Raw genomic sequence first — 239,426 nt, 5'->3', positions numbered from 1 at the left:
GGCTCCCAGTGGCCGCAGATCACTGCTCCAGGCCAATGGGAGCTGCTGGAAGCGGTGGCCTGTGGGCCGAGGGACGTACTTGCCTCTGCTTCCAGCAGCTCCCATTGGCCTGGAGCAGCGAACCGCGGCCACTGGGAGCCGGGATCGGCCGGACCTGCAGACGGGGCAGGTAAACAAACCGGCCCGGCCCACCAGGGGCCTTCCCTACACAAGTGGCGTCCCCAGTTTGGGAAACACTGCTCTATGAATCAGAGTGGAAAGGTCAAAGGCCCTCTAAGAGTGACCACAAACTCTTGGTGATGTCATCTGAAAGCTTGGGAGGGTGGGTAGATGTGACTGATCAAAAGGTATATGGAACAGTGCACCCACCTTGGACTGACTCTGTGATTTTTAAATGAGGTGTAATCCTCCCCTGCTTTGTAGCTGGATGCTCATTCCCACAGCTATGGGTTTAGCCTAATGGTAGGGCCCAATCCTGTGTCCACTGAAGGCAGTAGCAAAGATTCCATCAGTATCACTGGTGCAGGATAAGGCCCTTATTGTTGAGATGCAGTTGCCATCAGTCCAGCTCACTGTAAGCACAAAGTAAATGGTGACTGGGGTCATTTGCACCATAAAAGCCTGCAATTCATGCAGTGACCCTGTCTCCCTCTTGGGCAGCAGGACTGGAAGGCAGACAGCTTCCCACCTCTCTGTCTTTGACAAGAGGACCATCTCAGGTAAATTCATCCTACTTTCCCCCCTGCCTTTTGATGGTTTGGGACCGCTTGCTTGCATGTACCTGATAAATTGTAGGCTGATCTAGCTATCTCATACATACTTGGGACACACCCACCCCAATGCCTGAGTGTAGGCCTAGGTACAAGGGTGCTAATGTTAAAAATGGCACTACCAGCTAGTAAGATTGGCTTTATGATTTATGGAAGACCTAGCAGTAATGGGACAGTCAGGTGTCACCAGCTGTGAAGATTGGATCACTCCATGAGTTGCTGAATTCATGTGAAATCCCCAAGCAGTCATCTGCAAATCTATCCCTCTATCTTACTCCAATATAAATGGCTGGGATGGATAGCACTTTAGTTGCAACTGTCCACTGCTTTTAGTGTGTGGTGATGTCCTAAACCCAATCCTGGCTTTCCTTTGTGGCAAAGAACTCATTTGTTAAATGCGTGTATTTTTTTTTTTCTAAGCAAAATCAGATCCTCATCAAGGCACTCTACAAAAGCTAGTCTGAGATTAAATTAATTTACATTAGGGCTCAGATGACTTCTCAGTTTGAATACAAATGGCACTTTCTTTCTGTAAGCAGGTGCACTCAGACAAAGAATAAATAACAGATTCACAAATAAAAATATTGTTACAATTCAGTTTATTACCTCAAAAGTATGTACAGAATTTATCATAGAACACTTACAAATTCAAGAAGCCCTCCCCTAAATTGATTCAAAATTACACACTCCCATTCACAGCTGAATAGGAGAAAATTGAATTTCCTCTTCCATCAAAGAATATTAGCCCTGACATACCACAAGATCCCAGGGTCATTATGCTTCACAAATCTTTTAACTATTGTGTACAAGTTAGTCTTGTAAGCATTCTGAGTGTCCAAGGCAAGTTTTTTTTTTAATAAATAAATAAAACTTTGTTTTTATGATCATTCTAATGATGGACTAGTAAATTTTGAGCCTAGACTGGTAAGTTTCCACACAATTTTATAAGGCTGGTATACATGTGTGTATATTACATATTTCCCAGTCTGAATGTGAGACTGTTACTGTATGTGTGTATTTAACACATATGTATGGAACAAATGTGACATTAAAAACAGCACTACAGAACTCAAATGCTAACAACTTCTCCCAGGACTATTAAATGTCATTGGATACCTCCATAGGACAGTTCCCTGTCTTTTAAACATATCCCCTCTTGGCTAGCAAGAGCTGCAGCCACTGCAATGAAACCATGCAGCTAAGTTCATAGGATGATGAGTGACTGACAATTTTCTGGTTTCAAATTAAACAGAAAACTAAATTAGCAAATTAATTGTTTATGTTTTTCCTATGACCCTGTCAGCTGCCTCAGGTCCTGCAGCCAATCAGAAGAGCTCTTTCAGTAGTCCTGAGTAGAAGGCGGAGTTCTGAATTGGGCCCTGCTATCTACCAACTGTCAATCATGTTAATTTTAAATTACTTTTGTACAGCTTGGTGTCAAAACGATTAAAGCATGAAGAGAAAAAGGGAACTAAAAAGAGAGAGAGAGAGAGAATAATTTACCTTGCATTTACAGCAAGGACACTTAGTGAGAAATGTAACACCCACAACTCTGAGAGCTGTGAAACCCTAAAACTTTTATCTTCTATAGTCCAGTCTACCTAGAGATACGGCTAGGTGCTGTGGATCTCACTTCATAGTAAGCAAGTAGTAGTAATTGGTAGTAGCACAAAAGCCAGGATGTTTTCTCCCTCTCTTCCCAGATCAGGCTTTACCCTGAATTGCATTCACCATTTGTATCTCTGAAGCAAACAACAACATAAACAGACAAACCTATCCACCCACATGCAGACATTTTCTCCCCTTCTTACTGTCCCACTCATAGTCATACTTATTCTATACCATGTACATATTGTGCTGGATAATTACATGCTCAACAAATCATAAATGCATAATGATATATTGCCTTAAATGTGTGTGAAAAACTTTGACCCTTTCACATTCTTTCTCTTTTATACACATACAAAGGGTCTTGTGCATGATTACACACTCACATGTATACTAGATCTTACATCATACCCTCACTTGTTCCACTTGCAAACACTTTTTTTTAATCTGTTGCGTTATGCGTCTCTCTATTGTTCTTTCCATTATTCACTTTCCTCACCTTCTAGTTATTGAACATTCTGATTAACATTCATCCAAATCGTATCCTAAAGCTGCTGACTCTAGGATGACTTTGAACAAACCTGTAGAGAGGGTAACTTGATGTCACCTGAAGAGTTACTACAGGATGTGATTAGCTACTCCTGTCCATATTAACTCTTTTATATTCTCTATAGGTGACATAGAAGAACTTATTTTTCCCCACAAAAGGGTTATAAATATTTGGAATTCTCTTTAACAAAGAAGCAAATTACAGATGGAAAAGACTGATGTCCTTCCCCTGCAATTGTAGGGGAAAGCTGTCAGTACTCTTATGAAAGGTGCAAAAATGAAAGAACCTCCGTGTCCAAGGCAATTATGGTTGCATTCCATTCCAAGTTAATGGAATTCCCTTTTTGCCCCAAATTTGGCCAGTCAGTTCAACTCTGTATACATCCAACAAGAAATAATATGGTTAAGCATGTACTCTCCTTTAAGATACCACTGGTAACCTAGTAATGATCTACATTCTAATGGAAACTACATTAGCTGGAGGTACCAGCAAATTACAAAATCAAACAGATATTTCAATCACTTCATCCTCTTTACCAAGCTAGACTTTACTATACACTCTATTCCTGTTAGCTGCATTAGCTCTGCAGTGCCTATGGAAAAGGGAGCTGGATTCTATTCTGGGCCACTCATTATCAACAGAATTGTTAATTAAGTTCAATTACAGAATTTATTGGTGATGTAATGTAAGCCAGAAAACACTGCTGGATTTCCAGATCCTAGGTTGCACCTGCAGGCCTGGCAGTGAAGGGAAGAAAAAGTTGTAAACTGAGAAAATGTTATCGAGAATAATTAATAACAATACGCATGGAACCCCAGGGTGCCATTTTAAATCACTTTTCAGAATAAAACTGTACTTTAAATATCATTATGAAGATAATTCCTTTATCAAAATACTTGGAAGTACAGTTGGACCCTGAAATGTATGAAGTTTTCAGGAGGCACCAGAAATATTAATTGAAAATGGAGATTTGTAAAATCAAGTTGACAAACAATGACATACCCACAGGCTGCAGGACACAAAAACGGAATTGAAGATTAAAAGGAGTTTTGTAAATTCAGGGTTCATAAACTCAATGAGCTATGGGCCTTCTCTCTCTTCTCCTACATCTATATTTCCAGTGTAGTTTTGGACTTAAAAAATTATTTATTTAGCTATGCTTGATGTGGTTTTTCAGTTTGGGTTTTTTTGTTTTTGTTTTTTGAGGTTTTTTTTTTTTTTTTTTTTTTTTTTTTTTTAACCTTGTGAAAAACTTCCTTCTGCAATGGGACATCCCACTGCTAAATGTGAATTGTCCAGTTAGCAATGAAAAGGATTCCAACCCTGGACAAGGATATTCTATAAATTCCTCATTGATAGACACTTTGGCCCTTTTAAAAGTATTTAGGTGTCACTGCAATCAGTTTTGCAATGTCTAACTCATTTAAAAGCCTAAGTCTCTTTTTCAAAAGGAATTTAGACAGGAGCCTAAATTCCAAGTGCCTAAACCCCTTTGGAAAAAGAGACTTAGGCTTTTAAACGAGTTAGACATTGAAATGCTGAGTGCAGCAATACCTAAAAAATCTTTCAAAATCTAGGCCTTTATCCCCTCAAAGACCCTAATATTGAAATCATTCAGGAAAAATTACTGTAATATGACATGCAGATGGAGTGATATTATTTTCCTGTCGCCTGCTATTTAAACAGCAAATTACAATTATTCCAAGAAAATCAGCCACAAGACCTGGTGCATGAGTGGCTTCTTGGTAGTGGTTATTTGGTAGTTTTCCCCCTACTTTCTTGTTTATAAGACTGAGGAAGAAAGGACCGGGCCACAATCAAATGATGTTCCTTAGCTAAAGTTCTTTGGGTAGGATGTTTTTAGTTGCTAGCTTTCTCCAAAGAAAGTTACTCATGTGTACAGATGACCAACTATTGATGTATAAGCTTTTATCTTCTTGGTATTTATCTTTATCTTCATATTATCATGGTAAAAGAAAAATAGCACCAATGGGCAAATTACATAAGGTTTCTAAACCATCTTATGCACTAGTTGTCTGTAACACATTAAGAAAAGGAGTCACTTTTTAAATAACAATATTTTCAAAATTTTGTATCAAAATAAATTTACTGTAGGACTGATAAAAGTTCACAAAGGTGATTGTTCTGTTTCATGCACATAATTGTTGTTGGGGGCATTTAGTGCACTGGATGAGGTACACCACGTGTTGTGAGAGGCATGTGTAAGATCCATGGATCTTGAAAGGTGTGTTGTGGGGGGTGTTGATCATTGTGGCAGTGGAAATATGTCTGCATCTGTTATTCTGGCAGGGTCTGGTGCTGCTTTGAGTTGGTGGGTCCTGGTCTTTGGGAGTTTGCTTCTGATGATGAGCTTGAAGAGGTTGGGGGGTTGTTTGAAGGCTGGAAGTGGGGGATCAGGAAAATTTTATTTTGGGATGCGGTCCCTATTGAGTATGGGTTGTGGTGGTTTGATGATACCCCATATGGGTTCTAGTATGGCGTGGTAGGTAACGACTAGGGATGTGCTGTCAGAGGGGGTTTTTCTTCTGTATTGAAGCTTCTCTCAGGGTATTTAGGTGGTCTCTTCCATGATGCAATCTACTTCTTTGGTGGAGTGTCCTTATTTGGTGAAGGTGGTGTAATGATGCTGGTTCTGGTGGGACCCAACTGAGCGTGCCAATTCAGGACAAATTGCTTAGAGCAGGGCAATTACAGCCCAAGGCTGGGGTTTCTTTGCACACCAAGGCAAACCAAACCAGACAAGCAGAGAAGACTTTGGTTTTACCCCACTGGCTAACCACAAGTCACACAAGCAATTCCCTTAGACACTCCAGTTTCCCAGTATCAGCACCAGTGCCACTCGTTATGGAGACAAATGGTTATGAAAACCAATATCACAGTAAAAGAAAAAAAAAGTTCTCTCGATCCCAAAGGACCAAGCCCCAGACCCAGGTCAATATACAAGTCAGATCATACCCACAAATCACGCTGTTGCCAATCCTTTAGAATCTAAGATCTAAAGGTTTATTCATAAAAGGACAAGGATACAGATGAGAGCTAGAATTGGTTAAATGGAATCAGTAATGGCAAAGTTCTTGGTTCAGGCTTGTAGCAGGGACAGAATAAACTGCAGGTTCAAATCAAGTCTCTGGAGTACATCCCCAGCTGGGATGGGTCATCAGTCCTTTGTGTAGAGCTTCCGTTTGTAGCAAAGTCCCTCCAGAGGTCTGAAGCAGGACTGAAGACTAGATGGAGGAGCTGCAGCAGCTTTTTATAGTCTCTTGCTATGTGGTCTCTGCTTTCTTTGTCCCAAAGACAAGCTGTCCATCACATGGCATGGAAAAACCTCAGAGTTCTGCCCATAGGCATGTCCCTGCATTCCTTGTTGAGTCATAAGATGTGTCTGCCTTCTTTCAATGGGTCAATCCTATAGCTGGTGGTTCTTAATGGGCCATCAAGCAGGCTAGGCAGAGCTGACACCAACTTGTCTGGGATGTCACCCAGAAGCATAACGTAAGTTTGAAATGCAGACAGTATAGAGCCAATATTCATAACTTCAACTACAAAGATGATACACATATACAGATAGCATAATTATAATCAGTCAATTGTAACCTTCCCATGGACACCTCACACACCAACCTTTGTATAAGATTTGCTGCAAATATATAACAGTGGTTGCAACTGTGATCTATATGGTTACAGATTCTGTCAATAACATCACAGGTGGTTTTAAGTGTGTTATGGCATATATCCTGGGCTTCAAAAGCTTGTGTCTCTCACCAACAGAAGGTGGTCCAATAAAAGATATTACCTCACCCATTGTGTCTCTCTAATATCCTGGGACTGACACGGCTACAACTACACCGCATATAACCTGTTTCAGGACATTTCTGACTTGGCCTTGATAGCAGCTCCTGAGATTTCCTACATCAACCATTTCTTAAAGATGTAGGGTCCTCTATGAGACCAACTTCCAACCTTCCTTTTGTCCCTCATGGGAGGTCAAATTAGAACCACAAAAAGATTTGTGGGCCTGTAAGTTCAAATAGATCAGCAGTTGTAGTACAATTGAGTCTCATTAAATTTTCACCACCAACTCATACAACAAAAAGCTTACATTTAGATTATATTGGACCCCATAAAAATTAAGGAAATGGGTGCTTGTTGAGACTGCTGAGCATTATACAAGTTTGGTGGAAATGCTTGGTTGCATAGGTTTTGGAGGATCTACTTGCTAGAATTAATCTTCGGCTAGGTCTACACTGGCAATTGAACAACAAAACTTTTGTCTTTAAGAGGTGTTAAACCCTGACCCCTCGAAAGACAAAAGTTTTGCCGCGACAAGCACCAGTGTGAACAAAGCACTGTCGGCAAGAGCGCTCTCCTACCGACAACGCAAACGCTGCACATTGTGGGTGGAAATTTTTTGTAGGCAGGAGAACCGACAAACAGCGGCTATACTGCCCGACTTTTAGCAGCTGGGCTGTAGCGACACAGCCATGTCGCTAAAAGCTGTGTAGTGTAGATATAGCCTTACTCTTCCAAGTAATTCATTAACTTTTATCTATTTTTTATTGGGTGCAATCCCAAAATTGCTGAATCTGGGAATTTCAATGAAGAAAAGGTTTCTTTAATGGTTGGGAAAATAGCATTGCCAGACTGGAAATGATCAACGGCTCCATTTTTAAAGGAGTGGTGCAGTGAGCTGTGGGAGTTAGCTGTTCTGGAGAGAGTGATTTATAAAAGGCAATAAGCGGGAGGACTTTGAGAAAATAAGGTCTTTATTTTTGGACTGTTAGGCAGAATAACTATACTTCATAACCAATGCAGACTCTAGTCTTAATATTTTAGCATCTCAAGGAGAATGTTACTGTTTGGGGTTGGAGGGGAAAGGTGCAACTCATCTGTGTGGAAGAGGGGAATCCATTGTATTTAAAGTGAGGAAGTCTACCTATACACGTGATGGGTGCCACTGTTTGACATTCACCGCGGAAGGCAAGACACATGGGTGTGAGGAGTTTCTGGTTTTGACGTGTGAAGTGGGGAGATCCATAAGTGCAAGTGGGACCCTGTTGAGGTTCAAGTGAGAAAGGGACCGATATAAACGAGTCTAGTACCAATATTCATATGACTTTGGACCAACCCTGACTTGTACTCTAAGAATGTGTGCACAGTATCTTTTACACACAGTTGCAAATGAGCAGAAACTTTAACTTTGTTGGGGGCTCTGTATGTACATATAGATTTTCTTTCTTTTTGCTGAGAGAAATGGCAGGTGCTGACTGCCAGGGGGCAGCAAAGGGAGATATTTTGTTTTCAGCCCTTTGCAGTTGGAGCTTTTCAGCTTGATTGTGCTAAATGCTTATATGCCAGTGTTTCCATTTACAAACTCTGCCTCCCCTCCCCCCCTTCTCAGTTTCTCTACCATTAACTCTGTGCTGCTGCAGCCTGTTCCACCTCCCATACAGCATGATGGGGGTGGAGGCACTGAGGGGCTCTGGGAGGAGACTGGCTGAGGTTCTCTGCGCTCCCTGAGTATACTGTAAAGGGGGGGGGGGGGTTAAGAGGCTCAGGAGACCCTCTGGTCACCCAGGTTTTATCTCATCCCCTGCTCCAGGATGGGACTGAAAGACTCTATGTCCCACTGGCCCCCCAGCAGGCTTCCCTCCCTGCCCCCCAAGTATGGGGTATTAGAGCTGCTGTTTCTCCCCATCCTGGCTGGCTGCCCCCATGGTGAAGAGTATGGGGGGGGGTCTCTGTCTCCCCCCCCCCAAAAAATGGGCTTTGCTCTCCCCGTCTCCTGCATGGGGGTACTAAAGGTCTTGCCCCCCCCTTTGCCCTAATCTGGCTGGGGTTCTCCTTTCGTCCCTCATATACGGTAATGGGGGCTCTGCCCCCCCCCCCGATTTGGGAGGCTACCCTCCCTCAGGCGGGGCTGCGTGTGCCCCACTGCCCCCTGGCCTACGGGACCCCTGCTCCCCCCAGCTGGGGGCTCGCTCGGTTACTCCATCCTGGGCTGGGACTCTTCCCCGCCCCCCCAAACCGGGAGTTTCCAGGAAGCAGCGCTGAGAGGAGCCGTTTCACCGCGTAGGCTCAACTCCCCCGCCTCCGCGGAGACCGTGGCAGTAACGTCAGATAGTCCCCGTCCCGACCCAAACCAGACTTCCCCCAGCCTGGGTCCGGACTGGGACGCACCCAGCCGGGGGGCGGGGGGACCGAACTCAAAAGGCGCTGGGTCAGCCTGGGGCTAAAGTGAGAGTTTGGGGAGGCAGGATTGTGAGGTGGGGGAAGGAGTCCCGGCCGGGGCGGAGGGATCCGAAGGCGAAGAGAGTGAAAGGGCCCCGGGTGCGCTCTCCGCGAGGGAGGGAAGTGAGCGGGAAAACACGGCGCGGACGTAGCCGGGAACAGCCCCCACCCCCTGGAGCTCCCGCCCCCATCTTTCCCCACAGGCGGGGGCTCCCCACACCTCATTCCCGCATGAGGGGCCCTGCCCGCCCCTCAGGCTCAGGGCATCCTGCCCCAGCGGCCCGGACCCTAACTTCACCAGACGCTGGGAGGGGGCTTCTCCTTCCCCACAGCAGCGAGCGCCCCTCTCCGAGACAGGGGGGAGGCAAAGGGGACAGAGTGGAAACGAGTGGTGTGGGGCAGGGAGGTCGGAGCAGGAGCCTTAGGGCTGCTGGGATCTGGGACATGGGGGAGGAGGGGGTTGTAGGGTCAGATAGGGGGTGCAGGAAGGGTGGGTCTGGAGGAGACCCCAGTGGGGCAGACAAAGCAGGACATGGGTCGGATTTGAGTTAGTGAGGCTTTGTAAAGCCCCACCGCGTATGGAGATTTGGTGCAACAAAATAAGGTGACTAAAAAGTGAGGTGCCAGCTTCAGTAACCACCACACGAATGACGTTTTCCTCCCATTCATCCTGCAGGGTGCGAAGAAATGGCAGTTCTCAGCTTTGTGCTCACCCCCTTTTTCTCTCCCCCCCCCCCCCCCCAATTCAAGCCACACCAGCAAGGGTGGCCTTTGACACGGCCCAGGAGTGCAGCCACACAGGGCAGGTTGTTTTTGTTCTTTTGTGGACCCCCTTTCTGCTGGAACTGCCCCCCTGCCCTCCAAAATGAATTTGGGAACCAAAGTCTCCTGTCTTCCAGAGATAAGGACCCCAGTTCACCACTACTCCACCCCACTGACTGTTACTCCCCAACACTGAGTAACTTACTGGTTTAGTTTCCTTTCCGGATAAGCAAAGCTACAACAAACCCAAATGTACCATGATGTTTGTGGAAGTTTGCTTGAAGCCCCTGCATATTTTACTTCACGCAGGACCCCACAAATCCTAAAGCTGCCCATTCACAATGGCTTCACATCCTTTCATTAACCCTGCAGGGAGAGGAGGGAAAGAAATTGTGATCATTCTAAGGTCTTGCTTTCCACCAACACCCTTCCCGTTCCCAGGTACACAGGCTTCATGTCCTCCCATTAACCCTGAGGAGAGAGGACAAAAGCTAAACTATGCTCTTGCCCCGCTTCCCTCATCCCATTCCCAGCTAAGCAGGCTTCACATCCTCCTGTTAATGTTGAAAGGAGAGTAGGACAAGAGCTGCTGATGATTCTCAGGCCTTGCTCTGCTTCTCCCCACCCCCTCCATCATCACTATCCCCATCCCCCACTGCAGCTCCCATAGACTTGCATCTCTTCCATTAACACTGAAAGGGGAGGACAGGAGCTCTGATGGGTTTTTCTCAGGCTTATTCTGTTCTCTCCCTTCTACCAACCAGTACCCAGCTCTACAGCCCTTTTTAAGTGCAAACCCTGCAGCCAGCTCTGTTTTCAGATACACCAACCCAACTGCCCTTCCCCCAACTCTCTATCCAAGATCCACAGCCCTGCAGGAAAAACTGGTGATTCCCCACATTTTGCTTATTCACAAATGGTAGTTTTTTAAAATGTGTGATCTGTTCTGTTTTGGAGGCTGCAGCATGCTTGTAGAACAATAGTTTGTTTTATATAATCTTGTAGATAGTCCTTCATAATAACCCCTTGAAATTCTCCATTTTGGTCTTTTAAAAAGTTATATCTCATCACCTCTTCTGGATCAGTAAAGGTCAGTTTAACCCCTTCCATTTTAAAATCAGAAGTCGGTTCAGAAGGATGACTTTTCATTTATGGTTGTGATATCTCATTTTAGTGAATGGATTTTTCTCAACCCAGTCATGAAGCACACTGAGGAAGAGTGCTTCTGCACTAATGAAAGTCATGTATGAGTTAATGAGAGGTTTGCAGGGTATGCAAAGCAAAAGAGAATCTTTAACCAGCTCTGCCATTCCCTCTACATACCACAAACTTGTAAGCTGTAACCACAAGGTGGATTGGATGTGTGTGTGGAATGCTGCAGCAGGAGACTCATGTACAGGTGGATGCTCACTCATTTCACGTGCTATCATTTTTAGAGTACCTTTAAGTTTATATACACTTTTTTTCTGGAAGCATTGTGTGAGGTTTAATTAATACTTGTGAAGCACTTTGAGAACGTTAGAGGAAAGGTGTTATAAAACTACAAAGTATTTTTTACTGAGTCAGGCTTCATTTTAAAATAACTTGATTTTTTCTATACTAACAATTTTCCAGATTTATATTAATAGATCAATTATATTTAGCAGATTCTCAGCTGCTGGGGCCAGTGTTGTTGGTGGCAACATCCTAGCTATGGAACTTTTTGCCTAAGGAACTCCTTGCCAGAAGAGATCAGATCAAGGCCAGGCCGGGCTGTGTTTAGGTCCAAATGTAAGATGTGCCTTTCAATGAAAGGCCCTGGAACAGTGCTAGTAAACAAAACAAAAACAAACTCCTTCAATTCACACTCCCACTTCACCAGGGAACAAAGAGAAGTAACGCCACTTTCATTATGTACTCTGATACTATTTAAGTTTGTACAATGCTTAGATACCAAAGCAATCAGTGATTTAGAAATACCTATAATTGTAGAAATTACTTTAAAAAATATATCTAGTCCTCAACAGGAAATACTGTAATGGTAAATCTAAACAAGAGGAACAAAGGTTTTATTTCCCTCTGCCTTTTTCTAAAAATTTTCTGTAAGTTTCTATTAAAATGTTAAATTCCTCTTTCAATATGGTGGATAAATATTAATTGTATCAATGGGTGTTTTGTCATCTTTATAAAACAGAGAGAATGGAGCCTTGTAATAACAAAAAATCACTTTATATTGGGGAAATCTTTATATAAGAGGGAACTACTGTATCTTGAAGTGGAGGGGGGGAATCTAACATTAAGAACATGGATGCTATATATTGTTGGAAAGCTATACTATAGGCGTGGAAGTCAGAAACATGTTTTATGCTGGAGAAAGCTTTATAATGAGAGAGTTTGCCTTGGAGTAAGAGAGGATTTGATTTTTTTGTAACTTTAAGCAATAAATTAGGAACTCTTCAATCATATGAAAAAGTCTCTGTCTGAAATGTCCATGCTGAAAACTGAAATTTGGCTCAAGTCTGTTTATGAACATCTACTGAGTGGAATAATAATTAAAAGAAGTAAGACACTAACTTTAATCTTATTTAATTTTGCTATGACTTCAGTTGAAATTGAAGGATGTGAAGGGCATGTATCTAAGTAACTATTTATTTTTTTAAATTATGAACTGAATGTATGTTCAATAGGCCATAAAACTGGATTACCTGCTTCTCACTGGGTGTCCTCCGGATTTTGCTCATGACAGAACATAGTCCTCCACCCCTCTGGGTCCCTGTCTTACTCTTATCAAGTATTTTCCTTGTAAATGTTCATTCTGTAGTAAGAAAGATTGGGATGTTGGTTTGCTGGCTTGTCCCTCTCTCTAACTTATTTTTGTACAAATAATGAATGCAGTGAGGGCAAAATTGAGATTTTTTTTTCTTTATTCCCAACACTGTTGGCCACCACCTGCCCTCAGCTATCTCTCTACAAATGCAATCACTTTAATGTTGCTGGGAAGTATTACTTCAGCGTCTTCTCCTTTCTGCAACATTTGTGGCCTCCTGGCCCAGTGAGCCCTTCATATTAATTTTTTCCTCCTTTTAGTTTGCTTTTTTGCAGCTTAGCATTCTTTTTCCAAGCAAGGAGTTTACCAGATACTTCAGCTAGAAATTTAGGTCATCCATGGTGGAAGGGGGAAATAGAGAGCTAAAAGTAAAAATATTTTTTTGTGGGTGGGTGAGTTTTCATTTTTTTTTTTTTCAAGAGATTTGTCAGTTTAACTTTTTTTTTCTGTTTGTGTGTAAACTAAGATTATATGTGTTGAAAACTGATTAGGGTAAATCATTTTTGTGATTTCAGAATCAAAGTTGACTATTTTCTTGTGTGTATAGTTTCTTTCCCATCTTTCTTACTAGTCTTAGTCGCTTTCACACCTGCTTTGAGCTTTAACACTCAAATTATTCATAGACTTGCTCTGGAAAAAGAAGACTTCTCATCTGGACTAGACAGATTTACTATTGGTAATTGTAAATGGGCTTGGATGACTTAATGATTCTTATGCTTTAACAAAATCTTAATTCTCTGATTTCATTGCCTTTTAAGAACTCCTGTGCATTGTTTTGTCCCAATTTGTAAATCTCTCCAGTGGAATGTATTAGTTATTTCTTGCAAATAAACTGAAAGCTTACAAGGTACTGACTGCATCCTTTGACATGCTGAGAGATACTGTTACTCTCCTTTTGGAAAATTGTATCTCTTATTGTTTTATTTGGTTAAGGTAGGTTACTGGAGTATTTGCAAAACTTTTTGTCCCATAATTCCTAACCCCAGTTCTGTATGTTTGTGATAGGAGATCAGCTTGGTCTGACCTGGTTGTATCAAAAATACCATAGCAAATTTGGCTGTCAAGTCCAAAGCCTTTTTCCTTTGTTAGAGAAGGAGATTGTATCTTATCTGAACTGTCCCTTCCTTTAAGGGGAGAGGAGGCTTTTGTATTGAAGACTCTAGTACAGCCAGAATTAGTGCTTTGTGAAACACTTAGGATTTCCATCACCTAGACAAGTGCAACTGGAGGCAGGCAGAGGATCATAGTAAACATAATTTCTGTTTAGACTCAGATGAGCTGAAGGTCAAATACATCTCCATAATGGAGGAACACCAAGTCCACCAGGGTCCATGGACTTCTACCTTATTTGGATAATTGTCCCTTGAATTTTTTTTAAATGTTGTCTTCTATACACAATGCAATATATCTCGTTCTTTCCTCTGCAACCTGGCTGCTCAGAATAGAAGGAATCTCCTCTGTCCTTTTCTAGACACAGACTGAGCCATTAGACAACTGGGCACTTTCACAGTGTGATGGTCTCTTCCTTGGGCCATAGGATAGGACTACTTCTTCAGGTTCCTCTGTGCTACCAAATGAGATGGTGCTGCTCTCCTGAGCAGTTGAGTGGCTGGGGAGCAACAGCTCCTGTTTGCCCCAGGTCCTGCTAGTTGCACTAGCTCTTCAACATGTAGCTGACAGCACAATGTATGTACAGGCAGCCTGCAGCACAGCAATTCCTTCTTTGGACTTCCTGGGAGTCATCAACCTTAGCCCAGCAGCTCTGCCTGCCTCCATCACATCCCAACATCTCTTCTATTTCATCACAATCATTGGCTTCCCCTTCTGCTTGCTTCCACCAGTGCCTTGCTTCCTTCCCAATTCTTTCACTTTCCCTGTCTGCCAAGATATGCAGGTGTGGAAGGCTGGTCACAAAGGGGTATCTGTAGAATGACAGGTTAGATGGCCATGTGTGTATGGGGAGCGAGAGTGGATGCTGGGTGTCAGTGATCAAATCGATCCAGTTCACTGCAGTTTGGCAAATCAATACTTTTTTTTCCCCTGAAGGCTATCATCTTGTGCTCCAGAATATAAACTTTAACTCTTATGATTGCACCAATCAACTTAAAAATGTGGCCTGAGGAGGATGCAGTGATGTTTGCCTGAGTCTGCATGCAGCCTGAAACAATGACTCTGAGAGAGGTATGAATTACTTCTATTAATTTAAAGTGGTTATTATCTCTGAAGTACAATGACAAATTAAATGTCAACATTAATTATTTCACTGCTGATCGAGGCTTGCTAGAAAGAAGAGGGACAATCATATCCTGAAGATCTACTGTAAGTAAAGTCTCGTTTGGATAAATCTCAGTTTGTGAAGGAACTTTGGAGAATACGAATATGTTTGTTTCCAGTTTCACCCTTGTTGGGGTTGTACAAAAAAGAAATAGAGAGGTTGGAACAAAAGATTGAGGATAAGGAAGTAGAGAAAAGGAAGGAGAATTTGAGAGACTTTTATGAGATCATATGGACTAGAAAGCAAAGGAAGAAGAGAGGAGTGTGAAAGGGAAAAAAGAAAAGGAGGGAGTCCACAAACTGGTTGGAGGAGAATTTGAAGGGGAACCATTATTAAACACTGCAGAAAAGTTAGACTTAACAAATGCAGACACTGGAAAAGATAAAGGAAAAAGACACCAACAGTGGAGTGAAAGTTAAAAATGGAATGAAGGAAGTAAACTGAGAAGAGAGAACAAAAGCAAGGGAAATGTATTATTTTTTTATAAAACGTTACCAAAAAAAAAGAATATATTTTAAAATAAGTTGTTACAAAACATTATAAAATATATGTTTTTATTAGTGATTATATTTTAAGCATGTGAGTACCCCAATTGAATGGTTTTGCAGAGGGGCCCAATCTTACAACACAAGTCTGGGCCGCTGTAAAGGTGTTGCTTGGGCTTCTTGTGTTCTGCCATTCCAGCTCTGTTCTTCACATCCAGCAAACAAAACAAGGAAAGGGGATATCCCTGGTAGTTCCTTTCCTTCATCTCTCTTTTAATTAGGGTATCAGCTTTCTCTGATACTAGAGGTTGGAAGATGGAACAAGGATTTTTGTTCCCTGAGAACCTTTATTTCTGCCTCCTACAGTATAGGGCATAGATAACTAACATGTCTCTAAGCAAAAATTGTCTGTGATGGCCAGGGAAATTTGTTCATGTTTTAAAATTCTTGTTGCCATAATGTAAATGAAATCTTAAAGTAAGAGAATCTTGCAAATTTGTCCGTTTTCCTACTTACAATCAAGACAGATGAACACACCTAAATCAAGATACTTCAAAACAGAAAGTCTTTAGGACACATTTGATAAGACCCCCTCATTGAGGCTTAGTCTTTTCTGTTTGATTTTAAACTGTTTGCCATTGTGAAATGGCTCTAGGGCTTCAGCCAATCAAGACACAATCCAGTCTGTATTTTCCCACAGCTCCATAGTATTTATTTGACTTGTTCAATTGTAACAGTTACTTTCTTTTAATTTTCCAACTTTGAGAGCACAGTTTAACTCACTTTTTTGCATTTATTTTGTGCACTCATTGTTTGATCACCTTGAATGACATACATTTTACTACTTGTGTGGTGTTTTCTCTTTCCATAATATTTTTAACCATGTCAATAGCACTAAGGTTAATTTTCTCTGTGAGCTGTTCTATAAAAGGCAGGAGGCAGAGGAAGTGGTGTGTACAGATGGTAGTATTGTTGGTGCAAATAAGCAAAGAAAAGACTGTCCAGCCACTGGTGCATTGATCTGAGTTCTTTCCTTCTTAACACAGGGTCATTGCTTTTCTTCCCCCCTGCCAACATCCCACTCCCAATTAATACTCTACCAAAGCATGGGGGATAACTTCTAGCTATTTTATAGGGTAGCAGACTTACTTCATAGACCTCCCTTGATCAGAGCTACACTTGCAGGATGAAAAAAGGGAAAGCTTCTGATTTCTTGTTTTGTTTAATTTCTCAAAGCTATATGAAATGTGAATTTTTAGAAACAGCAATTGTTACCATGTTCCAAGTGATGCTTGTGCATAAATGTGAAAGTGAGCTGCTGTTATCATTCAAACTGCAGTTCTAAATGAAGCCAACCTCTCCAGCCAACCTTCCCAAACCCCTAAATAACACTCCACTAACATAATGCTGTGTCTTCCATTTAACATTGTTATCCTGTTATTGATAACCCTCTTTGCTCGCCACTCAATGTCCTGATATGAGTAGAAATTAAAGGACTATATCTGCACCAAGGAAACTATTAGGATGCATGCACCAGCCTTCTGTAACCCTATGGAGAGACCACAAGAAGGTTTTCTTATTTTTTTAAGAAAGAGCATATATATATATATATATATAATCTTAGCACTTATATAACATTTTACCTATTTAAAGTTCTTTACAGACATTTAATTTACCCTAACATATCTGTGAGGATAACTGTAATTGTTCCCATTTTACAGATGATGAAACAGAAATAGAGAAATTAAATAACTTTTCCACAGCCACAGAGAACATCTGTGAAAAATCACATTAGAAATCAACCTCCCTGGCTTCTAGTCCTGAGCGGAGACCATGTGACTAAATCATGCCTCTTTTTTGCATTTTAAACAAGGACTAGTGCAGATAAAGTTTTGGGAACAGTACCATTGAGCCAAGGAAATCAATATACAGAGTAAGTTAGCTTGGAGTTCTGGTGAACTTCTCAGCTCCCCACAACACAATGATTGCAATGAGCTGTTTCAACTTCCTTTCCCTAACATTGTGGGCATCTTTTAATTGTTCCTCCCTCTTCTGGCCTCCTCCACTAATTCAGTATTCACATTATGCTGCTTTCTCTCTGTTTTGAGGTCTTCCAGGACTAACTTGACTCACCACCGGGACACTCCAAGTCTCTCTCTCTCTCTGCTAACCTAGACCATTCCAGCCACTCTCATTTCTCCATGAGAAAGTCTGATTTCTTTCAGCTCAGTTGCTGCTTGATTCCACTGTGTTCTTTCAGTGATTTTGCAGACTCTTTCTACTCTGCCTTGATGTCTTGATCATGTTAGCTTCCCCAGTATTTATGTTTTCATACCTCCCTCTTAGGATGACCAGATGTCCCGATTTTATAGGGACAGTCCCGATATTTGGGGCTTTTTCTTATATAGGCTCCTATTACCCACCCCCCCCCCCGTCCTGATTTTTCACACTTGCTGTCTGGTCACCCTACTCCCTCTTCAGACCATCTCCTATCTCCTGCTTTGCTCATATCTGAAATGTAGCAAAAATACTCTCAGTAACATAAGACTTTTCCCTCCAATATTTTCTTTCATTTTAATGTGTTTTTTTTCTGTCAGAACAAAGCAGATTAAAATCCTTGTGTATCTAGAAAAGGTTGGATTCTTAATCATTCAGGGAACAATTTCATAAAGAGCTTCAAATGGTCCTTTTTTTATCGGGGAAAGCTCATTCCAAGACAAACCAGTGGGGTGCTTTTGGGCAACCTGCGTGTCCCAAACAACTTTAGGTTTTGACTTATGAATGAACAATGAACTATCATGTTGTTGGAATAGCTGAAAGAGAACAGTCTTATTGCCCACAAAAAAGTATAATTGTTCCCATTTTACAGATGATGAGACTGAGGTAGATAAGTAACTTTTGCATAGTCATAGATAGAATATGTACAATTCAGAATATTAGTCTTATCTGCCAGAAGTATGATACCGAGGCAGATCACCCAGACTTAGACTGGAGCTACAGAGAACAAGTGTTCGGGAAAGCTGCTGAAAAGGCAAAAATATTAAAGTAAAAACTGAAACTTCAAAAAGAGATTAAAAGGGTCATAAAACAGGCCCTAAAGAAAAGCAAGAAAATTACAGGAGAAGATTTGCAAGTAGGTGGAAGCAGCTATGGCAAAGGCTTGTATCTGTTTGGTTGCAAGTATTGACAAATTCTGCAAAGTACAAAGCTAATAAAGTTAGAATAGGAAAAGCAGGAGAGAACATGATTTAGCTGCAGCAGAGTAGAGCTGGTACTTACACACTCTATGGAAGAAAATGTAAGAAGTTACTTGAAAATACTGAGTGAACTGGAGCAAATATTAAACAAAACTGGAAGAGAGACTTAGTCACATGATTCTCATTGTCTTGGAGAGTCATACTGTAAGATGTTCCATGATGTCTAAAAGAACCTGAGTGAAGGGCTGCAGGTCCCAAAAAAACATGTAATACTTGAAGTGTGTCTTACAAAGGCAAGGAAACATGTTTGGAGATGAAAGCGTAGCCTGACTGTGTCTCATCTTGGTAGCTTAGTATTATGGCGGTAATAAGAAAGCAGGAAAATTGGCAAGTCAATTGGAAAGCAAAGCTTTATGCAGAGATCAAGCAGCCAAACTCTAAAACATGTATATATGGTAAGGCCAGGGATAGGGGAGGGTATTGAGTGAGTGCTACACAGGAACCTATTCAAAATGTGTTTAACAGAAAACTCAGTGAAACAGCAATCCAAAGTTGTTGTCTGGGTTAACTGTAGCAGAAGACAAATCGAAAGAGGCATTTTGTGTAGAACTGGTGTATGGACTGTTGGCTTCAAGAAACCCCACTGAAAATGTCATGGTTGGAAAAGAGAAGAAAGAGATGACTCTGGGTAGATCACAACATACTACATTTGGAGAACTTCCAAAAGGGTCTCAGAGCCAAGTCCTTTGAAGGGGATACAAGAGAGAAACTGGCAACTATTGGTCATTTTTGAATAAGGTATGGAGGTTGTAATATGCATTGATTTATTTCTTGTTTGAAAACATTTTAATTTGGTAAAAATACTAAAATAGGGTACAAGTTTTAGCTGTGAGAAACCAGAATTACAATATAAGGGGTCTTACAGAGTTCAGCAATAGAGCAATAATCTTTTCCACTCTGTTGCTATTCAAACAGTGGCACAATGACTCTGGTGATGTCCTTTTAAAAAAAAAAAATGGAAAGGTCCAAAGACAGAGCAGTGACAGCAGCTGGACCACCTTGAGTAGGACAGAAGTGAGCAGGCAGGGAGAATATATAGATGAGGTGACAGGCACAATGGATCAGTGCTGGCTACATATGAAGCAACATGCTCTGCAATCATTGAGGGCGCTGTCAGTGGTCAGATTGCTGTTAGTGGAAGTGGAATTCTATGAGAAGTGCAGCTGCAAAAGACAAATGAGTAATAATGAAACAAGTATGTTGGGAGGGGTTACAAGGCAGAGATGCCCTCCTATGTATTTGTTTAGCAGTTAGCACAAAGGGACTCTGATTTTGACTGTGGGTTTGGGGACTTATGCAATACAAATAATAAAATATTTATAAAACTGAGAGTTAACTGTGATGTATAACCTTATAGTGGAAAGGAATTTATGCATATGCCTGGTGGGAAGATCACTCTTCTGGTGAACATTATTTGTGGGAGAAGAGAAGTGGGGACTGGGGATTAGCAAAAACTGGCATTCATCCACTTCCAATCTTCCCTAAACCATTCTGGCATATCCTCTGAAAATGTGTAAGATCAGCAGTAAATATATAAACCCTATATTTTCTTGTATTGAGTAAATTCTTGTTTCTCTAAGTCTGCAGTTAGTACTGTAGATAATCACCCTTTCCCAAATCCATTTCTGCCTCCACAGAAATTAGATAGTTAAGAAATGTGGTGTGAGGGTTTGAAGGCAGTGGTTTTCTCAACTTGTGGTCCAATGAGCACACAGCTGCGGCCCATGTGACATCCTCAGGGCCATGCAGGTTGTGTGTGTGTGTGTCACATAACACATAGAGAGCTGCATATGTGCCCCACAATGGTAAATAGGTTTAGAACCACTGAGGTCAAAGCTACAATTAGCAGAATAAAGAACAGTGGATTTTCCATTCTTTGTTACAAACAATAATTAAGGTGTGACCTCCATGCATGAACACAGCCAGTTCACAACACATCAAGCCCTTTCCCTACAGTTGATAACGGGTGGGCTTGCCCGCTTCTGGATCCTGCTCATACACTGGTAGTGTCTTTATTTTGATAGTGATCGATCTTTTGTCCTTCTCTCAATCTCATACCTTCACAGAGATCTTATTCCATAGTCTAGTCTGCACGAAAGTCTTCTCCTAACACTGTGTTTCTCAAACTGGGCAAAGTGGATTCCTTAGGGCATTCCACTGTCTTTTCTGAGTGATACAAGAAAACACAGTGGAGGAAATGCAACAAAAGAATTCCCTCGTCTTTTCTTGTTGTGTTGATTCTGACTTAAGTCTCTAAAATAAAAATAGTCTCCTCTGAATATTCAGGACATGGTTCTACTTTTACTGAACATGAAGTGAAAAATACCAAGCAAGAAAGTTTTGCTGTTGGAATATTCTTTAAGACTGCACTATCCTCTTACACTCACCAATTTCCTTCACACCCCACTTTCCCCAAGAAAATTATGATGATGGGGAAACTCCACACACATCTTTTATATGTTCGTTAGGGACCCCTAATATTTTGTTTTCTATGAGACAGTTTGGAAAACCTTACACTAGAACAAGATTTTTTTCCGCCAGCACTTCTGTATAGAAGTGTGGGATTCTTTATGTGACATTGCACGTGCACAGATTTGACTAGAGCAAGGATCACTGCTTAGTTCTCCAAGTACAGTCTGACACAGAGAATTTGCTGAGCTTGCATTCCAGGCCAGGTCAACCTACATACTACTCACCCTGTGAATTTCATGCTTCTTTACACTCTTGTGACCTGGATGAATTTTGCAGGGAATGGAGCAGTGCACTGTTTTTTGTATGAGACTCTTTGAGTTTTGGTCATGCAATCTTAAATCAGCCCCTTGTGATACATTAGGTTGTCACATATTATTTTTTCCAATGGACCCTGCCTTGTTCATTGCACCAAATCAGTAGTTATTAAATATTTTATTTTATCTTCTTGATTCAGTGTGGGGCCCCATACTTTATTGCACACAATTCAAACCCTGCAATGAATCTAGAATTATGAATTTCCTCATAGACTTTCTGTGGTTCTCATCACTGTAGCATCTGACTGCTTTACAAATGTTAATTAAATGTATCTTCACAAAAGGCCTGTGAGGTATTATCCTCATTTTACAGAGATTAAGGACAAAATTAACAAAAGTGTCCACTAATTTTTGGCTGCCAAATTTGAGAAACCTAGGGACCAATTTTTCATAATAGCATTTTTATACCACTTTATATGTTCAAAGCACAGTTCTTTTTTACTTCAGTTGCAGTTGTCAGTGCTCGGCACTTCTGCAAATCAGGCTCCTGATGTCTGAGATGTGCGTGTCCAACATCTCAGAGTAATTCTGTGACAGAGGCATGGATAGGATCCACTTGTCCAGTGAGGTACTCAGTTGCCTTAACCACAAGACTATCCTTTCTCAGTCCCCTGCTTTCTTCACTACACATCTGACTTCTGGGCAAATGAAGCAGAGTTCCTACAGACAACAGTCTCATTCTCTGTGCACCATCCATCTTGTGCTTGATTTTGCAACCTTCATGTCTTATCACAGTTTTTATTGTATATAATTCATATGTTTTAATAAAGAAAACTGAAAAAACATAAATGTAATCATGTGGAACAGTATTGTCCCCCACAAGTTTGGAGGTGGGCCACGCACAGGGTATATGGAACAGAATCAGATAATTTTGCTGCCAGTCTCTAACAAGCCTTTGCTAAGCATGAGCAAATGGCAATTTTCAGAAGCTTTTAATTCAGCCAAATTTAGGTGGATTTTCACAAGAATACCAAAAAGTATATTTGACCTGTTCCTCATTCTTGCAAATGGCTGAACCATTTTTATTGAAACTTAGAAGTAATAATAATAATCAGCGGGAGGCAACCGCTTTGCATGGAAAATTTCAGCCTCAGCAGCTGAAGTTTGGCAAAATTATAAGCAACTGAAAACAGGGTCTTATAATGGAAATGTTAGGTAACCTTAATTATAGGTGCAGCTGCCAGTTTCACCTATAATTACAGTATCGCCTAGAGGGTCTCACCTGAAATTTGGGGCCCCTTTGTGGTAGGCACTAGGACACAACAAACGCATTGTAAAAGGTGGAGAGTTTACAATCTTCTAAATAGACAAGACAAAGATGGGAGAGTCTGAGCCAGGAGTAGACCCTGTTATGCTAACTGCCAATCCAGTACCTGTCACTAGAGTCCATGATGCTTCTCAAGGAAATGATCACAGCAGAGGGTCCCTATCTAAAACAACGTGAAAGACAAAGAGGAAGGTTCTACAGTTGCTGTTGACTTTATTGACTATATTTTTTTAATAGAGAGGGTAGCTCCAGGTTTTATGGTGGAAGGAAATGGCCATGTTATCAGAAATTAGAGATGGAAAAGACTGATTTAATGCAGCCAGACTATCTCCCTGACAATGCTGGAATCTGTTGTCTTCAACAGAATCCATTATCAAACATTCCACAGTGTCAGTGATAACAAACCAGTAGCTAAAAACTTGTGCTATTGCACGGGTATAATTTGTAAAGTTATGTGTGGCCAAAACAAACAAACAAACCAACAAAATAATCTAAAAATGACTGAGACCTTAAAAAAATTGGATGGTATAAGACTGTGAATCCCAGTTATGATTGAACCTGGTGATAGTCTAAACAAAAACCTCTTGTAGCTGTTCCCATTGCTTCACGCTGACTCTCACATTCTAGGATTCAGAGTGATGCTTGGGATTATCGTGTATGCTGGTGGCAAATGAGGGGGTCTGTTCAGGGGTGAAAGTAACTTAAAGGACTTACCGGTATGCCGTGTGGCCAGGCTCCTGGGCAAGGTGGGGGGTGGCTCTGGGCCCCTTGAAGGGGTGGGGCCTCAGGCAGAACGGGGAGGGCTGGGGCCAGACTCTCCCAGCCAGCCCTTCAGCGCTGCCCAGCCCGTGCCGCTCGGAGCTCCAGTGGCGATTTAAAGGCCTGGGACTCTGGCCACTTAAATCGCCGGGCCCTGGAGCAGCTGCCCTGTTTGCCCCCTCCCACTCCCCGCCCCCCTGTGAGCAGCCCTGCTGGTATAGTGCGTAAAGCGCTTTAACGTCGGCTGTGTACCAACCCATATTGGTGGCCACTTTCTTACCGGTATGCCGTACCTGCTTACTTTCACCTCTGGGTCTGTTGTGTTATTTATGTAAGGATTCACAGAACTAGAACCCAGGTTTGCAGACCCTGGGACAGCTGCTGTTCTGACATTGCCACTGGGAAGTTATGCAGAGCTACCTCCAAGGAGCATTGTGAAGATTAGGTGTTGCAGGATGTAGTGCCCAAAGGGACCATGGCAACAGCTCCTGTGGCTTTCTGATTGGCCCATGCTCTCTATTTAACCCTGGAGGATGGCCCAGGAAGTTGTCTGGGTAACCAGTGGCTTGCTGTGACTTTACCCCTCACCTCACTTTCTGATCTCCGGTCTGACCCCAGCTGACTTTGACCCTGACTTGTGCCTGCTGATCCTGGCTCTAGAAATTACTCTGATCCCTGCTTGCTGACTGCTGCCCTTGACTTGTGGATGCCAGCCCAGCTGTGACTACTAAGTTAAATTGCTTACACCCTGGTCCTGTGTAGTTTGCCCAGACCACTTTTGACCCCCTCTGCAGAAGCCCCTTAGTAGGGATATGGAAGGAGCATGTCTATCGTGACCTACTGTGGTACCGGATCTATAGGAGCTGCTTGTTCAACTCTAAACCAAGAACTATGTGCTGTGGTCCCAAGTGGCACAGCTCCTAGCAGAAAATCAGACACTTTGCACGCAGCTAGCATGATCCCAGGAAGAGAAGGCTGTGCTGCAGGCTCATGTTGGGCCACTGCCCTCCAAACAGGATCCGACAGTACCAGTACATGAATGTTTTGATGAGAACCGCCAGAAGTTCAGGGGGTTCCTGAACCAATGCAGTCTCATTTTCAAGGGCAAGCAGGAATGTATCCCACTGACCAGGTGAGGGTGGGAATCGTGATCAGTTTGCTATCTGGAAAAGTGCTAAATTGGGCCTTCCCCCTACTGAAGCAGGACAGCCTGATGTTAACTGACTAAAATGTCTTTCTGTGATTTTTTTCCCCCACAAGATGGCCCTGATTGCGCTCACTCAGTGGAAGCTCCACTACAAAGGCTCCAGCAAGGGAGCGGGCCAGCTGCCTCATAACCTGCCCAGTTCCAGTGACTTGTGACAAGTGGAACAAGGCAGCCTGAACTGCACCAATTTCAGTATGGACTTAGTGAGGAGGTAAGGGATGAACTAACCTGTGATGAAACCCTAACCAGGATGGATGTTTTTCTTGAACCATGCCATTGCTGCCTTGCCTGTATGCCATGCTGAAAACCTCAGGGTCCAACTATGTACTGATGCCAGTTAACTTGGCACACTGACACTTGACCCTGTAAGAGAAGGAATGGTGATGGCGCAATAATTTATGCTTTTATTACGGAGTGCCAGGACATGCCCTCAGCTCCTGCCTATCATGGACCTCGACCAGCAAGGAATTGGAAATAAGTGAACCCATATAGAGTGGGCCAGCCTGAACACCACCATGTTGCTATGCTCCAGAATTACCCCTCAGCCCTCGATAGAAACCTTATCCGGGACATGCAAGTCCTCCTTATGCTTCCAAGTACAGCTACAGTTGCGTATTGCGAATGGGGCCAAGCTGATTCCCCCTCAGTGGGCCCTGATTGAGTCCAGGGCCATCAATAATTTCAGAGGTGCTAAAGCTGCTCGAGCCCTACAAATCTCCCTACGGTTAAAGTCTATATCAGTTTTCCTAGAAATGATAGATGGGTCACTCCTGTCCTCAGAACCAGTAATACAGGAAACAGTACCCCTAGAGTCCGTACTCCAGGGGCATCTGGAGGTGCTCCAATTCTGTGTAATTCATTCTCCATGCTTCCCCCGATTCTAGGTGTCACGTGGCTGGTGCAGCACAATCCTTGCATCTCTTGGTGAGAGGAGAGGATCAGCTTCTCCTCTGAACATTGATGAAGGGTCTGCATGCTGTTGGCCCCCACCCTCTGTCCCCGGCTCCTGCAGCTGATCAGAAGAAACCCAGGTAGCGGTGGCTAACCAAAAGGAACCACTCCCAAACTTGAGTCCCCATCTACCTGATAAGTATCAGGATTATGCAGACATTTTTTAAAAGAAAAAAGCAGACCTGCTACCTCTGCACTGAAACTACAACTGCCCTATAGACCTGCAACTTGAGGCAAAGGCCCTTTATGGATGGATCTGTGTAATGTCCAAGCCAGAACTGGCAGCCCTTTGTGTGTACATCCAAGAAAACCTGACTAAGAGCTTCATCCAATGCTCCACCTCCCCAGCAGAAGCTCTGGTCCTTTTTGTTAAGAAAAAGGATGGAATGCTACTCTCTGGATAGCCTACTGTGCCGTAAACCAAGTGAGAGTCCAAAACCGGTATCTCCTATCCCTAATCTTGGAGTTGCTAGCTCAAGTGTGGTCTGCCAGAATTTTCACCAAAACAGACTGCTGGCAGGGGGCTTACAACCTAGTGCACATTAGGGTAGGAGATAAATGGAAGACTGTCTTTCAAACCCCTCTATGTGCACTTAGAATTTTTAGTAATGCCATTTGGTTTGACCAATGCTCCCGCAACCCTTTAATACTTCAAGAATGACGTATTTAGAAGCATCCTGGAGCAATATAATCATCTATCTTGACAATGCACCTTGTTTTCAGACAACCCCAAGCAGCATTGTTACTTGGTTTGTTCCACCCTGGAAAGACTACAGAAGCACAGCCTGTATGTGAAACTGAATATGAAAAATTTACCTTTGACCAATCCTCTACAGAATTATTGGGTTATATCCTTTCCCCAGAGGACATTAAGATGGACCCTCCAGAAGGTGGATGCCATCTCCAGCTGAGCAATGCCCAGGATTTGCAGTTCTTCCTGGGATTTACAGATTTTTACCAATGGTTCATTCCAGGCTTCTCAGGGCAAATAGTCCCCATGACAGTCTTCCTCAGCAAGGGTGTTGAATTTGTTTGGGTGTCTGAAGCTCACCTTGCCTTCAAACAGCTCAAGGCCACTTTCACCACTGCTCCTGATTTAGCACGTCCTGACTCGGACCAGGCATTTATAGTGGAAGACTATGCCTGCACTGGATTCAGAGTCATGGGCCACAGGAAGTGCTGCACCGCTCTGCTTACTACTCCCCAATACTCACCCCCGCTGAATGGAATTGTGAAATATTAGATAGAGAACTGCTTGCAATTAAATCAGCCTTTGAAAAGTGGTGCCTTCACCTCAAGGGAGCCTGAAATCAGGTGCAAGTATTCTCTGACCTTAAGAACCTCTAATATGTGCGTAAGACTTGAGCCTTGTACCAAAGACTGCTCAGGTGGGCAATATTCTTCTCTTATATTTCATCATCATGTATTGCTTGGTAATGAGGAAGCCAATGCCTTATGCTGAAAGGAAAAATACTACCAAGAGGGTGAGGAATCTAACCAAGAATCATCCTGTCTCCTAAAATCTCGCAACTTCCTTAGTGCCACAATACACCAAGATCAGATTGAGCTAATCCGATCTGCTTCACAGGGTAATCTGTTAACCCAGGAAGTGACAGAACAGCCCAAGAAATTGAGACCCAGAACCAAAATGCAAAGTTCCACACAAGACAAGGTCACATAACGTGATGGGCACGTATATGTTCTGTTGGGGTACCCCTGTTTAAAAGTGCTTCACCTCTGCCATGACGCCGCATTGGCGGACCATTTTGGCCACCTTCAGACATTTTGCAGTTTCCTGTTTCTTCTGGTGACCCCATATATGAACCAAAGTCCAGCACTATGTTGACACTTATGACCTGTGTGCATGCACCAGGATGCCCTGTGCTAAGTCCATCAGAACTCGAGTACCCTACCCTGGACCCTGGACCTCAATCACCCTTGATTTCATAGTGAACTCCTCGAATCTGACAGCCACACACTGGTCTTGACAGTTGTAGACCAACTGACCAAAACATCACGCTTCATCCCTGTGATTGCCTGCCCTCTGCTGAAACAACAGCTCATCTCCTGCTGGTGCATGTTATCAGTCTTCATGGGCTTCCGACCATATCACCTTGGACCAAGGCCCACAGTTTGTCTCACGCTTTGGGCATGAAACTCTCTGGTTACTCTCCACATACCACCCCCAGACAGATGGGCAGACAGAGAAGGTGAACCAAGTACTAGAGCAATACTGAAGATGTTTTGTCAACTATCATCAGGATAACTGGTTGTCCCTCCTACCTTATGCTGAGCTCTCATACAACACCACCAACCATACCTCCATGTGGCAAAGTCACTTTTTTTTTTTTTTTTTTTTTTTTTTTTTTTTGCAAATTACAGGTACCACCCTTGCTTTAGACCTGGCCTTGCTGGCAGCCTCCCGGAACCCAGCAGCCACTGACTGGATCCAGTGAATTCATCATATCCATAAGGAGCTTAAGGACCACCTTGAAGATATGAAAAAGGACTACAAGCACTACACAGACTGTCAATGCCAGGAAGACCCAGCTCTAACAGTAGGCGAAAAAGTCTGGCTTGCTGCAAAAGCTTGCTGCTCTGTATGAGCAGACCATTCTGAAAGCTAGACCCAGGGCTGGCTCCAGGCACCAGCGAAGGAAGCAGGTGCTTGTGGCAGCCAATGGAAAGGGGCGGCACTTCCAGGTCTTCGGCAGCGGGTCCCAGCGGGTCTTTGAGGTGCCGCCGAAGAGGAAAAGAGGGAGTGAAGGACCTGCCATCAAATTGCTGCAGAAGAATGAAGTGGCTTGACTGAGCTGCTGCTGAAGTGCTGCCGATCAGCTTTATTTATTTATTTATTTCGCTTTGCTGCTTGGGACGGCAAAAGAGCTAGAGCCGGCCCTGCCTAGACCACCAGTTCCTCAGACCATTCCAGATTTGTCAGCAAATCAAATTGTAGCTCCTTCAGATCCCTTAAGATGCACCCTGTCTTTCATGTATCCCTTCTGAAGCCTTACAAGGAAGACCCCTTTCCTGAGTGGTCCCAACAGCTGCCCCTGCTGGTCCAGGTCCAAGGGCATGAGGAATACATAATCCATGATATCCTTGACTCTAAATGCAGCGGGAGAGACTGTACTACCTCAAAGATTGTGAGGGCTATGGTCCGGAAGAGTGCTCCTGGGAACCTGCCTCTGACCTGGTAAAAAGCTTTCATCAAGACCATCCAGACAAACCAGGCCCAGTGCCAACCCAGAGGAAGGATTCGCCTGAAGGGAGTGAATAATATAAGAATCCATACAACTAGAACTCTGGTTTGTGGAGAATGGGATAACAGCTGTTCCTACATCACCACCAGGAGGCCATGCAGAGCCATCTCCAAGGAGCACTGAGGAGACTAGGTGCCACAAGAGGTACTACTCAAAGGGACCATAGCAACAGCATCCTGTGGCCTTCTGATTGGCTCATGCTCACTATTTAACTCTGGAGGGTGCCCCATGAAGTTGTCTGAGCAACATGCAGACTTCTGTCTTGTTGCAACTCCAGACTTCATCTTGCTCTCTGCACCTCCAGTCTCTGTCCTGAGCCTGAATCTGACCCTGACTCTTGCCTCCTGATTCCAGCCTGGTAACTAACTCTGATCTCCAGCTCCGACACCAGCCTTTCTCTAGCCCCGATTCTTGCCTATCGAGCCTGGCTCCAGTGACTTACACTGATTCCTGGTCACTGACTAGTGCCTTGTGGCTGTCCTTGACTTTTGGACACCAGCCCAGCAGTAACCGCTAGGCCAGGCTGCCTATGCCCCAGCCCCTTACAAATTGTGTGGGTGACAGTTGGGCCGCATAATCCACTGTTAGTGCACTCTCTTTTACAACCAATTAAATTGGTGCATACAAATTAACTGTAGAGTTAGAGTGGTGTTTGAGTTATCTCTGATATCACAATTGCCTAGGACTCGTGGCATGGCATCAATACATTTCTTGCTATTGCTATATATTGCATGGGTGTAAATTCAAAATAGTTGAGAACTTAAAAATTGGATGGTAACAAACCATGAAACCGAGTGATGATTCATTCTTGTGATATTCTGAACAAAAAGAGCTCTCAGTCATGCTTGTAGTTGCTTTCATTGCTATACACTGATTCAACAGACATTTTAGGCTTCAGAGTGATACAAAGAGGAATCTTATTATATAGATATTTCTTGTCCCAGAAAACTAATCTTGAAATATCACTGTGATGAATTGTCTGCCATGGCTGTGGATGCATACTGAAGGAGAGCTGATGTTAGGTGACTGTTCCTTATGATTGGACTTTTATAGTTAGTACATGGGGGAGGGAGAGGGAACTTTCATTTATGTCTCAACACAATTCTCTCTTCACTTTCCATGTTTTACAAACATGTTCTGCCCCTGTTTGTTAATTATCAAAGGTATTTGTGAAAAAAGCATACTGTATCATTCAATTTTGATCCAGTATGAAATCCTCTTTTCAAAGGTTTTATTGAGAAGCCTTTTACCTGCCAATAGCTGAAATTGGGTTTTGTTTTTCTTCTGTAACTGCTGATAGCTAGCAATGAATCATTACAACACACTGCAACAGTTGATCACTGACCTCTAAGGAGCTCTTATTCCTCCTACTGATTCAGGAATTATTTACTGTTATTTGTTATACATTGTAAAAGTATCCTAGATTCTTTACAGAATATATAAAAAACATAGTCTTTTTCCTGAAGAATTTACAGTCTAAGAACAGATAAAACATAATAAGCAAATAGACAATAGGAGGGTAGGGGAATGGGAGGAAGAGATTTACATCAGTAAGACTAAGTGGTTATGTCAGTGAAGTCATTAACTGTATCAGTGGAAATCCAGAATCTTGAACTCTGGTCTCTGTAGGTAAGAAAAAAGTGGAAATGATTTCACAATATCTTAGTGGGGTTTTTTTAATGTGTATGTACCTGTAAACTTTGTCTAAATACACCATGAATCTTAAAACAGTATGTATATAGATACGTATAATATAGCACTGAAGTTTACTTCGAAGTAAATCTACTGACTTATGCTTTCTGAGTTGCAGAGAGAGAGAGAGAGATTTTGTGTATATGAGAGGACAAGGTGGCTGCACACCTGGGAAAGGAAGTGCAAAACATAAAAAGTATGGCTCTGTACCAAGGAAGAACAATATAGCATGCTTAGTGAAGAGAAAGCGGGAGGAAGGGAAAAATACTGTTGGTCATTCTGGATCTTCTTAGGCCTTTAATTCTGAAACCCCCAAAACACTGTTTTAAAAGGTCATACCCTTGTTCTTCAACAAAAGAAAATAGAAGAATATACTGTATTTTGATCTAGCATAATCATTCCATTTGGAGGAGTTCAGTGAAATTAATTTAAAAGTGACTTTTTTTTCTCTAGTCAGTGGCTGTATTTTCTTTATCATCTGTCCAGCTCTGGATATTACTAGGTTAGGGAACTTTGCTACTGACTATAATATAGGTAATTCTGATAGCCCTGAATTTGAAGAAGACCGTGTAGAAGCATAGCAGGAGCAAAATCAGAAAATACACTAATCTAGCATTACCCTGCCAGACACTTGCAGCAATGAGAGGCTATGGATGGTAGAACCAAATGTTACTATGGCAGTGACCCACAGTATGTGATACTGAGAGGAACCATATTACTATCAGTTGCTTTTTCAATGGACTTTCTGGCATTGAGAGACAATGGTTAGGAGGGTTAGTGTTATCTTTTAAAAGCAGTGCTTAAAGTGAGGGGTGGAGTATAGGTGGTTATGCCTTCTTCCCACTTTTCACTGTTGCCAGTTGAAAGAGTGTATGTGTGTGTGTGTGTGTGTGTGTGTGTGTCTGTGTATATAGTGAAAGTTGGAATGTAGCAACTTCACCTCTCCCCCAAATTCAAGCCTTGTTTAGAAGTAAATTGGTTGAAAAGGGATTAAAGTTGCAAACCAGCAAGGGTATCGATATAGACTGCAAATATAAATACATTTAACTTCAAAGGGTTTTTAAGCAAAAGTTTTGATATTTTTTTACTGGATACAGTATATAAAATATTTTCTCTTAAAAAAACAAAATATTTGAAAATCAATTATTTCTATTTATCCAGTAAATCTTAAGTTCAGGATTCTACTTTTCCTGAAAAGATGATCTGTCTAACTGGTAGCTTTGCTGTGCTGCAGGTGCTTGCAATGTTACTAGATCCTGCAGAGAAACACTTCTGTCAAAATTTTACAGTGAGACTCCTAACATTTATATTTAGGCGGCTGCATACAAATGGTTTGGTTTTCAAAAGTGTAGTTTGAACAGTCCCAAGAAAATTAATGGGAGCTGTGGGGTTTTTAGAACTTTTGAGAATCAAGCAATTTTTACATACTTTAGGATAAAGTTAGGATCCAACTTTAGGCACCAAAGTTTTAAAATGTGGTCCTTATGCTTTTAGGGCTCCTATCCTGCAATCAAATCCCTGCAAGTTGACCCCTATGCTGAGTCTCAAAAACTTCAGTGGGACTCCACACACGTGTAAAGGTCCTGTAAAGGACCAGGGCATAGGCAGTCTATCCTAGCAGTCACAGCTGGATTGGTCTCCACAACAGTCAGCAAGCTGAGATCAGAGTAATAACTAGAGCCAGGATTGATAGGCAAGAGTCCGGGTTAGGCCAGAGTCAAAGACCAGAAATCAGAGGTAGTTACCTGGCTGGAACCAGGAGGCAAGATTCAGGGTTAAAGTCAGGCTTGGGTCAGAGTCTGGAGAGCAGGAGGCAAGGCGAGGCATTGCAGTAAGCCAGACGTCTGTGTGGTTGCCCAGACAACATCCTGGGACACCCTCCAGGGTTAAATAGTGAGCATGGGGCAATCAGAAGGCCACAGAGTCCTGTCATTTCCCACCATTTGGGCAGTGCTTCCTGTGGTGCTTAAGCTCCACAGTGCTCCTTCAAGATGGTTTTGGATGACCTCCTGGTGGCAATGTGGGAACATCAGTGGTCCCAAGCTCTGCATAGCTGGATTTTATTCCCATGGTTCCATATGGGGCCACCCACATGCATTAGATTATAGGATCAAGGCTTTAAAATGCTTCTTTTAAAAAATATTTTGTGTAGGTGAGTTAAGCATCATATATATATATATATATATATATATATATATATATATATATATATATATATTTCATTGCAATCATCATTATATTAAAAGGTGAGAAAGTAAATTTTTGTACCTGAACGGATTATTTTTTACTGAGGGTTTTCCAAGGCTGGTCTACACACCTGTTCTTTTACTGTTTGAAATATTTAATATCTCAATTTTGTATTAATAAACCATGCAATAATCACTTTTACCTTCCTTTTACTCTTTGAAACTCAGAAACATTATTTACAATAGCACAGCTCTTGAGTTTTCTGGCAGTGGAATAGATATTCAACAATTTTAGTTGTGTTCTTCCTATGTTTTAGGAAGTACATCTAGATTATTTTCTTAACAATTTTTTTTTAAATCAACCTTTTTATAAAAGTATTTCATAGTACAAAGACCATGATAAAGTTGGTGTAACAGTGTATTCTATTCTCAATGACCATGGGTATAGTAGAATCTATATAGAATATGAGCGTAAAAGTTCCTAATTATTTGTTGCAATGTACAGATTGTACCTGAGGATACAGTTATCCACCATGTAGAGTGACTTTACTGTAAAATGGTCCCACTTTACCCATATATGTGAACTGGATGTATGTTAAAGATAAGACTTTTCAAAAATCTTCTGTCTCCATCCCCACAGAAGGTATTTGATTCTAATTTCTCTCTGTGTGTTTGTGGATGCACAGATTTTTATTCTCTTCCAGGCTGGGAACTTATATACTTTTGCTATGGACTTGATCTTGGAAAGTGCTGAGCAAGCTGGACTCAGTCCAACAAAGTGCATACTTAATATTAAGTATGAGTCTTTTAACAGCAAGGGGACTTTCTTGCATAAAATTAAATATGTACTTATGTGCGGTACTGAATTGGGCCAGTGTGTTCTGTGCCTTGCAGAACTGAGACCTGGTGAATCCAGAGTGAATTTTTACAGCTGAATTTTATCTCTTTGGAAAAACAGGGTTTAAAACAGAAACTCTGACAGATGTTTAATTAAAATAATTATAATAATTAAAATGTAGAGAATTGTATATGTAAAGTTGATGTGACTGATTTCTTTCTGTCTCTCTTTGAATACAAGCACTCTCTCCTAGAGGATTAATGCAGGGTATGCAGTTCTCAATCATACTCTATTCCTCTGAGTTCCTTCTCCATATTTTCTGTCTGCTTCATTCTGATTGAAAAATGGCAGTGTACAATGTTTGGTGTAACCTTAATCCTGACCAGCATCTGGGCCCCTTTAAAAAAAAAAAAAAAAAAGCCTCTACCGCAAGTCAGGGCTTCTGTGTATACTTTCTTAGAATCATAGAACTGGAAGGGACCTCAAGAGGTCAACTAGTCCAGTCCCCTGCACTCAAGGCAGGATTAAGTATTAAAGCATTAATACTTTAAAGTAAAAAGATATTTGTAATTCAACAACATTAAATAAAATAAGGATTATATTTACTGATGTGTTAATGAACATGTCTAGTTTCTAAGAATATATTTCTCCTGTTCATGCAAATCAGTCATAAATCTTGTCTTTTGACATCACATTTATACACATACTAACACACATGATCATAGAATCATAGAACTGGAAGGGACCTTGGGAGGTCATCTAGTCCAGTCCCCTGCGCTCAAGGCAGGACTAAGTATTCTCTAGACCATACCTGACAGGTGTTTGTCCAACTTGCTCTTAAAATCCCCAATGACGGAGATTCCACAACCTCCCTAGGCAATTTATTCCAGTGCTTAACCATTCTGACAGTTAGGAAGTTTTTCCTAATGTCCAACCTAAACCGCCCTTCCTGCAATTTAAGCCCATTGCTTCTTGTCCTATCCTCAGAGGTTAATAAGAACAATTTTTCTTCCTCCTCCTTGTAACAACCTTTTATTTACTTGAAAACTGTTATAATGTCAGAGTTGAACAGTGTTTTATAATAGAGAAACTGAATATGAAGAAGAGATTTTATTTTTAATCTTCATTTAGCACCCCCTTAAGCTATTAATTACTCACAAGCATGTAAGAAATAATGCTAATATAAAACTGACCGAGAATAAAAATTTCTATTAAATGCCTCATGCCATTTTCCTATCAAATGTAACAGGCATTTTTAGAGGCCCCCAATGGCAACACAGTTGTATTAAATATCCCAGAAGACAAAGCAGTGAAGATGAAATGGTGGGAACCTAAATATTGATTGTTGAATGTTCCCTCAACACAAGTGATTTTATTATTTAATTATATATTAAGTATTAAGACAAATCTAAATAGCTGATAAAGATTATAAACTTGTTAGCAGAAGCACCATACATGCCTCAGGTGAGAAGTATGAGGTTGAAAACTAAGGGACAGATGTTCTAAAGAACTCAGCTCCCCTTAGACACCAGAATAGACAGATTTTCAGAAAAATTCAATATGTTGTGTGCCGAGGTCTTTTGAAAATCCAGACGTAGATGTCTCCAGCACCTGAAAATTGTGCATATGATACTATAATTGCACATCCTACAGAGTATTATGTCTATCCAAACCGTAAAATAGCCATTTTATAATAGGATCCAAACCCTGTGGGTATGACTCCTAACTACACAGTTCAGAATAATTCTCACCAGCCACTCCCATTTCCCTGATGATTTTTCTTCTTCGATTTTGCTTTGTATTTCCCAATCCATAAGCCATTGTAGGGCAGCAACTGACTTGTCCTTTCAGCTGAGGACCATTGGACTTCACTACTGAAACAGCCATAGAGGTTGATTCAGAAGTCCGAGCAGTATGAAGCATTCTCTCCCAACTAGGGCTTTTAGTTTCTGATGGCCTGAGTGGAAGAGCAAGTTTAAATACTTAACTTGGATCCCCAACATTGTATCTTGTTGAACTGTCAGTATGGCAATCCAGTCCATATTATAAATATGTATGTAGTATGTTCATTCTCCCCCCCGAAACAGTTTTTTGTTGAGAGACGGTAAAGGATGGATGTCTTCTATCCTTTTAGTTTTATTCAGGTAGCACAGGAGTGATATTTTTAGGGCATATTATATACTTTGAAACCTGTGCAAGAGGCCACATATGTCAGACAAGCTTCTGTCTTAAGAATCTGCTCCAAAGTATCCCATAATAAGTTGAGTGCAGTTCTGCTCTAACTTTATTAGATCACCTCCCTTAAATGATCATTTTTTGTCAGTCTTTTGAGGGTTAATTAAAGCAAATTTCACTATAGTGGTGTTTGGCATTCTGAGTGAGTATACATGCAAACAGCATGTGTGTTGTGTGAGTGAAGAATGTATATTGGAATGCAAAGGATTTGCTTATGTTAGTACAGTATGTGTTGTGGGAGTCTAAGCAGTGTGTGTGTGTGTGTGATGTTTATACTCTCATTGTCTCCTGATCTCCTCATTCAACCTGGGGTCATAGCTATTTAATACAGGATGCTGCAACAGTTGTTTGGGGGATGGGAACCAGAGGAGCCCAACTCCATACATTTTAATCTGGTCTTCAGTTCATATTAAACTTCAGGAGAGAAAGTGATAATCTGGGGACCTGCCATAACTCTTCATAGAAGATTTTCTATCTTGTCATTAGTTTGCTTAGTGGAGTGTGACAGATCTTCTGTAGCAGCTCAGTTTACTTTTTAGGCCACTTTTCCTGGTGACTGTAGGAGGCACTCTTTTCTGAGCAAGTGACTACAATCTTGATAATCAGAACACTAAAGGGCATGAACCCCTTGAAAAATTCCACTACCTGTGTACTAATACTTTTCCTTGGGTCTCTCACTTATTCCCATTGGTGGGTTTTGTGCCTGAGGATATAGGGACTTTTAACTTTTTCTATAAATGCTATGCTGTGGAATACAGGGAAGTGATCAAACTTACTGTTTTTTTTTTTAGTAACCCCATTTCTACATGATCTGTGTCTCCTATCTGCTTGCTTCCCTCCATTTTATTATCTCTCTCTCTTTCCCTCTCTCTCTCTCTGTTTTTCATCTCACTCCAACTCTCTCATAGTGAACTTGTGTTTGAACAAAAGACTCCATTCCAGATCCATTCCAGAATTGCTGTGAGAAACTTCATAGCAAGCGCTGTCTGTCCTCTCTCCCTCCCTATCTCAGTAAAATGGCAGTGCAAGAGCTTCATGAAAGGGTGTAAAACCCTCTTTCTGAGTGTCTCTCTTTCTTTCTGCAAAATCCTTTGCTGCAGTCGTGACTCCACCACTCAAACTTCCCCAAAAATACACTTTGCTGGTCAAAAGTGTAAACATATTTTTTACACTCCACTGAAAAAGGAGAACATCAGTAAAAGAAACACAGATGAACAGACTTGTTCACAGCCAGTAGCTTTTCTTATGAAGGCTAACTAATTTGTGATCTCATTTGTGTTTGTGTGTAATATTGCAGTTCCAAGTGCTTGAAATCCAATAATAGTTTTGCTTAAATAGGAGAATACAGGCCCAAAGTTCTTCTCTCTGTTGGAGTTTTAGAAGGATTTCTAAACTATTTGTAAGTGGGTTTCTATTGTAATACGTTTTTTGCTTCTGGTCAACTAGAGTTGGTTACAAATTTCTAGTGGGCTCAGCAGAAATGATACAGTTATGTTCCTGATCCAGTGCAGTGGTTTTATGAAACTCCAGTCCATGTTTTTTTATTAAAAGCTTTACACTTCCTTCTCTAAAAGAATATTCAGCACCAGAAACTGGTAATTGAAGAGGCTGTAGTCTCTCTGTGTTTGTATATACATAAGTGTATATAAAATAGATGCATTTGTTCTTTTATTGCACTTAATTGTTAGATGCTGATCAGAATTCTGTCCAGCATCTGATCATCTACCAATTCTGCTCTGGAGTTACGTATTCATAGTTCCAATCCCCTAGTCTTTGTAATGTTCCTCATATGTTGAATAAGAAGACAGAGGTGCTTTTCCCACTTTGTCCTAATTTGAGGCCTAAATATCTGTGTCACATGCACACACAAACTTGGTATTAGCTTACTACTCTAAAATCACAAATGTGTGAAAGAGAGAGCAAAGACAATGTTGTTTATTTAGCTTAAACAAATTCTACATTGTTTAAAGCTCTTATTTTTCTACTCCACTTCATATTTTCCTCCCGTTTTGAGCCTCAGCAGGTTGAGAGGTTTGCCAGGGAAATGATCTCTTGACTATAATGCAGGCTCCATTCCACCTTACTGTATGAAACTCCAGTTCATATTTTACACCTCCTGGCTAGGGCTGGTAAAATAATGGATTTCCTTGACTCAGACTTGAGTCTACTTTCCTCTCTTAAAGGGCATCCCAGAGTTTTTTCAGCTCTGTCAAATGTAATCAAACGTTAATGCCAGACTTCAGCAGTGTGTCTGAAACCTTAACTCACTACCTTTCCTCTTTCTTTCTTCCTTTCTTCTTGCTAACTTTTTAAGAAATAGCAAATCCAATTTAAAAATCCACTCCAGCCTTTGAACTTTGCTGGTGTGCTCAGTAAATTGACAGAGTTACCTTATGCTCAAACTCCACTTCAGTTTTTTCTGTAGTGATCTCTCACTGTGTGCCTCTTTGCCATTGTGGCAATGTTTGAGTGGGAATAATACAATATCTTGATATTGCATTTAAAGAACCTAAACAAGGATTGCAAAAGTCTTTGTCTTGTACAGTGCCCAGTAGATTGTTCACACACAAATAATAATCCATAAATAATATTAATACTTAGCTGCTATGAAGCTGCAGTAAGTATGCTGAAGCTAGATATAATAGTATCTATAGTGGAGGGAGACTATACAACATTGTAGTGGAGCTAATAAATGTAAACATGTTTCCAGAAAACTTAACATTTCTTAAGAAAAATTGATAAGCAACCACATAGGCATTCTAATGTATGGTAGATAACTTTTTCTATTTCCATTCCATATTTTGCAATGAACTGTATGAATTAGAATAGATTGGTTTCTTATTTTTGGTCCAATCCAGGTATCTCAGTATACTGTGCAACCCAGTAAAATGGAAGAGCATCTTTATTCTCCAATCTGTTATGTTTCTGCTCAGCTCTTTCATTCCAGCTTGGATGCAGTAGTTAACACTTTATTGCAGAAGCTCTATCCAGTTCTTGAAGTAATAATCCAGTCCATGTTTATAGCTTGTTTAAGGGGCCAGGGATAATAAGAAGTGTGAGTGTGTGTGAGAGAGAGAGAGACTTTAGTTCGGTTTCCATGTCAACAATTCAGTCCATATTTGCCATCACACAGTTGGCAGAGCCTCTTTTATTAGGGAGACTACTCCTGTTTCTAGCACTCTAATCTAGACCAGGTTTCCTAAACCGCCTTGGTACTAGGTTAAATGGCAAGGCCACCTTCATGAAGGAGACTTTACTTAATAAGAGCCAACCTAGTGGTGGTGGCCTGCACTACCATGTGGGAGACCTGAGTTGGATTCCCCTCCTGTGGTATCTCGCTATCTGAGCTGCTAGGAGCTGGTATGGCAGTGGAGGAAATATGCTCAGCACGGACGGTAGGGGGGCAGGGAAAAAAGTGCCTCACATAACATAGCAATGATCCCTCAGGTCAATAAAGGAGGAGAGTTAACATGTTTCAAAGAAAGTCTTGTCCAGTTCTCTTTGGCTGATAGGAGGGCTGTTGAGAGGATTCTTAGGTCTTGGGTAGAAATGTTGGAAGAATGCTGCTCTCTATTTTCCAAATCTAATATTTTGGGTTTCATAGAGTGCTTCAGTATTTAATAAAACCACAGGGCCTCCTTTCTGAGAGACAGATTCTGGAATTGCTTCAGGTTTCACAAACTTCTTGGTAAAATTAGTATCTCCTTATTGTAAAGGGAATCCATTCTAGTTTCCACATTCCATCAGCTCCAGATTTCAGTGTCCCACAGTCTTCTTTGAAGAAGATTGCAACAGGGTGAGAAATTGTAGGAGAACAGCACATACAAATTCATAATTTAGATGGGGGAAGACTGAAATTTAGGCTCCTGGACTGAATTTGATAGCCTTTAAAGGGGTCCAATGAGAGGGCAAGGTTTAATTTCAATGAGGCAGCCTCTAATCTGGTTTCTGGGAGATTATAACACTCAGAATTTTGTAGCCTAAGAGGGTTTTGGATAAAATGGTAGTGCCTGTTCCATTTTATTTTTTCTAGGTGCCCAAACAATTCAGAATTTGTTAGATTCTCATTAAAGTGGGGGAAGCATCCTTGAAAGAGATATCCTGTCTGCTTTGCTGCTCTTTTATCTTTTTTGGATTTTACAGCCCACGATAGAACTTGGTAAAACCACAGGGTCACCTTTGTGTGAGAATCTAGCTTGGTTTGCTGAAGGAGAATCTGCTCCAAAACCAAATCTCTCTCTGGACAACAGTGCTTGATCAAACAACAGGGTGTTTTTTTTTGTTGTTTTTTTTTTTGTGAAGAGCACTCAGATCAATTTTCTAATCTAGAATTTTCCACAATTTTTAAAGCCCACTGCTTTTTATTGAGCACTACAAAGGTCTCTTGTGTTGAGTACACTACAATGGTAGTATACTCAACAACCCAGGAGTTTCTGTTGGTTTCCTTTACTCTTTTTGTACACTTTAAAAGTAATGTTCATAGAGCAAGCATATAAAGACATGCCCAACCCCTCTCTGCTGGAGGAAACATTTTGTGATAGGCCTATGAGTGGGCAGGGGGAAAATACTGGGGATTTTTGGAATCCAGCCCAAATTAAGGCCTCAGAAATTGCTTCAGAATTGTGTGGCAGTTGGTAAAGTGCATCTTGTGAAGGAGACTCCAATCCAGTTTTTGGCTCTAGAATAGGATGATTTTTGTTTCAGGCTGGATTATAAACTTTTAGCAAGGATTGTGTCTTCCTATATGTTTGTGTAGCACCTAGCATGTTGGGGCCACGATCCTGAGAGGGGCTTTTGGGCGGCTACTACAAAACAAATACTAAATGTAGCTATTATTATGTATTATCCCATTGCAACTCTCAGTAAAATACTAGAGAGAGAGAGAGAAACCCTCTCTTTTTCTGTGCCAATGCGGAGGTAGAATCTACTCTGTGTTATACATTCTACTGTAAAATGGCAACGCTGCCTTGGTTAGGGAGCCTGTAATGCCGTTTGTTGCTCTGGAATGCATTCTGAATTTAGCTACACATTGACTTGTGCTAACTTCTACCCCAGTTTATTACTTTGGAGTCCCTTCTGTTTTTTAGCACCTGCTGTACCATGTATATTTATATTATGTTATTTAGAATATAAATATATAGATTCTAATTTTTGTATTGAATTTTATTGCTGGATTGATGGTATTGTACACTGAAATTTTCTATTGATTGTAAAACTTTACACAGTATTAGCAATGACCAGTTTTTCAGGTCCTGCCCTGACTAGACCATCCTAGACTTGGCCTCTCTATCTGACTGCCATCAAGGATGCTAACTGTGATAGCGTTTTTTGTGAAGTGGACCCTTAAGAAATGGTTGAGACCGACAATCCATTTCCTAGATACCCTCAAAGCATAACCACTGATAATCTCTACGGGTCATTACTGCCCTGTACTTGTTTTGAACCGATGTTCTAGCATTGAAAGACTGTATCTCATCACCTTCCCCCTGCTCCTTCAAGCATCCTATAAACATGGTTTTCTTATGGTAGTGTTTATATATAAAGTTCTATATCTTTCGTAAAACTCCTTCACCAAAAAAAAGTCAGTGGGGGAAGAAGGAGGAAACTTCTGCCTAATATACTGTCAGGATGATGATTGGGTTATAGAACTTGATATCAGAAAATAGTAGATTCAACATTCACATAATGAAAGCTAAGTTACAGCAGAGGTAAAAAGTCCAGTGCCTTCTCTGCCTCTGGGCTTCTTAGCTAACTACACTATTAGGACCGTGGGTAGCCCTCTATACTTCTTGCCCTCTCCAGGAACAAAGTGTAGAATCAAGATCTGAACTGAAAAATAGCGTAGCAAGCACTAATATAATGTGAGACTAATTAGTTAGCAATAATACTTTGCACTGTTGAGATCCTCACATTAAAGAGGCTTCAAAGTGCTTTGCAAACATTATTTTTCTCATACAGATGTGGGGCAGATGTAGTAGTATTACCATTTCACAGATGGGGGAAACAGGTTATGATTTGCCCAGTGTCATGTGATGGTCTGTTACCTATTTCTGCATTTGTTGTAGGTGTACATGGTGCTTTAAAGAGATGGGCCCTGTCCTAAAGGGTTTCCAATACAAGGGCCTGTTTTACTCCAGTTAATCATCACTGGGAGCAGGTTATAAAGTAGATCACATAAAGACAAAGGGTGCTGATGGGAAGGATTGTGATACAAAATAGTGTAACTTGCACTACTTAAAAATCTTAAAGCCAAGAAGAAACATGCATAATTGTATATGTATTACACACACACAACCTATAGTAAAATAAAGTTATTTAGGTTGCAAAGGCAAGTACTTGAAAGATAGGAAGTGTCAGATTTACAGTAATCCATGCAATCTTAATTCAACTCCTTGTCCATTCAGCCTGTTGTCTGAATGAGGTAGGGGTCCTGTGGAAAAAATATTGTGATCATATAATTGGAGTGTATCAATGCATACATACCAGGGGGCAGAACAGCAACTCCATAAATGAGCAATTCCAAATCTGACATTTCCTAACTTCCAACTGCTTGACTTTGCAATGTAAATAACTTTCTTGTAATATATTTTTGCATGACTCCTAAGGGTTTCTTAAGGGAGGAGGAGAGAACTTTTGCATCATAGTACAGATTTATATCACTTGAGTGATACTGATGGCCTGCTAACATGATATGCTGCATCTACCTGGAGGCTGGCCTGATTCAGCTCTCTCTCTGCCCCCCTCATCACCAGGAGAAGGACCCTTGCCCCCTGTGGTCCTCTAGAGCAGGGGACAGATGCTGCACAGCCCCGTACTGGGTCTAGTGTAGTTATGAGGGGAGCCTGACCTGGTTTTCAACCCATCTCTTGGGAGTTGGGGGAGTCCTGCTCTGGGTGATGTCCCTAGAGGTGATAGGAAGGAGGTAGGACACTAGAACCATGTGCTTGGACTGAAGGGTATGTAATCAGGTGGGGGGCTTGGCTTGACTCTCTCTCTCTCCCCACCCCATCCCCTAGCAGCTCCCAGTGCACTGTCTGCTGCTTTGGCAATTGTGTGAGCCCCTGACTTTAGCATGTTTATGTTCAGTTATTATTTTGGCATATAGCCAACATTTTCCAGAGGAACACAAGCAACAGAAAATGGCAATTTTTAACAGTTTACAACAGGTAAATCTGAATGGAAAATCCTGGGACAAAGAAAAGGTACTTATATAGCCCAAGGGACTTTCGCCTAGCTGAATTTTGCAGGCCTGCTGCAAACAATGCAGTGTAAAAATTTCCCCCAAAAGTTGAAAGACACTTAAAATGGATAGTATTAGGGATCCTAAATAATAAGGGTCTCTTCCATGTCCCCCTATAAAAATTGCAGTGCATTATACTGTTTGGTAGCTAGAGTCATTTTCCAAACCTTTCTTTAGTCCGCACTCCCAGAGGGTAAGGAAGACACTTCCCTCAGGACAACTTATTCCATAATTATCCAATTTAGAGTTCTTGTACCTTCCACTAAAGCATCTGGAACTAGCCAGTGTTGCAGACAGGATGTTGGATGGAATGGGCCACTGGATGGAACCAGCCTGCATGTTCCTGCACTCCAGGCTCTTAGATCCATGTCTGGTCCTGTGGCCAGCATAATATCCCAGTTCTGGGATCAAACCCAGCACTCCTGTCTTCCACAGTTAGAATAGACCCCAGGAGTCCTGGCTCCCAGACCTGTGCTTAGTAAACTTCTACTTGTTCTCCTATAGCAGGGAGGGATACCAACTTCTGGTGGTTGCAGGTATCTTTTTATGCACCGGGCAGTAGTGCAGAGGGGGAGATAAGCACTCTGGTGCGGGTCTTCTGAAGAGCGAGCCTATAGCAGTCCGCTTCGCCCAGGCTGAAATCCGCTCCGTGTTTCGCAGCAGGGGAGCTTCCTTTTGTGGCGGAAGGTTCGGCTCGGCTCCGCGGGATCCGCTGCGGGTTTTGCGTGCGGCAGCGGCCTCAGCCTTGCTGAGTTGCAAGCGTCCGGGGCCTGCCTGCTCCTCCTTTGTGAAGGGGGGAGGCTCCAGTCCGGGCCGGGCTCCGCTCCGGGTTTGGCAGGCCGCCGCGGCGCTGGGTAAAATGGCAGTGCTGAGCCTCGTGTCGGAGTGAGCAGGACTCGGCGGACGAGAGTCGGGAGCTGCTGCTCGGCTCGCCTAGTCCGGCCCCGCCACCGCCGCACCGCCCGGCTCCAGGGACGGGGTCCGCTCGCCCGCCGTATCCCCCTCCCTCCTGCCTCTCCCACGCCGGGAGCCCCGTCCCGGGTTCCCCCCTCCTCCCCCCCGATCCCTCCTCCCCTTTCTCCGCCGGCTGCAACCGAGGAGGCACAGCGGGGCCAGGCCCCGGGGAGCCCAGCCCAGCGGAGCCCTCCCCGCCTCGCCAGCCAGGCCGGGGGGGAATGAGCCCCTGCTGCCCTGAAGAGCCCGCCGCCGCCTGAGCGGGGAGCAGCAGAGCAGCGAGGCCTCCCGCCGGCCGGCCAGGCAGGGGAGCAGCTCAGGGGCAGGGGTCCGGGGGGGTGGCTAGGTGGGGAGGGGGGATCATGGCTGCTCAGGTCGCCCCCGCCGCCGCCAGCAGCCTGGGCGCCCCGGCTCCAGCCGAGCTGAAGAAAGCGGAGGCGCAGCAGCGGGATTGTCCCCCGGAGGAGGCGGGGGGCGAGGCGGTGGCGGAGCGCGGCGGCGAGAAGCAGGCGGAGAGCGAGGGCCCCCCGGGGAAGGAGCTGCAGGACGGGGCCGAGAGCAACGGAGGGGACGCCGGGGCCGAGCCCGACCTGAAGAGCTCGAACGGGAACGCGGGCCCCAGGCCCGCCGCTGCCGCCGCCACCCTGAACAATAACCTCCCGGAGCCGCCCGGTGGCGGCGGCGGCAGCAGCGACGGGGTGGGGGCGCCGCAGCAGCAGCCGCCGCCGCCGCAACAGCCTCCCCCTTCCCACCCGGCCGCCTTGCCCCCGCCAGCCTACGGCTTCGGGCAGCCCTACGGCCGGGGAGCCCAGGCTGCTGCCGTCGCTGCCGCCGCCGCGGCTGCCTTCCACCAACATGGCGGACAACAAAGCACTGGCATGGCAGCGCTGCAGAGCGGGGGCCTGGAGCAGCCCTACCCGGGACCGGCGGGGGCCCCCCCGGGGCCGCCCCCTCCCCAGAACTCGCACGGCGGCGCCGAGCACGGCTTCCCCAACCACCAGTACAACTCTTACTACCCGGCGGCAGCCGGGCGCAGCGCCGGCGCCTACCCGCCTCCCCCCCAGGCCTACGCCCTGAGCTCCCCCCGGGGCAGCACGCAGAGCCCCGCGCAAGCGGCCGCCGGGGCCAAATCCCCCGCCGCCGCCGCCTTCCAGCAGCAGCGCTTCGGGGCCATGGGGCCCTCGGCCGCCGGCGGGGCAGCAGGAGGAGGGGGCGCCACCCCGCAGCCCACAGCTACCCCCACCCTCAACCAGCTGCTTACCTCCCCCAGCTCAGCCCGTGGCTACCAGGGCTACCCCGGGGGCGACTACAGCAGCGGGCCCCAGGACGGGGGAGCCGCCGCCAAGGGCCCGGCCGCGGACATGGCCTCCCAGTACGGTGGGGGCAATAGCCAGGCCTGGGCCACGGCCACAGGAGGGGGCCAACAAAGGAGCCACCACGCGCCCATGAGCCCCGGGAGCAGCAGCGCTGGAGGGGGACAGCCGCTCGCTAGGACCCAGCAGGTGAGAGCTTGGCATGGGGGGGATGCGTGTGGGGGCAGGGGCGGGCCCATATGGGGAGCTGGGGACCTGGGCTGGGGTTAGGGGGCAGGGGCTGGGCGCACGTGGGGTGGCTGAGGGGGCCGGGGACAATGGGGGCAAGGGCAGAAGAGGGGCACAGATAAGGGGCAGGGACGAGGGCACGTGGGGCGATGGAGGGGGGTGATGAGGTGGGCCAATTTCCTACGGGTTCCCTCCCCCACTTGGACCCACACTGCTGGGGAGCTGCCATTGTCTGTGTCTTTCTCTCTCTAAAATGGCTGCCTCTCTGCCTTCTCTTCCTCCCCTTCTAGCCTTTGTGCGAGGCTTCCAGAGAGGTGCCTTCTCCTTCCCACTTCCCCTGCCTGCCTTGGGGGCTCAAGGGGGGAGATGGAGGGAGCCCCTGGGTGGAAGAAGGGCCTGGCACTATGGTGCGTGTGTGCATGGGGTGGAGGTGGGTAGCTGAGCTCCTCGTTGTTGGGCTAGGGAAGGGGTGTGATCAGTAGAGGCAGTGGGAGCTCTGCAGAGCAGCACTTACACATTTGCCCCCATTGCACTCTTCCTCCCCCTTCTTGCTCCAAGTGAGGGGCCTTTGCACTTCCTGGGGGTAGGAAGGTGGGAAGTGACCTGTTTTGGGTAGCTGCAGCTTGCCCAGGTAGCTGTAGCCATTTTCCTGAGCAGTCTCTTGGTTAGCCCAGTGGCCTGGGCCTCTCCCTGGAAGTGCTGGTAAACAGTTCAGTGATTGGAGTAGTAAGTGCAGATTGCTTTGGTTTGGGATTTGAATTATGGAGGTAAAATCCTTCTGTCAAAGCCAGGAGACAGTTGGTCTTAGGTTGACATCCTATCTGTGATCTGATTGGTTCCCCATCTCCTGCTCTTGGCCATTTATAATTGCCTCTGATGTAATGGTACAACAATCCTGATGAGCTCATAAACTTTTACACTCTGCTTTTCTGCCAGCCATAACCCAAACCATCACTGCCACTATCTGCCTCTTTATTCCACAGCTGAAATTGGCTGTGACCTTGAGGAAGTTCAGTAGCAATACTGTATCAGCAGGAGCAGAGTTCCAGACAGGCTGCCCTTGTTGCATTGTGCCTGAAACAAAAGAGGAGGCAATGGCATTTTGTTTGTACCTTGGATTTATTTTGCTTGTTATGTTTTTTACAGCCTGGAATAGATTCTGTGTTGTCGGAACAGTAGCGGGGGTTCTCTGTACAATGGGCGTGCTGTTTGTTTTGGTTATGTGACTTTCCCATTGGCATAAAGGATTTCTTTGATGGAATCTAAGGATGCATTTATTCCTGACTAATTTTGATCCATTTCATAATTGAAATTGCTCGGCTGGGTTCATCATCAGATAGTGAATGTGGGGCTTTTATAGGGTTTGTTAGAAACCTTTTAAAAAGCATTTGTAGCTGCAGCACTAGAAATGGTGAATTACCAATTAACACTTTTTCATATTGAGTTTTCTCTTAAAGTACAGGCCTGGCCTAACTCCTTACCTATGTTTCAAGACCATTTTTTAAAAAATCACTATATTAATTTTACTTACATTCGGAAGGAACAATTGCTTGTTATAGTGACATTAAACATCAAATGTCTGGAACTATTGCGTCTGATTATATTGTAAATTTCCACTTTTTGGAGAGAAGTGGGAGTAGGGTAAAAGAGTCTATAAATTAATATTTTTGTTAATTTGCTGGAATTGTAACTAATGCCAGCAATACAAATGTGCTATAGCACTTTCAGCTACATGGAAGTCAGACATTTTGGATATTGGGACAGTGATGCTAACATTCTGTTCATATCTGTTCTTAATCAGAGTTTGCAGATAATCTCTTACGTTGTGTTTACATGTCTTAGATCTGAATGTGTAATGGCCTTGTGCAGGACTGACAGACTTCTCTCTGCCCATACCCTGCCTGTTCTCATTGCAAGCAGTGGATCAGAGACATTTGATACTCTGGAGTGTGACATGCAGCTCCAGAGTTTTCCCTTCTTGCTCAATCCTTCTCTTCTGTGGCTCTGAAAACTTAGTGTAAGTTTTGTTCCTTGATAACTGATAGTGATGTCTGCTTCATCTTAACTGTGTGTTCTCTGTTAGATTGAAATAGCGTGTTTTCTAGGAGAGTGGCTCTTATCACTGCTGTGGTCACCACATTGTCCACATGCAACTTGTAGTAACTATTCTGGGTAAACATTTGAGTTCCTGGGCAATACAACCCTATGTATTTGCAAGAAAGTTGCATAAGTGTGTCATGTAAACTGGTGCCCTGCTGAAGAATTTTATATCTTGTGTTTAAAAAAAAAAAATTCAACCTGGATATGATGGGCACTAAACCACAGCCCAAGATTAAACTCTGTTTGCATTGGAGTAAAAATCCGTCTCCTAGATCTGTTTGGATTATGAATAGCATGGTTGTGATTCTGTGATAGAAACTTTCAAAAATTGTGTAGTTTAAAAAAACAACCCAGCCCCTGTGTATCCTGGAGAGTGAAAGTCTGGTCTGGTTATAATTTATACTCCAGGCATTCAGTTTAATATGTGTGAGCCTTCTAGTCCCATCAACTCAAATTATTAGTGAGTGTATGTTTGGTGTTTTGGGAATGAAAGTGACTTTTAGACAGTGCAAATGGCCTCTATAAAAAGTTCTATGCGCCAAGGGTTATCAGACATAAACGCACACAATCCCTCTTCACGTTGTGAAAAACCTGTTGCCTGGCATTGTGGAACAAGTTTCCACGTGTCTTCTCTGTTGCCCACAAGAAGTAAATTTAATAATAATACCCCAAAATTATGTTATAACCTCCTCGCAGTGTATCCTGTTTTGTTTCTTAGATCGGACTAAACTAAGTGCTTTCAATCTCATTATTGTCTTATACGGTGGTGAGCCAATTGGTGTTTATCAAATAACTTCACCTGAGAAATTTCAGAAGGATGAGATGTGGGGGGGAGGGGGAGAGAACAGTGCGCCCCACCCCCAAGTACATCTACTTCCAGATTAAGGGAAGGGAGTTTGGGGAAGAGTGTATAGTTGGTTCCCTTCATATAGTCATCCAGAAGGGAAAAATGTTTAGGTTTCTGGGGGGGCGGGGGGAAGAGGCAGGCGATAAGGAAGAAAGAGCATAAATGTCATTGATTCTCTAAGCTCAGGATGATCTATGAATGATGTGGAGGGTACAGACCTTTTTACTCATCTCTTGCTTTAGGAGTTACTTTTTTTTAATGTAAAACCTTGTTTTGAAAGACCCTTTCCTATAGGAGGTTAAGAGTAGCTGCTCACTTGTGCACAGTTTTGACAGCAATATGTAACCCTCTCAACACTAAAGACTTTTGCAGATAGGTCACTTATAAGAATGCACAGCTGATCCGGGGAGGAGTTGTGAATACCAGGACGTTCTCTGTCTGTATGGATTGGGGCAGATGCAGGGACTTTGTTGTTTGTTCTTATGACCATTTTACTCTGAAAATACAGAGTTGGATTGAGATTAAAGATTTGTTTTACAGAATAAGTGAATCTAGATGATCCTGGAGGTCTATGGAAATGACAGGCAGGAAATCTGGGCCATTTCACATTCAGGACTTCTAGAGCTCTTAGTAAAATGAAAAGATAAACACTAACCTCTTTTCTTCTGTAGTGTATGGCTGGTTTTGGTAGTGGGCTAGGACTTTGTCCAGTCCCATTAGTAGTAGTAAAATTAAAAAGAAAAAAGGGTGGGGTGGGAGAGCAGAACGATCCTCAAGAAAACTGCCTGCAAGAAGAGTCTTTCCTCTAATGAGTAGATAGGTGGGTATTTGTTTTGGTACATCACTAACTACAGTAAAAGGCATCTCCTGTAATGGGAGATGTCTTTAGATTGTATTAAATATTCACGTGTTGAATAATCTCCCTATAAGTGTACTGTCATCCAGAGACATTTATTACATTCAGGGAACTTGGTTTAAAAACAATGACCTGCTAATTTAAAAAAAAAAAAATCTCTGGGCCCAGTTGTTGACTTTAAATCTCAACTTTAGTAGCAACTGAAGCATGAACATGTTGTTAAAAACATGGTTTTCAAACTAAATTGGCAGCACAGAGCCATTTAGTGCCAGTGAGCTGTGATATCTTGAAATCTGACATTAAGCCCTAGCTCCTGTTCACTTTTATCTTCAGGTTTTTCCTTGCTTAGTATTGCATTGTTGGCAGGTCTTGTATTGCCCTTAAGGTCTAGTAAACATTAGTTCTCTACAACAAAAGAGAGGTGGCATTCTTTTGTGATGTGGGCCTTGCCTGTGAATGACTTTCAGACCTTTCTCTACTAGAAAAGTACACTGGTTTCATTCAATTGATTTTTAAAATTGACTTAGTTAAATTGGTGTAAGCCCCTAATGTAAAACTTCTTAAAATGGTGCAAGCCCCTAAGGTAGACACACTTAAGGTTCAACCAATTTAGCTAGATTAACTTTTAAATGGATTTTAGTTAAACTGGTCTAGTGTAGACAAGGCCTTAGCTTCCCCATTCTGTTTAAATATTTTGTGCAAGTGTTTTTAGGAGGCTGGTGTTTCAGGATACCACCTGTGCTTTGGGAGGCCCCAATGAACTAATGGCATCTACTAGGGGCAGTATAATCTATGGATAGGACACCCAAATGGGAGTCAGAATTGGGTCCGGTTTTGTTCCCTTCTCTTTCACTGACTCACGCTGTATAACCTGGGACAAGTCACGTAATCACTCTGTGCCTTTGTTACTTAGCTGATGTGGGTTTAATAATGCTTGCCCACCTTAATAAAATATGCTGAGGTCTACAAATGAAGGGCATTACATAAGTGCTTATTTATTACTCTGCATGGGGGTAGTGAGATCACCTTTTTGTGTATGGTAACTCCTGTGGGGCTACTGTTATTGCCAAGAGACTAATAGAATGTGCCTTCTGGAGTTTGGGGTGGGAGTAGAGTGGGGACAGGTGTCACTTTATTAACTTTTTTTTTTAATAAAATTTTCAGCAAACAGTTTCCTATCACTATCAGTCTAGTTCCATTGTCATTCCACTTGACTTGTTAAAACACTAGGCTCTAATGCTAGAACGGTGATGGTTTTTTCAATAATACTCTAGAAAAATATGTACCAGATCTCTCTCCCATCATGGTAGGAGGTCGTAGGGATGTGGGAAGAATGTTCCTTTTTTTAACGAGTATTTTCGAATATCGCTACTTGCGGGGCTTTTTAAATCATGAAGATACTAAGCTTCCAAGGATACTTTGGGCTGATATAGCACTTTTCATCTGAGGATATCATTAGTAAATATCTACCAACCTTCCAGGGGCATTAACATGCACGCCCTGCAACAAACAACCCAGCAGCTTTTCTTAAAAACAAATGAATACTTAAAAGGGAGCGTAAAATAACACAGGCCCCCATGCTGTTTTGGTTTTACAACACCTACTGCTTCTCCACCAGTGTCCTTGCTATTGTGCTCAAAGGGACGCCAACTTGGAAAGTCCCTTTCCACCTGAAAAATCTGTACCTGCTGATCTTACAGGTAACACCTACAATTACTATAATTGGAACGTTACAGGAGAAAAGGTACTCTTTCCTCCCGGTTTGTTTACGTGGTATATTTAATGGCACGTTATATATGGGCAGTTTATTGACATGCTCAGTTGCATTTGTCTCATGCACTGGTCTGGGGAGAAGTTCACCTGCATGACATTACTTGGGTCCTGCAAGAGTCTTTCTAAGTAGTCACAGTAGTAAAGCTAAAACTGAAGTGGCAGGCATGTGCAAAGTGAAGAAGGACAAGAGGGGTGGGCCTGGCAGTGTTTTGATATTGCTGTTAGACCCTCCCACGTCCCCTCCTGCAAAGACCCTTATAAACATCAGCAGGGGAATAAAATAGCTTCTCCTTTCCCTTCTCACCCCTGTATTTTGTTTTTTTTAAACCAGGAACTTAAAAATCAGTGCATGCTCTTTTAAAAGGTGCTATGTCAAACTTAAATTCGTTGAAATTAGTCAATTTAAAAAAAAAAAAAGTTAATTGTAAAGTTCTTGGGGCAGCCCCTTATGTATAAAGGGGAAATGCACATGGATTGAGAAAAATGTACCAGTCACTTGCTAGCCAAAGTCCTAAACCTACCTGCTAGAGGTGAAAGGTGGGAGGGTGGAAGTTATTGTTCCCTGTTGATATTTGGGGAAGTTGAGTGGAACTGACACAGGTCTTGTCAGTTTTTCTACTGTCCACCTGCCTGGATGACAATAGAGAAATTGACAATGTCTTTTTTTTAGTTGTGTGCCCTTATTGACTTAGGCAAGCTGAGCAGCTGAAAAGAGATTGGAGTTGTTTTCTGCAGGCTCAGGAAGACTTCCAAACATGAACTGAATGTAATCTTTACAATATTGTGGGTATAAACTTGAACTTTTTTAAAAAAGCTGAAATTCTGTTGGTTGGTAGTCTGGGGCAGTCCACTACTTCCTAGGGAAAGCTTGCCACTGGAGCACAGATCTTTCTGTTCCAGTCTTGCACTCTGGTGGTTGTAATCCTTTTACAGAAGCGGGAAGCTGTGGCGCAGAGGTTAAGTGACTTGCCAAGGTGATGCAGCGAGTCTGTAACAGAGCTGAGAATAGAAGCTAGGTCTTCTGACTCCCAGACCTATACCTTAATCACGAGGCCATTGGTCTATTTAATAAAGGATTATTTTTTTAATATAATACATTTTAAAAAAAACCCACTCACAGCTTTTTATGATGCTCTGTGTCTAAAGAAACACAGTGCCCAAACCAGCTGTAGGTGGTTTGCAGAATGACAGAGTAGCTTTGGTAAGCGCTGGAACAGGAACAGCCGCTTCTTTCAGGGTTGATCTCATGTGCATGCTTTCCTTGTTCCTGTAGTGATCTAACCATGTGGTGTAAATATGCAATAGGGATCAGGGAGGAGTTCATATTTCTTCCTCTTCTCTCTACACCTGCACTCCCAGTTCTTGTCATAGCTCAGCAGTGAGGAAGAGGCATTTGCAAGTTTGGCACAGGTTTTTTTTGTTGTTTTTTTTTTCCCTTTCTTTCTGGAGCGTCTCTGAGCATTGTGTAAACACTTGCTGAGCTGTCAATATGGACATGTGAGCTTTCTGTAGTGAAATGTATAAGATGCTGTGTAATGGTAGGTAAACGTAATAAAAGCTATGCCATAGTTCTTGTACAAATAATTCCTTGTTTTAGATACTCCAGAGTAATATGATATTGCAGATGGAAGCTGGGGTTCCAGTGCCATCTCCTATTTGGGGGGGTGGGGGAGGTGAATAACAAGGTGATTTGTACCCTTTCCTCCCCCCGCCCCTCCATTCCTGGTGGGCGGGTGGCTTTTTTTTGTTAAACTGTCATAAAAAACCTGTGTGTAGAAGTAAAACATTAGTGGTTATGATGGAGGAACAGGGTTTTTCCAGTTTAAAATGCAGTAACCAGTGTGCTGATCTTCCCATAACATAAGTATCGTGATTGGAATATTCTCAAAGACCAGAAATGAAGTTGCCAGACAGGGTCTCCAGAAGTTGCTAACTAACTATTGACAACTCTGATTGTTCTGGGCTGGTACTAACTGTGAGTTTGTCTATACCTTCTATGTCTAGACCTTCTCCCATTAGCATAAATACTCCACCTCCCTGAGAGGCACTAGCTTTGTCGATGGAAGAAGCTCTCCCATCAACATAGCGCTCTGTCTACACTGGGGGTTAGGTCGGTATAACTGCGTTGCTCAGGGGCATGGAAAATCCACATCCCTAAGAGACCTAGATATACGAACATAAGTTTGTAGTGTTAGACCAAGCCTCTGAATTGCAAGTTAGTACTAAGGCAGTATATCATACAGAACTTAAAATGTTCCCTGTTGGCTTTCCTAACACTTTCATTATAAAATAATCTTGTGACTTCATAGCAGGGCATTGGAATTTTACAAGAAGAGACCTGTGGCCAGACAGGTGCCTTTTCTTTGTTCTGTGAAATTCCATATGGGTTTGTCTGAGGAAAATCTGAAAATCTCCACTTCCCATGTGATGTCAGCACAACTTTGGTAGTCTGCCAAAAGAATTGCACACTAATTTCTAAAAAGCTGGACCCAGGGCACTGCTCTACCCCACCTTCATGTAGGCAGAGGGAGAGCCAGGGGGAGAGGGAAGCTCCCTGAGCTCATAGTGGGCTATTTTTTTCCCCTCTCACCCTCCTCCTCACGGAGGAGGGGAGTTGGGATCCCCCGACTCCCAACCATCAACTCGTTCCTGTAGGCCATGTTGCCTCGGTGCTGAGTGTCCACAGCTCCCGTTGACTTTAGTTGCAGTTAAGTGCTTAGAACTTCTGCATGTTAGGCCCTGGGTGTCTCTTTTTGGGACCCCCAGAAATGAGGCCTATACAACTAGTGCCCCCTGCCAACATTTTGGTTTAGTGACTTATTTGGCATCTCATAGGAAGAATGTTGCAAAGGCAAATACAGAAGAGAATTCCTCTGAGGTGTGGCGTTCCACCTGTCTTAACCATAAAACCATACTTTTTTTCTTCCTGTAGTCTTCAGCCTCATTTTGTTATATACCTTCTATCTCTTGCAACAAATAAGGCAGGGCGCCTACATGCAGCCTCATCTATATCACAATCTTGACTCATCCCAGGCACTGAATGAGGCAAGAGTCCTGTGGGAAGAAATAATACGTACACATGTGGGAGCAAAACTTAGGCTGCACATGCAACCTAACTTGAGCGTGTAACTTTCACATAGGTTTTTAATGTGTTAAATATATTGCTGAGAGTTTAGGATCACCAACAGTCCTCGAGCGGGTAGATAGCAATGGAGCTGAAATTCAGTCCCTGGGACAGTTCTCTGTCCTGCCCTGGAACAATGGTCATAGGTGCAGGTTTGATTTCCAGCTTCTAGAGCCAGTGGGAGCACTCAGTAGCATCCCCTCTGGTTTTTAAGGGGAGTCCTATCTAATCTTTCCCGCTTAGGTCTGGTCTAAACTGTTGTATGTACTGATATAATGTTTAGGTTAGGGGTATTATTTTTATACAGATATAATTAATGGCACAACCCTGGTGTGTATATCTGTATACAGCCAGTTCATCTGTTCACATTAAGGGGTTGTGCTGCTTTAACTTTGATCGGGTTCTAGATGGATAGTTATAGCAGTACAAAAACCTGTGTGTAGACAAGCCCTTAGAAGGATTCAGGGCCCCATAAGATAGGATGAGATAATTGGTAAGGCTGGTAAGAAAATCTTGAATCTGGGGGTAGGGAAGGGTTGGTTGAAAAGTTGTGACCATGCTTTTGTTAAAGTTGTGGTTTTAGCGCAGTCGGATACCAGCGTGGCAATAAGCTGACGCTGCCTTAGGAGTCTAGTCTTCGGCTTCCCCTCAACCGCTTTGCTGATGAGGAATGAAGACCCGCTCTGGGTATCCACACCAGGAGCACCAGCTCTGTGTGCATATCCACAGAAGAGCTCTAGCACCGTCTTCCAAGGCAAGTAGCCTGTCTCCCAAAGAAGGGCAGCAGCACAGAAAAGTTGTGTATCCCACTTGGTTTTCAAAGGCAAGTGTGATGGAGGGATGGCTGGGCCAAATTTGAGTGGTGGACCCTGTGCACCAAGTTGCAACGCCTCTCACATTTGCAACAACTAACTTGGGGGGGGGGGGGGAGGGGAGGGAGGTGTCTGCAGTTTCCACAACAAAATCAGCGCCCACATGTTGTGTGTGTGTGTGTTTTTTCTTCAGCCTTAATTATTGGATTTCCGGCTTGGAGGAATGATCCTGACCTCTGTGCTGATGTGAATGTTTAGAACCATCTCTTCAGTCACCATAAAATATAGAAATTGCCTCCGTTTGTACATAGACTCAAGTAGTCTATTTCTCTTGGTTTGTGGGCTCCAAATTCTGCTGCGGAGCTTGGGAGAGCCAGGTTCATGTGATTATAAGGGAGGATGGAGCACCCCATCTGGGAGAAAAGAACTGTCTGTCATCCTTATTTCCTGCTGAATATTATTGAAACACACTAAAATCTGACATTGGACTTCGTTTCTCTCTTCAGGCTAATACTGAGGGCTTGTCTCCACTTATTGGGGGATTGATGCTTGGCGATCGATCCACTGGGGGGCGATTTGGCAGTTCTAGTGAAGACCCGCTAAATCGACTGCCGATTGCTCTCCGGTCGACTCCGGTACTTCACCAAAAGGAGAACATAAGGAAAGTTGACGGGAGAGTTTCTCCTGTCGACCCAGCGCGGTGTAGACACCACAGTAAGTCGACCTAAGGTACGTCGACTGCAGCTACATTATTCACGTAGCTGGAGTTCCGTAACTTAGGTCGACTTAGCCCTGTAGTGTAGACCTGCCCTGAGAATAGCAGTATCTGATCACTAAAATGGAGCTTGGGCTGCTTGCTTCTATCACATCTAGTGAGAGGAGGAAATGAATCCTGTAGTCTTTTCTAAACGAGGAAGTGACTTCTTGGTATGATGCCCCCTGTAGGTAGCTGCACAGCTCTGTAGGTGGCTGCATAGATCTCTTTTGGTCCTTTGAGGAGAACCTGCCAGTTAACAAATTGTGAACAGTGTCTTTTTTTCTCTTTTTTAAATTAATGCTCACTTGGGGTTGTGCTGAAGGAACTAGACTATTCTTGTTGTAACATCTGAACTGGTTCCCGGATCCCAGGACTGAACAGGCCGATGCTGCATATGCAGTGTTCTCTTGCTGCGTGGGATCCTTCCTGCGCTCAGGTTTCACGTCTTGCTCTCCATGACTAGCAAGCAGTGGATTTAAAGTCCAAACGACTATAGGACTATGCACCCTGTACAGATTTAGAAGGAGTATCTGGCATTTATTAACTTGGTGTAAATAATTAAACTCTAGTAGCAAGCTAGCTAGGTCTTCCTCAAATGTGCTAGCTGTGGAATAGTTTGAAGAAGACCACTTCCCTTCTTCAGAAGAAACATTTAAATGGCTGAATTGCTGAAAGTAGTTGTGATTTTTGTAGTTTATTTTTATTTGTTTAACTTGTAACATTTCTGATTACTTGGGTACTGTTATCAAACATGCGTAAGGCCCTGCTGGTGTGTTAGCTAGACCCGCACATCCGTAGATGCCCATAGACTTGCAGAAATGGCCTTTCTATAGTGTTTTAACTGTGCTTGACTGCATATGGTGTGACAAAGTGGCTTTTGAAGTACTCAAACTATACACTGTGGATTGGTGGCTTTATTTTTTTTTGTCCATTCAACTGTTGTTCCATATAGGATTGGTGATTCTTGTACCCATTCATAACGCTTGGAAAAAGGCCCAGGCCTATTAATTATGCATGTGTAATAGATACAGCCAGCTATTGTAACTTGTGACTGTATGGGATGGGAACCTATCTTGGGTACTTGAATGTTTCCCCCCCCTCACCCCTCCAATTATGGTAGTATCTGAGCCCTACACAATCTGTCATGTATTTGTCCTCCTTACCCCTGTGAGGTACAGAAATCCTATGGCCCCCACTTTATAGATAGGGAACTGAGGCACAGAGAGTGTAAGGGGCATGATTAGGATCGCACAGAAAGTCTGTGGCAGAGCAAGGATGTGAGGCCAGATCTCCCAAATCCATGCTAGTGCCGTAACCAGTAGCCATCTGTCCTCTCTAGGAATGGGATTACAACTTGATAGTATGCCAGTCTGGGTTCTAGAAAGTTACCGTTTTACGGAACATGCCAGTCTTTTTCCTTCATGCTCCTCTTCTAATTGTGTATGGCACTTCCAAGGGAAGGCCTTAGTTTTCCTGGAATGGGATGTGTTTGCAATACATAAAAACATTAAACATCTCCAGTTGATGGCTGCAGCACACTTAAACCTGGGTGTATTGATGATGCATGTTGGTGAACAGTAGCAATGTAATAAGAATATTCATTTGTTTAAAAGGCACTCCCGCAATTAATGCGCTAGAGGAAGGAAAAACTAGTAAAACACTTGACCTAAGATGGTCTTCCAGTAGTCCGGGATAAGCGAATGGAAATGGTTGCAGTAGACCCATCCTGGATTACCCACTTGTCTATACTCTAAAGATAGTCCCAAAATATCTCTGCAAACCCTGCCTCTTAGTTCTTGTGATGCGTTGGAGATGAAGAAACTTGTTCTTTCCACTCAAAGGTGACTTGACTGCTCCTCACTGAAGGAAGAACTGCTGAAAAACCATATGCACATTTGGTGTGGGAGTTCTTAAACTCAAGGGAAGTAATATTACTGCCTTATAAAATATACTGGAGCAGAGGGATGCTCCTATTCAACCCTCCAGCTACCCACATCAGGCCTTAACATTCCTCTTCTCCCAGTTCCCTGACTCTGAAGTAGAACACAAAACCTTGTCCTAAAGCAACTTTCAGGGAAGGAAAGGGAAGAAAACTTGATTCTAATAAGATACATCAGACAAGGTACTAGGAAATGATACACAAAATGTTACCTTCGTGGCTTATTGATGGGGATAGCATCTTTTAGAAGTGCATTGTTTTTTCAGCTGTAGTATTCTGGATGGTGCACAAATATCAGTGTTAGCTTTGAATCTGCTGATTATGCTGCACATAGCACTTCACTGTTAAGAGTTGCTACTGCTGAAAAGGTGTAATAGTCATGTCTGTCTTTCCTTTTTCATTTGTGGCCTTATGGTTTCTTGTTATACCTGTTCCTGAAACCAGTGAAGAGTTTGCCGCGTTGGCTGTTCCTCCTCTCCCCCTGGCATTGGCACAGTAATTAATTTCGGCATCTGCTTGCCAGCAGCCAGCTCACGCTCACTCTCCTTTTTAACTTGTTAAACAATTTGCAGGGTTGCTAACTTTGCTTTAAAAGCAGTTAATTTAATGCCTGGGCTGATGTGAAGATAGAAGCTCACAGACAGAAGGGAAGACCAAGAAGACTAAAAGAAACTCATCACAATTTAAGTTTCAGGATTGCTGTAACCTGGCATTTAAAGCTTATGAAAAGTACATATCTAGTTTGTATTTAGGACCTACCCTAGGATATGTGTGTCTGTAAGATTGGGATTCACTTAAGGGTTGCCAAGAATAACATATCGGAATCAGTATGGTGTTGGCTTTAAGGCTGTACTGGAGTGTCCTTGCTACTCTGACAGCAAAGGCTTGGGTGCAGCTCTTGCCCACACAGTGTCTTTCCTTCCCCCAGCTGCTTCTAATCTCACTAGTGTAGACATGAGTGCAGCTTTTGGATGCAAACCGGTTACCTGGTTATAAATGCTGGAAAGTAGTTATTTGTTACAAAGACCTCAAGCTGCATCACTGGTAAATACAGGTACCTTCCTCACTTGCCCACAGCAGTTGGTAATATATCTTTTTGATTCTAAGGAGGTGAAATTAGTGGTGTTTCCAACTAGAGTGGCAGAAGGCTTTTGGTGTGGGCTTTCTTGAGTCCAAAGCTATTGCTCACCTCTTGATTGTGAGGCTATTTGCTTTCTCCTCCCTTTTATGTTAAGACAGCAGAATTCACATTGTCTGAACCTTATCAGAACCACTTTGTACACTAGCAGGCAGGTGGACTTGAGGAGGAGGAGTATGTGGCAGGTAATCTCCTTTGGATATGTCTGCATCACATTGATACCCCATTGCAAACTAGCAGGAGCAGTGTCCGCTGCCTTGACCTTAGTCCGCCATTGAATTTTGAGAGTGACCAGCAGAACTTGAATTCAAGTACTTTAGGGATAAATGTAACACCAGCAGTATGAACACTCAGGGTTTTTTGTACTGTTCATTAGATTAATTTAAATCGGTGAGGGAGGAAAAACACACAGGTTCGGTTTACTTCCAAGGCCCAGCTTTCATATATTGTTAGCCTTCCTCCATGTTTGGTTATGCACAGTTGAAAATGAGTATTATCTGGTATTTACTTGGATCTTTTGCTGTGGTGAAAGTTCTGCTTCCAAGGAGATTCCAAAAGGTGGTCCTGTAGAAACTACAGGTCCCACCCAGTATCCAGTGCTCAATCGTTATTGAATCGGGCAGCTACTGTGGACACGATGGAGCACTGGATGCTGGAATGAGGTAGCCTCTAACAGCTGTACTTCTAGAACAGATTAATGCATTGCATTCTCTATTTTGCAGTACTTTGCACTTCTGTAAGAATCCCTGGGATCTTGTAACTTTAAAATTACAAATTAAACCTCACAACACCCTAGCAGGTTGGTATTCTGCCAGCCATGTACATTTTAATGACAGTTTACCAGCCCAGACACTGTCTGTTCACCCACCCTTGATCTTAATAATTTAAAATAAAGACAAAACACAACAAAAATGTCCCCCCAAACCTGAAGATCTCACTTGTAAATTAAGAAAACATTTACCAGGTGGGTAGAAATTTGCAAGGGTATAGTGTTCCCATTTTACAGATGAAGAAACTGAGATGCAGGGATTAAGGTAAAGTACCAGAGGTAATACAAGAAGTCTGGAAGAACCAGGAACTGGATCTCCTGACTTAATTCTGGGCTTTAGCCATAGACCATTCTTTCCTCCCTTGCAAACTGGTTGTGGCCCTCAGTCGCCTAGCAAACTGACAATGAAGCACTCCTCTGAATAAAGCTTGAGTGTTTTGTTTCATTACTGTGGAGTGGAAGCGGATGAAATTCAGGAGGGGTGTTTTCTTTCATTATCTCCTCTGACCCCCACCACTAGATACTTTTTTCTGATTTGTACATGGATGTGGAGCCAACCTGCTTTGCCTTAATAAATGTCTTTACCATTAATTTCATTCTCTTCTTGATTTTGGGTCTGTCTTATGTGTACTTTGCTTTGCAACCATGCCTACCACAGAAAAAGATCTCTACAGAAAGAAAAGGTGACTTATCTGAGAATCTGACAGAAATTGGACCCTGCCATCTTTCCATGTGTAAAGGGCTCCTTCTGAATTAATGAAACAAACTTTGCTTTGGAAAGTGAATCTTGAAGAGTCCTCTTTTTGCAGGGACTTCCCTCAGGCCTAATGTGTTAGAGCACAGATTGAATGCCAGCACTGTTTGGTAGCTGAGGAGGTCCTGCTGTGTCTGGAGTCTGTATTGCTCATTTGGGATGAAGAGCAGGGTTTTAGGGAACCGGATGGTTAATGGTGACTGAAAGTTCATTGCTGGCTACAGTTGTCTAAATAGACTTATTAGTCAGCTTTGAAGCTGTTTTGAAGTTTTAATGATGCTTACTGAGAATACTGTCTTGTGAATGATCTGCATGGCTTGGACTGCTCAGCTGTTCTAAATTGTAGCACTGGTATCTGGAAGATAGTCTTTTCAATTGCAGCGTGGCTATTTATTTTTTTCCTTCTATTTATTCCCCCGTCCCCCACCAACTTGTTTCAGGGAGTTATTTTCATGACTTGTTACTGGACCTGATCAACATGTGCACGTCTACCTCTTCGAGTATATAAGTGGGTCTGCTACCAAAATGCTACAATAAGTAATGATAATGCCAAGGACACTACCAGCCTCAAGTTCATTTCTGTGGTGGGAATAGGGTGTTGGCGAAATGTGGAGCCTGCTTTACCATTTACAAAGGAAGTGGTGGGTTTTTTTTTTGTTTTGTTTTTGTTTTTCCTTTTCTCTTCCCATCTTGGGAAGAGAAGTACCTTGGCAGACTTTCTATTACGTGTTTCTCGGGAGTGTCTCCCACTCAGCTTGAGAAGTGCATGGATGCAGACTTCTTGGTGGACCTGAACGGTGTTGCTTGGCTGAGGTTTCTGAAAAAGTCCACAGGAGGTTTTTGGAGACTTGGGAGGGCTGCCTGTGTGTAGGGTGACTGGAGTTAGTGTGTGTGGGGAGAGAAGGCGGGAGGGGGGGGAAGGGCTAGCTAGCCATTTATATGGGATGTGATGGGTTTTACAGGAAATAACTTGCACAAGCCACTCCAGTGCAGACAGATGTTGGCTGAAGTGATTGTATAGTGAAGTGGGAGTTACTATCTAAATACCAATAGTCTGACTGACTTTACACCAAGACCTGTAAGGAGAATGTGATAACGGGTTGATTGGTGATCATTGCTGTTCCATAAAGCTTTTTGCTGGGCTTCTGCACTGACTGACCATCTAAATTTATGTACAGAAGTTGGCATCTACCCATGCCATGTCAACATCAGATAACTATTTTTTTAAATTTCTAGTGTTTTGTACTGTAAACCACCCTATATCCATTTCTAGATAAGAGAGTGGGCGGTGGCAAAAGGAACCTACCTGTTGGTCAGCCAGTTCATGTGATTGGGCATGGTATGGGTCAGACATGCACAACACATGTCCCTTTATCCTCTGTAGCAAGCATTGTTGAGAGCACTACAACTAGACTTAGTTTCTGATTTTTCTCCCTAGTCCACAAACTGCATTCTGTTGGGCAGGATTATCTGATCACCTTCTGACTGTTTTGAAACATCTTGGATTTAAACCTTGCTATACTGGCACAGTAGCAAAACTTAATGAATGCGCAAAAATAAATAAAATGTAGTTGCTTTTGTTACCTGGATGGGGGCACCATAGTTTTGCTTGTTCAGCACCTTCAGACAGGGGTATTTGTCTCTGTAACAAAGTGCTAAGTTGGGCTAGAGAAAGGAGCTTTTACCTCCACTAGTTGTGCCTCATGCTGCCTGTGTTGTGTTTTTCACAAGAAACATGGTAGACGCCCAGATTCACACAACTAGTATTAGCAAGGCTGGGCCTGTCTGGCATCTTTACAAGCACTAACTTAGTTTTCAAACAAGGAAGTGCCCTTCTCACTCCCCTCCTGAACCAATAGGTGCACGGTAAATCTTTTTTGCTAGATCCCTTGCAACACAGCTTATTTTAATAATATATGACTGTTTTCTGGAAGACCAATCTCTGCGTCCATCTACATGTAATTGCTGTAAGTTACAGAAAACTAAAACATACAGCATATCTAAATATGACAGTCATTCAGATAGTATGGGGAGGGGGGGAACTATATAAATACCTACTAACCTGGAGTGATAAATACAGTGGTCATCTGTCATGGAGAATGACTTGCTAAACAGGGAAACCTATAGCCTTAATAAGTAGGATTTGGTGACTTTGGTAGAGAGAGTTTAAAAGGCACTGGTCAGAGAGAAGAGAGGTGATTTGGAAAAATTCTGGCTTCTGACAAAGTGCATCTTCTGTTGCTGGGAATTTTCTGGTATCTGTGGTGTCTGAGGTTAGCTGCTCCAGTTTTTGATGAGACCACGGTTCTCTTGGTAAGCCTGCATGTGGTATGGCATCAGTCTTTGCAGCTGTAACACATCTTGCCTTAACTACTATTGTGAATTAACTTTTCAGTGTCCATCTTTGGTACCTGCAGAGCATCAAAAAGACTCTTGTGCTACCTTCTAATATTTATATATCTGGCACATTTTGTGAAAGCTGGTTCTTTTGTGTGCTCTGAACAGAGTAGCTTCAGGAGAGGACTCGAAGGTCTATTCAGTGGACATTTATTTGGTCTTAGCACCATTTTAAACATGAATTTATTTATTTATTTTTGAGTTCTCTCTTGTATGAGAGACATCTCTACAAAAACTGTACTTGGCCATTCATTGTGTGTATGTGCCTGCAATGGTTATTCTTGATACGTGTTTGAATTAGGGCTCTTCCTTTGTAAGTCCAGCTTCGGCTTACCTCTTCCCATGAGCTGGTTCTGTAACGGTCTGTTCTGCAAACAAAAACCCTGACCAAACTAGGTGAAACTGTGGCATAGCAGGAGCAGCAGTGTTTAGTATGGCTCTTCTGGGGTGTGTGAAATCCTGTGTTAAGAGGAGTGTGTGTATGTAAAACATGGGAGGTAATTGTCCTGCTCTACTCAGCACTGGTGAGGCCTCATCTGGAGTACTGTGTCCAGACAAAGACGTGGATAAATTGAAGAATCCAGAGGAGAGCAGCAAAAATGATAAAAGATTTAGAAAACTTGACCTATGAGGAAAGATTTAAAAAAAAACTAGGCATATTTAGTCTGGTGAAAAGACAGTAGGTGGGGGAGAGGGACCTGATACTGCTCCAAATATGTTAAGGGTTGCTATAAAGAGACTGGTGATCAGTTGTTCTCCAGGTCCACTGAAGGTAGGACAAGAAGTAATCTGCAGCAGGGGAGACTTAGGTTAAATATTAAAAAGTTTTTCCTAACTATACGGGTAAGGGAAGCACTGGAATAGGCTTCCAAGGGAGGTTGTAGAATTTCTGTCATGGGAGGTTTTTAAGAACAGGTTAGACAAACACCTGTTAGGGATGGTCTAGGAGTACTTGGTCCTGCCTCATGAGGTCCCTTCCAGCCCTGTGGAATGGGGAGGAGATGTTCATTCTGATCAGAAAGGGAACTTGCTAATATGGCTTTCCTGACCAGAGTGGACTAGTATCTTTCTCAGTGTTGATATATTTGAAATGTCTCCTCCCCCTCCTTTTCCCTCCATTGTAAAAGTCCTAATTCTAAATTTGGGGGAGCTCTGAATGACTTTTGGTAGAAGCAGGAGGCACTACCTTAGGAAGTCCCTTTTTCTTCATGTGATTCCTTCTAAAGGGATTCTGTAATTCTGATATTCTTTTGAAACATATAGATTGGCAGAGGAGTGGGTTTTTAGCAGACTTCAATTACCTCAAACTTCATCTTCGAAAGGACAAGCTTGTAAAGAGAAAAGTAAAAACTGATGAATTATGACACAGTAAACTGGCCCGTCAGAAGGTTATAAAAGGTAGTGAGTTCAGACTGGGATATTGACCTTAATACAGACAGCTCCACCTTAAATAGATTAGATGACAGTGCTTCTGACTAGAAGTTGAGCTCTGTTTACTATTGAATGAGAATATTAATAAGTTCTGTGCTTTGGCTTTTTAGCCTGCACTTGTCACAGACTAATTGTGAAAGAGCTAACGTTGGTTTTATACGTTGTGGGGCAAGTTTCAGAAACACCATTTGGCGGAGCCATGAAAATGGTTGTACAGAGGATGCCAAATAAGTACATTTTAAAAAAAAAAAAGGAATGAAAGTTTGGTTCTCTAAACCATATAATGTCTTTGATCCTGCTGAATGTTAACGCTCATTGTTTTCTGTACCATAATCCTGACTTGCGCCGCCCCTCAGTCTCCCGAGGTGTGCTTTGTTTCCAGCCACTTCTGTGGCATTACCTTAGTTCAGGAGTCCCCAACGCGGTGCCCGCGGGTACCATGGCATCCATGTGTGCCTGCCTACTGGCCGCTGGACAAGCAGCTACCGAAATGCCGCCGAGAAGCGGCAACGTCAAGAAGCACTACCGCCGAATTTCGGCGGCGATGTCTCTTGACGTTGCCACTTCACGGTGGCATTTCGGCGGCTGCTTGTCCGGTGGCCACAGTCCTCGGCAGCTAGTCGTCCGGCGCCCGCCCCATGGAAAAGGTTGGGGACCGCTGCCTTAGCTATATAAGGCAAGGTAGGAAATACCCTCTGCTTCCTTGGGGGCAGGTCCTCAGATGGCATAAACCAGGGATCGGCAACCTTTGGCACGTGGCCCATCAGGGAAAGCCCCTGGCAGGCTGGGCTGGTTTGTTTACCTGCAGCGTCCCCAAGTTTGGCCGATTGCGGCTCCCACTGGCCACGGTCGCTGTCCCAGGCCGATGGGGGGCTGTGGGAAGGGCGGCCAGCACATCTCTCAGACTCTGCAGACGCTGCAGGTAAACAAACTGTCCCGGCGGGCTGCATGCCAAAGGTTGCTGATCCCTGACATAAACTGTCATAGCTCCATTGGCTTCAATGGAGGTATGATAGTTTATGCCACTTGAGGAGCTGCCCCTTGTGTTTCAAGCCCTGTTAATGAGTGCATATGTAGCTATGATAACCCCCACCCAGTATGTACTAGGACAGGGAGTGTTTGAGAGCTTCCAGTGTCTGTCTTATTATGGGTCATTGACCCCTGTAATATATTGAGCTCAGTAAGTTTCTTTACAGTGCTTTAAATAAAAAATAGAGAGTCTGGGCTTGTTGGGTAAGGCTCGATGCTTCATCCTGATGGTTCATATGGGATTTTGTTGCTAGGATTAGACATGCTGGCCTTTACGGACCTGGACAGGTTTCCGAGATTCGAAGGGATCATTGGTACTGATGACTCTTGGTAGTATATTTTATGAAACTGGAGCCAGCACTCAAAGTTCTTATTCACTACAGCCTCTTCACTTAAATTAGGACTTACTTGTATTTCAGACAACTTTAATGCTCCGTTGACATACCCTCTTGTAGATATTGAGCTGGGTCCAGACTCATTACTGATTGCTTGAATTCAAGAGCAGAGTTCTCTTTACATTCTCAATGATTTCTGAATTGCCAGCTATCAAAGATATATTTTGGGGTCAGTTTCTCTTACTTGCGGTAATGGGGCTACGTGTCCCTACATGGGGTGGGAAGTGCTGGAAAATAGATGAGTAAAGCTGTTCATTCTGTGTCCTGTTCACTTCAACAAACTAGGGTAGGTGTTTTCACTTTCAGATAGCTGCTTCTTCTGTCACTGGTTCACTACTTTATTTGAACAACTTGTGGCTTTGAGGAGAAGCAATGTATTTCAAGTTACAGGGAGCATGGCTCACCTTACACTCTTGTCTTGTTTAATAGTTAAACCTGATCTCTAGATAAAACCCCCCTCTGTAGAAATGAAGAAGCTGGTTGACAGGCTTCCTAGTGGAGAGGTGTAGTCTCCTTATTACTCTCCAATATTAATTCAGCACTGAAGGAGTGAACATCAAACTGCCTGCTTTCTAGTTTCGCCAGTAACTGAGGCTGGTTATGCCTTTGTGCCTGGGTAGTGTAATGAGTGCAACACAGGGGAAAAGGGGACAATCTCCTGAGCCGAAATCAAATTTATCTTCAGTTCTGTAAGATCCCATCTGGGTTCAGCTGTGGGGAGTTGATGGAAGCTGCATCTGTGAGCTTGCAAAAACAATGTTAATGGGTGTTTTGCTGGTGAGAGCTTTTCTCTGTTTGGTGGCTTGCAGGTCCCAGAGCTCAGTGGTCCCTGTCCTCTGACTAGCTTGGGCATGGTAGAATCCAATAGGAGAAGCAGCAGTAGCCAGCTGCTGCTTCTCCCTGAATTTGCAGGAAATGGATTTACTGTCTTTGTACAGGAGCACAGCAGCCAAACAATAGTTTGTGCTTGCAGGGCCATGTGGTGAGTCACATGACCTTGTGCTGTTTTCTGCCGGGGTCCTTACCCATCTGTTCTCTCCGCTCTTTCTGGGTTATCAGGCACAGATCCAAGTCCTCACAGGCAGCCAGCCTCATGGCCAGAGATTATGAGCACTAACCTTCCTGGCAGGGGCGGTGTGGCTTTGCTTTTATGCAGATTAGCCATGTGCTTCTCACTTCAAGGTTCCACAGGAAAAGACATTTCCTGTGCTTGGTTCTTAATGGGCGGTTCCCAGCTCGCTGTACAGGGACCGTAGGGTTGGGGCCTGTGAAGTGAAAGCATGCATGGAAGAGGGATTACAGTACACTGCCCCCCCCCCCCTTTCCCATTCCACCTCTGCTACTACGTCACCACAACACAACCACACGCTCTCTCATACTGTTGGTGTCATTCATTCAGTGCCAAGATTGCTTTAAAAAATTCCCTTGGCCCCAGTTCAAACAGGAGTACAGCTGGGATGTGTTAGATTTTAGGCAGTCTGCCCTCAATTTGAGATGAGTTATAAATAGCAATGCCGACTTCCTTAACTACCACTCTTGGAGGTAAAATGCAGGTTAATTACTGTGGGAATCAATTAGGGCTTCTCTGGGTTAAACAGCCAGGGATGCTTTTTATTATTATTTTTTTGATTCCCCTGCCGCCTCCATATTCTCCCTCCCCCCCAACATGGACAGCAAATCTGGTCAGAAATAAATTCAGATCCAAGGTGAGAGGTTTGTAATGCCAGAAAATTGTTTCTGGCCTATCCCATCACTGGTCAATATCTGAGTGAAGCCAATTCAAGTGCTGCAAAATTAGACTTTAGTGAGAAACTCTTCCCTCCCCCCCCCTTTACTCTGTGCCCCCACCCTTCCCTACCAAAACAATGAGAGATGTAATAGACTGTCATAAAAGTGAAAGGAGCAGAGACTCTGTTCTTTGCTCTGTAGCCTCCACTTTCACAGTAGGACTCTTTAAATATTTTTCATGTTGGTCTCATAAATGAGTTAACTCCACTTAACCCTTTAGAAAGGTACGGGATCTTCCTTTATTATGGCTTGTTTTCTGGCAGAATTGTGGGTTTTTTGAACAGTTGCACCTGCTTTGAAGCTGTAGAAGAGTCTTCCCTGTTCACTTCTACTTGTGTGTATTAAAGCATCGCTTCTTACCAGCACATACTGTTCTGTTACCCCGCTTAGGATAATTTCTACATTTGTAAAGTCATTGTCTCACCATTGTAGTAAAGCCAGCAGAGGGTGTGTAGGGGAACGGTACCTTCTGTGGCCTTTCTTCAGGTAAGGGTCTCTTGTACTTTCCAATATACAACCTGACTTGGGGGTTTTGTAGAGCTTGGCAGTAAGCGTGCTCTGGATTGAAACTTGGTGTCCTTGGCCTAGGAGTGAGTTTTGTTTTTTAATTTTTTTTGAAAGACCAGTTTTGATCTTTAGAATACGAGCTTATCCTAGAAGATTAGGGTTGGAAAAGACCTCAGGAGGTCATCTAGTCCAACCCTCGGTTCAAAGAAGGACCAACCCCAACTAAATCATCCCAGCCAGGGCTTTGTCAAACCAGGCCTTAAAAACCTCTAAGGATGGAGATTCCAAAGCCTCCCTAGGTAACCCATCCCAGTGCTTCACCACCCTCCTATTGAAATAGTTTTTCCTAATATCCAGCCTAGACCTCCACCACTGAGAACAGCCTAGCTCCATCCTCTTTGGATCATGCACTTATTTTTGCCTACAGTGAAGTAGAGCAAATTTTGTTTTTGAAAATTTGGCTGATAACCAAACTTTTAGTCCGGTCGTATAACACTCTCTCAAAGTACCAAAACTTGACACAGATTCTGAGATCGCTTCTAGTTTCTCTTTTGGCTCTTCTTCGAGTGACGGTCCCTCTGTGTCAATTGACACTACTATGAACTGTTCCAGCTCCAGTGCGTGTGGAATCTAGATAGGGACCACACATCTCGAAGAACCTCCAGTTACAATAAGTAATCGTGTCTTTCTGTGAATGCAGGAGGGTGTAAGAAAAGGGTCTGGACTTCACTGATCAAGAAGCAGCAAAACTTTTCTCTCAATTATGTCTCCGTGGCCTTTACTGTGATTGCATGTCAAAAGCAATCTACTCCTGTGGTTTCCTGTCGAAAGGATTTCCCATGTGTCAGTCCAGAGAAGGATCTCCAGCCTTTTGCAGTCAGGGTTTGGTATTTCCTTATTTATCCTGAAGTGTTCTTGCAAGTGAACAGGCATTACTTCCTCTTGGCTTTTCCATCTTGTATAACATCAGTGTGCAAGGGGATCTATAGCCCACCACCCTCCAACTTCTCTCACCAGCTTTTGGGTTGATAGGCCATCATTGCATTTCAATCTTGGCTGTTCCTTTCTTGAAGCACATGAGTTAAACTGAATAAAGGGATTCAAGTAGAATCCCTGATGGTACTTTTTTTTTTTTTTTTTAACTCTTAAACCAGAGCAAGTCTGTTAAGGCTAGGGCAGTTAAAGCCCTATCTGTGAAAGGGGTGATTGTGTGTGTAATGGGAGATTTGGAAGGAAGGGGCCACATGCTATATCGCTGCTGATGCATGCTGCAGCCCCAAAGGAGACAAGTTAGCCTGCTTGGATTACAAGCATCTGAAATGTGTATTAAGTTTTTTTTCATTTCCTTAGGGATGACATTACACTTCTGTCACGTACAGACTTTGACGTAAAGGGCCTCAGTTTAGAATGGTGTGTTGTAGAAATAAACCACTTAATTGTCAAACTTGCTTTTTATTTCTGGTAGTGCCCATAGTATGCTAGTTGCTCTCAAAAGAGAGAGACCAACCTAGAGAATCTCCATCTAAAGATACATGCTATGTGCTGTACTCTACCTTGGCCAAGCAGAGTAGGTGATGTGACCACAGTTTGGAAATACAAAGTCCTGTTTTCTAAGGGATATATATATATATACTATTCCCTATTACTCTTCAAGTTTATCAGTAGCAGTCAGCTGGTTTCCTGTGGGCGTCATGGCAGAAGTGGCTCTTAAAAAGGGATTTGAAAAGTGGCATTAGCCTTGCAGTTGATCAAAGGAAGAGAGATCTGTGCATAGGGGCTAGTCTATGCTAGAAGGGCTACAGCGATGCAGCTGTGCCACTGTAGTCCATCTGGTGAAGATGCTCTATACTGATGAGAGAGCTCTCCCGTCGGCATAATAAAGCCACCTCCCCGAGAAGTGGTAGCTATGTCAGCAGGAGCAGCTCTTCCGCCAACACAGTGCTGTCCACACTGTTGCTCAGGTCACTGTAACTTATGTCAGTCAGGGGTGACTTATTCACACCCCTGAGTGACATAAGTTATACCAACGTAAGTGTCATGTAGACAAGCCCTAGAAGGCAGCATATGGTGATGGCTGGGTGTTTAAAACACTGATATTTATGTGAGGAGCTGGCATCGTTGGCGGAAGGGGTGGCGATAGGTAGGGAAGGGTAAATTATACAAGACTCGGAAAATGGTGACCAGAGGCCTGAGCTTGATCAGGTGGAAGCAGATGAAGTTGGGGGAACTGAGAGGATTCAAAGATGGACTGACTCTGGTCAAAATTACAGTCAAGGGAAATGGTGGTAGTAGCCTCTTCCTGCAATGTCTGCCATGAGTGCACGTGTACTTGGATAACATGTTTTTTAAAAAGTCTTAGTTCTAAAACTCCATCCTTTCCATGGGCATGGCTCTAAAAGCTGAGGGCATTTTATATTGTTACACGTTTCAAAAATTACACAAGAAACATGCCGAACACGCTAAAAAGTGGAAATGCAGCTTTACACATGCATTGGTGTGTACACATGTAGCACCACACTCTGAAATAAACGTCTGGATTAATGCAGTAGTGTGGCTGAATTTAAATGCACAAAAGGCTAAATTAATCGCATGTAGAGGTATGCAAGAAACTATCGGTGCCAGGAGGTTGCTGTGGGAGCTATAACATTTTGACATCTGTGCGTTTTAAATTTTCAGCTGTAGCATTGTATTAACACAACTTTTTACATTGAATTTAATTATTTGTGGTGTACTTGCTGCTTAAACCATTCCCAGATATGGGAAAAGACTCTTCCACTTCTCATGTGAAATGACTGCTCTTTAGTTGGATATATCAACTGACTTCCCTTTCCCCTAATGACCCTTCTCTCTCCTTCCTTTCTCCAGGCCTCAGAGGAGATGGCAGAGTGTAAAAAGATTCCTCACAGCTGGATTAGTGCTGTGGGGAGTATCTGTAGGCCCTGTGTGCTTGCTTCTCCTCCAGAGAGTGATGCTGTATTTTATAGCAAGACTGCAGTTTTGTCAGCTGATAGCTCATTAGTTGAGGAGATGCAGGGCAGCTTGGGTTTTATTGCACCCCTTCTTGCTGACCAGCTCCTTTTATCGTTGTATGGGAGTAAGGATTGTATAGGCAAATGTGGTATATATTCAGTCTGTATACATGTCATAACTTTCTTCACAGCCATCGAGCCCAATGGATCAGATGGGGAAGATGAGACCTCAGCCATATGGAGGAAGTAACCCGTACACACAGCAGCAGGGACCTCAGTCGGGACCACAGCAAGGACATGGATATCCAGGGCAGCCATATGGGCCACAGACTCCCCAGAGATATTCCATGGGAATTCAAGGCAGGACGCAGAGTGCAATGGGCAGCATCTCATATGCACAGCAGGTAGAGCAAAAAATAAAACACCTCTCATGCTTCACCACAACCCCTTCTTCTCTGACAAGCCGATGAATGAACTCTTTAAATATGGCTTATGAATGGGTGTACTAATGGGACCAGTCTTCAACAAATTCAGCTATGTACCAGTCTCAGTTATTGAGGTGAAAATATCATTTGTTGTTTAGGCTGTGTGTTGTGATGTGATTGGACTTAAACAGATGAATCCTTATGTGAAGGACAAGGATCTGTGATGATCTTGCTTTCCAGAGAGGTGACAATAGAGCTTTAGTATCACAAGTGTAAGGGGGGCGGGAGGGGAAACAGTTAATGGATTAAAACAGCATCTACACAAATCTTTAAACTAGCATAGAGATATAACTACTCCTCAGAGTAATGTAAACTTCAGGTCGGGGTGGCTTATTGCTTCATACAATCATCTCCTGATCTCTTGCAGAATTCAAAAGGCTGCCTTTGCAGTGAGACTTCACTCTTTGTGGGGATTTACTTACATTTGAGGATGGACTAATAGACATCACAACAAAGTCCTTATGGGTCCATATTAAAGATCTGTTATTGCCAGACGGAATCTGGCACACCACTGGCTTCGCTGTTTCCTTGGCGGCGTACTCCTCTAGACAGCAGCGTTTCCATTACCTTTCCAGTTAATTGCCCAACCCAGCTGCCTGGGAGTCATGTCTGCAGAAACTCCCGATTCAGACATGTTCTAGCTGTTCGTGGAATCTGTTTCTAACTTGCATAATTCTACTCTCCTTTTGTAGATTCCTCCTTATGGACAGCAGGGCCCAAGTGCCTATGGACAGCAGAGCCAGACTCCATATTACAACCAGCAAAGTCCTCATTCCCAGCAACAGCAGCCTCCCTACTCTCAGCAACCACCATCCCAGACCTCTCACTCCCAAACTTCTTATCAACAGCAGCAGACTCCGTCTCAACCTACACAGCTTCCGTCATCCCAGCCTCCATACTCCCAGCAGCAGTCCCAACCACCTCATCAGCAGTCCCCATCACCGTATCCCCAGCAGCAGCCCGCGGCCCAGCAACATCAACAGAGTCAGCCTCCATACTCCCAGCAGCAGTCACAGTCGCCCTACCAGCAGCAGCAACAAACGCCGCAAACCGCCTCTTCTGCTCTTTCTCAGCAGTCGTCTTCGTACCCTCCGTCACAACCGCAGCAACAGCAGCAGTCCGCGTACTCCCAGCAACGCTTCCCACCACCACAGGTAGGACCGCCGCTGCTCGCTGTCTCCTGTAGGCAACTACAAGAGTTTGCAGAATTTAGTTCTCCGTTCATTTTAAAACCAACGAACCCCTGCTTACCTAGGATTAAACTAATAAATGTATCGCCCTCTTAGCTCTGCAGAGATCTGTATCTCCTCCGGCTATGATGTGGAAATGAGACCACTGAAGGCACTGAGTGGTCCACAGAGCTCTAGTGTTTATCATAGTGATGACGCACTTCTAGGTCTTCAAGAGATCACGCTGCTTGCTGCTTTTGTAGCCCAGTGCAAGACTCCAAGACATTGGGAGCCTTTTTTTATCACTGAAAGTAACAAGCCTGTCTCTGCACCCTGAGTGGCTACTTTGTTGCTTGAGTGAAGCTTTTCCATGTAAACTTTTCCATGTAAACATGGCCCCAAATTTGGGGGAGGAAGCAAATGAAGAATAGACCCAAAGTGACCTGGAAAGGTCAGAGTAGCGGGGGATGTAGACAGCCCTACACTTGTGGGGAAGTGAAATACCCAGCACAAATATGAAATGGAGTTTTTAATCAAAGAGCAAGGCCTGTTAAGTTAAAGGTAAAATTATCTTCATCTGCCTTATGTTCTAATAATTAAGCATGGAGTTGTCTGAAAACCTTTGAAATTCACAATCTTTGTGGAAAAAGATAAAAAATCTTGACAGAACTTGTCAGAAAACTGTCCTGGTTTTTTTTGGACCGGCTCTGTTAATATATGTAATTAATTACCATAGTTTCCAGAGGAAAGGTATAGAAGGTAGGAGGAGAAAGTGCCTACAAGAGATCTTGGTTCTTAAATGGTCTGTATTGTGAAAAATAGAGCAATAACTGGAAAATCACTGTCTTTTTAGACTCCTGGCGCTGAAATTCCTTCTAGTACAGACACTTGGCCTAGCTGTCCATCAGCAGCCTTGATCCTGTGTGGAGGCAGGGGATGCTAACTTAGTTCCTCTATTTTGTCTCCCTCTTTGTTTTGGATAAATGCCCTCAAGTGGTACATAAACTGTTGCCTCCTTATTGTTGGAATACTCCTAGGCCGATTGCTGTGGAGTCCATATTTCACTTCTCTGTTTTCTTTGTGTTTCAGGAGTTATCTCAAGACTCATTTGGGTCCCAGGCATCATCTGCCCCCTCAATGGCTTCCAGTAAAGGACAAGAAGATATGAACTTGAATCTTCAGTCAAGGCCCTCCAGCCTGCCGGTGAGTGGTGAGGCTGTCTGTAAGTGACTGGTGTGAGGGTAACCAGAAGCTCACCAGGATCACTAGTACTGAAGTATTCCAGATGGAAGCAGGTATAGAGGCTGCCTATGCTTCTTGCTGTTAGTCAGTAGCTTCTGATTTTCCCCTGGAGATTAGATATAACTTAAAAAGGTAATGGAGCCGAGGGTAAACTTTTTTATTTTATTTTATTTTATTTTATTTTTTTAACCCTGAAAGCACTGGCCTAAATATTCATTTGACTGGCACTCTGGAATGCTTATGTTTTTATGTTAGGTCTCCAGTGGCCGAAGAGAACTGATCACTAGGCAGCCTCTGGTTTTGTCCTTTTTAAAATATAGGAGTGCAGTGGCTTGTTCATTTTTTTTTTTTTTTTTTTTCCAATTCCAATTTAGCCCGGTATTACATGTATTTTAATAGTCTAGTAGACTTGTAGCCACTACCTGTGTGTCAGAGGATTATTATGTTGCTGATTTGTGCACCTTGGGTCCAACATGACTGAACAGATTTTGAATAAGACAGGTTACTCAGTACCTGGAGTTAGGGAGATCAGCTGTAGATAGCTCCTTTCACTGCAGCTGGGACAGTAGTTACCTCTTAACTCCAAATCTGTTTGCTATGTGTTTTTAAACATTTGAACTATTATATAGTTTGTAAACTTATCAGATTTTTGGGTACAGCAGTCTGGCAGCTTGTTGAGCGAGATGTCTTTTATCTTGGTTTTAAACTTCCTAGAATGTAGCAATTTAGTGTGGAGGGTTGACAAATTTCTCCTTTAAAGGTCTGGAATGGGCTGACCAAGCAGATCCATGCCTATGGCTCAAAAGAAGAGTTTGAGCTGTTGAATTCGGTTTGATTTCACGGAAGAATTATTTCCCCTTATAACCAAATGGGAGTTCTTTTCCTTTAGCACCCAGAATAAAGCTCCTCCCTAAACTGCAGTTGGATTGGTCAAAGGAGAACGAGTTGTGTGCATAGCAGAAGTTATTCTTGCTCTCAACAGTGGGATCCAGTTTTTTGGTCTGTGGTGAGCCCTTCTAAACAGTTCCATGGATCATAGGGGCAAGTTATGTCATCAAAATGCAGATCAGACTCTAACTTTGATAACAAAATGGGTTAAATTTATTTTGGTGTTGGCTCCTTTTGGACCCTGATTTTGAAGATTAATTTCGTTCTGAGGTGTGGAGAATCTTTAAATAGCATGTTTCTTTCCACACTCTCTCTCTCTCTCTCTTGCTCCAAGTCCTTCTTTATGACCCATCTTCTGCCTTGCAATGTAGGGAAAGTGTAGCCATTGAAGAAATCGCTCTGAATCTGAGCGGTGGAGTGTCATGATTAGTAGCACTGTTGATGCTGTCTCCATGAATCTGTCCAATCAACTCATCTGACTCAGATTATAGGGGTGAATTGTTCTCTTTAGCAGAAGTGGCTCCTGCTCAGAGCCAAGTGGGAGTTTGTTTTTGTGGTGTTATGGATAAACGTGGTCTCTCCTTGAGCCCTCTTCAAATTTACCTTCAAAGAGGCTCTGTTGTGGAATAGCGGAATTGGAAATGTGGGAGTTCTGTCGTGTTTAGATGCTTGAATTTTAACACATCCATCAGTGTTTGATGTGTACTTAAGCTTCCTGTGTGAGAAATCTCTTCTAGAACTCTGTAGCATATGGAACTCAATCTAGTGTTGCGTTAGGAGTTTGCTCTGTGTAAGACCCAGTGTTCTATTTAACCAAACATCTTTACAGCCTTTCAGTCTCTCAGACTTTCAAGGATTAGGTAGTGAAATCAAAGGCCGTCAGTCAGTCCGTCTATGGCTTCCTAGAGTCTGGTACACATCTCTTTTAAATATTTGTAGATGTGCAGGATTTAAAAAAAAAAAAAAAAACTCAATTTTTGTTTCCCAGAATTCCATCTCCTGCTAACGTGAAGGGAATTGTTAACCCTAGCTTTAAGGTGAACACTTTTGTCTACTTACTGTCTGATGCACATCCAATTTTGTGTCAAAGAACTTCTGTACCTGTAAAAAGGGAATGTTTGCCGATGTTATCTACCCATTTTTGTTCCAATAGGCAACCTTTTCCTCGGTTACTGTACTGGGAGGTTTGGCGCAGAATAGCTTGATAGGGATTTTTTTCGGTTAAAGTGTAAATATACCCTTTTCATTCTTCTCCCCATGTCCCTCGAAGTTGGATGGTCGATCAGGATTTTGGATTCCCCCCGTAATAGAGTAACTTTCCCAAGCAGCCATATATAAACGCCTTATAGAACCATAGGTAGTACTATAGCCTTTCACGTTTGAAAGCTTTAGGTGCTTCCCTAAGATCAATAAGCCCTGCAGAGTAGCCACTATTGTGCACCTTGGTAACTGGCAACCTATGAAATGCAGCTTCTTAATTACTGACATGTAGAGCAGCCCTGGCTAAAGTGAATACTGCTGTTTTCTAAGTCTCTCTCTGCTTAGGAGGTATTAAATATATGTAAAGACTTTTTTTCTTAATTGCATAAGGGCCAGAGATTCCATATGTCTCCATCAGACTTAGTGCCTGTGTTGAAACTTTAGGCAATGAAGTGGGAAACACTTCATTTGACATTTATTTATTTTATTTTTTAGTCTCTGAGATACTTAACCATAAGTCTACCAGGAACGTCCAGGCTACGTGGCACTTCTTGCCAGTCTAGGCAAGATCTCTCTGAGGAATGTGTAGCTGGTCTCTGGTGGTGGTGTGCTAGGAATCTGTTCAGTAACTTTAGAGAACTAATCTTTGTGTCTTTCTCTGATGTTTCTTTCTTTCACTGCTGTGAGAATCTGAAATATAGGAATGTTGCAAGAGGTTGAAATTCGTTTCACAGACTTATCTAATGCTTTGTTTGCTCATCTGTAGATTGCAAAAAAATGTCTAGCCTTCCACTTTGGTTCACAAGTTATGGGGCTTTTATAGTGTAAGTCCTTCTTCCTGGTCTCTCTCCCCCTTTCTGAAGAATAGACTTGAAAAGCATGTGAGTAAATATACTGCGGCTACCCAGTGACCCAGATGTCTTTAAAGCAGTGGCAGATCCAGGTAGGTGCCTGACAAAGGCAATTTTCCCTACAATGGTCTGGGTGAAGAATTTTTCTGAAGAATTCTTTGATTCCTAGGGAGTCTCTATCAGCAATTCATTAAACTAAACTTAGATAAGTCTTGAGTATGGGAGGGGACAGTGTGTAGTCTTAGTGTCTGGATGTAATAGATGGTGTAATCATTAGTACAAATCTTTCTCCCAGGGGAATCCTAAACTTCTGATCATCAGCAAGAGACTCTCTCTGGCAAGTAGCATCCAGTTTATTTGGTGTTCAGCTTCTTGAGACCTTGACTTTTTCTGAATCTGAGGACCATATCTCCAGCTATTAATTACAATAGCTTCTCTCTGGTTTGGGAGGAGTTGGCTTTCAGCAGTGTTTAGGTGAAATCAGAAAGCGCTCTTCTGTGCCAAGTTTGGATCCTTTCTTGTATTCCCTTCCCCTTGTCTTGTCTCGTCTTGAGCTGTAGACATCCTCAGTAGGACTGGAGGGGGAAATGGCAGGTCAGTGTTTCAAAGAATACTAATTTTCCCTTACGTGAGAGACCTTAATCCCATGCAGAGTTTATTGCACAACCTTCACAAGCCTAGTGGCAGTGCATTCTCCATAAATAAGAGTTGCAGCTTTCTCTAAGGGTTAGAAACATGGTTGGAAGTGCTGGGATGTGAAATGTTTAATAGGTACTTCATCCATTTCTTCTCCTTTGCCTTCCCTTGATTTCATAGAATATCAGGGTTGAAAGGGACCTCGGGAGGTCATCTAGTCCAACCCCCTGCTCAAAGCTGGACCAATCCCAAAACAGATTTTTGTCCCAGATCCCTAAATGGCCCCTTCAAGAGTTGAACTCACAACCCTGGGTTTAGCAGGCCAATGTTCAAACCACTGAGCTATCCCTCCCCCTGGCTCTTAATTAGCCTCTTCCTTGATTGGTGTTCTCAATGTTTATGTAGTATGGTGTTAGGTTTAATGTTTCTGTTTCATCTGAAGTATGACTGAGCTAAACATCCCATCATTATCCAAAGGGCTGTGTGTTAAAGTCTAGGCTAGGAATTTTTTTTGCAGAAGTCCCTGAATTCTTAAATCACAGAGTTTTTTTTCCCCTTCCTGTTAGGGATCTTGATGGTCTGTTTCTCCGTCTTTGTCTCAAGTTGGTTTTCTTGCTTGCAGACACTTGATTTTAGGCAGTTCTCTTGGAACCTTAGAGAATTATGTGGTTAGAAGATGGAATTGTTAGCCTACATCTTTCTTCAAGCTCCTATCTTGATTATCACTACAAAAGTTTTTTCTCTCCTGCTGATAATCGCTCATCTTAATTAATTAGCCTCTTAGAGTTGGTAGGGCAACTCCCACCGTTTCATGTTCTCTGGATGTATTTGTGTGTGTATGTATATCTCCTTACTATATGTTCCATTCTATGCATCCGATGAAGTGGGCTGTAGCCCGCGAAAGCTTATGCTCAAATAAATTTAACAAGGAGTCTGGTGGCACCTTAAAGACTATTTGTTAGTCTTTAAGGTGCCACCAGACTCCTTGTTGTTTTTGTAGATACAGACTAACATGGCTACCCCCTGATACTTGACATCAAATACATTTGTTAGTCTCTAAGGTGCCACAAGTACTCCTGTTCTTTTTAAGGCATTCCTATGTCAGAAGAATGAACATGTTGGTGGCCTGGTAGGGATCTCAGAGACGTTTTACCTGTGGTTTTGTAGGAGGCATCAGAGTATGGAATTAGGATGCAGAGCCAAATCCTCAGCAGATGTTGCTCCACTGATGAAGCTATGCGGATTTTTTTTTTTTTTACTCCAGTTGAAAATCTAGCCTGTATAGTCCACCAGTAATGACTAACGTGTGCATTTATTCATCAGTGGAGGGTGTGTTTGCTAGACTGCGTGTTGTCTCTCACCTTGTTCTGATAACTGCACACTGCACTCTAATCTTTGTAGCCCTAAATTGCTGCTAGGTTTTCTATGTCAATAGAAACTTGCTCCTATTTAAACTTGGCTTTCTGTTGATCTTAACCTTGTGGCTAACCTGGTGAAGCCAAACAAGTTTGGTGGTGGTTTCAGGTTGGTTTGCTGAAGGGACTCAGACTTCTTCCTGTTATGAGGAACCGTGGTAATATTTTGGGTTGGGCATAAAGTATTGCACCCCATAAACAGGTATAGGGTGGCTTCCCTGTCAAAATGAAAATGGCGGAAAACTAGTCTTCAGGTAGGAACATATTTTGATCATCTCTTCAGTTTATGAAGGTGAGATAATCTTCACCCAAGCAGAAGTGTGTATGTAAAATTGAGGGGGAGGGGGAAAACTTCAGAGGAACCATGAGTGCCGGTTCCAGTCTGCAATTTCAGCATCTGATGAGCTGTTTGACTTTACTGTAGAAGGTGACTTCTAGTACTGGCAGCTCTGCCCTAAGAGGAATAAATAGGGTATCGAGTCACCAGGGTTGTGAGTTATGGATCTCTTCCACTGCTTGGTTCTGAGTGCAGGAGGAGGGGAACTGCAGGTATACAATAGGTTTAAATAATTTACTGGAGTCCTGGTTCAAGAGTGGTTTGCAAGAGTTTTTTGTGAAAAACTAACTGCAACTGTGCGCTGTAGCAGTCCCTGGCTTACTGTCTGTCCTGAGGACCTTAGTGAGAGCTCTTGAAAGCTCTGAGATATAATTTGGAGAACATCAAGGGACAATTATTGTTGACATACCTAGTAATTTATCACTTTTCCAAGTCAGAGCCCTAGTTGTGGTATTGGGACTCTCTGGCTTAGCTTTCCGGGTATTTTAAAGCTGATCTGCTTTGATACTGCAGTTTAGTAGCCGCATGTACTGATCACTCGCTTGCCATTGGATGTTTTGGGTAATAGGGTCTTTCACCTCTTGAGGACAAAAGTGAATTCAAAAACCAGATCTCACTTTTCACATTCACTATGGCTTCATAGTTTTGCAGTCTAGATCATTTTCGTTCAAACTCTACAATAGTTTTGGGGAAGGGGTGAAAAGTGGCACTGCTTTCCTGTTATATATGTGGTGTGGCCAGTCTGGGAATTATTTGGCTGTTCTCGATCTCCTTGCCACCCCAAATACTTAGCATCCATTTATTTCTTGGCATCTGGGGCTTGTCAGGAAGTGCTGGTGGGATTAGCTAAATTTACCATTATTTCCATTTTTCTCTCTCTCTCTCCTCCCTCCCCCTTTTATATTTGTAAGTACTGAAAGGTAGAATAATGTGTGAGTTCAGTCAGCTGTGTCTGTGAGTAAAATGTCGTCATCTTCTGCACAATCCCCCTGACTGGAAATAATCAGAACAGCAAACTAAATTATGGCTAAAAGCTGACTTGAGGAAGTTGCTGCTGGGGAAAAAAAGCCACAAATGTCTTCATTTGAATGTTAGGTGCTGAAGACCAAGTTAAGAGCCAGGCTGGTGACTTGGAGGGAGAAATACACATTCATAATTAAATCTAATAATGAACTCAAAGTCTGCTTCCTTCCCTGTTGAGGCTTCCTGCTAAACATTTTTTGTAAACTTGTTTGTTTCTGGACTTTTGGCTCCTATTTCTGACTACAAGACATAGAAGAGGACCAGCAATGTATAAATGTCAAAGCCATTTGGCACTTTTATGCTATCGTGACTGGGCACCACAGAAATGTTTAGATGGGAAACACTCCTGTAACTTGTCCCAAAGTGTGCAATTCCTGAAATCCTATGACTGGTGCTTCACAAAGGTTGCTACAAAGCCTGTTTTGACAATGGGAATCAAATGAATCCCCCTGTATCTTCTGTCAAAGTCTCCTTGTTAATTCTTCTAGGATTTTCTTTTCTGCTGTGATCTTGGGGCTGGTAACACTTTCCTGCTATTTCTCTGGAGCCCTGAGCTTCTCTGAGCTTTGAGTGGTGGTGGTTGTTTTTTAATAGCTCTTTATGGGCTTGAGAAAGGTGTTGAATGCCACTAGCACCTCTAGTACATAATCTAAAGACAAGGTGGGTGAGGTGATATCTTTTACTGGACCAACTTCTGTTGGTGTGAGAGACTAAACTACATGGACCTCTTCCTCATGACTGGGAAAGGTACTCGGATCCAGGAAAGGTAACTTTCCAAGACCTAAAGAAGCTCTTCGTAGCTCGAAAGCTGGTGTCTCTCACCGACAGGAGTTGGTCCAATAAAAGATATTGCCTCACCCATCTTGTCTCTCTAATGTCCTGGGACCGACGTTGTTACAGCAGCACTGCACAATCTTCTGGTCACTCTTGTGACCTGTTTTCTGTGTGTGACCTGCTTCTCCAGGTTGCTTTGCTATTTGTCCATGTGGCAATTTCTCTCCTCTCACTCCTCCCTCCAGCTTTGGACTAAGCTAGTCTAACCTGGTGTTTAGAAGGAAATTCCCCACCCCCACTGCTGTATCGGCCATGGCTGTTCTGAACAGCGCTGAACCCTGTGCGTTCGTTTTCTCTCTGCCGGGGTAGCCAATCCGCTTCCATCTTATAAATCATGCTGCTCTGAGCCACTGATGCAGTTTGCTTTCCCCGTGCTTCGTGCTGGAGCTTGTGCTTGCAGCAGATTTCGCTATGCTCGATCCAGGGCCCGTTTCCTGTTTCTATTCTGGTCGTTGGTGGCTCAGCTCTGCTTCCTGCCTGTATATGTTACACAGATTCCCCTAACTGCTGGAGCCTTTTGTTTTCATAGGAACAATTTCAATTAGCTGGTTTTATATTTGTTAGTTTTCTACCTCCTTTGAGGAATGACTGAGGTTGTCTGAAAGACCGTCTTGTTTCTTACTCTTCACAATTTGCTTTCAAGCCTGGCTACAGTAAATAGGCAGGTCAGTGTTTAATCAGGAAATTGCTGTAGGATGACCCATTCTGATCTTGGATTCCTAACAATACAATAGTCCTCTTCCCCCCCCTCCCCTCCCCTTCAGTCAGATACAGCCCGTGAAAATATAGGGCTGTCATTTTGCACCCTAGAAGAGCTCTAGAGGGTATAGTCTTTGAAAGATGGCCTTATAGTTTGAAAGCTTCTCCAGGGGGAGGTCTGTTGCGAAGTGAGGAAACCTTTTCCCTTTTGCCACTGGCTCAGTTTGCAGAAGTCTCCCTCTGGCAGTCTGATGTGGTGGGAGCACTAGTCTCTGCAAAAGACACTAACCTCACTGGAGCATTGAAGAAAGGTGGGAGGGGCAAGGAGAACATGTGCTCTTTCTTCTGCTCTCCGCACAGGGTGGTTAAGGGATAAATGGAGGTGGGTAACTTTTTGGCTGATGATTGTACGGACTTTAGCACTATCTCACCTGAGCTCTCAATTGACAGGAAGCATCATTGTGTAAATACATCCTTGGCATTCAGGACTGACTTCTTCTGGGGGAAAATTGCCCTCATGTGGCTGTCATGGGAGGGTGTGCGTGTTGTAGGGTAGGATCAAGGCTCAGCTTCCTTAGCGTACTCTCTGCTCTACCCCCTTCTGGAGGCGCCAGCTGCTTTCCTAGGTCTGTCCACGTCCTTACTGAAGTAGGATTTGCAGTGTGACTTCAGACAAGCCCTCAGTGAGGAGCAGAGGAGGAGTTGTATGATTGACTTTATTATTTTTAATCGGGTCTTTATCCAGGAAGGAAGAAAACCTCTTTAAAGGCTGTTGAGTTTCCTGAAATGACAAGAAAGACATCTCTGATAATTGACTGTTCTGGCAACCTCTGACCTCCAGGGCTAGTAATGGGCAATCGTCAACACGTGGAATGGGCTGGGTTGCCATGGTTATGCTCACTTTCTCTCTCTTTCCCCCCCCCCCCCCCCCCTTTACCCCCACTCACTCCTGTAAACTGGTGGGGAAGGAGAATTTCCTAGATTAAATACCTCAGTTTCCCAGCTGGTCTAGCTCATCCCGATCAACAGCATAATATAGGGATGTGCTGCTGGACTGATTTCTCAGAGCGAAAGTACCTTCATTGTGAACACACAACTCTGTGCCTTTAGCTAGCCCCAGAAGGGCTGCTACAGAATTAATTGCATGGAAGTGGCAGCCAGCAAGGAAAAGGGGACGCGTGTTTTCAGTGGCCTGGTTCAGAGGAGGGAAATACAAGATATGTCTGGCTTACAAACATTTGATGCTGGTTTTGTGTGTTTTTTTTTTTAATTCCAGATCCCCTTCCCATCCTCCGTGAACTTTCTGACTCAAATCTTACTTTCGGGGGTATTGTGCTGTGCTGTCCTTGCTCAGTTTTTGGTACAATCTTCTCAAAATTCAGTGTGTGGGCCAAGAGCCTTGTACATCTCCTACAGTTTTTTGAATTCCTGAGTTTGCTGCATTTCTTTGCCCACCCAAACTCATGTGTGGTTGGCATGGTGGTGTAATCACATGCGGAGATGACTAAATGCTTCTGGAGTCTGAATTGAACACATCACAGATGAAGAATGCCTTGCAGATGATGAGGAAGCAGGGCTGGGAACTCGTATCCTTAGGGATAGAACGAAGGGGTTAGCTTTCTATATATGGGCAGAGTCTTGACCTCCGATGAGACACTGCATCTTTTGTAGATAGAGTATGAGGTGCATTTGAAAATAAACAAACCTAAAACACAAGGTTGTGGTCAATCATTTGAGAGTTGTACCACTCTTTTTTACATTTTCCTTCCCAAGGCCATAAGTTGGACCAAGATTCTTGACTAAAGTGGTCTAGATATGTGTCTCTCCAGAACATGAAAGTGTTGCTGGGAGCATCTTCTAGCAGAAAGATTGCTTGAATAGTCAATGTTGCCACTAACCACATCCAGGAGTTACCTGTGCTCTTTCCACAGCCTCTTCTGCTCTGACCTGTTTGGGGATCAAAAAGTTTTTGGCTTGGGACTTGAGTCCGGGTCCCTTCTTTTGTGCTGCCATCCATTTGTTGGGCCAGCCTTTATGATGAAACAGTTAAATAACAAATAATAATCAGAATATAAATCTAATTACCTTGGCAAGCCAGGAAAAGCCAAAATAGGAGCATTTTCCGCCACTGCTTTGAACATTTCCTGTCTTACATTAATGCTAATTAAATGCTAGAGTGTTTTGTAGAAACTGAGAGAGGGGTCCTCAAAGGGTTAAATGTAAGCTAATTTTGCTGTTGTATTTCCCAAGAACTTGCAGAAGAGATCAGCACCCAGCATTCCCCGAGGAGGGAGAGAATGCTGGCCTCCTAGATGGTGGGTTTTTCCTTCAGCGACATCTTGTTCCGTGAATGAATCACGTTATTCCTTCCTCTTACTTTCTGCTGCCACTGAAGCTTTGAATTTCTCTTTTTGAGAGGAGGGAGAACATGGGGTTTGCTAGTCTTCTCAGTGTTTGGGGGTGTGTGTGTGTGTTTAATTTTATTTGGGGGGGTAGAGAAGAAGGGGGGGTGTAGAACAGAAGCAGTAGGTGTGATTTTGAAGCTCTTGCTGAGCAGATCTGTGGGAGTGGAGTATCGACCTCTGAAAAATCAATGGCTGCTGCAGTCGCAGTGCTTGGTGTTTTGCAAGGTCTCCTGTTGTAGGAATGTAGTAAAGCCAGCAGCACTTTTCTCTCTCCCTCCCCCTTGATTCTGTACCCAGTCTCCACCAAAGCAGCCAGACCCACCTAGATTTGCTGAGGTGGATTAGAACGGCAGCTTATTTTTGCAATTGAGTAAAATTTCTCGTGTGACACTGAGCCCCTCCTCCTGGCAGCCTCCTTTCCAAACGCTCCTTCCCTGCACTGCAGCTAGAGCCAGCAGCTTCTACCAGTTTGTCTGAAGCCTTCCTGGAAGAGTGAGCTTTTCAGCTTGCTTTTTAGAGAAGGAAACTGTACAAAGATCTCTCTGCCATATTCTAGTCCCTGTCCTGGAACTGTCACTTGACAGCGCTGATACTCTGGAGAAGCTCAAACCTCCTCATGGAGGAAGGGAAGGAAAAATGGCTTGTCCATAGAACAAAAAAGGAGACTGAATACTGAGGAGTGTTTAGTTTAGTTTAGTTACCCTTTTAGCATTTAGTTTTTGTTCCCTTTTGGGCCGGGCAATGACTGGCGCAATTTTAAAGACTGGTTGGATGGAGTAACTCCCACATGGTGGGACTCGGAGTATTTTATGCATCCTTTAGTTTGCAACCACGATCCTATCACTTTCTTCCCAAAAAATGCTGTGTGCCCTCCAGGGAGGAATCTGAAAACTGTCTAGTTTGTAGGTGCTCTCTCGTGGTGCTTGTTCAAATCAATAGCTCTCACTCCTAGTTGAGTTCACAGTGACACATTAGGGAGAGTGGAAACCTGATTGACAGTTCTATTTAAATCTCTTCTGGTTGCCGATGGTTAAAGCTTTTGAAAATGGATGCAGGAAAAATGGGGAGGCTATGAACCAGGTGCACTGATATCTGCGCATGGCGCACTGCGTAGAACCGGGCTACGGTGGTGCTGATTTCTTCCTCCTGGTATGAGAAACGGGGAAAGCCTGGAAAGTCACCTTCCTCCCCAAGGTTGTTACAGTTCCGGAAAAGTGAAGTGGGGTTTTTTTTTTTTTTTCTAGTTTAATGAATGGAAAAAACACAGAAATAAAGTCATCTTCTCCCCACTTTGGGAGCATAACTAATGTAATGGAAGAAAGCAGTTTGGGGCCGAGAGGACACAACCCTGTATTGAAGTGTGCAGCTGCACTTCGGTTATTTTGGGGTATAAATTTTGTTAGAAATTTCTGTTTAAAGGTGGCTGGAGAATATTGATAAGCACTCTTTCCTAGCATGTGTAAATCACCCTTGTCTAGTCCCACTTCCCAGAGCTGTTAGCTAACTGTAAATTTCACTTCTTTAAGATTCCTCCCTCTGCCCCCACCCAAGAAGGATGGTTGTGGGATGGACAGTAACCATCTTTGTCAGCAGGAGTTCTGAGTTTAGTCTTGGGGTACGTCTACACTGCAATAAAAATGACACCGCATTGAGTTTCTGAGCCCAGGCTAACTGACATGGGCTCGTGGGGCTAAAAATGGCAGCGTAGACGTTTTGGGCAGGAGCCTAGGCTCTGAAGCCGGGCGAGGGGGGTGGGTCTCAGAGCCCAGGCTCCAGCCTGAGACCAAACATCTGCACTGCAATTTTTTTAACCCTGCGAGCCCAAGTCACCTGAGCTGGGCCAGCTGCGGCTGTGCCGCTGGCTTTTTATTGCAGTGTCAATGTACCCTGGGCCTCCACAAGCATTCTAGACTTAGAGATAAGCCTATGAATAAGAGATTCTGCACCCCCTTTCCCCTCCACCGTGTGTGCCCCAGGAATGATGAGCATCTAGAAGGTGCTTCTGGTGCCATGAAGAATCGCCCATTATCCTCCACACAATAGCCTGTTGTGGGAGACTGGAGGTAGTTCAGTGGCCTGGTCCACTCTGTGGCAAGTTTGTATGCTTTTAGGTTAGAATTGGGGTTGCTGGAAATCTGTGTGTTGTGGTTTTTGGTATTTGAATCATTTCTTTTTCTTTTTTTTTTTTTTTTCCACTCCCTCTCACAACACTTTCAGGTCTGCGTAGTGCTTTCCTGTGCAGCCCATGTCCTAGGACTGGCCTGCTTTTTTAGAACAAAAATGTCACGAGTCTGTTTGCAGCGAACTGAGTGCTTGAGACAGTTGTGTTAATAGTACAGTTAGAGCTTTAATACACAGAGTCTGGGCAGAGGCAGTACAGGTCTATGCACGCCCATGACAGTTTGCCTGAACCCTAACCTGACACTACTGTCTTTCACTCCCAAAGAGTAGTTAAGGCTCATGGCCTCTCCAGTTCTCTTGTCTAGTCTTCTCAGCCTGCAAAGAGCAACGTTTTATTGGTGGACATGTGTCCCCTAGAAAGTGGACTGAGACCTACCAGTTCCTTTTACCTAGTCTAATAAACCGCAGTTCTGGTCACTGTTGATTGCTCTGGGGGAGAGACGAGAATCTTTAGCTATCTATTTAGGGTGGTTTACAGTCCTTTTATGCCATTCTGGCAGAGCAAATGTACCTCGGTGGGAGCTGAGTATCTGGCCTGCAGTGCTTAAATGAGAGCATTTAAGTGATTGCAGCTACTGTAGAAAGAGAAGTTCACACAACGCTAAGATGAACAGGGAACGTTCCTCTCTCTGACTGGATTTTGTCTGGCTACAGATGCAGTAATTCAGCCAGTGCATTTGCTGTGAATGAAAAATCCAAAAGATGAGACAATTCTCTCCACTATTATTTGCCAATAAACACTTGGATTTAATTGATACATAACTTGTAAAAAAGTTTAATAGAACTCTAACTTGTATATAAAGTATCCAGGTAAGGAAATCAAAATTAAAACTTGTACCCCATCCTTAATTCTGCCCCTCAACTCCAACCTATCTTCCAAGTAGTTAGACCCACCCCCAAAAGTGGACTGTTTTGTAAATGAATTACAATAGTAAGTTACGGTGTGGTGTTGCGTGATGAGATACCCAGCACTTAGGTACATGGGGACATCAGGTCTGCTTTGCAGGGTATCCCATATATGGGGTTCACCCTTGAATGTAGTGTTAATGGGGTACAGTGAGGCCTCCAGGCCTTAGTGGGGTGTTAAATGGGGTGGCATGTGAAGTGTAAAATGGAAGATACAGCAGTCTCTGCACTAGAGAGGAAGGAACGGGTCTAAAGCCCGTAAGTAGTGAGAAGATCATAGTTTGCTGGGCAGCTCTGTAGCTTTCTGTGGTATAGTGGACCAGAGGAGGTTGGGTCTGTGAAGCATATTTGAATATGAAATAGGTTAAGTAGTTGTGGGTATATGAGAACAGGAGACTATGGAATTGAAGATGATTGTACTTCTTGAGTGCTTGGAAAGGAAGTTGCAGAAAAATGAAGAAAACATAAAGCAGGTATTTCAATTGACGAGAAGCGGTAAGGATGCTTGTCCAGTTTCAGAAAAGCCAGAGAATAAGAACGTGTTCTAATAATTCCCTCATTAGTCCTTTCTCAGACTTTAGAAGCCCCTTTTGGTTTGCCTGTGGAGTTTACTGGTGTCTGTGTGGAAGCAGTAAGCTCTACCATGTTTCTCCAGTTTGTAATTTTCTTGAACCCTAGTTATTGACTTAATGGTGCCAACAAGGATTATGGGCACCGCACAGACCTTAGAAGGTGAAGTGTCTGTAGTGCTCAACGTAGAGGACATCAAACAGTCTGTAAGTACCGTGTACTGCTGTGTGGAACCCTTATTCTCCAAGTCTGGGACTATAAACCTTATGACTCTGTAGGCATTGCCTGCAGACCTTAAACGCTCTGTGCATAACATTGTATCGCTTATATAATAGAACCAAAAAAAAGTTGAGGACCAAGTGGAATTTCTACAACAGGCTTTGTTTTTGAGCTGACCATACAAAAGAAGACTTTTGGAAGCGTGTGTATTTGGGGTGGTTTTTGTGTATGGTTTTGTTTTGTATTTAAGTCCTGTATCTTAAATACTTTTTCATTAATGTAAAACTTGCCCCAAAATACTCTCTTCTGGCTAGAGAACAAACAAGGGGAAAAGCCAAACGAAATTTTCCCCTCTAAAAAATTAGATGGAGAGTCAAAAATCAAGCTTTATTTATAATTGCGTAAAAAGCTTTACAACTTTCACTATTGGTTGGGTTTTGTAACACAATCTTCAAGTCTAAAGCATATCTAGAATAAACTGGGGGAAAGCTGTAGAGGCTCCACCATGGATGGACGTTTCAGAGTGACTTTGTCAACTTTTGCACCTTTGGGAATCGAGGACAGGCTTGGGTCTGTCCATCTCCCTCTCTGTTATAAGGCTGAGCAGCGACTGATGCTCTAACTAAAGCTTGTGATGCAAGAGTCCATAGTAGCTAGAGCATGGTGCCTCCTGGCTACGCCCCTTCCCTTTTTCAATCAACTTTTTCTATATCCTTACCCTGGGGACTGCGTGAGGCGGTATCCGACAGATGTAATTCCCACGTGGTGCGATTTGTTGACTTTGGTCTGTCCCTTTACTTTGGACCTTTTATACTGCTCTGACAGACTGTAGCCCAGACTCTGGAGAATTACTATCCTAATCTGAAGTATTTCTTGTTGATCCATCCTGATGTTTGCTTAACAAATGAGCTAGTGTCTGATAGTGAGAGATGGTGATTCCCTTTTCATATAAAACAAAAACCTTTATTTGGGCACAAACTAAGCAGCTCCCTCTTATTGGTCATGCTAGGACTTGCAGCTCCCACCCTGAGAAAGACCAGTCCCCCTGCTCCTCTGTGTTGAGTTGTGTGATTTCAGGCATGGTTTTGTTGTGGTGTGAAAAGGTTTTAACTGCTGAATCCCTGTTTGTCAGCAGTGCTGACAAACCCATGCTGGCATGAGCTAGGATTGGGCAACCAATTGCAGCTGGAACAGTTATCATTTCAGAGTCCCTGTGGGCTTCCGCTATCAGGTCACATCCCAAAATAACACTGGGCAGTATTTCAAGTGAAGAAACGAAGGCTTTGGGGCTGCAGCCAGCCTGGAGTGTGAGATTCTGTGTGAAATAGTTGGAATCCCTCCAGCGTTTTTGATCTGCATGGCAGATGAGCAATAAAATGCATAAAAAAACACATTGGAAACACGTGAGGAAATTCTCCAGACCCTGACGTTTCCTTCAAGTTGGCAGAGCTACTGCTGTTGATCCTCACCTCCTGTCTCAGTGTGACTGGCTGTGCTCAGAGGAGAGAAGAGGGAGAGCCCTCTTAGCGGTACTGTTACGGAGTTTGAAGTCTGTCTGTGAAAGCCTTGCAGAGGGCAAGTAAAGTTTTGTCCCTGATCCGAAGCCCAGTGAAGTCAATGGTTCTCTGTTACCTGCAGTGAGTTTTGGATCAGGGTCTTTGTGCTAAAACCTGTCCCAGAAGCGGACTGTGGAGGGGAAGCTTTATTGCCTTTTTCTTTGTGGTGCACGTCAGTAAATTACATAGTACAGTTTTCTGGGTGTTTTGGGCCTGATGAAAAGATCCTCTAGTTATTTGAATGATAGCCTGTCTGAGAAACTAATCTGTTCAGATGGAAACTGGAGGAGTCTTTGCCATAGTTAAAACTTATGGTGCCAGTTTTACCATTTCATTCCTTCTCCCTGCAGAAGTCAAATTCCGGTGAAATTTTATAAATACCACATGATAGCTTTGAAATCCTAACCTTAAAAAAAGACAGTATATCTGATGGAGTTTCTCTCCATTGAGAGATGGCTGCATTGTTGGAGTTTATAACCTTCAATGGCTAAATCATTCAGACTAAGGGAGGTTAGATGCAGCTGGCAGGGTATTTTCATTAGAATGCTATTGTCCTGTTTCATATAATGTGGCGTTTTAACATATAAGCTTTACACACCAATTAAATAGTCTGTCAGAAAAGTACAGTGGGCTTACAAGTCAGTGTTCCTTAATTGGTTTAAATTATGCACATGATAGAGGTCTATAAAATCATGACTGGTGTGGAGAAAGTAAATAAGGAAGTGTTCACTCCTTCTCCTAACACAAGAACTAGGGGTCTCCAAATGAAATTAATAGGCAGCAGGTTTAAAACAAACAAAAGGAAGTGTGTTCTTCGCACAAGACACTGTGGAACTCCTTGCCAGAGGATGTTGTGAAGGCCAAGACTATAACAGGGTTCAAAAAAGAACTAGATACGGTCCATCAATGGCTATTAGCCAGGCTGGGCAGGGATGGTGTCCCTAGCCTCTGTTTGCCAGAAGGGAATGGGCAACAGGGGATGGATCACTTGATGTTTACCTGTTCTGTTCATTCCCTCTGGGGCACCTGGCATTGGCCACTGTCTGAAGACAGGATACTGGGCTAGATGGACCTTTGGTCTGACCCAGTAGGGCCGTTCTTATGTAAGGACACGGCTGCTTCTGCTGACTTGTGTAAGATGAAGGTCCAGGACCTGATTTTTCTATGTTAGGCCCTTTTATGCCACCCTTACAGTGTAAAGGGGCCTTAAATTGGATGTAACATAGGGAAGCACATTTAAGTCAGTAAATTCCCACAATAAGCTAAATGTAGGTAAACCAGTTTAAATGTATCCACATAGGAAGTCTACATCATTTAACTAAATCCATTTTTAAAAATGACATGCAGCAGGTTAACCAAGCCTTTGTATGTAGACAAGTCTAGGACATAGACTTTAGTTAATTTAAAAGGTTAAATATTTAAAGTTGAGGTTCAAACAGCTTTAATGTTTCCTCCTCTCAGTATCTCAATGCTTCACTCCCTCACACAGTGTGTTTATCTATATATTTCCAGCATAAGCCACATGCCCAACTGTTGTAGCCTTTACTCTGCCCACTGATAATGTACAAACATCAGTCTTGTCACATAGCAACCACCGATCTCCTCAAACTCTTTCTGGAAGAAGCCAGATATAGCACCTTGCCTTTTACCTGCCAAAGATCAGAGGTGTGTCCCTGCCACACTCCTGTTGTTGTCAAGAGTGTTCACATTTCTGCCTCAGTGTACAGTCCCCAAACACCCATCATTTACAATCATTCCCTGTATTCATTCTCTCTCTCTCTCTCTCTCTCTCTCATTTAGAGATGTACTTTTCCAGTGGAAGTCTGAGTAGACTTCTCGGCTCTTTGAGCTGTGGCGCAAACGTAGTAGGCCCTGGCCTCTACTGTACAGATAACATCTGCAGAGTACTGTACTTCATTCTTTAAAACAACGCTGACAAAGTTTGAGTGGGGTTTTTCCGTTGCCTGTGGCGATCTGGACTCTCCATTCCCCTTTAATTGTTGTGGGAATCAAGCATCCAGATCCCGCCCAACAACTTGGGCAATTTCAGCCTAAAAGTATTTTAAAGTACTTAAGAGAAATGCAAGCCTTCATCATGTGGACTCACCCCCGTTGTAGTGGTGTGTTAGATCAGAGTTAAGGATGTTCATGTACTTAACTCTGGATTTCCTTGCTTTCAAGCATGCAGCTTGTTATAACTACATTCAAATAAGTCTTTTAGCAGAACTAATTGATGCACCTCTGCAGTCTCGTTAACAATGTCTTCCATTTTTTGGTCTGGAAATAAAGGACCAAAATCAGATAATATGTTATGTGATGTATTGGGTTTTTCCCTCAAAGTATCTATAAATAAGGCCGCATTCTTTTCCTGGCTGTTCCACAGTTTTCCAGTATAATGTTATTTAAGTCACTTAAATGGCGGGGGGAGGCGGTCGAAAAGAGAGCTTGCCCCTTTTGTATTTGTGGTTGTATTTTAATTTTGATTCTTTATCGAACTTCCACGTATGTTTCACATTAGGAATTCAGATCTTATCTTAATGTCTTTCCTGGAAGACTATGACAACTGTGGAGAAACTAGTAAGATTGTAACATTACAACACTAAGGAAGTGAAACCCCAAGCCATGCAGTAGAAAAGGGATTTTTAGACACTTAATTTGTTTCTTAAATTTACCTGTTTAATCAAAACACCTCACAAGCATTTGGGAGAAAAGATTTTTGTTACAGATTCAACATCGTTGTTTCTCCAGTTTAGGAAACATCCATCAAAGCCAGAAAAGGCAAGATTAGATATTGTTGATTTTTCTAAGATTACAAAAAGGCAGACCTCTTTTGGTTAAAGAGAGCCTTTCAGGCCATTATATCTTGTGTGTGTATGTGGCTTTATTTTTTTGTTGCAATCTTTTTTTCCTTTTGCATATCACCTTTATACCTGTTCTATAAAACTGAAATTAACTCCTTTTTGTTATGGGGGGTATTGTGAAGCAATATTTATAAAAATGCTTTGCAGTTCTTAGATGAAAGGTGCTAGACAAATCCAGAGTATTAACAGATTAAGACCTAACTGGCTCTTTGGCATACTGAATTTGGGGTTAATACTGAAACTGCAGTTGTAACAGTCCCACTTAATGACATGGGGTTGTGATACATGTCTGTAATGTCACCCCAAACACAAATCGGTTAGGATAATGTGAGCAACTTGACCGAACTCATAGATTGAAGAAGAAATGTAATTCCTACCTAACGAGAAATTGGTGCTTCAGGACAAAAGTCAGATGAGAGAAGATTTTGCTTGGATTTGAGGTTAATACTCTTGAACGTGAGTGACTAAGAACCAATAATAATGGCTGTGTGCAGGGTACTGTCTTCAGGCCTTCTCTGGAGTTGTATTTTGTTTAGACTGGGAGCTTTGTGCCATCAACCATACTGAGACTGATCAGTAGAGAGACGGGAAAGTCATTGGATCTTGTAAACTTTGTTTTTAGGATTTTTCTGAACGATCCGATCTTTGATTGAAATAAAAAGAAAAGCAGATATACTACTGAGGCTGCCTTGCAAGACATCATCTTAATACAAAGGAAGTGATGGTAAAAGGTTGAGAATAGTGGGCCTTAGGTCATGCTAACAAAGGATTGGATTGACATTTCCATCTTAAATGTGCCATTAAAACCAGTGGAAATTGCAGTGGTGCAAGAGCGGGCAGAATGGGACTCTGTTCCGATACCCCTACCACTTATACGCACCCATTTTAAACACAGAATGATTTCTCTGCCTATCCAGTCTCCAACCGTGACCTTCCCTAACCATCTTCTAGCATAGACAGGAATCTCTTCACTCTTGACTTGTGCCTTCAGGTTTCCCCTTCCCTGAACATTCAGTGAAGTGCTGTGTATTCAGCCTGAGGAAGGGGACATGCTGACAAGCAGGTGCTTTAGAGTGACAAGGCCTCTTGTTTGCTGCTGATAACTTTGCAGTACTTCGGGTCTGAGGCCCTGCCGGCATTGGGGTTGGTAAGGGTTATCTGAACTGTCGACAATGGTATAGCCCAGCCAGTGAGGATGGGACCAAACTGTCTAAGCCATGTTTAGCAATTGTGTCCTGACTTTTTTCTGAATTCTTATTTTAAAACGTGGTTTGGCCCTATTCATACTGGTCAGGTAACTTGTGGTGTTCAAACAGATTTGCCCAAGCCGATTTTAATGCTTATTCAGGCAGCGCTTTCTGACAAAGTGCTGATCTGGCCAGAGATTCATGGACTGCAAGGCCTGAAGGGACCGCTGTATTCGAATCTGACCTCCTTCAAACATAACACAGGCCATAGAACTTCCCCTGAAATAATTGCTGTTTGAATCGGATCATGTCTGTTGTGGAAAAACATCCACAGGGGTCTGTTTAGTGATAAGCTAGGCCCCAGTGAACATGTCTCCCACTTGGTTACCTGATTGACCCCTCCACGTCTATCGCTGACAATTTCGGACAGGTATCAGAGTTGCCATTTTTTAGTTTCCCAAATTGCTTTCCAACTTCTTGTCTCCTTCTGTCTAGGGCTGCCGTGCCCGTTCCTCCTAGCTCCTGTGAGCTCCCCTTTGTCCTCGCCGTCCATTACTGTAGAATGTATCTTTACAACATCCCAGTGAAGTGTGGATGTAATTGTATCCACACTTCGCAAATGAGGGGAACTGAGAAAGAGACAGTGACCGACCCCAAGATCTCTCAGGATGTCTGTAGTAGAGCAAGGGGTTGAATCCAGACCTTATAAGTGCCAGTCCAGTGCTTTAACCACAAGTCCAATTACCTTGGTATTCTGTTGTCCCTAGTCACGGAAAGCCAGATTGTCCATGCTGCTGTACACCTGCTATTACACAAATACTATAAAGCTAGCTGTCCTCAAAGTAAAGATGTCTATGAAAAGATGCAAACATGTTTTTAGCACAATCTTTGTAAATCAGAGTAGGATATTATGGTCACATGGCTCTTCCTAAAAGATGCAAAGTATAATGTGCATTAGTTTAGGCCAGAGGTAGGTACAGAGCAAAGCTAACTTGATGTCTGTCCTTGTTTCAAAGTAAATGTGAAATGTAGGCTAAATTGTGGCCCATTCCTAAATCAGCATCATCTTCTGCTCTTTCAGTGATGCCAACTGCAAAGCGCTGTTCATTTCCTTTTCCCACTTCTGTGCCTTTCTTCATGCTTCCTCTTCTGTATGAAATGTCCTCCTAAAACTGGTTTTCCAAGCCTCTCTCTTCATCCAAGTACATCCTAAGACTCTACTTCCGCATTTCCTACAAAAAATATTTTAACTATCATTAAAAAAAGAAAAAGGAAAAAAAAGCAGCTACTTAAAATTATTCTCATGCTGGATGAGAAATAAGAACCAGATTGAGGAAAAACCTGCACCATTTTCGTTCATTAAACTGTTACGGTGCTGCACTTTATATTAACAAATTCAGGAAGCAACAGTTCCTACATAAAGAATAAAAAATCTGAAACCTTTTAATTTTAAACCTAAGGTTTGTATTTTAGAAATAAGGAAAATAAGATTTCTGGTAGGGTCAGAATCCTTATTACACTCTTCCTTGGGTTTCTGCAAAGAGGGAGTTACTAATGGTGGACAGGTGGGTGGGGAATAAGTATGTGTGAGAGAGAGATGGGGAGCACATCACCATATATTATCTTTGAGCTCTGGTCAAGTGAAAAAATCTCCTCCGGTCTTCCCAATATGATAGGGTGTGTGTGTGTGTGTGTGTGTGTGGTGGTGGTGGGTTTCTTTTCTTTTTCTTTTTTTTTTTTCCCCTAAATCATAGAGCTTAATCCCTTAATGTCAGGGACTGTCTTCGCACGTGGGTTTTTGTAAGTACCAAGGTACTTGAATAATACCCATGTGTAGAAAATGCAAGGTTCCCCTACCCTACCCTACCCACCCGCACATGCAGTATCCAGACAATTTACCGATTGTTCATGGGCCGCAATTTTCCAGCAACTCTTGTGCCAATTTAGGGCATTGAAGCGAGTTCAGACAAGACTGCTGTCTCCTGGTTCAAGGTGGATGTGTGCAGTAGGGGAGAGCCTTCTCTGTTCTTGCCTTCAATAATGCCTGAAACTTAAAGAAATGGCTAATTTCCAGTTTCTGTGAAGAAAGGGAATTGGGAAATGTTTCATGGTTTTCTTTTAAATCTGTATTTTAGGTTGTTTTTTTTTTTTCTTTTCTCAAGTAAGAAGTTCCCCAGCCCATCTGAGGCCTCAGAGTGGACTGAGGTTAGGCAGGAGTTCTCAAACTCTTTGAAAGGGTGAGCCACTCTTCTGTCATGGACAACTTCCCTTCACCTAGTCATCACATAGACAACCTCTTCTCCCATTTGCAATCATATACAAGCCTTTGGCAACTACGTCACTTGCTTATATAGGAACTTATTTTTATTTTTATCCTCTTTTAATGCAACTTAGCAGCTGAAACACCTTTGAGAATTGGCACCCATGTGACCAACTAGCTTTCTGGACCACCAGTCAGCACTCCACAGACCACAGCTGGGGAACTTCTGGATTTGAGGGAGGGAGGACAGAGTAAGATGCATTTGTCAGTTAACTAGGTTTGAGCTACAGCCTTCATAATTGACAATAACGTGAGCTGGTTTGATTGATTTTCTATTTGTTTGTAGTTTGCCTAGGAGCAGAATGCAGTGAATTCTGTAACAGACACTTCTCTTTGCTGGTGGTGTGCAGGAGAACAGTTTCTCTGCCTCTTAATTTTTTTTGTCTGATCCACTTTTCTGTGCACTACAGGATCTGTCTGGTTCAATAGATGATCTACCCATGGGTACAGAAGGAGCCCTGAGTCCTGGAGTAAGCACGTCAGGGATTTCAAGCAGTCAAGGAGAACAGAGTAACCCAGCTCAGTCTCCTTTCTCTCCGCATACCTCGCCTCACCTCCCAGGAATCAGAGGACCCTCCCCTTCCCCTGTTGGCTCTCCTGCTAGTGTTGCTCAGTCGCGTTCTGGTCCACTCTCACCTGCTGCAGTACCAGGTAAAAGTATTCAGTGTATCTATGGATCTGCTGTTGTCTGCTCTGTGCAGCTGAAGAGCCTGGATTCAGTGAATTAAAATGGGCAGTTTTAAAGAGAGGTTTACCCAGAGCAGCCCCACTTTCTGGCACTGTGGGTCTCGTGATCATTTAATTGCCTTAAAAATAAGGAGCAGAGGGTCCTGTGGCACCTTGCATCTGAAGTCCTTGCATCTGAAGCAGTGAGGTTCTTACCCACGAAAGCTTATGCTCCCAATACTTCTGTTAGTCTTAAAGGTGCCACAGGACCCTCTGTTGCTTTTTACAGATTCAGACTAACACGGCTACCCCTCTGATGCTTAAAAATAAGGCTACAACTTGGAGGAAGAGATTTTTAAATGTATGAAATAAGGTATCTAGCGGAGTAGCTGCGGTCTGTTGGCTTGCAAACTAGTAACATAATGTTAATTGTTTTATATGGAAAAGACTCATTTAACTGTGTTTTCTCCTCCTCCCACACTTCCTTTGGTTGACTTAACCCCTTCCGCCACCTCCCCTTGGATTTTGTTGCTGCCCTATTGTTTAATACTATGAGCCTAAGTCTCTATCAGCCATTTCTAGGTATTCTGCATTTTCTTGTGTATGTGCTTCTTGTGGCTAATGCTTTTCTATCCATGGTGCAGGCAATCAGATGCCACCCCGACCACCTAGTGGCCATTCGGACAGTATCATGCATCCTTCCATGAATCAGTCAAGCATAGTCCAAGATCGAGGTAGGGGTATGAGCGTGTGTGTGGTGTTAAGGGTTCTAAGTTTTAACAGTAGGCTTCTAAATGTAAAGCAGGATATATAAATAATAATAACGATTGCCTGGACTGTGCAAGCTTTGAAACCTGCCTCTTCCACGTGAGGCAGAGATTGTGGGCTAAAATACCCTTTGTAAAGCTGGAGCAGCTCTTTCAACTCAATAAGGGTTCAGAGCACATTGCAATAAGGTTGCCCGTTGCTTGCCCTAGAGATTTTACTTCGATTAAGATGTTCCCTGCAGCTTTTAAAACAAATTTCTGTGAATGCTGCATTTTCAAGAACCATAACCTTAAACTTCAAAATGTGGGATGTTTACAACAGTTGTGGCTTTGTGCTCCATAAAAAGGAACAGGTTCACTGGAAGATGGATACATGAGTAGGAACTTCTCTCTTTATGGCTGCAGGCATATGTAGTACAATGGTCCCCACTAAAAAAGCAACATTGGCTAGCTCACTACAAGTGCCATGACATGCTACAGTTTTTCCCGAGTTAGAGTAGGCAGTAGGTGTGGAATCTTTTGGCATGTACGGTTGACTTTTTTTTTTTTTTTTTAATGGCAATTGCTTAAAAAAAAAAAATCTGTCTTGTGTCATTAGAATGTTTGTGTGTGTTCCTGGAGCCCAGGAATGTTTGTGTGTGCAGTAATACCAACAATTTGAATGAATAACTCTCTCATTTGAATGTCTCATTGATCAGGTTACATGCAGAGAAATCCTCAGATGCCCCAGTACAGCTCCCCTCAACCTGGCTCCGCCTTATCTCCACGTCAGTCTTCTGGAGGACAGATGCATGCTGGGATGGGAGCGTATCAGCAGAATTCACTGGGAAGCTATGGTCCCCAGGGGGGTCAGTATGGTCCTCAAGGTAAGGACATGAACCAATTGGATAGAATGGGAAACTGATAGAGCTCTACTAAGTAAACATGTGGGCAGGAAAAATGGCCCATATCCCCCGTAGTCTTTTTTGCCTTTGACAATTTGCATTTATTTAGCCTGGTTTAAAATGTGCGCATCATGCAGCAGCATCTGAAACCCTTTCCTGCCGTGAAAGGGAGCATGCTTTGTGTGTGTTGCTTGGGAACAAGGGTAAGACAGATGGCTTTAAGGATTAAAGTACTTCTGCTACAGAATTCCCCTCCTGGTTTGAAAAAACTTTAGATGATTGTGCCTCCAAACTGCTGCTAATTCAGTTAACTTCAGAGGGGGGAACTTGACAGGAGTTGTATGTCTTATGGCACTTTTAACTGTGACCTTGCCATCTTGTCCTGGGCCGTTTGGCTCATTGTGTTCTGTGATGTGCTCAGGGGAGGTTCATACCGCCTTTGAATTGATGTTGTTGCTTGATTGTGTTTTTAGGCTTATTTTATGTGTATTATAACCAGGTAAATTACCTGAGTTGAGGTGCTAAAATTCACCCATGTCCCTGTGCTCTTCTATTAGTGATTTTAAAACAGCTGCAGATTTGAAGACTTCTAATGAGTCACAAATTAAGTAGTTGAATGTGCTCTTTCTCCCCCGTCTTCTCTCTGCAGGAGGTTATCCCAGACAGCCAAACTATAATGCTATGCCTAATGCCAACTACCCCAGCCCAGTAATGGGGGGAAGTATAAACCCAATGGGAGCAGGGAGCCAGATGCATGGTCAGACTGGTGTGCAACCCTATACTGGGCTTCCCCCAGGAAGGATGAGCCATGCAGCCATAGGGAACAGGCCCTATGGACCCAACATGGCAAATATGCCTCCCCAGGTGGGGACAGGGATGTGCCCACCACCAGGTGGCATGAACCGGAAAGCACAAGAAGCAGCTGCTGCTGCCATGCATGCTGCCGCCAACTCCATCCAGAACAGGTAAGTAATGAGGCTGCCCTATGTCTCTTTTCTTGCTTTCAACCCTTTCATATAGTATGTCCTAGGACTTCAGACTAGGAGGTGTTTTGAAACAAATCAAAGTTGGGGGAACCCCGAATAAAGGTTTCCTTAAAATGCCTGCAGAAGAGCAAGTCTTCAATCAATCTGGAGAAGTTAGGAGAGGAGAAGTGTATTTGAATCGCTATGCAATTAGCAATGTTTCGTGGCTTCCTTATGTGTACAAAGGAAGTCTGTTGTTCTTTGAGATCCGTGCAGTTTTGGTTTCTGGAGCTGTTGCATAGGTGAGAACAAGATGCAGTGCACCTGGAAGAGCCAGTAAATCTAGCAGGCCATGATTCCAACTGTATTTGTCTGTTTTTTGTTTTTTTTTTTTTTTTGAGTCGAGGAGTTTAGACTTAAGTTGTGTCCAGTGCAGTTCACCTTTTCCTGTTGGGGTCTTGATGAGCAGCAGACCTGAGGGGAGATATCTGGAATTCATTATTGGAGTCTGCAGGAAAGAGTAGGATGGTTGTAAAATCAGGTGGCAGTTGCATACAGAGGTCAACCAGCGTAGTCATGAGAGCAATGAATTCACACACAAGTTGAGTTGCCTCTGCAGAGTAGAAGTTTGCTGGTTTTTCTTGCGTGTCAATGAGATCTGAACACACATTCCAGTCTCCCATTTCTGTTTATGACAAGGCCTATCACCTGATTGTACGGCTGTTGGATTAATAGTCCCCAACCACAGATGTAAAGATAGAGATGCCTCTTCTATTGGAATGTGAGTTTGAGTTGGTATTTAGGTGTGGTGCTTTTGGGTATACTGTATAGCAAAAAGGAGAAAGAGGAGTGGTTACAGTAGACTGGAGCAGTGTACTTTCCGCTTGGACATCAGGAGCAGCAGCACTTACAGTGAGTGACATTCCAGATCTGAGAGTTCCATCTCCTTTGGCAGGTAACTTAACACCTGCAACAGAGTGCAACAGAGCAAGATTAGGGGTAAAACTTTCAAAAGCGTTGAAGTTCCATTTTCAAAATTGGTTGAGGTCTTTTGGAGCTTAAGTCCCATTCTCTTTCAGTGAGACCTAAGACTATGTCTACACTGCCGCAGTGTGGGCTCTGGGGATGTGTTGTGCTCTGAGTGCACAGGGATAATTATACCCGTGGCTGACCCAGGTCAGCTGACTTGTGTTCACAGGACTCAGGTTCTGGGGCTGAAAAATTGTTTGGGCTTGAATTGGCGCTTGAGCTCTGGGACTCTGCGAGGCGGGAGGATCCTAGAGCTCGGGCTCCAGCCTGAGCCCAAACATATAGACAGCGATTTTTAGCCCCACCCGCCCAGCCCAGCTGCAGCCATGCCATGTGTCTTTTACTACTGTGTAGATGTACCCAAATTGCCCCGTGTGGACGCTCCTGGTGCCAACTAAAAGGAATTTACTTTGCGTTAACATAGTCCCATTTGAAAGAGGACTACTAGTTTTGTCCCAGCAGTGTCCACACGGAGCAGTTAGAGTGCAGCACTTCAGTGTACTCCGCAGTTCACACCCCTGTAGTGTCCATGTTGTGGCGTAGTGTAGACAAGCACTCTGGCTTCAGAGTCCCTTAGGTGCTCTTGTAGACTTCATCCTAGGTCAGTTTTGGTGGAAAAGTGTTCTCATGGAACCAGTCACTTCCATTTCATGTTTCAACCACAGGAAAGCCTCTGTTAGCAAAGCCCACTCTAGCAGAATACAAATCTTAATGCTTGATATTGAAAATGTACTTCTGCTCTCTCCCTGTCCTGTTTTCAGGCCTCCTGGCTATCCCAACATGAACCAAGGGGGGATGATGGGAACTGGAGCTCCTTATGGACAAGGAATTAACAGTATGGCTGGCATGATAAACCCCCAGGGTCCTCCATATCCTATGAGTGGGAATATGGCCAACAACTCGGCAGGTAAGCCAGTACTAACCCCAAGGAGGGCATTGGATTTCATGATACTGAATTGAAATGCAGTGTTGGAAGATTCTGTTTAATCTTCTAGGGATGGCAGCAAGTCCTGAGATGATGGGCCTTGGGGATGTAAAATTGACGCCTGCAACTAAAATGAACAATAAGGCAGATGGGACGCCAAAAACAGAATCCAAATCAAAGGTAAAGCATGTGTATTTCCTGTTACCTTCCCAGGTGATAGGAAATGTGAGAATATGACCTTCATGCACTGGTTTTAATTGATCGTGTGTTCAAAACCTCCATTTAATAATGTAACTCTGTTTACTGCCTGAGTATTTTCAGACTGTATTTAAATTTAAATGATCCCTGAAAGCTTGCTAGTACACCTTTCTCCCCCACCCTCCATCAGTAAACTTATCCTTGTAATCTGTTACGTGCTGCTTCTGCACCACTGGGTCAAATACGGCTAGTGAGGTGAATGTCCTTTTTGTGTGCAGTACGTTGGATCATAATTTAAACAATTACATCTGAGATTTTGGTGTAGAATGCTTTGGGAAAGGCTCTGATTGTGTGTGCAACATACTCTCCCTTTATTATTGTATATTAATATTATAGTAGTGCTTAAAGACACTAGTCGGAATCAGGGTCCCATTGCATGGGCATTGTACAAACACATAGATGACATGGTCTCTGCCCCAAGAAGATTACTTTATTTTACCCTTTCCCTCAAAATTATCTGTTGTACGGCTGCCGCTTTCTCTCCTTGGTTCTGTAGAGCAGTTACTTAAGAAATGAGAGAGAGTCTGTTTTCTTGCAAATAGGGTTAGAGTTTTGCAGTGTAGATCCCCCTCCCCAAAGAGACGATCTAAACCAACATAGCCATGTCAGCTAGCCTCCGATCTTGGAAACGCAGGAGGAGGAGGAGGAAAGTGTTGAGAAATTACATTTACAAAGGGCAGAACAACTTGTGCCCGCTGCAGTCTCCTAATTCTCTTCTTAGCGTCCTCTTTAGCTGATGACTTCAAGGCATTCTAGGGCCGCCTCAAGCGCATGGCAGAGACTTTAGATGTACCTCTGGAAATGGTGCAGGTTCCCAGACTGCTGGACATCTTGCATCATTCCATGCTTGGTAGGCTCTCCATGCCTATAAAGGAGCGACTGTTGGAACATGCGAAAAACCTGTGGCCCACACCAGCATCCGTTCTGGCTACATCCACACTTAGTCACTTCCAAGTGATTTTTGAATACCTTTGTTCCCATCCAGTACCAGGTTTGCTTGTAGTAGCTGCGGTCTAAGAGATATTGAAGCAATAGGGACCTCCCAAATCCACACCCAGGGAGAAAGGTCCAGTCTGAGTCTGTTCAGATGCAAAATTTTCATCTACCAGCCCCCACATGCTCCAAATGCTTCTGTCTAATACCGTTATTTCAGTTGGAACCGGCTGTCTGTTTTTGAACGTGCTACTTCCAGGAACACCGAGAGGAGCTAAAGAGCATGTCTGAAGGACAGCTGATAGCCCGCACATCCTTACAGGCTGCACTGGATGTGTCCTGTGCAGCAGCACGTTCTGTGACTACATTGATGGGTGTGAGATGATTATCCTGGCTCTAGCCTGGGGCGGTCCAAACAGCAACTGAGGATCCTCCCTTTAAGGGCAACAAGTGTTTTAGTTCGAAGACAGATTCCATTCCTTAAAGGACTCCAGGGTGATGCTACCCTCCCTGGGCCTCTGTGTTCCACCCACAAGAAGGAAGCAGTGAAACCACAGATTTCTTTCAGGCAGCATTCTTCTGGCCCCTCCTATTACCAGCCTTCAAAGGACATCAGAGCTGCTGATAAAGAAGCAGAGGTTCCAGCGCTGATCCTCTGCCTTTTCCTTTGCTGCTGCAGTCTGTTGTCCACCAATCGGTGGACCAAGAGCTGGCAGAACCTCCAAAGGATCTCTGTACTTCGACCCGTCCCTACCTTTGGCAACTGCCGTTTTTGAGGAAGCCTGGACTCCGATCAGCTTGGATCAGTGGATCCTAGAAATTAACAAGGGGTATTCTGTCCAATCACTTTCTGGCCCTACCCCCTTTCCCCATCCTTTTGCAGGGCTCCTTCTCATGTGGTACTGTTAAACCAAGAAGTGGACTTCCTTCTGCCACGTGGAGCAATGCAAGAGTTCAGAATTCAGGAGCAGGGTTTTTTATTCCAACTATTTTGCCATCCCTAAGAGGAAAGGAGGTTGGTGTCCTATTTTTGGACTCTTGATGCCTCACTTTCTTATCCAGGGTCATACTGTATTTTTCCATGCTACAGCAGTAAGGTTCCTTGAGGGCCTTATTTGTGTTTGTCCCCAGATTGTGGATCTCCGTTATTAGCACAGTTGATGAATCCTACTTTGAGCCCTTAGCAACTTGTTCTCTTCACCACTTATCTAGGAAGACTGCCTTTTTTTAGTGGCCATTACATCAACTCGACAGGCAGAGGCGATTCAGGCCCTCACGGCAGGGACCATTGTATACAGTGGGTTTTTTTGCCCTTGCAGAGAGGGTTAGGCAATATCCTCCAAGAGCTTATCTGAGAGAGTCTCCAAGTGTGTAAAGACACGTTAAGAGTTAGCCAGGTTAGGTCCACCTAGCCACATTAGAGCTCTCACAGCCTCTGCTGCCTGTTTGAAGACTGTCCCAATTTATGAAATCTTTAAGACAGCTACATGGAGCTTGGTCCATGCATTTACAAGACACTACTCTTTGGCAGAGGCTTCCAGATGGGATCGCTGCTTTGGTCCTGTTTAGGTAGGACAGCTACTACCCACCTCCAAACAGACAGCTAACTGCTCGTTAGTCACCGAACACTTGACAAGATAGCAATGCATAGTCATGGTGTCTCTTGCAGGTGGCTTGTGTTCTCCTGGCATCTCTGATTAGCCTTATGCCAGAAAACCCTACAATTCCATGGGCAAAAGGTTTGGGATGATGGAAATGGGATGATGCAAGTCCTCTTACTTGCCTTGTGCACAAAATGCTTGGCTACCTTTGTCACCTGTCTCAATCTGACTCCACCCAGGTGTGTCTAGCTTATGCTGACTTAATCAAAGGTAAAGCACTGTCTTTGCAGCTCTTTGTCGGACTCCCATAAGGATTGATACTTGGGGGGAAAAAAAAAAATTAAAAAGCCCTTTGTGTTGTGGGACTTTACCGTGGTGTTGTCAAAGCTGATGAACACTCCTTATGAACCATGTGAGCTTAAATTTCTTTCATGAAAGGTCATTTTACTGGTGGCAGTGACTTCTACCACCAAGTGCTCTAGAAACTGTCCCTGTAAAACCTGGTATAAGGTGGATCAAAGTGGTGCTGCAGACTCATCCCAGATTGCTTCTAAGTGGTGTTTTGGAGTTCCATCTTAATGAACGTATTGCCCTATCACCATTTTCTTCACATCGGCATGCCCATCCCAGAGAGGCACATTTCCATATATGCCACCTCAAATGGTCCAGGGTGGGATGTCTCAGGCTCTACCTGGAGCAGGCTAGCGCCCCTAAAATAAAAATCCACCCAATTCGGTTTCTTTTGACATCCGTTTGCTAGGCAACATTGTGACCAATGGGGCCACGTCTACATGGATACCTGATTGCTCTTATGATCTGGCTGGCCTGAAACTAGAAGACTTTGTAAAAGCTCCTTTGATCCAAGACAAGGTTGTCACCACAGTCTGCCTCAAATATTTAATTGTTGACCTCTGTAGAGTAGCTACACAGTCCTCATTCTGCAGACTTGCACGTTATTGTTTGGATTCCGCCTCCAGAATAGAGCTCCCGTCTGGGAGATTCTACCCCAGACTCTGTTTCCAAGATAGGAGAGGCCAATCTCCCTTCCTTCCACTTACCTCCAATACAGTCTTTAATTCAGGATACCCCTTATTTTCAGTTGGCTAATTATTTTTACATCAGGAAGTTTTAATTGTGGTCTCCTTCTGCAAACTTGAAGGTTGTTCGGTGTAGTATTTTTTAAGAGACATCTTCCTTTTATATTTGTGAGTAAAAAGCAGTAAATGAAGAGAGAAATTTCCAACATATTTGGCATTAGTGGCATTGTTGCAACTTGTGGCAAATTCTGCAGATTGAATCATTAGGGAGGGAAGAGAATCTCTTGTAGGATTCCCCACCCATCCACTTCCTATCAGCATTTGGTGGTTTAACTGAAAACCTTACACCTAGTATTATTTTTCTTTGGGGCATATTTTTGATCCTTGATACATTTGTAGTAATGTATCCTGGGAGATTCCACTAGAGTAATTAGAAAACGGATTGACTGAAAAGTTTGGAGGGTGGTGGTTATTGTTGGCAGGGTCTGATGGCTAGCAGGGAGTCTGGCTTTCCCTTATCCTGTTAGTGCTGTCCTTAGGGATCAGAAAACCTTAAGAGCTAAGGGAGTTCCCCATTTCTTGTGCTAAGGAACAAAACCACCACCACCACCACCACACCACCCCTTACTAATAATAAGAATATTCTACAAGGTCTCTTCAGAGAAGCAAAATTACAGGTAAGTCAGTCTCTTGTTCAGAAGAAAGATTGTATCCCCTTGTCCATCCCTCTTCCACTCACTACAGAAACCATTCTGGTGTCTGGAGGAAACTTACCTAGCTTCTTCAGCCTTCCTATGGGTGGACTAACTTCATCTTTTGAAGTGTGGTCATTGTGATTATCAGCAGTGTTGTCAACAAAAGCTCTATGTCAACTCTCTGTCTACACCAACCTCATACTGAGACGTGTGCATTTCACCTTTGGGCTGATGTATGGCTGCTCCTAATACAACTGCAGAATTTTATCCCTTCAAGTTTTTTTCTACTTTATAAGATGATGAACCTGGCCTGAATTTGATGTTTAAATTTCTTGGCTCGTTTGCTCCTCCATTTTGAGATCTGCTTTCTCCTTATTCTAGAAATCCAGTTCCTCTACTACCACCAATGAGAAGATTACCAAATTGTATGAGCTGGGTGGTGAGCCGGAGAGGAAGATTTGGGTAGATCGCTACCTAGCCTTCACTGAAGAGAAGGCAATGGGCATGACCAACCTCCCAGCTGTGGGCAGGAAACCCCTAGACCTTTACCGGCTCTATATCTCTGTAAAGGAGATTGGAGGACTGACTCAGGTGGGTTTTCCAGAAGCTGTGAAAGCCATCATGACTGACTCAAGTGAGATGGCTATACGTTTGTATGCATAACAGCATCTGTCTCAAAATCTCAAGTGTTGTATAGGCAACAGGATTCAAGCTTAACTCGATTTGCTAATTGAGTAGTTCTGATTTAAATTGAGTCTGGAACTTTTAAAATAGCGTTAATATCTTATTTATAAAATCCAATATCTTTGAATTAAGTGGATCTAATCGCAATGCTCAAGGTAGTTGCTCCTGTTCTGAGTATTCTGACAGCACTGAGATCCAGCTCGTGCTTTTCCTCACCCAGTCGATAGAACAGCAATGATGCATGTGGGCTGCCTGCTGGCCTCATCTCTACTTCAGTTTGCTTCTTGGTATTATCCATCTCTGAGACTCTTTTTTTTCCCCCCCAGGTGGGCGAAGGGGAGGCTTACTGTTTTGGTTTTGATCCACAGTTTGAGCCCAACTCTGTAGCTGTTATGATTGCTACATGTTTAGCTAGTATCTAGATGGGAAATATGGCTCTGTCTCACCCTGGGGCGGGGGCCTCCTAGAAAGGGGAAATGGCTTGAATTTTATCTTCTGACCCCCTTTTTTGGTTGTGTAGGTCAACAAAAACAAGAAATGGCGTGAGTTAGCGACCAATCTTAATGTGGGCACCTCTAGCAGTGCAGCTAGTTCTTTGAAGAAGCAGTACATCCAATGTCTCTATGCCTTTGAGTGCAAGATTGAACGAGGCGAAGACCCACCCCCAGACATCTTTGCAGCTGCTGATTCAAAGAAGTCCCAGCCCAAGATACAGCCCCCATCTCCAGGTGAGTATAAAGACTACAGACAAGATCCCATATATTCTGCAGCAAGTTGGATTTAAATTCCTCTCCAAGGTCACCCACATTCCTACTGTAAAATGGAAATTCTCATGACAATATCAGATGCATTCAAATTAAGGCTTTTAATGAGCTCCACGTGTAAGTGAATAGAACAGTGAGTAAAGTATTCCTTGTAGTGTATGTATCTTCTTCGAGTGCTCATCCCTATGCGTGTTCATGGTGGGTGCAAATGTTGTCTGTGTGCCTGAGACCAGAACTCCTTCAGTAGGAGTGTCCGTCGGTCTGCATCTACTTCATGCTGAGAATGAGGGGCATATGGGGTGTGGCAGGCTGATGGCCTCTCCAGTTACTTTTCTGCTGCTTGCTGACTGGGAGGGAACCCTCATGTGTCTGTAGCCTTCTAGTGTCATCTGCCCTTTCTTTTTACTAGTTAATACAGCGTTTCTCAAACTGCGGTCCACAGACCCCTGGGGGCCTGCAAGGGTACTCCAGAGGGTGCGTGGACTCCGCTGATCAACTCCTCGCCTTCCTCCCAGGGAGGCTCCGTGTGCTGCCCCACCAGAGTGCTGACACCGCAGCTCCCATTGGCAGAGAACCACAACTAATGGGAGCTGCAGGGGCGGCGCCTGTGGGCACGAGGGCAGCGCACAGCGCCTCCCTGGCTTCCCATGGGGCCGCAGGGACCTGGTGGCCACTTCCTTGGAGCCATGGTAAGCGCTGCCGGGACCCTGAACCCCTTCCCACACCCCAACCCCCTGTCCCAGCCCAGAGTCCCCCCCGACACCCAAACTCTCTCCCGGAGCCCACACCACCCCAACACCCTGCCCCAGCCTTGAGCCCACTTCTGCACCCCAAACCCCTCATCCCCAAAGCCCTCACCCCCCTCCCGCACCCCAACCTCCTGTCCCAGCTCGGTGAAAGTGAGCGAGGGTGTGGGAGAGCAAGCAACAGAGAGAGGGGGGATGGAGCAAACGGAGGGCAGGGCCTTTGAGAAGCTGCAGGGGCGGGGTCCTCGGTGAAAGGCTGGGGCAAAGGGTCCCTGAAAAATTTTAAATCAAAATGGGGGTCCTCGGGTTGCTAAAGTTTAAGAACCGATGAGTTAGTAGATTCTTTGGCTGTTAATTATGGGTCCCTCCTTTCATTTCTCCAACTATCGTGACACTTATGCCCAAGGCCCATCTCCTCAATAGGTATGGCGCGGGTGTCACCCGTAGTAAACACCTAGGGACTAGCACTCAAAGAAGAAAAGACTGTTACTTAGCTTACAGTAATTAGAGTTCCTAAAGATGTGTGGTCCCTGTGGGTATGCCTGACCTCTCCTCCTCCCGTGGCTTGTGGCAGGTGGGAACTGGAGAGGTGATCGGTCTACGCTGCCCTTTATACCCTTTGTCTTCCCAGAGTGTGATACCTTCTATCCTATTTGTATTGGAGAAGGCCATTCCCTGGATGGCTATTTTGAACATGCCAAGCCTTTAAGCCTCTATTACAAAAAAACAGGTATACTCAGCTGGTTCCAGGCCCTCCTAATGATTGAGCCTTACAAGCAGATCCTCAGATGCATTTTCTGGTGAGGGCCCCATTTCCATGCAAAGGTAAAGTAGACCTTTGCTTTGAAGCACCTTAATGTGGGAAAGAAAAAGCCTTTGGTTCTGGGATGGGCATCTTTGTCCAGCTCCAGGACAGTGAAATGGAGTCCTGCTTTGAGAGTACGCCAGTTTTGTAAATCTTGTCAGTCCTGGCAAAAGGAAGCGTCTGGGGTTGTGTGATTTCCCCTTCAGGTGCCACTAGGACTTTTCTCTCAATGGCCTCTCAGGCTCCCTGGCATATTTCTCTGCAGATGCTGCTGCTTTCTTCCATCCTCACCGGGCTTTAACCCATGGCTGATGCAGCTACCTCCCTCAGTTTATTGGTGGCCAGTTGAGAAGCCTGCTTCTTTGACCTTTCCCAGAAGGGCCAAGGGCAATCACCATGACCTTCTTAGACTCAACAATTTAAAGAAGCAATCATCTCTCTCCACCTTTGGCTCACATCCACACTGTAACATGTCTACTGAATAGGGATGAAGTCACATTTGATGTCAATACTTCTGCTTTGCCTGAATGCTATCACGTCTGCCCCCATTACCCCTGATGACTACAGATAATTTCGAGAGTTGCTGGTTTGAATAATTATCTTTAGAGTTGAAGACTGTCCAAGTCCAGGAAGGAAATGCTGCCTATTTTGTTATATACTGTCCTTAAGTTCTTCTCCTCGGTCTCATCTGTTGATTATGGCTTGATGACACCTGCTACAGGCAGCTGGCTGACCCCAGGATCTGCACCCTTCACCACCACAAAGGGAGGTCGCTTGTACCCGGTTCTACAGCAGGGATTTCAGCATCTTTCCCACGCCTGACTGACTCTCTTGGTCATCTCTGCAGCCAATGGGAAGCCTTGAGCTCCAGGTTTGGTGGTTCCTCCTCTTCTGACCAAACCAGAAAGATTTGCTTTTTGGGTAGAAAAACATACATACCTCCTCAGGTAGAGGCAGCAGTGCAGCATCCTCATTTTTGTTGTTCCAGAGCAGGATGAACAGAAAATCCAGTGACCAATATTCTTCCGATGGCATTGGAGCAGGGATCCACTATGTGCGTTTCCACCAATCCCATTACTACCACTGGTGGTGAGAGAGAATTGATTCAGGGCCTCGTTTAGCTTGATCAATCCAGTTTTTTGGAAAAGGCAATATTGCTATATAGGTCTCCATACCAGCTACTTATGCCACCAGGCCTTGTAACAAGAAAACCATCTTGTCCTGCATCCCAAATCAGTCTCTTCACCTTGCTGCTCAGGTCACAGGACATGGATTTCTTCTCATCTAGCAAATTCTGCAAGGCTACAAAGTATCTCTTTGCAGACCAGGAAGCCTTCCATATTGAAATACTACTCCCAGAAGTGGATAAAGGTTTTCCCTCTCCCAGTAGTGGCTGGCAGTTCATCACCATGCTCTGCATTCCTATAATCTTTTATTGACTTCTTACTGTATCTGAAGCATCAGCCTTGCGGTGTCCTTGAACAAAATGCTCTTGTTTGTCATCTCAGAATACCACTTTCCCATAGGCAACTGTGAAACATTCAGCCACAATCACAAGATTCCTCAAAGGACTGGATAATGTCTTTCCACCATTCAGGAAACCTGTCCCAGTGTGGGATTAACTTCACTGTATTCCACAGGATGAAACTATTTTGTCATTAGGCAAAAATTTTGCCTAAAGCAGCGTCTGAGTTAAACTTAAACCAGACCACTGATCTCTTCCAGCTTTCTTCACAAAACCTCATTCTTTCCACCAGGGAAATGAGGCTACATAACCAAGGTGTTAGGAGGGTTCTGAGTTTATTTGGTTAGGACTAAGGCATCTAGGACAGTGTTTTTCAAACCATGGGTCGCGACCCACTACTGGATAAGGCGCTGGGTTGCCTTGCTCTGGTCAGCACTGTCGACCGGGACGTTAAAAGTCCCATTGACAGTACTGCCCTACCTTTTCCGACACCGCACTGTGCCCCAGAAGTGGCCAGCAGAGAGTCCTGCTTCTAGGCAGGGGGCCCAGGGGGCTCCACACGCTGCCCCTGCCCTGAGCACCGGCTCCGCAATCCCATTGGCCAGGAACTGGCCAATGGGAACTGAGGGGAGGGGTTAGTGCCTGCAGGCAAGAGTCACGGGGAGCTACTTGCACGCCCCTGCCTAGGAGCCAGACCTGCTGCTGGCTGCTTCCAGGGCGCAGCACGGTCCGCAGTGCCAGGATAGGCGGGAAGTCTGGCTTTGCATCCCGGCTGCGCCGCAGATCGGGAGCTGCTGGAGGTAAGTACGTGCCCCAATCCCCTGCCCCAGCCCTGAGTCCCCCCCAAACCCAGAACCCCTTCCTGCACCCCAAGCCCCTCTCCCTAGCCCAGAGCCCTGACCACTTCCCTCACCCCAAACCCCTCATCCCCGGCCCCACCCCAGAGCCTGCACCCAGAGCCCTGACCCCCTCCCACACCCTGAACCCCTCATTCCCAGCCCCACCCCGCAGTCCGCACCCCAACCCTCTGCCCCAGCCCTGAGCCCCTCCCACACCCCAAACCCCTCATCCCCAGCTCCATTGGGTCACGGGCATCAACAATTTTCTTCAACTGGGTCACCAGAAAAAAAAAGTTTGAAAACCACTGATCTAGGAAGTTACTTAGTTGTGGGCATTTGGAGATTAATGTAGAAGGGGTGGCATTTCCACTTGGTGCCTGTCAATGAACTAGATGGTGCATAGCTTTCTCTTTTTCTTTAGCTAGCGTGATTGTACGTGATTCTCAAGACTTGGCCTTCTATCGAGATGGTGGCATTGATGGCTTGCTTTAGTGATGGAAATCTGCGGGTCTGCTGCCCCGAATTCTTTGTACGTTTGTGCAGCACTGCTCTGTTGACTTGGCCTGTAGATCTGATGGTTACTTTAGGAGGACCGTTCTGCAATCATGTTCAATTAGACCACCTTAGCGTACCTTCCTTGGTGTTCTCCTGCATGGTAGACTCCCAGAAGTGGGAAGTTCTGCAGAAGCAACCTTGAAGCAGAGCCAGTAACAGTGTGGTCCTTTCAGAATTGTCTCAGCGTATTCACACTATTCATCCACCCTCATAGTTGCCTCTAACAGCCTTTGCTCCAAACCTCAAGTGCCTCAGGTGAGTGCTCATGCTGTCCTACCAGGTTCCTGAAACCCAGCGGGGGAGCATCCCACAAATGTGAGTGCACATAAGCAAACTCTCTCAAAGAACGTTTCTTTTTGGCAGCTGAGTAGAGGGCAGTGGGGCATTTGGCACCCAGGAGGCCTGAGTTAAGTTTGGCAGCTGACAGCAGTTTGACCATTACAACCTAGAAGGTAGCTAGTGGCTTCTAGCACTGTGGGGATGCTTCTGTTCCTCTCTTGCAAACAAGGAAGAGGTGACTCTCTTTTGGTGGGGGAGTGGAAAGGTTTGAGTTCTGGTTTCCAAAGCTGTGCCCTATATGTCCACCACTGAATGCATTTGAGCTGCTGTCGCTGGCATACCAAGTTAACACCCCATGAAGATTAATGGAGGCGGTTCATATCACTCAGAGCTGTTGCTTCAGGTTGTTTGCAGACTATTAAATTAAATTAATGGAGATATCCTATCTCCTAGAACTGGAAGGGACCTTGAAAGGTCATTGAGTCCAGCACTAGCAGGACCAAGTAGTGATTTTGCCCCAGATCCCTAAGTGGCCCCCTCAAGGATTGAACGCACAACCCTGGGTTTAGCAGGCCAGTGCTCAAACCACTGAGCTATCCCTCCCCCAATGGCCACTGTTACTCTGTTCGCCTTTGACTGCTGGCCCTTCTGGCTGTGAAGATCACTTTCCACTTAGTTTCATCTTAGTGGAGGCTTAGATTCTAATACACAATTCTGCCACTAAGGGATATGTTTTGTAGCTGTGGAATACATAGGGGTCCATAGAGAAGTGACTTCTTTGGCGTGTGTGATGGGGTAGGGCTACTGGAGAGTCTAATGAAACGTATGCCCTGCTCAGGCAATCCTCTCTGTAAAACATGTAGTGTGCAGTTTGCGGGGCCCCATCTCCTCCTCTTCCCCCCCCCCCCCCCCCAAAAAAAAAGCTGCGTGACTTGTGTGCCCAGGAGGCTAGGTATTGCCTTCTGAGCTTCCTCCTCTCCCCCCCCCTCCCCCCCAAAGCCTTCTTGGGTTCCTGAGTGTGAATGGCTGGGTGTCCCCTGGGAGGTGCCTTCAGCGGGCTGTTAGGTTTAATTCCCAGGGGATGGAATTGGCTTGTCTCCAACTGTTTGTAAATTAGTGGGAGGGACAGCAGGGGGTGGGGACAAACAGCCTCTTCCTGTTGATGTCAGTGCGTTCTAATGCAGTGGAGCCCAGCGCTGAATTCCCAGCAGGGCGGGAGCGGAGCTGAAATGCTAATGAATAGTGAAGAAGGGTGTGGGGGAGGGGTTATGAATGAAGCTCCCTGCTGAGCTCGACTGCCCTTCCTTCTGTGGAGACGTCCCCAGATTGGGAGGGAGGAAGGGCGGGGGGAAGGGGGGGGAGAGGAACAGGGTGCCAGGAAGGTGGGGCATAAACAAACATGACCTGTATGTGACCTTAGAGGATTTTAATGAATAGCTGAAATGACTCATCAACCAGCAAGGCTGAAGCTGAGGGATATCGGGTGCCGGGAATGGTAACTAATGGAAACATTAATTAAGAGTTCAGCTCTTGCCAGCTGCATGTAGTTCCACTGGAATAGTGGAACTCCCTAAGCTCACTGTGTGCTTGGTTACACGTGGTGGCCTAGGATTATTAAGTGAGGGTTTTCCATAGCTGCTTTGTCTCAATTGATCCTCCACTTCTTGGCTAAACAAGGGCTTTATCGTTCATTGAAAGTGCTGTTCTTTCTCCGGTCCCTGTTCCTGAGAGTCTGTCCCAAGATGGCTTAGGAGTGCTTCTAGAGTTATCCTGAATGAATCCCCACCGGAAAGGGCACGTCAGATAAGGGAGCCTTGCAGTACAAAATCAGAGTGACTTCCACTGAAGGCGGTGGAGTTTCCATCTCATAAAGGATGTGAGCTTTGAGGCATCAAACTCGCTACCTTTGCCTTGAGTACGGCGTGAACATGAAGGTGCAGGGCCGCTAACTGATAGTGGGGTTTGGGGTTGTCACGCTTGCTGGAGAAACATTTTAATTCTGTGCAGCCTGGTACACTGCTAAGCATCTTCCTCTGACACCTGATAATCTTGGGAGCTTGTCCAGTATGGTGGGGAGGTGATTTAAAGGGGTGTGGGTGGGACAATCGGATAGAAAGGATAAGAGACATTCTTTATGACAGAATTATAAGGGCCTTAAGCGTTCTCACAGCTCAACGCGTTGTGTATGGATTTGTTGGGAAGTCTGGACAGCCAATGGTATGTCGTTGTACTGCTATATTTGCTATTGCTTTCCTTTATCTTTCAAACCGGTTCTGCTTTAGAGGGAGGCTTATGGGGTGGGGTTAGAGAGAGGTCTCACCTGTCCATGTTTTGAGACTGGCCATACCACTCCTTCAGGGGGTCTCTCTTGATTTTTTGAGTTGCTGAGATTCTCGCGTGTTTCTGGGTAACCTCTTCTGTCTGGTGCAGATCTACTCACGCTGGCTTTCTCTGCTTGCAGCGGGTTCAGGCTCCATGCAGGGGCCTCAGACACCTCAATCCACCAGCAGCTCTATGGCAGAGGGAGGAGATTTGAAACCACCAACGCCAGCGTCTACGCCACACAGTCAGATGCCCCCTTTGCCAGGCATCAGGTATTGCACTGCCAAATTCTGTCTGCTGTGAGCAAAGGACCTGTGTTGCTGGCAGGATTGCTAATGTTTGCTAGCAGTTGTGAATTGGGGCCAAGATGAGCATTTTGGTCAGTCACATGAGTCACGCTCATTTTGTAATAACTGGTAATGAAGCTATGGAGTTGGCAACTATATCCCATCATCTGTGTAATGATTTCTTCTCTCCTAGGGGTTTCCCTTTTTGAAGGGAAACGAGGGTTTGTTTTTTTTCCTCTTTGGGGGTGGGTCTGTCAGGAAGGGGGATATGATCACCTATCTTATAGGGGAAGTGAGGGTATCTGGGGGGTGGGGGGTCGAAGAGCGGCACAGGACTTTACTCTAAACAGTGTGTTCTTGTATTATATCAGGAGTAACTCAGTAGGTCTTCAGGATGCCTTTGCAGATGGCAGTGACCCCACGTTCCAGAAGCGGAACTCCATGACTCCAAATCCCGGGTACCAGCCCAGCATGAATACCTCTGACATGATGGGTCGCATGTCCTACGAGCCAAATAAGGATCCTTACAGCAGTATGAGGAAAGGTGATTGAGCTCTTAATACTCTTTTTTATACAGAAACACTTAACCCATTTAACTGTCTAACCCCTGAAAGGTGCCTTAGGGATATATGGAGCCCCTGGGCCAGTGCCATGCGGCCTCATGTTCATCCATCTCCTGCAAAAGGGAGAACGTTTTTTCTGATTCCAAGGTGAACTTGCTGTGCTGATCCTTTCTTTTCCTCTCCCAGCTCCAGGAAGTGACCCCTTCATGTCCTCAGGGCAGGGCCCCAACACTGGTATGGGTGACCCGTATAATCGTGCTGCAGGTCCAGGGATGGGTAACATGGCCCTGGGACAACGGCAACATTATCCCTATGGAGGTCCTTACGACAGAGTAAGGTGAGCGCTTGCTGGACTCTTAAGGTTAATAGTGTATCCCTTATTCACAACAGTGACTGCCCTGGTAGCCTCTTTCCTCTAGAGGAACAAAGGAGCAGCCGTGACAAGTGTATGTGTTTGTGTAGGACGGAGCCAGGAATGGGACCAGAGGGCAGCTTAGGAACCGGAACTCCCCAGGCCAACATTATGCCTTCCACCCCTGACTCAGGGATGTACTCTCCCAGCCGCTATCCACAGCAGCAACAGCAGCAGCAACGGTAGGTGCAGGCGGGTGCCAAACGAGCAGCATTTGCCAGTTAATAGAACTGGTTGCCTCCCACAACAGACAGGGAGTTCAGAAACCCTTATCGCTAAGTGTGCACCTGGGCAGAGGGTGATGCACCTGTTCAATCTCTCTCCGCAGACATGATTCCTATGGCAATCAGTTCTCCACTCAAGGCACATCCTCTGGCAGTCCCTTTCCCAGTCAGCAAACCACCATCTATCAACAACAACAGCAGGTGAGCTCCCCAACCTCTCCGGTTTGCTCAAGAGAAGCGTGGGATGATTTACCTGTGGAAAGTTGTCAAAAGCAAATTGTTTTCTGGCGTAGCTGTCTGCTGTACTGATTTCTATTTAATGTTGAGAGTTATATAACATGTACACGCCCAACCATTATGCAGAACCTTTCCATGTTACTGCCAGTTTCCAAGTAGTTAAACAGGTTTTAATGTGACTGCTGTAATACACGTTGTGGTTTTGTGCAGTGTGTACAACCTTTAGTCCTGTAAAGTAAGTAAGGGGCTCTTCAGTACACAGCTAGTACAGTTACTTGTTCAGATTCTGGGAGCCCAGAAAGCTTCACTTGGGTTTCTGTTCTCTCTATAACCTACTTGTCTGATCCCCACAGTATCTCTAACAGCAGGTTTGTCTAGTATTTCATGTATGGCCTCATGATCATCGCTTAATAGGTCTAGGTAACTGTCTCTGACTTGGATCCTTCCACGCAACCCAGAATTTTCTTGGATGTTTTTCATTTCCTGAGCCCATGGTTGAAGATTTTGCAGTTCTATCCATCCCATGAGTGTGTTCATAGATATACAATGCACTTTGTTCAGAGAAGAGTTTAGCGTAACATCCATAAAAACTAAGAGAGGAAATTTAACTTGCTATTTATGGCAATGCCTCCACCAATCCCTTATTTTTCTTGCAGTTTTGGGATAGATCCTGTCTGGCTCGTGAACATATAGTAGAGGGCACTTGCAGAGCTCTGCTAAGAATAATTCCAACTGCCTTGCAGTTTGTTTGGCTTTGCAACCAGAGCCACAGGGCGCTGGGCCAAGGGTTTCAGTTACTTTAGTTCTCAAGTGTCTTCCTGGAGCTTTAGAGCTTCACGCTGAAGCCTAGATAGACAGCACAGTAGTTAGGGCACAGGACTGGGAGTTGCGATCTGGATTTTAATCCTGGTTCGGTCATGGCCTGACTGACCTTCCATATGTAAAAAAGGGGTCATGCTCACTTCTGTAAGATGCTTTAAGATCTATGATGAAAGGAACAATTAGAAGTACGAACTATAGCTTTTGATTCACACCCTATCTGAGATTTCAGTGGAAACTTCTATTCTGTTGTCCAGTTTATGGAAGAACTGGAACAGGGTCTGCTGAAACTACTGAGACTGACCAAACAGGAATCCACACACAGATTGTACTGTGTCATGACTGTGTACTAAAGGTTGAGGGCGAGCTCTTTTTATAGGCAAGTCTTTTCCACTGTCCATTAGCCTGCCCTGAAAGCATCCTTATGGAAGCAGCTAGGGAAGCTCAAAACGCCTGAAGGAATCAGTCTTGGCTTGTAAAAATTTGGAGTCTCTTCAGGCCTCATGTGGGAAGGTTGGTCTTATTGACCGTTTAGAAAAACTCACCCCAGTGCAGGTTAGATAATAGCATTCGTATGATGTGGGATGCAGTCCCACTTGGTCTGTGTAGCTCTGCCACAGAATTCACATTGCCTTTAGCGTTTTATAAATATTCTCCATTACCAACTGCTTTGTACATCTTCCTTGTAGAATTACAAGCGACCGATGGATGGCAATTATGGCCCGCCTGCCAAGCGACACGAAGGGGAGATGTACAACGTCTCGTACAGCACCGGGCAGGGGCAGGCGCAGCAGCAGCTGCCTACAGCACAGACCCAACAACCGAGCCAGCAGCAAACTACACAGCCTTATACATGTCCTGCTGTGGAGAACCAGTATGGGAGTACATATCCTGCCACCGACCGCCGACCTGCAGGAGGGCCGCAGAACCAGTTCCCATTCCAATTTGGCAGAGACAGGGTCTCCGCTCCCCCAGGCTCGACTGCCCAGCAGAATATGCCACCCCAGATGATGGGTGGTCCTATACAATCTACTCCAGAGGGCCTGCAGCAGGGCACCTTGTGGCAAGGGCGCAATGAAATAGGGTACAGCTATCCAAATCGGCAGAGTTCGGGCTCTGCAGCCCAGGGGCCTGCTTATCATGGAGTGAATCGAACAGATGAAATTCTACATTCAGATCAGAGGGTAAATCACGAGGGGCCATGGCCCTCCCATGGGAACCGTCAGCCTCCTTATGGTCCTTCTGCCCCGGTACCCCCAATGACAAGGCCCCCACAGCCTAACTACCAGACCCCTCCTAGCATGCAGAATCACATTCCTCAGGTATCTAGCCCAGCACCTCTGCCCAGACCTCTGGAGAACCGCACCTCACCCAGCAAATCTCCGTTCCTGCACTCGGGGATGAAAATGCAGAAAGCAGGACCTCCCGTCCCTGCCTCGCATATAGCCTCAGCAGCCGTACAGCCTCCCATGATACGACGGGACATCACCTTCCCACCCGGATCAGTGGAAGCTACGCAGCCTGTGTTGAAGCAAAGGAGACGGCTGACGACAAAAGATATTGGTAAGACTAAGCTCCCACTCTGCTGTAGCTGTTGGGGATTATGTCTGTCAGAGGACCATCACCGCTTTTGGGGACAGGTTGTTGGGAAGGGGAGCCACCAAAGGAAATGGGTCTCAGGTGGCTTTGTCTGAATCACCATTCTCTCTCTCTCTTCCACCCTCCCCCCGGGATATTTGGTTTGTCTGCACTGTGGTCTGTAAAGCCCTGTGGAATGGGCTGTTGTGCTGTCCATGGAATCAGAAAGCAATATTGAGTGTCAGTCCTTTTTTTGTTTCTCAGCGCCAGGAACTGGAGGTATCATATGTTTATATTACAGGAACTCCTGAAGCATGGAGAGTGATGATGTCTCTGAAGTCTGGGCTGCTGGCTGAAAGTACGTGGGCCTTAGATACCATAAACATCCTGCTCTATGATGACAACAGCATAATGACCTTCAACCTCAGCCAGGTGGGTGCAGATGCTCTGAGATATAGGTCTTTGAAGCACTGACCTATGTTCAGAATGCTGTCAACAAGATAGCAGAATACAGGTCGTCTTCGTCTAGGGCCAACTTCCAGCCATCCCAACATTTGCAGAAATGTAACGTAACTGTTGTGAAGGCCAACCCTGAATACATACATGCACAGAGTCTGACTAATTGCATGCCCCACTACTTTGTCGGTATACACAGTTATCCACTTGCATTGTTTGCAAATGCAAGGTTTTGCCTGGATGGTGGATGTGTTGTCTCTGTGGTACAAAAAGGGAATAACAGGGATGAGGTGTTCAAACCTACCTTCACAGTAAGGGCACCGCAAAATGCTGAAGGCTGACTATCTTCTCTGATGATCTACAGTGCCATTTTGTTTTCTCTAGCTGTCTGTCAGGCCTCTTTTCGTGAAGTTTGGATGCCAGTTCAAGGAAGTTAACCTTCTTCCTAAGCTGGCTCTGGCTGGGTGTCTTGTGCATGTGGCGTTATACTTCCTTCCTCCTCACCCCAGCCATAGCAAAAAGTATGAACTACAATATTGTAAATACTGTTTCAATTGCTGTTATATTTTGCCACCCTGTGCTCGAAGGAAGGAAGGAGGTGACCAGGAAGGGGGCATAGGGGCGTGTCATATGTTTGGTCAATCATGGATAGCAAAATGCTGACTTTTTTTTTTTCTCTCCCTCCATCACCTCCTTTCCCAGAAGATGGGAAGTCTATTTGGAGTAGCAAATACTGTAATGTGTAGCCAGTATAAGAAGAAACTAATTGTCAATACTGCTTCAGCCCTTAACCATCTTCTGACCAACCTCCCCAATCACGTATATTGGCCTAGCTTGCTCTGATTTTTTTTTCCCCCACCCCCTTCCCTTGTTCTTTCTATTGCAGCTGCCAGGGTTGCTGGAACTGCTGGTGGAATATTTCCGGCGTTGCCTGATTGAAATCTTTGGGATCCTAAAGGAATATGAAGTGGGAGATCCGGGACAAAAAACACTATTAGATCCTGAAAGATTCTGCAAGTCTTCAAGTCCCCCTCCTGAAAAGGGGGATGAAGAGGAGGAGCCACAGAGCCCTAACTCTGAGGAAGAGGAGGAGGAAGAGGAAGAGGAGGCTGCATTTGCAAGTAAAGACAAAGCACCCCTAGAGAGCAATGAAGAAAAACTAGTCAGTAAATTTGACAAGCTTCCAGTCAAGATAGTGCAGAAGAATGACCCATTTGTGGTAGATTACTCAGACAAGCTGGGGCGAGTACAGGAGTTTGAAAGTGGATTGCTGCACTGGCGGATTGGTGGTGGAGACACCACTGAACACATTCAAACCCACTTTGAGAGCAAAATGGAGCTACTGTTAACTCACAAACGAGCTTCCTGCAACTCTGCCTTGAGAAAACGTTCTGCAGCTGAGAGCAATCCGGGAACTAGAGAGGGGGAGAATCTGCCATCTGATGGTCCCCCGGAGAAAAGGATAACCGCTACTATGGATGACATGCTTTCGGCACGGCCAGGCTCACTGGCGGAGGAGGAGGTCAAAAACTCGGAAGCAACAAAGGAAAGCAGCAAATTTCCATTTGGCAGTAGTCCAGCTCAGAGCCACAGAAATATCAAAATTCTGGAGGATGAACCTCACAGTAAAGATGAGACACCCCTGTGCACCCTTCTAGACTGGCAAGACTCTCTAGCTAAACGCTGCGTCTGTGTGTCTAACATCATCAGGAGTTTATCGTTTGTGCCGGGCAATGACTTTGAAATGTCTAAGCACCCCGGTCTGCTGCTGATTCTAGGGAAACTGATTCTCCTGCACCACAAGCATCCGGAACGCAAACAGGCACCACTGACCTACGAGAAGGAAGAGGAGCAGGACCAAGGGGTGAGCTGCAACAAGGTGGAGTGGTGGTGGGACTGCTTGGAGATGCTGCGTGAAAACACGCTGGTTACGCTGGCCAACATTTCTGGTCAGTTGGACCTCTCCCCGTACCCGGAAAGCATCTGTTTGCCTGTCTTGGATGGACTCCTCCACTGGGCAGTATGTCCATCCGCAGAGGCCCAGGATCCTTTCCCAACCCTGGGGCCTAATGCTGTCCTCTCCCCTCAGAGACTGGTTTTGGAAACTCTCAGCAAACTCAGCATCCAGGATAACAACGTGGATTTGATTCTTGCAACTCCCCCCTTTAGTCGCTTGGAGAAGGTCTACAGCACCATGGTGCGCTTCCTTAGTGACAGAAAGAACCCAGTGTGTCGAGAGATGGCTGTGGTACTACTGGCCAACTTGGCACAGGGCGACAGCCTGGCAGCTAGAGCAATTGCAGTGCAGAAGGGCAGCATTGGCAACTTGTTGAGCTTCTTGGAGGACAGCCTGGCAACCACTCAGTTCCAACAGAGTCAGGCCAGCTTGATGCACATGCAAAACCCTCCCTTTGAGTCGACAAGTGTGGACATGATGCGTCGGGCAGCTCGGGCGCTGCTTGCCCTGGCCAAAGTGGACGAGAACCACTCTGAGTTCACGTTATACGAGTCGCGGCTGTTGGACATCTCCGTGTCGCCTTTGATGAACTCGTTGGTTTCACAAGTTATTTGTGATGTACTGTTTTTAATTGGCCAGTCATGACAGCCGTGGGATGCCTATACCCCTGTGTGCGTGTGCGTGAGTGGAGAACTTAGAAACTGACTGTTGCCCTTTATTTATGCAAAACCACCTCAGAATCCACTGTCTGCCCTGCGCTGCCCTGCTTCTCCCTGGGGAAAGACGTCCCCCTTCCCTTTTCCCCTCACCCCACCCTCAACTCTGTCCTGAACCCCCAGTTCAAGGAGACAAAAGTTCTGCCTACGTAGAAGACTTTTTTTATTTTAACCAAAGTTACTGTCGTTTACAGTGAGTTTGGGGAAAACGACTTGCCGTGTTATCGCATCGACAGGCGCCACTTTCATAACTGTTTTTAATGGTAAACTCGGAAGGACAAAAGTGACTGCTGAACTCTGTGTGGTTTATCGTTGTACATTCACAATCTTGCAGGAACCAAGAAGTTACCAGTTGTGAACAGACCTTGTCCAATGGAGGCCTGTGCAGTAGAGTGTAGAACTTCATGTACTGTACACCTTAAACTGTAAACATACTGTAATAATGTCTCACATTGAAAAAAAAAACGCTGGATCAGCAGCAAGCTGTAGTTTTTAAAAATGTTTTTAGTTAATGTTGAGGAGAAAAAAAAGGCTTTTCCCCCAAAGTATCATGTGTGAACCTACAACACCCTGACCTCTTTCTCTCTTCCTCCTTGATTGTATGAATAACCCTGAGATCACCTCTTAGAACTGGTTTTAACCTTTAGCTGCAGCCTGAACGCTGCCACGTGTGTATATATATATGACGTTGTACATTGCACATACCCTCAGATTCCTTGCAGTTTTGTCCCCCTCCTCCCCACCCCTTTATAGTATGACGAGTTAACGAGTTGATGACCTGCAAAAGCGAGACACAATTATTTAATCTCTTGCCAGACATCTCTCTCTGGAGGATGCTGTACAGGTCTTTGTGTATAAAGTCATTGCTGTCTCAGCAGCCAATCAACTTATAGTTTATTTTTCCTGTTTTTGTTTTCTTTCTAATCGAGGTGTGAAAAAGTTCTAGGTTCAGTTGAAGTTCCTGATGAAGAAACACAATTGAGATTTTTCAGTGATGAATTCTGCATATTTGTATTTCAGACGATGTAGCTAAAAACTTGATGTAAATTCCTCCCTTTTTTCCTTTTTTGGCTTAATGAATATCATTTATTCAGTATGAAATCTTTATACTATATGTTCCACGTGTTAAGAATAAATGTACATTAAATCTTGGTAAGATGTTTGTAAGGGTTTTTATTTTTTATTAGAAAGATGGATACGATCTGTCTCTCCACTGACCCTAATGCCACGTTCTTGTCTGTTGGCATAGACTAGTCATAGTGGTGGTAGATTGGCTTCATAAATACAAATCCTGCTTCCAGGGAAAATCTGAATTTTGTAGTGGAAACTTGGGAGCTAATTGGGAATCCATTCATTGTGAGCTTAAAAAAGAATACAATTTAGAGGCAGAGAAACAGTTGCCTTTTGGTATTTGAAAGAAGAAAATTTTATTTAGAAAGAGAGATATGAGAGAGAGCTTTCTTGGAACTTTGTGTGGACTCTGATTTCCGGAAAGAAAGGGGGGTTTCCAGTAAGCAGGGTTTTAACAACCTTCAGCCAGCAACCAAATTTCAGTCTATGGTCCAGTAATCCTTGTTCTGGATGTGACAATCTGCAAGTTAATAGGTTCTGGTTGGTTAGTAAATGTATAAATTTTACTTTAACTTTTCATAAAACATTGCTGAAATTTTGGCGAGGTCAATAATGAAATGCCATGTAAGTAAAAAGACCAGCCAAGGAAAAGGAGTGAATTATTTTAATGTAAATATCCTTTCTGTTCAAGAAACCAGAAACACCTCTCATGTGTTTCGATGGTGTTTTTGCTTTTTTAATTCATCCTTCCTCTCTGACATGTCCCAGTTCCTAACTTTGAAACCCACTGCCCTTCAGTGATTAGTCTTTAATTTCAGACTTCTGGAAGCAATTCCACCTCAATGTGGTGGTGATTATTGGTGATAATCAGGGGCTTCAAAACCAAACACTATATTTATAACTTTTCTTGCTTGGCTGGTGGGAATTGGGGAATCTTTAAACCCCCAGTTCCTTGGGAAATTAATGGGGAAGTGAGCTCATAATACAGTAGTATCTCTGATGGTCTTATTTTTGTGTTTTTAAAAAAGGTGTGTGCAGAACTTCAGCACATTTTCATTTAATTTTAGCAAAGTGCTAATTATTGGGATGACCACTAAAGTATCAAGTGCCTATTACTGCATCAGGAAAAAGTTTTTCTGTATGTAGAAAGATGACTGTGTCTTTAACCCTTCATTTCTGGTATGTAGATTGTCCTGTCTCCTAGCTGCTTTGTTTAAATGGAGAATCTCATGTCTGGTTCTTGTAGGCATTAGTGAACTGGGAAATCTGAATTGACGGTGTGAGATTTTAAACTAAAAGAACCTCAGCAGCAATGTCCACAAGGTACTGCCAACAACTTGTGTCCATGGGCTTGTCTGCAGGCTTGCAATCTCTTTTCATCCTAAGGGGGCTTCAGGTATTTCACAGCTAATGCTATGTGGAGAGGCACAGAAGAGTGAAGTTGCTAATAATTACCAGTTCCACTGACATTTGCTAACTGAGCTGAGGGGAAACTCCTAGCATGTTCCCCACAAGGCGGATTAATTTATGTATATTCCAGTGGTCGTCTTTAATAAAAAAAAGCACACATTAGCATAGATGGAAAATAAGTACAGTGAGAACAAGCAGTGTCCACAATTTGTAATTAGGTTTGACTCAAGTCCCTGACTTTAAGACTTGCATTCTGCTGGACTTAATGCTTTGACCTGACTTCTACTGTTGCAAGGAATGCCTGTGAAAATTTGAAGCCTAACTCCTTTTCTTGACCCAGGGAGCTTAGGCAGCCTTTTACCATTCCCAATAGCAGGAGAAAACAAAGCTGATTCTCCCATCTTCCAGTCAGAGCCTGGACTGAAGCATCTTTATGAACTTCCTTTGAAGATATGAGTGAAGATGACTCAGTTCCATGTATTGCTAGAACATCATTTAACAGAAGAAAATGCCGATAATACCTTTGCAATATTTTGCTAGATTTATTTTAAACCAGATTACAAACAAAAACTAACATGTCCTTGATGGACATGATATAGAGCCGGTAAAGGTCTAGGGGTTTCTTGCCCACAGCTGGGAGGTTGGTCATGCCTATTGCCTTGTGAGGTCTTGGCGAAAGCAAAATCTGATAAGTCACTATTCACTCTGGGCAAGATCTTGAGTGGAGCCTTTTTCACTATTGGTAATGTTAATAACTGAATGTACAAATATGGTATGTTACCCAATGCACTGTAGCATGTAACATTGTATAATGTACTTTGGCATGTTACTGGCCTAAACTGAATTGCTGACTTAATGCTGGTGTAGTATCTGCATTAGGGGGGCTGTACTGGTATAATTACATCATGCAAAATTCCTTAATGTAGACAGGGTTTAAGTGCGGAAGACAGACAGTGATGATCGTTGAGCGGGAAAGTTGTGGCCTGTACAGAATTGCCTTGGCTGAGTTCTGAGGCTTTATAATTAGAGGGTTGGAGATCTGTCCTCAGGTATGCACTGTGGCACAGCTAATGGCATAAAGCAGATAGAACAAACAGCATTGCTTCCGTGGAACTTACTGCAATGGTGATATTCAGGTATTAGTTCCTTATGTCCCTCCGGGGAAGAACATCATAGTGGACTCAAGCTTGTACTTCTCAATGACTGTCATTGCCTGCTCTGTAGGTTGCTTTTGGTTGAGCGGAAGCTAGTTCATAGTTTTCACTGATGGTTGCCAACTTGTATCACAGTATCGGCATCTCAAAAAAGTGTCTTAAACACTGAGCTAGCCAAGGAGGCCCCTTCCAAGACTTTAAGCATTTTGGTTTTATAGATGCTACTTTATAGCCACATAACAGATGCATCATATCTATTAAATGAGAACAGGATACCTGAGTACCACTAACCTTAAGAATGAGAGTGCTCTTGTAATTTTGTTATCCTGGGGATAACTTGCAATTACCATTTGGGGGATGGGGAGGGGAAGTATTAGGTATGGAGTAGGAGGAAGAAGGAAATATTTGTGTAGGTGGATGTACATTAAATGTTAACCTGAGTGATTCACACATGCAACCAGGCTCTTCCTGCTGGTTTTGGAGTGAATTTCCTTAATGGGAGATTTTAATTTTCCATGTTACTTTTCAAACAGAGGGCAGACTTAAATTTTAGACATTAATTGGCATTCTAGCTGTCACTTCCAAAGTGTCTGGTTACCTGCTCAAGTCAGGTTCATTACTTTCTTAAAGACTGAGATGCAGTTCATGACTTTTTGGCATGAGTATTCTTGCAATCAAATCTGTACCGACAATGTACTTTTGACCTACTAAGCCCTTGCAGCCACAGAGGAACAGACCAAATGGTGAACGATTGCTATAGATGCCATTCAGCTAAAGGTTGAAGAAAATTCTTGCAATTGCTTCTCTCGTTCCTCCTCCACCTTGCAGTTTTTTGGTAGAGAAAGTTTGTGCATCAGCAATGTCTATGGGCGTATTGGTTTTATTTCTCTCAAGTACATGAAACTAGAAAATATATTTTCCTCCTTATGTGAAAATGTATCCCTTAATGATTGTTCCTAGATTATCACAGCTGTTTGCAGTATTCCCTAATCCTCTTGGTTGCCTACTCTAGGAGAAAACTGCTAGGTATTTAAGAGTCTATAAAGGGCAGGTAGGGGAGTTCTAGTATCAGAATGGGCTGTTGCTGATATTTTTTCCTCTCCTCCCAATATGGGTGAAACTGAACTACGTTGTCAAGTTTCAGAGTAAGAGCCCTGTTAGTTTTTAAGGTGCTCCTTTTTGTTCTTTTTGTGGATACAGACTAACAAATTTATTAGAGCATAAGCTTTCCTGGGCTACAGCCCACTTCTTCGGATGCATAGAGAGTGGAACATCTACTGAGGGGAGAGAAGTTGTCCAGGCAGCGCCTAACGCCAGAGCAGCAGGTTTTGAAAGATGTTCTTGTGCAATCGCTGCGTAATGTGTAACGACTCGAGCTGTGGTGTAAACGCTGCTGTCGGAGGAAGGGGTCCGACGCCAGTGCACGCAGGCCAAGAGCCCCTAGAGCCCTTGTTCGGCCACGTGGGGAAAAGTTGGAGGACAAAGCTTGTGGCAATGACACCGGTTTAAACGGTCTCTGGTGCCCTGTCGCGGCCACTCCTTTCCCCCGGGGGGGGGCTCCTTTCCCCCGGGGGGGGGCAGCTGCCCCCCACCTGCCCCGTTTCATGTCTGCTGAGGCAGCTGCAGCCGGCAGGGGGGGCGGGGCCGGCGCTGCTCCCCTCTCCGAGCCCCTCAGCGCTCGCGGCGGCTGAAAGGCGGGAGGCGGAGGGGGGCTTTGACGGGGCCCAGCGCGGCCAGGGGCTGCAAGGGAGCGGGGGGGGCCCCCAGGGCCCGGAGCTGGGGCTGAGTCACGGACCCCCCCCGCCCAGCGCGGGGGGAGGGGCGGGGTCGCGCGCGCGCGCGCTCTGAGGAGAGGCGGGCCAGCGGCTGCCCTTAGCAAAGAGGGCGGCTGCCCTCCCCGCGGACGCCGCGTGCGGGATCCGGGCGGGCAGGCAGGCAGCTTCACGGAATCCTAAAGCGCAGGCGCAGCCAGCCGCGTGCCTCCGGAAGTGCTCGCTGCGAGGCGGAAGCGAGGGGGCGGTGTCTGGGTGGCGGCGGGATGGAGCCGGAGTGGGAGCCCCGCGCTGAGTGCTCAGGTGGGGGAGGGGCCGGGGCTCTGCAGCCCCTGATAGCGGGGGGCGGGGGCAGCTCCTAGACTCTCCCCCTCGCGCCAGGACTGTCCCGCCGAGACCCTCCCTGCCCCTCAGACCTTTCGCTGCTGGGGGGGCCCCTCACAGACTCGCCCCAACCCCTGCCCCAGAGAGACTCGCCCCATGGCCCCCTCCCCACCCAGAGCCCCTGCCCCAGAGAGACTCGCCCCATAACCCCCTCCCCACCTAGAGCCCCCAACCCTTGCCCCAGAGAGACTCGCCCCATGGCCCCCTCCCCACCCAGAGCCCCCAACCCCCGCCTCAGAGAGACTCGCCCCATAACCCCCTCCCCACCCAGAGCCCCCAACCCCCGCCTCAGAGAGACTCGCCCCATAACCCCCTCCCCACCCAGAGCCCTCAACCCCCCGCCCCAGAGAGATTCACCTCATGGCCCCCTCCCCCCCCCCCCCCAGAGCCTCCAACCCCCCCCCCAAGAGATTTGCCCCGTGACCCCCTCCCTGCCCAGAACCCCATTGCCCCTAGCCCCATAGTTTGCTGCTTTCCCTATGCCCCCTGTACCAATCCCCTCCCCCTTCCTTAGAGACCCCTAAATCCCTCCCAGACCTTGTTCTCCCCCCGCATTTCCAGCACTGGGTTTGTGTAAGAAGGAGAGAGCCCTGTAGGGACTTTCCTACCGAGGGACATTTTGAATGAGGGAGCTTCGTGCCCCCCAGCCCTGGGAGCCTTTACAGTCACACATAGTGCCCGATCCCTTGGCAATAGGATTGTGTCTGCAGGGCAGGACACTTCGCAATCTGTTTTAAAATTATTCTCCTTCCAAATGAGTGGGCCTGGGTTCATGGGAAAGCAGCTCCCATAAAACTTAGTGTGGGGTCTGTGGGGGAGGGGAGAGAAGGGATAAGGCCAGCTCTGAGGCCTGGAAGCAGCTACAACTCTGCACTTTTTGGAATGTCCTACCCTTTTCCTCCAGGATATGAAGTACTTAGTGTTCTGTATCCACCTCTGAGAGTATGGCCACACATGGATTTTTAGTCATCTTAACTAACGTGACTGTAAATTCTAGTGGACACAGGACAAAAATGTTTGGTTTTAACCCTAGGCTGCAGCCTAAATACAACTCGCAACAAATATTTGTGGAGTGTCTACACAACGTTTACAATCTTCTCAGTTAATGTGTTAAAAATTCAAGTGCAAAAATGGTTTGCTGTTTTGTCCCTTTTCTGTTCTTTGACAACCTGTGAATTAAATGGAAACCAGTTCCCTGATTCCCCCACCTTCTCAGTCCTGGAAGGAGAGGATGCCCACAGTGTTCTGTAGCTGCAGGGAGATCTGACAAGGAAAGTGAAAAGTAGTGGGGAAATGTGTGCAATAGGAGTTCATCTCAGCCTGAAGGTCATCTGGAAACACATACTGGAAAGCCCCTAGCACTCATTTGTGTAAGAGGTCAGAAGTCAGACTCAGACATTGGGATTAACTTTAAAAAAAAATCTCCTGACATTTAAACAAAACTAATTTTGGAAGGGCTGGGGTTGCATGTCATGATTTTTTATTTTTTTTACTCTTGGGGTTGGCAACATTCAAATTGATCCTTTTAAAAGAGGTCAGTTAATGAAAAAAAAAAAAAGTTGAGTGAAAAGATGAGCTCTCCCTGCCCAAACACTATCTGAGACCTAGGAGTAAATCATGAGGTACTGAAGCATTCTCTAGTCTACAGCCCTACTAGGAAGTCTTATAACAACAGAAGTGAATGAATTGAATGGAAACACTTGAAGTGACCTGTTTTGGGGTTGAGGCCCTTTTGTGTCTATAAATGCTGCTTGTATTCTATGGTGTTTAATATTAATCCATTAATAAACACACAAGCTATTTAAGTAATTGTCTTCCAACCTTGAAAATGTTCCTATTCAGGGCTTCCACAGTGATCTAACCTCTGCTGGAGTCTTTGCAAATTGCAGGACTTACTTATTATCTCCAAAGTGAGGAGGAATAATTTTGTTTCATTTTTATCATTTTAATTTAAATGCCAGCTGCAGGCTTTGTCAGTTCTAGCCATCTGAAAGAAGCAGCAATGCGTTTGAGTCCAGGAACAAAAAGAAAAAGTTACTTGGTTTGATACAAGTGAGTCTTGTGAAGTGATTTTTTTGAGTCTAAATTCTCTTATTGTAGTTAGGTACAGTAGTAGTTCCAGACAAACTTGAAAATGTGTGTTAGAAAAGGGCAAAATAATTGGAGTATACCATTGTGTGCAAGATTAATTGGACCATTTTCAGACCTGCTGTAAGCAGGTGCAGCTCTCTTGACTTCAGTGAATTTGTACCCTTTAAATCAACTCTGGGTGTGGGCCAGTGGGCCAGTTCTTTCAAATTAAATATACAGGGACAGCATCATGTTAATTTTTGACCCAGTGCATACATTTTGCACAAATAAGCTTTTAGGAAAACTATGATCAATAGAAATGTTCCCTTTTTAAAAAAAGTATTTGAATGGAAAATGTTTTTAAAATAAATAAATAGTGCAGTGGCTACAACCAAACATTTTAGTCTTGTGTCTGAGGACCAGAAGCTGAAGCTGACTAGAAACAAATGTGAAAATGACTAGGCTCTCTATTATCCAAGCTATTATAAATGCAAACAGTAAGCAGTATAAATGGTGAAAAGTAAATTGGATTTCTACTATTGTTTTACTCATCTATGATATTGGTGAGAAGCACATTCTTGTAAATAGCAACAGAGGGTCCTGTGGCACCTTTAAGACTAACAGAAGTATTGGAGCATACAATACAAAGAGTACAAAGGGACTCTTGAATTAAAATATATTTTTAATTCAAGAGTCCCTTTAATCTGAAGGAAGATTGCAAAAATACTGAGAGATGCCTAAATCATTGTGTTATAAGTGTTTCCAATATGTACACTGAAATGGATTTCCTATTAGGAATCCTATAACCTAACCAGAATCTGATTGCCATAGTATATGGAGGGAGGAAGTGCCAATGTTCTAAGAGTGTACTGCCCCCTGGTGGTGGACAGTCACCATTACATATTTTATAGACCTTTCATAATTTGTTTTAATTTACCTGATGATTTATCTAACATCTGTTTGATTGAGGTTCATACCCTTACTGATAGCATGATGGGGTGAGACAAAGGGAATTCCTGTCCAAAAACAAGGAACTGGTTAGAAATACTGAACACTGATCGAAATTCACTTTTAATTTTGCATAGATTTGATATTTCTTCTAAGAAGATTTTTTTTTAACCCACCTTTGCCCCTTGTGTCCCTTTTCTATCCACCCTGGTGTTCTTGTGGTCCTGTGAGCAACACTTGGTGCTTTTTGTGTAAAGACATCCAGACCCATGGAACACTGTGTTCTCTGTCAATATGGTGGTTGTGGATTGCAGCTTTTTCTAGGTTTTGCTGCCTTCTGATAGAGGGTGTGCGGTGTGCTGCCAGAAACAGCCTTTTCTTATGGATTGATTTGAACCTTCTTGGCGAATTCATTTTAGAATTTTTTAAATATCCAAAGTGGTGATAAACATTAGAGGCAAAAAATATCATGTTCTTTAATAGGATTTACAGCTGTGAATGTGCTTTAATAGAATGTATAGCTAGGCTGAAATCCCCCTCCATAATAAATTATAACTTCATGATTCGGTATTGTATTTCCCCGTGTTTATTACTTTGCTGGTGTAAATGTTTGGGAGGGACAAAGGCATATGAGCAAAACCAAAAGTTTTGTGCGTGAGAAAACAGGAAGCATGGGCTAATGGTTAAAGCCTAGAACTTGGACTCAGCGTATTTAGGTTCTTATTCTTGGTTTGGCCACTGGCCTGCTCTGTGTCCTTGGGCGAGTCACTTTACCTCTCTGTTTCTCCGTTCTGCCCACCTGTGAAATGAAGATAATGCCACTTCTTTATCTCACAAGGTGTTTTGAGACCTAATTCAAGAAAGTTTGTAAAGTACTTTGAACTCTTTGTGTGTATTATAGAAAACTAAAATCTGTAAAATTACTGAGTGGAGAGCAGAGTGTGAACCTACAGGCAACCTAGCACCTACCATTTCTCAAAGCAAGAAGGCATTAAGGGCTATGGGGGCCAAGGAAAGACTCATGTTATCCTAAAGCTCCCTAGAGCTCCTAAGCGGAGCAGATCTGGAGGTTGCTTAACTGCCTTCCATGGCCATGAGCCTGTTCTGATCATATCTCAGGGGTGGGCCAACTTTTTGGCCCAAGGGCCACATCTAGGTATGGAAATTGTATGGTGGGCCATGAATGCTCATGCAATTGGGGGTTGGGGCATGGGAGGGGGTGAGGGCTCCAGCTGGGGGTGTGGGCTCTGGGGTGGGGCCATAAATAAGGAGTTCAGGGTTCAGGAGGGTGCTCTGGGCTGGGGCAGGGGGTTGGCGGTGGGGATGAGGGGTTGGGGATGCAGGAGGGTGCTCCAGGCTGGGACCGAGGGGAGTTTGGAGGGCAGGAGAGGGATCAGGGCTGGGGCAGGGGGTTGGAGCCCAGGAGGGGGACAGGGGTGCAGGCTCCGGGCAACGCTTACCATACCCAGAGGCATGGACAAGGGGCTCTGTGCATTGCCCCGTCCGCATGCGCCGTCCCTGCAGCTCCCATTGGCCATGGTTCCCGGCCAGTGGGAGCTGTGGGGGCAGCGTGCAGAGCCCCCTGGCTGCCCCTACGCGTAGGAGCCGGGGGGGGGGACATGCCGCTGTTTCCGGGAGCCGCATGGAGCAAGCACCGGACCCTGCTCCCCAGCTGGAGCTCGAGGGCCAGATTCAAACATCTGAAGGGCCAGATGCAGCCCCTGGGCGGTAGTTTGCCCACCCCTGTCATATCTGCTCTGGAAATGTCAGCCCAGAATACTAAGGTGTATGTTAAACTGGCTTAAATCCCCTAGTTAAGGTATGGGGAGATAAGAGTCCCCTTAGTATATGTCATTTGCTTGAGTCAGACAGATGCCCTGACTCTAGTTAGCAGGAACCCCTTCCAGAGCATTAGAAGAGCAGTGAGAGAATAGAGCTCTGTAAATATGTCAGGACAATTATTTCTTTGTTCTGTGGACGGCTTAAGTGGTAGGTGAGGGACACTGAGAGGGGATGCTAGCCCTCACCTTGCAATGGTCAATTAATACAATGATGTTGGGAGGTGTTGGTTTCATAGCCCTAAAGACTGAAGTTTTCTGCTTCTCCAGAACAAATACAAGATGGCCAATGGGAGCTACGGGGGGGCGCTTGGGGCAGGGGTGGTGTGCGGAGTCCCCTGGCTGCCCCTAAACGTAGGAGCCGGAGGGGGGACATGCCTCTGTTTCCGGGAGTCATAGCACATGCCTGCGGAGCGTATCCTACTCCCTGGCTGGAGCATGGGAGCAGGGCAAGCCCCAGACCCTGCGAACAGGGCAAGCCCCAGACCCTGCTCCCCAGCAGGAGCTCAAGGCCCAGATTAAATCAGCTGGCGGGCCGGATGTGGCCCGCGGGCCATAGTTTACTCACTACCCTTTTACGGTGTCCCCTGAACCATGGTCTCTTCCAGAAGGAACATTCTTCAAGTTTACAGCCTGAGGTTTATGAAGGAAGTACTGTTGGCCAGTAAGTAAAGATCTGTAACTTACCAACATAGCTGAAGCCTGCAATACCTCTTTGTGTCCCTAAGCATTGTGTTTCATTCAGGTTTCAAAAGCCAGAGAGAGAATTTCCCCTGCCAAAAGCAGCAGTGACCCACTGAGGCAACTTCCAAGGTCATAATGAAGCTGATGAATAGAAGAGACCCCTATGTTCGAGAGGTCATCCGGTTTGCAGTGTGTTGCAGAGCCCTGACACTTGTGCTCCAGGCAAGTCTCCTCGTGAACACAAGACATTGTACTAAATGTAATATACTACTTCAGAGTTACCTCTTCAGTTCTGCAGGGTGTATTGTGAGCTATCACGATCTTCCTGATTGTAATTGGACTTCTCGTGCAGAGGCCTACCAGTGGCATCTGGGAAGTCATGTTGCTGTCAAATAGAAGTTTGACATGGTTAATTTATTTTTAAATTAAAACTTTTGTGTGAATTCACTGCTGTTGCAAGGGGCTGTACTGACAGTTCTGTAGACTGAAGTCCCCTGTTTATCCACAAAACAGGTACATCAATCTTCCCACGCAAACGATTCCCAAGTCTCAAACCTAGAGGCACTGTCTCTAGACATGAGGACATCTCAGTGCTCATGGCTAGGGCCCTATCAAATTCATGGTCCATTTTGGTCAATTTCATGGTCATGGGATTTAAAAAATTATAAATTTCATGATTTCAGATATTTAAATCTGAAATTTCATGGGGTTGTAACTGATGGGGTCCTGACCTAACTGTGAAGGCAGGAGTGTAGAAGTAAGGGTGGCAATACCATATCATGCCACCCTTCTGCATTTCTGCTGCTTGCAGGACACTGCCTTCAGAGGTGGGCACCTGGCCAGCAGCTGCCGCTCTCCGGCCACCTAGCTCTGAAGGCAGTGCAGAAGTAAGGGTGGCAATACCGTGACTCCCTCCTCCCCCCCCCAATAACCTTGCAAAAAAAAAAAAACATGACCCTCTTTTGGGTCAGGACCCCCAGTTTGAGAAACGCTGGTCTCCCCCGTGAAATCTGTATTGTATAGGGTAAAAGTATACAGAAGACCAGATTTTTATGGGGGAAGACCAGATTTCATGGTCCTTGATGCATTTTCACGACCGTGAATTTGGTAGGGCCCTACTCATGGCCCATTCACTCCTTAGTGTGTCTGCTGAGACTGTCAACAAGGAACCCAGCTGTTTTGTGAAGTGAAACCAGTCTAATTGGGAAAGAGATTGAGCACCACCAAACAGCCAACAGATAGTAACAACTTTTGGTCTCTACTGGGTTGGGTTGAATTTGAACAACTTCTGAGAGATGAAAGGCTCCATATGAGATAAAAAAGTCTCCCAAGCCAGCCAGTTTCCTGGTAATGTAGTTTCACTGTAAAGCATCACCATTTATTTTTTTAATTACAGTTTGTTAAATACAGCCCCTTTTTTCTTTCTGTCTGTTCTCCTTCCCCTGTCAGTGCCAACACTGACATAATTGTACAAGGGACACCCCTAATTCCGCATTTGAAGCTTCAGGACTGCTCAGTCAGATGCATGACTTTCATCTGGCTGGGTATTACAGTGCTTTCAAATTTAGACCCTAGCCTCTTGAGCTTTCTGTTTTTCTCTCATCTGTTAAAACATGGTGCATGCCGCAAACTCACAAAGGGGCTCGTTTGTTGGGAGTCCCGTTCACCTTTCTAATATGAAGGTCAGGGGACACCTTTGTGTCAGCTCCAACAGCAGCATGCTAAGCTAAGCAGCAGAAACAATGGGAGTGTGATCTAGTGGCTGGAAAAGGGGCCTGGGCACTGCATTAACGTGCTGCGTGACATAAGTAAGACTTCCCCCCCCCCCTGTGCCTCAGTTTCCCTATATATAAAGTGAGGGTCAAAATGTCTATCTCACCAGCGTGGGGGCGGGGGTTGTGAAACAATCATTGTAAAGCAGTTTGAGAGGTTTAGATGAAAGTTGCTATCGTAGTACATTCACTAGTACATACAGCGTTAGAGCTTTTCTGGAGTAGAAATGAGTAAATTACGCTTCATAGCTAGCTACAGAATCACAGCCATTACAGAAAGAAAAGACCTGCTAATTCATCTCCATTTCCCACCTCCTGCACCACAGAGGTTAATACAGGATTTGGATTTTTCCCTGCGTATTTTCCAGAGCGTTGTCTGGTCTAGATTTGAATGTTCCAAGTGACTTTCTGGTGAAAACCCAAATATGTTGTAGTCTAATAGGTCTCACCACCTCGAACCTTTTTCCGATACTCAAGGTAGGCTACACTGCTAAAAAAAAAAAAAAAAAGTGTATTTTAAATCAGGATAGCTAACCAACATTCACTAACTTGGGCTAAAAGAGCAGCGAAGGCAGGGCAGCTCAGATTGGCATCTTGAGCTAAAACCCACGGGGAGCCTGGCGTTGAACTTGAGCTGCTAACAGGTTTCTTTGCAGTGTAAACATACCCTTAGCCTGCATTTCTTGGCTCCCACTTATGCTCCCTTCTTGGAGTTAACACTTGGAGTCCCTGCAGTCCTCCTCCTGTTTGGGACTCCATTTGACTGTCTTCAGTGCGGGAAGTCACAATAGGATGCTTCGTTAATTTCAGTTCTCTCCCTCTCTCTTCCAGGCCCTGTTTAACTTCTTGATCCCGGATCATGCAGCAGATGCCTTCTCTCCTCCCCGCCTGTCAGAACCCAGCCTCTGTGACTGGTTGTCGGAATGGCTGTTGGGGGGCTTGTCGCACTGGGATGCAGAGCACTTCCTGTTCATAGCTGAGCATGGCTACCTGTATGAGCACAACTTCGCCTTCTTCCCAGTGTACCCCCTCAGTGTGCGAGCCGTGGCAAAGGTCATCCTGTGCCCTCTGCAAGGGCTACTGTGTTTACGGAGCCGCCTGCTCTTGTCAGCGGTGCTTTTGAATGCTCTCCTCTCAGTCCTGGCAGCTGCTGTCCTCTATGAGCTGGGGTGTGTGGTGCTGCGGTGTCGCAGGATGGCCTTCCTCTCTGCTGTCCTCTTCTGCCTCACCCCCGCCAATGTGTTCATGACAGCCGCTTACTCAGAAAGCATGTTTGCTTTCCTGGTGTTCAGTGCCATGCTGCAGCTGGAGAAAGGGCAGAGCTGGACCAGCGGACTGCTCTTCTCCCTTGCTGCTGGTGTGCGCTCCAACGGGGTGATCAACACCGGCTTCCTCATCTATTCCCAGAGTAAAGACCTTGCCCTCCAACTCCAGGCAGGTGCTGGGACTGTAATGAAGCTGCCTCAGGTCTGGAGACGACTCCTCCGCTTTGCAGCTTCCGTGGTTCTGATGTCTGCTGGGGTCTTTTTCCCTTTTGCTTTGTTTCAGTCCTATGCCTACTTGAGATTCTGCACTCCTGACACCAGCTCGGAACATGCTGTTCCCAGGCCGCTATTGCAGCTGGCTGTGGATAAAGGGTATCGTCTAGCGGCCATGAGTGGGATGAAACCTGCGTGGTGCTCCCAGGGGCTCCCTGTGGTCTATTCATACATTCAAGATGTTTACTGGAATGTGGGCTTTCTAAGGTACTTTGAGCTTAAACAGGTACCCAACTTCCTGCTTGCTGCGCCGGTTACTGTGCTGGGCTCTTGGGCCACCTGGTTCTACCTCACTGCAAATCCCCAGTACTGCTTAATGCTTGGCCTAGTGAGAAGAAGGAAGGAAGGAAGGAAAGGAGAGGACTCTGATAAGCCAGTGGATGGATTTCGCTGCACCAGTGTCTTCGTTTACGTGGTCCATGCCATGGCTCTTCTGGCCTTCGGAATCCTCTGCATGCATGTGCAGGTGAGACATTTGAAGCAGCATATGGCAGTGGTGTCTTTAAAGGAATTTAATGCTGGGGGCGAGGGGGTAGATTGACAGCCACGGAGATAGAAGTTGTCTAGCCACAGAACAAGGATGGGGGCAGTGCAAGCTTCTCTCTCAGCACATGTCCTCCTGCTCTGTAGGAACCACTTCCGGGTCAGAGGTGACTGTTCAGTTTCCCTGGCCATTTAGTTCCTTTTCTTTCATTGAGACTGCCTAAAAGGAGGCCCATTAGGTGCCAAGTGTGATGGGAACATTTGTCCACTAGGAACTACCGGCTTGTTTCACTTTGGCCACTTATCTAATGGATGGTATTTTTAACATGCTTATCACCGGGACAGCAAAGTGTTGCTAGTCAGCTGTCGGCGTAAAGACTTTGCACCACTGCCACCTTGGGCTGGACTTGTACTGGTGACCTGGAAGTGAAAAGCTCTGTAACCTCGTACCAGTCTCTAGAAGTGTTTCAAGACTCCTTAAAACGTGGCTAGTGGCAGTAGAAAGTTGGGGATTCCAGAACCCCCAGATGCGGGTCATGAAGCATTAAATCAAAACTCAAGTGGAGGAGGTTCTCTCTCTCTCTCTCTTCCCCTGCCTTCCAGTGTATGAGCAGGACTCCTCCTTCTGGAGTCTGTCCCCTCTCTCTTGGAATCCTGTTAAATAACCTTTCCAGTCTCTGACATTGTTCTGCCAGGTCCCCAGCAGATCTATGGGTGTCAATGTTTGCATGTGTTCAGTAGGCAGGAATTAGTGGAGAATGTCTCTGGATTCCTCCTATGTGCTGGTAGTCTGTCCCTCCAATTACTCTAGACCCTTCAGGGTTCTGGAGGGTCACAGGACACACATTGGGGTGGGCAAACTTTTTGGCCCGAGAGCCACATCTGAATATGGAAATTGTTTGGCGGGCCATGAATGCTCACGAAATTGGGAGTGGGGGTGCGGGAGGGGATGAGGGCTCCGGCTGGGGGTGCGGGCTCTGGGGTGGGGCCAGAAATGAGGAGTTCAGAGTTTGGGAGGGGGCTCCAGGCTGGGGAAGAGGGTTGGAGTGTGTGTGTGGGGGGGGCTCTGGAGTGGGGCTAGGTATGAGGGGTTGGGAGTGCAGGAGGGTGCTTCAGGCTGGGACCGAGGGGTTCAGACGGTGGGAGGGGGTCAGAGGTGCAGGCTCCGGGTGGCGCTTACCTCAAGCAGCTCCTGGAAGCAGCGGCATGTCCCCCCTCCAGCTCCTATGCGGAGGCGCGGCCAGGTAGCTCTGTGCGCTGCCCTGTCCGCAGGCCCCATCGGTCTCAGTTTCCAGCCAATGGGAGCTGCGGAGGTGGCACTTGGGGCAGGGGCAGTGTGCAGAGCCCCCTGGTTTCCCCTACGTGTAGGAGCCTGAGGGGGAACATGTTGCTGCTTCTGAGAGCTGCGTGGAGCCATGGCACGCACAGAGCGGGGCATGCGCCCGACCCTGCTCCCTGGCTGGAGCGGGGCAAGCCCTGGACCCTGCTACCTGGCAGGAGCTCAAGGACCAGATTAAAAGTCTGAAGGGCTGGATGCAGCCCCTGGGCCGTAGTTTGACCACCCCTGACATACATGCTAGAGGCGATGCCATGGAACCACAGGGTTAACTCAGTCCTTTATTCTTCACAGGAGACAAACTGCTGTCATTCAATTTAGTATATGGGGGGGCGGGAGGGGTTCTTGTCACTTTCAATAAGTTGTTTGCTGTGTAGTTGTAGCCATGTTGGTCCCAGGATATTAGTGAGTGGGTGAGGTAATATCTTATATTGCACTAACTTCTTTCCAGAAGAGCAAAGGGAGTTGTTTTAGGCCATTGTTTCCCCTCTCCACACTGTTCTGCAGAGTGCTGTGTACCTGCTAGCTGTTGCTGTCATCCGCAGAGATGGTTGCATTTTAGTGATGCCGCATGCATAGCATTCGTAAAGTGCTTTGGGATCCTTTGAGATGTAAGGCTCTTCATAAATGTAAAATAGTCATCTTCTTATGTAGGGTTTGGCGCTCTCATTTTCCTTGGGGAAGATAGCAAGATTCCCGTCTTCGCTGTAGCTCTGCTCAGGAATAGTAGAGATTTCTGCAGCACTGTGGGAAGTAAACGGTTGCTGTGTTTTTCTGTAACCTGGAGGTTACTTGGCTGCTTTTACAGACATCTTTATAAACATAACCCTGAGCTGAGAGGCATTTTATTTCATATTCTTTTATAATAATAAATTCTAGCACCATAAAGTGGGGCTATATTTCACTCCAATTTGTCAGTAGTCTGTTTGAGGCAAATAGATTGCACCTTTCATTCCTCAGAATCAGGGTCACTTAGAGTCACTGGCACATAATTAATGTACTTTTTTCCCCCCTGCTGTTTTCAGGTTGTAACCAGGTTCCTAGGCTCGTCTACACCAGTCTTGTACTGGTTCTCTGCTCATCTGCTCCAGGACTATGAACCTTTGCTGTGGAAAGAAGGAGCTGCTATCCAGACTGCAGCATCCCTCTCCAAGAAGCCCAGTGTAGGCAGCTCTTTTCCTGGATCGTTCAGAAAAGGGATTTCTGAAAACCCCATCATGAGATTACTGCTGAATTGGAGAATAAGTTCCCCTCTCACCAAATGTATTCTGGGATACTTCCTGTCCTACTGGCTGCTGGGGCTGATCCTACACTGCAACTTCCTGCCTTGGACATAGTTAAAGTTTGAGAACATGTATTTGTGATGGACCTGCTAATGGGAACAGAATCGCTGCTCAGAATATAAACTCTTTTTTAAACTTGACATAAGTGAATTGATGCTACTATCTTTCTTTTTATTTCCAAAGGCATACAGAGCCCCCAATATGTGCACATGACTCTGTGCTCTTACTGCTGTAAACCTCATCCTTCCTCATTCCATTCTCCCCCCTTCCATTTGTCACCATCACTGGTCGTATGATGGCTAAAATCTAATCTGTAAACTCTTTGGGATGGCGGTTGTCTTTTTATTCTTATGTCTTCTGTGAAGCACTTTACCATAATTAATAATTGTCCAGTGAAATGAGTTATAGGCCTGTTTAAGGTTATAGGTTAGGTTATAGTTGACATGTCTATCTGCAGAATACAAATTGGGATTCTGAGGTGGTGGAGAAACTCAAGGAAGCATCCCCTAGCTCGCAGTGAGAAGCTTTCCTAGTGTGCTCCTCTTCCTGTAGGAGCGCCTGGGCATCATAGCCATTTCTGCATCATAGAGAACAGGTGGAGTCACAAAGGAGTTGGCTGGAGAGGTCCCTAGAGAAAGTTCTTGGAGGTTCTCAAGCTAGGGCATGTGGAAATTCACAAGGGTGTATCAGAGTGTTTGAATGTTGCCAGTAAAGTTTGTGGACTTTACGAGAGTCACTTTTCCCCCTAAATAAAAAGACATCTCTAGCTTTGGGAAATTTGAGAACTGCCAGGGGTGGGTAGGAGAGTCAGTGTGATAGGGCCTACAGCTTGGAGAGTACTGTCGGGAAGTTGGACATTGAGGGTAGGAAATAAACATTCCTGTTTACTTCATTAAATAGTAGGGGCGTGTTGCCCTCTGGTTACAGCAGGGCAGAGGGACTCAGGTCTGATTTCTATTTCCAGTTCTGCTGTTGACTTACTGTGTATTCTGGAGAAAGTCACTTGCTCTTTATGCCCTGATTCTACTCTCTCTCAAAATGGAGACAGTGCTACTTCCCACTCTCACCAAAGGATTGTGAAGTTTGTTTAATGAATGTGTGAAGCTCTTTGAGATCTTTTATAGAAGGCACTAAAGAAGGGTAAAGCATATACTGTTTTTAGCTTAAAACAGAATAAGCTAATTGTAAATGTGGTAGTCTCCAGCTATCCAAGCTTCTGATTAGATGAAGGCTTTGGGGATACATGTACCCAGCAAGCAGAAAGCCGTGGCAGTGAGTCTCAGAGCTTGGGTCTACAGACTCAGGGTCACAGGGTTCATGCTACAGTGCTCAAAATAACTTCAGAGCCCAAGCTCCCCACTGAGCCCGAATGTCTGTCTATACAGCTATCTTAGCACTGCAGCATGAGCCCTCTGAGCCCAATTCTGTAGACCCAGGCTCTGCTGCTGGTTTCTGCTTGCCATGTAGACATAGTCTGGGTGTCCCCTGAGTTGTACATTTACACACACACACACACTCACAAACTCTCTCTCTCTCTTCCTCCCTTGACAGTAGCTGTTTGTAGCTGGACACCTTGGTTTAAATCCTGCTTGAAGCAGGTCATCTCTGCAAATTAATTTGGAAGATTCCTCTGAGATGCTGGCAGTTGTCACCCCTTTGATTCCAGAAGGGACAGACTTAAAGGAAATGAGAAGCAGGCATACCTACATCCTGGAACAAACCGAACATCCCACACAGCAGTAGGCTAATGTTTGATGACTGATAATGAGACTTTAAAAACAAACGTATCCTGAAACTCTCCAGCTAACTGGAAGAGGCTATAGTGAGATTTTTCCAAAGCAGGTACGGCATCCTGCATGCTGCCACTGAAATCAGTTGAAGTCTGCAAAGATCTGCTTGAGGGATTGGGTCCATATTTTTGAACCTGTAGAAGGCAAGTGTATCTTCAGTGTTTAAGCTTTGCCTTCCCTACATGAAAATTCTGCTGACGTTTTTAGTCAGACTTTGCACTGGTAAATAAGAATAAAAATTAAACTTAAAACTCCAAATAAAACAATGAGTAAAGATAGACCTGTTGCCATTTTAGTGTCTCTCTGGTTGTCAGAAACAACTCGTAAACTGAACACCTTTGAACTGGATTCTCTGAGACACAATAGCAAGAGGTGGTGCAACACAGAAAGAGTAGTAGCACTCTTTAGTGGGGACAGAGGGCTACAGTCATTCATAAAACTACAGGAACCTGAGCCTAAACATGAGGCCCCGACTGCCAGCCAACACCCAGGAGGCTGCTTCATGCCTACACACAGCAGCAGTGTCTTATGTTGCTGATGCCATTTCAGTAATTGCTTGCACAGGTTGACACTTCCTGGACTCCAGCTGCTGTTGCTTTGGGCTTTGCTGACCCTGGTTATTGCTGTGAAGGGGGATGAGGCTCCTTATTGCACCACCCAGACTCAGGCCAATGGAGCCTGTTTCCTGAGTGTGGGAGATCTCTTGGACATTGTTCTCCCCTGACTAATGTGTGATCCATGTCTTCGTCACTCATTTCCCAAAGCTTCTAGAGAACTGAATGGACCTTGAATCCTGACCATACACAGTTGTGAAATTTTAAATGTAAGAGGCCAAATTCAGTGCTTATTTCTACACTATCTAATTCTGCTGATTCCGGGTGAAACTTTGGGGCCAAAGAATATAACCATCAGTTCATTAACATCACAGTGGGCTGTGTCCTTTACCTACCCACCTCCACAATAGATGATAAAAACGTCAAAGAGAAACTGACAGAAATAGCAACCACAATAATAGTAGGGATGTGACTCAAAGTGCCCGGCAGGAAATGGATGATTCAGCCTGTGTTACCCTTGCTGCCTTATGCACCAGATATGGCTGTAGAGAAGGCTCTATCCTGACGCACCTCCAGTCCATTTCTGAGTGTTTCTGCTGCTGCATTATTCCCTATATCCATGCTCTTCATCGTTAGATTATCTAGGTAGCAGGACATGTCCCATCCTTAATTTCTTTTATCGATTTTCATCAAAGCCAGGACACTATTTGAAGTTTGGACCAGGTCAGTAGTGATCAAAAACGGTTACAGTCTTGAGGGTGTTTTGTGACTTATATATGGAATAAGTTGATCTCAATCTGTTTCCAAGTGGTACAAGTATCCTACCTCTCACCCAGAGAGCGGAAGGATTGAGTGAGCCAGGCAGACTGAACTCTCCTTGTTTGCCGGTGGGTGGTCCCTCCATCAGAGAGATGAAACATGGTGTGGGTTAGGGAAATTTAACCTATCCTGTGGATAAACAGAGGCCTTCAGTTTCCAGACTTGTCAGCTCACCAATTTCCACCAGCACTAAATTCACTGGAAACATTTAGAAAATAAAGTAATAAAACAATTTGACTTGTTACTGTTTGCTTGTTTAGGTCTGTGATTATTTGGGGGATCTACAGTTACACTGGGTCTATAAGGGGAAGGTGTCTAGTGGGAGGTCAGCTACAACTGGCTTGAAGTTGTGACCATCACCCAGGTGGCTGTTACAGCCTAATTAGAAGAGGGCACACACACTAGTGGTGGTGATGGTGGGAGCTAGGGCTGTACTGTGAGAGTTGTTATAATGGGGTTTGAGCCAAGCGAATGGGTTTGTATTCTAATGGTGTTATGGTTTGAATGGGGCTGCAAGTTGATGGTGCAGTGGCTGGCCACAAGGAATGTTATACTGTGGTGGTGATTATGGGAGTAGAGGGTGAGTGGGGCTATGGGGTGTTGTGATGGGTTACATACAGGATGGTGGGGTGAAGGGGACTGTGTAGCATTGCAGGATTGGAAATTAGTGTGGGGGACAGGGGTTATGAAGAGTTGTGGGATATGGGGTTTTGAGGGTTGGGGATTAGGGGTGAGTGGAATTTGGGGGGATCTGTGGTTTATAAGAATGTTATGGGTTTAAGAGAAAAGTGGGGTCTCTGGGGGCTGCAGGGCAGGCTTCCAGCCATGTGGGAGGTGGTGCGGCTGAGACAGTTATGAAGTTATGGGGTTTAAGGGATTTGGGATAATGTGGTGGTCAGGATGAAGGGTTATTGGGGAGTTTGTGGGGTGTCACAGATTTTTGGGAGGAGTGGGATTTGTGGGGCTTTGATAGTGGGATTGAGGTGTGTAGAGAGCTAATGAATGTAGAGGTAAGGGGATTCGGGTGCTGTAGTATTCAAGGTGGGGATTGGGGAGCTATGTGGTTGTTATGGCTTTAGAGAGCAGGAGTTTGGGGCTGTGGTATTGGGGTGGGGATATGGGGGCCTGTGGGGGTGTTAGGTTTAGGAGGCATGGGGATTTGAGTGGGGGTGTTAGGTTTGGGGGCTGAGGGGGAGATGGAGGTGTGTAGTGTTAGGTTTAGAGGTGAGGGAGCTTGGGACTGGGGAGGTACTATGGGTAATGGTGTAAGGGACAGTTTGAGTGTGTGGTAGAGGGTGAGAGGGTTGGCGGGCTGTGAGGTGATGGGTGAGGGGGCGGAAGGGGCTGCAGAGCTGTGGGGTGATGGGTGAGGGGGGTGGGGGTAAGGGGGCTGTAGAGCTGTGGGGTGATGGGTGAAGGAGTGTGAGTGGGTTGGGGGGCTGTGGGGTGATGGGTGAGTGGGTTGGGGGGCTGTGGGGTGAGGGGGTTTGGGGGCTGTGGGGTGAGGGAGGGTGAGGGGGCTGGGGGGCTGTGGGGTGATGGGTGAGTGAGGGGGTTGGGGGGCTGTGGGGTGATGGGTGGGGGGGCGGAAGGGGGTGATGGGTGAGGGGGGGCGGAAGGGGCCGCAGGGCGGGCGCCCGGCCGGCTGGGGGCGCTGCGGCGGGAGGCCGGGGCCGGGGCCCGCTCCCTGGGCGGCGGGGCCGGGGCACGGGGGGCGGAGCGGACACGTCCCCGTAGCGAGCGCGGGCGGGTGCCGGCCGCGGCTCGGCTCGGCGCGGCGGGGCCTGGCGGCGCCATGAAGGAGTGCGAGTACCGGCAGATCCCCCCGGGCGCCCCCGCCGCGCCCCCGGGCCCCGCGCCGCCCGCCCCGGAGCCGCCGGCCCCGGAGCCGCCGGCCCGGGCCCCGCGCCGCAAGTGGGAGGCGTTCCCGGGCCGCAACCGCTTCTACTGCGGCGGGCGCCTCATGCTGGCGCGGCACAGCGGCGTCTTCGCCCTCACGCTGGGGCTCATCCTGGCCACCAGCGGCCTCTTCTTCGCCTTCGAGTGAGTCTGGGGCCCGCTGCTCCCGGGACCCCGGCCCCCCCAGCCCCTCACCCCGCCCGGGGCCCCGGCCCCCCACCCCCTTACCCCGCTCTCTGCCCGGGGCCCCCCACCCCCTCACCCCCTTACCCCGCTCTCTGCCCGGGGCCCCGGCCCCCCACCCCGCTCTCTGCCCGGGGCCCCCCACCCCCTTACCCTGCTCTCTGCCCGGGGCCCCCCACCCCCTCACCCCCTTACCCCGCCCGGGACCCCGGCCCCCCACCCCCCCCACCCCGCTCTCTGCCCGGGGCCCCGGCCCCCCACCCCGCTCTCTGCCCGGGGCCCCCCACCCCCTTAACCCGCTCTCTGCCCGGGGCCCCGGCCCCCCCCCCCACCCCCTCACCCCGCCCGGGACCCCGGCCCCCCACCCCCCCACCCCGCTCTGTGCCCGGGGCCCCTCACCCCCTTACCCCGCTCTCTGCCCGGGACCCCGGCCCCCCCACCCCGCTCTCTGCCCGGGGCCCCCCACCCCCTCACCCCCTTACCCCGCTCTCTGCCCGGGGCCCCGGCCCCCCACCCCGCTCTCTGCCCGGGGCCCCCCACCCCCTTACCCCGCTCTCTGCCCGGGGCCCCCCACCCCCTTACCCCGCTCTCTGCCCGGGGCCCCGGCCCCCCACCCTGCTCTCTACCCGGGGCCCCGGCCCCCCACCCCCTTACCCCACTCTCTGCCCGGCCCCCCACCCCGCCCGGGGCCCCCCACCCCCTCACCCCGCTCTGTGCCCGGGCCCCCGGCCCACCACCCCCCTTACCCCGCTCTCTGCCCGGCCCCCCACCCTGCCCGGGGCCCCCCACCCCCTCACCCCGCTCTGTGCCCGGGCCCCCGGCCCCCCACCCCCTTACCCCGCTCTCTGCCCGGCCCCCCACCCCATACCCGGGACCCTGGCCTCCCGGCCTCCCACCCCACTCTCTGCCCGGCCCCCCACCCCATACCCGGGACCCTGGCCCCCCGGCCCCCCACCCCGCCCGGGGCCCCTCACCCCCACCCCGCTCTCTACCCGGGACCCCGGCTCCTTACCCCGCCCGGGGCCCCTCACCCCCCACCCCGCTCTCTGCCCGGGGCCCCAGTCCCTCACCCCGTACCTGGGGCCCCGCCCCCCCCCCCTGCTCTCTGCCCAGGGCCCCAACCCCTTACCCCGTGGCCAGGGCCCCGGCCCCCCACCCCGCTCTCTGCCCAGGGCCCCCACTCCCTCACCCCCTACCTGCTCTCTACCCGGGGCCCCAGCCCCCCACCCCCTTCTCCCCTACCCCTGTTCTCTCTGGAGCTTCCCCCCCCCCCCGGCACCCCACACCAGCCCAGAATCCACCCCCCCCAAACCACCTCATCACTCCCTGTCCCCCAGTGCACTGCTTGGGGCCCCTGTCTCCCCAGCCCGCCAGGGACTCTTGCCCCCAAACCACCTCATCACCCCTTGCCCTTCCCCTGGATTGCCGAGGGACCCTGTCTCCCCAACTATCCCGTTATCCCTTGGTCCCCAAACCACCCCCTGCCAGGGAGCCCTGGCTGCCAAACCCGTCCTCTGCCCTGGCCCATCACCCCACTGGTGGGGAACCTGCGCCCAATCACCCCTTCACTCCTTGCCCAGAGACCCTGGCTCTCCAGCCTGCGAACCACCCCCTGCCCAAGGTCCCTGGCCCGCAGTCACACCCTGCCTGAGCAGGGGAAGCTCTGAGTCACTAGCTCTCTTATCCCTCTCAAATGATTCTCTGTCTGGGTACGGGGAGCTCTAGGGTCCCCAACACCCTTCTACAACCTGCCCCCCCTCCATCATCTCTTGTCTATGGAGGGGGTTCTGTGGGTCGCTAACCCACTCATTGTCTCCCGATCACTCCACTTTCTGGAGAGGGGAAGCTCTAGGACCCCCTCACTCCACTTATTCCCTTTGTCTGAGGAGGGGGGACTCTGGTGTCCCCAGCCCCCTTCCCATTGTCCCCAAGTCCTTTCTTGTCTGGGGTGGGAGAGCTTTATTACAATTGGAATTTTGATTTAAATGCAGGTTTAGTTTTAACTAATACACTTTTAAAATCAAATTAAAAATCTTTAGCCTATGTTAAGGCCTAAATTTATCATAATTTTTTTTATTTAATAGTTAAATGATTTTAATAGATTAAGTAGTACGTGTCTCCTGCCCACTTTTAAAGAAAGTTCCACCAGTTCAGTGGGTAAGTCACTGTGTAAGCACCGGGAACCAGGGTTTGTTGAAGTGTTAAATCAGCAGTAGCTTCTTCTGCAGGTGCAGAGAGAATATTTTTATCATTTCGGTTTATTCATCTAGTTCAGTTCAATGACTAGTTCATTCACTGTTACAAAACCAAGAGTTGAAGAAGCGGAAAAGCTTGTTTTCCTCTTCTGATCTGTCTGTAAAAAATTAGTTATGAGAGAATTCTAACATCTTGAAGGACATGATGATTAGAAACAATCAGTTCAGTTCACTAACTACAGATACTTCCTTTGTTTAATAAATGAGTTTTAGATGCAAAACATGTTTTGATAAACTTTTTTCTTATGTATCCTGCACATTTAAGGTACTTTTATTTAATACAAAAATTATATGCTATTATTGTGTATTTTAAATTGAATTTCCATCCAAATGGAGCTGGGCATAAATCACAAGTAAAAAACCAAAACCATCATCTGGCAAATAATAAATGCATCATTCACCATTTTCTAACGTAAAAATGTAAAAATTAAAAATCTGAATAAATGTAAGTTAAACTATATACAGTAATTGCTTAAATAAATGTGTATGCTCCTGGTTAGTAAAAAGAAGTACCAAATTTAGCGTAAAGATTATATTTAGTTGTAAATCAACATGTTTTAAAGGTTTCCAATCAATGAGACTCAACCTTCCTTTAGGAAAATATCTAAAAAGTATAATAAACATGATTAAAATTGATCATTTAAATCAAGGTTTTCTGCTTGCTGGTTTAAATCATGATTAAAATCAGAGATTTAAATCACTTTGACTTAAATCAGTCCACCCTGCTTCAGAGACTGTTCTGTCCATCTGTAAAGAAGAAAGCGCATGGCTGCGCTAGGTGGTGGAATTGGTTCTAGTCCAGTGGGGGTTTGTTGTTTGGTGGCTGTCTTGTTCTGGACAGCTGAGCTTGGGAGTTGAAACAAAAGTTCTCTTAATCCCTTTGAACTGCCTCGTTGTATAGTGAGACTGATTCTTGTCCATGGACACCAGGGAGTCGGACAGCTTGCGTGTCTGGGTTGGAGTCTGAGTGATTATCAGTGCTTATAATAGTAAAATCCCTTTGCAGAGTGAGGAGTGGGAGCGGGACTCCAGTGCTGCATTATGTGAACAGCTGCGTGCCTTAGAAGTCTTTAACTGTCTTGCTGTGAGTGCCTGAGCCTGCCCTCCCATTGTCCTCATGGGAGGGCAAAGGTGGGCCCTTGTCTCCAGGATGCAGTCACTATTGATGGCTCTCTGTACCTGTTCAGCAGCAGCAAGCCAGCTGCATGCCTGGAAACAAGTTATTGATTTAGACGTGCATTGGCTCATGTTACAGCTGCGTCTGGTACAGAAATGTGTCCCTTTTTAAACACCTGGTGCAGCATGAAGGAGACAAATGTCATCTATAGATGGCAAATCTGAATAGAACCAGGGCCAGTTTCCCCTTCAGCTTCACACGCTGGGCCAAATGGAATCGCAGTAGTGCTGAATTTGACCCATTGTACAGAAAGGTCCATAAAAGGCTCCCACATAACTCATTCAACCTTGATACTCACTGATGTCATTTTCTCAGAAGGTAACTTGACTTCCCAACATCTCACTGATCTTTGAGACACGATTCTGTATCTCCAAAGAAATATAATGGGGACACTTAAGAGCCGGGTTTTCCCCCAAATGCCCCCTCCCCACATTCCCACCCACAATTGTGCTGTGTTATGACTGGCTGTTGCCTGCCACTCCAGAGGTGGCTGCATGTCAGTGGTGCTGTGGGTATATAGTTTGTAAAGTATTGGGGGCTCTTTCCATTGAAAAGCACCCTAGAACTGTTCCTCCCCTGAGTCTGCACACATCAATAGGGTACGTACAGGAGTCAGGCAGTGTCCTGGTTGTATGGAGGCTGTTACATTCTAACCAGTCATTCACTTCAGTGTTGGGAAACAAAGTATGATTTGTTCTTCACATGGACTCCCTGGCTCTGGAACTTAGGTCCCATCTTCATGACAAAATCAGCCGTGTTAGTTGGGGCCCCTAGGCGTTACTCCCATTCAAATAATAAACAGTAGTCATTAGAGCAGCTGATCGAGGAGCTTGTGGGCGAATGCAGGGAATATAAAAAAACTTGTTTGTCTAATTATTTACAGCTGCCCTTTCCTTGCCAGTCACCTGACCCTGGCCATTCCCATCATCGGGGGTGTCCTGTTCTTCTTTGTCATCAGCTGTCTGCTGCAGACGAGCCTCAGAGACCCAGGTATTCTGCCCAGAGCCACCCCCAGTGAGGCTGCAGACCTGGAGAAACGGATTGGTGAGCCTTTCTGTCATGCATTTACTGTGGACTGTGCGTGCGCATGTGTTAGAAAAAGCTAATTCTTTAAAGGCATTTGGGGGTCCCTCTCTTGAGCCTTGGCACCCTAGCAGTAGATGGGGAAGGTTTTGATGGGAGATGGCATTTGGAGTAGAGTCTAAGGACACACACTTGTGTCCAATTGATGGTGTCTCAGAGGGCCAAAAATCTAAAGAGCAGGTGATGATGGGAGGGGACTATCTGACCTGTCTAGTGCTAGCAAGCTGAGTCCCAAGATGGGGTATCTTCAGAGATGGAGAATTAGAAGTAATTTATTCTTCTGTTTAAAACTGTGATTCCCAAACTCTTTTGGTCAACAGTACCAATTTCCCGGACTATGTACTGTACCAAACACTACAGTCAACTCTACGTGCTCTTCCTGCCATGGAGCTCAGCTGGCTTCTTGCTTCCCGGGAGTGGAATAGGTAGTAGAAGGGCAGCGGCCCAGCACAGAGGTTAATTGAGGGAGAGCCTGGAGTACCAGTTACCTCAGCCTGAAGTACCATTATGGGAAATCATCAGTTCAGAGTGACTGTGTACCATGCTCTTAAATACTGTGCTATTACTTTCGTCCTAGAGTGTGGAGTAGAGAGAGGTGTGCTGGTTCAGACAGCAGTTGAAACACAGGGCTGGGATTGGAGAAGCCCTGAGTTCTAGTCCTGGTTATGAAACTTACTCTCTGTGCTTTTGGGAAAAGTCAGTTCACCACTGCGTCAGTTTCCCTGTCTGTAAAATGGATATAATACCAACCTCCCTTCTTCTCAGGGCTTCTAGGAGGATTAATTAGATAATGTTTGTGAAGCTGTTTGAACATGAAGCGTTCTATGTAAGTGCTAAGAATTTATTCTTACTCCTTTCAACGGCAGGAAATGTGGTAGCACAGGTGTTTTTTCACCTTGGTTGGTAGGCTAATCATAGTATGTGTTGAGTAAGCTCTTCAAGCCCCTCATATGTTCTGGTAGATCAGATAAAAAGTCTTGATAGGAGCAGAGAAAAACAAAGCCCTTGTTTTGTTTTTGACTGTGATCATCTCCATTGGTTTTGGTGACTAGAACTGGCACTGGGAAGGAGTTCTGGGTAACGCTGCTAATTGCAGGCCACATCCAGAGCATCTGAGACCAGTTCCCCTGGATTTTGTGACTGTGAAGCTTTGTCTGACACCTTTTGGGGCAAACGCTCTTGTGGGGTTGTCGGAAAGCCCGTCTTGTGTTAGACCCCACAGAGAACATCCCCACGTGTTAGCCAAGGGCAAAGTATCTTGCTGCCCTGCTAGAGACGCCTGACAATTTTGTGGATTTCAGAGCAGCTTCTGATAAACCACAACAAATCTCCACTCATGTAAAAATGCAGACAATGGAGACTGGTCCAAGATTATTTTGCCTAAAAAGGCATTTTAGACCCCTTTTCTCTGCTAGTTCTCAAAGGCTGCGCGTCTCAGTTAATTTGAATGCAATTGTAATAATGCCTAGGTAGGCCCAGATGTAATTGTGCCGAGGCTTGGGCGGAGGGGAATAGGGGTGTTGTTCTATACAGACTGTGCTGTGCTTACATTGTGCTGATAAATAACAACAATGCACCTATACATAAAACTGTAGGCTGGGGTTTTAAAGCAACCTACGAGAGTTAGGTGCCCAATTCCGATTGAATTTCAGTGGGAATTGGGTACTTAACTCCTTTAGGCTCCTTTGAAAATCCCAGCCTTAATATTAATGAAGCATATCATACAACTGAGTCCAGTGCCAACAGAAGACTCTCCTCAGCCCTCCCTCAACAGCTGCTGCTGCTAACTATCCACACTCTGATTCCCCATTGGACTGTCCCTCTTTTAGAAGTTCAGAAATAGGTAGCTGATCCCAGTAGCTGACTTGTAGACTAGATACTGAGCCCCCCGGCTATATCTTCTTACCCTGTTGCCAAACGAGTAGCCAAAATAGTTGAGTCAGAGTGCCCAGTATAAAGTCCTATTACAATTTATGAATGGATTTGAAACAGTCCTCGTATCCACATCCAGCGGAATCTTCCTCTTGATTGAAACTGACTTAAAATCTCTAGTTAGAGCTTGTATTTACACTGGGCATTTATTCTGCAGATTGTGAATTTAGGGTAATGAATTTGGGAATTAATGCTTTTAGGCGCTAGGATTTGTCACTAGCCTGGTAGGACTCCTGTATTCACAGCTCATCCTAGCTCTTATAAGAGGACAAGCATTGATGTAATGTAATGTATGTTTGTGTTTTTATGATGGCTATATGACGGTAAGTGTGTATGTTCAGAATATATGGCCTGCTTTTTGTGGTGCGTTACCCATAGTAACGAATGCTCTAGCTACTGTGAGACTTCTGGAAATGATCAAAGAAAAATAATTTCTCTATATCTGACCAGATAACCATTTTGTGGGTGATTTTTAAAACTAGCTAGCTGTCTGCTTCACTTTCTGTTTCAAAATCCCCTGAAGTAGTTAGTCCACTAGCCCACTGCAGGGGCTACCTGTCATGTCAGCTGTTGCTCTTAATACAGTCCATTAATTTTCTTCTTAACATGCTTGACTGTGTCAAATCAGGTTTTTGAAGCCCTCAAAAGCATGTGATGCCCTCCCTGTTGTGATATCAAAGGGCTTTTTTTTTTTTTTTTAAGTGATGTGCATGAATGTCCAAAGCTGCCCTTCCCAGCACTGCACCCATCCAGGACAGCACCCTCTGGCTACATGCAGAAGTGTATCTTGCAGTGTCCTGAAAAATCTCCAACCGTGGCCTTAGAGGAAGTAAATTCCACTTGTGCTACTAGTATGTGTCAAACTTCAATGGGATCTGTCTGAAACACTCAAGAGATCACCCCTCCACCTTGCTCCCAATTCTACTGCTAAGCCACCCTGCCCATGGGCGGTGGGTGAACCTCCCCTTCAGGAACGCTAGCTCCCTGGCCACTCCTCTTCTGCCTGAGGCCCCGTCCTCCAGAGCCCTGAGCGACCCCCCCAGCAGCCGAAGCCAAGAGCTGCCCCTGTTCCTTCCCTCCTTCCCCCTCCTCACCCCCTGCCAGCGCAAGCCGCTCCAGCCCCTGGCTGCAAGCCCGTGCCGGCTGGAGCTGAGCCCCTGCTGGCTTCAGGGGACAGGGGAAGCAAGGACAGGGCTTCCCATGACCATGCCCCCAAAGGCTACTGCTCCTTAACTGTAGCTGTTTGTTTGAGCATAAGCTTTCGTGGGCTACAGCCCACTTCATCGGATGCACAGAATGGAACATATAGTAAGGAGATACATATACACATACAGAGAACATGAAAAGGTGGGAGTTGCCCTACCAACTCTAAGAGGCTAATTAATTAAGATGAGCTATTATCAGCAGGAGAGAAAAAAACTTTTGTAGTGATAATCAAGATAGCCCGTTTCAGACAGTTTGATAAGAAGGTGTGAGGATACTTAACATGGGGAAATAGATTCAATATGTGTAATTATCACTACAAAAGTTTTTTCCTGTCCTGCTGATAATAGCTCATCTTAATTAATTAATCTCTTAGAGTTGGTAGGGCAACTCCCACCTTTTCATGTTCTCTGGATGTGTATATATATCTCCTTACTATATGTTCCAGTCTATGCTTCCGATGGAGTGGGCTGTAGCCCACGAGAGCTTATGCTCAAATAAATGTGTTAGTCTCTAAGGTGCCACAAATACTCCTGTTCTTTCTGTGGCTACAGACTAACACGGCTGCTACTCTGAAACCTGTAGCTGTGTTGCTGGTGCACAGAACGGTTGTAGAAGAATCACATGTGTGTTAAGAGCTTGTTACTTCCTTTGGTTGAGAACTGTTAGAGAGGAGCTTTGCTTCCTTCCTCTGTGTTCTAGAGATGAGTTAATGGTAGAGTGCTGCTTTAACGCTCACTATGTATTTAGTGCCTCTGATTTTCAAAGCGTGGACTGACATTAATTCCTTTCAGCAGCCCTGCAAAGGAGATCAGTGTCATCCCTGTTGAACAGAAGGGGAATTGTGGCACAAAGATTAAATAACACTCTGAGTAATGCACAGAGCTAAGATTAGAGCTCTGGAGGTCCTGGCTCCCATCTTGAACTCAGTCCCCTAGATCACGCTGCCTCTCCAGCTTTCAGATTAGATATGAATGAGCACAGCACAGTGCATACCAGCCGGCGCTGTGCCATGCAAGAGAGGAGCAAGCCCGCGATGGCTGGGGTGCCCTGTGGAATAGGTCTGTGAGCGTCTGACTCTTCCCACTTCACTTTCACTCCACAGATAGCATGGGCACCTCCACCTACCGCCCACCTGCCCGGACAATGGAAGTGGTTATAAACAAATACGTGGTGAAATTAAAGTACTGCTATACCTGCAAAATGTTCCGACCCCCCAGGACCTCTCACTGCAGCGTCTGTGATAACTGTGTAGGTAAGTCCGAGGGGATAAATGGGGGTCTAGTTTAAGCTCTTGAGCAAAAACCTTTCTGCTTCACCATAAAGGGCTTGAAAACTAACTAACAAACTTGTGATACAATAATCTCTCCTTTCTCCCCACTTCTAACTAATGACAGATCTGTACAGTGCCAACGGTGGCCTGTGGGCTGGGTACAGCATGTGCTGTGCTCTAATGCCTTCTCTTCAATAGTTCCAGGTAGGATTGCACTGGTGAAATGCAGCATATCTCCTATTTAAACCAACCTCCAAGCATCTGGATATGAAATAAAGCTGCAGGATCTCTGGTCCCTTGGCCACTCTGTGTTGCAGTCAAGGCTAATGTGAAGCAGAGGGGCCAGCATATGTTCTATTTTAGCCTTTCTGCCCCATGGCGCCTGGTGCTAGATGGGAGGGAGAGCTGGAGGCTGAATAAGGAGTGGGAAAAAAAGGGTTGGGTTCACCCACACTGGCAGATGTGAGGGGGACTGTGATGCAGCAGGAGATGGTGTGGCAGTGAGGTTCCTGCATAGTCTAGAGTCTCTGGAGGAGCAGTTTAAAAAGCGGTCAGTCTGGTGCGACGTATGGGCAGGATGGTGGAGTATAGGTGAATGGCAAGTCCACTGAGCACACTTCATTAATTGTCCGCCTATCTGAGTACAACCTTCTGTTCCAGTCAGCATGTTGCACTAACAGTTGTGGATGCTGGGGCAGCTTGGGGACAGATGAAATTACTGATTTGAGAACTGCCACAAAATTCAAGGTCACCTGTCTAAAGAAGATGGCTCAAAGACAGGGAGTTTGAGGAGCTACTGAATGGCTTTCAAGGGTGAGGCATGACATCAGCGAGAGTCGCTCGGTGGCACAGGATGCAGCCCCACCCAGCTTGGTCAGGCCTGAGCATTGCTTGAATGGGAGACCTCCAGGAGGGTTCAGGTTTTAGTAGCTGGCATTCTTCCTTCTGAACCAAAGCCTCAGCCTAGTATTAAGCAGTGCTGTGCTGCTAGAGTTGCAGTTTTTTGGGTGAGACCTAAGTTGGAGGTCCTGGCCGCTTGTGGTTATAAAAGATGGCTTGGTACATTTTTTTGCTAGCGGAGGAGTGTTAACCCATGTGTCTTGGCAAAATTTCTGTGTGGGTAAATTCATTCTGCCATCCTAAAGTCCCCTGGCGGTTTCAACTGGATAGGATATTCTTCACATCCTGTATTAAACTCTTAGGTAATGTTACCATGAGCTGTGAAAGAGTTGCTAAGTTTCACCTCAGAGGTGGCTGCATTTCAGTGGTGGGTAAAGTGGTGTGCGTGTTTTGCCAGCAGTGCTACTATTGTTAAAAGGGCTCTGCTAACTTGAAATCTAGTCCATTCTTTTAAGAGTCAGAAGTATTTTCAGGTATATTGCATCTGCTCTGGGTTCCCTTGCCAATCTTTGTGGCTTTACAATCAAATTTTCCTAACTTTTAAAATGCTTTTTCTCTTCACATGAACAGGGGAAACTGATTAATGCAAGGGACCAGTGAAACTGAGTCCCCACAGTTCTGTCAAAGGCACAAAGTATACAGACGGAAGAAATAGAAATGCATTTTCTCTAATGTCTTTCAGATTTAGTAATTGTAGGTATTACAAGTAACCACAGTTAGCTAGAACAGTATTCTGGTAAAGTGATTTTTTTAAGGTTGGTGTCCGTATAAAGTTAAAGAAGGGCACATATACAGATTGCAAAGTACTATATAAATATAGTGATGGTGTCCTGTCATTCAGAGGTACTGGGCTAAAATCTTAGGTTGGCAGGGTAGGGCAAAGGGCTGGCTTGTAGCCCCGAGGTTCCCAAAGGCTCTGCAGTGTTCACCCATTTGTGGGGAGTAAGATGTTCTAATGCCCTTCCCTTTATGCCTTGTTTCAGAGCGGTTTGATCACCACTGCCCCTGGGTAGGCAACTGCGTGGGGAAGCGCAACTATCGCTACTTCTACGCCTTCATCCTCTCCCTCTCCTTCCTGACGGCCTTCATTTTTGCTTGTGTCGTCACCCACCTCACTCTGCGTAAGTACTGCGGCCGCTGTGAGTAACACGTGCATCACCCTGCTGGCCAAGGTGAACTCAGGTCATCACCATGGGCACCTGGCTTAACACAGACAGGGAAGCAGCCTCTAAATTTGTATCAGACTAGGTGATGGATGGCTCAGGTGACGATCATGAGATTCAGGGCCTTTCACTGCTAGGTCATCTGGATGAACTGGTCGAGGGCCGCAGTAGTGAACTGTAAACCTTATTTTGTTTGAGAGTTTTGGTGAGTGGGTTATTGCCCTCCCTAGCAAGTAGGATATAGACTCTGTCAGGGCTGCAGTGGGTTGGAGGTGTATGTATACATTGCATCTACGTCTAGTCACGGCCTCTGATAGAAGGCAGCTTGCCTTTCAGCCCCTGAACCTCTTGGAGCACGTGCTGCACACCAGCATCTAGATTGCGGGGGTTTCTCAGTCAGTTGGGCAGATCCATGTAGCCTTTGGCAGGGGTGTGTACTTTGAAGCAGGACTAATTGGCTGGAGATGTACATGTGCCTTCTTGATTTCAATATCTTGTCCTGTTTGCTTTGTAGGCTCTCAGGGAAGTGGATTCCTCACCACTCTGAAGGCAACACCGGCGAGATATCCTTTTAAAGCCTGCACCTTCCCATCTGTTCCCCTTTTTGTATGCTGACACAGCTGGATCCATGCAGGGTATTGGAGCAGAGATACTAAAGCTATAGGTCTCGGAAAAGTGTTCTCTGATTTACAACATACAATAAGCCCCTTCTGTCACTATACTTTACAAACCCTAATGCCTCCTTACACCACAGGGCGGGGACGGGCAGACTTCTCTGCATTTACAAGAGGAGGTGGTGATCCTGTAGCCAAGCTGGTGAGACCCTTTGTTCAAGACACAGTCTCTTTCTCCAGTGCCAGACTAGTACCTTGTGCTTGGTGATGCACAGACGAGGGTTGGAAACAAGCTCCCTTTCTGACACGTGGGAGGACATGTGGAAAACGGGGGATGTCATTGGCCATAGTGAGTTCTCCCTTGATGGGCACTCGCAGAATAGCACAGACAGTGGGAAGGAAGCTGCATGCCTGCTTTGTTGGCTGGAATGCACTCTCCTTTGCTAGCGAGGGCAGACCCTTTTCCCCTAATGTAAGAGGTAGGGGTGGGAATCCAATTCCTTGCTAGGAGTCTCAGCCAGCCACTCAAAAGCAAGGGCACCTTGCTGAGCCCTTAATGACCCTCCCTAAGTCTCTGTGCTTGTGCCCCCCACCAAGAGTCCTCACGGTTCATAGGATCTCAGGGTTGGAAGGGACCTCAGGAGGTATCTAGTCCAACCCCCTGCTCAAAGCAGGACCAACCCCAACTAAATCACCCAGCCAGGGCTTTGTCAAGCCTGACCTTAAAAACCTCTAAGGAAGGAGATTCCACCACCTCCCTAGGTAACCTATTCCAGTGCTGCACCACCCTCCTAGTGAAATAGTTTTTCCTAATATCCAACCTAGACCTCCCACCCCCACTGCAACTTGAGACCATTACTAGTTGCTGAGAGTGCCTCCATTACTTGGACCCGAGGCCTCCCCTTGCTGTGTGGGGGTGTGTGTATGGTCTCGGAGGCTTCCTTGACTCTCTTTCCACCGTGCTGGAGTTGGTGATATGTTTTTTCTCAGTCTGGTCTATTTTGGGCCTCTCAGGTTTTCACACTTACCTAGTCGCCTCCAACCTGACGACGAATGAAGACGTAAGTATCCGTGTGTGTCTCCTTCCATAGAGTGGGACCAGAAAGGGGTAAGCAGCACCTCTGGGCATGAAGCCCATTCCTTTCTAATCAGTGAAGCGATCAGCCAAAAATCTGTTGCTGTCTCTGCAGAAGTGTGTTAGAGGAAGTTATCTTGGCAGGCCCTAGGTGCTTGTGGCACTTTATTACAGAGCAGATAAAAGATAGCACCTTTGGGCTGCCCCCAGAGTTTACACTTTAATTTGAGTAGCCCAGCAGAGCATGATCCCGCATGCGCACACAGGCAGAGTGCATGGGTTTCAAAAGGGCGAGCGGTGTGTGTTGCTTGGCTGTGTGGAGACGAGGAAAAGAGGTCATATTTTAAAATACTAGCTAATACACTTGAACCTTTGGGCTGCCCCTAAGACGGACCACGACCAGCTAACATGTTTGTAAACAGGACTTGCCTTGTGTACGCTAGATGCAAAGTCCTGTTTAAAATCATGTTCGTTAAAACATGTGAGCTTAACGTGTTTTGAAGCATGACCTGTTTCCCAGTCTAGACATGGCCTCTGTTAATATTTGGACCACGAAGAGAGCAATAGAGAGGAAGGAGGCTCAGTGGGTGGGAATTACTTGGTTCAGTTCCTTGCCTTGCCACAGATTTCCTGTGTGACTTTGGCAAGTCCCATTGTGTCTCTCTCTCTCTGCCTTGATCCTTTCTCTATGAAAGGGAGTTGATACATAGGGGTGTTATGAAGATAAATGTATTAAAGATTGTGACATGTTCAGCTACTACTGTAATGGGGGTCTGATAAGTACCTAGATAGCGTAGCTGTTTGTATATGTCTGGTTACTTAAAGGGATTTGAAAATCACCCTTCTGTCTGAAATATTTGTACCACCTTGTTGTTACAAGTGACACAATTGCTGTCTCAGAGAGAATGGTTCCTCTACTCTTTTACTTAGTGCATTTAACAGCACTTCGGGGCAATTTCTGCTCTCGGTTATACAACTGAGATTCCCACTAAAGTCAATGGGAGTTACACAGCGTGACTGGTGCATTGTCTGTCAGTTTCCCGTGTTGTTTGAGTGGCCTGTTTGTCACAGCAGCCGGGGAAAGGAAGTAAAAAGGGGAAGTGTGATTGTAAACTCTCACAAGCTGGCCGAGGCTCAGGGGCAGAGGTAGGATCTGGAACGCCATCTAATTCCTACAGCTGACATGACTGAGATTTCAAGGCGACAGTGTTTCCTTCAACAGGCTCCTGTGGGTGCTCAGCATGAAGAAACTAAAGGGTTTCTTTACATTAACAGAGCTGCCTGTGACCCCTCTTGCTGCTAGCTTAGCTCTGTAAGTGCACTATGTGCTTTACAGAAATAAGCCCCTGCCTTGTAGAGCTTTCAGTCTACATTTGGCAAACAAGAAACGACGGAAGTGAAACAAAGGGATGGGAGGGTGGGGGGTTTACAACACTACACAAAGTGTGATGCATAGTACATGGTGTGGGAAACGTGTAACTAGTGGGCATTGTGACCGAAACTAAGCTTGGGCAAAGGCAGAAGGGCGAGCTGCTCTAGAGAGGACGCGCGCTGCAGAAGGCCCGCTAAAGGTTGCTTGGTGCAATGGGAGGGGGAAGCTTTGTCTCACACACTGCTGTTCTCTCAGCTAGCCGCACTGCCGTGGAGAGGATTTAGAGCCCAGGGAAGTGAGAGCCGTGTTGTGGGGCACAGTGCAAAGCTCCACGCCCCTCTGCCCTGGCTTGGGTCACTTCAGTCCTGGGCTTTTCAAGCAGAGTGTGGATGACACTGTCCAAGGCCCCCTCCCATGTGACCTGGGCAGTGCACTGACCATCTCCATGCCCTCGCCAGGCTGTCGCTTTCTAATCAGCCTGTGTCCTTTCAATTGCAGATCAAAGGGTCGTGGTCAAATAAGAGAGGCTCAGAGTTTGCCAATCCCTACAGCCATAAGAGTATCCTCACCAACTGCTGTGCAGTATTGTGTGGGCCATTCCATCCCAGGTAAGAGCCTCCGATCCGCACTGGACTCGGGACTTGCACCCTGCCCTGACACTGCCGCCACATGCGGAGGTGGAGACAGGCGAGGTTAATACTGGCTCCCAAGAGCCAGGCCAAAGCGATGGCCCAGGGCTCTCGTGTAGGGTGGGGAGGGTAATTCTGAGGCTCAGGCCCAGAGGGAGAGGTAAATGTATAGGCGAGTGCTGACTGTTACTTTTCATCCATCGAAATCTGCTTAATTCAGGGCACTTCAGACTTCATTGTAGGGTGTAAACTGAGTGCAACTGGAATTTCCCCCTGCAGTATAGTAAGGGTGGGATGTGCCTGTTACAGGAGGGCCCAGCAGCGAATGGTAACCGCTTGCTATGGACATATTTACTAGATGTGTGTTTCCTCTTTAGATATTTAAAAATCCAGTGCCCTAAGGACCTCAGGAGGGCTAAAGGATGCAGCCTGTGAGCTTTAGCACTACATAAAGAATAACACTGGGCTTAAAGGTGCCCTGCAAAGGACTTCCCAATACATCTGACTTCTGGGTGATGGAGAAGTTCTTCACTGCTTGTTTTTACACTACAAATACAGGTCTTGTCTGCCCTGGCAGGGTCTCTGGTGACTGGAGAACGAGTGGAATGAGACACTCACCAGATTCAAGGCAGTGAAAGCTGAGTGATCGGGAGAGTACAGATTTTAGACTGTGGTTAAATAAAGCTGCTATTATTATTATTATACAACTCTTTAATTTCCATGACTAACTGACCGCCTGCGGGGGAGAGAGCTTTGTCTCACTCCTCACTTGTCAAAGAAGGCAGGAGGGCTCTTGCTAAATGTACTCTTGATACAGCTCCAGGATCTCCAGGTGAGAGCAGACTTGACATACCTGATATTTCTAAGGTGAAAAACAAGCATCAAAACCCCTTCCATCCCACCATCATCCACTATAAAGAAGGAGAATTAAGGGGCACCAGCCCAGTTTTTTCCTTTGCAGATCATCTCTAAGTGGCTGGAATTCTACATGCATCTTGCAGCTGCTTTTCAGATCAAGATGGAACATTGCATGCTGGGATATGTGGTCTGTGGAGGTCTTCACCTCTATCAGAGATGGGGTTGACTGCAATCCTCTCCATTTTATGCAGTATGCTGGAAACCTTAGCCTTCTGGCAAGTAGTCAATGCTGTCCTTACTCAGACAATTTGGAGACTCTTGCATTAAAAGGACCCAATGATTTCCTATTTAATTTGATCCTGACAAATTCCCTTACCTGTGAATTATCTGCAAGTGTCATTAAAGCAGGAAGGAATAATGCCAAACATCTCTCTGACTTTTCCTCTACTGTGCTGATTTGCTTCTTGTTTTTCACTGGGCTTGGACAATGAAACCAGACCAGTGAGTTCCCCCCTCTGCTCTTCCCCGGGGCGGGGGGCAGGGTCCCTGGGTTGCGGAGTTCCTGGGGCAATGTTGTTCACTGCTTAAACTGAATTGCAGTTTAAAAAAATCATTTAATGAAACCTGGTTTGTACCTTTCAAAAAACAAACAAACAAAAACCCTCTGTAACCTACCTAACATCTTCCATCTGAGGCGCTCAGACTAGACGATCAGAATGGTCCCTTCTGGCTTTAACAGCTATGAATCTAATCCCATCAAAAAATAAAACTGCCATGGTTTAGTCACATGAAGGCGCAGTCGGGCAAATTTAAAATAATCTCTTGGGTTGGGTGGTTGGGAGTTTCATCCCAACCCACGTTTTGTAGCTCTCAGCCTGTTGAATGCTTCAGGCACTTTTGAGACAGTGTTTCTTTTGCTGGGAGGAACCAATTTGAACTTATTGGGAGGATTCCAGAAATACTAGCCCAATGTAAGTGTAATGAAATAATTCAGGGAAGGTCAGCTGTTGTTTAACCTGTGCTCAGGAGGGCTGTTACACCATGAGCTAAGGAGGGTTTTGTTTTTCCCTCTAAAATACTTCCCAAGGTTCTTGTCCTTTTCAGTGTCACTGTTACTATGGAGTCCATGATAGGAAGTGAGCTAATCTATTTAAATATGTTGAGAGCACTGGGAGGCAGATGACTGCTAATGGGATAATAGTATTTCACTCCTGCTCTAGGGGGCCTCTCCAGCTCCAGCCTACCACAGTAGAGACACAACTTTGTCTCTAGTTCTGAGTGCTCAGGAACCCATATCATCCATCCCCCCACTGACACTTTGTCTAGCAGTCCCCTCAAAGAGACAAGCAGGGCTTGGGGAAGCTTACCCCGCTGCTGTCACTACGGTACTGGTTCTGTGGCTGCAGTGGGGACTTGACTGTCCAGGGTGGACAAGCCAGCAGCTTCCAGGTGCACTCAGCTCACACCAAGAGATTTGAAGAAACGCCTTCCTGCCCAGAGTGCTAAGTGTTTGGGCTCAGGTGGGTGCGCGTAGCCTTGCCGGTCACCTTGGGGTTTAAGCGACAAGTGTTTAAAAACATTCACAAGAAAAGTCTAAGCCATAGTTAAGTGCTGTCCTGTGTGCGGAGTCTGTTCCCTCTCCCCAGTCACCCTCATGAGATTTGGCCAAGGGGATTTTCCTGAGTGTATTCAAATTCCCTAATCTCTGGACAGACACAGCTGTCTTGTGCTAATGATCAAATGCTGTCAGGGTTTGCTAGAATCACAGAAATGTAGGACTGGAAGGTATCTTGATAGGTCATCTAGGCTTGGCCCCTGCACTGAGGCAGGACTAAGTATTATCTACACCATCCCTGACAGGTGTTTGTCTAATCTGCTTTTAAAGGCCTCCAGTGATGGAGATTCCACAGCCTCCCTAGGTAATTTGTTCCAGTGCTTAACCACCCTGACCGTTAGGAAGTTTTTCTTGTCTAACCTAAATCTCCTTTGCTGCAGCTAAAGCCCATTACTTCTTGTCCTGTCCTCAGTGGATAAAGAGAACAATTTATCACCCTGTTCTTTATAACAATCTTTTACATATTTGAGGACTGTTATCATGTCCCCCTCAGTCTTCTCTTCTATAAACTCAACAAACCCAATTTTTTTCGGTCTTTCCTTGTAGGTCATGTTTCTAGATCTTTATTTTTGTTGCTTTCCTCTGTACTTTCTCCAATTTGTCCACATCTTTCCCGAAGTGTGGTGCCCAGAACTGGAGACACTACTCCAGTGGAGGACTTATCGGTGCTGAGTAGGATGGAAGAACAATTACATGTGTCTTGCTTACGACACTTCTGCTAATACATCCCAGAATTGTGTTCACCTTTTTTGCACCAGTATTTTATTGTTGACTCAATAGGTGCTAGCAACTCATTTTTATAGCATCACTGGTTGGCTTAGCACACAGCTTCGGGGGTTTGTTTCTTGATGAACGTTGCTGTTTTAACCTCTCCCCTCTTTTTTCCCATCTTGTTTTCTAGTTTAATAGACAGAAGAGGATTTATCCAGCCTGATGCTGGGACCCCGTCCAGTCCCAAGAGTGAAATCCCCTCCTTTGGAGCCAAGACTGACACCAGCATGGTAGGAGGCATTCCCTAGTGGTGCTGTGACGTAGTCCAGTGCCTGTCGTGCCTGTGCCTAGCTCCAGTCAGTACCTTCCCGTTATCTCCCTGACCTCAGGCAAGACAGCCCTGTCGTGCAGAGCTGCCAAAGACTCAGTCAAACCAGGCGTTACTTTTTTATTTATTTATTGTTTTGTTTCACTGTGATGTGGCTTACCTGGATTTTCAACTGCTACAGCCTGATGCCGAGCAAGACCTTGGCCTCACCCAGGGAGAGGGGTTCCAACCACAGCTGGGAAGCAAGAAGGGCTGCTTGGGAAACCCCAACCTCTCAGAACCATCCAAGCTTGGAGTGTCCGCTGCAGAGAGTTGCCATCTTTCCTGCAGGGATTAGCTGAATGGGCTGCCGGGCCTTGTGGGGGCGGAGGATGGGGAGTCCATGTCCCATCTCCAGTGCTGCATTCTAGATTAGGGGTTGGGTGTTTGGGGATGATGAAGGCTGAAAGCTAGGTCTCCCTGCTGTGTCTCTACACGTGCCTCCTGCATCTCTGCCCCAGGAGTGTGAGGGGCAGCTTCATGTGTCAGTATAAACTACGATCCCATCTGGGCCTGTGGAATATGTAGCGTCCCTTTCCCAGCAGCACCGTTACTTTTCAGAATTGCAGCTGGCTGGTTGGGATAACATTCTCGTTCCCAGGTGCTGGGGAGAGCTCTGAGGGTCCAGACCCATATGGGGCAGTGAGCATAGGCAGGGAAATAGATGTGCCATCCCAGTTGCTGTTCAGTGCTGGCTCTCACCTGGTCACAGAGAAGGTGCTGACCAACCCTTCCTAATGTTGTAGCCATTTCAGCCAGTAAGAAGCCAGGCAAGGATACAGGCCAGAGGAGTTCCTAGTTTTAACTGTTAGAAACAAAATAAGCAAAGTATTTTGTGGGTGTAATGGGGAGATGTTGCCCTTAGATGGTCACCTGTCAGACCTCTGCCCAACACTAGATGGCTAAAGCGTGAGTGGGCTCCAGCGTTGAGGAGGCGCAGGGTTACCCTGAGTGCTGGTGTCAGTTAGCCTGCGCTTGGTTTGGATTCCTGGCCAGTAGAATAGAGAGTGGGGCCACCTGCTGGCCCTCTGGGAATGATTCCTCTGAGTTTGTCTGCCCCTGGGTGGCACCGTGCCTGTTGCTGCTCCTTACCAGGTGTTCACCAGTCTGCCTTGTGAATTACTGACACTGGCGAGTGTGTTTAGGAGAGTTACAGACACATTAGCAATACTTGACATGTGTTTATTAAAAGCTGCTGGGTATTTTGCACAATTTTTTAGATTTTTTTCTAAGTAGTATTTTTTTATGTGTCGGTGTAGATAGCTGCTGTACATATTCCTGGCACCAGGGTAGAGATTTGCAATGTTTGTTCTGTGTTAAGCCACTTGGTTAGACGCCCCAGGCGTTGCAGTATGTATCGGACCCAAGCCCTTTCATCTTTCTCACCTGTGCTTTTATCACTAGTCAGTGCATTTGTGGGGCAGATTGTCAGAGAGGTATTCCCCTGTATTCTGCTTTGCACATCGTGAATGACAGCACGCTAGCAGAGAATTGTCGGCTGCTGCAAACATAAGGAGAACATAGGGTGTGTGGAAGGGGCTGGTATTGCTTAAGGCACCCCTCATTCGCCCTACCCTGTGAGTCAGTCTTCTGAGCAGTGGTGAACTTCAATGGGACAATGTTTAAATGCACCCCCCAGCATGGTGTTCTCACATTCCATGCATTCCCTTCCTCTCTAGTTTTTGGCACTCTTTTGTAGCCCAGTTTTGTTGCTGGCCAGAAAATGTCACAAATCCTGACTGTTCAAAGAGCAGTGCATGAGATGTGCCCCGCCCCTCCACCACCCACCTCCTGGGGTTGGGAACTTGGGATCTGCATTTACATGCTGCTGGCTTCTTGCAGAAGGCAGTGGTTTTAGGTGGGGCTTTAAGAGAAGCTTTAGCTGAGAAGAATATTGGACAATTTCAAACCATTCCTTTTTGGAGATTTGATTAAAAATCTGCTCCTTCCACCCTGTAAATGTTCCTCTTGCTTCATGTTTCTGGCTCAGTGCATAGAGCGCTCAGTATTCAAGCGAGAAGGGGCATGGCAGGGGTGCTGTTGTCAGTGGACTGATCTTCTAGGATAGCCGGGGGGCGGTGGTGCTGCTGCTGCCTTGTTATATGTATGGCTGGGGACTGGATGCTTCGGGCTTCATATGCTGTTCTCAGTCAGTCCCCTTTCCAGCAGGGTGACTAGTCCAAAGCCAGCCCCCGTTCTTAGTGACCAAAAGCATTTACCAGCTGTTCCTCGGAGAAGTATCCTCGCACCACAACCCCCCCAGGATGTTAATGTTCCCCACTGCTGGCAGCTGAGGCGAAGAAGGGTCGCTACCAGCGTGTAGCGTAAATTACCACCTGAGCCCTGGGGGTGACCCCTGCAGCTCAGGGGTGAGGCAGGCTGGCAGGGCTGCTCACTCTGCAGATTGACACACAAGGCTGTAGCTGATGTGCCTTGCCACTACTAGACTGATCTTCAGCCTCCGACAGCTCAGTGCAACAGCGTCAAAAGCTGCTGCTGTGTCTGGAAAATAGCACTCCAAAAATCCTTTCCAGAAACCATGCTGCACAGCAGTTACCGTCTGTCTTCCCCTTATCCACAAAATAGCCGGTGTTCTTAATACAACGGCACTAACTCTCCCGTGGCCCCGATGCTGTTTCATTGCTTGTGTAATGGTAGGACTGGCAGATGGTGTGTAGAGGGTCAGTAAAGCTACGCTCTAAGAGGCTGCAGTTTTAATGGGAAGGGATAGGAAAACTGACCCTGCCTCTTACAGGAGTTCTGAAGGAGGGCGAGGGAGGCAAACTCTCTCACTTCTTCTGTTTGAACCGGTTTTTCTTGTTACTTGCTGTAATAAAGTTATATTTTTAAAGTTAACTGTTTGGGGATTTGTTTGTTTCCTTTTATGGGTTTGGAGGCATGTTCCTCAGCTTCTGCAGTGGGGTGAGTAATGATTCTCTGTCCGTCCAATGAAGGTTAGATGGCTTCTTCCAGCTGCGAGGCTTGCCTGCCCACTGTAATCACTCCCCGCAGGATCAGGCTGGAAGGTATGCACAGCTGCAAACCCCAGCAACTTGGTGTGGCCCGATGGTTTCTCGGGGTTTCATCGTTCAGCTGCTGAAATTTGACACAGCTCAAACTGCATCTTCCTTCAGAGGCCTTAAGTTAAGCACCCTTCTCCCATCCCCCTCTCCCTCTAACCCAGTCCAGTGCTGTCCCAGGATATGAGAGTGGCCTGAGACAGAGCGCCCTCTCTCCGACACAGTCTGCCCTGTCCTTGCCAGCGGATGCTGAAGTGCATAATCTCTGGTGTCTTCCCCAGGAGGATGCCTGCCAGGACTTTGCCATTTCCTGCACTGCCTGATGGGATCTAACACCCCGCTTTCTTGATGTTAGCCCTGCTTTCTGAGGGGTAGTTGGTAAGAGAGAACTTTCTTCTTCTCTCCCCAGTCCAGTGATTCATCTCATCCTCCCTGCATGATTTGCTCTGTACGGGAAGCCCCAGCTACCCTCCGGTTTGTGTAGGCATTGGTGTGTAGTGTGTGCGAAGAGCCCTGCTAGGCTTTGTGGTATGTAGGATTATCCCCAGCCTTGCAGAGGATTAGGGAAAGTTTCATTGCACTGCACTGCAGACTGAGTGGAGGCAGAGCAGATGTGCTTGGCTGAGAGCTGCCGTGCATTACTTTGGGTTTAGGCCAGTTGTTACTAGAGCCGCAGGGTTTAGAGAGTAGTGAGGATTGGACTTAGTTTGGAGGGAGATGGGATGCACAGACAGAAGGGTTAGGGCAGTAGGGCTTTAAGCCCTGAATGGTGGCTGCAAAGAGGCTGGATTGCAGTGTTGGCTTTTAGCCCTGGCAAACGAGATGCTGCTGTGGGTGGAAGAGAAGCTCTGCTGATGCAGGGATCTGACATTTACAGCAAGGTGTGGTGTGACCACAGGACTGGGAGCCAGGAACAGATTCGTAATCCTGGCTCTGTCACTGATGCACTTTGTGACTAAGTCACTTCCCCTTTCTGTGCCTCAGTTTTCCTCTCTGTAACATGAAACTCATCCTTCAACATGCCTGGGACACCGGTGAGTAATTTGTAAAAGTGCTTTGAAGAGAACGTACTGTTACATCAGTGCTCATTACTCCGTGACGACAGCTGGGGATTCTGCAGGGACAGCCCTGCTAACACTTGCATAACTGCGCTTCTCCTTCTTGCCACACACCGCTAATGAGCTAGTGTCCGCCAGAAGGGGAGCACTGATAATGCCCAGCTGCCAGGAAGCGTGATGGACCCTGCCAGTGTCTGTTCCCTGTCTTCCCAGCACAGTCCATAGAACAGTTTGTATTTATGACACGAAGTCAGCTGTCCCTGGAGTCTGTTCCACTGTTGGTGCTGCTGCCGTTCTCCGCCATGTGCTATCCACAACAGGTGTGGGTGTAAAGGAAGTCATGACCTAGCAGCTGTGGAGAAAACAGATAGTTACACACCTGCAGAGTGTCTAGTGGTGGCTGCATGTGTCTTGCTCCGATCCCCCTTTCTCCTCATCTTCCTCTCCCTGCTGAGTGCTGTCTTGATCATGTGGTCTCCTAATCACCCCCTCTCCTACTGCATGATGCTTGAGAGCACTGGTCAGTAATAACTCACTTACCTGCCTTGTTTTGAGGGGTCTAAACAGCTGATGCTTGCCTGGCATGGGTGTTACCAGAGGTCAGCTGCTTCAGCTCCTGAGGAGAGTGTTGCTGGAGCCTCGCTTGTGCTGCTAACACAGGACTGGCACTGATCTGATCCCATCCTGTTCTATTTCCTGTAGCTGGCTTGGAGGATCCACTCCTGCTCTTGCTCCTGTTACCTGCCTCTCACTCTAGTATTTCTTGTACTAACTCTCTCTTTCTCTCCTCCACTTTCCTTTCCCTGCACTGACGGGGGGAAATCCAGTATGTTCAGGGGACTAAAGCGCTCTTGAGGACACGGATAATACCTGAAACAGCAGCCATTACCACCGCCTGTGCCTCCCCACGCCAGGGCTACGCTACTGCACCTCGGTCCCTCCCGTGGCAAGAGAGGGAGGAAAGCTGCTGTGCACGTGGGAAAGCCTTTCCAAACCCGCGTGTGGAGCTGACGCACTCTGCTGTGCCATGGGTTTGAAGCATAAAGCCATAAATGCATCTGTTCTGCGTGCAATAACTGGAGTTTTTACCGTCTCCTGCTGCTGGAAAGAGACTCATGCAACTGAACCAAGGCCCTCGCTGGCTCCTTGGAACTAGCCTTACTCTGCAGTGCCGGTGTCGCCCCCTCAATAGACTGAAGATGTAATTATAGTTATTTAGATGAGCAGGTACGTGAGACTTTACCAGGTTTAGTGCGGGGTGTTCACAGCTGGTTAAGTGGGCTTGTGAAGCAGAATTCTGCCAGAGCTGGCCAGCAGGCCGCCTCCCCAGCCGTGAGCTGCTTGCGCGGTATGTATGCAGGCAAAGGACTCTCCTGTCTCTGAGGTAGTTAGTGTGTGTGAAGAGTTCACCTGTCAAACACTTACTAGTAAGTTCTGTGTTTTCCGTGTCTTAGGATACACTAGTGTAGAGGAAGGGATTAAGTGCAGTAGTGACTTTTGCAGCCCCTGTGTAGATTCCTCTGCTCCTGCCATCAGCATTATTGAAAGGACAGAGCAGAAAAGAGGGGGAGGAAACTGGATGCTCTAACACTCTAGCAGCCACTGGCAAACCAAGCAGGGTTTGTAAAAGGGAGCTGGTGTAAACCTGTGAGACCCCACCCTGGTCAGCTAGGCTAGAGTCTGGTAGGGTTTGAAATCCATGTATGCCTTTTACTTTTTGTAACAAAATAAAGTTTCTCCTATTTACTGTACATGGGCATCTGGCTGCTGTTTCCCCAGCACCCAAGGGGAACGCCTCCAGGCTGCTCTTACCTGTGTGTGCTTTTCCTTTAGGGGGTGGAGTGAATGAAGATGGAGCATAGAAGGGTTTGCGTATGTCTGTATGACCTCTTGTGTTAACCACGGGGCTGAAAGCCAGGAACTCCCTCAGCCGAAAGCCAGCTTTGGCACTGTCTGTGGCCTTAGGGCACGTTCGAGCCACCATTCCCCCCCCCCCATAAAGTGGGAATGAAACATGGCTTGTTCCCAGGAATGGGAGGTAATATTTGAAGAGCATCAAATGTCTGGTGCTGAATTGTCACCGTTTTTCCTGATCAGTACTAACCCAAATTCAAACCCTGTCGCTGCTGAAATACCAGCCAGAGATCTGAGTCAAGTCAGGGCCCTGTCGCCCATCTCTGCAAAACTGAGACAGGGTGGGCAATGGCTCTTGAGGGGCAGGAAGGGTCAGTTCAAACAAGCTTTTTTGGGGGGGCTCATGGTCCTGCACACGCTCTGCAGGCTATCAGCAAGCATCTGACTGCTACAAGGGGCTATTTTAAGTGGCTTTCTAAAGCGGAGCTAGCAGAACTCTGCCTCAAGCCTCACATGTGAGAGCTGCTGAAGTGAGTGCACAAGACGGGAGGAGGAGGCAGGTGGTGATCCATGGCTCTGCAACAAGACATGGAGACTGGCATCTAGCCTCTGCTGAAGCTACTTAGGCCTCCCTTGGTAAGAGCTCGTTTTATATGATATTGCTTCAGACACACGTGCATTTAAATCAGACCTACTGGCTGGAGGCAACTCCAGGGGCCTTATTTCTCACAGCTGCCCCACAGGCAGGGCAGAGTCCGCCGTAGCAGCATGAGGATGCAATGGGCTGTCCTCTCACACAGCTGCTGTCGGGGTGAGCTGGCTACCGAGAAACAAACCATGGTTGAGAGCAGTGTTTGAAGTTGTGCTTAAAACATTTACGACAGACGTGACCAGGGATGGAAAACTGTAGACTGCTGAGACTGATGCTGGCTTTGTACTTCATACAGCACCAGGCCTCCCAAGGTCCGTCTGTGCCGTTGGCCTTCCCACCGTGGAGTAGAATGAGTAGAGGGGAAGAATTGTTTAAAAAAACCTCACACAGCTGCATCGGTGCTCTAACAGCTTTGCAAATGTAAATGGATTTAGTGCTCAGAGTGCGAGTTTGATGCAAGCCCCACAGAAAGGACAAGTGCCACAGCCTCTAGGTCACAATCTGTAATATTGGGAAATGCATATACCCCAACCTCTTGCAGATTCGAGGTCGGTTAGTTTGTTTGGCCTTTGGCCCTTGATGCAGCTGCCTTCAGGTCAGGTTCGTGTAGTGCTGTCCTCACCAAGGGCATTCCACCAGTCTGGGCCGTGCACTTCAACTGCAGACAGTTTAAAATGGAAGCCGCTCAGCCCATCTTGGCACAGGCAGCACTGGTGGCCTACACGCAGCGACTCGGTGTATGCACTGGGCAAACCAAGGGAGAGCGTTGGGTGATGGCTTCCATTTGGTGACCAGTATTAAAAAAACAAGCAAAGATTCCGTCTGGAACTAGGCTGTCACTTTCCCGGTAACAGACTGGCAGAGCCTTCACCCTGCCAGGAACAGAAATGGAGGGATAATTCAGGGACACAGTGAGATCTACTGCTGAAACGTGCTATTAATTCACCACTCGGGCTGGGAATGGAGAGAGTTGTAACAAGTTTGACACACAGGTGGGGCTAGTTTCCTCTCAAGGATAGAGGCGGTGGAATCTCCTTCCTTAGAGGTGTTTAAGGTCAGGCTTGACAAAGCCCTGGCTGGGATGATTTAGTTGGGGTTGGTCCTGCTTTGAGCAGGGGGTTGGACTAGATACCTCCTGAGGTCCCTTCCAACCCTGAGATTCTATGATTCTAGACCGGCCCTAAAGACAAGGACTGCGCTTGCCTCCTATCTGAAGGCAGCAGCCCCACCACTGTACAGTGGAGTTCAGTGGCTGGATGGATCAACAATTCCATTTCCTGGGGGGATTAATAGTTTGTCCCTTGGAATGTTCTGTGGGGAAGGAACAAGGATTTTCAAAGCTAGGGGAGGATGATACGAAGGAGCGCTCACCGAGAGCGTGTTAGCACTCCTAGGAGGTGACAGCGGAGAGCCGAAGAGGATGGCCAGCTGCCCATGGAAGCCGGTAGTCTTGTGGGGCTTGCCCAGGGTGTCCCCCAGCCTCAGGTACTCAGTGGTACAGATTCAGGCACCAGCCTGTAGTTGTCCAAACTGGGGTCTGATCCCGGTGCCAGCATTAATACCCACGGCTTGTAGACTTCTGGCTGCTTTCAGAGAGATCACAGGGGCCCAGAACTGAGGTCTCAGGTAGAGCAGGACTCTGCCAGCAGCACGGCTGGGGCATTGGGTTGAGCGCTGACAAAGCAGAACCACCACCATTCCCTGCAGCATCTAAGACTCCCAGCCCAGCCTTACTGAAATCCCAAGATCTGATGAGTATTAGGCTGCCGGAGTCCTAGCTTAGTGTTAATGTTGAATATAAACACTTGCCCTCAGCTAGGAAGTAGTGTCTGTGGCCACAGGCTCCGGTGGAGCCAGGTGACAGGCCGGTGGCTAGAGCACTAGACTGGAACGTGGGAGACTGGGTTCGAGTCCTTGCTCTGTGACAGGCTTCCGGCGTGACCTGGGGCAAGTCACGTGCAGTTGGATTTTCAAAAGCACTGTTGAAAATGGCACTAGTCTCTCTGCCTCAGCTTCCCCTCTATAAAATGGCGATAACAGTACCTCCCCATGGCACATCAGTGGTGTGAAGATGGGGAAGATTGTGTGTGAGGTGCTCAGATACGATGGTAATAGGGGCCAGATATGTACCTTAGTTAGCTAGAGCGTCCACCATGCAGTGTTAATCCCATCTCTAGGCTCAGGAAAGTTAGTTTCAAGCCTCAGGGGTGGGTTTTCCTCAGCCCTTAAAAACCAGCATGAGAGCAAGAGCCACCGTGGGCCATGCTATTCCCATCTGGCTTCGCTCGACAGGGACCTTCTGCAGCGAAGGGCTCACACGTCAGCCGGAGGAGACACTCCGCTGCTGTTTGCACAGATGAGTAAACCAGTGAGTCATGCAGCTATAATAATTTACCTGCAAACTGGGACAGCTGAGTTACTGACCCCACCCTCCCCTCCCCATGCTACACCAGCTGTAACCATACAGCAGATAAGGTGAGCGATTAAGGCAGGTTTCAGAGCAGGGAATTTGTCATGAAGCCTTCAGGCAGCATCAGACAGAGAAGCAGTCAGCTCCTGGCAAGTGGGAACAGGCTTAATCAGTTTGAGAGTGAAACTTCAGTGTAACATGAGAGACAGATTCTAATCGGAGTAGCTAATTACAAAGCAGCCAAGCAATCGCAGAAATTGTTTTTCAAGCATCTTCAATGTAATCAAAAAGAAGAATGAGCAATAAATGGAGAAAGGCCTGGTTTGACAATCGGATGGAGGATACAATACAGGACAGCTTTTATTTCACAAAGAGATGTCTGTGTCCCAAGTACACCCTTTCAACAGCCACAAGTCCCCTCCTGTGTTTAGATCTGAGCTGTGTTCCCTGCCTCTCGCATGATGGAAAGTATCCATGCTATTAGGAAGTGGCTTTAGAAGCTCTTATTTTAAAGCAAAACTTCTGTTTCATTGATGTTTCTAGTGGGGAATGGTGCTGCCTCTCATCTGAGGCATTTAACGTCAAGTCACACGAGTACACCATCCTGAAATGGGTGGGGCTACTTTAAACATTACTGTCCCCCACCCTCCCATGGTCAGTCCGACTCTCGGACATGCTTCCAGAGAGTGGTGTGCAACTAGGGTGACCAGATGTCCCGATTTTATAGGGACAGTCCAGATTTTTGGGTCTTTTTCTTATATAGGCTCCTATTACCCCCCACCCCCTGTCCCAATTTTTCACGCTTGCTGTCTGGTCACCCTATGTGCAACCAACTTGGACAATAGCATTATGTTCTCTCTGACACTAATCTCCCTCAAGGCAAAGTGGCAGAGGTGATTTAAAAATGAACTTAGCAGTCGTGGAAGTTTTCCCCACCAGCACCTAAGACAGGCAGTGCAGGCTTGTTTAACCACGTATTGCCAGCCTGCCCCTTTGCTCAGTAGACAGCTTTGGGTTGTACAGACGCAAGTAGAAAGTGGCTTCTTTCTTACGCCTTCCTCGTTGCCCATAAACATATGCCTAGGGAAATAGAGGTCAGCTCTGATGCATATGGTTCAATTTTAACGGAAGTAAGAGAACTTCAATTTGAGGTATGATTTGAGCATAAGATTAGGAGCCAGAAATTCCTTGATTCTAATCTCACTCCTTTACAAAAGAAAGAAAAAAAACAACCCCCCCCCCCCAACTTCTGTGGATTTGGACAAATCATTTCTCCTCTCTGCCTTGGTTCCCAAGCTGTACAATGGGGATAAATACGGGGCCTTGCGGAATTGAAGAGCCCTGTAGACCTGCCAGCATTTTGGAACAGAAACAGCATTTTCAGAACTCTGCCCCATAAAGCTGGAGCTGCTTGGCCACCTTTGGTTTAGGAGCTTGTTCACTGCCTCTTGCCACTTCTGCCACCGGGTTTCCCTGCGCGGCACCGCTGAGGACAGTAGTGGGGTGAAGAGCTGCATCTGAAATCTCCCAGCATTTATGTCAAGCTTCAAACGATAAAATGTTTGAGAGATTCTGGAAGGTGAGTTTAGGGCTGTTGGAAGCTGCAGGATCAGCCACCCCAGGGCTTGATGGCCTCTATCGGGCCAGAGAACAGGGACAGCAGCAGTGGGACAAGATTCCCCCACACACCCTGGCAGGGAGCCTAACTCCAATCAGGTGGCGCCTCCTCTAGCTCACCCTCCATGGCCTAGCAAGTCGTTGGCTGCCAAAAAGGGGGCCAATTATGACAGCGAGAAGAGTCAGCCATGCAAATTGGAACCAAACAGCAAGACCTCTGCTCCGAGTACCAGCCTCCTGCCCAGCAGGTCTCAGGGAGGGGGCCTTGCATTAAGGTGGATTTCTCGGACATTGGCTAGTGCATAATCCGTTTAGCTCCAAGGTGAATATCTGCATTTTCCTTTTAAGGAGAGCACCGTCTGGGAGGAAGTGGGGGGAGGGGTTCATTGAGAGCTTCTCTGCCACGCCTAGTCGTTGCTCCAGGCTGAGACGCCAAGCCAAAAGCCGATCCCGTCAGCAGAGCTGAACAGAGACTCGGAAGGCTCCCAGGGTGACTGCCTGCTCCTTTTCGAACCAGCCTCCTTGCAAAGCGGTCTCCTTTCCACCAGCGCTCCCAGCCATGGCGAGAAACCACCAGGTGCAAAAAGCCAAGCTGGCCGAGCAGGCCGAGCGTTACGAGGACATGGCTGATTTCATGAAGGCAGTGGTGGAGCACGGGGATGAGCTCTCCAATGAGGAGCGCAACCTCCTCTCTGTTGCCTATAAGAACGTGGTGGGATGCCAGAGGTCCGCCTGGAGGGTCATCTCCAGCATCGAGCACAAGACTGAAGAGGGTGATGACAAAGCGCAGCTGGTGAACGAATACCGGGAGAAGGTGGAGGGGGAGCTGAAGGACGTCTGCAACATTGTCCTGGGGCTGCTGGACAAGTATCTCATTAAGAAAGCCAGCGACGCAGAGAGCAAAGTCTTCTACCTGAAGATGAAGGGAGACTACTTCCGATACCTGGCCGAGGTAGCCACCGGGGATGAGCGCAAGGAGACCATAGAAAATGCTCAAAAAGCTTACCAGGAAGCAATGGACATCAGCAAGAAGGAGATGCAGCCCACGAACCCCATCCGCCTGGGGCTTGCCCTCAACTTCTCCGTCTTCCACTACGAGATCGCCAACGCCCCAGAGCAGGCCATCACGCTGGCCAAAACCACGTTTGATGAAGCCATGGGAGACCTGCACACGCTCAGTGAAGACTCGTACAAGGACAGCACCCTCATCATGCAGCTGCTCAGGGACAACCTTACGTTATGGACGGCAGAGTGCGCGGGAGAAGACGGTGGAGAAGCCGGGGAAGAGCCTAAGAACTGAACTGCAGCCCACCAAGCAATGGTCACTCTCCCTGTCCCTCCTCCTTTTTTGTAAGACACGTCTCGGCTCCCAGACGCTCTGCCTGGATTCCAACAGCAAAGGGGACTGACTGGTCTGTGCGTATGGTATTCACACGTATATCTTGCCTTTTCTCATGGCAGCTTTGAGACAATTCCCCCTTCCCTGACCCTCCCCCCCTCCTTCCACATTTCTTGTGATCTTCCTGCTGGGGTGGTTACTGCTGTGGAAGGGCACTAATAGCTTCACACAGACTTGGGTGTCCCACCCATTATCAGTAACACCAGGGGTTCCTGACCGCCCCCCAGCACTGGGGCCTGCGGGTGCCTCCTGGCACCTAACATTTAAAAAGGGGAAGCTGAGTTTGGTTTTCGGGGTAAAGATACCAAAACCTAGTCGATCGCCGCTAGAGAGTGCGCTCTCCTTTGCTTTCTGTAGTGACTTATTCTGCAGGGTTCCTCTACGACCTCCTGGGTATTCCTTGAGTCAGTAGGAGGCTGGAGGTTTTGGGCCATGGGGGGGTTCTTTGTAGTGGGTTAAGAATGACAAACTTGAGGTGCCTCCTGTATTTGTGTATTGCCAAAGCCACTGCCTGCCTGTCCCTCTCCAATAAAACTGCACTTACACTCCTGCCTTTGTAGTCCTCGGAGTCACTTCTTTACTGCATCCCGGTACACGGTGCGGCCCTGCCGGGGCACGGCCAGCGCTGCCTGGCACACCGCAAAGCATGCGTTTCCAATGCACTGGAAGGGGAGAGGGAGTTGCTGGCGTGCTCAAGTCGAAGCAGGGAGTGAGCGCGGAACTTTTCCAGGCAGGTTCATGCACGCCAGGCTGCCTGTAGTCGCTCTGTGCATGAATGCTGGACCTGAGCAGAGGAGCTAGACTGCAGTTAGCCTTGTGAGCAAGTTGTGCCCACAGAGAGACCAACATGATGTGAGACCTGGTGACCTTTGGTAAGTGATAGAAATAGGTGGGGTGGAGGAGCAGAAGCTTTCCCAGGGGAGAGGGACTCCGAATGGCTCATGAATGGGTAAGCAGGATCCCCCTCACCCTCCTGAAGGGAACAGCATCAGTGACCCTTCTTCAGGCCATCTCCAGCACCAGGTGGCATGACACCACCCCACCCCACCCCCCGCCCCAGCTGCTGCCAATAATACTGGTTTTAAAAAACAGCCACTATTCTGTGTATTCCTGCAACTAAAACCCACAGGGCACTAACCGTCACATCCAGCTCTGCTCGCAGCGTAGGAGCTAGTCAGCCCCCACACCTTGGTACGGTCCTTCTCTGCATAGCAAGCCCACATGCCTATGACTCCAATTCACTTCCAGAGATGCAGGGCTTGTCTACATGAGTTAGTGGCACTGCCCAACTGAAGTGGTTATTTAAAACGGATGTAGTTTAACGGTGGCAAACCCCTGTAGTGGGGACATTTATATTGGGTAAAAAACAGGCTTAGTTGGGTTTAAGCGTAAATGAAGTAGGATGCCGTTTAAATTAAGCTGAAATCAGCTGCTCAAACCGAAAGGAGGGTGACCAGAGGGGTTTGCCCCGTGTAACTAACTCAGAAAACCCACACGGGTGCAACTTGTACGTAGAAAAGTTCTTGAGAAGATCTTGCAACTGGGAGCCTTTAGGGTCCTCCCCAGGGCTGATCCTGACCAGCCTACACGTAAGTAAACACAGCTTACTCTGTCTACACCAGGTGCTAAGTTCCGTGTAAGGGCGTGTTGGGCAGCACAGTTTACCGTGCCGTTTTCCTCACCCAGATGTGGGCGACTTCAGGATTTCACATGGGAGCAGCTGCTAAACTGCTCCAGGATTTGTCAATGCTGGCACAAAATGTCCCCATTTGTCAGCCGTATGAACGTGCCGTAGGCTCACGAGCAAGTGGAAGGTCACAAGGGTCCAGTCTTAGGCATCCTTCAGTAACAGCATTAAAGAAGGAGCTGTTGAAGTGTGTTCATTTGTGTTTGCAGACAGCAGTGGGGTGGACACTAGCTGGGGATGTTTGGATTTCAGGGACCATAAGCAGGGGCTTGTTTGCTCACAGAATGAGCTGATGTTAATGACAACGAGCTCCCATAGCGGTCAGGATCACTAGCACTCAGGACCCCACAGGGCCTTACGCACGGGCACCTTCACACCTCTGGAGCGGAAGGCAGGATGCGTTTAGCAGCGCACAGCAACAGCCTAGGCTGGAAGGCAAATACTGCATCCAGTTGGCAATGCAGGGGGAACGGAGGGAGGCTGAATGCAGTGAGTAGCGCCATGAGGAGAACGTGCCATGGCAGCTTTAATGACCATGAGTGAGCAGGACCTCTGGTTTACTCCAAGCAGCCTGCGGTAGCTTTATTCTAGGCTGAAAGCCCAGCATTAATAACTAGAGAGCCCACTTTTAAACTGTTCTGCTTTTCATTAAAGACCACCAGTAGAGCCCGAGAACCATTACCTCAATGAGGGGTCAATCAGAGAGAGGTAAATCAGACTCAAGCCTAGCGTCACCAAGACATCATATGGGTGACATCCGTGGCGGCGCCATGGGCCCGACGGGAAGGGGGTGCTGACAGAGTAGGATTTCCACGCAGCACTCTCCTTGCAGTGCCAGCTTCCAGAGTCCTCAGCTAGAGAGGAAAGGAACATTTGGGACTTGGATTCCTTGGGCTGCAAACCTACATAAGACACGGCGGAGCCGAGGGGCTTCTGGGGAGGATGCACAGAAGGCCAGGAAAACTCAGCAGTTATTAACCTGGCACTTTTCCAGCGCATGCCTTTGGAGAATGGGTGTAGCTGACAGACTGTACTGAGTTCAGCTTTTGCCCTACACTAGTTTCAACTTGACAAATCATTACCATAAAAGAGAGTCATGCCACCTTGGGCTATGAGCTCATCGGCTCAAGCAACGCAGAGCTGGGCGGGGACGGCATTTGGATGGGAAACCAGGCTGCTGGAAGATAGTGGCGGTGGTGAGTCAATAGGCCCTGCCCACACTAGCCTTTCTGTAGATCTCCCACCATCACTAGTCCCGGTGAGAGCGCCAGTGGAGCCAGAGCGCAGGCGGCGACGGGCATTGTGTCACCTTGGCACGTAGGGCTGTTTGAGCAGGGTTAGACAGCACGGGTCTGTCTACACGCGAGCTGCATTGATGATAGAGAGAGTCAGTGCAGAACCTGACGTCCTGGGCTGCTGGAGGCTCCATCTTTCAGAGGAGACAAATACCTAGCTCCTGGACACTTGTGGTCATTGAGGTTTGCTGAGTTGCCTCTGAGATCTGGCTGCTTGGCACCCATTAAAGTTAGTAAGAATTTGGGGTCTAAATCCCTACCGAGGCTTTGAAAGTCAGTCTGGAGAGCCCAGCCTGCACTTGGCAGCTGGGGGGAGAAGCTCGGTGCAGTTACACCTGCATGCAGTGAGCGTCCGGCCTTTGGCGCCATTCAGCGTTGCTGCATCTCGGTGGCGAGGAGTAAATTCCTGCCTCAGCTGCACTGAGGCGGCAGCAGTGGCACCAGTAATTCCAAACGCCTGCCACCAGTTTCCCCAGTGCACACAGGTCACAGCCCACGAAGAGCTGCTAGCCAAGAGCTGACAATTCCTGGCAGGCTGGGAACCAAGTGGGTGGTCCCCAGCCCCCAAAAAGCCACTCTGAGACACTGGCCTCTCTGGCAGATGGCCAGATGAGAGTATCATGGGTAAGCATTGGGACAAGACAATACCTAATGTCCACAAAATGAAAACGCAGGAACAGCGACTTGCTCAAGGCGTCCCAGAGTCAGCGGAAGAGCCGAGAGCAGAGGGTCTCCTGAGTCCTGGCCCAGAGCGGAACCCCAAAACCATCTATCCTGCCTCGCCCCCAGGAACTCCACATCCTCTAAGGGAGGGGGCTGACAGTCAAACCAATGCTGCTGCACTAAGCCCCTCCTGACCCACGTGCCGCAGCAGGCAATGAGAGTCCAGTATTCGGGGCTACGCCCTGCTCCTCCTACTCATATGGAAAGTCGTCAGCCCATGGACACTAAAGGGGCTACTAGCCAGGAGGACAGAAAACAGGCTTTGGCCCTGTAAAGCGACCGGAAGGTTGGGCGTCATGTGCCCTAACGAGTGCCCCCAAAACCCACATGCTGAGCCACTATGCGCTGGACTTTGCTTCGCCAGCCCAGGGGCGGAGGGGTGGCGTGTGACCAAACCAGTCTGGGAGCCCCGCCCAGCAGAGCGCACCGGGGAGCCGGGCGATTTGTGCCGAGCTCAGCACGAACGTCAGCACAGAACATTCCCTGCAGAGCTTCCGGCTTGTGATGCAGTAGCTGAGCTCAGCACCTTGTGCCAATTTCATCTCCAGCCGCACCCCTGCCGGGCTCCTTCCAGCACAAATACGCGGCGCTGAGACTGGGACTGTCCTGGCAGGGCCTCGGGTGCAGCGGCTGTGGAGGGCCCATTAAGCGCAGAGCGCAGCCGTGCAGCCCTCAGGAACACCGTGTGCAGGTTGAGATTTGCCACTGCTGCCCAGGAATGTGCAGCATCCAGTGTCCTACGCTGGCCCTGCTGCGCACTCGCTGGGCTGGGGCGGGAGCACCAGTGTCTCGTGCAGTTCATGCCGGGGCAGAGCACAGCACTGCGCCGTGTTTGCGCTAGGGAAGCTGCCCCGGACATTTCCCATTATTTATCTAAGGCTAGGTCTATACTACCCGCCTGAATTGGCGGGTAGAAATCGACCTCTCGGGGATCGATTTATCGCATCCCGTCGGGACGCGACAATCGATCCCCGAATCGGCGCTCTTACTCCACCAGCGGAGGTGGTAGTAAGCGCCGCCGACAGAAAGCCGCAGAAGTCGATTTTGCCGCCGTCCTCACAACGGGGTAAGTCGGCTGCGATACGTCGAATTCAGCTACGCTATTCACGTAGCTGAATTTGCGTATCTTAAATCGACTCCCCCCTGTAGTGTAGATGTACCCTAAGCCGAGCTGGGAGAGAGCAATGGCCCAATGCCCCAGCACTGGGGAAGCATGGACCCAGGCCCCCAGCTGGGTGGCATGAGCCTTCACACCCGGTCAGCCCAAGCACTCAATGCCTTTGATGGGCATGAACGAATGCAGCCTCAAGTCCCGCGTGAGGGGGCTCCTTAGCCCCGGTGACACCTGGGGAGATTGGTACGGCTACGGGAGTGACGGCCAGCGCTGTGCACAGCTCAGTGGCAGAGGTGGGGAAAGGACCCAGGATGTGGAGGACTCCTGGTTAAACGAGAGGCGCTTCTCCTTGGCCCGGCTGAGTCACAGTTTCCCCCGTCTCTCCTAGACAGCTGACACCTCTGTGACCAGCATGTCCAGCAGTTCTTCCTTGCTGCCAGCCTGCTGCCTGCCCCAGCCAGGAGATCAGGCTTACAGCTGCTGGTTCAAACCCACCCCTGGTTGGTAGCCAGTTAGTCAGTCCCATCCATAGGCTGATTTCTGGCCTTTGGGACACAGGTTGGTCAACTCAGTGTTGTTCCCATCAGATCAGTCTCCACATCGCCACATGGAGTGTGAGCTCCCCGCCACTGCTGGAAGAGGTCCCTGCAGGGCATGTGCCCAGGCCGAGTGGGGACACCCATGTTGTCCCTGTGTAATGAAGCATCTCCAGGACTGGCTCGCCATTAAAGTTTCAGGGGCATCTGTCACTGGGTCACTGGCAGGCCCTGAGCTCGCTGCCTAGTGCCGCGTGCGCCATCTCTGCCCATTAATGACATGCATTATTCTGAAACGGGCCGCGTCAGCTGGACCGTGGGCGAGACACAAGATTTATCAGACTTCACAGCCCACTGCGAGGGAGGTTGCATTATTATACCCAGTTTACAGAGCGGTAACGCCAAGTCAGTGGCAGCGCTGGGAAGAGAATCCAGGAGCCCCCTGTCCTTCCCCCTGGGACTCCCTGAGTTCCAGTTCCTGACGAGGTAACGTGAGCTTCCTTGGTGCTTTCCTGGGTGAGTGCACTGATGTAACGGCGTGGGAGGCCAGGCTGCATAAATCAGAACCTGTTTGCCTGGCTGCATCACCCTGGGCAGTGCTGAGCTCAGCCTGCTGCCTGCAGTCAATTGTGGGACTGGAGCGGCCCCACTACCGCCTCATACGCTTTGCCCCCTGCTGCCCCTCCTTCCAGGACCTGTGATGGCCTCCAAGCTGCTCAACCATCTCTCACCTCCTCCCTGCAAAGTGCCCCAGCCCAATCCCACCTCCCCTGTATCCACCTTGGCGTTTGCTAGCACCTCCCAGCGTGTTACTCTGGTCAGTTTGGGACTGACCGCTCAGCGGGATGAGAACGGGCAGCGGCTGGAGAATTTCACGGCATCGTGCTGGAGAGGAGAGATGGGACCGGCTCAGTGGCCAGAAGGGACCATTAGATCATTTAGCCTGAGCTCCTGTGTATCACAGGCCACAGACCTTCATCCAGCTACCCCTCTACTGAGTCCAATAACTCACAGCACCGTGGGCTGGAAGAGGGGCAAGAGGGCGAGCAGCGCGTTACTGGCACTTACAAAGGATGCTAAACTGGGAGACGGGACAAAGACAGGGCCCTAATGATTTGAATTGTGAGCAAGAGACACAGCAGAAGTCAGCTGCCCCCTCAAAGGGACTGAGGCTCTGGACTTGCTCCCCACGCTGGGGAAGGCGGGCTGCAAGAGCAATGCCCAGCCAGGCCTGGCCGGGGTGGTGCAGAACCCGTGAGACATGGGGCGGCCGTGCAGCATGGCCTGTGTGGGGCGACACATGCTGAAGCAAACTGCACCAGAGCAAGAGAGGGCTAGTCCCGCTCTGCGCCCAGCTGTGGGGCACCTGCACCTGGAACAGAGTTCAGCTCATCACCAGAAATATATTGATCAGCTGGGGGAGAGTCAGAGAAGAGGAACAGAAATGACTGGGTGGGAATCGATTGCTGGAGGAAGACAGAGGGCTGATTTGGCTTAGCCATGGCTAAGCACTGGTAGGACCAAGCCACTGGGGGGCATCAGCTATATGATTAGCTAGGCTACCACCCCAAAGGGCTGGCGCTAAGAATGGGAATACTCTCACCAAGAGAAGCTTCCGCACAGGGAAAGGTGTTTAGCAGCGAGTGGAAGAAAGGGCTGGGCGGTGGGAGACCTGGGGGCAAGTTCTGCTTCACCACAAACATTGTGTGTAGCCCTAGCCATGTCCCCTCAGTTCCCCCTCAGTATGCTGGGGATAGTAGCGCTGCCCTGCGGCCCGGGGGGTATTGTGATGCACTCAGATACTAGAGTGATAGGTAACCAGCAGCCTCTTTTCCTGGGTAAGTGATTGAAGTCCCAGTGCCTGGGACATTTAGAGACAGACAGGCTCAGAGTACAGTATATCCTGTTAGCAGTACCCTGCGTCTAGGGAGTTGACACAGCCACCTAATCGGCGATTAGTTTAAAACTGGGAGATGTGTAACAGAGAGTCTCTAGCCCTTACGGTTATAAACAAAACCTCCCAGCTGGGAACCCAATGGAACTGATGCAGCCAGGTCTGCAAACAGCCTGAACACCCCCTCCAAATCTGGGGGGCGGGGGATAGTGTGACCCGCTCCGTTCCTCTATAGAGAGTGTTGACTCTGAAACCTACTGATAACACCAATGTCTAGTTTGTTAACTATTTCACTGCACTGCTGGATGTAGAAGCGGAAGTTGGAGCAAAGGGCATTTGGGCAGTTGGTTGTTCTCAGTTTGCTTGAGGGGGAGAAAGCAGAGGGAGAATGGACAAAGAATTCAACCCTTCCCTGAAACTCATTTCAGCCCCGACCTAGCATTCCTTGCCCCATACCAAAAGCCTCACTTGCCTCCTGGGGGGCCAAACAAACACGAATGCCTCCCAGCTCAGCAGCCAAAGCCTCCCGCTCGCCCCGCTCTTATGTGGCAGTTACTCCAAGTCACTGGGGAGCATGGGGCACAGTCTGGGGGAGGGAACAAACCAGATTGATAGCAAGGCACACATATAACACAAGGGATGCAGCGCTGGCAGGACAAGCCAGGGTGTGGGGAGGGGAAGGAAAATTGGGAGTGTCACTATTGGGTAGTGTAGATTGAACAGACCACATAGGACATGGGCCCCCACACACACTGTAGGGAACGGGGACCCACCAGTCCAGCCATGCTCCTGTTCCTGTGAGCTCCATGCTCCTCCGGGCCTGGGGGGAAGCCAGGACTGGCTGAAGAGATCACAGGCAGGTGATCAGGGAGGGCAAGGTGGGATTAGCTCCAGCTCAGTGCCCCCAAGGAACCCCGGGGGTCTCTTGCGGCAATGCCCCCTGCCCCCCCGGTGCTAGCCAGCCAAGGACTAGCCTGCCTCCGAAGGGTTAAAAGGGCGCTGAGGTGGGAGCCGCAGTGCTGGATTTCGACAGAGCCGAAATTACAGTGTTGCTGGGCAGGGTGGGCGTCGATGCTCGCTGCACTCGGAGCCGGTCTTGCAGCTTTTCCCGGGATATGCCGCAGGGGCCGGGGCTCAGCGGTGAAGCCGCTAGGAAGCATTTTGTGCAGGCTCAGCATGTGGGACGTTCCACAGGCCCCGCTGGGCCTTTGCTAACGCAGCTCTTTGCAGCAAGAGGGCGAGCTTGGGTGGCGGGGGGCAGAGGAAGTGGCAGCTGGGGCACAGAAGCCGAAACTGAGTGAAACTCACCCGCTTTTGGTACTGGCTGTGCACGGGGAGATGCGGGCGCCCACGGCTGGGGACTCAGGGGCCCCCAGGCGCTTGTGGGAGAAGGAGGGCACTGGCCTCCTCCGGCAGCCCCCAGGGAAGCCCAGGCCTTCCCCAAATCTCAAGAGAGCCCCAGGGTTGACTGGAACCCTAGAGAGAGAGAGAGACACACACACACACACACACACCCCATCTCCAGATCTCAAGCGAGTCTGGGCTGCTTTGCCCGGTCCAATCCCACGACACCGGCTGGCGCTCTTTGCCTTGGCCAGGCTCCCACAACAACCCCCACCAAGTAGAGCTGGGCAAGAGGTTTGGCCAAGCCACTGTGAAGTGGCACTGCCGAGCCTCAGAGCCAGGGCCCAACCCTGCTCCGTAACTCCACCAAAGTCAGCGGGGCTGTCCGGGTGCAGCTGGGGGTGGAGCCCGCCCTGCAGTGTGGTGAGACTTGAAAGGAGCTCGTGGCTGCGATCCCCCCCTGAAGAAATAAAAGCAAAGCTATAAAACTGATCGGGTGCATGGAGAACAAGCGAGCGGCATCAGCCACACGCCCTGCAAAGCCCATAAAGAGGCAGGGAAGCACCTGGCACCAGCCGGAAAAGCACCCCAGGGGAGGGAGCTGCTTACACCTCTGGTGCCTGAGTGGGAAGAGTGTGAGAACGAACAGCTCGACCCCGCCACTCCCTTGCGACATGTGACATTGCAAGGTTCCCAGGCTACGCTGACATGCCCAGTCTGCCCCTCGTGTGTGTGTGTGTGGGGGGAAAGGCTGCAACCCCCCCATAAACCCTCCAGCCTGTGGGGGCTGAACCCCCACTGGGAACAGCGATGGGCTACAAGCCAGTCGGCAGATCCAGCCTCCCCCAAAGTTTGGGGGGGCATTCAGAGTCACACCAGCACAGGGGGCTAATTAAGGGGGTTCACCTCTGCATGTACCCTTCCCTGGCCTGGGTGAGCAGAGCTCCCCACAGCTCCTGGCTGTAGTGCAGTAACCCCTGGGTCAAAGCCCAAACCCAGAGGGCAGGCAGAGGGAGCTTTTCACAGCCAGTGCGCTGGTTTGGGCCTTTCTCGAGGTGCTCTAAATTAGATGGATTTCAATCTTAATCTGAATTAGCCCCAGAGATCAGCTGTGGAGCCAGATCCAACCTCCAAATTTGTCCCACAGGGTCGATAGGAGGAAGAGGCAGGCTTCAGTTCAGGCCGTGCCGTACTGGAAATAAGTCCAACTAGCAATAAAGTGCAGCTGGTTATTCTCAACGGGCCTGCAGCGATTCCTGGGTTTCTGGAAACGCCAGCCCAGAGAGAAGAGAGTCTCTATCCCCCAGAGCCTCCCCCCAGCACTTGGCCGGCCAGGTCAGAGTAGAGGATGCTCTTGGGTGTGAGGACAGCTGTCACGTGGGCTGCAGCCTGTATCCTAGTCTCTGTGTAGGGACCCTGTTGCGGCAACAAGTGATTCTGCCCATCACCCTCTCCCCCAAAGTGCTGCACAGCCATTGGGCACTAGCTGAGACCTCAGCAGGCCCCTCCGAGCCACAGCAACACGGCCAGGGTGCAAGACCCAAAAAATGCACTTGGGGTTTTTTCAACTAATTGCCATTGAACAGGCGTTTGGCCCCGCGATCACTGCTGACCCTCGAACCCCCCACGGCAGCACAGGGCCTGGGATTGCGCTGACCCATCAGTCAGTGCCAGCCCCACTGCGACCCAGCCGGCACCAGGGAACAGCTACTCCCGGCGTGGCTGTGACGAAGGCTGAATCGCAGCGCGAGACCAGCATTGGCATTGCCGGCTCTCGGGCTCAGCCTGACCTGGGCTCCGCTCAGCTCCAGCATCTGAGAGCCCCAGACTGCAGCACCGATAACCCGGTGCTAATAACCTAATACTTCGCCTGACGTACAACAGATGTGCGGCTGGGTTTCACGGTGCAATTGATGGAGCCCCCCCACCCCTCTCATGACCAAGCCCCCTGTATGGTCACAGGGCTAGGGGGCCCCTGAAGCAGACCCTGCACTGAGCCAATTTTATACTGGCAAAAAATTTACTGCAGGGTACAATTACCCCCTATAAAACACTGCCCTTGCTGTGCAACACACACACATTCTCTCTCTCATGTGGCTTTCTCTCTCTCTCACACATACACACACCTCCCCCTGGTGGCGTGTGCACACACACACACACAGCGCCCCCTTGTGGCTCTCACATACACACCCCATCTTGTGGCACCTGCGGAGTAATAAGATGGCACGAAAGCCACAGCCTCCTCCCCCACAAAAGGAGTGGACTAGGCAGAAATTCCAGCCAGGCTGCTAAGATACAGATTTGTATAAGATCAGCTGCATCTCCACCGCCAAGCGAGAGCGAAGGGACATGTTGACGCCTGCAGGAGCCTGGAAGAAATGAACCGATTCCCTGCTAGGAACCATCCCAAGCTCTTCCCGGCATCAAAGCCAGCATTCCTCACCCCACACAGCAATGCTCCAGGAATGCTGTGCATTGCTCACAGGTGAGCGCCAGCCCCCAGAACAGGGACCTGCAGGCAGGAAACCGGTCCTGACAGTGAAGCTGAAGGAGCTGTGGCGGCCTGTCCCCTTGTGAGAAGGTGGCAGCCCCATCTCCGGGGCCACTGAGGGAGCAGTGTCGGGGCTGAGCCCACCACGAGTCTGCGAGGACGGTGGCCTCTACGGGACCCACAGCCCTTTTCCGTTGTTATTTGAAGCATTTGCCATAGCACCCTGTCCCCTCCCTCCTGGTCATGGGGCAGGGTGTGTGTGTGTGTGTTTTTCTTCCACACACTGGCTTTATGTGCCTATGGCATGGTATTGGGGGTGGGGGGGGGACTGCACACAGCCACCTCCAGAAATGGTGCAGTAGCCTACGTCTGCCAGCTCCCCTCCTTCCCAGGGCGGCAGGGGAAAGGGCTTCCCCCGCTCAAGCAGCCGGTCCCCCCGACCCTGGTTTTAGTGCAAAGGGCACATCCAGCAGCAATTCAGGGTCCTGGCGCACCAGGACAGGCGGGGGCTGCATTAGAAGCTAGCCAGGACGGCCCCCCTGCTGTCTGGCTGCAACAGCTGCAGAGAGGCAAAGGTGCCAGAGTTGTCTGCTTCCCAGGCACAGTGATGCGGGGGGAGGCTACAGGACATCAGTGCATGAAGCTGTGGAGTACAGCACGCAGGGGCTCCTGACGCTGCATGGGGCACCGAGCAGGGTGAGGCCTTGAAACTCAGTATATTAACCCCAACCTCCCTGCGTCTCAGGAGCGACAGCGAGAAGTCCCCCAATCTGGAAGAACACCAACTGCTGAACCAACAGGCCCGCGATGACGGCTTCCTCTTAGGGACTAGCCCTCTGCCCCCATCCCGAGCAGAGTCATCCTCAGAGCACGTCCCAGGCCCTACGTCCTCCCCGCTCCCTTGGGAGGGCGGAGAGGCTCAAGTCCTATTTGTCAGGCAGGGAAAAAGGTGACTTACCCAAAGTCACAGCCAGGGGCTAGAACTTGGGAGTTCCTGGTTCCCAGGCCTGGCCTCTGGCTACTAGACTCTTTCGTCCCCTAGCCAAAGAGCCACCATCCCAGGGAGCTGGGGGTGACACTCACCAGGCTCAAACCAAACTGCTCAGACTAAGGGACACAGATGCCAGCATCTTTCACTCCTCATCCTCACCCCCTGCTGCCCCACAGCGCCCACAGTAAGCAAACCTGGTGATTTTAACCCAGTCTATTGCAGCCCCTGGCCATGTGACCAATTAGTGGGGAGTTGCAGCTTTTTTAGGGTAGAGCGATGGCTGCTGCAGATCAGAAAGTCCTTCAGTCGCCCACAGAAGATTGATTGCACCTGCCTGTTTTATGCCTCACTTTACAGGAGCTGGTTTTTAATGGTTGAATTGGTGGGCGAGGCCCATCAGTGGGCATTAGCTAGGTGAATGGGGACTGACTCCCCATCGCCTGTATCAAACGTATCGTTTGCGTTTCACCCAAGCCTCCCCTAATTTCACCCTGGGGGGGATCTTTCTGGCAGCTGTCCCCACTCTAGGGTAGCCTAATGTGGTCTATTGTCTGCATTCACCGGGCATGTAAGGGGACCCTGTGGTTCCACTGGGATATTCCAATGTGAAGATGATCTGAATAGCTTTCTAGAGGGAACCTGAAATAGACAGCTGCCCATGTTATTTGCCCAGGACTAGAACAGCAGAGTGTGCAAGAGGTCAGGATTGTGGTGCACTGGCAGCGTGGTGCAGGGCACCTAGGACTGGAAAAGCTGGGCGGTGGGTGGAGGGGGTATGGAATTGGCAGAGGACAGTGGCTGGTGCATTTGCAGCGGGTAGGCTGATGGGGTGAAAGGATGCAATCCAGGAGGCCACAAGGAGGCCTGACAGGCTAGGAGAATTGGGCTGGATTGTGGGAAGAAGCCGCGGTATGCAGTCCCAGCGAGCTGAGCAGAGGGCGTGGCAGCGGTGCTGTGTGCATGGAGTTAGCGAGGAGAGGTACCACAGGAACGGGAAGCATCAAAGCGCTTGCTGCATTCGCTTTCAGGCCCTGAGCTACGAGCGTCTAGCAGCCCAGAGCTGGGAAGCACAGGATGGGCACAAATCTCACCATGCAATCCCACACTGCAGGTTTCCTTTCTGCTTGCTTAGTGCTAGCAGCATGCTGGGCAGGAGGGGTGCACAGGAAATGACAAGTCCATGAATGACATATAAAGCTGCTGATCTCAGCTGGGATGGGCGGCGTTAGTCAGACGTTGCCCCAGGGGAAACCCTTCCACACTCAGCTCTGAGCTGAGAGACATGGCGCTGGTCTCTCTCGGTCCAAAAAAAGGTATTACCTCATCCACCTCGTGTCTCTCATATCCTGGGCGCAACACGGCAACAACATTGCAAACAACTGAGCCGTTCAGGCATTTTCCTGAGGCTTCGGTTACTACAACAAACAGTCCTGACCCATGAGTGCGTCAGTCCGCTCTGGCAGCCTTGCACTTAGCCCTTTACAGAGAAGCTAGTGAGTGAGCTGAAACATGGAGCCAGGCTTCGTGGAAGGGGAAGCCCGGCTCTGGTGGGAGTCACTGTGAATGCCTGGCTCTGAGTCACGGGCAGAGTCACAATCCCAAAGGAACAGCTTCGATACTCGACGTCGAGATTCTTCTCTGACCCCATCACCAGTTTGCGTGGGCCTCAGACACAGCAGTGAATCTAGCCTCACAATCCCCCGGGGAGACAGGGAAGCACAATTAGCCCCTGTTTTACAGATGGGGAAACTGAGGCAAATACACGGTTGAGTGACTTGCCCCTAGGTCTGTGGCAGAATTGGGACTGACCTCAGATCTCCAGTGTCCCAGGCCCGTGTCTTATCCACAAGACTCCCCCTCCCCATTCTCTTTATCTTTGGGATGTACCTGGCCCTCATTTCCATTGTATCTGACTGAGCACCCCACTGTCTGATGTATGTATCCTCACAGCATCCCTGTGAGGCAGGGCACTGCTTTTAGTTCCCCACCTGTAACATGGGGATGAAGCACAGAACGACTCACGGCATGTCCACACTACGGGCGCGCCAGCAGCCCAGCTCCAGGGCTCCAGCTGCACTGCTGGAGTGGAGACACTGCCTACAGCAATGGAAGGGGTTTTTCTTCTGCGGTAGTAGATCCTCCTCCCTGAGTGGCAATAACTACACTGCCGGAAGAATTCTTCCGCTGACGTCGCCACATCTCCACTGGAGTCACGTCAGCATAGCTACAGCGCTCGGGGAGGGGAATTGTCACACCCCTCAGCCTGTAGTTACGTCGCTCTAACTTTAAAGTATAGACCAGGCCTAAGTGACTTGCCCAAGGAGTCTGTGATGGAGCACTCTCCCGAGTACCTGACTAGCCCACTAATCACTGGGCCACTCTCCCCATGCTGACTAAAAAGACCCCTGCAAAACAGACTATAGAATAAGTCCCAGCCCCTTTCTTCTGCTCACCTTCCCCCTTCACTCCATTCAGCCACCAATTGCTTAGACTACCTCACTACTGGCTGGGGTCGGCTTCTCCACGTCCTGTCCTAAACCGATAAGTAGGGTTGCTGCACGCTCTTACACAGCTGCTGTGTTCTGCCCCAGAGGCGGCTGCCTGTCATCGGCAGATGACAAGTCCTATGTACAGTAAAGCTCTCTAGCAAAGAATGAAAGACAGCAAATAATTTGCAGAGACAAGGTGGATGAGGGAATATCTTTGATTGGACCAACTTCTGTTGATGAAAGCGATGAGCTTATGAACTACACACAACTCTTCTTCCGGTTTCTGAGCTGAGAAGTTTCTGAGAAGTTGGTCCAGTCAAAGATATTCCCTCACCCACCTTGTCTCTCTCATATCCTGGGGCCAACATGGCTACAACCACCCTGGGAAAAACATGGAATTTAGTCAGCTCTGCTCCCTGTAAGCGAACTGTTCTGAATTAATTATTGTTTGCAGCGTTGTAGCCATGTCGGTCCCAGGAATGAGAGACAAGGTGGGGGAGGGAATCTCTTTGATTTGGTGTCTCTTGTCTCGCTAAATTAATCACATTATCTTTGTTCCAAATCAGGTCTTGTTTCCTTGCCTTCTCCACCACAGCAGAAATCACCCGCCCGGAAAGCGGGAACCCGTAAGTAGCTGGAGGGGGCTAGGCAGCAGGAATAGGATCTGGAGCTTCGGGACGGCCAGACAGCATGCAGGACAGAGCCTGTCTTTGAAGGTGGCCTTTGTGTGGCTCATGTCAAGGTGGCTGATTGTGGGTCAGTAAAAGGCAGCTCTGGATGGGTCTGGCAGGAAGCAGCCCCAGGTCCCAGTGCAGGAGGCCTATTGTCTCCACCTCCTCTGGTTATTAACACTACAGGAAAGGGAGGGTGTTCTCTCTTTCTGCCCTTCCCCTTTTCATCGCTGGGAGTGTTGCCCATCCCTCCTCCACCCCAGGCTCAGCACAGCAAAAGGCCTGACTCATTCTCCTAAGTCCAGGATGCTCAGCTGTCATTGTGCCTGAGGGTGGAAGGCGGAAGGATATTAACCATGGGGTCTTCTGAGCGGGTGACTGGGGAACCGGAGGGTGGGAGGCCAGAGACGGGGTCGGAGCTCAGCTGGACTGGTAATTAGTCACAAAGCCCTCCAAGCCTCTCCTCCGCCAAGGGTGACCAGACAGCAAGTGTGAAAAATCGGGACAGGGTATGGGGGGTAATAGGAGCCTATATAAGAAAAAGACCCAAAAATTGGGACTGTCCCTATAAAATCCGGACATCTGGTCACCCTACCTCCGCCCCTCCCAGAAGCAAACCCATCCGGAGGGAGGGAGGCTGCCTCTTCTTTCCCATTGGAGGGAAGTCTCCTGCTGGATTTTAAACACAAGCCATCTCCTACACACCACGTGCTTTGCCGACTCATGACCCTTGTTTTACTGATCAACCAGTCCACTTTGGTACCCTAAAGACAAGGTCTCCTTGTGCACTGCGCCCAGGTGCTGTTAACATATACGCCCTGCCCTCACTCTCCTATTACACGGGAACCAGTTGGGCTGAATACAAGCAGCGGCCTGTAGATGAGCAAGGCATCGGGTCCTCGCTTTTTCTTTTGCTGTAGCGATTGCCCAGTTCTCGTGATTTTAATCAACAAATCTGTTAATCTATAAGGTGCCACCGGACTCCTCGTTGTTTTTGTGGATACAGACTAATACTCTGATATGTGATACTTGGTGTTTTGCAGAAAGCCCCAGCTCCTGGAGCCAGGTGATTCTGTGAGACTCTCAGCTTTCATTAACAATAAAAGTCTCTTGCCCTCATGGCTGTGGAGAAAGACTGAGACCATGGCCTGGGTGCAGCCTAAAGCAGTGGTTTTCAAACTTTTTTTCTGGCGACCCAGTTGAAGAAAATTGTTGATGCTCACAACCCAATGGGGCTGGGGATGAGGGTTTTGAGGTGTGGGAGGGGCTCAGGGCTGGGGCAGAGGGTTTGGGTGTAGGGGTGAGGGCTGCGGGGTGGGGCTGGGAATGAGGGGTTTGGGGTGCAGGGAGGGGCTCAGGGCTGGGGCAGAGGTTTTGGGTGTATGGGTGAGGGCTGCGGGGTGGGGCTGGGAATGAGGGCTTTGGGGTGCAGGAAGGGGCTCTGGGTTTGGGGGGGCTCAGGGCTGGGGATTGGGGTGTGGGAGGGGGTCAGGGCTCTAGGCTGGGAGTGCAGGCTCTGGGGTGGGGCTGTGGATGAAGGGTTTGGGGTGCAGAAGGGAGCTCTGGTTTGGGGGGCTCAGGGATGGAGCAGGAGATTGGGGTGCAGGGTGGGGCGCAGGCTTACCTTGGGCGGCTCCCGGTCAGTGGTGCAGTGGTGGTGCTAAGGCAGGCTTCCTGCCTGTCCAGGCACCGTGGACAGCGCTGCGCCCCGGAAGCGGCCAGCAGCAGGTCTGGCTCCTAGGTGGAGGTGCGCAAGAGTCTCTGCGTGGCTCTCACCTGCAGGCACCCCTTATCCAGCTCCCATTGGCTGATTCCTGGCCAATGAGAGTGCAAAGCCAGTGCTCAGGGAGGGCATAGGCATCAACTTTGTGGGTGCTCTGGGGCTGGAGCAGCCACGGGGAAAAATTAGTGGGTGCTCTGCACCCCCTGGCAGCCAAGCTCTCTGCCTCGCCTCACCTCGCCCTCCCGAGTGCACCGCGTCCCCGCTCCGCCACCTACCTTCCAGTGCTTCCTGCTGGCTGCCACCAAACAGCTGTTTGGCGGCGTTAGCACGCTCCGGGGGGGAGGAGCGGGAACGTGGTGCGCTCAGGGGAGGAGGTGGGGAAGAGGTGGGGCCGGGGTGGGGATTTGGGGAAGGAGTTGGAATAGGGGCAGGGAGGGGGCGGAGTTGGGGCAGGGACTTTGGGGAAGAGGTTGGAATGGGGGCAGGGCCTCATGGAAGGGGTGCAGTGGGGGCGGGGCCGGGGCAGAGGGGAGGTCGAGCACCCACAGGAAAGAGGGGAAGTCGGCACCTATGGAGGCGGGAGCAGTGCGCGGAGCTCCATGGCCCCCCTGCCTAGGAGCTGGACCTGCTGCTGGCCACTTCTGGGGCACAGCGCAGTGTCAGAACAGGTAGGGACTAGCCTGCCTTAGCCAGGCAGCACTGCCGACGGGACTTTTAGCGGCCCGGTCAGCGGTGCTGACCAGATCCCCCGCGACCCAGTGCCTTCCATTCTGCGACCCAGTACTGGGTCGCGACCTGCAGTTTGAAAACCACTGGCCTAAAGGCTCAGAGACCAGAAGGCAAAGAAAAAGAACCAGTTTTTAAAACAAACTCATGATTTTGGAATGCGTGGGCCAGCGATGCTGCCCGCTGTACGGGCACCCCGACCGCTAAGGAGCTGCGTGTCTGCAGGAGAGAGCGTTTTCTGTGTAGACCTGCCCTAAGGGGGCACAGACACCACTGCTGAGCTCAGCCCAAACCCAGAAACCTCTCCACACCTCTGCTGGGTCTGTGCAGGGCATCCTGCTGCACCTGGACGAGGGGAAGGTGTGGTCCCAGGATCCACATTCAGTTCCACCTCCCACCCCCATGTCCTTCGAAGGCTGAGCAACTGCAGCTGGCAGTCAGCATAGCTCCTTCCCTGCACACGTTGAGAGGCTCTTGGGGAGCTGAACACAGAGGGAGTTGTGGGAGGATATCCCTGCAGCCTTCAGGTTAAGAAGCTGTGAGCTACCCAGCTCAGGGTCACCATTATTTCCAGGCACTTTCACTACCTGCCCCCTTGCACTAGGCCAGAGCTGTTGTGTTTGGGTTGCCAAGCTCGCAGGGGCATGTTTACATTCAAACAGAAAATTGATCTCAATTTAAAAATAAAAGTGAATGTCATGGACACACTTCTATTCCCACTGGGAACTGGCTCTGGATACTTGTGTGTGTGTCACACACATACACACACACACCCCTGTCCTGTGGACTCACATAGTCTCAATCACTTCCTTGTGAGATTTGGGACCATGAAGCATAAAGGAAAAGGAGTTGGGGGGATGGGGAGAGATCTCCAAACTCGATCAATCCTCAGACAGGCTGTGGGTTCAGGGCCGGGGTAAAGGTTTGGGTCACATCTCATTTTATCCCCACTGATTGGCCAGGGTGCAGCTGCAACAGAAATGACCATCTGGGGCCCCACTGTCATGCATAGACTTAATAACTCAAGGGAAACCTCCCATCTCCCTCTCCCACAGTGGGAGATGCTATCTCATCGGGTCCAGATCTCTCCAAAATACCCCTGGTGGGGGACATGACTGAGTGGCCACTCACAATGAGAGGTCTTCACAGCAGCTCACCCAGAACCCCACCGATCCTTGCCCCACTGTTCACCCACCCCGTATGGAAGCTTGAGCACAGCTGAGCTGCTGGCTTTGATCCCCTCGCACTGTGAATGGCGTGAGAGATTTCTCAGCTCTCTAGTGAAATTCCCAGCACCAGCGTGCTGAAGATTAGGCGATTCTCACCCGGGCTTCAGGTAGTTTGAGTCACTCCAGGCAGAAAATGTCATTCCTTGCCCTGTACCAGCTCCCAGTGTCCTGTTAATCTGCATGCCAGAGCATCTTCCGTTGTTTTCAGATGAGCCCCAGCAGAGGTTGTTTGACCTGTGAGAATCTGATCTGTTGCTAATTCTCTTCATCCTCTAAAAGGTGGGGGGTGATTAGGCAGAGAGATCCAGGTTTCCTGGGTCCCACATGGAAATGGGGGGGGGGAGAAGAAGAGAGGCAGGAAACATCCCCCGCTCCCCATTCAAACCTATGGGTGGGAAGGCTGAGATGCCTTTCAAGCAGTTTCTGTATCCGCCAGTGAGAAATCAGGCAGGTGCTGTGGGCACATGAGCAGAAGCAATGGATGGGAAGTTCTGCACCACCACATGCTGCTGCCTCTCGCTCATTGCTCCTCTGGGTGGCACTGGATGTCACCCAGGCCTGCGGCCAAGGGAAAAATCTCTCCCCCCCATGGTATCACGCAGTAGATCAGGTGCATTGTGCTTTTTCCCACCTACTTCCAAAGCATCAAGTCATGGCCACTGTTGGAGGCAAGACACCCAACTCGATGGGTCGTTGGCCAGATCCTGTCTTGCGGGCCCATGTTTGAATAGACTAGAGACAGACTCAAGCCACATGCTTTAAATCTGGATTTGCAACCCTCTTCCCCCATGCGCCACAGTGCAGGAGGAGGGGACGTGAGGCTTAGGCTGCTAAAGGGAAGGTGGGAGGGACACATGAATGAAGTCATCTGCAGTGTAGAGAACAGAAATCAGATGGAAAAGACGGGCCAGGTCAGTGATTGAGGGGAAAGGAATTAGAATCTACTTCCGGCAGGGCTCCGTTTAGCTGCGTGCTTAGTGCATTTTCATTATGAACTTTGAGACGGACTTAATCAATTCAGCATGACCAAGACCTGGGCTCCTGATTCATTGTCTTCATACGTGCTGCCCTCCCTCTCCAGCCACCATCCCAAGCCGAATATTTGCTAAGACTCCAGGACACATGAGCCAATGTCCCGGCCCCCAGGGTCCAGCGTCCTGCAATATTTCACACATGGGTGATGACGGATCATTGCCGCTGTGCAGGAATCTCTAACTCCTCAGACGTCGCAGCCAGTGAGAGCACAAGGCGAGGCCAAGCAAAACTCAACAGAGGAAACTAAAATTGTAAAGGCACTGGGCTGGGAGCCAGGAGATCTGAGTTCAATGCTTGTCTTTGCCACATACTCCCTGTGTGATACTGAAGAAGTCACTTATGCTCAGATTTTCAAGGATGCTGTAAGGGATTTGGACACCTTAATGGGACTCAGGTATCCAAATCTTCTAGGCAGGTTTTAAAACATTAGCCTTAACCTCTCTGGGCTTCAGTTGCCCATCTGTAAAAATGGGGTAATAATCATTTGTGGGGCCCCAGGCAATTGCCCTGCTTGCAACCTCTTAATCCTGGTCCTGCAGGCTGCAAAGCAAAGTTTGGAAGGAACTTGGCATTTCCTCACGGCCTCGTTCTCCTGCCAGGACCCACCACGTCTTACAAAACTTCACACTCTGATGGAAGAAACGTCAGGCACAAAGCACTGCTAAATGGCTACCAATATCCTGAAACAGAATCCACAGCGTGGACCCTGCGTCATCAGCTCACTTCTCCAGAGGCTCAAGCTACTTGCGGGTTAAATATCCCAGCTCCCCAGCCCAAGGGCAAACACACACATTTCACTGGCCTGCAGAAAAGCCAGCACGCCAGCTCTGTGCCTGCAAACAGAGCGGACAGAGGAAAACTCCCTCCGAGTCCTCAGAAAGATTAGAATAGAGCCAGCCCACCTCATTCCTACTCACTAACCATGTCTCAGGCAGACATGGGCCTGATCCCACATTCTGGAGCTTTGGGCAAGTCCAGAGCCACATCTAAGCTTCATAACTTGGGCGTTTCTATAAAGGGAACCCCAAATTCCAACGCTCTCCAGCTCTGCCCTGGATCCAAACTGGGCTGCTCTGGCCCATCTCTGCCATTCACTTTGCAGCGCCCTTGGAGGCAGCGAGGGCTCAGGGCACAGGGCTCAACAACAGGCCCTATAAAATCAACTGTGTTCGAGTTACAGCACCAGCAAGCAGCTGAGTTCCCCACGTCTGCGCATGCTGGTGCTCCAGACACACTCCGTAGGGAGAACATTTTACACCCCAGCAGGTGTGGTCTAGTGGTTAGTGCAGGAGGGTGGGAGCCAAGAGACCTGAATTCTGTTCCTAACATGCTGTGTGACTTTGGGCAAGTCACATCGCTGTTCTGTGCCTCAGTTTCCCCATCTGGATGATACTATATTTATCATAGGCTATCCCCCACAGGGATACTGTGAGGATAAATACATTGTTTGTGAGGTGCTCAGGTACTCCAGAGATGGGGGCCAGCTAAGTGTCTAGGCAGAGGGTATTTACCTATCTCAGTGGGGTTGTGAGGCTTTGTTAGGTTAATATTTCTACACGTATTATTTATTATTCATGTTGTGGTAGTGCCTAGAGCCCCAGTCATGGAGCAAGCTCCATTGTGCTGAGTGCGGCAGAGACACGGAACAACAAGACAGACCCTGCCCCGGGAGCTGACCAGCTAAGGTGTTAGCTTCGTTACTTTGAAAACACAAAGGGCTCCAGAGGTAGTACTAGCCTTTTCGCTGCAGAGCAGTGCCAGGCCCCAGGGCCTCAGCCCCACGGCAATAAGGAGGTGGGGTGCACCTGGGGTGTTTGGGTTACACGTACCGGAGCCCTAGCTGGTCACTGGTGTCTAGCAACCCTTAGACCTCCAGGCAACGCCTTGTCCAGACTCGAGCCACACATGCAAAGTGGGATTTTAACCCTTTTACTCAGCACTAATGTCGGGCCCCTTGTGCGTTGAGTCAAGCGACTAGACCTGAGCCTAGCCTCTGTGTGGGTGTGGCACTGGGATTGAAGCACGTGCTTTGCTGAATCGGGGCCTTAAACAGGATTGTTACTGCCGTCAGAGCAGGGAAAGGCAGAGATTCCCCTCCCTTAACTCGCTCTAAGCTCTCAGTCACTGCCTGGCTGGGGCAAGCAGCATTTCGCCCCTTGCTATAGCTTTCTGTGGCAATTTGCTAGATGTATTTGCCAACGTGCTATTGAGACTTTTGCACAGTTTTGTCCTCCCTCCCCACCCACCATCCAGGGATTTCATAGGGGAAAGGGAGATCCTGGGGCAGAGGGACGCAGGTGAGGGAGAGGCGGGAGGGGCTACGGCACTCCCCACCCCTCAAAGCTCATAGTTTCCTCGCTTAACGACTCCCTCAGCTGGTGTGTTTGAGGAGCTGCCTTTTCCTGGACGAAAGGTGCTCGGCTGTCAATGGCAGGACGATCTCTTCCCCTGTCACCTGAACCGGGGGAAGCAGTGGTTGCAGGGACTGGATGGAACCCATCTCCAGAGCAGGGACGGAGATTGGGTTTCCCACTGAGTTTCACGTGGACATCAAAGCTTCTCCCCCTCCAGCTGGGAGGAGAGCACACTGACCAGCCATACTTCCCCCTCCCCTCCATCCCCAGGCTGGCCAATCACCGCCTCACCTCTCTGGGAGGGGGCACCTACTAGCTCTTTTTAGCCAATGAGAAAGGAATCCTTCCCCCCAGCCTCCACGTGTCCTGCTGAGGGGGGTGGGGGTTTAAAATCCCAGAAGGGTCTTCACCCCCTCCCCAGTGAGTCCCAATGACAAGCAGGTCTGGGCCTGATGCTAGGTGCTGGGCTCCAGGGCTTTGCTGGGGGACTCCCAGAGTGAGGCAGAGGGGAAGCCAGACACCATGAGCTCAGTCCCCAGCCACCAGTGGCTGGACCATGTCTTCAGCGTGGTGCAGAGCGAGTTGGAAATGGGCCCCGAGAAAGAGGATGCCTCGGAGGGGGAGATCAGGGTGGTGCTGGAAGAGAAAGAGCTGTGGATGAACTTTAAGGAGCTCACCAATGAGATGATAGTCACCAAAACTGGCCGGTGAGTGCAAAGAATTCTTTCTACCCCTCCTCTGAGCTGTCCGGAGGTACCCTCTCCTTCCACCCCTCTAGCTACCTCCCTTAAGTATCTTTAAGATGCCCATCACCAGTGCCTCCAGGCCCCAGATACCACTGATCCACCAGGACCCTGTTCTCCTCCTAGCCCCCATTTATGCTGCTCTTTGCAGCAGGGCGCTCACGCTTTGTCTCCAGGAAGCCACCACTGGTTGTTTTGTGGCTCTGAGCTCCTTGTGGCATGATCACCAGACATAGGGGGCTGGGAGGGGAGGTCTCTCTCCCCCCACATTAGGGGGTAGGGGCCAAGGTCTGGGAAACACCTTATTTTAAATCCATAGGGCTTTAGCAGAGCTGCAGCGCTACATTCGTCTGATTTGTACAAATTCCCCATCAGGGACTTATGCTTTACCAGGGCTGTAAATAGCCAAGTCTTTGTGCTGGCCCTCAGCACGAGGCTGGATTTCACCTGGGCTAGACGGAGACCGAGAGCTGCTGCAGAGAAGATGGCTCTGACGGATTCCATTGCTTGGACAGTTATGTAGTCGGGCGGCAAGGACTCCGCATTTACAAACTGGGGTGTTTCCCTCTCTCCCCCCCAGACTGATCAAGGGAAACAAGAACAGTCTGATCACTTTGATCTGATGGGAGGTGAATTTAAAAGGGTCATTCGTTTCCCCTCCCTGTTACGGGAATGGGACAGACTGGTCTGTTTTCTTTGAAAAGAAAGAAAACTGACGGCAAACAGATCCATTTATATTAAAATGAAAAAGAAGGTGCTGCTCTTACTTAAACCTTCCTGGTAACAGCTGTTACTTCTGGCATCCCCAGCCTTTCCAGGCCATTGGTACCAATTCACCCAGACTCTGGCCCTAGCAACACAGCAAGGTTCACTCTGCCAGGGGTCGAGACAAGGTTTACCCTTTCCTGGGGAGCTGGGCCTAACCTTCGTCACCCCCAAGTTATGGTACTGTGCTGTAGCCCTGTCTGCATAGGCAACACCCAATCACATTCTAGCACAGCCAGGCAGGCCTGTTGGAACACTGAGGGGGCACGCGAGTTACTGGGGAGACAGGTTCAAAGGCTCCAGCTACTTCCCCCGGCCTCTCATTCACACCGACACCCCGAGAAGCTTGGGCACTGCTCAGGGTCACAAGGAGCAGGCTGTGCTCCATGCATAGGAAGGTGAGCAGCAGACACATTCCAGGGAGCAGGACAGTAGGGATAACTACGGCATGCCAGTGCCACTGCGGGGAGAAGGTCTGTGAGACAGGTGAAGGGTTAAGAACTACACTTGTTAAGGTGGCGGGAGAGAGACCAGCGCTGTCATTAAACCTGTGGCAGAAATGAGTTTGCAACAACAGCTGAGAGGAGCGAAGCAGCCAATAAAGGAGAAGCGAACAATTAACCGTCTCCTCCTCCTATCCCCTGCGTAGGAGAATGTTCCCAGTGCTGAAGGTCAGCATCTCGGGCCTGGACCCCAATTCCATGTACTCTCTCCTCCTGGACTTTGTGGCTGCAGATGGGAACCGCTGGAAGTATGTCAATGGGGAGTGGATTCCTGGCGGCAAGCCTGAGCCCCAGAGCCCCAGCTGCGTCTACATCCATCCCAAATCCCCCAATTTTGGGGCTCATTGGATGAAAGCTGCCGTTACCTTCAGCAAAGTCAAGCTCTCCAACAAGATGAATGGAGGGGGGCAGGTAACTCTGGAAGGGGCTCACGGGGAGGGGGAGGGCAAGGGGGATAGCCGATCTTACAGCCAGCGGGAGAGCTCTAAGATACCTGCCCAAGACAGCAAGTGAAGTTTCTATTTCCCTTATGCCATGGAAAGTATTGGTCACGCTGGAGCAGCAGCATTGGCTTGTGCAGTCATTCTCCAGAGCTTCCAGGCGACAAGCTGGACTTTGTTAGTGGCCCAAAGATGCCACTAGTTTGCCCTGAGCAAATACATGCTCCAGTAGCTCACTGAGCGCAGTGCAGGAGCCTAGCTTAGAGAATAGCCATGTGGTTACACCAAGGTGCTCATGGCCCTATCGTATCCCGTTATCCAGGCACCTGCAGGACAGAGTGGAGGAGATACTGCAGGCATGGGGTGCACGGCTCCGGCCTGCATACTGACTGCTTTTCTGGCACTCTGAAAGATCAGGTCCTCCGATGATGAAGCTGAGCCTGAAGGCCACTGTTTAACGTGTTTGTTCTGTCCCTCAGATCATGCTGAACTCCCTCCACAAGTACGAGCCCCGCGTCCACATCGTGAAGGTCGGGGGGCCTCAGAAAGCGATCAGCAGCTTTGCTTTCCCGGAGACCCAGTTTATTGCCGTCACCGCCTATCAGAACGAGGAGGTAAGTCGGATAACTATGTCCTGCAGATAAGAGTGCGCTTGGGATTTTTATCATGAAAGGCACAGCCCTATAGATCAGAGGCACGTGGACCACTTCCCCTGCAACCATGCTGTGGTCATCTCTGAGATGGAACCAGGCAGCTGGTTAACAGCACAACATTTCAAGACAAAGTGAAGAACGTATCCAACTGGAACCCTTTCAATACTTTCCAGCACAATGCACTGTTTCGTTTCAGTGTCCACGTTCTGTTCCCACCATCACCTGTCTCCAAAGGCATGCCCTCCTCCCTTGGGCAGATCCAATACACTGCACGTCACTTGGAATCCACTTTCCTTTATGGAGTGTAGATCATAAAGCGACTCCCCCAGCCCTTCATTCCTCTCCCCCAACCACAGAGACCTGGTTCACAGGGCAGGGCCTGGGAGAAATCAAACATCTGTTTATCTCTTACGCGCACACGCTGCTCCCCAAGCCAATGGGAGCAGTCTCACTGACGTCCATGGCAACAGGGACAAGCACGTGACACAGAGAACGATCCCTTAGAGCTGGGAGCTCAGGGGGAAATGAAATGCTAAACCTAGTCCTGGACACTGCTGGAAACAAAGGCATTTTAGGTCTCTGCTACTGAAAGCCAGCTCTGCACCTTGGGAAAGGCTGGAAAGTTCACACCTTGTGCAGTCACAGCTGAAGTCTACATAAGAATTAGAGCCAAATCCAGCCCTGATTTACAACCCCATTATTTCAGTGGCATTCCCTGGGATGTAAGGCTGGGTGGAATTTGGTTCTTAATGTGATGCCCTGCTCTGCCTTCCCTGGGGAAAAAAATGCTGCTTCTCTTCTGTTTTTAGTGTAAAATGGCTAGTGAGGCAGTGTTGGCTAATGGGTAGAGCCTGGGGCAACAAATCTGAGCAGTCTAATCCTGGCTCTGACACTGGTTCACTTGGCAAGTTGACTCCTCTGTGTGTTCAAGCATCCCCACCTGTAAAACCAGGACAGCTCTGAATCTCGGGGGGGGGGGGAAGAGGGGAGAGTATTTTGTTAGCAGCTTCAATATGAGAAGCCGTTAGACAAGTGCTTATTAAAAAATAAAAACCACTAGCAGGCATGCACCATTCATGAGCAACCCTATAAACGAACCTGTAAATAAGAGGGAGGAAAGTTAGAAAGATTCCCATTTCATGCTTCCAAGGAGCGAAGACAAGTGGATTTGAGGCATTCATGAGAAGCACCTTGAAACAGCAGCAAAAGGGTCAAATTCTACTCTGTTACACAAATGTAGCGCCACTGTAATTTGCTTAATGTCAGTGGAGTTAATTGCAATTTGATACCAGTGTAGGATTTGGAGGGGTGTTGGAGATATGAAGAAGGGTCAGGAGTGGCTGAAGGTTTCTATTTAAGAAAGCCGAACTGCAACCGTCTTCTGTCATTTCAGATCACTGCCTTGAAAATTAAACACAATCCCTTTGCAAAAGCCTTTCTGGATGCCAAGGAGAGGTGAGTGCTGGCTGAGGGAGACTGAGGCCAGCTTGCCTGAATCATTAGCAGTGCTTTGTCCCTCTTGGGCTCCTTTCATCTAAGCATGTTCATAAATGGGAATGACTTAAGCTTCACAATGCCCTTGTGAGCAACTGTCCCCATTATACAGATGGGAAAACTGAAGCACAAGAAAAAAACTCACTCAAGACCACACCAGTACCTCAGTGGCAGAGCCCAGAGGTCCCACCTCACTTCCCCCCTCTAACCACCAAGCCCTTTCCCTCTAAAGCAGCTGGGAGTCAGGATGGCACCTGGGTGTTGTGCCACTACTGTAAAGGGACCCTGTAAATGAACTGTATTCAATGAATGCCTGATGTTGGTTATTAACTGGAGACTTTATTCCCTCTCTGTATTCTCCATGTAGGTGTGAGTCCAAAGACATTCTTGACCCCAGCAATGAAGCTCATCAGGCTGGCTATTCACAGCGTGAGACTTCCCCTTTTCTGACTGATCTCTGGGACACTAGGACATGAACATATGAAAGGCCCAATCCTGAAGAGCACTGAGGCCTAGATCCCCCCAAGTGTATTTAGATTCCTAACTCATTTCAATAGATGTTAGGAGTCTAAAAACCTTTGAGGAACAGGGCCCTGAGTGCCCCAACTCCCCCTGGAGCCAGTGGGTGCTCAGGACAATCACAGGACCAGACCCTACCAGCGTTTACAACACTTTTTGGGTTCCCTAGCCCCTCACAGCTGTACTGGAAACAGGTTCAGACCGGGATGCAGAGTCCATGGTTTGTATGATCTGCAAATGAAGCCAATAGGACCTCGCATGGTTGAGATGTGAAATTCTCTCAGGCTCAGATTACTGTTATAGGCCAGCATTGTGTATCTGATTTGGGGTCTGTCTCTCGCAACAAGCCCAAAAGTTAGAGACCTACCATTTAAAATGATGCCACCTTTGTTCCTTTCCTGGACATTTTGGAGACTCTGGGTAGCGGGTAGCATTTTCAAAAGCAGAGAAGTGACCTTGGCTCCCAAGTCCAACTGAAAACCAATTAGACGCAGGCTACTACATGACTTAGGAACTTCTGAAAATGCTCCCCTCGGTTCCAGGGTTTTGTATTTCTGACATTGCTAGTTTCTAGTCCAGCTCTGTGCCATGCCATTGGACAGATCTCTGATAGGGTAGCTGCCTAAGGAGCCCTGAGTTACCTTTAACTATTTTTCTTTCACAGTTGGGGGTTGGTTTCTGCCAGGCACCAGCTCTTTCTGTTCCTCTCCTGCCCAGTCTTCGTTCTCAGGCAGTCCTGGCCTCTCATCTGGCCACAGCTCATACTGCGAGACCCACTCCGGCCTGCGGAACCAGAGGGCCTCACCTTATCCGAGCCCATACAGCCAGATCAACGCCTCACCAAGTAAGGACACCCCAGCCACATTCATCTTCCAGACTCTGGACTGGCCCAGGACTTGGGCTGCCTGTAAAGTTCGCTGCAGCGACTCAATGCAGAGAGCGGGGCAGGGGGAGGGAGAATTGTCCTCTAAACAGATGGCGCATATTATTAAATGGTTCCCTTAGGGTCGGCTTTTCAGAGGTGCTGAGCCCCAACAGCTCTAACTGACTTCAGCTGGAGTTGTGGGTGCTGAGCACCCGCTGGAAATCAGACCCTCACTGCCCAGCAGAGGCATCACCACGGCTGCCTTCACTCTTGGATACCCTCAGGGGGAGAAAGGCCCATCGCCACTGGTGAGAGTGAGCACCCAGGCCTGCTCCATGGAGTCCTGTCCAGTGCCAAACAGAATCAGGCTGCTACGCGCCACCCAGGCTGGAGTTCAGTACTGGGGGGAGTCTTTCTATATAGAATTTGTAAAGGGCTTAGACAAAACTCTCTCTTTTAATCTCTGTCTATGGTACTTCTCTGGCATCTATTACTGTAGCACATGAGCACCCCACAATATTTAGTGTATTTATCCTCCCAACTCGGGAAGTGCAAGTAGCCCCAGTTCAGATGGGGAACTGAGGTACACAGAGGCTAAGTGACTTGCCAAAGGTCACATGGGAAGTCTGTGGCAGAGCAAGGAATTTAACCCAAGTCTCCTGAGTCTCAGGCTAGTGCTCTAACCACTAGGCTAGCCTTCCTCTCTTTATAAATGTCAGTTGCGACTATTATTGTGTCTCACCGTTTGCTCTACATCCAAATAATCTATTTTTGCTTTAGCTAATTATGTAGATAACTCCACTGGCCTCTCCCTGGTGCCTGCCCCTGACAGCTGGCCTGGCCTGAGTCTCTCCAGCTCTATGGGGGTTCTACCCAGCACTGCCTCCCCCTCAAGGTACGGCACAGACGTGGATACTTTCTTCAATGAGGGAGAGCGCTTTTATCCCTAAAGAATGAAGGGAGCTAAGTGGGGTTAATGTCCAGTGGTAGCTGGTCTAGGAGCTGGTTTTGCAGCCTGATTTTCACCTCATGGAGGGGGGAACATGGGGTCTTAGTTTAGTCCTTAACTGAGCGTTACATGTATCAGGACACTCAGCAGATTGTCCTCTCTATATGTTTAGGGTTAGAACGAGCCTGACAGCTCAGAGCCGAGGAGCTTGGGCAGTGACCGAGGGAGGCGGGTACTCAGGAGAGATCGGCCGAGGTTTACTTATAGGTGGAAGAGGGCTCACGGCTTGAGTAGCATGGAGTGGTGCAGGTAGAGGGGGTAGCAATGCAGAAATTGGGGGTGCTGAATCAAGCAGGGCTGTGTCTGCAGGGGTAGGTTTGCGCAGCATTTAGGGGAGTGAGCACCAGGTGAACGAAGAATCAAGAAAGCAGGTAAGTTGCAAGCTAAGCTCTCAGCCTGTTCCTAGGGAGGTACAATTTTTTTCTCCCCACCTAGAATTTGCCTTGTAGGGAAGGACGGAGGCAGGAGATGAGATCCCTGCTCTCCACTGCCAAAGATGTGAGGAGGGAGTTTTGCAGGAGGGGCACCCCCCACCCTGAAGGGGCTTGTCTCCTCTACAAGAACTACCTCATCAAGGGCTTAGTTAAAATGTGTAGTGTGGATGGACCCTACCCATGTTATATCTGTGCCATCAGCCTTAGGCATGTCTCCAGAGGGGTTACATGACCTAGTGACAACACAGCTATGTTCTGCCCATGTTGCAAATTTTAACCCGTCTCCTGACGGGACTGTGATGCAGTTACAGATGGGCTGTAAGTGCACTCACAAGCCTTCTAGTCCCATCCCGTTTCCTCAAAGCTGAGTGACTTTGAGCACGGAGAAGTGTATCAGAATAAGGCGGCCAAGGAGAGGAAAGACCAGCTGCACTCCTGGAAGTGAGTGAGATAAGCCATGATGGTAACTCTTTCACTTTACAGTCAATATTCCAGCCTGTGGTCCCTCACCAGCAACTCTATCAGTCCTGCTACTCAGTCCAGCTCCAACCCCCAGTTCCCGAGAGGCTCTTCGGTCTCTTACAGCAGCTTGGCCTCTGCTATCCCAGCCCCCTCCACATCCCCAGTCTACGACAATGCCCTGGCAGAAGTGCCCTCGAGTGATGGTCAGTATGACTCTGCTATTCCCCGACTGGCATCCACTTGGGCAACAGTCACTCAGACTTACTGATGCTGAGAAGCTGCCCTCGTTCATCTTCAAAGATAACTGGAAAGACGCCGGCAGAGGGCAAGGAAAGGGGCCCTGAACAATGGTGCGAACCTCTCTGCTCTCACAGCACGTAGCTGATTGCATAGTCCTACAAGATGAGAACACGTCTCACAACCTCCATCATTGTTTAAAGGCTGTGGGGTAATATGGAAGACGGACTCTTATAGAGCAAGCAGAGGATGATACGGGTGGTAATCTGTGCTCCGCAGCACCAGGGCATATCTCCAAGGAGAGAATTAACTTTACCCCCATAGTTTGGAAAGCGAAGAAGAAAGATGCAACCTGTCTGACTCTCAGGATGGTGGAGCAAATGAGGGCTGTCTTGTAGAGCGCACGTCCCAGCATAGCATGCTGGCTGGCTGGACCTTGTTATCAGTTGCACACAGGAGACCCAAACAAGGGCAATAAGATCTGCAAACACGTGTGGGCCACGATCTTGAAAAGCTGTGTATTATTTACAGAGCTTCATTGTAAATAAACCTTTCTGACAACTAAGTGTTGTTTGCCTTTTGCTGAAGACTGAAACCCAACACCCAACAAAACAATATAGTGCCATAAAATGCAGTGCTTAGAATGTGTAAGAGTCCATCCAGGGAACTAGATCCTGTCCTTACCGGGGCTCATGAGCTCCATGAATCAACAGGGCTTTGCCCCCTTTAGTCAGTGTGATCTGTGCCGCTGTACTCACTTCCCCCTCCACTCTCTGCCTCTTCCCCTACAGTCACAGACCCAGAGCTACAGGTCATAAAGTGACTGGAATAAAAAGATATCTTCATGAATAGTAAGAAATACTAGTCACCATTTCAGGGTGGGTCAAACTTTACTATGCCCCTTAGGAAAGGGGAAGAGAGAGAACACACACTGTGCCTCAGTGAGATGTCATCCAAGAAATATAATTTAAAAAAAAATAAAGAAAACCCCTCACTATATTTAATCACTTCCTGGAAAATGGATTAAAAATCCCAGCTGGATTCCAGGCTCTCACTTCAGGTCAATGGAGCATTTCAAGGCTGAAAGCTCTCTACAATAGCTAATTGCTAAACATACCCAGACCAGCTCTGCTTTGGAGATCCCTCCTAAATGAAAATGAATCAGGGAAGCGGGAACGAGGCTTTGGGTGTTCCAGGAGTGCGGCTATTTCACACATTGGTGTCAGCAGAAGGTTAGCCTGAGTCATTTGTCGACAAATATCTAACTTGGAGGTATGCGGCAAAGCGAGGTTGCGGGAAAGAGGTGGAGGACCAGAAGGAATTTGCTGCTTCTGATTCAAGCAGGGACTTACAACTGGGAGTTGGGGAGTCCTGCAGATAGATCAGCTCTGCTCCATAAGATGAGACTTTCAGAGCCACATAAGCTTGCCATGCATTTAACTCCCATTTCAGAAATAACTACTGTCCTTTACCCCCACTTGATGTCTTTGTTAACTAGAGGCATGATCCAAAACATAACCCTTCCCTGCTTCTGGGAACTCCCAGATACACAGCCATGCAGGATGTATAAATACAGTGGGTGTAAACCCACTTATATCACCAACTTTTCTACCACCTCAGTTTTAAGGTTCTCCATTTCCAGCTCCATTTCAAGGCCACTGAGCAGAGAGGAACAGTTATCAACAGGAATGGAATTGGTCCCACTGCATTTCTACACCCTGCATTTCATTTTTCTTCTTCACCCATATCCAGTCTCATCTAGTATGTGGGTAACAGCAGGTACATTGAGGCCTGAGTGTCCAATAGGCAACACTTGCACTGAGAGATGCAGACAGCAACATTTCCCCGTGGGTTTTTCAGTGGAGCAATCGTCCCATTAAGTCAAGCCAGTTGTAATATCAACACTTACAGCTACCGTATAACTAAGGAGCAATAATTCATACAGAGGTACAGTTTAATTACTCTGTCTGACTCACCTAGTTCACGAACAGGAGAGACCTAGTTATTACTTTCGTAGGGGTCTGTTACCATACACGGTGGTCTGATGCCTTGTGTTTGCTGATCAGGCAATTGCTATCTTCTCTCCTCTATGATCTCTGTGGGTTCGCATAATGAGGAAATTCTGATACCCAAGTGAGACATTGCTTTCATCTGGTTATGCTCCTTCCATCTCCCCCGTCTCCCTGGGTCCTAAACCCTCCTAGCACAGGGACAGAATTTCCACACTACCCTTGGTTTTAAAGGTTCCGAAGTGACGAGATAGCACAGAGAGCAACTTCTACCATTAGCCAGAACGGAATGGAGAGAAAGTGAGAAGTAAAATAGTAAAGAAAGATACTTCCAGCTATCAAGGTGTCTTCACATTAGAGAAACTGAAAAGGTTAAAATTTAGAGGGACTTAGAAATGGATTTCCTGACCTATTACTAAGAATAGCTTAATGCTGGAACTCTGAACATTTACTTTTCACTACCGATATTGTTTGTTTTTTGCATTTCTCTCTGCCTGGAAAAAGAAAAGGGACTACTCAGTTTCACACTCTGCATTCTCCTGCACTAGCATAGTGCTGCAATGGCAAACACTACAGGTGAATTTAAAAAAAAAGTACTTCTGCCTTGGAAACTGAAAAAAGCCAAACAACATAGAAATGTTTCTTTTGGTCTTCAATTTTATATCAAATTTGACCTAACAATGCCCTCTTAAAGCACTATATTTCTCCAAGCTGTAAAATTCACATTTCAAACACCCTCTCAAGCGACTGTACGGCTAATAGAAGAGCAGGTAAGTTTATATCCCACATGGATTACAATACCTACATGCAACAGGGTGAGTAAAGGAGGGAGTATCAATCTAAATACATGATTAGACAGCACTTCAATCTATACACAATCACGGAAATGTAGCTACCACGGTGGTAGAGAATACCAACAGCAGGCACAACACCCACTGCTTAAGGCAGGCAGCAAGACCCTACTCTTATAAAAAGTGCCATGAAAACTTTGAACATACAGAGCAGACAGATCTTTGGTTTTTCAAGTCTAAACTCCAGAGTGGCCTTCATGACTTGATTGATATGAGGCAACCCAACCGTGTGTGTGTCATGTGCATCCCCATTCCGTCACCAACAAGCAACATAGTAGAAAGTTTCCTTCTCTGAGCCACAGCCACAATACCATAAGATGTAGGAAAATGCAGATCTCACTCTTCTACCGTGAGTCTTTAGTACCACCCACGTTTATATTCTCTATTAACCGTTAGTCTACAATTGGGGAGGGTATAGGGGAAGAGAGGGAAACTCTCCTGCTAAATTCTACAGCAAGAAGCAACTATATTATTCTTTACAATATTTCAGCCGAAAAGAGATGGAAAACTTGGTCTGAGCACAGGACTGGGAGCCAGGAACTGCTGAACATTAAAATTTTGGCTCTGCCGCTTAAGCCCTCTGTGGTTTTAAGTCTCTTAACCTTTTGGTGCCTCAGTTTTGCCATCTGTAAATCATTATGAATAAAAACTTATTCATGAGCCTCACCAGGGTGCTGTTTGGATTAATACATGTGTAAATTGCTTTGAATATTACAAGCTAATTGCCAGGTATGATCAGTTTAAAAAACAACATGTACCTGTCTCAAGCAGCCTCCTTCAGGGCAGATTCAGATCATTAGATGCCATTCTAGCAGAGAGAGGTGTGTTTACACCAGCAGTTAACTAGCCTCATAACTGTCTCTCACTATCTAAAGATGCAAACAGCAACTAGGAGCAGAATTACTCAGGGTTCCCCCAGGGAAGTAATGGACACACTGTTGCTTGGGATGTTTAAAACTCGAGTGGGTAAAGCATTGGACAATCAATTGTAGAGAACAATCCCACAAAGACGAAGGGATATAGCAAAGGAAGGATATAGTAAAGGACCTAGTAGAGACAAGGAAAGACCTAACTTCTATGGTTTGCTACAACCTTTGTGGAGCTACATTCTTCCGCTGAACCACACAGGCTCTTCCCCAGTCATAAGCCTATGAACACTCCTGTTAGTACAGTTTGGGCAAAGCTTTCAGGAGCTCACAACAGGACGTTGGCAGTGTTTCATCATGGAGGGCAGAGAGACAGAATTTGTCCACTGGAACAGAATGCACAAGAAGTGACCTCCTTTCCTCCACCCCATCCCGAGCAGATACTTGTTCTGCTTCCAGGTAGGTCACAGAAGGAAACAACAGAGACGAGAGTGATTTTTTAACAGAAACATGTGGCAGCGTTTGCAGCTGCAATAAGGAACCTATTCACAGCTCTTCTTGTCCCTCATGCTTTGCAGCACTGTTGCAGTTTATTTTATTTTCTCCACTTCAGGGGAGTTCGTAGCAAACTCAGAAGTACAGGGTGAAACTAAGGGGTGGAGAAGTGTTTTTGTTAAGAAAGAGCTGATAATTAAAAACAAACAAACAAAACCCCTCACACCTCTCCTCCCCCCAGGGATGAACGGACAGGTGGCTGGCTCTCTAAGGAGTGGATACTCGTCACTGTGAGAATGCACAGAGGTCCCATTCAATACATGGAGAATTCATACCACAAGAAGGAGCTCCATTCATTCACTGCAGTAGATGCTGATTTGTCTTTCACTTGAGACATAGCCTTGGTCATGGTGGTGAGGGATGAGACTTGGCAAAAGTGGGCACCTATGTCTTGTCTGCTGCTGTACAGAGAGGTTGTTTTCTTCTGCTGCTGATGTCCTGGATCAGGTGAAGATTCCCTCTGGTTCCTGTAAGGAAATCTTGAATTTGTCCTGCACTCAGCTATGGAGGTCCTGATCTCATTGTCACCCAAAAAAACATAGCTCATACACAGTGAGATCCAGACACAGGACTGCATTCATACAAAGAGGGAACCTAACAGCTGGCCTTCTGTCCAGAAAGTACCGGGTCCGAGTCACACTACACAGAGGGTCCCTCATGCTCCTGCTGGGAAGAGATGAGACACATTTAAAACTGGAACGGAGCTCCTTCCACTACGAGCTTGCTGAAAGATACAGGAGCATTATATTTCCATTGCTTCCTGTTCCACGGTTTTCTCCTGAGGCTGCACATACTTCTCCTGGACTGCAAGTGTACTGATCATCCAGGAATCAAGGAAAACAAGACAGCAAGGAGGACTGGTGTTCAAAGCACCCTATGAGACAGAGGAGCTCTAACCTTCTCATCGGAGAATAGACTCCAACATTAGCCTGAAAGCTAACATGGGAACTAGTAGCACTGGTAAGAAGATGCAACATTCAAATGCATTTGTAGTTCTTGCTGGTCCAAACAAGCTCCAAACAAAGTGGCATTAATTCAAATTAATTAATTACGCTCTGTGGAAGGAACGAGCCCAGTGAGCATGAATTACAGAGATGCAGTCAGTGACATCCCCACAATTAAGATCCCAATTAGCGCCAAATGTGGCTGTGGTGGGTTTGATGTGGACACTTGTCCGATAGGTCTCAACTCCAATCCTAACAACTCGTTGTACACATGCCATTAAACAGCATCAGATAACGGTACTAATAACTTGGCCTGAATTCAGACCTTGAGAAGACAGGCCTATATGAAATCCCCAGAGCCACATATCCGAGTTCAAGACTCCATACAGGAGAGAAGAGCAGCTGAAAGGATACGATGTGAAGTGGAAATCAGCTCCCACTGCTGCAGACATCAGGACTTCCAGGCTTCTCTGCTCCAAGTCTCCGAAGGAGTAGCCGTTGGCTTTGTCCACTGCCTGCATCACCCGTCGCATACTCTCCTTGTCCTGGGAAGAGTGACACACGGTGGGGGTGAAAATGAGAAGCAGCAGCTTTAACAGAGCATTAAGAAGAAAAAACAGCCAAGCAGACTGAGCTAGCCGGGGTGGGTGCAATGCCATAGCCGTACGCTCAGCCTCGGGAGAGAAGAGGAAAGCCTCACAATTCTCCCTGGAACGTGATTTCTTTCTTAGGAAGAAATGAGATCTGTGCGCAGCTCCCAACATCAGCGAATGTGAGGTTCAGGGCTTCTGAGGGGGGGAGAGGGAGTGAGATGGGGGAAATTGCAGCAGCTGCGTTGTGTATTCTTTCACTTGAGGAGCAGCATACGAGGGCTCAGAATTCCAGCCCTTGGGTGCTGGCTCGACTCACATAACAGCCAAAATGCCAACATGAACTAATGAACTGTTATTTTAATAGCCCCCAAACGCATAGCAAATGTTTCACAGAAAAAACAACAGACAGATCCCTGCAGCAAAGGGCTTACAATATAATGGATGGACTTGGCCATCTTTTAAGAGAACCTGGCCTAAATAGGGCAGTTGCTCTGGACCTACGTCGAGGATGCTCTGCAGCCTAGACTTGAAATAAAATCTCCATTTCCCCTGAAGACTTCAGTGATCTACAGGAAGTGATTTAGTGGCTAGAGCAGGGCACTATATGTCAGCAACTCCTGAATTCCAGTCAGAACTCTAATGATGACTCCCTCCTGTGCCAGTAACCTAACCTTGCCTGAGTGTCCCTATCTCTAAAATGCAGCGAATGACCCTTACCCTGACCTACATCACAGAGCATGAGGATTAATGTATGAGGATTAATGGGCGGAAAACACTTTAAAGAAAGTAATGTGCTGTATCATAGACATCAGAGGGGAAAAAAGACATGCCGATCTTGGGACCTGAAGAACTGTCTCCTTCCAGTACAAAACTATTCTCTATAATTAGGGATTTGTTCAGTCTAGTTTTAAAAGTCCAAGTAATGAGGCTTCCACCACTGTCACGGGACGCGTCCTCCACAGCCTTCCACACCCCACTGTCAGGAGGGTTTTGCTGCAAAAGCAGTGTGATCTGGAGAAACGAGTGCAGGATTGAAGGTCAAGAGGTCCAAAGATGCAAACTGGGCTTTGCCACTGACTTGCTGTGTGGCCTTGGGCAAGTTACTTCCCCTCTCCAGGTCCAACCCTATGTGCCCAAAGAAGTCAATAGGAGTTTTTCCATTGACTTCAATGAGAGTTGAATCAGGCCCTCGGTGCTTCAGTTTCCCAGTCTGTCCATAAGATAGGGATAACAATACCTACAAACTTAACCTATAAGTGGTGCTGGGTGATACCAATGCCTGCACAGTGCTTTCAACAGGCGAAATGCTATAGAAATAATTCCTCTCCCTCCTGCTCCCTTCAAACATTTGTATCTTCCCCTATTGTCACTTAAACAACTCTAGTAAACAAAGGATTAACTCCTTTTAATCCTTCCTTCTAAAATTATTCCTCCTGTCTAATTATTTTTGTTGCTCTTCGCTTGCTGTAAATTTATTGCCATATTTCAGGTGATTTAGTGCCCAGCAATGAATGCAGAACCCCAGATATAGTTACAAGACAACTGCGTAGAGGGGGATCCTTAATTCCCTGCTCCATGATGCAATGCCTATGCATCCCTAAACTGCATTAGCTGTATTTTTGCTGCCACACTGCATTTATAAATTCAGGCCTGATTTGCTCTCCATTTTCACCCCATGTCTCTCTCAGTATTATAGACTCCTGGCTTTCTCCATACTACTGAGAATCTGATATTTTGGATTCCCTCCCCACCCTGATATATTAGCTGTATTTTTCTCTTTTCTGCTCAAGTTTTCACTCTCTATACCTCCCTTCTCTATTTCTGTGTCCTGACCAGGGTTTGCAATTCCTTTAAGTTTAGTACCATTTGAGTTTCGTTAGTCTCCCAAAGCCCTTTTCTAGACCATTATCAAAGGCACTCAATAAACTTGGACTTAATACCTATACCTGCATGGGTAATACAGGGTTGTTTTTTTTAATATGAGAGCCATATAAATATGCTTATTCAAGGCTACAGAAATCAAGCTGTGAAATTACTAGTCTACTCGACACAGCCAAAGTCTGGAAAAAACCAACATGGGCAGCGACACGAGATTTTATTTTCGCAGTGCTCATTGGGAGAATAGAGCTCCCTTTAGAAGCCCACAAACTTAATCTAGGCAGTTAATGAATCAGAAAGCTACCTGCAGAACGTTCCTTGTCATTTCCAACCCACCCACACCTCAAGCTGGGTTACCTGGACATTGAGTGGAACAAAGGAGACCAGGCTGTAGTCCTCAATCACCTCCACCAACTTCTCATTGAGGCGACGGTAGTTCTTGAAGAATGGATCAGTGGCTAAATGGTCTACGAGGTAAGAGAGATCCAGAACCTCGGTGTAATAATCCAGGTTGAAGGCTGCAAGGAAAGACAAGAGAAGCAGCTTCAGGACTAGCTTCCAGGGTCTGTATTTTTCCTATGGGTTTGGAGGTGGGGGGTCCTGGCCCACCCCTTTCTTTGCCATCTGAACATGCTCTGTGACAACATTAACTCCTCTGTGTGGCTAGCAGGGCAAGCGCCCTCTTCAAAGGCTCCAATGCCACCCTACCATCAAATGAGAATACGCAACAAAGCCCGGTGAACAGCATGTCTCTGCCCCCATAGAGGGTTGAGTCAGTCAGCTCCCCAGCAATCCCACTGGCACGAGAGGCTCCAGCACTGAGAGTTTCCCCAACAGGTACAATATGACTATTTTGTGTAGCGTCTCACACAAACTATATCGCAGTTTGCTTTTAGAGTCAAATACAAAGTGACACGGAGCAGGGAAGGAATGAGATGTGAAGATGAGCGAGAAGATACATCTTCAGAGGAGATGTAAAGAGAGGTGGAGAGATGGAGCGAGGCTGTTCCAGATGGCAGGGGCTAGAAAGGGGAGAGTAGGTGAATCTAATCACATCTAGAATGATGGCAGGTGCAACTACTTCCAGACGCCTCAGCAAATAAGTCACTGCAACAGGTTCAGATTCGCACCCACCTGCCAATGTACAATGAACACCCCCACCTCACACATCACCGCTGAATTTGGCCCACTGAGTTTAAGTTGGTTTAAAATATATGTTAAAGGTGCAAGCTACACCAGCTTAGACTCACTTCAGCTCTCTGAATTTAGCCCCGAGAGCAGTGAGGCTGTGTGAAATGGCAGAGAGAGGAAGCGGATGATTGGATGGAACAGAAAAGGCAGAAGAAAACACAGACAGGTCTAGGGTGCTGCCAGTGAATGGAACCTAGGGCCACTTCAGGATCTCCTTTTTCTTAATGACTGGCTTTGAAAGTGCTTATGAGAGTACTCATGCACACAGCTAACTGCACAGGCCAGAACATTTCACCAAGAACTCAGGGAGATGTTATATACTTTCCCTCTCCATCATCCCCAAGTTGCTGATTATCAGGAGGTTAGTTTCTCTGTGATAAGAGTCAGCTCCACAACTCCTTTGCAGGGTCCTCATTTTCCTTCCACCCAGGCCCCCTTCCCAAAGGCGCTTACCCAGCTTGCCATACTGTTCTATCAGGTCCATCTTAGAGAGGACGTTGACGTGGGGCAATTCCACATGCAGCATGGTTGAGAGGGAGGTGCAAAGAACTGAGATGAACTTTCCAGGGTCTGTGCAGTAGTGAGAATCCACCAAATGAACTGCAGCCAACTGCAAAATGGAAACAAGAGAGAAATAGTGCAAAATCAGAGGCAGGGCAGAATCTGCCTATGCAAATATGCAGAAGTCAACTAAGGCAAATCTGGGACACAGGAGAAAGATAGAGGCATACAGCCCTCAGCAGTTCTAAGCAGAAAAAAAAATGTCAGCCAACTTCTCCCTAGATGTTTCATATACTTATTTGTATACTTGTGACCACTACGCATGATCCACTGTATAGTATATTAACCAAAGAGTCGGGAGACCTGGATTGTTTTCCCACGTTTGTCACTGATTTGCTGAATGATCTTGTGAAAATCACTTTGCTATGACTCAGTTTCCTCATGTGTACAATGGGGATAATGATATTGACCCACTTTTATAAAGTACTTTAGTATCTAAGAATGAAAAAATGTTATAGATGTGCCAAATTTTCACCAACAACAAGAGAGACTGTTAAAGTTGCAACTCTTCTTCCTCTTCAGCCCCTCTATTCACTTGCTTGGAATTTCTTTCCTTTGGGGATGAAACTTTCCATGTTTGGTCTCAGCCCAAAGGTGATGGAAGTCCGTGTTAAATCCAGTTTTGAATTACTGGACTATATGCAATTTTTTTACCTTTCCCATAGAAAAATTCACCCCCCAAAATAACTCAATAACAGTAATTTTAGAACATCAAACTTCTGTAGGATGAACAGTCAGTGTGGTTTGTGAAAGAGTTAATAAATTTATAAACAATTTGATTAATAATTTTTCATACATATGAAACAGACTGGTTTAGGATTTTAGTTATGTTACTACCTGTCACACTACGAAATTGCACAAATGTATAGCTCCATATTACAGAGTTCAATTGTGTCAACAGCTACATTTTTTCCTGTATCTATAGAGTACTGAAGCTTACGGACCTGCACAAGAACTCAACTACGCAACTCTATAGTGATTTTTCTTTTTTCAAAAAGGATAAAAATTAAATACAAAAATTATGTGAATGCAACGTCACATTTGTTTATTCGAACACACACACAAATGCAAAAGTTAAGATTCTAAATAAGGTTCTCAAGTAAAATTACCTTACCTTCCTTGATTGTCCTGTATACTGGTTATACATTAATGGTCTAGCCAGTAATCCAAGTATGAGATATATGTAATGTGAGCAAGCTAGTTTTATTATGGAAACCTTCACTTGTGCATTTGCTGGCTTGTGTGTTTCAGTGTACAAGAATGTTGAATTAATGTAAATGTTTGCATCAAACACATTAAAATACAATTTGCATCACAATTTTTGTTAACTGAATGAGATCTGAGTTACACATCTTGAAAGATCATTTGAATTTCTTGGGATAGAATCCTACAGGTCCCTAATAATCTGGCTTACAAACATTCCTCCCTATCTCAAGCTACAATGTTCACTGAGTTAAAATGTGTAAGCTTTGCTCTACTCCTGGTGTCTTTCTACAAAGGACTGGGAGGGAAGAGCCCTGGATTCTATTCTTTTGACTTGCTGGGTGGCCTTGGGCAAGTCCTCTTTGTGCCTTGTTCCCCACAAAATACTTTCCTACCTTTGTAAAGTGCTTTGATATATTTGGCTGAATGGACCAATACACAGCAAAAGCATATCATTAATTATTACAGACAGTCCACAGATTCATAAGGCCTATCTGCAAGACGTAACACTTTTAAACATGATTCAGCAAACATGCGAGAGCTACGGGAGCTGAACCATCTTATTACTATAATAAAACCCAAAACATACCCTGAAGTTCCACTTAGCTAACTGTGCAAAGACGTTTTTCAATGCGCCATGGTGGGTGCAGAGTTCTACCTGCCCTGGGCAGTCAAACAAAAAGTAATGACCCTTGAGTTTAGCCAGCTTTTCCTGCAGCCAGTCAAAATTGGCTTCCAGGTACTCCATGCAATAGATCAAACCACCATTGGGCCCCAGCTTCAGATTATCCATCACATCAGCCAGGGTGATAAGCTCTGAGATGTCCACAGCACACTGATAGGGAGTCCCTTCATTGGCTGGGTCCAAATTCACCACAGCCACCTTCCGCCCAATCTTGGACATGAATTCCTGCATGCCAAAGCAGTAAGTCGTCTTCCCTGAGCCAGGTGGCCCAATCACTGCCTGGCCAAAGGCCAGCGAAGACACATGGTTTTCTGACATGTCAGCTCATTTCTTTCTCCTCCTAGAAAGAGAAAGGAAAAGGTTAAGACGGTGCCCTTTATTCGTGTTTACAGGAATATTATGCATTGAAAACTGAAGTTGCCAAGTAATTCTGAGACCTGGGAGGGCCTATCACGTGAAACTCCCCTTCCACCTCCTGAGTGAGATGGAGGGACCATGCCAAGACAGGGAGTAAACCTCATTTTATCCTTCCTGTCTGGACAGGTCCAGTCCTTTCCAGGCACTGGAGTAGGCAATATCTCAGCCTGTCCACGGGCCCAAACCAGCTGCAGAAAATAACCACAATACACAGGGCTACGCCACTGAAGGGAGGAGATTCAGATTCTTGCTGACAAGATGTTGAGTGCCTTTGAAGTTCTTTCAGCCTGCCTAGGACTGTTACTTTCAGACACACCCATTATGGTCACCCTTGCAATACGACAGGGATTCCTGCACTTGGATGTTCAGAGGAATTTATTTTTCCACTGGATGAAGATGGCTTTCGGTTGACGTTATAATTCAGAGGTCAATCTCATTTTGGGACACAAAGTCAAGTCAGTGTAGAGGGTTCTCAAGCTAGTAAAAATATTAATATCAAACCCAAGAGAAAAATCCCTGGGTAGAAAGCACAATTATTTAAGGCCCTGGAGCCTGTAACACCTCCTCATGGCCAGGCTCAGCTTTGTGGGGTCACTGATGGGAGCATGGCTGGGGAGGAGGTCTGGGGGATAATGGAGAGGGATGAGAGACTGGGGTGGTGAGGCCTGGGGGAAGCAGGTGGGTAAGGGAGGTTTGGCCCCTGGGGAGGGAACCTGAGGGAGGTTAGACCACTGAGGGTAGAGAGCAAGGGACATTATGAGATGTCTGGGAGATCTGGAGAAGCTTAGAGAGATGAGGGTCTGGGGAAGGCTGGGCAGGGGGTTGGATGGCTGAAAGGAGCAGGTGCCCAGGGGTCCAATAGGCAGGGCTGGCTCCAGGCACCAGCTTCTCAAGCAGGTGCTTGGGGCAGCCGCTCCGGAGAGGGGCAGCAGGTCCAGGTATTCGGCGGACAGTCCCTCACTCTGCCTGGGAGTGAAGGACCTCCCGCCGAATTGCCGCCGCAGATCGCGATCGCGGCTTTTTGTTTTGTTTTGGCTGCTTGGGGCAGCCAAAACCCTGGAGCCGGCCCTGCCAATAGGGTCAAAGCCAGTGCATAAAGTAGTCTGAAAAAAGTGTGTGTGTGTGTGTGTGGGGGGGGGGGTGTCAATCATAACCCCTGGCCAAGTAAACGTTCATTCATTTGAAACAGGCAATTCACCATTTCTTTTATGCGTCTCTGACATGATCACATGCAATGTTTAGCGCATTACGCGATGTATCGTTACTGTTTATGAAAGAAACAAAGCCTCGTACACGTTATTCAAATTAAATACACCCTGTGAACTTGGGGTGTCTCTGGGGTTCAGTGGGGTTGGGGGTCTCTGTGGGATGGGGGGTGCAGTGGCCGTCAGTGGGGCGGGGGTCTCTGAGGCTGAGGGGCGCAGCCCCACTCAGTGGGGTGGGGGTCGCTGAGGGTCCCGTCCCGGGGGAGATGCCCGCCCGGCTCCCAGCCTGTCCCTGAGGCACTGGGGGGTGGGGGGGCGGGGAGAGGGGGGCCGCGCTGCCCCCGCCCCGACAGGCCCCGTGTGAGCAACGGGCGGGCGGAGCCCAAAGCCCCTCAACGACCCCCCGCCCCAAGCAGCCTCACCTCCGCGGCTCCGCCCGGACCCCCCCTGTTCCCCGGCCCGCCACTTCCGGCGCGTGTCCCAGCTGCTCGGGTCCGGCTGGCTGGGCGGAAGCGAGCGGGAAGGTTCCGGGAGCCGCAGGATCGTCAGCGCGACGTCCTCATTATAATAACGTAATGAATATTCATGAGGCGCTGCCCCCGCCGGACAGGGCTGAGCTAGGAGATTAGCGCCCCCTGGCGGCCACAGGGAGAAGGTAGGAAAAGGAAGCAGATAGGGAAATCCCAGGGGCTCTGGTGCCATAGGAGCTAGCACAGCACAGCTTCACCCCTTGCCCTAGGGAGAGCCCCCCCCCATACAGCCTTGGGGGGGGGGGGGAGAAACAGGCAGCCTGCTCCGATGCTGCTCAAGCACTAAGTTGGTTTTGCTGTTTATTAGCTTCCAGGCCTGCCCATAGCTCCAGTGCAGGACAGAGACCCCCCCCCAAATTATTTATCCAAGACCCTAAACGCTGTGGGGCTCCATTCCCACCCCGACAGCCCTAAGCTAATTAATTTAACATTAAGGCAAAGCCACCACACTGGTGTGAAACACCCTTAACAATAATCCACCCCCAGCCTTAAGGCCAGACCTCAGCCCCCTCCCACAGGGAAGCCATGCCCTTGTAAGTAACAGCTCCGGTAGTGAGTAAGAGGCACCTAGGTGGCCCTCTCCACAGGTTGGTCCAGCTGGAAAGAGGGGAGCAGTCACACAGCACCCACGCACTGCTGGCCAGGGGCATGTCATGCAGGGGACCAAGCTTTTATTTACAGATGCAACCCCTTTATTTCTACAGGAGGGCAAGAAGCTTCTTTAATAATAGAGATTTACCTGAGAAAGGAGCTCTGCCCCTACCCTAATAAAGAGTTGGCTGTTACATGTTTAAAATTTTTGTATGAGAGGGCCTCGGATTAGCACTCATCAGCCAGACTCCATTGGGCTACATGCTGTACAAATAGATTTTAAAAAGCTGGAAAATGGAGTTCAACTTCTTGATCAGGCCTTAGCTTAGTAAACCCTAAAAGGAATTTGCCCAGCTAGTGTTAAAAATTAATAGGCATCAGTTCAGAGCCAGGCTGTGGAGGATGCAGACTAGGCCTCCTAGCTGAGGAGGCTCTCAGAGGTTTGTAACAAATGGAAGTTACTCTACATCCTTAAACTAATTTTAGTGGCACTGTGGGAGTAGATAATTGATCAAACTCTTTCCCAGAGGCTGTTTCTAAACCTTGTTTACAAGGGGCTCAGCCTACAGGTGGTACTTTTCTGCCATGATATTCCAGGAGTAAAGCAGTTGTCAAGACAAAGAAGAAAGTACAAGGTTTAGCAGGTGGTTTTAACAAGCACATTTGATTGAAGGAAGAGAAGCTAGAGTTGTAGCCTGGGCTAAACTAGTTAGGAGGTGATGTCTAAGTGATTTCAATGCAGGAGAGGCTAGCAATGAGCATTCTAAACACAGAGCTCATGCTAACAAATTGTAAAGGGAGAACAGAAACCTGAACTCTGCATTCCTCTCCCCACATAGTCACAGTCTACAGCTGTGACATAAACTGGCTCTGTCAACAGGCACAGGCTACAGGCTTCCTGAGCAGATCCTGCTGCTAATTAGTTCTTCATGCCGCAGTGCAAAGCCCTGAGGGGGAAGGTAGGGCATCTCTCAGTGGAGAAGCGTGTAGCCAAGTACACGTGGGTAAAAAGAGCACCAGTGCTAGTCACTGGAGAAGGGAGCAGAGCTTGAGGCGCACATCCTAGCCTGTGGTTTTACCCACTTTGTGCAGCACCTGACACACAGGAAGCACAGCTAGTCTCACTACTCCTATAGAAAAGTCTTCACTGGACTAAGTGCTGAAGATAAAATGAAGACCACCAAAAGGGTCATTTTGCCCCAGGAAGTTTTCATTTGAGTGCAGTGTAAATGCCATCGACTGAATGATGCTCTGGACCAGTAGTAAGTTTTCTAGAAGACAGTTACAGTTGTTCCTGAGAGTAAGAGATGAGCTCAAGCCTGCTTGCAGACAGTTCACCTGAAAACATCTCACTGCAGGAGCCGAAACAAAACGCACAGCAGCCTTGCTTACAGCATTAGTGTTAACACTCATTAGAAGCTTAACCTTCCCCCTGCCAAACAAACAGGATCAAAAGACCTCAGTTGGTGGCAGGAATACTGGGACCCCCTCCTCATACAGCAATTGTTAAAACAGAAAGACTTGCATGCTACAAAAGAGTCCAGAAAATATATTAACATTTTGCTTAGGATCAGACAGCAGGAGAAGTCAGCCTCCAGGTTACAAAGGAGCACAGAAGAGGCTGTTCTAATATAAAGGTTCTGCTATTGCTCTAATGAATGAATCCCAAAGTCTGTTCAGCAGCAACTCTCATGAGGCACCGGGCCTCTGGTGAGCACTCTGAGTCGCTCGGACAAATGCCATGTCCTGTCTGTACTTCATGGCAGTGGGCAGCTGGCGCCGGAGTAGCTGGTCCCCAATGTCTACAGACTGGGGCTCATCGTAGATTGTGGAGATGAGGATGGGGCCATCCCGGCGAGGTTTTTTCGGCTTGCTGAAAGTCTGCAGTTTCTCTCCATGGTACCTAGAGAGGTGTGGGCAGAGAGCAGTGTTTCAGTGCATTGTTGTTTAGGACACGAGAAATCCCACTACACTAGCCCATATTTACCAAGTGCTAATAAAAGGAAGGGCCAGGCCCCTGGTTAGAGCATGGGGACTAGGAATCACAGCTCCCAGGTCCTGTTCCTGACTGGCACCGACCTCTAGGTATAGTTTCACTAGCATGGCTCCAAAGTGAGCGAATCTCTGTTTTGCAGGCCATTAAGAGGGATGTTTGTAAAGTATCTAAGGGTCTATAAATGCAAGGAGCTCTGAAGATGCAGAGAATCTGAAGCAGTTTAGGCATAAAGCCTGAGTTGGCTGACTCAAAGCTGAAACAGAACAATTAATGTTTACTAGGTCTGCACATAGCATCTGCACACAGATCAATTGTTTCCACTCTCACTGGATCTGCAAGCAAAGGAGTACTGTAGGTACCACCCCCTGTCGGCTCTGCTGCAGCAGTTTAGTTTCCAAAACTCGGCACACCCCCATCACCAGCATCATTGATGTCATGAGCCACGTTTGTTTCAAGCTCCCCTATAAGGAAGCAAAGAAACAGTTCACAAAGCAAAAGCCAGAGCCAATACGGACAATCCATGTATTGATGGAGGACTGCCGAGTAGCAAAAAATAAGGGTCCAAGATTCAGGACTTGATCTCACTTGAGCTGCACAGCCACGAGGACAGAAGCATATTCCATTCACCTCTAGATGACAAGAGTTGAATCCTCAATACTCACATCAATGCTGCCTATAGAGACTGCTGCAGAACCCCTGGGACATCCCTCCAGTTTTGACTGCTGAGGAACATTCTTTTGTCAATTACCTACTACATTTTACCTCTTGGTATGGGGCCTTTGAGTGGCACTGTGCACAAGCAAAGAACACCAGGAGTTTGTAGCACTTACCCCAATCCTCTCTTGCACTTGGGATGCTGACCCTCATTGTCCAACGCTTCAGCCATTCCAGAGTTGCTGCTCCCTAGACCTCGCCCCTCCATCCAGCCCTGCCTCTCCAACACCTTCCTGCCAATACCCTGGAAGAGAAGAAACCACTCCATGTAAACCAGCATCAATTCTGGGAGTGAGTGGGCCAAGTTATTACACTGAGGTCAGTGACACACCAAGGGATCAAGCTTCATCAATAGCCCCTGTTGCAGAGCCTTAATAAGAGGGCTAGTCAGTCCTGGCCAAGTGTCTTCTGCAGCAGTTACATGCATTTCTAAAGCCCCCAACCTCCCCAATATGCCCCTAACTAAAACCCAGCTCCATGATACCTGCACTTTTACAGGGATTTATAAATAACTTTGAAAAGCAACCCGAAGAGAGAAAAGTTTGCGAGTTAGTCCAAGTCCTGTATTTCTCTGTCATTTCAAGACTCTACTGGCCAACTCTCACTTGCCTCCAGCCCAGACACCACGAGCAGCACATGTTCTAGCGTTACCTTGGTATATTTCTCAAAGGTCCCAATCTGTTGCCCTGAAACAGACCCATCCTCCAAACCATCCCGGAGTCTCTGTTCCAAGCGCATCTGTACTGCATCGCGGGCATCCTTATCACCTCCATCTGAGGACAAACATGGCACAGCAGAACTTATAAGGGAAAAAATAGGATATTGCAGCCATTTCCCCAGAGAACACAGTGAGCAAGGTAGCTTCCGGCAGCTTCCTTTGCCAAGTCAGGAATGTTCCAACTATGTTGGTCTCTTATTTCTCATTTAAACTAGTTTTAAAAGACAAGCTACACAGCAGCACCTTGAGAGGAAGGTGCCTGGCTCCAAATGCAGGTTTTAAAAAGTCAGATTTGAACAAGAGAATTTCATTAAAGGGTTTCAAAGACAATCTCATTTGTTTGAAGTTGGAGCATTCACTTGCAATGCTGGAAACCCAACAGCTTCATTCTATAGCAGTGGCGCTCGACCAGGGGTACGTGTACCCCTGGGGATACACAGAGGTCTTCCAAGCGGTACATCAACTCATCTGGGTATTTGCCTAGTTTTACAACAGGCTACATAAAGAGCACTAGCAAAGTCAGTACAAGCTAAAATTTCATACAATGACTTGTTTATATTGCTCTATATACACAATACACCAGGGGTTCTCAAACTGGGGGTTGGGACCCCGCAGGGGGTCACGAGGTTATTACATGGGGTGTTGTGAGCTGTCAGCCTCCATCCTAAACTCTGCTTTGCCTCCAGCATTTCTAATGGTGTTAAATATATAAAAAAGTGTTTTTAATTGATAAGGGGGGGTCATACTCAGAGGCTTGCTATGTGAAGGGGTCACCAGTACAAAAGTTTGAGAACCACTGCTATACACCAAATGTAAGTACAATATTTATATTCCAATCGATTTATTTTATAATTATATGGTTAAAAATGAAAGTCAGCAATTTTCCAGTAATAGTGTGGCTGTGACTTTATTTTTAGGTCTGATTTTGTAAGCAAGCCATTTTTAAAGTGAGGGGAAACTTGGGGGTACGCAAGACAAATCAGACTTCTGAAAGGGGTACAGTAGTCTAGAAAGATTGAGAGCCACTGTTCTATAGTACAGAAACCAAAACGGACGAGAACAGGAGTGAAGCCCGTTCGCTAGTTTGGCTGTCCCAAGCAGAATGCCTTGCTAAGTGGCCAATTATACTCAGAGTTTTACAGTTTCCTATTTCAATATTCTCAGGTGCTAATCCTGGGAAGGTTTAGCATCCTGTCTTCTAAGGACACTCAATAAGACACAGTATTAGACTTTTCAGTTCTGAACTGTTGACTAACTATGTCCCTTTATAACCCTAATCTTCAGAGTCAAGGCCTTGGAATATTATAGTTGGCAATGGCATGAGGAAAAGTCATTATGAGATTTAACATCTGCATCCCTGTAGGAGAGAGGGTAAAACAGAAGGTTTTATACAAAGCATTAAATATCGCCCTCTTACCAAACTAGAGCCACACTACAGACTTCTGTTCTAAGGTCCCTGCCTATTTGAACTCGCTATGGCTCCCAACTCCACTTTACGTTCAGATCCCTTGAGCCCTACAGGAGCCTGGTGGAGAGGCAGCCATGCTTCTTTGCATTCCTGGTTCTGGAGATGCTAGACCTTTGAGTAGGTCTCAGTTTAACTGCAGCCCCAATGGGAGTGCAATGAGTCTTGCTGTTGTGCTGTCACCACTACCTGTTCACATGGGAGACAGCTCAGATACCTTTGTCGTAGTAGATACTCATGTCCACATCCCAGTCATCTGCCGTCTGTTCGTCAAAGTCTGTCAAGAGAAAAACAATTTGTGGAATTAGACCAAGGATCCGTGTCACGGGAGCAGCTTTTCTGTCAGGAGCATAGCCCTCCATCCAGCACAGCATTTTTCCCAGCACAGTAGAATAAGTGTGTTAATAGCCATATGCAGGGTTGTTGTAGCCCTGTTGATCTGAGGATTAGAGACAAGGTGGATGAGGTCATATCTTTTATTGGACCCACCTCTGTTGGTGAGAGACAAGCTTTGGAGCTGACACAGAGCTCTTGTTCGGGTCACAAGAGCTTCTTCATACCTGACCTGAGGAAGATCTCCAAAGCTTGTCTCTCACCAACAGAGGTGGGTCCAATATTATCTCCCCCACCGTGTCTGTGTTAATATGCAACATTTGGGGGGGGTCTAAAGAAAGAGCTGCCAGGGGGATTGGGGATAGCATAATGAGCCTCGTCTCCAGTCACTGGATCAAATCCAGCCCAGATTTGTGGTGTCTGAGGGGTAAGTTTTCCCAACGGGGGTGCAGTGCTTATATCCACAGAGGAGTTTGCTCAGGGATGGTACAGTGCTCACCGATCACTATGTGGTTATACCTGCCAGGCCCACTTCTGAAAATTCAGCCCCAAGTCTTGTTACACCCTAGTGCTTCGTCTGTGGCTTATGTAATCAGAGTTAGCGCTCGGCCACGGTCCCAGGGGACACACGTTCACATCCAAAAAACACCCACCGCTGCCAGCAAGAGTGCTAGTTATCTCAGACCAAGAATTCTGAATGGACGCTGAAAACAAGCCACCCTCTCATCCCTAGCAGTCACCCTCCAGCTCAGCGAGGATGACCATTAGCAGAACATTTGGATGGGAGGAAACCTGTATTGCTTTTATCCATGCTGGAGACTATCTCCAGGGCTGCCAACATGGCCTCAACACACCAACACTAAGGGCTGGTCCACACTAACCCCCCAGTTCGAACTAAGATATGCAACTTCAGCTACGTGAATAACGTAGCTGAAGTCGAAGTATCTTAGTTCGAACTACAAGGTACTTACCGCGGGTCCATACGCGGCAGGCAGGCTCCCCCGTCGACTCTGTGTACTCCTCTCGCGGAGCAGGAGTACTGGTGTCAACGGCGAGCACTTCCGGATCGATTTATCGCGTCTAGACAAGACACGATAAGTCGATCCCAGAAGATCGATTGCTTACCGCCAAACCCGGAGGTAAGTATAGACGTACCCTAAGTTTACTGAATACTTGAAAGACTCAGGACTTTTGAAGGATACTTTGAGTGCCTGGCTCCTATAAACTCTTTAAAATATAAGATCTTCCACATAAGGTACTGTGGACCAGTTGCTGACCATGTAGATGACCAACCAGATAAAAGGAAGAAGTCCTTCCTACAAATTACACCTTCTCTCCAATCTGTTTAGAAGTTGGTCTAACTTGATTCCTATAAAACATCCCCAGGGCTTCTCCAGATTTATTGCTATAATTTGTGATCAAATCCTTTCACAGAACACTGGATTATCGGACAACTTGCAAAGGTTCACACAACTGAGCCCTTGGTAAAAGATAGTAATACTTAGATAACTATTGTGCACAAAACACCCCCCCGACCCCCAGGGCAGCATGAGCAATATCACCTCCTTGCTCTTCCTGCCAATACTGAGCATCCGTGTAGAAGACCAGCCCAGAGCCTCCCTTCTCCCACTTCAGCTCAATCTCCTCTTCATACAGCCGCTCCTCTGCACGTTCCTGAGTGGTTACATCCTCATGCAGTGCCTCATGTCGTTCCCACTCCTCGCACCTATCATCATCCTGCAAAGGAACAAGGAAAAGGGTTGACACCAATAAAGTAAGGGCACTTGCCCAGACCCAGCCTTCCCCAGCGGCCATCATTCCATCCTATCACCCACACTCCAGTTGCCCTGCTGAATAGGTTCTCTATAGAACAGAGGCATTTTGGTCAACGCGCTCTATGGTGGGCACATCACCTGCAATTTCCAATCACTGGCCTTATCAGTGCTAGTCCCCTCATTCCCGCACTGAGCAAGGCTTTTCAGAATCAATTACCAGGAGAGCTGGAGAAAGAACTTAATTCCCTCTTCCTGTCCTATCCCCATTCATACACCGTTTTATGGTTCAGGAAATGGAAGCAAACCAGCAAGGTGCGTCAAAGCAGAGGTGGGTGTTTAAAGTTCCAGCCTCCTGATCCTGTGCTCAGACCTCCATGCCAAGCCCATCAGAACGAGTGCACTGCCACCCCATAATCAGCTTGCCATGGAGAACCAGTTTGGGTTAGGGTAAAACAAGTTTTGCTATCTAAGCCAACATGAAATACCACCAAAAGCCTCATAGCCAGAGCTTAGCATATACAGATAAGTGCATATTCATGCTTTATCATGCAATTCTCAGATACAAGATAGTATGATACTGTTACACAGGTAGATATCAGCACCCCAGGGAGCAGCAGCATTCCCTCCCTGTGGTTTACAGGTATATGGTTAGTCTTGCAAGTTGACAGGAGAAAGCCACTTACATCATCTGAGTGAGACTCTTCTGCTTCCTCCTTTCCTGGTCCTTCCCAGTCTTCCTCATCACTAGTTTGAGTCATCCCAGTTCTTGCCGGGGGGCCCTTTTCCATTGTGATCTCCTCCCCTGTGTCTGTATAAACCAGGTCTTCTTGTTCAACAGTCTCAGTGTCCCAATATTTAAAGGGCACATTCCCATACCTGCGAGAGGATCCTGTCTTGGGAAATCGTAGCTGCAGTTTCTTAATAACTCGGGGAGGCAGCCTGCAGGCCTTGATCAGCTCCAGGAAGACTCTCAGAGGGGTTCCCACATTCCCATGGGGCATAAACACAGGGGGGTTCAGTTCCGGCAGCCACTTTAAGTCTGCCTGGGTAAATGTTTCACTCTGGGTCTTATTATGAAGCTCCTTCTTGGTTTTATACTGGAACATGCCCAAACCTAAGAGAAATAAATAATAGATTGAGACAGAATCACAGATTTGATAAAGAGCGCAGTTTCACCAAGCCACTCTGAGATAGAAGGCAGACTGAGAAAGGGAGCCCATGATACAGATTTTACCAAAGAGTTGCATGAGATTATATGTCAGAGGGCTGTTCTAGTTTGAAAAATCAAGCTATGAAAATGTTGACGGAGAATTTCATCAGCCATTTGTTTCAAGCCTTTATAAGTCCATATCCATTGTAAGGTAGCATTGCTTTCTGCAGCAGGCAAGACAGAGTTGTTTCTGGTCTTCAGCTACTCAAGGCATAATCAATATATCATATTTTGAAGGGTGCAATTGCTTTTGTGAAGTGATCTACTTCTGGAACCGGCAAGCCCAATTATACCAGGTATCTACAGTTAAGAGCTCTCGTCTGCCAGATGAGCTTTCATACTTTGCAGCCAGAACACATGCTAGCTGTATTTACACATAACAAACCTGAAGTGCTTCCCCCCAGAAAAACACTTAACCCAACCAAGTTACGTAGAGACTACTTTTTGCCGCTGGCTGGCGGGTGAATTTTGCAGCTGCAGCTCAGTAAAACTTCTGTCCTACTTCTACCCATTTTACTTCCCACTGATATCTTTGTTGTGAACACCATCCTTCCAGCCGACAAAGAACTGGATAGAACCCCTTGAGCTTCACAAGGAAGATCGCTGGCCATTCAGAGGGGAGAAACAGTGGGCTACATAAACAATTTCCCCCAGGGGTTGAACCCACCACCTCTAAGCCACCCAGGCTCCTGCAAGCCTAGGAAGTAAACTACTTTCGGGGGGGGGGGGGGAAAGAGGAGGAATGTAAGAAGGTAGAGGGGACCTTGTAGCTGCTTCCTCTTCCATCAGTAGAAGCCACTACTTCACAGACTCTCCCCTGTTATCATTAGCAACCCCTCCCTGCTCACACCGCCCCCAAACACCCCCCGTCCCTACTGTCCTTTCAAGCCATCTCCTCCCCACTATGTCACCCCGCCCCGTACCTGTGTCCGGGGAGACTCGGACCCTGCGGATCACGCAGCGGCCGGGCAGCCCGTCGCCCTGGGCATCCAGCCAGCGCTTGCCCGAGTACATGCGGACCAGCCGGCGGGCCTGGCCGGGCCGCACCGCTACCAGGCAGCAGCAAGTGGCCGGGCCCGGGCCCTGCCCCGGGGGCCCGCTGCGCTCGGGCCGGTGCCGGTAGTGGAAGCAGAGGAAGCCGCCGGCCTCGGCGAACTGGCTGAAGTAGGAGCGGAGCTGGGCGGAGCGGAGCTCGGCCGGGATGCGGCTCACCAGGCAGTAGCGGGCAGGGCCCCAGCCGGGCTCGGAGCTCCCGGGCGACGCCATCTTCAACCCTCTGGGCCGCGGTCACGTGAGCAGCGCCGGGGGTGGTCGACGCAGACAGGAATCTCGCGAGATTGAGTGGCGACGTCACTAGAAGGGGCGACGTCATCCTATGGCAAGGGGGCAGGGATAGGGATTCATGTCCCCTGGCGCACATTGATGATGTCACAACAGTGGCACAGCTGGGTGCCAGGGTGACCACACAGATGGGTGACCCAATGGCCCAGGGGTATGACCTCAGCCTCCCTTTAGGAATGTGCCCCAGCATTGCCCAGGCACACAGTGACAGGGCACGGCCCAGCACATGACCATCACATCGTTACGGGAGCCCTGGGGGCCTAGAACATCGTGTTTTTAGGATCTGTGCGTGTGTCTCAGTCACCGTGTTTCCAACACTGGTGATTCTAATCGCAAGACTCATGGTAATTGGTGTTTTTCTTAAAGCCCCAGCGCCTGGAGTCATGTGAGGCTGTCAGCTTTCTTGAGACAAAAAGCAAAGCAACTAGCCCTTGTGGTTGCAGAAAAAAGCTTGACAGCATGACCTGGGTGCAACCCAAAGCTTAAAAACACAAGTCAATAAAAAGGACCCACATGGATTATTTTAAAATCTTGTATTTAAGCTGATCTCATGACTTTGGGGTCATGACTCATTTTTTCAAAAGCTTGAGGTTGGCAGTACTGGGAGCTGCAAGTAAAGAAAAAATGACCAGACAAAACAGGGAGCAACCCAGAAACGGAGCCCTGTGGCAACCCCTGTTGTGAACACACAGCAGAGGGTGCGGATGCTTTTTTAGAACTGTGACAAAATGGGCTCTGTATTAGCAGGTGTTTCTGTGGTAATGACATTGTTTATTATGTCCTATGCCAGTGGTTTTCAACCTGTGGTCTGCGGACTCTCAGGGGTCTGCAGACCATGTCTAAGGGGTCCGTGAAAGGGTGTCATTACCATAGAACAGTGGCTTTCCACCTGTGGTACATGGACCCCTGGACGTCTCCAGACTATGTCTACAGTTTCCAAAGTGATCTGCACCTCCTTTTGAAATTTTTTAGGGGTCTGCAAATGAAAAAAGCTTGAAAACCACTGACCTATGCTATACCTCAAGCATTCATCATTTCCTTACATGCTCAATAAAATAATAATAAAACAACCATCTGACGACTGGTGTGGACTGTGTGAAATCACTTAATGGGTCTCAGCTCAGTTCCCAGTGGAACGTGGCCACAACACTAAGCCACCAGCACAACTGGCACAAATTGGCCCAGTTAATTGGCAAGCTCCGCAGAGAGGCCAAAGAATGAATGGACCTGGAGCCTGAACTTTATTTTCACCGCTAATGCCTAGGGGCTAAATTTTGAGGTGTGTCTATGTTGCAACAAACACCTTTTTCTAGACCCACCCACATTATGTTACACCAACTAAGGCTCCCTGAGACTAATACCCACTTACACCCAACTCTTCCACATCAGTTCTGAACCTGGCCCACAGTATACAGGCCATGTCTATACTACAGCTGCTACATCGGCACAGCTAGGGCACGGGAGCAGCGTGTCTGTAGCGCCATAGCGTAGATGCTTCCTACATAGAGGGAAAGGGTATTTCAGTCCATGTAGGTAATCCATCTTTCCGAGAGGCAGGAGCTAGGTCAAGAGAAGAATCCTTCTGTCAACATAGGTAGACCTTACCCCGACGTAGGCACGGCTAACTATGGGGCTTAGGGCACAATGTTTTTCAATTCCTGTGCAAAGTAACTAGGTCGACCTAAGTTTTAAGTGTAGACCAGGCTAAGGGAGTCTAGTGTTGCAGCTGCGTCACTATAGCATTTCTAACGTAAACACCCTCAGTGAGTGTCAGGGAGTCTCGTTTACATATCATTTCTGAATCTGGCCCAATGCCTTCAGGGTGGGACTGAGGTACGGCTGGTGAAGGGAAGCGCCGTAGGGGAACGTTGCATGTTCTGCTGCCTGTGATGTTCCTGTTCAGTCTCCATGGCTATTAAGCAGACACCTTTCCTCAGCAATGTTTATGTACAACATTAATTTTGTTTTACAGTTTAAGATGACAAATGCTGTCAAGATAGGATGCATTTTTGAGGGGATTTTCTGGAGACTGTGCCTCATCCCATTCAAATCATCTTTGGGTTCTCAAACCTGTGGCAGGCTTTCCTAAGTTTCAGTAAAATGCAACATGCATCAATGTAGACACTTTCCAAAACAGAACCACCATTTTCCAAAATGTAATACATTTTATTAAAAAAAAAATAATTTACTGCACTTTATATACAAATCACAGACTAACATCCACGCACAAAACACTGACCTCTGAACTCTGTACAAAGGCTGTTTTCTTTGTGTAGATCAGTACCTAGTATGGAGGAATGGGAGCAACCAGTCAGTAGTCTAGGAAGCAGCCGCTCAGCTGCAGAATCTGCAGGTCTGTGCAACCACTACAGCTCCTTCTCTATAGCGTGTACCATCTAGGTAATATCACTCACTGTTACACAAATGGACTTAAGCTCACCAGCCCTATCTGTTCTTAATATCACTGCAAACACCTTCATAACATTTAGCTAAAATGCAGCTCTTAATCACTTGAGCTCATACATTAACTAAGGGGTATTACATTCCGCCACCCTAACATTAGTGGTACAAACATTAAGTGGAACATTACTCAGAGTAGTCCCATTTTCTTCCACGTCTACTCAATTTGAGTAAGAGTGGCAAAATGTGGCTCTCTGTGAACTCTTTTAGCTTTAATACTGTCTGGCCCTTGCCCTGTCCGTGTTTGAAACAGGGATAGATGTTTTATGGCTACTTCTCTAAGATTCCAAGGCACTTAGTTAACCAGTCACCCAATACACACACACAGGTACTATATAAGGGCCTGATTCCACAATACTTGTTATCACTCATATGAGTGATTCCATTCACTCTCAGTACTGCTCAGCGTGATTAGAGTTTGCGGAATTAGGCCCTTGTGTATGGATCGACTGAGAAGGTGAAATCCTGGCCTCACTGAAATCAATGGCAGAGCTCCCATAGACTTCAGTGGGGCTGAGATTTGACCCTGACTCACAAAATGTGGATCATGCTCTAATCCAATGCGTTGTGTATTGCAGGCCTGTTTTCAGAGTGCCGAGTACCCACTGAATCCATTGAGCACGGCAGGCAGAGTGAGTGCTGAACACATCTAAAAATCAGGTTGTGTGTGTGTGTGTGTGTAACAGAGGCTTTCTATGGCAATTTTATCCTTTAAAACAGTAAGACTCCATTTGGTTCAAAGCCCTGGTTTCAATCCCCTTCTTTCTCAGATAAGTGCTTCTCTGACCTGAATATTCCCAGGGAAAATGTCAGCCCAGAGGATTATTTTGTATGGAATGTTTAAGGACATTGGCCATGCTTTTTTCATGTTACTGTGCAGTGAAATAGTAACGTCACACATACTTCAGAAACGACTTGGCTTTATGAGTTCAGTATGTACAGGGGCTGATGTCTGCTGTAAACAAATGCTAAATAAGAATTACATTCTTAAATGTTTTGTGCCTTAGTTGAGATTTTCAACCGCTCAAGCTGTTGCCTGAGCCCAACTGAAATACAAACACAATCCAGGTGTCTGCAAGTCCACAGTATCTTTCCCACTAAATCCCCATTACCAGATTAACGTTACTGTCCCTTGAAACTCAGCTCAATGCTCAGGAGGTGCCTGTGAGAGTGGCCGCTGAATCTGATCTCTCAGGAGGCTATGTGTGATGAAAGAGTCAGTTGCCTGCAGGTTATTTCATACAGCATTTCAGTGATCACCTCAATAATGTCTGCATTGCCAATGATCGGTCGAAAGAAGAGGTCTGTGATAAGTGCAGGAGGAATGGACCGCAAGGTGGAAGCAATCAGCAAGATGCGGGCAAAGCGGCCCTGGTCCTCTGGGTGGAGGGGCACTAGGACTTCTCGGAGCGCTCTCTGTGCTTCCCGTTGGAGGCTCTCGATGTACAAAGAGGCCCTGAGACCTGGGACATCTATGAAGAGAGAAACAAGAGGAAATACAAATGAAAGTTAGGCTCTGCTTCCCAAACTAAGTCCCAGTCCCAGTTTCTTACCATGCATGTGCCTCTGCTGAAGGCTTGTTAGGCACTATTGCTAGCGATTCACAATCAAATCCGATTTCTTTCTACTGCACAGGCAGGCAGAGGCACAGGCAGGCACACAGAGAAATATACATGCCTCCTTAGCATGTATACATACCTTCCATAGCACCAAGGGAGTCTAAAGTACTTCAAAAAGAACGAAGAGTACTTGTGGCACCTTAGAGACTAACAAATTTATTTGAGCATAAGCTTCCGTGGGCTAAAACCCACTTCATCAGATGCATGCAGTGGAAAATACAGTAGGAAGATAGATATACACAGCGAACATGAAAAAATGGGTGTTGCCATACCAACTATAATGAGAGTAATCAATTAAGGTGGGCTATAATCAGCAGGAGAAAAAAAAACGTTTGTAGTGATAATTAGGATGGCCCATTTCCAACAGTTGACAAGAAGGTGTGAGTAACAGTGGGGGGGGGGAAATTAGCAGGGGGAAATAGTTTTTACTTTGTGTAATGAGGATTTTCATAAATTCTCTATCCCTTGGTCTAACACCAGTGCAGCTCCGCTGGCCCTAGCAAAAGTGGGAATGCTGCTGTAGAATGGCTGCCAACATTTTTACCGTCATGTTCTCTACAGCTGCTCTGAGAAGAGATAGATGATGCACTTGTAAAATAGCTGGCAATAGGCTTACACTACTGCTCCCACCTCTGCTAATATTGGTGCTACAAGGGGAGACTTCCCTAACATTGTCATTGTGAGGCCAGAGAGGTTAAGTGACTTGTCCGAGATCACACAGATCTCCTGAGCGTGTCAGTTGCTTTAACCACAAGGCCATCCTTCCTAGAATCCTAAAACACCTGGGATAGCTCAGTGGCCTGCTAAACCCAGGGTTGAGAGTTCAATCCTTGAGGGGGGCATTTAGGGAACTGGGGCAAAAATCTGGGGATTGGTCCTGCTTTGAGCAGGGGGTTGGACTAGATGACCTCCTGAGGTCCCTTCCAACCCTGATATTCTGTGATACCTCTGTGAATGACCCATCCACTCCCAGTCTTTATTCAAGCCTAATTTAATGGTGTCTAGTTTGCAAATTAATTCCAATTCTGCAGTTTCTCGTTGGAGTCTGTTTTTGAATTTTTGTTGTTGGAATATTGTAACCTTGAGGTCACTAACTCATACATGCAGCACCACTGATATGCAGCCACGTCTGGGGTGGAGAGCACCGGTTCTTTAATAGTGTGTAACACAACAAGGGTGGCGAAATATTGATCAATGAAGCCAGGGCAAACCCCAGCTCTAGCAAAACATGCCCTAAAATCCTGTTGTCCCTGAAGGATATGCAAGAACTCCATTTTAAAGTCTTATTTAAAATATTCCCTTCCCTCTTCACCCACAGTAAACTGCATAGGACTCAGTTTATCTGCCTCGGAAAAATGAAGAACTGAATCAACCCTGTTAGGATTTGAGAGACTGCAAATCTAATGAGCCATCCCGATCAGCATAGTTGGCTCCGAGATCTATGAGTTAAAGCAGGTGACTGAGTGGAGAAAGTCACTTACAGCCTGAATTCCAGAAGTCAATGGGAGCTGGAGATGCTCAGCACCTCTGAAAATTAGCCCCTAAAATGCTCTGTGCCTCAGTTTGCCTGTCTGTAAAATGGGGATATTCCTTCCAGCTTATAAAGTGATTTGAGCTCCCTGGATGGATGGACAGACAGATAGATAGATACTCATTGCTAGATGCTATTGTGTGCCATGCCTTCTCTCCCTGCCGATGGAAAGGTGTGTGAGGATAAGGCACTCACCAGGGTTAAAGAGAATGGCTCCTTTCAGATAAGCATACTCCTTAGGGCTCAGGTCCAGGCTCCAGAATGTGTTCAGGCAGCACTGCAGCCGCTGCACCCCGGCTAGGGTGGGCTGTGTCCTCTCAGGCTCCTGTCTCTTACTCTGGCCATCGAGGAGAATCCTCTTGAGCATGCTAGGGGCTGGGGTTTCCGTCACCTCGAATGTCACCATCTCCTGAACCAGCCCCAGAATGAAGAGGGGAGCCCAGCAGCTGTCCAGAAGCAGCAGCTGGTCTCCCCGGGGCAGCAGCTGGAAGGAGGGCAGGTTCTTCATGAAGCTGACCGTTTTCACAAGGACATCGGAGGCTGCCTGGCAGGTGACCTGAGGTGTTTGGAGGCAGACGGTGCGACGCTTCTGGCACAGGCAGCGCTTCTGGGATGGGCTATGGCTGCCCCATTTGTGGTTCAGGTTCTGGCTCAGGAGGGTATAGAGGATGGCGTTTCGATTCTCCTCACTGTGGCACTGGCATCTCTCACAGTCCAGGTCCATGCTGCACGTCGTCATTGCTGAGCCTGGCAAGCGGATCCCGTCAGGTCCCAAGGATGAAACTCTCGTGCACCTGGCCGGATGGATCTGTGAGCACGACTGGTCCCTTGCAAATGCTGCTGTATCAGTCAAAGCTCTCTGACTGCAGCCTGCTTCTCCCAGCTCAGTAGCCCCTCTCACCTCCTTGGCTGTTATTCCTGGCTCTATTTATAAGGCTCTGTGATGAGTGAAACACCCCCTTAGCAGCCTTGACCTCTCTCTGACTGAGCAGCATTCATTGAAAAACAACTCAACCCTGGACTGATTGGCTAGGGAAGTGGGGCCTCCACGTGGTGCCGATAAGCGTTTTCTCAATGAAAGTGCCAGTTGGGGCCAGGAGGATGGGACAGGATCGGGATGGCAGATTGAGTGGCCTTCTTATCTGGATTACCCAAACAGTATAAATAAAGTCATTAACCTAGCCCGTACCATGGCACCAAGGCCCCAGGTGTGTAATCAGGCAATCCTATATGACAGGTGTCATTGCCAAAGAGTTCACACACACACACACACAGCCCTTGTCTGGAGCAAGAGACCAGTAGCAAAACAGCCTGTAAACTCTGGCCTTGGAAAGAGCAACCTGGAAGTCATTTTATCAGCAGGTTGTTTGTTTAACCTTGTTGACAACAGGCTGCCGTTGTTGCAGATAAAGAAAAGCAACCCAACGAACTGCAAAGGGCATCTCTCGTACTTAGAGGAAGGCTGGGGCCTAAGGTATCTTGTGTATTTCAGGGAGGGGGGAAATACTGGGGAGTATGAGGGTCTTTTTACTTTCTGTCTTGATTTCCCAGGAGATTTCATCAGTTTATAGACAGAAATTGTGTTAGACACAGGTTAGATACATGGATGTGTATGTCCTCACATTTCAAGGAGTGCCATGACTCAGAGGAATTTCTAGAGCAGGAAGAAGTCACTTAGTTGAAACCCCTCCGCATCCAGGATCCTGAAGCCCAATCCTAAAGAACATGAAGGAAGGAAGAGCCATGCTATGTAGTTCTTTGCCTTAGTGAGTGGGAGGGAAGAAGCTGGGAAAGCTAGGTGGGAATACAGAGGGGGACCTAATGGAGTGAAGAAAGAGGTAGGTGACATGTTTACAAGGGAGAAGAAGACACCCGTTTACCCAGTGCAGGGCAGAGTGGAACTTTTTGTCACTAGAGGTGCCCAGTGGAGATCACCAAACTATGAAAAGTCTTAGGAAAATAATGACTACTGGACCCCTTCTCCCAATGATAAACGGTGTAATTTTCATAATGTTAATAGGTTCATTTAGACAGGTTGAGTCACAGGCATGTATCCACCAGACCAGCATTGTAAGTAGTAAAGGGCTGATTTGAGCTCTCACTGATTTACTCTCTGCATGAAATTAGAATAAAATAAGATCAGCACTTCTGTCCCCAGATGTCTTGCTACATGATCAGTGCCAGAATCCACATATCTCAGTGTGGAATTAAAACCAGGATAAGAGAGCTAGAGGAAGGTCTGGGTTACATATGAGCTATTATGATCAGATTAGGCAGAACTGAAGAGAAAGCCATCTAAGATGGCATATCATTGGAGACAGGGCTGCAAACCTGCCTAATAAGATGCTCTGTGATCAGAATTAGCATTTAGCAAAAGAAAGGAAAATGGACTGCTCTTTCAGGAGTCCTGCATCCCAGGCAAGCTCTATAACTCTCTACCTCTAGCAGCAGGATCAGAGGGGAGGTGTCATGCTGTCTAGAGTGCTTCATGGCTGTGAGTGCCAACCTCAGGGCAGACTGTCAAAAAGCAGACAAACACCCCAAAGCGGTTGTATGTTCTATAATTAAATGTCACCAACTCAGTAACAAATGTGAACTCCTGAAGCACTATAACAGTCTTACTATGGAGTCCCAGACAGTCCCCTTGGACATGCCAGTCTATCTTGCCACCCAGGCAAGCTGGACTGAGTGATAGATGGTTGCCATACACCAAAGATCACAAAAGATTCAGGTTGTTTCCAGTCCCAAGAGACCAGTCACTTACCCCAGGTCAATTTGTACTTCAGATTTTACACCAAAGATAACACTTGTAGCCAATCCTATAGTAAACTAAGGATTCATTAACTAGGAAAAAGAAATAAAAGTTATTTGCAGGTTAAAGCAGGCAACATATATACAGAAATGAGTTACAGTCTATGGTTTCAAAAGGTGACAGAGATGTAGTAATCCTGTCAGCACCAAATGTCGTTTAGGGCTAACCCAAGTTGACCCTGAGGATCTCTGCTAATTTCCTAGCTCCAGCCCTTTGAGAGTCCAAACAGCAAAGAGATGACGAATTTTCATGCCAGCTATCTATATTTCCTTCCATAATCCGAGATGATGAGATGAGCTTCCTTGCACATAGTGTGGGAGGACCATTAATCCAGTCTTTGTATCGTGATGTTTCACAATGGTCCACTTAGTTTTGATAGCCCTTCTTGATGGGCGGGGGAACCACGCCTCCTGCTGGGTCCACAAATTCAGAGCAACATTTTACAGCTATAAAGCAAAACTGACATATTACCTTATAGAACGGGATACAGACATTTCAAGTAAGATTAATGCATACAGCAACTTACAAGCATTTTATAGAAACTAAACACGTCTTTACAAGTCTAACACCTATCTTGAATAATACTAACATACAGGTGAGCTAGTTTGATTTCCTTCCAGCTATCTATTTGTCAGTGCTCAGCTGACATCTTCAGCCTTGGCAAAAGCTGGCACCTGATCTACCAGCGTCACAGGAGGAAATAACTTAATGGCAGAACCTCTCACCTTCTCCTGCAGTGGGACTCAGACACCATGAGGGTGAGCACGTTATAAGAACCTGGACAGAGAGAGGTTAGTTAGATTCACTGTTTTGAATTATGCAGAATTCCCACTGAAGTCAGTAGGTCTTTGTCCGAGTTAGGATTGTGGCATTTTATATAATATAAATAAATAAATACATACATACAGGACACTGGGCCACCTTTGCAAAATGTGCCATAGAACTGTTAGTGAACACAAATGGTCAGGACCTCAGTTTTACATTTTGTCCTAAAGATGGCACTTCCAGCAGCACAAGACCTCCTAATACCATACTGGAGCTTTAGTTCAGAACTGCTTCAGAAGGAAGAGCTCCATCTTCTGAATCACAATCACCACTAAGAATCCCGAATTTCACATTACTCCACATCATCTCCAAGTAGCCCTAACGTAGATATTTTCTCTTCAATATGATACATACATGCTGCTTAATTTTTTCAGCCCTGGATTTAGCAGGTCGAATAGCAATGGATTTGGGAGTGAAAATATAAGAACCTACTTAACCAACTACTATTTCTGCTTTTCTCTCCCCTCCAAAATCTGAGCAACCAACAAGATGAGGAAACACAAACTTCACCCAAAGGAGTACCTCCACATTTCCAAACTTCTCCTAATCTTTATTTGAACTGCTCTTACAGCATATTATTGGATGTCATTTTTACAGCAGTTTTCATGCTGAAGGCTCCCACAGCAGTGGATAGTCAGCACATATCGTATTCAACAGTGAGTGGAATGGAGATTTTGGCCAAGGGCAGTGAGACAAATCCACAGTTCTTACCAAAAGTGCAACCTGAAAGGGCCTTATGACCAGATTTTCAGAGGGGCTGAGCACTCAGTGAAGTCAAGGGGAGCACCTCTGAAAATCAGCCCACTGGATTTTGAAGATCTTGTCTGAAAAACCCACGTGCAGCAAACTGCATGGAAATACATTTAACTTCTTCTTCTGAAGAAAGGGCTGAATGGAGCCTAATTCTTAGTACCTGCAGTTCCAAGGAATCCCAATATTTCAAAATTGATGCTTAGACCATTAAACAAACATCTCCTCAAGATAGCCTCTTTGTACCACTAACTTCGGAAAGCAGGAGATCTCTCTGAAGCAGAGCAGAGTGAAAACGGGGTGCTTTGTTTTGATCAGATGTATTGCACTCAGAACAAACTGACCTGGCATTTATCTCTTGTTCCACCCCACCGTTTTGCACAGCTCTAAAAAGAGCCCATATTTTGCCTTCCCATTCCAGCACACAAGAAAAGGGGAAATTGATAAATTCACACTGTGGTCAAAAAGACCCAAGCTGTTTAATCACAAAATTGTGTTGGCTCCTCAGCACCAAGCAGAGCAACCCAGAAAGGGTGAAAACAGAGAGAAACTGGTCCATATAAAGTGTGACACATCGGGTGCTGCTTAAGAGAATGATCCATCTTTCCAGCCTCAGTCATGAAATTGGT

General features: G+C 46.8%; 8 protein-coding genes across 18 annotated transcripts; 5 read left to right on the top strand and 3 right to left on the bottom strand.

Moving 5' to 3' along the window:
* Positions 1-41,126: 41,126 nt before the first annotated feature.
* ARID1A (AT-rich interaction domain 1A) lies at positions 41,127-122,670 on the top strand. The gene is made up of 20 exons (XM_054011711.1): positions 41,127-45,642; positions 71,258-71,470; positions 72,244-72,705; positions 73,810-73,923; positions 96,461-96,701; positions 97,361-97,450; positions 98,182-98,349; positions 99,017-99,332; positions 101,123-101,268; positions 101,357-101,466; positions 106,192-106,401; positions 107,015-107,222; positions 114,409-114,541; positions 114,928-115,100; positions 115,306-115,456; positions 115,582-115,713; positions 115,860-115,956; positions 117,501-118,374; positions 118,691-118,821; positions 119,732-122,670. Exons 1-20 carry the CDS (start codon positions 44,503-44,505, stop codon positions 121,445-121,447), a joined length of 6,825 nt encoding a protein of 2,274 aa, XP_053867686.1. The 5' UTR covers positions 41,127-44,502; the 3' UTR covers positions 121,448-122,670.
* A 4,504-nt stretch (positions 122,671-127,174) lies between these two features.
* On the top strand, positions 127,175-141,329 carry PIGV (phosphatidylinositol glycan anchor biosynthesis class V). Of its 4 annotated transcripts, XM_054012097.1 has the most exons (5): positions 127,203-127,228; positions 132,774-132,829; positions 132,911-133,071; positions 135,453-136,625; positions 139,004-141,329. In XM_054012097.1, exons 3-5 carry the CDS (start codon positions 132,985-132,987, stop codon positions 139,313-139,315), a joined length of 1,572 nt encoding a protein of 523 aa, XP_053868072.1. In that variant the 5' UTR covers positions 127,203-127,228; positions 132,774-132,829; positions 132,911-132,984; the 3' UTR covers positions 139,316-141,329. The 4 variants fall into 4 exon arrangements, with proteins under 4 accessions (XP_053868069.1, XP_053868072.1, XP_053868071.1 ...); XM_054012094.1 differs by lacking the exon at positions 132,774-132,829 and having other exon boundaries at positions 127,175-127,228; XM_054012096.1 differs by lacking the exon at positions 127,203-127,228 and having other exon boundaries at positions 131,790-132,829.
* Positions 141,330-144,219: 2,890 nt separating this feature from the next.
* Positions 144,220-190,384, top strand: ZDHHC18 (zinc finger DHHC-type palmitoyltransferase 18). 8 transcript variants are annotated; one of them, XR_008443043.1, is made up of 10 exons: positions 144,303-144,467; positions 148,822-148,982; positions 153,262-153,411; positions 155,313-155,450; positions 156,007-156,055; positions 157,065-157,167; positions 159,052-159,161; positions 162,557-162,656; positions 166,035-166,131; positions 167,639-167,728. XR_008443043.1 is itself a non-coding variant. In XM_054011719.1 (10 exons), the coding sequence occupies exons 1-9, from the start codon at positions 144,388-144,390 to the stop codon at positions 165,730-165,732; spliced, it is 936 nt and encodes a 311-aa protein (XP_053867694.1). In that variant the 5' UTR covers positions 144,303-144,387; the 3' UTR covers positions 165,733-165,759; positions 166,035-166,101. The 8 variants fall into 8 exon arrangements, 7 of the variants coding, with proteins under 7 accessions (XP_053867691.1, XP_053867694.1, XP_053867690.1 ...); XM_054011719.1 differs by lacking the exon at positions 167,639-167,728 and adding an exon at positions 165,688-165,759 and having other exon boundaries at positions 166,035-166,101; XM_054011715.1 differs by lacking the exons at positions 166,035-166,131; positions 167,639-167,728 and adding an exon at positions 189,874-190,384.
* SFN (stratifin) lies at positions 173,789-175,295 on the top strand. The gene has a single exon (XM_054011720.1). It carries the CDS (start codon positions 173,904-173,906, stop codon positions 174,642-174,644), a length of 741 nt encoding a protein of 246 aa, XP_053867695.1. The 5' UTR covers positions 173,789-173,903; the 3' UTR covers positions 174,645-175,295.
* A 7,129-nt stretch (positions 190,385-197,513) lies between the features above and the next one.
* Positions 197,514-205,622, top strand: LOC128827812 (T-box transcription factor T-A-like). Its single transcript, XM_054011945.1, has 8 exons — positions 197,514-197,752; positions 199,203-199,467; positions 199,976-200,110; positions 201,543-201,604; positions 202,011-202,072; positions 202,827-203,006; positions 203,808-203,922; positions 204,954-205,622. The coding sequence occupies exons 1-8, from the start codon at positions 197,568-197,570 to the stop codon at positions 205,198-205,200; spliced, it is 1,251 nt and encodes a 416-aa protein (XP_053867920.1). The 5' UTR covers positions 197,514-197,567; the 3' UTR covers positions 205,201-205,622.
* Positions 205,623-209,379: 3,757 nt separating this feature from the next.
* Positions 209,380-218,636, bottom strand: GPN2 (GPN-loop GTPase 2). The gene is made up of 6 exons (XM_054012001.1): positions 218,550-218,636; positions 216,410-216,845; positions 214,510-214,666; positions 213,223-213,383; positions 210,809-210,939; positions 209,380-210,265 (listed from the first exon to the last, which is right to left on the bottom strand). The coding sequence occupies exons 2-6, from the start codon at positions 216,821-216,823 to the stop codon at positions 210,193-210,195; spliced, it is 936 nt and encodes a 311-aa protein (XP_053867976.1). The 5' UTR covers positions 216,824-216,845; positions 218,550-218,636; the 3' UTR covers positions 209,380-210,192.
* A 2,141-nt stretch (positions 218,637-220,777) lies between these two features.
* GPATCH3 (G-patch domain containing 3) lies at positions 220,778-228,738 on the bottom strand. The gene is made up of 7 exons (XM_054011501.1): positions 228,383-228,738; positions 226,933-227,363; positions 226,037-226,211; positions 224,359-224,418; positions 222,610-222,731; positions 222,075-222,202; positions 220,778-221,151 (listed from the first exon to the last, which is right to left on the bottom strand). Exons 1-7 carry the CDS (start codon positions 228,723-228,725, stop codon positions 220,938-220,940), a joined length of 1,473 nt encoding a protein of 490 aa, XP_053867476.1. The 5' UTR covers positions 228,726-228,738; the 3' UTR covers positions 220,778-220,937.
* Positions 228,739-232,163: 3,425 nt separating this feature from the next.
* On the bottom strand, positions 232,164-235,320 carry NR0B2 (nuclear receptor subfamily 0 group B member 2). The gene is made up of 2 exons (XM_054012147.1): positions 234,606-235,320; positions 232,164-232,732 (listed from the first exon to the last, which is right to left on the bottom strand). Exons 1-2 carry the CDS (start codon positions 235,147-235,149, stop codon positions 232,452-232,454), a joined length of 825 nt encoding a protein of 274 aa, XP_053868122.1. The 5' UTR covers positions 235,150-235,320; the 3' UTR covers positions 232,164-232,451.
* Positions 235,321-239,426: the final 4,106 nt, after the last annotated feature.

Source organism: Malaclemys terrapin, chromosome 22, assembly GCF_027887155.1.
Source record: "Malaclemys terrapin pileata isolate rMalTer1 chromosome 22, rMalTer1.hap1, whole genome shotgun sequence".
Classification (NCBI taxonomy): Eukaryota; Metazoa; Chordata; order Testudines; family Emydidae; genus Malaclemys; species Malaclemys terrapin.
The sequence above is the reverse complement of the archived record's forward strand: the minus strand, read 5'-3'. Positions and strand labels throughout refer to the sequence as shown.

Coding starts and splice junctions, on each gene's coding strand:
- PIGV (XM_054012094.1), top strand. CDS start 132,985: ATGAAGCTGATGAATAGAAGAGACCCCTATGTTCGAGAGGTCATCCGG. Junction 133,072..135,452: donor CCCTGACACTTGTGCTCCAG/GCAAGTCTCCTC, acceptor TCTCTCTTCCAG/GCCCTGTTTAACTTCTTGAT. Junction 136,626..139,003: donor TCCTCTGCATGCATGTGCAG/GTGAGACATTTG, acceptor TGCTGTTTTCAG/GTTGTAACCAGGTTCCTAGG.
- LOC128827812 (XM_054011945.1), top strand. CDS start 197,568: ATGAGCTCAGTCCCCAGCCACCAGTGGCTGGACCATGTCTTCAGCGTG. Junction 199,468..199,975: donor AGATGAATGGAGGGGGGCAG/GTAACTCTGGAA, acceptor TCTGTCCCTCAG/ATCATGCTGAACTCCCTCCA. Junction 202,073..202,826: donor TCAGGCTGGCTATTCACAGC/GTGAGACTTCCC, acceptor TTTCTTTCACAG/TTGGGGGTTGGTTTCTGCCA.
- NR0B2 (XM_054012147.1), bottom strand. CDS start 235,149: ATGACGACGTGCAGCATGGACCTGGACTGTGAGAGATGCCAGTGCCAC. Junction 232,733..234,605: donor AGCCATTCTCTTTAACCCTG/GTGAGTGCCTTA, acceptor CTCTCTTCATAG/ATGTCCCAGGTCTCAGGGCC.
- SFN (XM_054011720.1), top strand. CDS start 173,904: ATGGCGAGAAACCACCAGGTGCAAAAAGCCAAGCTGGCCGAGCAGGCC.
- GPN2 (XM_054012001.1), bottom strand. CDS start 216,823: ATGTCAGAAAACCATGTGTCTTCGCTGGCCTTTGGCCAGGCAGTGATT. Junction 214,667..216,409: donor TAGCTAAGTGGAACTTCAGG/GTATGTTTTGGG, acceptor TCCATTTTGCAG/TTGGCTGCAGTTCATTTGGT. Junction 210,940..213,222: donor TTGTTCCACTCAATGTCCAG/GTAACCCAGCTT, acceptor CACTCTTCCCAG/GACAAGGAGAGTATGCGACG.
- ARID1A (XM_054011711.1), top strand. CDS start 44,503: ATGGCTGCTCAGGTCGCCCCCGCCGCCGCCAGCAGCCTGGGCGCCCCG. Junction 97,451..98,181: donor AAGCATAGTCCAAGATCGAG/GTAGGGGTATGA, acceptor CTCATTGATCAG/GTTACATGCAGAGAAATCCT. Junction 115,457..115,581: donor GGTCCTTACGACAGAGTAAG/GTGAGCGCTTGC, acceptor GTGTTTGTGTAG/GACGGAGCCAGGAATGGGAC.
- ZDHHC18 (XM_054011713.1), top strand. CDS start 144,388: ATGCTGGCGCGGCACAGCGGCGTCTTCGCCCTCACGCTGGGGCTCATC. Junction 144,468..148,821: donor GGCCTCTTCTTCGCCTTCGA/GTGAGTCTGGGG, acceptor AATTATTTACAG/CTGCCCTTTCCTTGCCAGTC. Junction 148,983..153,261: donor AGACCTGGAGAAACGGATTG/GTGAGCCTTTCT, acceptor TTCACTCCACAG/ATAGCATGGGCACCTCCACC.
- GPATCH3 (XM_054011501.1), bottom strand. CDS start 228,725: ATGGCGTCGCCCGGGAGCTCCGAGCCCGGCTGGGGCCCTGCCCGCTAC. Junction 224,419..226,036: donor TTGGCAGGAAGAGCAAGGAG/GTGATATTGCTC, acceptor TTCTCTTGACAG/ACTTTGACGAACAGACGGCA. Junction 221,152..222,074: donor AAGTGCAAGAGAGGATTGGG/GTAAGTGCTACA, acceptor ACACCTCTCTAG/GTACCATGGAGAGAAACTGC.